At 40.5% G+C, this 288,358-nt stretch overlaps 7 protein-coding genes across 20 annotated transcripts; 3 read left to right on the forward strand and 4 right to left on the reverse strand.

Moving 5' to 3' along the window:
* Positions 1 to 8,614: 8,614 nt before the first annotated feature.
* fbxl17 (F-box and leucine-rich repeat protein 17) lies at positions 8,615 to 230,771 on the reverse strand. The gene is made up of 11 exons (XM_006789829.2): positions 230,586 to 230,771; positions 228,336 to 228,832; positions 227,729 to 228,088; positions 227,481 to 227,603; positions 227,128 to 227,385; positions 225,964 to 226,095; positions 156,643 to 156,750; positions 146,307 to 146,437; positions 80,316 to 80,392; positions 32,950 to 33,092; positions 8,615 to 11,020 (listed from the first exon to the last, which is right to left on the reverse strand). The coding sequence occupies exons 2-11, from the start codon at positions 228,810 to 228,812 to the stop codon at positions 10,883 to 10,885; spliced, it is 1,947 nt and encodes a 648-aa protein (XP_006789892.1). The 5' UTR covers positions 228,813 to 228,832; positions 230,586 to 230,771; the 3' UTR covers positions 8,615 to 10,882.
* A 2,097-nt stretch (positions 230,772 to 232,868) lies between these two features.
* On the forward strand, positions 232,869 to 236,766 carry prxl2c (peroxiredoxin like 2C). The gene is made up of 6 exons (XM_006789830.3): positions 232,869 to 233,322; positions 233,632 to 233,700; positions 233,867 to 233,920; positions 234,994 to 235,099; positions 235,189 to 235,323; positions 235,430 to 236,766. The coding sequence occupies exons 1-6, from the start codon at positions 233,140 to 233,142 to the stop codon at positions 235,558 to 235,560; spliced, it is 678 nt and encodes a 225-aa protein (XP_006789893.1). The 5' UTR covers positions 232,869 to 233,139; the 3' UTR covers positions 235,561 to 236,766.
* Positions 236,767 to 236,869: 103 nt separating this feature from the next.
* cdc14b (cell division cycle 14B) lies at positions 236,870 to 248,464 on the forward strand. Of its 13 annotated transcripts, none has more exons than XM_006789831.3 (16): positions 236,870 to 237,129; positions 238,259 to 238,349; positions 238,913 to 238,988; positions 239,422 to 239,514; positions 239,639 to 239,715; positions 240,600 to 240,666; positions 240,751 to 240,901; positions 240,987 to 241,217; positions 241,320 to 241,458; positions 241,702 to 241,867; positions 241,950 to 242,047; positions 245,715 to 245,762; positions 245,855 to 245,980; positions 246,485 to 246,653; positions 247,570 to 247,635; positions 247,730 to 248,464. In XM_006789831.3, exons 1-15 carry the CDS (start codon positions 237,021 to 237,023, stop codon positions 247,591 to 247,593), a joined length of 1,665 nt encoding a protein of 554 aa, XP_006789894.1. In that variant the 5' UTR covers positions 236,870 to 237,020; the 3' UTR covers positions 247,594 to 247,635; positions 247,730 to 248,464. The 13 variants fall into 13 exon arrangements, 8 of the variants coding, with proteins under 8 accessions (XP_006789894.1, XP_006789895.1, XP_006789897.1 ...); XM_006789833.2 differs by lacking the exon at positions 236,870 to 237,129 and adding an exon at positions 237,793 to 238,106; XM_006789832.3 differs by lacking the exon at positions 247,570 to 247,635 and having other exon boundaries at positions 236,871 to 237,129.
* Positions 248,465 to 248,819: 355 nt separating this feature from the next.
* On the reverse strand, positions 248,820 to 261,327 carry LOC102779163 (intracellular hyaluronan-binding protein 4-like). Of its 2 annotated transcripts, none has more exons than XM_035907411.2 (9): positions 261,296 to 261,327; positions 251,768 to 252,005; positions 251,172 to 251,304; positions 250,563 to 250,703; positions 250,406 to 250,477; positions 250,240 to 250,314; positions 249,848 to 250,019; positions 249,182 to 249,361; positions 248,820 to 248,993 (listed from the first exon to the last, which is right to left on the reverse strand). In XM_035907411.2, the coding sequence occupies exons 2-9, from the start codon at positions 251,997 to 251,999 to the stop codon at positions 248,925 to 248,927; spliced, it is 1,074 nt and encodes a 357-aa protein (XP_035763304.2). In that variant the 5' UTR covers positions 252,000 to 252,005; positions 261,296 to 261,327; the 3' UTR covers positions 248,820 to 248,924. The 2 variants fall into 2 exon arrangements, with proteins under 2 accessions (XP_035763304.2, XP_006789904.1); XM_006789841.2 differs by lacking the exon at positions 261,296 to 261,327 and adding an exon at positions 252,100 to 252,166.
* A 2,603-nt stretch (positions 261,328 to 263,930) lies between these two features.
* On the forward strand, positions 263,931 to 268,621 carry znf367 (zinc finger protein 367). The gene is made up of 5 exons (XM_006789842.2): positions 263,931 to 264,465; positions 265,264 to 265,414; positions 265,640 to 265,759; positions 266,246 to 266,384; positions 266,501 to 268,621. The coding sequence occupies exons 1-5, from the start codon at positions 264,187 to 264,189 to the stop codon at positions 266,754 to 266,756; spliced, it is 945 nt and encodes a 314-aa protein (XP_006789905.2). The 5' UTR covers positions 263,931 to 264,186; the 3' UTR covers positions 266,757 to 268,621.
* An 85-nt stretch (positions 268,622 to 268,706) lies between these two features.
* On the reverse strand, positions 268,707 to 273,993 carry slc35d2 (solute carrier family 35 member D2). The gene is made up of 12 exons (XM_006789843.3): positions 273,760 to 273,993; positions 273,564 to 273,597; positions 273,406 to 273,492; positions 273,247 to 273,314; positions 271,465 to 271,536; positions 271,186 to 271,254; positions 270,976 to 271,078; positions 270,232 to 270,324; positions 270,063 to 270,130; positions 269,576 to 269,654; positions 269,257 to 269,339; positions 268,707 to 268,943 (listed from the first exon to the last, which is right to left on the reverse strand). The coding sequence occupies exons 1-12, from the start codon at positions 273,885 to 273,887 to the stop codon at positions 268,814 to 268,816; spliced, it is 1,014 nt and encodes a 337-aa protein (XP_006789906.2). The 5' UTR covers positions 273,888 to 273,993; the 3' UTR covers positions 268,707 to 268,813.
* Positions 273,994 to 286,385: 12,392 nt separating this feature from the next.
* On the reverse strand, positions 286,386 to 287,506 carry ccl27a (chemokine (C-C motif) ligand 27a). Its single transcript, XM_006789844.3, has 3 exons — positions 287,434 to 287,506; positions 286,773 to 286,890; positions 286,386 to 286,522 (listed from the first exon to the last, which is right to left on the reverse strand). Exons 1-3 carry the CDS (start codon positions 287,495 to 287,497, stop codon positions 286,435 to 286,437), a joined length of 270 nt encoding a protein of 89 aa, XP_006789907.2. The 5' UTR covers positions 287,498 to 287,506; the 3' UTR covers positions 286,386 to 286,434.
* Between the last annotated feature and the right edge of the window lie 852 nt (positions 287,507 to 288,358).

The raw sequence follows: 288,358 nt of genomic DNA on the forward strand, positions 1-288,358 counted from the left end.
TGGCCAAGATAAATCCAAAGGGTGTGTGTTTATTGTGCTGATGCAAAAATGATCTTTTAAAGGCAATAATCTGAAAATAAGACAAGTTATAAGTTAAAAGTTACAATTGCCCACCAATGCACAACTACAAAATCAGGGAAATATTTCATTTTTTGGTTTTTAATATTTAGCTGGAAAGGTTATTAATGGTGTTTTTTTCCTAATCCAATGATAGGATAGGAAGATTACACATATTGGTTTCTACATTCCTCATCTTTGTCTGGCAGAGGGAGGCTAGATTCAGTCAGCTGAGCTCCTCAAGAGAACTGCAAATCTCTTCCCATTCAGACAAGCCGCCATCCCGCCCTCACTTTGATGTAGAGGCTAGGGGAGAAAGTATAGCCAAATACTAACGCTACAGACTCAAAGGGACAAGCCAGGAAAAGATGAAAGATCGTGAAAGGATCCAAAATGGAACAAAGGACCCGGTGAACAACGTTACGACACACTCATCCTCTTTTATAGAAACAATCTGTTATTGTTCATCTAGAAAGCGTAGAACAAACAATCTCAGGAAACATTAACTTGGCTACCAAACAAAGTGTTCACGCCAATCAGATAGTGGAGATATTTCAATGACTGTTGCCTCAGCTCTTATTTCTTCATTATCTTGTCTGGAAGCAAAAGTGACATATCTTATCTGCGCTGACTGTGGAAGAGGCAGACATTTTGCTGATTTATGATTTTATTACTCTTTTTACACATTTATTATCATTTTTGGTTTAGGCAGAGAAAACAAAACACTTTTCTTTCTCCACAGATTCAGTTAAATATCTATACAAAAGCACAAATTTAAAGGTAATTCAAGTATTAAGTTGTGAAAGCTGTTTTATTAAAAAAACAAAATGCTGTTGGTTTTGTTAAAAAGTAAAGTTACAGCTTAAGCTTTTTACTTGATAAAAAAACACTTGATTTTTTTTTCTTTTTAATTGCAGCCAGTAATTATGTTTTCTGATTACTGTCTTATCACAAAAAGCAATATAATTAAAAACTATTTATTTTTTCTTTGCAGTACTGCCACTTAATAAACTGGAATCAGGTTTCACATTAGTGCAGATGCTTTTTTATGAAATTTTTAGGCACTAGCCGCAACTTAGCAGATTCCTGCAGTCTTTAAAATATATCTATCTATATGTATATGTATATATTTATTTATTAATGATGGTGAACAAAACAAATGGAAAAACAATCCTAAGTTTGCCCTTCCTGTTTTGTTCTTTTATCTATCCCTAAGCACAAATATTGGAATCTTTTATTAAGAAGAAAACAGCGTTTTAACAAAATACTTTTTCTCTACTTTATGTGTTGTTTAATGTGTTACAATTGTAGAAGCTGGACAGGCATATGGTCACGTATGCCCATGCGAAGGCACAAACACTGGTGCACACACCCATACTTACACATATTCACTCACAGTCTGGCATTGGTGCTGGTGCCAGTGTATTGTTTAACTTGTTTAGTTTTTAGATAGGAATCCTCCCTCATTTTAAAGAAGTTATATTTGGCTGTAAATGAACTGCATCAAAACAATGAGCAACAAAAAAAAAAAAAAAAGCAGGTCCAGAAACATGCTTGGTCGTCACGTAGATGAGAGTTGACATGCAGACATTTCACTAATTACTCTGATATTAGGTCAGTAAAATGAAATCTAATGGAGCCCGTTATGATGAGCTTCCTGGTGAGCTGGCCATTCAGACGCTACAAAAAGCCCTAGAAAGTTTTTCTCCGCATAGTTTCTCACCAAACATAGCTCAAAAAGTGCAAGGCTGTTTCTTCAAATCCCTGAACTGGGAACATGAAGGCTAAGCAAAAGCCCAAGCCAGCAAATTCCCAAGTAACTTTCACGGAAGTGACTCTGCGCAAGGCAATTAACACCCGGCTAGTCAAGTAGAAATGCTCAGAGAGCAACAGTGGGGAAACCTTGGCTCCCAGAGGTGTAAATGCGAGTAAATGAATGTGGGTGAAGCAGGGCATTTCCGAAAAGGAACGCAGCATGCTTGGTCAGTCTAGCCTGAGTAAATAAAGGTAAATAAATAAAAAAGTCAGATTTTTAGAGCCTAGCCACAGCAGAGGAAGCACTGTCATGCTGGTTTGAAAAAGATCCCCGAACACTGTCTAAAGAGCACAGCGGGGAACGCTGCCTTGGCCCACATCCTGTGCAAATTCACCCCATTTTGGTTTATTCAAAACACAATATTCTCATTACGCTCAGCTGGCTCGCTGCACTGTCATTTCATCTGGTTTTCCGCACACCAGCACATTAGCCCCTTTGGTCTAGTAATGTTCAGAACATAACCCATAAAGAACCATTGTAATGTGTCTCTGCCTCATTATTGCCAGGTCAGTGTATGGAGCAATCCAGGAGAATAGGGTGCCTCGCATGGCTTGTTAATTCAACACCTCTCTCATTTAGAGCAACATTTGCACAGCTGGCCTTTTGAAGGGAGTTTAAACCATATACTCCCACATATATATGTAGTGACATTGCACATACACAGGCATACAAATCTTAGGCTGCTCTGACATCACTCCACACCACTGGCTCCTGCCCAACCTTCGGCCCCCACCTTGGGAAATCACCCTGTGCCTGTCCAGCCACTAGGGCGTGAAATACACACCCCTTGAAAGCAACTGAAGTGGGTGGAGGGAATGAACGGTCGGGGTGGTGAGGGGCCAAAAGGTGGCGAGTAGCAAGTATGAGTGTGTGAGGTTTGGAGATGGAAAATGAGGGGGAAGAAAATGCAGAGGGGCATGTGTGTTAGACTGATCTGGAGGGAGCAGAGGGGGTGTTGATTAGAGGGCTTGAGTGGTGAGAGATGGAATTGAAGAAGGATTAAATGGACACTGAGTTTCAGGAGGAGGAAGAGGGAAAGGTGGGGGCCGCTTTGAAAGCAGGTCCGGGGGTACGCTCTTGGCCTTGAGACTGGGGCTCCTTCACGCTTCACATCTCTGCGAGCCACTTGGGCCTGTGCTCAAGAGGAGAGTCAGCGCAACCTTTGTTACAGTTGAGGAGTGGGGAGTGACAAGGCATACCAGCATGTCTGACATGTCAGAGCAGTTGGCTGGGAGACCCAGAATCTGGTCGAATCTGATGCCGCCCATCTGTAGTCTCAGTACAGGACCGGACTGTTTTAATTGACAAAAGCCGCCCGAGGGAGGATATGAGATCGTGCTTGAAGGAGAAAACAAAAAATGTGGTAGGTAAATCGAGAACTTATTAAATGGGCATCGAGTTATTTCAGCAGGCAAATAAGACCACCACATACGATGCGCAACCCTAATCATAGCTAAAAGATGGGAGGAAGTAAGTCGAAGAAAGTCTTTTTTTTTTCTTTTTTTTACCTGAAAGACAAATAGAAATATGCATGATTAGATTTAAGCTTTGCTCAAGTCCCCAGTTGGATAAATTCATCCCTATTCGGTTCTCTCAAAGAGCTCCCTTTAATGTCACCCAGCAAAGGGAAGTGATGAAATGGAGCAATTATGTATCCATTTGTGCTATTCAGGTGAAACCAGGTGTAAAATTTCCAATCTGTGCACCTGCTGTATCTTCAATTCATTGTGCTTCTCCAACAGTGTTGCCCGTTAGATGGTAATATCCAAAATATGGACAAAATATTACACGCAATAAATCTATTTACCATTATCATATTGCTTCCAGAGAAAAGGATTGCTCTTCCTGTGCAAGCTTACGGACAAAATTGCAATAGCTAAGCGATCGCAGCCGATGAAACCAACATATCTTATAGACTTGAACTAAATTGTTAAGTTGCGCTGTAATAAGAAGAAAAACACATTGCAATAAAACAAAATTGTCCCTCATCAAGAAGAAACATGCTTAATTTGATATCCAGACATTTAGGAATATGAGAAAGCAAACAGTGAAGCATTCTCATCTTGAAAGGGGATGAGTACAAAACAGATAGCTGAGTTATCTCCCCCGTCGGAGTGGAGATTAATTTTAATTTTCCAAACAGTTTGTGCAGATAAATATTCATGAACCACCTTGAAAAGTGATGGGCGACTATAAGGCGGTCAGCAGAGAAACCAACAAACCTCCCCTCCGTTCTCTGCAGCTGTGCCGGGGGAGGGAAGTGGGGTTAGTTCATGATGAAAGACTCTCACTATCCACGACCTTTCCAGTCTAAAACAAAGATTTGCACAATTAACTACTTTTAAATGTCATCCAACTGCCAAATCTGCATATCAACACCAGGGCTTGCATAGAAATGAGGATGTTTGTAGAGGAAATCATTTTTCTCCACTGTCCCATCCCAATGCCACCAAATGGGTTCTTTCTCGTTTTAGCCAGCAAGGAAATGTAAATGTCAACATATCTTGTGTGGAGATCCTTCTGTTACTAATTAACCTTTGCCGTTTAGAAGCTAGACTGAGCTCTGCCTAAACACTGCAATTAACTCAAGCTTCAAAAGACAGGGAGACAACATCTACATGGAGCCTGCAAAGGAGGAAATCACACCGACTTCATTATCCATGCCGACACACATACTTTGCACCCCTCACGTATTTTGGGGTTCTCGTAGGTTGATATTTCCCCCAGGCAGCAGGAATGAGTCTATTGGGAGGATGTCAAAATTTAGTGGATTAACAAATCTAATTTCTTTTTATCTTCATAAGCTTGGACAGGAAAGCTAGTTTCGTTATAGCCCCTGGTGAGAGGAAAACCATAATGTGGAAATCTGTAATCGTAAATCTCCGTATTTAAAGCTGAGGACTGCTGAAGTCTGTCATGTTCAAGTTCAACTTCCAGATGCAGGGACTGGGACGAAAATTTGTCCTGTGGCAAACTGAAGACTTTGGTGATCTAAACAAGTGAACGAGCCAGTGTAATTTAAAAGCTGTCTTCCGTGTGGGTCTCCTTTGGGCTTGAGCTTCACAGGCTTCTCTGGAGTCATGAATACCAACATTCAGCTCGTTCTTCAGCTCAAGGGCAGTGTCAGTTACAAAGTCAACCCATTAACATCTTCACTCTTCAACGCCATGCTCTTTCTTAACAGAAGAACCAACACGAGTCAATAGGCAGGTAGGTAAGCAAGTGAAATACCTCTGTTTTCCCCTGGGAGGAGACTAAAAACGCTATATAGTGGACAGGAATTTGTTTCTCTGATGTGATGTTAAAAAACCGAAGGAGTTACCCCAGGACTGATGCACACAAATGACTGACATAATTTCCAGGAGAAAGGAAGTATCTGGGCTTTAAGAGGGTAAGGGTGAAGCTGAGTAAATGCTGGGGAGGTGCCAGAATAAAGCTGATACCATGTAGAGTGAAAAGGATGAAGGAGAGCTTTAGCAGACTAGACCCTCCACAGTTGGACAGTCTGTAAGGGGAGAAAGTGAGTAAAAGGAAACCCTTTAACGACAAGGAAGGTATCTCTGGCAAACATGATCAGCCGAGCTTTTGTTGCAGACAAGATATGGCTAGTTCAAGAAAGCTGAGAAGATAAACCTTTGTGTGACATGAAGTGATATTAACAGGCAAGTGACAGGTCTTAAATTATATCAAATGACTAAAAATAAAAAACGTCAGCCCTCATTGCTGGGGGCACCACGGGCAACATCAGAAAGTTAATACATCTATTATTCAACCACAACTATCAAGGTTTCTTCCTGAAGAAATACTTACAGGTTCTGGCATACTTAGCTCCTGACAGCAGAGCAATACCTAAGGAAGGTGCACTGCTGAAACACAGCCTTCATCATTACTAGATGCACTGCATCAATCCTTGTGAGGAAGTTCAAACAAGCTTTGGCCATTTTCACTTGAGGACATCCGTCAATGTCAGCCATGATTAGGTCTTGAAAAAATACAAATTTCTTGGGAAGACTAGACTAACGTCCTTGCAGGTCCGACATGACAAATGTCCTGTATGGTCAGCGTCAATTCTTATCAGCACCTCATTAAAAATGTAATGATCACATGAATATTTACCAAGTTTAATTATGGCTCCATATAGCTATTCTGTCATGCCCTGCACCCCCTTTTCCTTTCCAGGAGGGCAGTCTCTCATCTAAGTTCCAGCTGAATGCGTCCTTCCACCTTGATGAATATTGCAAAAGTCCAAGGAGAGCTAGCCGCTGATGGAATCCACCTCAATCAGCAAGAGAATCAATGGCATACATTCACATTTGCAAAGGCTCTAATTGGCCGCAGTAAAATTCAGCAATTTACCCATGAGAGAAATGGGAGTGGAGTGCAAGGAGATCAGCTCATTTGTAACTGAATTTTTTTTTTTAAAACAACTTGTCTTTCTAAAAACAGAAGGCCTGCAACAGATGAGGAGCAGACCAAGCAAAACTATTAATGTCTCTGCTTGTCTGGGCTAGTTATTAAAGTAGGGATGCAACACTGGAGCTTTTTCATTAAGGTTTTAGCCAGAACTGGCAGTATTTGGTTCATTTCTCTTTACCTGTGTCCTGCTCAAATATAGTCTCAACTAATATAATGTAGAGATCTGATATCACAACTGTTATTCCTTCTGACAAAAGTATTCAGTAAGTGGCCTTTTGAAAAGTTGATAGAACCAATGAGCAGTTTAAAACAAAAATTAACAATTTATGAAGTTAGTACTAATTGTTAGACCCTTAATTCTCAATATTTCAAAATTATATTTTCAGTTATACAATAAAAAATGTGTTGTATGTATTATTTATGTACACTAGTGTGCAAAAGTCTTGAGCTGCTCCTCATTTTGTAAATGTTGCTAGGAAAATGGTAAATAGACGGAGCAATTCATTGAAACAATGGAAATGCAGCAAAAAGGCAAAACACAGAGTTTGTACATTTCTAATGTGCTTAAACATTTTCCACCATTCTTCAACACAGTCTCACCTCTCCTAGACAAATGTTTGAGTAATTTTTTAAAGTAGTCTTTAGGAATAGTTCTCCAGATTTCTCGAAGGACATTCAAAGTTCTTTGGATGTTGGCTGTCAAGATGATCCCACACTGCTTTCAAAATGTTGAGGTCAAGACTCTAGGGAGGCCAATCTATGACTGATAGTGTTTCATTGTGTATTTTTCTGTCCAGGTATGCTTTTACTGCACTGGCACTGTGTTCGGGATCACTGGAAAGCATCTGTCTCTCAGATGCTTTTGCCACTGACTTTCAGTCCTTTTCCTGTGCGATTTCCTCAGCCTTTTCTCCTAGGTTCTCTTCGTTAAGACTGACTTCTTGACAGCCCATACTTCCATTGAGATCATTTCTGATGAGACTTTGGTGAACAGTAGATGGCTCAACTGAAGGACCACATGCAACTCTCACGTCCTGTGTTAGATCTTTGTTGGATTCCCCACCCTCGCATTTCTTCAGGCACTTTCAGATACTGTTCATACATTGGAGATTGTTAAACATCCCACTTCTTTTGTCCACCACCTGCAACGCACTATACATCATGTCAAGATATGGCATAAGTTTGGATAATAGCTCGTTGGGAATCACCTTGTTGGTGCAGAACTATTGCCATATTTTGCAAATTCCACTAAAGAAAGTAACAAAGTACACCAAAATGCAAAAAACATTTGGTTCTTTAAGTTTTCTGCAGACAGAATTGGCTGATCCCTTGACTTACTCTATGCTTGAATGATTGATAGGTCAGTGTTAAGTGACTAAGCAAATAAAGTAACCATCCTCTAAAAGACTGGACTGAAAAAGCAGCCAACAACAATCTTGAAAAACTTCAGAAAGGCTGGAGAACTAGTGCTCAAGGCCACTTCAAACAAAAAAACAAAAAAAAATCAAAAGACTTTTGCACAGTACTGTCTTCTCAACACAACAAAAACAAAAGGTAAACAAAACCTGATAAAACAGCTCCCTATGTGTTTATTCAGATTATGAACAGTCATTTAGCAGATAATCAAGTGAACAGAGCCTCAAGTTGATACAAATTGTGTTGACAACACAAATAATCCATCTGGGAAGAACCAGCCTTTGTATCCTTTTTGATGCTATCTCCGGTGTTTAATCACTGAACACGAAACACACTGAACAGTAAAACAGGCCTTTATAAGAGGGGGACATATTGAGTGACATCTTCTTAGCTCTTTGAGTCCTTTGCTGTCCTGCTGGGCAGCAAGCTGATGCATCCTCACTTTGTCTCAGATGTAAAAATTCTGTCCAAAGTGCCGGACTTGAAAGTCTATCCCAATGGAAATGCAGGTTTATTATTTGTTCTGGTGCTCAGTAGAAAAGAGATGATCGATGCACAGTTTAGGGTTGAAAACATCTTTATTTCTAAAAATACAGAGGCTTTGGTATGTCATACTCATACATTCCAAGGCCTTAGGTTCCAAAGAAAAACATGCTGTTATCCCTATTTGCATTTACCTCAGAATGCAGTTTGTGTTAAATTTCACCATTCTAGCATTATAAATAGTATGCCCTCTTTGTTGATATGCAACTCATATAATAAAAGGTATGGAAATCTTGATGGAAAAAAATGTTTAAGTGCTCAACAGATGTTGTAAAATGAGCGGAAAAGTGTTCCACTGGCGTTCTGAATATTCCTCTCCTGACTCAATTCCAGACATACAGAAAGAAATGAGGGGGGAAAAAAAGCTTGAAGTAGTAGTGTTTTATTCATCTTTATGTAAATCCAGTCATTTACGGTTGCCTTAACAAATCAGGAATCAAGTGTGTCAACATCTAGCAGAGAAGGAAGTGCATATGGGGATTACAAAAGAACAGAAATAGAACAAAAGCAGATCGAGGGAGAAACCCTCCGTCGGTTAAAGTCTACAAATCCTGACACGAATAAAATGAACATGTTTTTAATTGTCTGAATTCTCTATGTGCTGTTGAAAGTTTACAGTAATACTCTAAATTCTAACCTCAGTAAGCTATTGTTCATATCAGAGTGACATGGAGGCTGAGCCCCGAGCTGCTTCACACCATAGAAAAATATTTGCATTTTTAAATGTACATTGCTGAATTTCTAAAGAATGGATGAAAACGATGATTCTCACCTTGCAACTTCTTCTCACCCTGGTGTTAGGCCCAAGCCAGTTTTTTCTTTTCTTTGCATTCTACACAACTAAGAAAGAGAAACTGCTCGTTGCTACATAGCAAATGTTACAAGTATATGCTCAAAACCAATATTCCGATAAGTAAACCCCACACAGTATTTATTTATATTTATATATATAAGTATATATATATGTATATATGAAATCAAATACACTTCCAGAAAAGTTGAAATGCTAAGTGAAACATTTAAAATAGAACTAAGACATTGTATCAAATGTTGAAATTGAGAAATTATGCTGCATCTTGAAAAATATATTACGACTTTGAATTTCATGCCAAATTGGCAGACCTGGCTTGCAGACAGATCAGTCAGCAGACACGCTCTGACTACGAAGCCATGCTGTTGCAGAAATGCAGAAAATGGTTTGTCATTGTCTTGCTGAAATAAGCAAGGCATTCACTGAAAAGTCCTTGTTGGGATGGCACATGTTGCTGGAAAAACTTGCATATATTCAGCATTTAAAGTGACTTCAGAGGGGTGTAACCACCATACCATGTGCACTAATGCATCCTTATATAATCGGAGGATTTTGGCTATTAAACTATGCACTAATGAGCCAAAAGTGTGGGCTACATTCTGTTTCCCAAATCTCAACTTTTCCCTCCCCCTACTGATACCCAATTCAAAATGAGCATTTCTCAGTTACAACATTTAATGTGTTGACTTGTCTTTTTTTTCCCAATAAAATCTAATATAATTTCTATAATTGGATGGCATTTGCTAACCACTTAAGGCTTAACACTTTCTCTTAATTATCACAATGACTGTGGTTAATATTCTTATAATATGGCCCATCATTTTTGGGTAAAGGCAACAGCTATTTCAAGCACTGTTAAATTTCTCAACATAACGCTCAGTCAATGATAAATCCGTGCACGGAAATAGAGCACACTTGACTCCAGGTAAAACGGATGCCAATTTCATCTTCACATTTCAAAATGCTCCATATCCTGCTGAGACAGTAAGGTCACGATCTCACTGCAAACATGCACATTTCAATGCTTTCTTCTTGCCATAAATTTTCCACAGTTCTGACTTCTTCTGGAGTGAATCGTCCTTTTGTATGATAACAATGTGCATACTGAATCACTGCAAAGAGCTCTGTCCTTGCCAAAAATCTCACCAAGTGTACTTGTACAAGTCTGCAGGCGCTTTTAATACTGTACTGAACATCCAAGAACGAAAAAAAAAGTTTCAAGTGGACAAAATAAACGTAACTAATTTCAAATAGCCTTAAGTGAGGTCTGAGGTCCTGGCCGTTCAGATGTTGTCTGCTCTGAGGCAGTAAGATGATGCCTCCTGGGGCGACAGAGGTGCAGTGTAGATCACCAGTTTTGGTTGGTGAATTAATTTTGCTGTTTTGAAGTTATTTCACTAAAATAATTCTGGTCCAGTAGTTTCTGAATGTTTATTGTTTGAATCTTTTTATTCAAGACCAAAGCTTTAGCCTTGCAACTTTACCTCTAATCACCCCACCACGATACAGAGAAGTGAAACGGTATGAGGAGTGATACTCCTTACCTTTACCTAGAGCAGATATCACTACTTCGCCTGACTGAATTGTAAAATCTCATACTGAAGAGATTTGCTTCAAATAAAACTGATGGACTCAGACCTTGTGTCTGTGAGTGTGTAGCTACATGTTCACATGCATGTTTGAACAGTCAATGAGAAGCAAACATGACTGAGCTTTGCATTTTGTGTGTGTGTATACAAAAAAGGGCCTTTGTATAGCAAATGTGTTTTATGTGCTTATGTGTGCGTGTGTTTGTTGAGCGTGTCTGTGTGATCCAGCAGTAGCTACGAAGTGTTCGATGTGTTGGGACTCCAGCCCATTTGATAAGCTCTCTCCAGGGTTCTCTTGCAGTCCTGCATCACTGTGCTGAACACAATGTGAGGGTACTGGACCACCAGCCTCTCCACTGTCTCCTCGTTGACCTGCAAATACGAACACAAAGACATACGCTGTTAACATATGATCGTGTTTCGTCTTAGCTGAAGACCTTCTAACACTTTTTTTCCTAACTACTGTTGCTTCTATCAATCTTACATTTTTAAAGTTCCGGTTTAAGGAGCCAGCTTATGTTTGAGCACATCACCGAAATAATAAAGAGAATAATAAAGTCCAACGCAAAAATTTTAGTATTTGAATTTTGTCTATTCAGATGGTGGTGGGTTTATAGTTGTTTTAGGGTGGGGAACTCCAGGCCTCGAGGGCCGGTGTCCCACAGATTTTAGATATAACCCTGGGTCAACACACCTGAATCAAATGATTAGTTCATTACCAGGCCTCTGGAGAACTTAAAGACATGTTGAGGGATTATGTAGCCATTTAAATCAGCTGGACATGTCTAAAACCTGCAGGACACCGGCCCTTGAGGCCTGAAGTTCCCCCACCCGTGCTTTGCACAGTAGTAGGATGGATGCTACAGTTCTTGACATCATCCTTAGTTGTAGTGTTACTGAAGTTTAGTCTGCTATGATGGCTGGAACAGAAAGACCTTAGAGAAATGCTTCTTTAGTCTCACTCAGTATGCAATATTATAAAAACCTTGGATAAACAAAATGTAAATGTGCACTGTGTCACTTTTTTCCTTCTCCTTTTCAAAATGCTACCAAAGGCATTCACTAGCCCTTGGGATCTAAGTCCACCTTAATGATATGATCGTAGTTTTATTAATGAAAGAAAACAAGAGAAGTTGTAGATATGTAGAATGGCTTTTGTTTGCAGCACTAATGTCTTGAATATTTCCATTCAATCACTTAATAATGTATTTTCAGTGGCAGTGATGGAGGATTAAAAAAAAAGTATAGTCCTCCTGTCTAAAAATATATGCTTACAGGCTTCAGGAAAAACAAGTCACATCAAATGGATTCATTTTGAAGTTACTGAAGAAGTGACGTACAAACATTTCCTCAGACAGTAGTTCTTTTCTAGCCTAAAAAAAAAAGAAAATATCCTGTGACTGGCAGTTCTCTGGGTGAAAATGCCGTGATGATGCCAGAGGTCAGAATGCTTCAAGCTGATAGGAGGCCAAGAGTAATTTAAATAAGCATTTGTTACAACTGAAGTATGCAGAAGATCTCTGAACACACAACACGTGGAACCTTAAAGCAGATGAGCTACAGCAGCAGAAGATTACACCGGGTGCCACTCCAGTCAGCTAAGAATGAGTAACTGAGGCTACTATTCACACGGGCTCGCTAAAATTGACCAACAGAATAGCGAAAATGTTGCCTGGTCTGATGAGTCTTGAGTTCTGCTGTGATATTCAGATGGTAGTGTCAGAATTTGGCATAAACAACATGAAAGCATGGATCTATTCTGCCTTGTATCAGTGGTTCACGCTGGCAGCGGTGGCGTAACGTGTGGCTACAATTTGGGCCTCTTAGTACCAACTGAACACTGTTTAAAAACCACAGCCTACCCGAGTAGGTTGCTGACAATGTCCACCATTTCTGACTACAGTGTACCCAGGATACAATTTTGGATGTGCAGCCATCAAATCTGCAGCAACCGTGTGATGCCTTCATGTCAACATTCCCCCAAATTTCTGATAAAAAGTCCAAGCTGATACTAGTGAGATATAAGCAAGTGTATTTTTCTACAGATTCAGTGCAGCAGACTTTGTTCCGGTTGTTTTCAGTTTGTTTTCAGTTAAAAGCAAGTGATTTGCGAAAGGATTATAGAATTTCCTCCATGGACAGGAGGATAAAGAGCAAAAACAACTTTCTTTGGACAGAGAAAAAAGCCTTTAAGATTCCCGTAAAGGTTATTAGGACACAGCCAATTGCTGACTTGAACTTCTGGTTGAATACAACTCTTTTTTGGTAGCAATTCATTTTTTACAAGCACTTAATAGATGTATAATATAAATACATTTAAGCTGTAAAGTGATAAACAGTAATGACAAATTTTGACTATTGTCCAGGCTTATGTCCAGGCTGGAGGTGCCATGATTTGTGCGATCACTCACCCCATTTCAGAATAGATTTCCAGGAGGTTGTTGGTATATTCTTTAAAATAAAAGCTTACAAGGATATACATTTAACAGAAATATGGTTTTAGGTTCAATAAACTATTAAATTGATTAAATAAAAATATGGTTAATGACCTAATTAAGACTAGCAGAAACCCTGCTTGGCCTCTTAGTGCCTGTACAAATTGTGTACTGAACTACTATGAACGATAGCTGATTCTGTAGGAGCATGCCGTGTGCGTGCTCATATGCACATACAGCTAGGCTGTCGTTATGGGTGAAGCACCAGTGGACAGCTGAGATCACCAGGCTAATAAGGCCCTCGTGTTCTCAGAGGACAAGAAAGACAAGGAGCTAATAGCTACTCCAGCACTTCTCTGCCAGTCAAACACTGTCGGGCCACTTAGAGGCAAGAGTGAGAAAGCCTGAGAATATGACAAAGAACAGAGGCACAGTAACCCTAGAGACCTTGAGGGGTTAACCGCAACCCACCCAGAACCAACCCCCCCTACCCACCCGTGAGCATGACACTTTCCAGGGGAAATCATGTATAAACACTTACACACATGTTGACGACACAGTCATCTGATGTTGCCAAAGCAGTGACAAAACAAGTTTCACAGTTTCCCTGAGCTTAACGGCCAAACGCCCATTGGTGTCTGTGTTTAGTATCACAAGAGTCTTGCATCGTCACAGTTCCCTGACTCTTGCTTGGGTTATGATCTCTTCTGGGTGTCATTATATCTGTCTAATTCGTTATTGTTCTTTATTGAATACAAACTTCTTAAGCAGTGGAAATCAGCAATTTATGGTGACAAAACAATGGAAAGACAAATGCAAGACAGACAGAGTTAATTTATTTCTCTAAATCTGCTGAAGAGAATGAATGAGCCGGGAGACCACCAATGTCTCCTGGTTCACAGACGGTGGATGAAAACTGCATAAAACAAGTAAATCCAATAAGACTAAAAGGCAACAACATCCTGTTAGTCTTCCCTTTGACTGCCAAAGTACAAACAAGCGGGCTGAAGTTAAGATGCTTGATGCCAAAACCCAGAGTCTTTTAGGAAAGCAGTGTGACAAGACTAATGTAATAAAATCACAACAAGCACAGGGTCAAAAAGGAATTCTTAATGTCATCTCTCTTTTTTTCTTGGTGGGAGGGGGAGACCTCATGTTAAATGCTCAAGATGCCTACTCTCAGTTCTCTCTTTTCACTCAGTGTTGAAGAGAAAGACAATAACAAACAGTAGAAGATGTTGTAATTTTAAATAACTCTCTGAGCTCCAATTCTGGAAAAACACTTTGAATCGTCAGCAGGCAAACAAACGAGAAATGGAAATGAGAAAGTTCCAGCAACTCATTCACCGTTGTGATCAGTGATACTTTAGTAAAGCTGAGCCTTTAATAAAACAGTGTTTCAGGATATTGCTTTAAAGAATTCACATTATTATAAGATATTATATTCCAATTGCTACGCAAATCATCACATATCCTCAAGTACTGTGAAAGATAAAAGTGAACAAGTGAAGCGTTGCCGTGGAGTATACATCGAGGCATGAAAGGGGATAACAATCAAAGAGTTCCTGCAGATGTCTGAATATTTCAGACGAGAATCGCTGGCTGGGCCATAAGTTACCCTCACAAGGCCTTTTATGGTATGTTTTTGGATGTGTTTCAGGCCACCTGTTTTTATGCACATTTTGAATGTGTCACAAAAAAATCAGGGTGGAAATCACCCTTTCCCTTCTCTTCTAGTTACACTTGCACACTTGTAGCTACTTAAGTTTCTGTGATGTATACAGTTGCTTCTTTGTATAATCCCAGACTGAATACACAATGATTAGGGCTTGGTAGAGGTCATACCATCTGTTGCAGGACTCCCCATCCTCTTTGTACCTGGATATGGTCCTTCATGACTTCGCTTTGGTTTGCCTTAAATGCTTTTAATTACACAATCCAAGACTGTCCTCTTCATCTGCAGCGATTTAATAGCATCTAACAAAAACATATGGTTGGATGTGCCCACTTTGTCATATAGTCACAAAAGTAGTGACTGGAAAAATACATTATAGTGAATTTTGTTTTGCAGCTTTTGAAAGATTGATAAAACAAAAAAAAAAATCTGCTTTGCCATTTGGATGGAAACTTGCTTAATCATGTCAGGTTCTCACACAAGCTCCTATAACTAGTAGGTACTTATGGTTTTGGGAGACTAGGCCGGTTCTAGCTATAGGGAGATGTGGGATCAGCCGACCCAAACTGACAAAAGTAATGAAAAATTAGTCATATTTTTTCAGCCAATAGAAAAGCACCCAAGAAAGCGTGAGTAATGTGCAAACTGTCTAAGGCCCGCTTCCAAAGTCTCCCCTTGTACCGCCTCTTAACGTGATCAGAGGCACAAACACACAGAGGTCAGAAGAAGCAGACAGCTGTGTCTCTTGGAGGCTGCACAGGTGTCTGACTATGAACTCAGAGCAACAAGTGAACTACACCAACATGGTCCCACTGCTTGTGAGGCAATCACACACACTCCTGGTTAAAAGTGTTGTGAAGCTTGCTATAGTGTATCCATTATGTACGCACTGCAAAGACTTACCCTAATGCATACATGCAGCTTACCCTTCTCCCTTACTGTTTCTGCAAGGCATGCAACGTCTATCTGCTGCTCTAAACATAATGTTAGAGAACTCATAGGGAGAGAGAAGACTAGGCAGATCGTCTGAGCCTGTAGTTTTTGTTTAGTTTCAGCGCGTATGTGTCTTTTAGGAATTTTCATCATTTTGCTCAGTGTTTGAATATAAATATTTTCATTTGAAAGTTTGACCTCAGTCTATATCTTATTCAGTGATCATGAGCTGCAAGCTACTTCTTTTGGATGCCAGTGTCTAGCTCTGCATATCAGACTGTATTCTGATTGGTGCACCGATATAGCTGTGGCGGACATCAAAAGCTCAGGTTCAGACAGCTTTGTCTCGTCGCCCCAAAGTTTTGCTTTTGTAATCTGGAAAACTTTCAGATACATTTTGTGGACAAGTTTCATCTGTAGGGGTTTTGCATCTTTCCTGCAGTAATTAAGACAACCATAGTATTTAAAAATAAAATGTTTTTTATAATACTTATAAAAATCTTTATTGTTCATAAATAATACTTTTAATTCTTCTTAATTAATTCTTTTTCATTTTCTCTAACGCATCTCCCACACTCTTTTTTTAGTTTAACTAATCCAAAAATAGAAAAGAAAATAGCTTACTGATAGCACGATTATTAGTCTTTTGCTAAGACATCCAATAGCATCGTTAAAGTGAATTATTTTAGTCAAGTAGAGAAAATGTGGTGACAATAGTACATAACACATGGGGTTCGCCTAAATGGCCTGAGATTGATTCAAATTCCTGGCCTGAATTATTTATTTCAATCCAACCTTGAGCTCTTTTATTTCTCAGTAGAGATCCTGAAATGTACCTCCAATCTAGAGGGAGAGACATTATACATTAAAATTTATTTGAGTAAATATTAAACTTATTCCCCAACTATTTTCATCTTGCATTACTGCATCTGCAATGGCACTATATATAGCAGGATTTATTATCACTATTTTGACAGACTCAAACTTTCTATAAAGTCAACACTTTTGGAGATGATTCTCTGTGTGTATTGTATGTAGAGCAAACATACAGATCCCTGCTCTTCTTCAGCCTGTGAGATTCATCACACTGCTGCTGCATATGACTTGAAACAAATACTATTAATCACTGTAGTGTGGTAATGATGTTTATTATGTTTTTGTAGGGATCATGTACAAACCACTTAAAGCAGCGGCGTCCAGGGTGCTACTTGGCTTATGCTCACAATATATAAGCACTGCAGGCCTGGCAAGTAAGTATAAAGTAAGTATAATAATGAAGAAACAAACATAATGGTTTAACAGCTGTCTCCTTTTCCTATTTTTAAATTTTATTCAGGCGTCATATCTGGGATCCTTTTAACAAATTCTCCAGCTGGATCCAAAAAACACAACCATAGACTTCACCATAATTTTAAATTATATATCTTGCTTTAATGTAAGGTCATTCACTGTCTTTATTAAGTGGACACAGTGAAATGAGAGAGAAGTCGAGAGATGGAACAAAGGTTTAAAAGATCGAAACCCCCACACACCCTCCCACTCGCAGACAAACACCTGCAGTTTGCCTGCAAAGATGGCAGGGACAAAAAACAAGAGAAGAAAAGCTTAACCAAGGCCCCCAACATACAGAGAGAAGTTAAGTTTGTTATGACATATGGCTGAGCCTCATTAACAGATAAAATGACAACCCCCTGATTGCCTTCATAACATATTATGCTGTATTCTTGAAAAGAGAATGAAACATTCCCTCGCTCGTTAATCAGGGCTTAATTACAATTAAAACAGATCTAAAGAATAGACCTGTCACGCTGATGGGAGGCCATAACATTCATTAATGCTAATTTAGTGCAGCTCCACTTGCTCAGCAAACATGGCACACACAACACGGCTCCCAATCAAAATGCTGAATCATTTCCTAATTGCTGGTTGCGGCAATGCTAAATGTTTGAGCTTCAACAAGATTGCTTTGATGGAAATCACGAAAACACTCACTATTGTCCTGACCTGGGTTCTTCTTCTTTTTTCCCCCCACTGTCACATACAATGGGGCATCAAATAACCGCAATTCAAATATTTTACTTTCTGATGAACGGCTGATGTTTCTTTTTCTTTTGGACATTAAAGACTATATATGTTTTATATATAACGCAACAGAGAGATTCCTTGTCCTGGTTTTGAGATTTATTCTATTAATTTGCAGGTTGGAGCCTACGCTGTGGACCAAAAAAAAATCCACTGACTTGGACGTTCATACATCATAGCATCCGTTAACTTTCTTCCCTTGCAGTAGCCTGGCAGCGAGCCTTACTGTAAGATCTTTCTGCCTACAAACGACAGCCATCTGTAAAGAAACCCTGTCGCAGCAAATACCCAGAGTTCACGGATACAGTCCTCCTCTTTTCAGCTTGAACAATGCTGCGTGCCCTTTGCACAGCTGTGAGTTATGTGAAATGAGATGTGATGACATCACCACACCTGCTTGGTATTTGCAGCTCAAAGCTGAAGTTTGACATGAAGGTCAGACCATATGCTGTAGGTAACTGGCAGGTACAGAGGGGAGTCCTCTGGTTACAATTGTGCCACTGACTTCTCCTAACCAGCCTTTCAGCTGCTTCCTCTCCGACTGGGTAATATAGCGCTTAATGACGCTTGTTGCTTGGCAACATAAACTTAAAAATGCTATCAGACGATGGGGCCTGTAGTGACTGGAATGGTGCTTTAGATATATGGCTCCTTGAGGGATTTTCTTCTTTTTTTTTAGCCCATGCAGGCCTGATCCACTGTACTGTACTGTACAACCCCGCCGTCGAACCTGCTGCCAAGTCTGTAGGAGAGCCATATGATAGAGCAGATCGCTATTCACTGATGATTCTAATCTTTGAGAAGCATCTGGGAGAGCAGCCACAGCTATCTGGAGCAAAGCCTATACTTATGATATTTTCCCCCATTTTAACTTCAAAGATGCTGCCCTCTAGATCTAAGTGCGGTGTAATTCACCCTGATGGGAAATGCGCTGCTGTCAGGGTTTACAAGAGGGTGAGGGAGATGAGGGAAAAACAAAAAGATGTAAGTCTGATATGTCGTTCGACAAAGAGCACCTTTTATGTGAACATGCTGCGCAGTAAATGAGATTACGTTGTGGGGTTGGATGTGCAAGCGCACACTGACAACTGCTCGTCTACTTTTACATGAGATGGCTGAATGTAAGCGACAGTAAGTTGTCAAGCTGACCTCTTGCTCTCTCTTGGAGTGCTCTTATGTGCTTTCTTCCTGCGAGCCCTCTCTTTTTTTTTTTAAGACTAATCCGCTGATGCAAAATGCACTCCATCACCACGTAAAATATGCCTTTACCGCAAACACTGGGCGCTCTCTTGGTAAGCAGCACAGTAAAATCCGTCGTAAAGATGACTAATGCCACAGCCGTTCACATTCTCAGATGGAAAAAGAAGAATGGGGTTGTAAATCGATAATCAGATACACAAACATGAAGATGCATATCGTATTAGACCGTCATGGCGAGAACACACTCTTCGTGGTTCTAGCAATCAGGCGAGGGAAATGGAATAAACGGCGTAATCCACAGAGCGCTGTTTTGTTCGTGGCAACGTGACCCTGAGAAAGAAACAGAACACTGACGGTTGATATTGAACAATAATTTAAACGAATGTGCAGCGGAGATTTTAGAGAAAAGATATGTTCCACGGTCCTTTTTATATTACAAAAATGTTTCTTCCCAAAAATGCCCCCCCCCCATTTTATTCCCTTTTTGTTTTCAATAAATTCAGCACAGGTCTGACGGGCTCTTTTCTTTGTCTCATCTCTCCCCATTTTCTTTGGCCATGTGGCAGCCATTGCTAGTTCCTGGCCCATAAAGAGAGACAAATACCCCCGTTCCCTGTCTGTTCCCATGTAGACAGTGTATCAGTCGACCAGTAAATACATTTGGGGTAAATGTTTAAAAAGCCTGTTTAAGCAGCAGAAGAATGCAGTGCATCAGGTCTTAGTAAAACACAGCTTAAATGAGTCTGGATTTAAACAGGTCAGATTTATAGCCTTCTTTAAACCGCTCAGAGGAAAAGCCCCCGTTGTAAAGTTTCCAAACGAGTAACTGGACAACTGAACAATAGTTCACCATCTCTGATAAGGAGAGGAAGGAGGGAGTGGGGAATGTATGGGAAAAACAAGAAAGCAACAAACTAGGAGACGCAGGAGCAGAGAGAGAACAAAGAGATCCCCTTATTCTTCCCCTTAAACTTATTCTGAAGGATTCAGTATTTCTAAATGATCTACTGATGCATTGGCTCAGAAGCTTAAAGGAACATACTTCTGACCAAAGAAGGCTTGAGTTCAAATATTTTGATTTTGTCTCAAAAAGCCAAGCAAGCCTTGCAGAAATCTGCAGCGCTTGGCTCTGAACGTGCGTTTAAAAACCAGGTCAGGCACTGCTTGCGACAACTAAGGTCTGGTCCTCCTCATCCCTGCACAATATCAGACAGCAGCAGAACTCAAAAGCAGGGTGTCAGTACAAACACTCACACATGCACACACAAAGAAGAAGGGGGGCTCAACTGAACAGGGTCAGAGAAAGAGGTTCTGGAGGCCAGATTCTTAAACCCCACACTCCATCACGCGTGACAAAGGTAACTAAAGGAATGTGTAAAAGGCTCAAGCCAATCCTTCTTTCCACACCGGCCATCTTATCGCTGCAGACTGGAGGAAAGCATACCCTTGCTCAAAAGGCTTTTTGCAATTTATTTGTCCATCATGGTTAAATCTATTAGGCCAAATATGATAAAGCTAATTAAAATTTAAGGTGTTTTGTTAATATAGGGTAGTGGCTCTAAAGGTGAAGGCAATCCATACACTATCAATGAATAAGTTTTCCTAACATTGTCCTCTAAAGTAAGATTTAGTTAGTTTTTTTTGAGGCAAAGAGTTTGCACATTTTTTTTTAAGTTCTGGGAATTAATTAGATTTTACAGCGTAGCCAAAAGGTCCTGTAATGCAATATTAATAAGTGTGTCTTAACAGATGGTTTTATTTATGCCAATAAAAAGCATACTTCCCTCACCACAGTGTACAGAGGCAAAATTACAGTGGATTTTTAAAACAATTAATATCTGACTAAAGTGCAGAAGTTCAGCTTTAATTGAAAGACTTCAACAAATATTTTGCATTTGCTGTTTAACAATCAGCCATTTTTGAAAGCCCTCTGCTTTCAAGGGGACAAAAGTACCTAGACAAGTGACTGATAACAGTTTGATAATGCCTGTTCCCTGTTCTGGTATTCCGTGACAAATTAAGGAGATAAAAGATCTGGAGTTGCTTCCAAGTGTTGAACTTGGATTTGGTAGCTATTGACTGGAACTTTTAAAAACGAGGCCCAAGAAAATGTTGATGCAAGTGAAAGAGACCATCATTATGCTGAAAAACTAAAATAAACCTATCAGAGTATAATAAAAACTTTAGGAGCCGCCAAATCAACAATGGGGTACATTCTTAAAAAGAAGGAATGTGCTGGCGAGCTCAGCAAAACCAAAAGGCCTGAAAGACCACAGAAGATAACTAAAGTGTTTGATTGCAGAATCCTTTGTTTGCTTAACAAAAACCATCACAACACCAAGCCAAGTAAAAAAAAAAAACACAACTCTTTTTTTTAACTCAGGAGGTAAGTCTATTTTTATCACAGTTTACAATCAATAGATGCATTCACAAATATAACTGCACAGAGTTTACAACAACAAAATGCTGGTTACACTTAGTGATGTGACTTCTGTCAGGAGTATTCTGATGTGCAGAGGCTTATACTCTGCTCAGGAAAATGACTACACAGCACTTCGTATTCTTAAGGAGTCGGATCTCAACCCAGTAGATCATTCTTTTCAAGTATTGAGGACAACAGTAATGGCACAGAGACCCATAAATAAGAAGAAACTAAAGGTGGCTACAGTAATGGCCTAGCAGATCATCAGGGAGAAAACAACATTTGTCCATGGGTTCACTTCAGGGAACCATTCACTGCAAGGATTTTCATCTTTATTAAAAACAAGTATTACAAACAATCCTTCTATTTAAAATCACGCTAGCTTCTTTAATTAGTTTTGAGCCTCTGAAAATGGGGGACCATTTTTAAAAGGGGCTGTAATTTCTAAGCAAGTTACAAAGTTAAACGCTTTGTTTAAAGCCCTCGAAATAAAGCCGAAACTCTGCACTTCAATCACATCTTGATTGTTGAATTTGAAATCCACTGTTGTGGTGTACAGATGCAAAATTCAAAAAATATGTCACTGTTCAAAAACATGATGATTTCTTTGGGATAAAGTTATTGTGACAAACCACATCACATGAGAGCAAACGTTCACAAGACTTTTGCATGAGAGTTGTAGATTAAAAACAGTTCAAATGGCATTATAGAGCAAAAAAACATTGCTGGAAAAAATTCTCCCCAAAATAATAATAATACTTCTAGTATGGTGCTCTGAAAACAAAACGCTTTCATTACTGGAAATACAATAAAACTTCCTGCTTACCTGTTGGACAAACTAAGATTTCTTTTTGGTTTCTAAAATCGCAAACAAGCTAATTGGGTACTGGCAAACACACACGAAACACAAATTCCATAGCGGCTTACTGGAGGTCAAACACTCGCACAATTCCTTAAAGATAATCACAACAGAGCTACCTTGTTTAATTATTTTGCTTTGTATGACTCCCTTGTTATTCAGAATAAATAAATAAATAAATAACAAGGACAGCTTGACCCTGTCCTTTCGAAGAAAACCATTATACAAAATTCATAGCGAGTCTTTAAAGAGCACAGGCAGCAGATTACGCCTGTAAACTGGTCAAAGTCAAAAAGCAGTGGCCAGCACTCAGTGATCTCATTTGAAGGCTGAATTGTGAACAACACCTACGGCTGGGTTATTATCCTGAATTACTGGCTAATTCCTAATAATGAAATAAAAGCAATACAACTGGAGTCAAGTTCTGTTCAACAAAAAGGACAAACAAACATGTTGTATTCAGATTTCAGCCTTTTATTTGATTCTCTGTCAGTAAAAGCATTTTTATGGTGTATCTTTGTTCACAGCTCTAATGTTAAGCAAGCTGTCACAAGAACTCTGCTCCAATAAAAAATATTTATAGGATGGTTTTTCACAGTTACTTGCAAATCTAACAGATGTAATCAGTCCCGCTAAAAAATCTTTTGACCACTCTTACTACAAGCATCATTTACCCATTCACAAAAATGCTTTTGTCAATGCCCAAGTACTTTTCTGCTAATACACACATACACAGACAGGCAGGACACGCAGACACGCAGCCCCTTCCTTGGCGACAGCCCCACCCCATTCCTCAAACTTGGCTGGATGTATATTAAATTTGAAACGCCGGTGCATTCAGTGATGCTTGTTACATTGTCATTAGCATTAAATACCCAATCCATAACTAACACAGTCAGACACTGTGCCTGCAGGCTAAAATGTTCTGTGATAACCTACCGTCGCTGCCTCTGTGCGACAATGAGGAAAAAAGAATGTACTGTTAGTTACTGCCCAAACACCTATCACATTTGGCAACTCCGAGTACCCCGAGCAAACCGACTGTTGTCTACTGTCTGCCCATGACTCCATGAGATTATGTTGACCTCAGCTGTAGTGAGTAAACAGCACAGGATGATGGAGGAAGCGGAGGGCGAGGAGACAAAGAGGGAAGACAGACGAGGGGGCTACTTGAATGAACTAATTGAATGAACAAAAGATGTCCGCAGCATCCAAAATTCAAACAACCTTGGTTGTCCTTACTCAGAGAAGGAGGAAAAGGGAGATGAAATAAACAGACAAAAAGATGGGAATGGGGTAAAAAAAAAACAAAAACAAATAAAGAAAGTAAGGACAAGATAGGGAGAAGGCCAAGATGTGCATGGGGGTGTATGTGTGGCCAGGTGAGGTCAGGTTTACATGTGTGCTTTGGCTAGATTTTTGTTGAAGGGCAATTCTGAGATTCCCTTGAGCTACTCGGTGAACTCTGTCAGTGTCTCACTTTATTTCACCCTCTCTCCTTCACTGTCCCTTGCTCCTGCCCTTTAGAAACAAGATGAAGGGATGATCAGGAGGCGGCTTCAGTTAAGACCGCCAATCAATACAGCTCTTCTGTGTGGGATGAGACTCCAAGATTACACTGAAAATCACAAATGGCAAATGACTCTTTCAAACTACTTTCTCCACTTTGAACATTCAAGCCTGACCAAAGCCTTCAAAATAGGAACCAGAGAAGCTCCCTATCTTGCACTTGATAGTGTGCACGCAGTGGCTTTCTCCTAATTCCCTTTCGCATTAGAAACCTTTAAACTAAGGATCCCCGCTGTTCACAATAACAACACTCATCAAAGAAAGTTTTACTGAACTCCCAAACTCTCATTTCCTAAACGAGAGTTAAAATGCCTCCTAACTCTTCACCATACTTCATCTTTGTTTTCTTCAGTCCAAACCTCCAGGCCCTGAACAATTAGGCCCTTGTTTATGTCTGCAAATTGCTGTGCCGTGCCTATCAGTGTATAGTCCCTGGCAGCTGGATGCACCGGTGGAACGACCATATTGATTGGGATGTCTGTTCTTTTAACAAGGTCTGTCTGGTTGCTCTATCTAGGGGTACAGCAGTGTTCATACGTGTTCCCCAAACACCGCTCCACCTCAGTTCAGGTAATGGAAGCACACTTCAAAACTGCTTACACAAAACACTTTTTGGTGGGGCAATTTGTAAAGGGAATACCCAGTACACGCTCGATTGTTCCATATTATCTAATTTTCTTATTATTTTCTCTTGGTTTCTGTCATTTGTGAAATTTTTTGTTTAGCCTTTTAACCACAAGGCCAACCCTCATTTTACTTTCTCTTCTCCTCCCCCTCTTCTCATTATTACTATGATAACTCTAACTTTCTTCACCAGCTGTCCCTGAAGAGGCCAGTAGCAGTCAGTGTCATTATTTTCCATAGTCCAGCTTCATGCTGACTGCATGAGTTTGCTTCTGTCTCTGTTTCACAGCCTTGACTGCCCATTTGTTTTCACTCTAATGAAGTAGTGGAAACGTAGCTGGGGAAGAAAGAAGGGGAAGAACTAGTGAAAAAGGAGAAGGGGGACTAGATGGGGTTAAAAGAGAGGAGGAAAGAGACAAAGCACATGAGAAGTTTAGGGAGTTGACAGAGAAAGAGGATGAGAAGGAAAAAAAAGAGTACATTTGAGCAAGCTGTGAAAATGTTTCTAAAGAAAATATTCCACCGAGTCTGAATAAGATCAAAAATCCCCAAACGTGAGATATACAGAAAGAAAGAAGACACAAAATTTAACTCGCTGGCCAGGAGGGCCCATTACAGAAAAAAGCAACTTAACAGAGATATGAATACAGTGTCGAGATAAGAGCACACTGAACATTACTAGGCGCAGATCAGTAAAAATCTTTCTTCTTTCTCTTTCCCATGTGATTGGAAACTTCCTTGCGGTTGTACAAAAAAAAAGAAAAAAGTTGGCACTCACCTTCCACTTTAATTGGCCAATCACATACCAGCAAGTCAACCTAGTTCAAAACTAGCACCAGAATAGGAAAGACAGGTGATTTAAGTGACTTTGAATAAGTCATGGCTTTTGGAGCCAGATGGGTTGGCCTGAGAATTTTGGAAACTGCTGATCTACTGGAATTTTCCCACACAACCATCTCCAAAGTTTACAGAGAATGGTCTGAAAGAGAAAAACTATCCAGCAGCTCTCTGGGCGAAAATATTTTATTGACGCCAGAGGTCAGAACAAAAACACAACAGGAACTCAAATAACAACTTGCTACAACCAAGGTGTGCAAAAGAGCATCTCTAAACACACGTGTGGAAACCTGAAGCAGCTGGGCTACAGCAGCAGAAGACCACTCAGTTGTCACTCCTGTCAGCTAAGGACAGGAAACTGAGGCTAGAGCATACACGGGCTTATCAATTAAAAAAAAAAAACAGTTGCCTGATCCGACTTCTGCTGTAACATTCAGATGGTAGGTTGGCAATTTACAACAATATTAAAACAATGATTAATCCTGCCTCGTATCAAAAGTTTGGCAGGTGGTGATGGTGTAATGATGTGATGGATTGGCACACTTTGGGTTCCTTAGTCACAGATGAGAATCGTTTAACCGCCACAGCCTTCCAGAGTATTGATGCAGATCATATCCATCCCTTTATGATCATATCATACCCATCCTCTGATTCTGGCTGCTTCCAGCAGGATAATGTGACATGTCACAAAGCTGAAATAATCTCAAACTGGTTTCTTTGAAAAGGACACTTCAATCATGGAAGGGCAACTGACAAATCTGCAACAACTGTGCGATCCTGTCATATCAATATAGACCAAAATCTCTAAGGATACTTTCCACCAATTTGTTGAATCCATGAAAAATAAAGGCAGTTTAATGGCAAAAAAGGCACCAACCTGATACTAGCAATTTGTACTTAATGAAGCATGAGTGTAGTTATGTGGATTTCTGTTAGTTTAGCATATTATTGTGTGCTTGTGTCTCTGCCTAGGGCGGGAGAATGCTTTTGTCATATTCCTATAATTTTAGTTAAAAAAGACCCCTGAAGATAGTTTTCTAGTTACAGTCGTTGTGTGGATTAAAACATAATGTTGCATTGTGTTTGTGGAATGCAGAAAAATGATTCCTTCCCACACAGAAGATCTAACACTTAACAGTCGATTTACTGAGGAGCTGCTCTTTTCTGAGACACACAGATTGACACATGCAACAAAAAGGATTCATTTTTCAGAAGATTAAGGCACTTTTTCCCTGAGTCTGATTACTTTGAAAGACTGGCACAGTCATAGCAGAAAGAGGGGGAAAAAAATGAATTGATTTGATTATTTTGAGGCAAGTCTGGATCAATCGCATTCTTTCCCCTCGTCAGAACGGGGTCATTTTGCCCTGAGGGCAGAGGGGTGTAATCATTTGAGGCAGGCGAAGCACGCCATTTTCCCAAGCCTAGGGGTTCTGATTTCAATGCTCCATTATGAGCTGTGTTAACAGCAAATAACATGAATTCCTCTCAGAGAACACACACTGTTACACACAGACACGTTGCATTCGAGGGTGTATAAACACACTGTGACACAAAGGAAATCCTTCAGACAGAGCCCTTCTGAAGAAGGACAGAAGGGGTAAAAAGTCAGTAGGACAAAATGTATATGGTTTAGCCACTGAAGGTAGAAACTAGATAAGAAATCAAATAGATTTTACTTGCATCTGTGCCTGTGCTAAGTCTGTGTTTGAACAGATTTAAAAAAACAAAAAAAAAAAAAACAAAGAAGAAAAAATCCCTTGTATCACCCTAAATAGCAGTAGACACACAATTCAAGCTCCCCTGCTTTAAAATGTATACAGTACAGAAGCACGTTTGTATAAACTGTGACGAAGGAAATCGATCCTTCACACTGCTCCACATGAGGAGAGCCAGCTGGATCCTGTTAACAGTTCTTAAATGAATTCTACACTTTCTAAATCCGGTGACATTCAGGGAGGCTGTTACATTAAAATTCCCAGCGTTTTGACAATTCCAAACAAATTTACACAGGCTGGGTTGTGCTGCTCAGGCACTGAGCTGACTGGTTGGTCCGCACCATGTGTCAAGGTTAACACAAGATTGTGTTTGTCTAAGACTGACAGGACCCACTCTGAAACCTAACTCCATTAGTTAGTGTGAAAGATTGTGGGGGCAGAAGTTTGAAATTATGCTTATTTTGAATAGTTAAATGTAAATTATACAACCTGCCTAAATGTAATATTGACAAGTTTAGAAAAGCCCTGACGATGATCAGGGCAAGAAGAGGACACATCTAACGTATTCAATTTGTTCCAGCAAATGACAGATATTTGCACTAAATTTCCACAAAACACACATCCTGAACAAAAACCAAACACAGTCCTTGTAAGGGAAACATTAACTTGAATATTTGCAATATGTCCACAACACTGTAAACACAGCACGAGACAAGAAGCAACTAATAACATTAGCAGACCGCTCTGTGTAAGCATATATAACAATTTATTTTTTGGACTGAAAACATTCCTGGTTGGTATGTAAAGAAAAATAATTTTGGGCTAGGGAGTATCAAAAAGGCTTAAGCAGTCGGCTAATTTGTTAATGCTGGGGTTGTTTCTTAGGTTTGTACATTTATCAGGCCTCAGTCACACAGGCCTAGAACCACTGTTTCAAGCGAATAATGTGTAATTCCCCACCAAGTGGGTGGATTATTGCTGGAGGTTGCTGGTCGCTGCACCAAAACACTCCTTGCAGTTGCTAACAGTTTGTTTGCCGTCACCCATAGTTTGCATAGAATATGCTTAGGTTTCTTCAAATGTTTGCCAAGGACTCGCTGAACAACTGTGAAACTTGAAAAATGGTGACACAGATTGGAAACAGAGACCGCTTGTCTTCAAAGTCAGGGTTGTGCCTCACCCCTGCAGCTAACATGTTTTGAAGACGCAACTTTTACCCTGAAGGCGAGTGCTTTCTGTTTCCAGTTTGCAATGGACTTCTTGCATTTGTCTATCATGTATCAAACAGTTGGCAATGTAAAACAAGTTGTCATTTACATCAGTGGTCCCCAACCTTTTTTGCGCCATGGACCGGTTTATGCCCGACAATATTTTCACGGACCGGCCTTTAAGGTGTCGCGGATAAATACAACAAAATAAAACCAGTACCGGTACCGAAAAAAAAGAAGATTTATTCATAACACACGTGAAAAGACCCAGGAAAACTGAGTTAACGATAAAAACGATAACAAAATAACGCTGAAAACCGATAAAAACCCTGAAAACCATACATTTCACACCTGAGCCTCAACTCTTGTGGCCCGGTACCAAACGACTCACGGACCGGTACCGGTCCGAGGCCCGGGGGTTGGGGACCGCTGATTTACATGAAAACTGGCCAATTAAAGTAATCACAAGGAGGTTTTCAGTGCACCGTCACATACCTCTTTGTGACCAATTACCTGTAGCAACTGCTAGCAACCACTTGCCAACCGGTTGGGGAATACATATACAAAAAGCAACACTTTGCAAATACTTGGCCAATGAAAAATATATGATGTCTACTCTTACCACAGGGTAACATCAAACAATTAGAGAAACAAAACAGAGCGCCAATGGGGAGCAAAAAACCAGAGAGTTGTGACAGTTATCAAGCAGTGAGCGTAGACAGGGATTTTCATATTAGATGACTCTCTGACCGTCGTTGTAAGGAAACTTTTTTTAAAAAAAAGAGAAAACAGTGGTTTGACAACACGGTTGTACCTTCGACATTTACTTGAAGAACAATTAGTGATGTAATGTTGAAAAACCTTGAACAACCTATGAGCACAGAAGCATGTTTTTCACAGAAGTACTGCTGACCTTGTATGTTGGTCATTCACGCTGTCAACAATATGCTTCAAAAAGTGGAGAAAACATAGCTATGCCTTACAACTTATATTAAACAATGAAGATTTAAATAAAATGAGGCATGAGGAAAAAAATTCAAATGGATTTGTTAATATAAAGAAGAGATGCTGTGGCTGGGAGAAATTCCAACTTAAGTAATTTGCACAAGACTTTCATTATGTTCAAACCTTGTGGGATTGAGAGTTATCCCCCAGCTTCTATGTTTTGCCAGAAGTGCATTAAGGGCAAAGATTAGATTAGTTTGCCCCGAGATTGAATTGGACATGCCTTAGGATTTTACTGCTGTGATACACAAATAAAGCGTGATACAACATTGCTAGGGGCTTAAATGTCAAATGCATGCCAGAAAAAATTATGAGCATAATGAAAGCACTGCCTACAGTAACACAAATTTGCAAAGTACCTCAAAACATTGATTTGATTTATTTAGGAGGCGCAGTTTCAACAAACATTACAAAAACTACAATTTCATGCCAAGCAGAGGTCAAAGAATTTAGAATTGGTGCATGAAATGTTGATAACTTAGATTGTAAGACAAAATGTGTATCTTATTTGAAATATATATATATATATATAACAAAGAGAACTGAAGCACTATAACAGCCAAACGTTTGAGGCTCCAGTTATGTGGGGACAAACCCAATCGAAGTGACCTTGATAAAAATTACTAATCAGGATTTGAGAGACATGGGCTGGGGGGGGGGGGGGGGGGGGGGGGGAGCAGAGCATGGTCACCTTGTTGTCGTGTTGTGACTTTAAGACAACCACAATTCCTTTGTTCTGCTGCTTTTATTTCTTTTATTCTCTTTATAGCTCTCATTTTCACTCCAACTTCTGTAACATCACTTTTCCCTCTCTCTGAGCAAATTTTGTATTACCCCCATTCCTCTTTCTCTCCCTCTACTCCTGACCAAGTCCTAACCCTTTCTTGCTACCATAAATAGCGAGACAGCAACATCAAAGTAGTTTGCCTTGGATGGAGGCTTGTGTAACAAAGCCAATTTAACATAACCAGCATATCCTTTTGTTATCTGGGTTAACTTACCTTCACATCTGTAACCTGGATAAGTAGTGGCACATAGCTGAGTATCAACTTTATAAGTATTCGATCAGTGAGACTAAAGAACTACTAATTTAATAAAGTCTAGCCTATTTTAAGGCAGGGAGAAAAGCCAGTAAAAATGTTGACCGTGTAGGTTGACAGATTTATCAAATTTTACAACTCTACCATTACGACATGGGATAATCTGATGGATTATAATCAAATATTTCATTAAGTTCATGTTTAAAAAAGAGATTTGGTTTTTATTATTTCAGCTGCCGGTCTGGTGTTGTTTAACAGCCGAAAATAAAAACTGAAATCAAATTTAGGTTTGGACTAGGAGCAAATTTCTCATATATGCTCTGTTTTATGATCATATACTAATGTATACGCATGAACATTTTACACCCTCCTACTATTGTTGCTCAGAGTACTGGAGGATCTTTCAAGAACGGTGACATTTTCTGGAGAATTGATTGGTCAGTAGGCAGTGATTTCACACCTGCTGATCTCTAATCTAGAACCTTATCTGCTCCTGAGTAGGTTAGGCTTGCAAAATAAGTTAGCAAGGCGATACATCCCGGTAAGAAGGGAACCACCTTTTTTAAAAACAGGGTTAACCTTGAAATTACCTAGATAAGAGTTAATCCTGCTTTGTTGTACAGGCCCCTGGTCCTCTTCCCTTACAAATCTGACCAGCCTTAACAATGCGTACTCCAGGCATATTTTACTAATCAAAAGTTTCGGATATGAAAAAAGGAAGCCGGAGGATGTGTGGGAGGAGTAAGAATGCAGTAAATTTGTTGTGTGATTAAGAGCTGGCGAGGTACTTGACCTTGGAAACTGTCAAACTCTTCTCTCTGTTCGATTCACACTCCATTACAACTCTAATAGCATCAATTACTGCTTTATTTAGCTTTGTCATCCCCAAATTCTCCCTCCAGAGCGGAGGGAGAGTAATTATTTATCTTTTCAACCTTCTGGCTAAACCGTGAGTATAAATATCACGTCTGAAAAGAGAACTGGGTAGATAAATATGGAAAAGCAGCTGGAATTGTTCACTGGATGGGAAAGATATGAATGCATACGGTAGAGAAAAACTAAGAAAAAATGTTATTCCAGTAAAGATGTGGGTCATTCCAGAGCACAATTTTTTATTAGCACGGATGTAGCTATTGATTGTTGGGTCACTGAGTCAGTGAGGCAGTAGTGAACCGGATGAAAATGGAATTTAAGTGATCACTTGCTATGTAATGTAGTTAGTCTTTATTACTTATAGATAAATATGATAGATGCGCCTTCATGCCTGCAATAATGTGAACTGAGTACACTGTTTCATCACTGAGACCCTACATACAGGGTCACTGTCAGATGCTCATATATTGTCATTTTATTACAGTCTAAATAGATAAATATGATACACTGGTGTTCTTGTCGCACTTAATGATCTCAGTGTGTTCATTTTTATCATAGAAATCCATAGGGTCAAGCTTGAGGCCATGACACACAGATATCACTGATTTTATAATGACAAAATAAAAATGATGAGTTTCCAGCCCACTGAGCAGCCATGACTATAAATCTCTCCTCCCTCGTTTTTCTCCCTGCCAACTTGCACTTTTCAAAAGCACAGCAGGGACTTTTAAATGTGCTCCACCTAAAACCAAAATGAATACTGTAAAATGTGAAATGAAAGCTCATTAAACACACAATTATATTTACTATACTGAAGCCTGTCAGGATTGGGATGGTGTCCTGTGTTGTGCACTCTGCTACAGAACAAGACACCAGGTTCCCCAGTATCAGTACAGACTACAGTTTCTAGGTTAAGCCAGCTTTTCACTTTCCCTTCCTTGCCTGCCCTCATCCCACTCATGTCATCCGCGCTAAGTGGATGCATCTGTGTTACAGAAGCTCCACAAAACCAATTGGCGACGTGGGTGGAGTTGTTACCATGGCAGTAAAACTACATGTACTTCCATCAGGTTATGGGTTGGATGAGTAAGAGGCCAAATGTAAGTGTAAGGCTGACTTTGAAAAGACTGTCCCTCCTCACACCCAGAGGCATCTCAGAGCAGGTTTGAGACAGGTCATCATGTCATTTTACTTCTGTTATCACCCAACCGTGTGACTCATGTATCACACAGACAAACTGGGCACGGGCTGCAGTTAGATACTCCACGTCCCACATTCAGACGCTTTTAAATTGGCCCTAACCTGGAGCTTTTGCACATTCATGTCTATGTGTCTGACTACATCTCTGTGGTTGTTTATGTGCATTCATATTCGACAACCTTAAGATGGCAAAATACTTCATATACCACAAGTTTAACAAACCCCTAAAATATTGGTTTATAATGATCACTGATCAGGACTGCTTTACGGTAATACTTGGATTCAAACTGTTTTTGATCCCAGAATTTAAATTATTACAACTCTATTATGTATTTATAACATGCAATATTGACAGCAAATAGTTATTTTTGGAAGACATTGTTGTTTTTAAGAAAGTAATGGTGCAACTAATGATATCTAACTGAACATGTTCATTTTAAGTTCCAGCCGATAGTGTTCAGTTTTGTGTTTGTGAGAGCTTGTTTTTGTGAGAGCAAGGGCCTGAACTATAAAGAAAGATCAGCGTAGTCAGCGAGTTGGTTGCCAGATGCCTCCCGACCAGCCTTTAGGCTTGTGCGTACGGTTTCTAAGAAAGACAACGATATGAGTAATGTTCGTTACCTTGTCGCATCTCATGAGGCCCAAGTAGCGAAGGGACTTGCTGCTCTGAGCAATCTGTGTGGCACCCTGGTCCGTGATGTCTTTACACCAGCCGGCATCAACAGTCTCAATGGTGCTGCTGTACTGCCCTATAGCTATCAGAGCTGTCGACAGAGAAGGGGAGCAGAGAAGGGGAGGTGGGGAAGGAGGAGGGAGAGAAACAAGAAAACGTGTTAGTCTGACAACCTTTCTCATGCAAATGTGACAGCAGCGTCTTCCCACAGAGACAGAATTTGAAATGAAACCAGGGCACGTCATATGGCCAGCTGTGACACATAATTCTAGTGTTTACACAACACCTTGACAATATACACGCATGCCCACAAATCCTCGCATACACCCATGCTTGGTCAGACTTCGGCAAGATTCATCCATTACAGCACCGGCATGACTCACGGCACAGAAAGGGAACGACACCGTGCCAGAGTAAAGTGTGACTCCATGCCAGTGTATGATTTAATTTTGCTTGTGTGCATGTTTACTGCTGCCAGGGCAGAAACAAAATGCCAAGGTAAAGAGTAACCACCAAAAACAAATATCTCCCAGTTTCTCTGGGCTTTGTTATACCACAGAGCATTTGTGCATACACCGCTTGCTGCATATACGTAAATACACATTCACACACTTGTAGCGTATCTCACACGTGTTGTTCTTTTGATATTGTCTTCCTATGTTGACAAATTGCAATGCACAGCTGACAAACACGATGACATTACATTCGCTGTAATCTACGTGTAGCTCCAATGAAGGCATACTTTGCTGCATTAACACACAAACACAGACAGACACACAACAATCTTCCTCATCAATCTTTGACCCGTCAATTGTTGGGTAGATGGAGGAGACCTGTGCTCCACGAGTCGATTGATAGTGCTCCTCGGTGATCGATTGGCAGGCCTGGGCTTTGTTCTCCACTCTCACAACCATCACTAATGAGAGTGGGAAGGTGGGAGGAGGAGTGAGGGATGAGAGAAAGATGAAAGGAAGATGGTAAAGACAAAGAGAGCCTTTGACAGCACCTTCAGATAGTTACTTAGCCCTGATGTTGTTTTCTCATTTGCAGAAATCCATTTTACGTCAAACTTTTTTATAAACAAGCTTCCTTGAACAAGGAAAAATTTACCTGTATGAACTTTCACTTTGAATCGGTTCCTCCCGACTTTTTCACTTCTATGACCAGAGTTAAAAACAAAAGAAAACATACACAAAGCACTTGCGCGTGCATGTATTTCACTGTGTGTTTGTGGTACAGAAGCTTTTTTTCCCACTGGAGACAGGAAATGAATAATCTTATGCTTTTTTCTCCACGCTTTTAAACCCCTTTTCTCCTGTTACAGCCAGTGTATTGCACAGGCTTCTCTGCACGTAAGCACATGCTCCCAGGGACGAACTTGTGTACAGCATGTAACATATGTAATATATAGCTTTGGGTGCTTAAAGTACACCACATGTGGTTCCTGTTTGGGATCTAGCATGCTCTTGGATGCCATGCATAATAGCAAATTATGGCTAAACAGGCAGTAACCCCGCTTTGAAGCTACAGTGTGTTTCATATAAAACACACCATGGGGAAGAAGAGTCAGCAGACCAGATGGGTGAAAAGAACATGAAGATAGCATGTCATTTATTGACTAACGGCACCCTGGTAAAGTATGCTAAAAATGAAGACCCTGGTGTTTTCGTGAGTTCGCCTGAGCGTGTGAAAGATCGGAAAGACGTCGAGTGAAGGAATGGCTCCCCAACCAGTGCCCCTTGTCATGTTCGATTACACTATCCTAAATTTGATTACCTGGGCTTGGATCTTTCATCTTATGTTAAGACACACATATCGGTGCTGTTTAAACTCCCTTGCAGAGTCCGAGGAGATTTCTGAGGAAAAGGCAGATTAAATAAAAGAGGAGAGCTCCATAGCTCAACAAATCAAAGAGAACTTTGCCAACACACATTTCTGCTTCTTCCCCTTCAACTTTAATTCTCGCAACTTAAAAAGGTGGAAAGATAGAAGCAGACAGATGCATACCACTGTGAATATATAAGGTGTGCGAGTGACTACAATGTCTGCAGAACTGGATACACACACAAATATTAAGTCAGATACCAGTACTGATATTTGGAGGTTTAAAATCCGATATATCAGTCAATGTTTTTTTTTTCCAGACACACAAAACTTAAACAGATTTCCCAAGGATTTGCTATGAGTAGTTATTTATGAATCCTTACTACATTATTACGACTATTCAGTTTTAAAATAATCTTGTTTTAGTCAGCTGATCCGACTTTGCCCGGATCAGCTGATTGTTGAGTGTGTCGATGCAGAGTGCCTTCTAGTAAACAAACTATGCAACATCAACATTCATAAGACAGTTGAAGGGTGTTTCTCTCAACTCTTCCTCACTTCTTCAGTTTCCATTTATTGGACATTATAAATGGCGATACTGATATCCTGGGAAATAGTTAATACCGTCCGATATATCAGTCGTCTCTAATTGTCAGTGCATTACACAAAATAATGTGTTGCAGTCACGTAGCCGCACACCACCTGCTTAAACTGAATTAAAATGTTTTTCAACAGGCTCCAGACTTTTTAAAGAAAACATATGGCAGTCAGAAATAGCTGCGGGGAGAAACAGAAGAGCAAATGGGACTAAACGTCATTTTGTTAAGCTGTGAAGTTGGTAAACTGGAGAGTCAGATAATGCCTTTGTCAGAACGAGCCAAGTGTTAGGCTATTTAGACTTGTTTAGTTCTCTATCAACAAGTTCATCTGGTTGCCATTGCAGTCTAATATGGATGTGTGCGCCGTGCTTCTCTTCCTCTTCCTTTGACTCTCTATCAGAAGACTATAAATTTCAGCTACTCCCGGTGGCAAATGGAAATGATGACCACTTTTGAAATGACTAAAAGCTTTGAGTGAAACCTTTTAACTACAAATGAAGAGGTTTGTTCACATTGTCAGAGATAAAGAGTCTAAATAGAGCTTGGAGAATTTGTTTTGTAAGACAGTAGCCAAGTAACACAAAAAGATATGTTTTTATGTGTGACAGACTAGAAATGTAATTGTGTTTATGTGAAATATCTAACATAAAATCCTGAAGATTTAAGCACACAATAGTGGAACTTTTCACACAGATGCAGAAAATCAATCTATACACTGCTGATAAAACACTTAACATGTAAAAACCTTCACTTCTCAAACGGCTGACTGCTACATCAGTGTGTATTAGTTATGCATTAGCCACTGATATATAACACAGCATCTATTACAAAACCTTTTTTGTTTGTTTTTAGCAAATTGCCAATCTAAACATCATTTGATTGCAACAGATTTGAATGTGCGGAGAGTTTTGAATGTTCCAATCTTTTATATAATAGTGGGTAATCAGCACGTTGAACTGGCAAAGTTAAACACTTGAAGCTTTTATACTGAAAATTGTAAGACAAATATGCAAAACGCTGTTGTGTTCCTATTTCTACCAACAAACAGTGTGCAGCACCATTTAACCAAAATTATACACTCACTCAAAAAAGTTTTATTCACTTTTTAGGCTCATTTCTGCTAACTGGTAATTCGATTAATTGACATGTATCAAAAAAAAAAAATACATACAGTTTTCTAAAACTTTTGACTGGCAGGGTATAAGAGACCATAGGAGCAGGAAATTGTCTTTCCTGACTGATAATGATTTTCTGTCTAAGAAATAGATGAAGCGATATGCAAGAGAAGTTAAGGTGAAAAAGAGGTTGAAGAGTCAGAGGAGAAAAGAGGGGAAAATCCCATTCTGGCAGCGTGAGCTGTGACTGAGTGGTGACTACATAGTCACAGACAGTAATGAGGACACACTCTGCTGCCCTGCCTGAAAATGGCTTTAGGATGTTGCTTGTGTGTGCATGCGTAGAGAGATACTGACCTTAAATTCTGGATGTCATTCATTTTGAGCATAGCACATTTAACCAATCTTGACACAGAAGAAGCATGTGGACGTCACATTTACAACCAAATGCTTCTGTTTATTTAAGTTCTCCTGGGATTTGAAAAAACATATCTTCTTGTCAATCAATCACCAAATCAATCATCAGGTCAATACAAGGAGTGTCATGCGCCATTTAGTGAATTCAGGAATGGCATTTCTGTGTCGAAACCGCAGCCTTAACTCACTCGCTAAGACCTTTACAAATATTACAACTTTACCCACAGGCTCAACTCCCAGCCTTCAAGAAACCGCTGTGACAAATGTCGACCAAAGGTGAGCAACGCGTAAAACCGTAAATCTCTGGTGTACCATTAACTCCTACTTTATCTCCAGAAAGAGATTCATAACCTATTACTTTCTTACACAAGCTGTTATCAAATACCATGAAGAGCGGATTTATCTAAGAGTGGTTCTATACTAAGGTGAGCACACTCCTAACAGCAAGGTCAAGAACTGGTCAATCCTGTGATGACCGCAATGTGAGAGGAAACCTTCCTTAATCGGCTTATTCTCCTATCACTGTAGGCCTACCTGACCTCAGAGTTTCAGGGGTTAAGCATCTTTTACAGGCTGATTAGATATTCACTTATTACATTTTCCTAAATGATGGTGTGCCATTACTGCTATCTTATTGCTTTAAAGCCATCCCCCATGACTGCCTCCAGTAACCTTATACACCATATTTTTGCCTCTGATGAAGACAGTACGCCTATGAAAGATGTGATGGTAGGTAATGACTTACTGTGGAAGCAGTGTGTGCATGTGAGATCTGTGCGTGTGTATAACTATGGCAGTAGGAACAACAGAAAAAGGCTTATTATGGCTGATGTATTCCAGAGAGCAGAACTGTCATGTCTAATGTTGAAGACATTCACTTGGGCCTTTGTGTGTATTTAAAAACTTAACCTCAGCTTTGCCCTCTGCACTGTGCTGCTCAGTGCCCCAAACCAAAAGAAAACCCCTTTTCACTTCTCATCCATTTATACTGTCCAAGTTGTACAAGATGCAATATTTTTTTAAATGCTATATCAATACTGACATGCACTTTCAAGAACGAGGTCAAGTTAGTTTCAGCTATTTTGTACTGTCTGACAATTCACAAAAGAAAGGTTAAATAATGGCCAATAGTGGTGCTCAGAAATCAAATACAGACTTGTCATAACTTGGGTTGGGCAATTCTGGCGAGACAATATAATGCAATGTAATGCATGTGTCTGAAATTGTATTAAACTTCTTTTTATATAGCATGAGCTATACTATGAGCTACTTCTTTGATATCTTTTAGATATGTATGTAATTTTAGCATTAATATGAAATATATAGAGATATATTAGCTGAAATTTCATGTGTGACATGCACTACTGATTTTTGAAGATTCTTAACCATAACACGACAAAAGCATTTATCTGACAAAAGATATCTGCCAATTTACCTTTCAGGAACTATCACTTACCATATACAGAGATCAGCTTTTAACAATGCAAAATTGTATTTTCATAATAAAAGAAATAAACTGTACAATTTCTCCCAGATTTTCTCTCACTTAAGCAACTGAAAATAAAATACTTTTCAACTAGAAAATACTAATAATTACCTGAAACCTCCCTGCTGTACACCCAATTTAACTTGAACATTTTACCTTAATAAATAAAAGCAGGTGCAACAGATTTATATAACTAAAAATGTCAACTTGTCAATTCCATCTTTTGTACTTGTCTCCATAATTTTTCTTGTAACTGATTTGATTCTTTGCTCATACCAAGGTTGCTGTCAGGTGGCTAGCTCTGAGCTGTGGCTAGCTTTGTTAGCTTTTCCAAATTAGACATGTTGAGTTGGGTAATAATGATTTACGTTTCTCATTAGGTTTGTTGTTATGAATATTTTCCTGATGGTTCCTTTACAGTTCACTTTGTCAAACTTTGTGTCTTCCTCCTCGCTCACAATAAATAACTTGTTAAAGGCCACATGCTAATGACGTGTTAGCATGTTAACATAAATACAGACTGTGACTTGATTTTATTATAAATGATGTTTCTAAATTGATTTTGGTCCATAAAAGGTGCAGTCACTATAGTAAAAGATTCCTACAATGTCACATGAACCTAATCATACATATATATAATTTGCACAGAAGAACATAAAGGAGTGTTTTTTTCTGTTAGTGTGTAAGTATACAGCTACATGTGTTTTTCAACAAATGTGTAATATGAAAACAATTTACTGACAGCAAAAATGTGAATGGGCTTTCCCAGGAGTGTGTTTACAGACACGTAAACATGCACAAGCACATAAAAAAAAACAAACAAAGTAAGGAAGCCTCCATAGCAAGATGCGGACATCACTTAAGTCCTTTGAAGCCTGTCTGTCCTGACTAAACACCAGCCTCGCTGTCTGACTGATTAACACAGCATGCTCATCTTCAAAGTACCCAGGTCAAACTAACTGGGGTCACAGTGAGTGCCGAGACTAATTCAGTAAACAACATACCGAGGGAAGCATTTAAGAAACGCACGCAAGGTGGGAAACAAGAGAGAGACTGTCGCGCTGACCTGCGGTGAGCTGAGAATTAACAATTTTAAAACTTGTGAGAACCAGAGGGAACTGGAGAAGGCTTGTTGACAATCTCTTGATTAGACCGGAAAATGCCTGCTGGGCTGCGATCTCAAACATGAACTTGATGTGACAAAAAGCGAGCCATAACTTCAGAGTTAGATATAAATATGTAGAAAAAAAAAAGAGTGAGAAAAGGGAAGAGAATGAATAAATGAGCGATGCAGAGGTTCTGTGAGGTGATGCTCTTTGCCCTGACATTTTGGACAAATGCAATCAAAGGCCAGGGGAACTGAAATCAGCCAGGCTTGGTAGAGAGACACAAGGGAGAGGAGGAACAGATTGAGTGTGACACAAGGAGGGAGAACACTTTGTGGTGGGACATGCTCGAGCTGGGAAATTAATTAGCCAGAGGGCAGGGAGAAGGTAGTGTGCGGAGGGCACGTGCATTTTTGCAATCAGCCTCTGATCTGATGCAAACCAGCTGCCACATGCAATTGTGTGGCAGTGTGCACTTATACGATTTTACGTGCTTTTTAGGGATGTGTGCCTTTCTCACAAAGAGGGACTTCTCAGACCCCGAGATGTTTAAGTGGCGAGGTAGAGCCAGTACCAAAAAAAAAAAAAAAGAAAACCAAAAAGTGACTTTGATATTTAGTCTGATCTAGCATGTGAAAATAATGCACACATACACACATACAGAAACTGTTTTAGTAGCTGATTTGCGATAACCTTGCAGAGAGGATGTGAAGTTTGAGGATTGGAAAGGTGAGTGAGTGACAGAAAGAGGGTGAGAGATAGAGAGGAAGAGTGATGAGCAAGGACAGATAGACAGAGTGAAGGGGTGATAAGGAGAGATGGCGCTATCACAGAGGTGACCTACAACAGGCCTTCCTTCACCAAATCTCTCTCTCTCTCTACTAGACACACACACACACACGCACACACACACTCGTGCAAAAATGAAGCACTTAAGAGGCTGGCATAATTTTTCATGACCTGAGTCAGCTGATCATATTACCAGTCTAAATCGGGAACTTGGTGGGTCCTGCTCTGGATCCAAACAGACTTAATTGTTTTATTAACAATTTAAATACCCTTGACATTTACTAACACAAGTCAGTACCTGTGAAGTACCTGCGTTTCCTCCTCTCTCACTGTCAGTGCATGTATATAGATGCTAGCAAGGCCATTAACCCATAGATATTTAAGTGAAGAGCCTCAGGTGCTAAAACATCCCACTCTGGAGGCTGCAGCCAGATGTAAATGTGTAAACAGTGCACTCCTAAAAAGATAACAAAAAAGAAAGATAGCAAAACTGTGAAAGCTATTCGTATGTGAGGAATGTGGTATTTTTGTAGCTCCGCATAGTTTTGTAGCCTTGTATTTTGTTGTGAAGTTTCAGGTATGTTCAAATGTATCTTTTTATGCTCAGCTATTCACTGTCCTTTTTGTCTTCAGATGAAACAATTCCCCAATCAACAAAGGAAGGATAATACTTTTTTTTAGTTTTTGTTTTCAATGTTTCAAGGTTTTACTTCCATCACTTCTTGTGATGCATTCAAACTAAAGATGAAATGAAGTTTGAAAGGATCATAAAATACATACAAAGCAAGGTTAACAATAATGCATGTTTATACTAGGCGGGGAGCAATGTGGACCAACTTTGGTTTTAAATAGGGACAGGAAAAAGCAAAATTGTAGGACTTCATTGTAAATTGTGAAAATATATTATTTTGTGTTGTTCTCAGATATTGGTTGAATTCCTTCTCGCATCATTCACTGCTGGGGATGTCCCTAGCATGAATGAGTTGAAAACTTCACTTTGCGTTTGATGTGAATGCCACAACTCAGTGGCAGCCGATGCAAAGGTACAGAGTGGGGTTGCCAACTGCAGAGGCCAGTTCTCTGCTGATTCAGTAACTGCGGAGCTCCAAACCTCCTCTGGCATTAACATTAGATCAGAAACTGTGCGCCAGGAGCTTCAGCGGAATGGGTTTCCTGCATCGGTGGCCCAGAATCTTTTACTATTGTGATTTGTGTCACAGTATTTGATTGCACTGATATAATTCTGAGAAGATTATTAGGAATGTGTGATCAAAAGACCTCCCTGCTCATAAAATTGCACAATTATTGCCGTGAATGTGATTTCACTGTGGTATCAAACAAAATCTTGATTTTAATATACTTAACCAGAACACATACAGAGTAATTCCAGTAAAAGAACCCATTAAATGCTAATGATAATCATTATCATCAGCGATCTCTCTACATCGACGGGTGGGAGGCCTTATTGAGAAAGGCAAATTCTGGAGCTCGGAGTGTTTTTTGTTGGGGATTCTTTGCTGTTGCCTGTATCTGGAGACCTTTTGGAGTTTTAGTGCTTCTCTAACAGCTTTTTCCTTCACTTCTAAACCGAACAATGTCTTCTCAGTTACACTTATGTGGTCGCCTGCGTCAGACTTCTTTTAACATGGAGAGACGGGTGTACAGTCAGCTGCCACAAGTTCTTTGATAGAGATGGACCTGCGATCGATCACACGGTCTCCATGACAGTTGGGGGTTCTCCCCTCCTGCTGCCTCATTGAACCAACCCCCCCCCCCCCCCCCCCCCCCTGTTGGCTGGACATCATCCTCTGGCTGCGCTGTAAGTGAGTTCTTTCTTGATCATGCTTTGTCTGGTACATGCCTCCCAGCGTTACCACAACTTGTAGGATTTCTGCCCCCACTGGAGTGTGTAAATGCTGAAATGAATACACTGACAGGTTTTGTTTGCATAGTTATTTGCATAAACCGTGTGGAGGTTTTATATGTTTACATCTTTCTTCTCCAAAGACAAAATCAAGAAGGAGACTACAGCCTCACAAAACACACAACCTGAGGTTCCCACAGCCATAAGCAGTAAAAGCAGGATATTAAGCCCTATTTCAAACCTACAGCACCTCTGCTCCAATGCACCTCTCCTATGAGGATATTAATCCTCCCCACCTTTTCTCTCTCTCTCATTACTCTTGCTTTCTCTCCCTCGCTCTCCCTCTCTCTCATTCCTTATTTTGGATTGTATACAACAGGGAAACTGCTATCCAATTCTGACATCACAGATGGAGGGGCATAAAGCTTAACAACTTCTTTTCAAAATGAAAATCCGAGCGAGAGGAGGAGAGGAAATGAAGATGGGGAAAGAGGAAAAAGACAGGTGGCCTCATATTCGCTGAACTGTGTGTTGCATGCATCTAACTGGAATTAACGTAGCATAGCAATAGTTATGGGTTTGGTTATGGATTATGGCTAATCCTTTAGCATAGGGAGCAGGTCTTAAAGGTAATTACACGCTACTATTGGATCCAGAGCCCAGAAATGGGCCCCTTTTGCATCATTCCTATTAGGATCCGGAAGAAAACTAGCTGTTGATGCATACTGCTTAGAAAGATTACAGGTTATCATACCGTAGTATTCTCTGCCAATCCTAATGCTATCTGAACTTGTCTGGAAGGTGAGAGAGAAGAGAGCTTTTAAGGAGATCTCATCTGTTCTTTCACTGTAGTGTGGCTTGAGATACAACAAACAAGCATTGAAAGCTAAATCATTATCACTGCAAAATAATTTATCATAGAAAAACAAACAAAATAGTGAGCTGTTCGCCCACATGGGGTGAAAATGCGATTAGCAGCATCACTCGGTGCAGTGAATATTAACACCAACACCAAGACGATGACAAGCACACTTAATGGTTTTTATTTTAGTCCTCTACCGTGCCACACCTAACCCTTTTTATTACCCGTACCGCCTCAGAAATACCCCTATGACCCTGTCTAATACACACAGTGTTCCAAGTGCCACTAAGTCTGTGTCTATGCCTTATCTCAAGCCTTTAACAGTCCACTCAGTCCACTTTAACCCAGCGGGAAACATTAACCAGACATACACTTCCTCTTTCCATACCCCTGACAAAACCTTCCAAATTGTTATGATCACTAGACAGTGTGTGTCTGTGTGTGGTTTCGTTTGTGTATGAATTGGGGCCTACTTAGCCCCTGAGACAGCCCTAAAACAAATGCCCAAATACCAATTAGTTGTACAACAATTAGTTTACTGGACCGTTAATAGCAGGCAGACCCACCCAAAGAAAAGGCTCGAGTCTTCACTTGATCCTAAAACCGATAAGAATAACAACCCACAATGTTGCGTTGACTTTTAGACAGCAGTGCGATTGAATCCAACTTTTTTTTTAATGGATATGCCACATCTCCTTGAATTTCAGCAACATGACTTCTAGTTTTTTGTAAGTACGTAAACCTAAAACAAAGGCCTTAAGTGTAACATATTGTGTGAAGCAAGTATTTCCTTTTTGTTTGTTTGTTTATTAAGGAGGTTTTAATGAAAGTACCAAAAGAAACCGCGTGTAAACAAGCCACCAAGAACTTCCTCAGTGTTGTGATGTCACAATGATCACTGTCCTCCTTTAATATGTTGTTTCAATAGACTAAGTTTTGGTCAAAGTAACACTGAAAATTTCAATATGCTGGAACTATTTTATAGAAAAGTGATTTTAAACCTAAAACTATCACAACATTGAAATGAAGCAGGAGTTTAAACGTGTTGCACTTTTATTGCTACAAAAAAGATAACACGAAGCAGTTATCAATGAAAAGTGGCATTTGCATTTAAAAAGAAACAAGTGTTACTTTCTTATCTCTCTCTCTCTCTCTCGTGAGTTCAGTCTCTTTTATAGAAACTCCTAATGACTCATGAGTCTATAATAACACTTAGTCAGGTCTCACCAAAAGCTCGACAGTAAAGTTTAAAGCTGCTGCGATGTTTTCTGATCAATACCTGGCCATAACTCAAATCACACGTCAAGTGCCATTACTGTATACACTGCACGCACTCCGCCAAAGTACACCAGCGAGCAAACACACACACACACACACACACACACACACACACACACACACACACACGTGTACATTTTCATGAGCTTAGACAGTGTTTTTGATCAATACCTGGCTATAGATCAAACATCTTTTTCAGTTTATGGCTAACCTTTCCCAAGGCTCATTTCAAATGCACACAGAATAACTCATGTCTTACTCGAGAATGCTGCTTTGACGGCGTCTATGAAATTGATAAGTGCTCTTAAATGTAAAATGACAGTTTAAGAACCTTGTTTTCAAACTGCGGCACAGTCGGAATGTCCCATAAAAAACAAAGCACTTTTATTCAAGAGGTAACTTCATAGTCAGCGTAAGAGCCAGAAATACACAATAGACCAAATTTTGTGCAGCTAAAGAGCCATGTGAGAGTTTGTCTTTGAAGGATAATTTGCTCAAATATAACAAGGAGAACTATAAAAGGTGTGCTGGGAAATCACTTTCCCTCATATTATATGTAGAACAAAGGAAATAGATATGTTTGTGTCACCATAAATGTTTCATCTACCTGAATATTACTGATCTGCCCGAATGTTACAGGAACCTGCTGACAACTGCAATGGGATTGTAGTTTAGCTTAAATCTAATCAACCGAGAATCTTATTGAGGAAAACTTTTTAAATTAAATCACTGTGCAATGAAAAATACCCTTTTGTTCTTCATTATCGAAAATTCTCCCAAAGCAAACAAACAGGCACCTACTATGTGTTTCTGCTCATGTGCTTTTTATTACTTTTTCTAACAAGTGGGGCAGTAGTAGACGATGAGGCTGCTTCTGCCTAAAGATCAGATAGCAGTTTCGACAGAGTCATTTCCTTTGATCCTTTTGTCCATCCTGCACTGACCTCTCCCGTCATTTATTCGATTCGCTTGGCTCATCATCTCCATTCATTCACGTCTCTCAAGTCTTGCTCTCAATCCCTTCTTTCTTTCCCCTCTAATGTTTTCTTTACCCTCACCTCTCTGATTTCCTCCCTCGGTCTCTTCCCCTCCTCCTGATCCTCTCTCTAAAGGATGTTCCTGTGTTCAGGGTCGCTTTACCTCCTTAGTAGCCGTGTTGACCTTTAGCTTCTTTACGACTAGGGTCAACGCCTGTCGCCATGGTGTTTAACATCCCCGTGGGAGGCCATCTGCGTGCATGGGTACAGTGTGCAATTCAAACACACAAATTATTTATAATGTCAGAGTCATGTGAAGTTGAACCTTTACGTTGCCTTTCATCTTCCGCAAGGGTTACGAGCAAAGACAAACAGCAGCGTGTGACAAAGCCTCCTCGCTGTTTGAATCTTTTTCCTTCCTCCCTCCCTCAAAGTTTTTGTCTTTCCTCGTCTCCCACCTCCTTCCTTGCTGTATAAACATATTTGATTGCTAACTTCTATGTGACTTTCAACTGAAAGCTATTGAGTTACATGACCACAACAGAAACACGTCCCACAATGAGAATTATCCTCCGTCATGATGGTCGTAACCTGTGACTGTGAACCGATGAAACGAGGATCTCAGTGGAAGCGAAACACCAACAAGACATTTTCGGGTATTCGCGTTTTTGTCTTTAACAGTCTCAATTTCATCAAGTGAACATGTGGTAGTATGTATGTCACGAAATGTGGGCTTGCATTGTATGTGACAGCAATAGTAGTTACTCAGTTTTAAACAGTGCAGCTGGCTGCAGCAGTTTCTTAACATGAATTTTTAAAAAATAGAACTAAAAAATAGAACTCTTTCTCTTTTTATTTTTCTACATAAGTACGTGATTTTGGAGCGATGTGTGTCTGCACACTACTTTGTTTTTTCTCTGTGTGTGGACCTGGCTCTCAGAGTGTATGTATGCGTTTCCACAGGGAGAGGGTGAGCTTAGGGAGGCCAAACACTCAATGGGCAAATGATACAAGTCCTGCACTCCCCCTCCATAAATTACCAGCTCATTACAGTAATGCAGCCCATTTAGCATAGAAAGAGGGGGAGCGTGGGTGGGGGGAAGAGATAGATATAAGGATTGCAGAAAAAAGTGGTGGGTAGCAAGATGCATAAGGGGTGGAACCATTGAAGCATAAATGTCAAGGGGGAGGACAGGGAAGGGGGGGGGGGGTGCACAACAGGAAATTAAGGAAGGAAAAAATCAGAGGAGGAGAGGGTGAGGGAGAAAAACAGGAGCAGAGGAGGAGGAAGAGTTTGCTGGGATGTGTTTAAGGAGCTTTTCAATCTCAACAGAAGTGCTTTTCATTAGGTTAAAACCTATCATCTATGCTACTGCAGGGAAAAAACAATGGGGAAATAGTAATATAGATAGTGGCTACAGTAGGAGACACTGATATAGACCCAGGCAGAGCGAGCGAGTTGAGCAGAGAGAGAGAGGAGAACTAGAGAGAGAGAAAGCAAGAATGGGATGAGATGTAACAGTTGTAATTGAATAGTGAACTAGAGAGGGTCTGAGTGCAAGCACTGATTAATACAATTCAAATTGATTGTCTCCTAGTAGCTGTGAGAACATCTCATTCTGACTTTCATATTTGAATGTTCAGCATGTTCTCTGTGTGAGTGTGTGCATGTTCGTGTGGCTGCAGTGTGTAGCTACCCCTGTGAACAGACCTGTGCCTAGGGGTAAGGAGACAGAGAGTGCCCTCTAGTGCTTACTGTTTCTTTTACCCCGGCGTAACACAATGATCGTTAGTGTTCCTGTTTATGCTCCTTTTCCATCTTTACCACTGTCCTTTATATGACTCCCTGAGGTCATCTGTACACAGCGGCCCTCTGTTAGTTACAATCTAATATTAAGAAATGGCTTGTTCTATGCTTTTAGCTAGTTTATCACAAAAATCTTCTCCAGATGTCAAAACAATCCCTGTTCTTAGCCATGTTTGTACTGTTACTAAATCTATTACAGCACATCAGTGCAAACAGTGTGGAATGCTTTGCTTCATTGTCATATTGTCATTTTATCAATAGCAAGAGCAGCAGTTAATTTCAGGGTTCATTGCTATTACAAGAAACACAAAAAAACATAAAGAGTGGTTAATAATTTAATCATATCAAGCATTCAGACAACTTTTTCCTGGCCTTATCTCTTTATTTCTTTACATTAATTACAAAACCTGCTGCAGATGACCCACTACACAATCATATAGATGAGAGGGAAGATGGCAGAGTTCCATTTGCACCTTAGGAGGGAGAAGGATTTATCGTTGGGGTGTGAAACAATCATTCAATTTAGCGAGTAAGGCCCTGCGTTTAATTAGCAATAGCTTGTGTCTCACAGCCTCTGAGCCAGAAAATCCAGTCAGCAGTGTACATGCAGGAAGCTCATACTTTTCTTCTAAGATCTCGACAATTAACTGCTCTTCTAGTGCTTTCCAACTGTGGGCAGCCGTTTAGACATCTGTCTGCATCGGATTCTTCAGAAAGGGTAACAACTCGTAGGTAATGTCCTCAAAATTCCACTAGAAAGAAGGAAGCTTAGTAGAAAGGAAGGAAGGAGTGGAGAAAGTGTATTTAAGAGAAGCAATCTGAAGTTTCCTCTGTACCTCTGGCTGGCATGATCAGTCTCTTATCTGTTTTTCCCACAATATGATATAAATTATATAACACAAACCTCTGAGTACACTGCATTAATACAAGTAGAAACTATTATTTTAAACTGCATTGTTTACTTTGGTGTCATATTGGAAATATAAACCGTGCTGATCGTGGTGAGCGACCTGGAAGCTGTCTGATAAAACAGCTACTCGCCTCAAGGTGAGTTACGGCCAGATCGGTGCACTCTATCTTTGGGCATTTGATTTCAGTGGTACAGCCTGCAGAGGTCCTGGCATGATCATGAGCCTTACCTGATTTATTTTTAAAGTAAAGATTTAAAAATATATCAAGGCCAAAAAGGAATAAACAAAACAAAGTGTGTGTTGACTTCAAATCTTGGGTAGATGTCCAAGTTTTAAAGTGTACAGCTGCATTATAAAGAGAGACTGATTTACTAACTTGAACTCTGACATCTGTACTATTCATCCCCCTTTTTTTGATCCTCTTTATGTAAATATGTTCTTATATATGTCAGTAAAAGTCAAACTAACCCAGAGCACTTGGACACGTTTTGGTTTATTTTCCTTTTTGTGCACACATGCAAACATGCCTCTCATTACGTCATATTATTTTGTAAGAAAAGATGGATTTTTCCTATTTGCAATGCAACAAAGAAACTGGGGAGTGGGAAATGGGCAATTATTGTATTTTTCATTTCAGACTAAAGGTACGGACAAAACAGTCTGCTGTGTTGGACAACTGCACTCTGTTTTTCCAACAGGCCTGCTCATTTTCAAAATACAGTATGCACTTAATGTCCTTCTGCTCTTTTAGAATCTTAAAGTCGTTTTAGCGACACCACAATTATGCTCAACAATTATCCTAACAGTTACCATGGTAAATGACCCAGAGTTTAACTTATTTTCTGTCTGCATCAGAAAACCAAGCACTTCCCTCGTCTCACTCTTAAGAAACTCACTTTTTTACCAAATCAACACTAGTACAAACACAGTGTGTGTGTATGCGTGTGTGTTTGCCAGAAATAAAGTGGGGGGGAAAGTAAAAGCAAGCTACTCTTAAATTGCAAATCATCAACAAAGCGAAAGGTTTAAAAATACAAAAGCATTTTAAGTACAGCAAAAAAAAAAAGCAGCCCTATAACCTTTTTGTTTTTTTAATTCATATTAGCCTTTGTCTACAGCCTACTCTGCAATACAAAAAGCAAAACGTCTACCAAATACATCCATGGAAACTGATGAGCTAAACTCCAAACATTTGGTAAAAAAAACAAAAACCGTCAAGAATAAAATATTAGATTTATTGAAAACGTCTTACTGTGTTTAAGCCCCTAAACCCACAGAACCCCTATCCTCTAATTAAGGCATCTTGACTCTTGATTGTCCTCCAGCTCAAGAAAAAATAAAGCTTTGCTAATGTAGTCAGTAATGCTGGATGGACTGCTTTTCAATAGAACATAATGGGCAATTATCCTGCATGTGCGCTAATGGCCACATTAACTGGCTGCAGAATGGGGGCGGATTATTTAGTAAACCAATGTTTTCAACCCATCTAGAGTTGCGCCGCACATACGTAGGCCGTCTGGAGAATTGGAACGCTGCAGCCTGCTCAGGTGAGGTTGAATCATTCATCAAACCAGAGCGACAGCCATTTAAAAGACCAACATCTGCTTGCATTTTGCAGCATCGTGTCGCAGAGCGTCTACTTGCAGGGAAGAAGGCAGGTTTTGCACTTCTGCAACACGCTGAAATCTTCTGCAAAATCTACAGCCAGCTTTTATGCACTTTCGTAAAGTATTTGACATAATGTTACTTTTAATATATTTACAATCATGAGAACAACTAGGTATGGAAATAATTGAGTAAGGTTATGACGTGAGGACAGGTTTCTTAGGGCAGACTTAACTAAGCTCAAATCTTTGTAAAAAAGATTGAACATGCATGTACAGAGTTAGTTTTAGTCATAGCAAATGGTAAATAGAACGGCTCTCTAGGCACTTCAGGTTGAGGCAGAGGGACTGCCTTCCTCCAGCCTGCCTCTGAAGTAGAATTCCTAAGTTTATAACACTGTAACATCTTAATTTTACAATTTTAAGTGCCTGGGATAACTCTGGTTAAAAACTGTCACTGCATGAATAAAAATGAACTGAACACATCTTGTTCTTTTTACCTTAGTGCTTTAAAAAACCCCTGCTGCACATGGTCACTCCACATTAGCAGTGAAGCTGCTGCGCAAGGTTTTCACCTGCCATGTAGAGCTGCTTAGATTTCAGCGTCTTGCCTAAAGATACGTTGATATGATCCTAGGAGACGCGCAGGAGTGAACACCCAACCTTGACATTAGCGAACAATCAGTTCTACCACCCTAGCAATAGCATCCCAACATAACCTGGACCACTATGCTTGACTACTGGTTATGTGAATACTGTTTAGAGTATAAGAACTTAAAATGCTAATAAGAAAAAGCCACAGAATCCCTCTGACTAAGCACTTGATGATGGTGTGGATGGAAAAACTCCTGAGGTGCAATTGTAAGAAAGAAGTTTGGGAAGCCTTTGGATTTCTGAACTGATTACTGATTACTAAATGTGGTCTGATCTTCAGTTAAGTTAAGTTCATGCCTTCATTATAATCACTAACATCCAGCTTTTCCTCACTTGATATAAATGAATTGGACACTCTTGGAGCCTCGGACTGCTTGGCATTCGCTCTGTAATTTAGCATTAGGCCGCTGCCTTTCTACTAAATATCACCCCCTTCGGTGACGCCTCTGCAGTTATAAAACTTGTAAAATGAGCACAAGCTGTCTGCACTGCTGCTTTAGGCTGTGTCGATTTTAAAGCTCCCTGCAGGAAAAATTGTGACTTGTGATACTAGCCTATATACACTGACTAAGCAAGATTGATTTTATATTGAGCAAGATTGTTTCCAATGAACTTTTCTGTGTGTGTGTGTGTGTAAATCTGGGTTTAGATAAGTGGCACCTCATTTAATAGTGGATGTTAGCACTTTATATGGCTTCACAAAGCTAGGAAAATCAGAGGTCAGCAGAAGATATAAGAAGTCTAAATATAACCATTACTTATTCATCTCATTAGCTCTCATTCCCCGTGCTGTTTGTGTAAACAGACTCTCATATCTGCTCACGTGTAAACATAAACACAAGCCAGAAGCCAAATACACATACACACCTAATGTAGAACCTGTTCGCCCTCAGCATCTCCCTTCACAATCACCTCCACAGCAATTAATCAAAGCTTGTTCTTTTTCTTCCACAAGTTTAGCCTGTCACACGTACCTCTCACTCTTTCATCATCCCTTGCTTCTAAAAAAGCCACGTGGCAAACAATATGAGAGCTGTGGGGGCAGCGATATGACACAGCACCGACAGAAAGTAGCGACCTTGGTTTAAATCATACTGGCATGCAGATTTATCACTGTTTAACTTGTCCAAAGTGTCTCCTCTAGTTGGTGTAGATCTGACTGTGTGAGCTGGTTGGCTTTCCTTTGGGAGAGCCCCAAGTCCCAGCCAAGCTGAGCTCAGTTCTGTTCGGCTTAGTTTAGCATGCAGCCACTACAATATCATACCATCAACTTTGCTACAAAACACAGACGGAGACCGACTTCAGTTCACAAGAGATCATTTCCATTGTCAACAAAGGTACAGAAAAGAGCAGGCTTTTGCGGTTAGTCTTTTAAACAGATGTAAAAAAAATTTGATACTAGACATTCAATCCATTAATGATTTTACAAGTCTTCAGTAGCTAAAAATATGTAAAGAAAATGAAATTCAGAGCTACTTTTCATCCACATAAACACAAACCAGTGGAGATTATACAAAGACAGCCTGTTAAATATAGTTTGAAGGTCATAGAAAACACAAAGTTTTATTTATATTCATCCTGTCAATTACAACTTGGAAGTAATGTTATCTTTACAAGGCGAAAGGGCTAAATTGTTTTATTATATCTTTTGTTGTATGTACTTATTTCAATCCTCTCCTTTACCCTTATTTTACTGTATTCTGATTTTATGACAGGAGGCCTTCTTGCTTTTTTAGTCCCTTCAGCTAAATCCATATTGTGGTGGAGGTTCATTATTATGTCTTTCGGCACACTGTATATATGACTATACAGTACAAGGCACCGCCTACAATGCATTTGTTTCCAGCTGAAAAGATTTCCAGACACCAGTGTTGTTACTCCCCTGACAATTATGCATAATTCATCAAGAATGCAGAACACAAAAACGCACACATTACTGTACATGTGTCACGCCTACACAGATATATGGGCCACAGTGCTACAGTTTCAATGTGCTTGATGGATTTGATGGCCAAGTGGATTACGTAGGTTAAAAATCTAAGGGACGTGTAGAATGAATGCGATGAGAAAAAGGCAGAAAGAAATAATAAATAAAGGTGATGAGGGACAAAAGGCAGAAGTCAAACCAAGTTAGAATTTAGATGTTATGCATATGATTGACAGAGTAAAATTAAAATTTGATCAAGTGCAATAAATAAATAAATTCATTATTAATTGTGTTTTGGGATTTATTTATTTTTGGGGGGTGGTGATTGTGATGAACCATTTATGTTTTTTCACCAAATAATTAAATTCTGAAAGTACCAAATCAAAGCGGAGGCATGCATAATTCTATCTGCTATAATCAAGATCGTGTCTGACATACTGTAAGTGACGGATGGATAAACAAGCAACCAGACGGGGACCAATTCACAGTCCAAGACAGAAATGGCTAGGAAAGAAAATGCACAGGCACAATGAACCTTGCAGCAGTGAGTGAGTGAGCAATTCAGAGATGAAAAGCAGTCATGAAAGGAGGAGAGAAAAGGTAAGCAGTCCTGCTGCATGAGGCGACAGGGGGTCTGCTTTTAGATGGATGGGTCCCAGCTATTGATAAGGTCAGACCTCATTTGCGCCAGACCTTTTACATTTTGCGAAATGTTGGCCTAGCCATTGGACTGTCAGGAGCAATTCGTCCCTGTGAAAAATGGACTGGCTCATTGAAAACTGTGACTCCATCGTAAAAGCATGAGGCCCTGGCGCTGTGCTGCTACTGTAACTCTTCTTATATAAAAGCTTCTCAGCCCTATTTGAAATTTCAACCATGCTGCTGTCTGTAGTCAGGCTTACTTGGGTTATTTCTGCCACTCTCCACATCATTGCAATTGAAAACTATTGTCTCTATGTCAAGATTTTTAACCTTCATTTCCCCCAACATCACAGGTTGTCATTCTGGCATTTTTCTCCAAAAACCCATTCTGAAGTGCAACCCACAGACACTTCTACAGCTCCTCTCCACAATCTTCTGCTGTTCTCCTATTCTCAGATTACAGCAGGCACAATGAAAGTAATACACAACATAAAAGAATAAAGAAGAAAAGGCCTTTTAAAATGTGAAAGAAAAAAAATCCACAGGGCTATTTTAATTAACCTGACAAACTGTCAGGCTTAACAGCAAGCACAAGTCACGGTGCCTGTGGACTATATCACAGCCAAGGTCAAAGAAGGAAGGACTGATCTGATGTGTAGCTGTGTGTGAGCACATTCATGTGGGCACTGTGTGTGTAACACAGTGAGAGGCCTGTCTCATGTGAGATCTCTCTCGTAATGAAAGCAACGGTAGCATATTAACCCAGACGGGGCAAAAGTACAAGAGGTGTAAAAATGAGCAATCAGAGAAGTGGGATGTTTGGTCAGAGAGATGGCATCGGCCATCAGTTAAACTTTTTGACCCCAAGAATTGAACACGACAGGAAGGTTAAAACCCTTGACAAACTGTTGTGTTTCCATGTCCTCTTTTCTTTAAATATAATGCATTTTACAATACAGACCCATGTAATCCTCAAATCTCACATTCATCACTCTTCTTGCAGGCTTTCCACTTATTTACCTTTGAAAGCAAGAATGAAAATTAGACTTTACTTCTAAGCAAATTTGCAATCCGTTTCTTTCATGAAGCTTGGTGGCCTACATGACAAACCTATGGCTAAGAGGTAATTCATTTAACTTTCGGGTGGAGCATTCAGGATCCATTAATTTATGGAGTAGATGCTTAAACCAGCGTAAAGCACATTTCCTAGATTGTCCAGCACACACTTCAGATGAGCTTGGCATCTAATTTGTTGGGGGGAAAAAACAAAAAAACAACAGCCGATCCATGTCAGCTTTTAATGTAAAATACAACCCCTTTTGATTAAATTGGACTTTGTGCATCACAAACAAGCCCATATATCAAAAAGTAGGAATTCACTTTATTTCATCTGTTCATCATTAAAGTACATAAAAAGCTGACCCTCCTACTCCTTTGGACAAGGACATATAACTTCAGTCCAAGAGGACTGTAACTCCCTACACTAAGACACCAACCTGGCAAATCTCCAAGGCACAGTTAAAGCAGCTTCCATAAAATAATGCTACCATCAGTGATTCAGATATGCAATCCAATTGCATCTCATCAGCCCGCTGGTCACTTCCATAAAAGAGTGCTGTCGGCACCACTGCGTAAGCTCAGAGTTTATTCAACAGCATTTCTTAGATGTTTCTTAGGGGTTTAACAAACAACAGATCGACTGGCATTCACATGGGAAAATCCACATTGCAGTGTACCGAGCATCCGCCACTAACAAGGTGAGTAAGAGGTTGGCCTGGTTTAGACTTGTGGACGTTTCAACCATATCCGTCTTAATCAAAACTACAGATGTTCTTTCACCTCTAATATGCCTATTTATAAAATATGCAGCTGCAGCAGCAACACAGAGCTGTAACAGTAGACTGTCATAGATCAAAGTAGCTACAGTCAACAGAGGTAATGAGCAGGTCGCATGTTAAAAAACACAAGGTACTGTAATGAGTGAGTTCTACAAAACAGATGAAAATGCTAAGGGCATCTGGGCTATCTTTGATGCCATATAGATACCATATAGGTATCTTGCCAGGCAGAAGAATGTAAGTCCTCTAATGCCATCCACCATAGGCAGCCGGCAGCTAGCGTGACCGAGGTTAACACAGACCTCAGGGTAATTGACATAACAGGCCAGATTGGTGTGTCTGGATAACCTGGCTTCCTCGTGTTTACATTGGAACTCACTCACCGTTAGTCATTAGGGGTGCACACAGGAACCATATCATGCAAGACAGCATTGTCATGGATCCTTGCAAACAAAATATATACATGTATATTTCTTGATGTGTTGTCAAAATCTCATTCCTGAAAAGAACAGGACACAACATAAAGCCTCTGTGTTTCACATTCATCTTATTAAACAAAGCACAGTTTGTTTGCTGTACTTAGCTGGAGCAAAGTAGAGGCAAAAAGGTAGAAACTGCAAGTAAAAATAAAAAGTACCTGGTTGGCTAGGAAAAAAGAAAGAGGCCTTATCATACAACGGGCAGGCGTACCCCCCTCTGGTTTTAAGAGTTTGCGTCAGCTCTACCTTTTAGCATGCTCACTGTGAAGGAAACTGTATTAAAAATTCAAACAAGAGTGATGTAAAGAAAAGTTTCCAGAGAAACTGCTGGTATACAAGTAACCACATACTGGCAACATGCAGCGTTAATAATGCAATATAATGGAGAAGCCAGTCATGGAATATAATATAGCACTGTCAGCTTCTGTCAAAGATCACTTTCGTGAATAAAAAGGCAAAATTACAAATTACTGGTCTTGAACATTCTTATGCAGCTGTAGCTAAGTTTAAAAAGTAAATGATATATTCCCATTCAAGGTTAAAATTGTTCTCAAACAAATTTAGTAACTATAGGAAAGTTGCCTGAGGACACAAAAAAGCAGTCAGAAAGAGTTTTAGCAAAATAAAAAAATCCCTCTTTGCTTTTTGCACTATTTCCTGCAGCTATGATATAAACATGCAGTGCACGTATGAGATCCCTGATTCTGACCATGACAACAATATATTGTCTTTGCACGCATCTTCCTTTCCAGGCTAATAGCCTGCTAGCTCTAGCTTAGGTGGCTGGCCGACCCTGACTGCTGCCATATCAAGCAGAGACCTCTGAGCTGAAATCAATAGCAGGTCTGTGGATAGAGCCTGTTTGTCACCACGTCCCTGGTCTGTCAGTCACCACACCCTATGTCCTTCATCTGCTGCATTCACGTAACCTGGCCGAGGGGCTGTCCATGAAAGAGCCCTTGGAAAATCAAAAAGTCAAATAATTTCGATTAGAATGCCGTTAATTGCATGGGCTCAAATATTTGTGGAGGCAGGTCATAAGGCCTGTGGCTGTACTACACAGAATGGAAGAAACTTTAATTTGCTGTCTATGTTCCATCTATAACAATTGTTAATTATGCTTAAATTGATCATTGTATTCATTACAAATAGGTGTTTTCTCAACCAGTGGATTATTAATTATACAAAGCAAAAATACAATATATTGCATCCAAATCATTGGATTCAGGTGTTCTGATCACTTCCATTGCAACAGGTGTATAAAATCAAGCACCCAGGCATGCGCGCTGCTTCTGCAATAATTTGTGAAATAATGGGTCGCTCTCAGGAGCTCCATGAATTTTCATGAATGGTCCATTCATGAAATTTCCTTGCCACTGAATATTTCTCAGTCAACTATTAGTGGTATTATAACGAAGTGGAAGCAACTGGGAACAACAGCAACTCAACCATGAAGTGATAGGTCAGATAAAATAGCAGAGTGGGGTCAGCGGAGTGTGTACTGAGGTCACCAACTTTCTGCAGGGTGAACCTCTACAGACCTCTAAATTTCATGAGGCATTCAGATTAGCTCAAGAGTCTGGGTTTGGCAGTTTCCAGAAGACAGGTACTTGTCTGACTATACTGTGGCAAGTGTAAAGTTAATTGGAGGGGGGATTATGATGTGGGGTTGTTTTCAGGAGTTGGGCTCGACCCCTTAGTTCCAGGGAAAGGAGCTCTTAATGCCTCAGCATACAAGGACACTTTAACCAATTTCATTCTCCCAACTTTATGGGTACAGTTTGGGGATGAGCCCTTTCTGTTCCTTTTTTTTTTGTTGTTGTTGCCTGTCCCGTTTGGTTCTTTTGCCATCAGAATTATTGTCTAAAGGCGAGGAAAGATGCCCAACGGATTTACTTTACCAAATTGACCATCCCAGCCTTGCCGTAATGGTCTATTTGATTCACCTTTTATTGTTTATTTTATTTTATTTTTTTATTTTAACTTGCTAGATACGGGACAGACTTGAATGAGGAAAAGAAAAGGGAGAAAGGAAGAGGGGGAAAAACAGCGGAGAAGAGGGACGGGGATAAAGGGCAAAAAAACAAAAAACAACTAAATAAGCAGACAAAAAAAAATACATATATCAGTCACCTGGATCACCTGTTGAGAAAGAAAAAAAGAAAACAAGCAGAAGAAAACGAGAGCAATACAATAAACAACATCACAATGATATATGGGAATATAACAGTAAATACTAAATATTAAACATTATTGTGCAGCACGTAATATCGACAGCGCACAGTGTGCTTTGAGGTAGGAGCCAAAAAGGGTGTAGTTTGTGTGTGTGAGCACCCGTGTGTACAACTGTGAGCATGGGTCCTTTCTGTTCCAACATGAATGCATAACAGGGCACAAAGCAAGGTCCACAAAGACAGAGTTGAGTGAGTTTGGTGTAGGAGAACTTGACTGGCCTGCATAGAGACATGACCTCAACTCAGAAGAATACCTTTGTGATGATTTATAGACACTGAAAGCCAGGCCTTCGCTTCCTGTCCATCACTGTCTGACCTTACAAATGCGCTGCAATACACACACTCCTAAACCTCAACCTGCAAAGCCTTCCCATGAGAGTTGAAGCTGTAATAGTTGTAAGGGGTTGACTGACATAATATTAAACCCATGGATTAAGAATCGGATAGTTCATATGCAAGTGAAGGCACACAAACAAATACTTTTGGCAGTGCAGTGTACATTGAAATAAATGGTTAAATAGTAATCTATAAGCAATGGATGTTCTTAATAATTAACACAAGATTAGTGACGCACAGCAAAAATTAAAATACAGCATAGAACATTTCTGTTTAATTGAAGGAACAGGACATGTTGTATTAATAATACCACCTGTAATTTCAATTTAGAATTCTTCATTTGTAAAATATGGTTATTTATTGTAACCAACTGAGGTTTAGCCACTGGACAGAGAACATCAATGATCTTTCATTTTGCATTCAACTCTGACAAACATAAAGAGCCTAATCAAACTCCATAGAGGTCGCTTTTGTCATCCCACTACTCACCTAGAGCGCCTGAATCATTAGATTTAAAGATAGGCTTAAATGTTGGATATTGTGGTTTTCAAAACTACTCTCTCTTTTTATTCATTTATTTCATTATTTAATTTATTTATTTATGTACTGCCTTTGTGGACAGCTAAACTGGTGTAACATAAAGAGAGGGGATGGCATACACCACAGGCTTGAATCGTATTTGCAACTTTCTACCACAGTTGGCCAGTTCATGAAAAGTAAGGCGGCAAGCTTAATTTATATAAAGAAAAGTCAAGTTGACAAGTGTAGTTGTGTAGTCTATAAAGTTCAGTCTAACCTTAAATGTCATGCACTAGGAGAACAAAGAAGGCAACATGCTCTTAAGGTGCTAGTGCTTAAGGTTTTTTGGAGAAGGCACTTAGAGGGAATTGATTAATCCTAACAAAAAAAAAAAAAAAAGGAAACGGAAAGAAAGAAAGACACTGCCCAGTGGCTTTAAAGGCTCATTTGAAAGGGTGTCAAGAACAACCAGAAACTCCACTTATCACTGGAAGCTGGCACCTAGCTCCCTATAGGAAACATTTCAGCTCAGGGTGTCTGACAACCAATCTCTCTTCAAACCCACATTAGAAGCATTTCTGACACATGGCAACTGATAGTCCGATGTGGCAGACTTCTCTTTAACAGAAGCTGCAAAGCAACACAGATCTGATGGCATCAACTCTTCTCTTACCTCTGTTGGAGGAACTCCATATGCTTACCTCAGATTACCTCTGTAGGAGACAATAGTCGAGGCATCTCCCAACTCCTCTCAAGATGTAAGCCTTGAGGAGCTGCCCCAGGTTGGGCTCTCAACTTACAGCACAGGTTACTCGAAAAAATGTATTTGATATTTGGGTTTTGAGTGAGGCAGCAACTCATAGCTGAATGGTGGTATAAGTGTTAGAATATGCTCTTTTTGTAAAGACGTGGGAGGTACACCAAAGTTTATCAACTAAGCAAACATTCAAGGCAAAATATTGCAGAAATATATCCAAAATAATGTATTTAAGTTGTTTAAGTGTTAATTATTTAATTCTGACACAGAATGTTTGCTCTCTCGACCGAGTAAGTGCTGAAAAATATTTCCACTGACTCAAAAGTGCTCTAAGGGTGCAAAGACTGGATCAAAATTAACGCTGAACAGTCGGCCCAGAGTAATTATCTATGTAATTAATTTGCTCTGAATATTTCCAGACGTGAGCTGTGGCAGCTAAACTAGTAAAGAGGTTAGGAAGAGAAAGCTATAGCTAATGAAGAGATATGAATGAAAGGAGGGGGAACATGCTGTGGGAGAGCTAGATGAGGTACAAGCAACAGAGTAAGGGTTAGCTACCTCCACAAACACAAGGTGCTTCTGGGGGAGGGGCTGTTTAAACATAACAATGGCTAAGAAAAGATTGATTTACAGTGGTGTTGCTTGGAGACAACACAGGCACAGCACGTTGGCTCATGGAGGAAAATGACAGAACTGTTTTCCAGGCGTCTTGTGCGAGTTCCATTATGCTCCGAGGTGTGTTCAGACAGAAAGCAAAGTGAAGTAGCTCTGTGCCGATTTGCACCAAACACCCAGCGTACAAATTGCACAGACATTTGCTTTAACCTAGTCAGAAAAAATTTATATTGACTGCATAGGCCGCTTCTGGTTGATCTCAACGCTTAATCGAGCCCCCCTATTTCCTTAAGTCTCTCCACTTCTTTTCTGTGCTTCTGCATTACAATGAACCATCATGATGACTCTGTATGCCAAGTGAATTAGGAGTGATTTCTAAATGACATTCTCAGCCATTTATGTGAAAATATTAAGCAATATTGACAACAGAGTGCAGAAACACAGAACCTAATTCAAAGATAAACTACAATTAAATGAAACTATTATGTCAGGATGGTTAATAACTTTCAGGGGGAGCCAGACAAAGGTAAACTGATCTTAATAATGTTTAGTGTTATAGTGGAATTCATTCTAGATTACATACTGTAAACATAAGTCTTTAAAAGCTTCTTAAATCAAACCCCTTAACCCCAGCTATTACAAGTGTTTATTTTATGAATTTACAGAGCTGTGCTTTAAACCATTAAAACAGCAGGAAAGTGCTCATTAAAATTAGACTTTCAAAAGTCCCAGTACTGAATTATCAGTCATTTCAGTGTTTGTGCTTCTATTTTAGAGCACATGTGCAATCATTCAGATGACATGTACACACACAAGCACACACAGAACTTGCCACGCTGTCTCTAGTAAGAGCATATGGTGGATATTTAATATTTTTCGAAATGTCAGTTAAGCCTGTTTCGCAAGTGTCACCGCCAAACCCCTGCTGGGATTTTTAAAAAGAAAAGAAAAGAAAGCAAAAAAAACCCCCTCTGAACTCACTTAGATACAAAACCACTTTCGACCTTACCATTCAGGGAAGAAAATTAAGGAAAAGAAGTCTGCAAGAGCAGGAGAAAATGCACAAACAAGTGCTGGATTAATGTGAACCAGAAGTAGGAATCGAGAAGAGCATTTAAGGGATTTTCCTCATTGCTAGGCATTTCACTGCACATTCCTGTACAAACTCGCACACACCTATCTCTTTCCACAGCCATAACTTGAACGCTCCAGTCATTAAGCCTCCAGTGTCGCCCGCCACAAGAAACATTTCAATAAAGGCTGTTAATTAACATGCAAGGCGATTAGAATGTCATGTTTCAGAATGGGCAGCGATCTGTCTTCCTGTCACTTTACATACACGCACACAAACACACGAATTGGTGCACACGCCTCACAGCCAGTGACTTAATGGCTTTTTTCACCTGCACTTAGCAATGGACTATGGTCTGTGAATAATAAGTGAGAAGACAGAGGAAAACAGGAGAGGGGGAGATGGTGTAGGAGTGAAAAGGAGATGTATTTCATGGTCAGACTGTCAATATAAATGCCATATTCTACTGTGCATTTTATATATTCACTCTTATTTACCTACCTACTGCTGCTGTTATTGTGTGTATATATATTTATATTTCTCATACATTCTTATATATGTTTATATATGTCTATACTGTGTATTTTGTTGTACAGTTATCTTATTTTCAACTTTAATTTATATATTTTATCTTATTCTTTCCCAGTTAAATTACCCTTCATTCTAATTTGTGTTGTAGAGTTATCTCATTCTTAACTTAATTTTTTATATTTTATTTTATTTTATTCCTTCCTGGTTAAATTTACCCCTTTTTTATTTTCATATTTATTTATTTATTTATTTCCTATCTTATTCATAGCCTTTTTTTTTTTTTTTTTTTTTTTTTTTAAGGTCACGAGCAGTTGTCCAAGCATTTCACTGCATATCGTACTGTGTATGACTGTGTATGTGACAAATAAAATAAAATTTGATTTGATTTGATTACTACTTCTTTATAGACGTGTACATCTTTCTCTTGCAAAAAGACAGCACTGGTATTTACGTATGTTGTTTACTTGGACTCATCTTATAATTTACTGAAAACCAGAAGAAAAATTGAGGGAGATGCTTCAAACTCCATTACAAGATTTTTTGCTTTAAAAAGGACACAAACAGACCCCAGTTTGATGCATTCTCTCAACAAACTGGCTTCACTCCACTCCAATAAAAGGGCATTTTCTTTGGCTCTGTGTAAGTTTGTATGTCTACACTTATTGTATTAGCTAGACGTCAAGGCCACAGAAATAGCTATGATTGTACTCGGAGAAGTGGGGAAAAATAGGTGTCGATAAAATGCATCTTATGCCACAATGGAGGCACGTTCGCTGCATTCCAATAGGGTTACTTTGAGCACCTGCGGCAAAGCGGAGTCACACAGAGTGGAGAGACACTCTAAACAATCAGTGCCCTTGGGTCTCACAAACACAATCTTTACAGACAAGGGAGGGGAAAACACACTTCCACAATTACAGCTAAGAAACGCAATTTAATTATAGTCAGTGCTTGAAACACCTTGCTAACGTCTGCTGTGGCGCATTCTTCGCCGACTCTGTGTGCATTTCCATGTAGATCTCTGAAATGTTAGTTACAAACATATGACAGTGTTTCCAAACAAGAACTGAAAATTTCATCCCGCAAACTGTGCAGAGCGAGTAAAATGTCACAGCCTATAGCCAAACAATAAACAGGAAAACATAGAGCTAATGTTTACCCCAGGGTATGTCTATTGGTGGGAGGCAGAATTTCCAAGTGCAATTTTGGAGAGCTTATAGCTCAGTAAGCACGTGTATATGGGTGTGTGTTTATGTAACATTTCAATGAGGTATAATCCAAACTAATAAGAAGTAATAAAGGCAGTGTTGACCTTGTAATAGCTGGTTTCCTGCCAAACGTGGGGCTTGAAAAGCTGTCTTTGTGCGACTGAGGCTGCTGTTGAGGCTGATCACTACAAGGGTTAACCAAACCAACACCAAACAAGGCCTTTCTCTATCAGAGACTCTAGACTAGACAGCACCTTGAAATGAAACAAACTAACACAAAATGACATGTTTTAATGACCTGCATGTGAATCACAAGGTCAAACAGAGATGTAGTGATGTGTGAGGTAATTTCTGGGAGTGTGGACAGTTGATGATCAAATATATTCTGGCACATGATTTTATATGACTCCCTAGGTTTATTAATGTACAAGTCCTAGGGTACTTTTACACTTCTTTATTTTGCCAATCAACAATTCTTACTAAAATTTTAAACTAACAACCTCAGGAGATTGTGTATTTTTAAAAGCATGACAAAAAAGTTCTGAATATGAGGATGAGATTTGGTTCCTGACTAACTCCTTAGGCGCTCTCGAAAATGTGGCTTTATCGAGTATTATCAGCTTTATCTATTTACTTAATTATTTTTACAAATAATCCTATCAGGGGGCAGGATTATCTCCAGGTGACCTGAGATGTCATAACAGAAAATCTTTGTGCCACAAAACCACCACCTGTACTCATTCATAAAAATTGCATTATTGGCTTTGAGTGGATGGAATCAGTTTATTTAGGCCTCAGTCACACAACTTTGTGAGGAAACAACTGTTTACCTTTAAAGTAAAAGTTGTGCCTGTTGAAAAATGTTACATGGCACAGCGTTTACTGTGAAGGTGAATGGTCTTCTCACAGATTTGCTACCACATGATGAGTAGTTAAGTGTCGGTAAGACTAATTGGTGCCTTCCATGCAATAGTGAGTCAATCACAAAGAGGTTTGTGGTGCAGCACTTTATACAAATTTTTTTTGATAAATTTCACCTAGCGACTGCCAGGAACCACCTGGGAAATACACACTTTTTCTTAGAGACCTGTGGTTGCCAAGGGGTGTCTCTGATCAGACTGACCAACATGACTGGGGGTTTGGGGGCTGATTTCCCAGCCACTGTAAACATCCTCCAGCAAACACTCGCCAACCAGTCTGGGACAACACATTTTCCCCCAGTGACCACATGTTTCCAGGGAGTTGCCATCCAGTCTCTAGGCACGTGTGACTGGGCTTTACCCATCAATGCTTAAGCACTGGAAATACACATAACGATCCATTTCAAGTACTGACTGACTTTAGCTTTGAGACATTTAATACATAATACTTTTAATAATGGAAACACAAGTGATCAACCTTTCACTGCAAAACCTCAAAGAATGGTCAAATGTTACAGGTCAACAAAAAAACTTTTATATGGATATTGTCAAATAAAGCTCTGTTTTGTTTTGGGGGGTTTTTGTACTGGAGGCTGCACGATAAAGCAGAAAAGGAAGGTCAAGCTACACAGTTTTTTCTCCTTTTTCTCTTTCTTGTTTTCATTTTTTGCTAAAGGTTTGATGCCTCTGTGGGACAACTCAACAGATGAATATTCTATCTGCAGAGATAGGCAGCCTTGAAGCAGTGAACCTTAACAGCAGAAATGTTCAAACACAATTCATTACTTGCTCTCCTGAGCTCACCTTTTCGCACTTCATCTGATTCCATTCTGGTGTCTTCGTGGGTTCAACACTACAGAGCCTCACCATAGGCCTTAAACAGCCTTGAAAATAGCGAGGAAAAGAACAGCCTCTACATAGCCCCGTTTTTGCCATCCACACTGAGCTTTTGTTTAGGTTAGTGCTTGTGAATGAAGGTTTCAATAACATTTACTAACCTGTCTTATTTTCCAAAGGCTTAAAAACACACTTGAATATCATCTGCTGGTTTTAGTAAGTTTAAATGGAGACAGTAACAGTATATTAAGCCTTTCCAGGTTTGGCTGTGTGCATGTACAGGAAAGATTTTCTTATAACGTGTAATAATTTGAAGTTTGTTTTCATTTTTTAACATGAATGTGTCATTGACAAGCACGGAGACGAGGACATCTGCTCTGTTCACAATCACTGATTCTTAACATGCTCACACCTGAAAGACAAACGTTCACAAACATCTACACAATATTCACACATAGTAGATACCTACAGGCATGTACGTCACTTTTGGAAAAAGGGGGGGGAAAAAATTCACTGTTCATAATAATTGTGCCTAAAACAGAAGGCACGCGCGCTTTAATAGCATGTGCTCACTCCATAGCTGACAAACCACTCCACAGTCAGTTTTTCACTTGATGCACACTGCAGTGAACAATATGATATGCATATAAACCCATCCTCACACAACCAAAAATGACACCCAGATGAGCAATAGCGCAAACAGGCCCCCCAAGTGTCTCTTTCCTGTATCTGGGTGTCACGCATATAATTGAGGGCTTACAACGCGCTCCCCTTCTGTTAAGCCTTCCTATCTATCGGGCCACACACTGCTCTCACAAACTGCCCTCCACTGGTACACATCTGATTAGGCTTGCTCTGTAAATGAAGCTTTACAGGACAGACTGATAACAGAAGGAGAGTGGATAGGAGCAGGGCAGGGGGGAAAAGGAAGATTAGAATATGTAAAGAGGAAGTGAGGCATGGACAGACTTGAGTACCAAACAAGAACATCTAGGTAGAGACAAGAGTGTGAGGAATATAACGTTGTGTGGAGAGGCAGGAAGGAGACCACGATGAAGTAGTTACTGTGTAAATGGGAGAATTCTTATTTCACTTGGAATCAAGGAAAAAATACTCCTTGTCATTGCTTTGGTTGCTAGCTGATTGCCATGCCCGCCTGTAGCTCTGCATGCCAACTTGTCTGTACTCACTTGCCAACAACTCTCTGACCAGTTACCTTCAAAATCAAAGGTTTTTTGAAACATGTTTGTGCAGTGGTGCACTTTTATTTTGAATGCAAACAGTTTCCATCAAAGCTTTCACAGTTTTACTACTAAGAGAGTAGTTGGCAAGTGTTTACAGACAAGTTGGTGTCTTCCATGCAAACTATGGGTAACACCAGCAATCTGCTAGAGAACAAAGCAATCACAAGCCCTCTCTTTGTAAACAAGTTCATCTAAGACTGCCAGAAACCACTTGCAAGGGGTAGTTACTAGAGGACATTAACTGGTCTCTAAGCCTGTGTGACTGAAGTCTAAAACATGAGTGCCTATTGGGTGCTGGACTATTATTTATTGCTCTACAGTCACTGCAAGGGCCAGTATCAATGTGTTGTGTACAGCTGTCACACTGAGGAACATATATGCTACATCAAAAAGCAATATTAAATCCTAATTCGCATTTAAAATTTTCAATTAACTTTAAGTGAATTCACAAAGGTAATCATCTATTTTAGCTTGCCCTAAGGATTTTAATCACCTTTCCTCTGTTTTTGCATTCATTAAGCTGAAGTCATAAACCAGGGCTACTCAATTTGTAGCCTGAAGTCACTTTGAATAGTCAGCCTGATATGTTTTGAACAAATAATTAAAAACAATATTAATTTACCGTTTTAAAAAATGTGTGCCTGAGATGTTTTACACAAAAGTAATATGCTGGAAAAACCTTTAATATCCTGGTAAAGGTAATACTGAACAGGTTTAAACCATTGCAGGCTTAATTCAAGTACAATAAACAAAAAAATTCTTGACTGGTAACAAACTAAAACAAGCCCTGTGCTAACACCAGATGGAATTTTATGAAAACTTCCAAAATAAGAAAGAGGTTGTTAGAAGGCAAACACTAAGGAAGTGTGTGCTTTTAGCTTCAAGGTAAGGGAATAACCTTACTGCCAATCGAAGAATCCTATGCAATCCTAAACATACAAAACAGGCATATGCTGAATGAAGTACATATGCTGTATTGGAGTAAATCACGATTTGTGGCAAGACAGCAACTTCCCACTCCTTTTATGTATAAAGAGCAGCGAATTATACATGCCTTTTATCATATAAACACGTACAAATGCACACATTCTGTCTAATGTCAGGGGGCTTTGCTCAACTTTTATCAGTGCCATTGATCAAATGATGAGGGGGGAATAGCCAGCACCCGGTGTGACACTGTGGCTTTTTGCCAGAACTGCTGCTGAAACATATTTAAGAGTCATGAGCTGAGCCATTTAAACACGGCCAATGCATTATGTATTATGGCCATTCTCTGTCAGCTGAATGATGTACAATGCATTTGTCAAACAATGAAGTAACAGCATGAGAGGACATCACACGGACAGAGAAAAGGGGGCAAAAAAGGAATGAAAAACTTTAGGGGCCAATGAAAAAAAAAGAAGAAAAAAAAGAAAAGAAAACAAAATAAAAGATGATTTTAGGAATCCAAATGAAATGTGACCTTTAAGTACAAATAGATTTTACATTTAGATACTTCAGTAACCTTCCTGTAAGCAGAAGAATCCTACAGAGATAAAGACGGGGATGTTCTCTCGGACGGCGGCCGCCGAGGTGGAGTAAACCATGGCGACTATGGGAGGTAAATGACAGGTCAAAGGTCTGAGCCAGCAGGAGGAAATGACATCGGCAGGAAATATGAATAAACAGTGGGGGATAATCATCCAATACAAGCACTGACCTTGCAAGGGATTAGCAGTGGCATTATCTCTCAAATATACAGATGTAGAAAAATGAGGGAGTGAATGACCTTCTAAGAAGAAAGTTTGTAATATCGAGTGTAACTGAACTCCAACACAATCTTAACAGCAGCATGCTGCTATTGACTTGCAGCAGATTAAATTTAACTGGTGAACTGTCGCTAATCAGATGTTAGGAAACTGAAATTCAAATTGGCCAAGTTGAAAGTAATTTATTTACTTATTTTTTATTTTGACAGTTTTAGGAGTGACAACAGTTTTGGTGTGATCATTTGGGGTAATTGTAGTTTTTTCAGAGAAATTATTCTGAGGCTACAAGAAAAAGGTGAGTGACATTCAAAGTGAATAAAAACATTTTTTTTAAGCCTCAACAGTGAAGAACACATCTCAATTAAAGAGCTTGGCCTAGAGCAAAAACGGCATCCAGATTTTCTTTTAGTATTACATCTTGTGCTGCTTTTGCAGCAAAAGGACAACTTGGGTTACTTTTATATGATGAGGCTACAACATTAGTTAAACATGCAGTATTACTGCATCTAAAAGGTCACGGCTCACTCACTTGGACAGCTGAATGATTTACAGCAGAGATGGGCAATTAATTTTCCCAAGGTGCCACGTGAGAAACTGGGAATGTTGTGCAGAGCCACACTAATAAGATGAACTCAATTCTGTTCAATATTCATTTTATCTCTTTATATTTTGCTAGTGGTAAGATGAGACGGCAGTGAAACTGTAAATACAGTACTATGCAAAAGTCTTGAATCACCCTTACTGTATATCTTTATACTGTACTTCACTAGGAAAATGGGAAATAGGTACAGTGAAGTATTGAGACATTGCAAACATATATGACAAAAGTCAATATTTAATATGACCATCTTTTACTCAACACAGCCTGAAGTCTCTTAGCTAAGCTTTCTTGTAATTTTTTTCTTTAAATACTCTTCAGGTAAAGTTCTCCAGGCTTCCTGAATTACATCCAAAGCTCTTGTTTGGGCCTCTTTGCTTAGGCTGCTGCCCCCGCGACCCGGCCCCGGATAAAGCGGATAAAGATGGATGGATGGATGGCTCTTGTTTGGATATTGGCTCCCTATTTTATTAATTCTCTGTCAAGATGATCCCACACTGCTTATACCAATCAGACACTTTCCAGATGGTATTGATCAAAATGTGATGGTACATTTCTACATTCATAATTCCATCAATATTGACGAGATCTTCAACACTACTGGCTGAAACCATGACAGAGCCTCCACCGTGTTCGGATTCATCATCATAAGAGTTGTTGCCTCTGATTTCAGTCCTGTTCTTGAGAAATCTAACATACCGTAGCCTTTTCTCAATGTTTTCTTGTGTTGAGAATGGCTTCTTGACTGTGATCATTTCTGATGACTCTTCATCGATGGGTCGATGTGTCTCTTGGGTCTCGTTTCAGGTCTTTGCTGGATTTTTTTTCCTAGTTCTTAAGAAAATACAGAGTGTTTTAGGCCTGACAGGTTTTTTCCTATTTAATTGTTTTTAATATCTGCAGTTAACTTTGGCATTTTCCATTGATTCAACTATAGAAATGGGAACAGGTTGCTAATAACAAAAACATTATTTAAATTTCTGTCATACAGACACAATTCTGGTTCATCCCTTGAATGCCGATGCTTGAACAACTCTAAAATCAGTGTTACTGGGTTCAACAACTGGGTGAGGAAAAAAAAAACGGGAAAAAAAACCACATTTCTCTCTTAAAAAAAAAAAAAAAAAAAAAAAGTAGGTAGATCAGCTAAAGCGACAATACAGGATCAAAAGCATGTCAGAGAAAAACAAAATACCTCTTTCATGAACAGTAAATTGTCATCTTCTTAAAGCGCTCTGCTAAACTAGAGCTAATTATACAACCCTCAACAGGGTACTTTACTATTAAAACCTCTCAAGTCAGAGCAACAACTTACATCAACGCCCACATAACTTAAAGGACAACTGCATTCCCAGCAGAGAGAGAGATGAGTAGGAGGAAGATGAGGAGACTGAGAGTGAATAGGAGCGCAAGACGGGGAGGAGGAAGAAAGTTGGCAAGAACAAAAAAATTAAACGTGATAACCACAGTAAAAAAAACAGGAGCCTCCAAGTTATTATAGCAACACTGAGCATTTTACACCTGTCCACGGGTTGTATCAGTACTACTCGGAAGCAATGGCACAGTGGATGTGATGCTGCCTCTAGAGAAATACTTTCAGACTCAGAGACACACACAATGAAACTAATAAGAGAAATAAGAAAATGCAATGTTTCACTTCTATAAACAAATTCCTTGTAGCCAGCAATAACAGGGACATCTTCTACACTTACACAGCTTGGTGTTATTGTGTCCCATGGGCACAGTTAAAGTGTACTATTATTAGGAACTGCAGGCCTGAAAGGAAGAGGGAGAGATTGTCGGAGTGAGATAGAGAAAGAACAAATGGACCATTTATATCAAAGCTTCATAAACACACATGGGGCCTATTGTTACTAAGGCTACCTCTATTAAAAACGAAAACACTATTGTCATCCAACAGCTCATAGATACATGATTACATCCTGTGGCGCCACGCACACTCTCGCACTCACTCATAAAGAGGAACACATACATCTGTGTACACAGAGAGGACAAACGCATTTGCATAAATCTGTACATAAACACATACGCACAAGTCATTTCAGTGCTTCCCCTTCACAGATTTAAGCCTAAAATAGCAGAGGCTTAAGGATTTTTTTCTCCACAAGTTACAGGAAAGCGTGTGTGCTGAAGTTCCGTGTGTGTGAGACGGAGGATATTAGCAAAAGCTCAAAAGTGCATCTATAATATGTGTGTACTGTCTGTGTGATTGCGTTCGAGTCTGTGTGTGTAAATGCAAACGAGGCTTGCCCGGCTGTAATCCCCGAAGCAAGAGTACGCGTGTGTTAGCGGGTGTGAGAGAGAAAGTGTGTGACCAGTAAGATGGTCGACGGCGTAAGCTTCAGCCTTCACAGCTTAAGCCCCCCTCGCTTTTCTACCCCATAAGGCAAACAGTGGATAGACCACAGGGCTTAGCAGGAGAAAGAGGAGAAGAGGACAATATATGGAAACTAATTCAATTTCAGCCTCTTTGCGCAGCTCTCCGATCTGCAAATACCACCACAGGCTGATGTAAGGAAATGGAAATCTCAACTTATATACTTCAGACTATGGAGTATCTGTAGATTGGAATCCTATATAAGCGCACTTCTGCACTTGAGGAGCAGTCGTGCAGCTAAATGCCTTCTCCATGTGAGGTTCAGATCCAGCCTCTCAAGCTGTTTCTGCTCCCTCGTTACCTGTCACCGTCTCAATTTTCCTGTATATTACCTAATGAACTTTCCAAACTCACAACTGGTGAGAAACTGGTTATTCTTCTTTTCTCTACAGAAAGGCTGCCTTGCATATTTAGGGGTGCTAGTTTTGTAGAAGTAGGGCTGTGCTCCCTTTCATAGCAACTTTATGTTTTTTCAATTGATTGGTTAAAAAAAAGGCATTTTAAGTCATCACCTTTTCTTGGCAAAACACAAACTAACTAATTTACTGATGAATAAAACCAAACAGGTAGATTAATTAATAATGATTTTCACTAGCAGTTGATAAGAAAGAACAAATGTCAGCATCCTTCAGCAATCAGGTGGACTTGCCGTAAGTCCAGTTTAATGAACTCATAATCCTCGCTGTTTTTTCCCCAGTGTGCAGGTACTGTTGCAGAGATAACAAACCGTGCTATGAGTTTGACCTTTTCAGACATAAGGATGCGGTTTGTCTTATAAATATAGCATTCCAGGCAGGCACGTTAAAGTAATAAAACTATTTTATTCAGATAAACAAACAAAAGCACACAAACAAAGATCAAAATACTAATACTGTATTTTACAGTTTGAGATGTTGGTCAACTCATAAACAAGTTTTGTCAAGTCAGAGGCTCCACGACAGCAGGAAAAAACAAGGCTTCAACCTGTCGGGGAACTGTCTTGGGAACATGTGTGGTAGCAGACAAGTAAGGACCACGAGAGCCGGGGACAGAAGCAGATTGAGGAAGAGGCGAGGTGATTGTGACACGAGACAAGAATGAAGTCAGCAGACACTGAGCTACAATTGTCACTGGCTGACCCAAGGACTAGAGACATGTCAGTTGTTCTCTTATTGGACTGGTAAGGCACAGCATCGGTGGAAGCCGCTTTGCTCTGGTGTCTCTAGGGCACAATCCATTGAGCTGCTTTAAAATTCATACTGTTCTTGGTAAAATTACCTAAAAAAGTTCAGCCGTACCAGGGATTTCCTTGAGCTACATATAACTGTCTCCAGAATGACAATTTCTTTCAGCCTGTGCTTCAAGTCTATTGTGTAATCAAGCCCTGAGGTCAAAAAATTAAAATCGAGTTCACCTCTTTGAGTTCCCTCAGATATGCACCCTGACTGGTGACGTCTGCCGGGCCCAGCCTGTTAAGGTTATACTGACCAGAAAACAGAAGGCGCCTTAAGAATCCAAGAACAACGAGGTAACAACATTTCAAAGACTAGATAATTACCCAAAAACTAAACACAAACATGAGTCAAACATGCAGAGCTGATTTTTACATGTTAAATGTTAAAGAAACGCATTAGACAGTAACCATTGTTACCATCTACTCCAGTGATTTTCTAACACTTACTAATCACCGAGCAGTTTGTTTCTCTCAAGTATATAAATGTAAATGCAAATAATTGTATGTGCCTCAATTATAATTACACCACAGTCATTTCTCAGACAACTTAAAACGTTTATACTGTTTAATGAATTTCTTTCAGTGTACTGATTTTTGGTGTTCTCTAAAGTGGACTTGAATAAACCTAACAAGATAAAAAAAAATATCTCTGCCAGTGTTTGTGTAACACCAAGGCATTAAATAACAAAAGTCTCAGGTTAAAAAAATACAGATGCATACTAGCGATCAGGGATATCAAGATTTCTACTCATGCTAAGCTGCACGCCCAGAAACCGTGAAATCTTTCATACTTGACACACACACACACACACACACACACACGCACGCACACACACGCACGCACAGTGGCGATAAAAAAAGACAAAGATTGTCTATTGACTCGCTCCCCTTACCAGCCCACATAAATCTGCTGTACTGCTCTGCGCATTTTAATCAGCTGCTCTTAGGGTTATGTTATTTACCTACTGAATGCCAGATAGAGGAGCAAACAAGCTATTACACCATCTAAGTTTACATTACATTATGTTTCACAACAATTAGGCATATACGGTGCTGAACAGCTAAAAAAAAAGAAACATGGAAAACTAATTCTCGGAGCGAAACAGATGTGACAAAGAAAGAAGGAAGAAAAAAATAAGTGATCTAAAGAATAGTCAGCATAACAGTGTTTGATATCTTTACTGTATCCTTCTGAAGTAAGGTCAAGCCACATTTAAATACAACTGACGATCTCTTTTAAGCCCTTATGATTTTTCTTTAATGCACTGATCCCACTGTTGTTCTGCAGGTTATGACAAGTTAATCAAAACCACAAATTGTGCAGAAAAATAACATGTTAAACCTGGATTAAGCTTAAAAAGAACGAGAACTCTTGCGTAACAGTATACCCTTACAGCCTCATCATACGATACAGGGGAAGATAACAATCAGATGTATTTTCATCGTCAGTAAGATCGTTTCTGTGCTTTCATGCAAAGTAACCTCACCTTGTAAAAAGCACTACAATACTCTAGGGAGTGAGTGGGTATCAACATTTGCCCAAAGGCAATGAAAACCTGTTAAAAGTACACAAACGCTCACACAAAAGCATGTAAACAAGCACAGAGTTGCAAAGATATACACACGCAGCAGTAACGAAGCACACACAGCAATACTTCACTCCTCCGCTCAAGGGGAGGAGCACGCAAGCCCCATCTATCACCGTTCAGCGCGTTTAGAATAAAGCACCTCAGATGAAAGCGAGCGCTGAAAGATGAATGGAAATAGCAATAAGAGGGGAAAAGAGGAGGAAGGGGTTTGGTCTTGGAACAGGATTGAAGGCAACCCAAAAAAAAAACAGAAAAGGGGAGAAAAATGTGGATGCATGTTGACTATGTGAGAGCTACGAAGGGGGTGATCAAATAAGAGAATAAGACGCTAAAAACTGAATGACAACAATAATCTCACAAGCTGACAGATGGGTAAATACAGATGGACATAACAATGGAATTCACAACTGAGTAGCTCAATCCCTCACAACACAATCACAAAAGTCTGGATGATGGGCTGTCACTGTCAAGATTTTTTATTAGGGACAGAAGACACTTCCACATGAAGTATTTCCAAAACATTTATAATGATATCCTTGATTTCTAAGCGGCCACTGCTTTAGAGAAGACGTCAGACGGCTACTCTACATGCACGATTTGCCTCAAATTAACCTGAGCTGAAAGTAAACTGATTTAAACGCTGGGTATTTAATCATGTTTCCATAAAGCTTCACTTTAGCTTCCACTTTCTATCAGCAGTGCAAGAAAAAAAAGTTTGTTCTATAATCACTATTTGGCTGAGAAATATTTAGATTATTCAATATATGAATCACCAAACGCTGTACTGTGTACACAAAAATGAAGAGGATTTGACTTCCATCTCTCTGAAAGTCTGAAATCATTCCTCCCCCTTCCCAATGTTGTACTAGCTCTGCTGGAAGTCCTCTAAAAGCAGACCAAAGCTTCTCCTTTTCTTTCCTCTCACTTGTACAGTCTCCCACAGGTGTCTCGCTCTATCTCGTATTCATACAGATGTACACAGGAGGCCACGACTGACAAAGTAAAGGATCATGGAGAGGTGCGCGGGTGAAGCAGGAGAATTACCATAAGTAAGGAAAGGAGGTGCCAAGGCTCTGTTTCTGTCTTTGGATAATGCAGGTGGGCTACAAGGGACAAGATAAGCACAGACAGATGTACATGCACTAACAGCGTAGACACCATTGAATGCATGCGAATGCAAAACACACACAGCGTAAGAACAAAAGGAGCACAAAGGCGATGAGCACAGGAGAGAGAGCAGACGAGGCGGTATCGCTGTCGATCCAGGTGTGTTGAAGATACAGTATGGGCCACTGCCAGTGTATGGGTCAGTCAGATGAGGGAGAAAGTGGTGGTGTAGAGATCTGATTAGCACTGGGAGAGTGGCTAAGGGGGTTTTCTCATCAGGATCAGCTTTCAAACCCACATAGTGACATAGTGGTACTTTTAATTCAGCAAGGGAAATGGATAAACCAAGACTTCGCCATTCGTGGAAATAAAGAACTGAGATGGACTTTGGGTTTTTTTGTTTAAAATGTGTTGTAATATATAGTTAGGTCCATAAGTATTAAGACGATGACAACTTAAAAAATCTCCATCTGTACACAAAATATGTGACTGAAGCGCAAAATTCAAGATGTTTACAAAAGTATTACATTTACTGTTTAGGAATTACAGCAAATTTTAATATATAGTCCACATTTTCAGAGGCTCTAAAATAATTGGATAAACTAAGGGAATTTCAAGTGTAAGGATTGTTTTTCAATGACTGTCTTAATTTACAACAAATAGGCATCACCAAATGTTGGGTTTCCTCCCTGGAGATGCCAGGCCTTTACAGAAGCTGCCTTCAGTTTGTGGGTCTTTTTGGCTTCAGTTTTGTCTTCAGGAACTGAAAAGCATGCTCCACTGGGCTGAGATCAGGTGACTGACTTGGCCATTGAATATCCCGTTTCTTTGCCATGAGAAACCCCTGGGTTGCTTTTGCAGTATGATGCGGGTCATTACCAATTTTCACTATAAAATGTTATCTGATCGGTTTTGCAAAATTTGGCTGGATCCAAGAACTTCAGAATTCATTCAAGTCTAATCTTGCCTTCATGTTCCAGAGCTTAACCAGGTGTTTGCACCTTGCTGTAAACATTCTCTATTTACATTTATGACGACATCTCTTTCTCCTCCAGAGTTTTCTTGATTTTGCCAGATGTTGGGTTTTTTTAAAAAAAAAAAACCAAGGAAAGAATTCTGTGATCACTGACCATCTTTCACACTCGTTGGTGTTGCAGAGCTGGCGAGTCCTTTCCTTCTTTTTACATTCCCGTTGTAACTACCTCTCCAATAATAATTTTGACCTCTCAGTCTAAATGGTCACTTGCTTCAAAGTCTCCTTGGACCTCGCATTGAGAGTTCCAGTGTAAGATACCAAATGCAAATTCGAAAGCTGGAATTAAATCTAGGTCTTTTATCTTTTTATTTGGCCATTCAATACTGACAGGACACAACTAACCTATTAATGAAATTACAGGTCAGTTAATTGTCCACTTGTGTCTGCCCTCTGAAAATGCAGCATTACGTATAAATATGAATGTGATACTTTTGAAAACCAATTAAAGATTAATTAAAGCTGAAAGCCTCCACTTAAATCACATTGATTATTTAATCTAAAATACAAATCACTGTTACGCGGAGGCAAAATTACAGAAATTGTGTCCATTAGGGCTGTGCGATATGACCAAAATCTCATATCCCGATATAAGACATCTATCGTCCCGATAACGATATAAATCACAAAAATGTAACATTTTCTGTAAATTCTGTGAATCTCGGGCAGCTCGTCTTGCGTGAAGTGTTTCCAGCTGCGTGGCGAAACAATAGATGTTTTATATCGTCATCCGATATACATCGTTATATCGAACAGCCTTAGTGTTCATTTGCAAAATACTTGGACCTAACTGTGTGCGAATAGTTCTAAAATAAGGTGGCATGTGTTGTCTGTGAGCGACCTGCATTGCTCTATACACCACATTGTATCTTTCAGTTGCTAGAAGAAAATGCTTTTTAATATAATCTCTTTTATTAATACTTCCTTTACATTATCTCTAGTGGCTTTAATTGACCCTTCTTTTCTACAAAATCTATAACATGGGAAATTTGTTTCTAGACCCTATCTCCCTTTCAGACTAACTACTTAACTGGATATTTAAACATAATTTTTAAATGTCCCAAAAGTGCCTTTGCAGTCCCAAAAGTCATCAGTGATAAGAGGGCACTTTATAGATAAAGCCTTCTTAATCAGAGGGTCAAGACTCTGAATTGCTTAGAAGGAGCACAGCCTTGAGTCTTGGTTACACTAAATGTATCCCATGTGTCTTTATGATTACTCGACTCCAAGAACAAGAGAATACTGCAAATGAGTACCAAGGATCAAGGTAACTAACATACGCAAATGAATTTTAAATAATTAATTTAACATCAACATCTTGATTCACCCATACTATTAAAGGTAAATAAGTTTTAATCAAAATCAACACACATAAAAGCACAACAAGCATCTTGGGGGTTCTGGTTTTTCAGACACTGTCTAAACCCTTTCACTTCCATTGATGAACATCAAGGAGTAACACATTTTCTCTTTTCTATTGGCAGCAAGAACTCTCGATGGCCTTTACATAGTGAACTGTAAATCCCAGAACTGTAAAAAGCTTTGCAAGCTTTATAAAAACATTTCTAAAACAAACCATGCCTACATGTTTGAAATATGTTTTTCATTTGGTCTTTACTTGCTCCCAAGATTATTTTAACACTGGCAGCGTTGCAGCTGAAAGAATCAGGCTAATATTGAAATAACAATAAGAATAGGAATAAGAATCTAAACACATTAATTTAATGAAAGTTATCTTGTAAACTTTTTTCTTTGCCAGCTTTCCTTTTTTCCTTTGGCTGCAACAATTGTGTAGCTTTTAGCCTGGATCATATTGTTAAATTCTTCATATTGGTTTAGGATTATAGCTTTCTGTTCGCCGTTAATCCCTTTAAAAGTAACATGAGAACAGCAAAAATGTCTGAAAAGATTGAGAAGACCATGTGTATAAAGACTAAGTATCCCACAGAGAAAACCACTTGTAATGCAAGACACAGGAAATCTGAAAAGAACGCTTTAGGGTGTTTAATAAAATCTTTCAGTGCCCATTATTTATCATCAATCATAACTTGTAGGTGTTAGTTGCTGAAAATCACAAACCATATGAAATATGTTAATCAGACAATCCAGGTGTTTAACAAGCCTCTATACTGCTTTGATTGCAACCAAAATGTTATTTAGGCTAATTAGTACGATGTTCTTTGATGAATGCCACACAAGATTTGGAAGTTATTTTTTCTTCCCTTTCCATGGCACTAACTGGGCTTTCAGTAAGATCATTACCCCAAAATGCTCTATCCTCACTTTTTCCAGTTACTTCCTCTTCCTCACAAAATAATCTCTGAAACCATCTCACTGGGAGTAAAATTACATATTTCCAGCTTTTCATTTCTGTCATCTAAACCTGTCTTTTTATCTCCTTTTATATCTGTTTTCAAAGCTCCTATAAAATCACACAGGAAGCAAAAGCTGGGAGGAAAAAACAGAACACTCAAACGTAAGAGGCTTGTGGACATCTCAAATGCACTCACAGAAGCCATTAATAAAAATAATTAGCGCGGAGATGGGCGGAAAAAAACAGGGGCCGGCTTGGCAGATGTAAAATCTCATTTCTGTGATTTAATTTTTCAGAGACTGAAGCAGGAAATCCACCAATCATTGTGTTAGAGTACAGAGCTCTAAGAACAGGCATCTCTATCCTGGAAAGAGATAAATGTACACACAAACATAAAAACACACAGACCCTATCAGCAGCCAAAGAGGGCCAGAGGGATCATTAGTGAAGGAAGAAGATCAGATATCGCTAATTCATCTTGGTCAAAAGGATTAGAGACACAAGCAGAGAGAAGGGGATATATACCGGGCGCCTGTGAACATTCCTGGTTTAATGTACTATTGTGATCTTGGAGTCATTAATCAGACACCAGTAGACACACGCCCACATAATGTTTCACTCACTTGCAAATGCAGTTCAGGTTCTAGTTCAGAAAGGTCAAGGTGACTGTTGTTAGTGTAATTCACAGAAATCGTTAGCAAATGGTAGCTCATGTTAGAGATTAACCATTCGAGTCTACAATCTACAACACAAATAATCATGATTATGTTATGGAAAGTTAACGCTTAGTGACGGCAACATTAAGTATTTTCTATATCATTTGTCCCTACTTTGCAGAGAACAGAGAAAACTGTAGTGGTGTGGTGTGGGGCAGTGTGCAGCCTTCCAAATGTAATCGAAGCAGTTCGGTCAGGACAAAAGCCAAGAGTCGGAGTAATAAATTGTTGACTGTGGTGTTTCTCCAAGTGCAAAATCAAACAAGAAAAGCCTAAAATCCAATTTATAACAAAATTAAATGGCTTGCCAATGGATCCAAGCATCCTGGATCCATTAAGACAAGTGGATCGCACATTCCAAGATGTTGTCCTGTGCGTGTTCGGGCTACTCGTTCTTCTGCACACAATAAGCCTGAAATAATTTATTGTTGTTGACGTTCCAAATTTTATGGAAGAAAACCAATCAAACAAGGAGTCAGCCTAGGGTGCCACACTTGTCACTGTTTTACATGTTCTCCATTTATAATGAAACAAGTGTTTTGGGGCCACATGATCCAACAATAGTGTTGTTATGTATGAAAATCCCCTCAAAGCCCGATGAGTTTCTCTCGACTGTGTTGATAAACTTCAAGCGCTATAGTTCCAGTTTGACACTCAGGTATATTAAAGTTTCATTTTATAGACATTTTAACAACAATTACCAGCTAAAAACAATTCACAGATGTTGCATTTACATCAAGAAAATCAAATGTCCCATGTTTGATAGACTATAGAAAAATCACCATGGTAACAAGCAACAGCTTAGTTTTTTGTGTAATTTCTAATAGCTAAAGAGTCAAACTACAGTGAGTTGCAAAACAAAAGAAAACTGAAGAAACAACACTTTAAAGTCAACAGGTGAAAAGCCTAACTATCAAAAAAAAAAAAGAACAGACGGCTTGTTATCTTAAGTTTAACACATTTAAGTATCAAAAATAAGAGAACCCCATGTGACAAACAAGCAGAACATCCATTAGTTTATTATCTCATTAGTCCCTTTATGAAATTCTGAACAGGAAATTTGAATAGATGAATTATTCAAACAATAACAAATTAACATAATATAAAAGCAAAAGAAAACAGACAAACCATTGCAGTTGGGAATTATTACAGCTTAAAGTCAAATTAAACTTTCTTTGACGATCAAACTCAGGCTATCATGCATCACACCAAATATTTATTTTTGGGGGGGGGCTGGCTTTTGTTACGATACAGATTGTGGGTATTTTGAGCTGCAAAGATAACAGGAAATAGCATAAGTGGTAAAAACCCTTCAGACTCGAGTAACAGAAGATTGGAGAAAGCAGGCACCCAAAGAAAATAGTCGGCTGCGCTGCTGGGAGTGTCATTTGTGCAATTTGAAGAGCGCACACATGCTCAAACACAACTAAACAGTGCCACACAAAGAACCAGGATTGCACTCCTGATGCTTCAGTACCGATGAACTCCAACTGTGTATTGTACTGTAGCTGATGAAAGACTCAAATATTCCACAAAACATATGGCAGAATGGAATCAAGCAGAGAGGCAAGGTAGTGTAAACAAAATAAAAAGAGGAGATGATGCTACAGCGATATAAAAGAGATATATAACACCTGAGTGTATGCTGAGGATGAAAACACCATGTATGTCCCCCATCAGACAATACAAACAACTCTAATCCACCAACACAAGTAAATGTATAAAAATCCCGAGTAGCCTTTTCATACCTCATATAATGTGCTGTGAAAGACGATTTCTCCAGAAAGCACAATATTTAACCTCTCATATAAGAATTCACAAAAGTCAGCCACCAAGTAACCACCGCATGGTTTGACATTGAGTGGCTTGCTGAGTAATGCTTCTCAGTTTATTTAAAAAGTTTACTTAAAGGTAAATCTCTGGTAAAACTCTAGTGTGGGTAAATGTGCAGAAGAGCTCCAGCTAACACTGCTTTCTTCTGCTTGAAACTTTTCAATAATATTTTCACTGTTTACAAGTCTCATAAGAGGAAAGCTGTAAAATCAAATGAGTCCTGAATCACAGTGGTGAATGTGGGCAATAATGGAAATGATGATAATGTTGGCGGTTGACTGCAACAAAGGGACAGTGATTGAAAGTATCCTACCGTGGTCTGTAATTTTACAAGACACGAGATAGAGCTCCTTCAAACTTCTCCCCTCCTTGGCAATGATTTCCACACACCTACAAAGAGACACAGAAAAACAATAAATGTTTAAAACATCACCAGAAGCATCTGCGCCGTGTATATTGTGTTTCAATATTCCTTGATGGCAACACTGCAATGCAATGCGCACGCACACAGGCACGTCGGATTATTCCACAGTAAAGGTTAAACAGCACTGCTGCAGGGTCATCTTTTAACACACATATTAATAATTAAATACCTGATCTGATTAAAGAAGTATGCATCAACATAGCCAGAGTGTATGTGTGAATACGTGCATGTCTCATACACACATTAGTTGTAGGCCTGCTCACTTCAAAGAGGCATATCTGCATTCAGTCCACTGTCTGATCCCGAAGGACCAACACAGTGTGTGAGAGTGTGTCTGTGTGTGATAGATAGACAGCATACACTAGAGAGTGCCATGGGGAAGATCAGAGTATCTGTATCAAATGATTCTCTTTAAATGCCTCTAATGAGAGTAGTGCGTGCAACAAGTAGATTTTGATCAACGCATTTGACCCATTAACCTTCAGGAGAAAATGTTTTGATCTTTACGCTGGTGTTCTTTCATGAAAATCTATGAGACAAAACAGCCTAGAAGCACATACACATGCATACTGTACAGCTGTCGTGTGTGAAAACAGAGGTGGGAGAGAAATCGTGATGTTCAGCTGACTGTTGCAGGTGAGTTTCAAATCTCAAATACAAAAGTACTATTGAGGGACTTTTTTTCCCCTTTTGCAGTGCGCTCTGTAAGAATCTGCTTTGCACAAATCTGAACTGGCGACTGGAGGTTACTCCAAAATGCACTCCATGTATTAACTCACTATCTGGATGGCTTATCTCAACGAAAGTCCAGGAGCATGAGTGAGAGTTTGAGATTTCTTTCCTTTTGTGCTGTTTATGGCACCTCTTTAATATCTAGCGAAAAGGACTTAAAATACAATAACGGCTTGCTTAAGATAGATTTCTTTTGTTTATTTCTTCAAGAAGAAATTTAGGGTTGCCCGGTTCATGGATTTCATTTGATGTGTGATATATATAACACCAAACTAATCAAGGAGTAAACAGGTGCTAGAGAGAGAAGTTAAACTGTGTGTTATATTTTTGAAATTCTTATTTCTGAGTGGAGCCAAAGCTGTTAAAATGTGTACTGACCCATCTGCTTTAGTTCACTGGACTGCATCTTTATATTTTGCCTTTTCTATTAAATTTTTGTTGCAGCGGTCCTGTGAGTCTCTCCATGTTATCAGGTTGTCTTTCACCCACTTTTTCACTGTCACTTCGCATCTCTGCCTGTTTATTTTCCTCTTTTCCTGCCTCTTACTTCATCCCACCTTTCTTGCTTTGTATAGCTACTCTTATGTATCTCTGTCTGTGGCCTACTGTGTGATGGGGATAAAAGAAAACACAGACAAGACCTGTTGAAATTGGCAATTCCTGACTCAAGATTGTGCTGTGGCCAGCCTTAGATTAGAATCAGTTACCGCAGGGTCACAATATCATGCTGTTTGTCGGGGGGCTACAGTATTAGACCTGCTAATAAATTAATGTACTGGGAAGAGCTGGTGAGGAAACGGATAAAAAAGAAAGCAGCAATTGAGGGACTGCGACAAAGGCCGAGGCGAAGTGCATCCTCTGGGAGCTTGTTACACTGTGCCCAGGTCCCCAGGGTTAGAGCAAAAGCAATTAGATCAGACATCAATGAACGCGGGAGGGAGCAGGGAGAGTAACTACAGCAGGAGACAGTAAGTAGAAATTTCTGTACAGTAGTCGAAGGGCTACATCATGGGAGACTGACAGATCTAAGCAAGTGGGGGAGAAAGAGAAGAAAGACTAAGAGGCCATTAACGAGGCCTGAGTGAGGTGAAATGACAGGAGGTGGGATCGAAAAGAAGACCAAGCAAAACGAAGCAGAGGTGCACGAAGTGATAACCAAGACATGGTTCATGCAACCTGGATGGGCTTCAAGACGCATAAACACCACACAAACACCACAAAGGTCAGCTAGCATTAGCAATCTGATCCTTTTGAACAGCGTACAGACCCCCATAGCTAAAACCCCTCAATGGATATAGTGTTCATGTTTTGGCAGAGCACAGGAGCCAATCAGCATGAGTCAGTTGCAGTGAGGTTCATAACAGTTTTAAGGGAGTGGCAGGCCTATACATTATTATAGTAAAGATGCAGGTGGGTTTCTTTTTTTAAAGATTGCTTTCTTTTAAAGGCCCCAGGGGGTCAAGCCTAAGTTCTCTGATCTGCAGAGTGTGACAGGACACTGCTGGTGGCTTCAAAGCCTTTCTCCAGCATTGCCCAGCTTACTTTTAGTTGTTTATGCAGAAACATGAAAGTGAGAAAGCTGAGGTGTTGGCACAGAAAATACCACTTTGTTGGTACGGAGGACTGAAAATGGATTACGCATATCAAGTGTAGCGGGAGTGAAGCTCTCAGAACTGGGACGACATGATAAATATTTGTATTTAGCTGTGTTCTTATTCGCTTCAAGATAGAGTAAAAGTTTTTAGGGAAAGCTGGTCTTATCTGAATTTCCTTAAGAGTTTGTAAGTGCACTTGTTCTTGTCTTTGGCTTACTATAACCATAGACTTAATGAGCATGGCATTTGAGAGACTGATCGTGTCGGCACTCTAAACGAATTCATAGTGTGATGAAATGCATGCAAATTAGAAGGAAATTCACAAGGAAATCTTCTTTTTACACATTGTTTAGCAGCAAAGTCACCAAGGTTGGCTTTTATCAGATTTGACAGGTGATTCTCAGACCATTGGTTTTATTCTTTTTCATTTATATAAGAGCTTAATCTAGGGAGAAAAAAAAACACTGCCTGATAATGCTGGAATGCTATATGATAAGGCCTTCTTGCATAATGATTTTGGTAAAACATGAATGCAAACATGAAGCGGAGCAAGACAAGATCATTGCAATGTTGTTGAGAAACTACTGGTAAATGGGGAGGAAGGTGGGGTGAAGAAGAGGAAAAGGAAAATGACAATGATTAAAGGTGTTTTAGAAAGAAAAACATTAGAAAGCCAGAAAGGTGGTGGATATGATGAGGAAAGCAGACAATAGATGTAGAGGATAGTTGTTGACAGAATGACACAGCTGATGTCAGATGAAGGATTGAGAAAAGCAGTTTGAAACAGAGGTGGACTGATGAAGTGACAGAAAAATCTGGTGATGCGGTGGTGATAAAACAGTGTAAGAGGCAAGAAGAGAAATATCACTGAAGAAGAAAATCAAGGAGTAGAAATGATAAGCTAGAAGATAACGAAACTGTTTCAGAATAATGGAGAGGAAAGAATCAGGAAACTGAAAAACAAAAAAAAATGTTTTACTTTGTACTAAATTACTGAGGCAATGATAAGTGAAGAAGAAGCAGACAGACAATGATTCATGTGTACACGAGTAGTGAGGGGATAAAGGACCAAAGGAAGTGAGTCTCATCAGGGGTCATCTTGTAGTTTACTGTCTCTGTAATGGCAGCACAAACAGCTAAAGGTAAACAATTAAAGTGTCCCTCCTTTCTTCATCTTGTTTTTACAGTTAAACCTCAACAGGATCTAACTGTGGTTCAGTGCTTGGCGTACCGGGGAGTTTATCATTCGTAAAAGCAAAGTCAGATGCAAAATTTCTATCTAAACTGAATTACTAAATCCATACCACTGGACCTGAAGGAGCAGTGGTATGGATTACTCTAACTCTAAAACATTTTATATATAACTGTGTTTCCAAAACAGCTAATGCCGCCTGCCAAAGAATGCAGCCTTTCTTCAACTCTAAAATCATAGTTTAAATTTTTTTTAAAAGTTGTTTTTAATGAATACAGCACATCTGTTACCTGAAAGAAAGAAAGATGTTATTATCCCATTACTGAGCCAATATGTAGAACTCTCAATACTCTCAACGGTAAATAAACAATTTAATTATTTCTCTGAAAACGTAAAGCTCTAGATGGAGCTATATTTGTTTTATACCATCTGGTAAAATATATATTTTGCTCATACTTATTCACGCTTCCTTTGGTATTTTTTCAGAGAGAAAAAAAGTTTAACTTACTTATCTTCTGATTAAGAAAATGTTATTTCTAGGATCCTCAGATGTAAATAAGACCCAAAAGTTTGACAGGCTATGGAGTACAGATTAGATGAAAATACTATATACACATATATACATACACACACACACATATACACACATATATATATATATACATGTGTGTGTGTGTGTGTGTGTATGTATATATATATATATATATATATATATATATATACACACACACACACACACACACATATATATACATATACACACACATATATGTACACATGTGCACACACATATACATATACATATACATGTACACACACATATACATATACGCACATATATACATATACACATATATATGTATGTATATGCAATTTTTATCTTGGAATTAAATTTGCTCAACCATATTTCCCCAACTTGCTCGCTACCACTGCAAAGCTGCATTCAGTACATAGCTCACTGAAAAAAAATTAACACAAAATTAGATTTTAAAGGCTACTGTGGGATGGGTGAGCAGTATTGACTTCTTCTAAAAAAAAAGAAGTTAATAAAAACATTCTAATCCATCCCATTAAAGGTGTTATTTACAGGGACTAAATGTAATTATTATGATGTGTTAGGAAGTGTTTTGTTTTTGTTGTTTTTTTTTTTAATCCCAGAGAAGCACTTTCATAACTAAAGCAAAATAGTAGAACTGGATTTTAAGAGGTAATAAATCTTACCAATAGTGTACTAAATTTTAGGAAAATGGACTTTGAAGTCAAAGCCAAATCACTGAGGTAGGTTTTTCTTTAGCTTAATCCAAACGGTTTATTAAGACATCAAAGCTGAAAAAAATAGTAAAGTACATAACCTGGTATATGGTCATACTGCAGCCCTGACTATTGTTAAAAACAGAAAACTCCAAAGGATGAGCACCTAGAAAATTGCCAGCCAACCAGCACTGTGCCTAAGGACAAGCGGCCTTTGACTGTATTTCATGTGTGTGCGCATGCTTGTGAGTTTTGTCGTATAATCAGAGTTTAAGCCTTGACAAAGCCTAGAGATCAGCCCTTAATACTGGCTCACTGTTTGATCAAACTTAATCTCTCCTATGAGCATGTTGCCATGGTCATTCTCAAATTAGATAACCACAATGCTTATTTAAGATTTATGTCTCTATGCCACACGCTAATTTTTGTTATTTTGTATTTCTGTTGTTAGCTTAGTTTCCATCAAGTTACTGAAAATTAATCCAAACTGAAAATTATAGAGTTTCTTTAGTTACACAACTGTTATTAGTGTCACATCCTTCGCTAGGAATTTAAAGCATGTTTTTGTAAGTATGCAGCATTTTTAATTCAACACTCCACTGGTTTCTATTTGTTTAAAATAGGGTAATTTGTCTGTGAAGAATTCTGTGGGCAACTTTCTAACACACCCAGTCTAACCACCTTATTAGGAAATATCCATACACACAGGGCCTACAGCAAGAAGATGCAAAAAAAAAAAAGTGGGGATAAAGCAAGTGATGGACAACTTTGTGTGTGTGTGTGTGTGTGTGTGTGTGTGTGTGTGTGTGTGTGTGTGTGTGTGTGTGTGTGTGTGTGTGTGTGTATCATTACACAGTGAGTTGTTTGCGCTTGTGCAGTTCATGCATATGTCTCTCAGAGGTGAAGCTAATCTTCTTTCATGCAGCACAGCCAGAGGTATCCGAGCAGACAGGCAGCAAGAGGAAGAATAGTAACAATACTTGAGAGAAACAGAGGTCCATATTTATCACAAAGACTGCAGACAGTCTTGCAGCCAAGCAACATGTGTAGTGTTTCTCTTTAGCTAGCCGATCACAATGGAGCAGGAACAAAGACACGGCTGGGAGAATGGCTGTAGGTAGGTACACTAGCACAGTGTCGACCAATACAAGCCCTCGTCTCATCCCGTTCCTCACACAACCCACAATTACACGGCTGTCTATACTCACAAAAGAAGCAGAGAAATAGAAATGGCAGATTTTCCAAAGAAGAGTGTGAAAAAGAAAAAAAAAAGGAGAAAAAAAGCATCAAATGTATAAAGAAAAGCAGCTGAAGGTCTAGGGAGAGGTTGAAAACATAAAAAGTAGGAGAAGGAGGAGGTAGCACTGGTGACAGACAAGACTTCAGACTTCCACGGCTGTCTTTAGACTTAATGAAATTGAAGGGCGGAGCAGCAAAGAGGAGGAGAGCGAGGCAAGACATGGTATATACTTGTGTGGAGAACGCTCTTGCAAAATTATTCTTGCTGTAAATTTTCTTTATATCACCAATAAATCCATAAGCACGAGCAAGGAAGCGGGGTTCTGCTTCCACAGGCGATGTGCAGCATTGAGTTTCTGGAATCCTCTATGCAAAAAAAAAAAAAAAAAAGCAAAAGAATTTTATGATGTTTTTTTCATTGGGTTAGTATAAATTCGTTCAAAGATATCCAATAACTGAAAAGAGCTCTTTAGTAAGCAAATACCTCATATTGAGGAATTGCAACAACAATTTTAAAATGAAGCAATTCAAATTTTATTGAAAATGTTCACTGCTTTTGAAGAGCTGATTTAATATGTGCAGACTGTTCTGTTGCTTAGGCTTTAGTCACACTACAGTTTTAGCTGTCTGTGAGTCATTGCAAGTCATTTGTTTGTAAGATGATTCTGCACAGCTTTGTTGCAGGTAACCTGTCTCAGTCCAACGGGCTGTAATCACTCCCAAAGTAATTGGCAAAGATTTGCAATTAAGGTGTGCAATCTAATTTATAAAAGCAAACATACTGCCAACAATCTGCCAACAATTTGTAATCAGTCTAAGTAAGCTGAGCTCCAACTTAACTGCATTACTAAGTTACTAAGGTTTGCAGCATGAAATTAAGTGCAAACTATGGTAAATTTAACTTTGAAAAGCATGCCTTACTTTGCACCCAATGTGTGCAGTAGTTGCCTCTAAGTTAGCAAAACAGGTATAGGTAAAGCTGTGAGCACAGTAAAGTCTGGCTCTGTCCTGTAGCTCTTTACTCAGTCTTGTGTATTTAATGTTTAGAGTAGAGTGCAACATACTCCTGCGCTGTAATAATATTGATATTATTGCAGCCCTGGTATTACTGAAGTCCCGATGCAAGACATTCAAAGATACATCTTTTTTTTTCCTGTTTTACAGTGAGCAGATCAGTACACACTGAAAACATATCTCCCCGTCTTTTCTCAGCAGTGCGCACACAGAGAGCAACATTCATGTGTCTTTCTGTTACTTTCCACAACAGACACTATTACATATATCTGTCAAAATGCATCAAACAGGCCTGTGTTAAGGTGTTAGTCAAATATGCAAAATATTCTAAACTGTATGCTTTCTTCTTCAGACACTTGCAATCAAGTGCAAAAGAAAAAAAATTGCAACTCTCTATAAGCCTCAGCATCTTCGCAATTTAAAAAGGCAGCTGCCATGTCGTCCTTTTGTCTTATCATCATTCTCATCATGTGATAACATCCCTTAGGTTTTCTGCTAGAATTAGCCGATTCTCTCGTGATCTACAATGCAAAAACACACACCTGGCTGCTTAATGTTTTTGCACCACAAGCTAAAAAAAAAAAAAAAAAAAAAGCTTTCTGTCTCACACAGCCAAGCCCATCTCTATTTATTTTTGACAGCTTTTGCACTCTCCAATGAAAGCCTGTTCTGACCTCTGTGGAAACCTAAGGGAATAAAATATATATTACATAACATTATATTATATAACATTACATCTATCTATGTGCCATGCAAACCATTTGCCATGACCACAAAGTGTCGCATTTCTTAAAACAATACGAAACACAAACAGCGCCACTTTATCTGAGTGCTGCCCATACAATTTATTCAATGTTACAAACACTGACACCTGCTTTAACAAGTGAAGAGTGAAGAGAAAGCCAATACTTACTTATAACCCCAGCAGGCTCTGTTTCTGATACATCTGAACCTTCTAAAAGCACATCCACATCAGCTAACCCGAATCATCTGTTAGCACAATTCCTCAAAGTCTCTGGATACTCCTTTTCCTGTTTTTCTTTTCTCCCCTTTAATGGATCAACACTGATCTCAAACTTGATACGCGCATACAATTGTGTCTATTTGTGTGCATTGTGTGTGTAAGTTCAAGCCGTCTGAATCAGAGTCTGCTTCAACAATTAGGGCCTGGATGACTTCCCAGGCTAGCCTGCCATACCCACTGCTGTGATGAGAATCACATTCCTATTGTGTTCCACTACAGTTAATCATGTTTTCAAACGACTCAACAAAACGGTAGAGCATTCCAGCAGGTTGTCATCGGCCTGCTCAAGAATGTGCCGATGGGGTCATAACTGGAGCCATAAATGCCCATCAATCGCGTCTTTCCTCCACAACCTGTGCTTTTTTTGGTTTGTCTGGGAAAGCAAAGCAAGGACTAAAACACCCTTTTTAAGCCAACCAACAGAAAGGAGAAACATAAAGACCTCTGTGCCCCTGTCTTCTCTTCATCTCCGCTGTGAAGCCTACTATTTAAATAAACATTTTCTCCAGCTGTAATCACAGGCTAAAAAAATAAAGTTTCCAAAGTAAGTGGTAGAAGTTACAGTAAAGAGACACAGTCCTGCTCTGAGTAAATAACAATTTGGCAGTTTGGGTAATAAAACTGAATTCAAAACTGCATCAGACTTTCATTGACATTTGATATAAATTCAACCGTAAAGTTGTGGACGACAATCCCCAAGAACAAGTGTCACTTACAAACCGGTCCGTATTTCCATCAGAAACTAGAGTGAAAAAGCCAACTAAGCACTTTGTGAGGTTAAGTGGCAGTTATTCACTTGAAGTTCATCCAAATGGACAGCCTGTTGCCTTGCCAACACTGACGGGCCTCCGTGATGCACATGCACAAACAGTATTTTAAAGCCGCTTTTCGGTTGCCAGCAGAAACCAAACTGGGCTGACATCACTCACGCATCTTTCCACACTTCCTCTGCTACTCCTTCCTCCTCTCTCTTGCACCTAAGTAGTTTCCCTGAGGACATGCAAGTGAGATACTCACCTGTAAATGAATAACCGGGTTCTGTAAAGCAATGCCATGCCCCTATCTGCCTCCACAGTCAACCCACTGCAGCCATAACACAATAAATAACCCAGGAGAAGATGAGCACTGCCCCGTGGCAGATGGTGATAACACTTACAGCCTCAGGTCTGAGCTGACACAGTGGCGTGCTGCCTGTGTGTCTGAGTGAGAGAAGGTTGGTGAATCTCTGCCCATGTGAGACGATCAGTTAAGACAGAGATGGTTGCCCACGATAGATGTAACTGTGGGGAATAAAAGCAGTGGATGCATCTGCTTTCCTACACACTATTTATTTATTTATTCGGTCAGCTTGAAGAAGAGAAAATTGGTTAAAACCTTTCAGTATTAAACTCTGCTAAAATGAAAAATAGCCTTTTTATTATTGAAGGACTTTTGCTAATTAATTACTAATTAATGAAATTGTAATCAATTTAATTATAAAATGCACTGATAGTGCATTTTATAGTAGGGTTAGTAATAGTAGTTGTGGTGACCACTTTTGAGCCAACGGAAATTGCATAGATTGATCGGTAACAGGTACCAATCGTGGTCCAATCCAGACTGACTGCAATTACACTCACACACATTGGAAAACGTTTGCAAATGATTACCTTCTAATTTATAATAGGAGACAGATTGATAACGCAATCCGACATCGTGTGCATTGTTCAGTGCAACTCACCTATAATGAAATGGTTCGGCTAAAGGGGACTTGACTCTGCTGGTTGCATTCTGGTAATAATTCCATATAAAAGCAACAGAATATTGTTTCAGGCCTCCGAGTACCACGTTTTATGGAGGAATTTCTGAATTTACGTTTTAATTTTTGCCAGTTAATTAACCACAGTTAATTGCGCTATTATAACAAAGAGACTGCATGTAAGTGCCGACCTGATCGATTCAATCGCAAACTAATAGCAGACTGACTCCGTCTTAATGCACCAAGGTTGTTCTGAAGATGCCAACCAGCGGTCGCAGATCTGATACCGCTTTTAAAGGCAACAAGGTTGTTAGTTGATTACACGTGGTCACAATCATTTTGGTCGTGTAAAGGTTTCTCTTATGTGTTGTTTTGTGTTGCTAAACATGTTATCTGTCAGTCTCTACTGTAGAAACACTGGTAGAGTTGACCATTTGTGGAAAGTTAACCTGGGTGTATTCTTATTTATTTTTTTATTTGTTTTTATGAGACATCTTGTTTGTTTTTACAGATCTCTGAAAGAAAAAGTTTGATTGACTCAAATATTAATAGAAATTACAGAATCAGAAATCTTTTTTTCTTTTTCTGACATTAAAGCAGGTCCCTATTTCTTTGAAATGCTGTCCAAAAGCACACAATAACATTTCACTATGATTAAATGCGATTTCTCCTGCAGAGATAATACAACCAATAAGTACTAGCTAATAACAGAATCTTGTTTCAGGCTCTGAAGAAAATAGCCAGTCTGACTTTGATAAATTGAGGTGAGCGTGCCCCTTAGGGCTGCATATCATAAGTCTTCTGCTCCATGTCCACATGCAGAGACAGGTGAACTATTACGATGTTTACCAATATGCCTGACACAGTGGCACACAGTATACACCCTCCGCCAACTCAGCCAAAGCTAATTGCTCTGCACTTTGATTACTGCCATCTATTTTAATGAGAGCTTATCAACCCATTCTTTCCTGCCCGTTTTCTCTGTCAAAAACACGTGCAAACACGACAAACACATGCATGAGTGTGTGCGCGCGCCACTTGGCCACATGTCCGCACACAGACAAGAGAACAATACTGTGTGCCACGTTTATGATGGTGGCAGGAAATTGGAGGGTGTTCATTAGGCTAATGGATATGAAGAGGAAAGGAGAAGGGAATGTGTGTCGGGGGTGGGGGGGGTGAAGAGCAAGAAGGCCACTGAATTTAACAACAACAAATTCTGTACAATGGTCCAACAAGTCATACTACAGTATGTAATTTTCTTGCTACTATGATAGAGAGACGAATACTTCAATTACATGAAATGGCTTTAATTACGGTGAATTTGCCTCATAAGCCGACTCGTGTTGAGAACAAATGAGGTGTTACATTTTTGGTGCTAGTGCTCACTGCTCCTGCAGCTTGGCTGGATGGACTCAGCTTCATTACGATCACTGGTTTACCCGCGCACACACCGAGATGACAAAGCCTAATCAATGGACTCACACTGCTCTAAAGACTCTGGAAGAGGAGAAACAGTAGATTCCGAACTGGACAGAGTTGCTGATCGATGGTGAAAATGGCTTCTGCGATCCTTTGAACACATTCAGCACACTTCTGTCACCTAGGATGTTCGGTAGGTTTTCCTTGAAACTTACAAAACATTCTATTTTCCCACTGACAGTGAACAATGTGAGCAGAATATGCTATGACAGGCTGCGCATCACAGAGCGCACACAAGAATACTGTACTTAAACTGAGGGAGACGAGAAAAGAGAGAACACCAAAAAGGGAGGAGTGTGCATTAGAGGGCTCGAGCATGACAACCGCATTACAACCACAAATATGCCAGATCACATCAATACACTGTGCCTCATCATTTTACGAGACGCTGCTTGTCCATGAAACTACTTCAACATGTCTAGTAAAACAATCATCAATACCACACACACACACACACACACACACACACACACACAACTGCTGCTGAATACTGCTGAAAACTGCGCCAGGAAAACAAAGCCCCAAATAATTCTAAGATGAAGTTACAAAACAGGAATAGGAGATTATGCAAAACAATAATCTGTATCTCTTCAATTTTTAAAAATTGAACCTGAAGTTGTGCCTCATCCTGGCAATATTCATGCCTGACTTTTGGTCTCTGACTTGATTTGTGGAGAGTTCACATTGACCTGATCATGACCCCCATGACCCAGGGCACCATCTTTGCACTGAGATGAGCAAAACTAAGAGAAAGCTGAAAAGCAGCAGTACTGTCTTACAAACTATACTCGCTCTAAGCTTCACGTTTCCAGGCAGATTTGCTGGCAGTTGCTACTGCCCGAGCTAAAGCAGGCGGAGGATTCCTCTCACTTTCTTTTTACACCCTAACACCTACACCTACAGGATAATATCACTGAATTGTCCTCTTTGATTTACAGCGCAAATTGCTTTCACATTCCCTTGGTGTTATAATATTAAAGTATCACCTCTTACCAATAAAACGCACGCGTCACACTACAAATAAAACCCCCACGTAAAAAAAATAAATAACCTGTAGTATAGGGAGAGGGCTCTACCACATACTGTAAAAACTAGCTGCTAATCCAATTGTTCCCTCCGTGGGGACAGGAGAGAGAAACATCCTAATGAGAAACCGGTGGCTAAATATCCATGATGGTAATAACAGTGGGAGCGTCTCTCAGAGCAGCCGTTTGACTCTGGTGACACACGGCCATTAAGTATTCATGAAAACAGATGTTGCTTTGCTCGCCAGCCCATTGGCCCAAACACCCACTGAAAAATGCCAGAATCCTAAATGAATTTCCCAACAGAACGCTCCGTTTGATCCCCCGCCAAGAGAAAGTGAAGAGTTTTTCATGCTAAAGGAGAAGGGAAGAAACAGACAGCTATGGGGGAAGGAGGACAAGAATGGGGTTTATCCCCCTTCAATTTGCTGTCCTATCAGCCTCATGCAACAGCTCTTGATCATCACCATCTCTTTCTCCTCATGCCTCATGCCACGTTTAGCACAATCTATTAGCTTGATAGCAAAGTCAATTTATTGAAATGGTCTTGATCAGGTAACACTTTCACTGGATTACTGCTAGCTAAGTATAGGGTTTAAGCTATGGCTTTCCATCCACAACGTATTTGTATGATAAGTGCACTAGGGCAGATTGTTTACAGGTGGGTGACAAATTAACTGAAGAGATCCAATGGCTCTGCTATGTAGGGTTCATTGCGCGGGCATGATTTGGCTACTAAGCAAAGTGGGACTGCAAATCAGTAGAAAGTAGTTCCAACTCATCTTTATCCTATAAAAATAACTTTCTATTCTGATGGGAGCTCCATCTACCATGATGCCAACGTCCACACCCACAGTGTGTGAATGATTTGATGAGTATAATAATCATCTGAATAACATGTTTGGCATTCCAAATCAGCATATCTCAACCCAATTACAGCCATATGGGAGAATTTGGACCGGTATTTTGACAGGGCTCTCCAGCATCAAGAGTTATTTCAGCTATTATTATTTCCTTCACATTATATTACCTAAATCAGTATATAAATCCTTACTCTGTCCTCTTACTTTAGAATACCAAACACAGGGGTTAATCACTCTTGTTTATGCCTTCTGGGTTGTTTTTGTATCCATCTTTGTCTTTCTAATCATGTCAGTAAAGTTTGCAGTCACATGGAAAAATGATGGATGACACGAGGGTGTAGCCCAAGAGGATTGGGAGCCAGATGTACAGCCTTTGATCTTTTTTGTTCGCATAACTATTGATATTACAGCGTTCTCTTTACAAAGATCTTCTTTTTAGTGTGCCGGAGAATTGACCAGAGCTGGTGGTTTAGGGAGACAGAGAGAGGAAGACAAAGTAGAATAAGAAGAACAGGCTGTAATAGACAGTGTTGTTGATGGATGTGATTATAGCCTCTTCATGCTGCCCATTCATTCTCTATAGATTCCAGATGATAGCAGTGCTTGGCCCGCTCTTTCTTCCTCTCCATCTCACCCTCTGAGTGTTTTGTCTTGGGTCTCTTGCTTTCCAGCTCTTCATCTGAACATCCTATCCTTTTCTCCTGTCTTTCAACTTTTCTGTTACTGTTTAGCCCTCTTTTCTCTCTGCCCCATTCTTCTCCCCCTCTCTCTTTTTGCTCTCCTATCCCCGTGTACTTTCTTTGATGTTTCTCCTCCTCATAAAATCATTTTCTTCTCACAATCCCTTCCCCTTCTACCCTCTTGTTTTCCTTCACAGGGAGCAAGGAAACCTCATCACATATCTAAAACCTTCCTTTCTCCTCACCATAAAGCATTCTTCTATCCTTGCCATTTTCCCCCTCTTTACCACTGCCACTCATCCTTTCATGGGCATCGCCCCAGTGTACTTCTCTAGAGTTTACAACAGGGTTCATATTTCCAAAGAAAAGACACCCCCTGATGAGTGGTGCGTGTTTGCCTCAAAACACATTAGCAGTGTTGAGTAAAACGCTATGACAAATGACAGGAGACTAGCAGTGGGGATCCTGCTGGTCATTCAGCCAGCCAGCAGAAGCACTGGAGTGAACTCCGGCACAACACTAAGACTCAAAGTGAAACCAATCCTCCAACCCCATACAATATCTGCCTTAATCTTACTCAAGCTCCGCTCATTACACACTCAGCATGGGTTGGAGACAGGCAACGCAGGGAGCTATGCAGCTGGGGTTTGGTACACCAACTGCGTGCGAGTTTGTGAGCATGCAGACGCGATGATGTGGTATCACAATCACTGCAAGACGAAGCCATTGTACTCAGATCAACAAGATTTACAATCCGTATCATCCCCTCCTATGAGAGACACAACCACAGAGAATGTTAATTTCCACCTCCATAAACAAGCATCATAAGCATTACAATGACATGTGAGCATGTTTGCATGTCTGTGTAAGAATCAGCAGACATGCTGATACATAAAGTCTGCACACGGGACGTGGCTGCATAGATTATGAAGTGATTTTATATTTGAGCATATGTGTGTGAATGGAAGTGTGTACGTGCAAGAGTGTCTGTGGACTAGTCTCTTTTAACCTAGCAATAAAATAAAACCCTGACCGTGATTCATTCACCACCTCCACCATGAGATGTGATGTCATCCAGAGTAAATTCAGACAATCCTAATTGTGCAGGGTGATAATGCGCCCACATAAAGGCTAACATATTTCAACCCTCAATAATATCCTCCGTAATCCAAAATCTTTTCAGCACCTACGAGTATCCAGCTAGCATTCAAGGACGGGTGGAGCAAAGGCTCTGCCAAAAGCCAGAGGGGTTGATAAAAAAGAAAGAAAATCCGAATTTTGTGCACAAAGATGCACACTACAAAGCAAAAAAATCACTTCCTTCAATACATTATTTTCTTATGCAATCATGTGCAAATACACATGTACACAGACTCAACCCAAATCAGCAGACTGGAGGGCTGGAGAGGCACACCTCCTATTCTGCCAGTTCACTTTTATGTCTCGGCTTAGATACAAATCCACACAGCATGGAAGCTCACTCCACCACCTGAGGTGTGTGTGTTTGTGTTTATGTGTGCCAGTAGTGTGGGTATGAATGCCTAATCCACCACCTGTTTGTTAGATTACAAAGCCAAACCTTATCCAATTCCAGAGGGTGCAATTGGATGTTGGCACTGGATGCTTTAAGTGTTTTATTTTTGAATTTACATGCACAAGTCATGCGTGTATAAGGGGTTTGTAGCCCGTACAGTTGAGGCTGTTCCTCATTAATCAATTTATCAAAAGAAACCAAGAGCCAGAGCTCTACTTTGCAAGTAGTAAAACCACACTGTGCTCCTTCTTAGCTCCGACTCACATAACCCATTTTCAGGTCACACACAGTAACAAAAAACCCCACAGTGAGGATCACTGGCTTGAGCCAAACACATGCTAAGATTATTATAGTTTTTAGCTCAACTCCTGTGTGAATATATAAAAAGCAAAAGCATGGCTTTCTTTGCCAATTTTTCTTTTAATGCAAAGTTTGTTTGAGTGATCTAATGCCTGCAATGACACAAGTAATAATCGCTTTTTGCTGAAAGATATTATAAGTCAAAATTCAGGATCATTAAAATTCCTGAACGCTGACGGAGCAAAGTTAAAATGTATATATGTAAAGAAGATTAACATTGAAAAACAAGCAAAAGTAAAAAGAAAAATCTATTTTAAAAATTATACAATGGAACACCTCTGACAGCCGCGGCCCAATCTGTTCAACCACATGTCCTATAACCTAAACTTTTCTCATTTCTTATCAGCTCCACAGAGAGAACATGACAAATGCAGCAGAACAATGTTTTATCTCATCTGACACCCTGACAACAAGGAAATAAACATAAGCTGACAGCCAATCAGATCGCCCATCTGCTGTTCTGCCTCAAAGTGCCTGGATTGCCCGACAAGTGGTGAAGGAATAATTTCTGTGAGGGACATACCCCAGAGATGGTAAGTGGGGGTGCTGGTGGGGGGTGAGGTAAAGCGAGAGAAGAAGGAAAAGAAACAGAATACAAGGAGAGCAGAGTGGGCAGCCACATGGCAACTCCGGGCCGCTTTGATTGGTGGAGGTATGCAGGCAGCCAGGCAGGGAAGACCAGGAAATGTAATTCAGGGAGGCTGTCTGGATATGACATCTCTGGGAGCTATTCAATCTGCAGCCAAACCCTCAAGTGGCGCCTCGCCTGGCATGGTGGCAGGGAGGTTACAACTGTGAGCTCACTGCCTGTCAACCCCACTACACCCTCTGAAGAAAATAAGATAGTATTGAAAAGAAGAAGAAGAGGACAGGAGAGAAAAAAATAAATAAAACAAAAGAAGTGTATTTATATATTAACAATGGAACTAAAAAGGTGAAGCCAAAAATAAAGAAGATTTAGTGTGGGTTAGTGATGTCTTGAAGAAAAGAGGGAAGGCCAAGAGATGGAGGCACAATGAGACTCAGTTTAGCCTCTGGAGAATGAATGGGAGAAAGCCCGAGGAAGGAAAGGCGGAGCAGGTGAGAAAGTGATCCAGACGCCGGCTGTGATTCTTCTCTGTCAAACATGGCTCATAAAAAAACAGTGATAATTGACAGCATTGGCTGACGTCCTTCCCTTTACCACGCTATTCATTACAAAACCAAAACAATCCACCTCGCCCTTCCCTATTATGTCTTAGCAAGTAAATTAGGCAACCGTACTGAATAGCTGTCTGTGTTAATTATATCTAAGACAAAATGTCATATATTAAAACATTATGCTCAACAGCTGGCCTGATGTGGAGGGACTAGAATCTGATTCGGTGTCAGAGGTGGATGGAATAAATCTAGTAATTATAAACCACCCACAGATGAATGTTAAAACAAAGGCTGAGAGAGTAATTTTAAATTAGGCAATTGACCACAAACAAACACATCGCTAATAAGCAAATGGGCATTTATCTGAATGGGATAGCGTCACATAACAAAGCCAAAAAAAATAGGAAAGATCACTAAAGCATAAGATACATCAGGCTTTAATACTTTTGCATGGTTTTTGCTAAATGATCAACTAAAATACAGCTTGTCCTTAATTTGTTCACCGTAGCCTCATCAGAAAAGTTTCAATGAAAGGTTGGCTTTCTGGATTTGTAGAAAGATCTGCCTTATATACTGTATTTCAATTTATGTTTGCACCTCTTCCAGTAAACTGTTGCATCTATGTCCTACTTTCCCAGGACAATATGAAGAAATCAGAGGTGCGGAGGTCAAATGCTGATTGGCTTATAGGTGGGCTGGAACAGGAAAAGGATCGACAGTTGAGTTCACCACAAGTGGGAAAGCATGCAATACATCAAAGATCCTTAAAAGATCAACATAAAATGTACAGACAGGACACTTTTCATTGTTTTTAACACAGTTTTGTGTAGCTCGTTGTATAACTTCACACTCTCTCTGATTAGCTGATGCCCCAAAAACAGCACAAGCAAGAGTAGTGCACAGACTGGCTGCTTGCGACAATGCTGCCTCACAACAGCAAACAGACAATAATAACCAAAGCTGTCCGTAGTCTCTGCACAGGACCAATGCCCAACCCTGTTTCAGCCATTAGGAGTAATAGGGGATTATATTTCCCCTTTCCTTTTTTTCTCGTTAAACACTGACTGCTTTTTACTGAGAAATGATGAAGTGATTAAGTTGTTTTTAAGGGTCGTCACAACATCTTGAGCTTTGCGAGGTGCATGAGCAGCAGCTCCCTAACTTATGTGAGGGGTGGGGGTAAAAAAAAAAAAAAGACAAATAAAGAAGTTGGGAGCCACTGTGGAAACGGCATTTGGTGATACATTACTAGATCGTTTCAGCTCACAGACCTTTCCACTGTTATCCAATCATCCGTAGATTTCTCTGTAACACTGTGTACGAAGTATTAAGAGGTGTTTATACACCTCTCTGAATTTAATTATTAGTAATTATTCATCTCTGGCTCTCTTCCACAGAGTGTCTTTGTCCTGTCTTCCTCCCCTAACCCCAACCGGTCACGGCATATGACCGGCCCTTCCTGAGCCTGGTTCTACTGGAGGTTTATTCCTGTTAAGGGAGTTTTCCTTCCCAGTTTTGCCAAAGTGGTTGCTCATAGTGGGTCATATGATTGTTGGGGTTTTCTTTGTATTACTGTAGGGTCTTTACCTTGCAATATAAAGCGCCTTGAGGCAAACTAAATTGAATTGAAGCAAACTAAATACACCCATTGACGGTGAAACAGTGCTCACTGTATAGCCCTGAACTTTGGCAATATCCAAACAATTTCAGCCTAAGTGGATATTATTGTCAGAGTCACTGAGAACAAAGATGATATCAGTTAAACAAACTCCAGGCTTTCCATCTATTCATAAACATACAGTATGGGTAACCTCACATAATGTGTATAGTTTTTTTAGTTTACACATAACCCTGAAAATATCTCAGTATATTGAATTAGGATCATTTGCGAACACACATGCACATTTGTGTAAAATTCACATGTTCCCATGCTTTTCACCAGATCGCACCTGGATCAAAGAGAAATGACATCATTGGAGGAAATGAGTGCATGTCTATGGGAGCTAATAGTTCAGATGCTGCCATTCAGCTCCCCTCTCAGTCATTCACATCCATTTGGCTTCCCTGCTGTCTTTTCCTGCTGGTTTAGGGGGGTCCGATAGCAGCTCCTGAAGAATCTTATCAGTCAAGTTATGACTTCACTGTCTAGTCCCTGCCAGTCACCATTCAACCTGTGAGATAGACGATGACGGCTCGCCATTGGATGTTGCTCCAAAAAATCTTTTATCGAGCCCATTCATTCATACGTGCATACAGATAGAGAAATTCAGAGACACACAAAGACAAACAAACAGAATCACTCACCCCTCCTCCCTCCCGCACAGCCGCACTCATCTACCGTTTCATCCCAAAGAGACTGTACGCATTCAAACAAACAGAGGAGACGGTTATTGTCCAAATGCAATTATCTTGTACTGTCCATCTCGTTGACTGCTGTGGGACAAAGGGCCCTCTGTTGATGAGGATAGCAGTGTGTGAATGGGAGGTTAGACATCTTTGGCCTTTTCCATGGCTGTGGACATTCAATCTGCCATCCACACATCCCAGTGGATCTGATAACACTAAACAAACCCCAGAGAGAGCGAAAGAGGGGGAGAAAAGCCAGACGCTAATGGCTTCAGTATTGTGTGTAAATCCTCTCTTATCTTTCTGCTCTCTGTGTTAAGAGACTGGTCAAGGGCAGTGGGAAAGAATAAACTCTATAACCACAATGTTGTCTGCCAGCGTTCACCTCAGTGTAAACAGTTTAGAATAGGGCATGCCCATGCAAGGATGAGCATATATTGAGAAACACACACCTACACACACAAACACACCTACACACACGCACTGTATGCATAAACTCGGTATCTAGACGAACGCTACAAAAGGCTGACCTGGCATTAGGCTGGAGCTAATTATTCTCAGCTTCTCAGATTCTCCCACTGGACTTCATTTCACATATGCGCGCACACACACACAGACACAGACACACTAATTCTTGTGCTGATTCTCTCTTTAGCGCTGTCTTGTCTGCATCTTGTCGCGACGGAACAGTAAGGGGGAGAAAATGAGAAGAACGGTAACAGTAGTGAGGATGGTGGAAAAGAAAAGACACGAGGATTATCCCTCTAATCCCCCTGTCAACTTTTAGGGATTATAGGGAAGGCTTGGCTACATTAAGAGTACAGTAGCAACCTGTACTGCCCATTTCCTCCACTTTCCACACACTTTATTTGGGGAAAAAATAAAAGCAATGTCTTTTTAAAATTTATTTTGTATAATCTGACAACAAAAAAGGGTAATGGCTACACTTTAATATGTTAATAAAGCCTTCCAGTGGCTTTTTAGTCAAATACAAACACTCTCAAAATCTGGTTGTAATATCTAACAAATATCTCACAAATTAATTAAAACAAAAAAAAAAAAGAATGTTCTGCCCAAAATGTATTAGCTTAAATGAAAAAATGTGTCTGGATTACTGGCTTACCTTTACATACAGTAGGTTTACCTGCACCACAGCTCAGAGCAGGGACACTTTATATTCATCCATCACATGCAGTCACTGCCATAATCTTCGTATGAATGGATTCTAAATATCTGGCTGCAGACTGATGCACGCCTGAATGTGGGTTATGCCAATTTGTGAATAACCTCATGACTCTGTCACAGCTATAAAAAAAAAAAAAAAGAAAGAAAAGAAAATCTATGAGAATTGTTCACTAGTAATTTGTGTTTAAATGACGAAAACTCAGGCAAAACAAAGACAACAAAAGAGGTCTGGAGGATCAGCTGAAGTTGGGTGTCATCGTTTCATCGTCTCCACTTCTTAAGAAAGCTCTCAGAAGCTGGCAGTCTGTCTTCTTTGTAAGTTAACTGCAATTCTTCTCAGTGTGAGACCTTGTTCTGCATTCACTTAGGAAAAGACAGTTACTCGTGTAGTTGCTGCTCCTAATTTGCAACTCAGACGCGCAAAGTAAAACGCAAAGAAGAGGGAAATATGTACAAGATGCCCCTTGTTCACTGAACAAAGCTACAGAAGAAGATGGTTCAAACATCATCAATCTCTAACTGGCACGAAATAGCTGTCACTTCAAGTTGCTGCCAAAGAAGACTCAAACATAGATGACTGCAGCTAAATTATAGAGAATTCATACACTTGACTTGCACGCATGCTTCCCACACACACTTGCGCGTCCTCGGTGTACGTGATGAGAGCAGGTGTTGGATGTAATGAGTTTGTCTACAAGCTGTTATAAAATGACAACTGGGAGTGTGGCCCCTATCACTGGCAGATACACCCACTTTTTGCACACCGAACGCAAGCGCACACAAACGCACACTGCTGCTACATCCCTAACTGCATACTTCTGTCAATACCACTTGTCTTTCAGGGAGCGGGTCAACTGTGAGCAGAGGAAGAGTTGTGATGGCACTGGCCCACACCTCTGCGCGCGAGTGTGTCAGCGCATGAATGAATGTTTGCACATACTTCTATCTTACACACAGCTAGGGTGGACAGATGTCTTCCCGCATGAGATGTGTGTGGCAGATATGGTAATGTGTGAATTAATGTCACACGGCCACACCTTGCGGTCCGCATCACGCCGTCTCATCTCAAGGACACGATCGGCACTGCCAGCTACCGAGGCTGTAATTCACTCCAAATCCTCCTTTCAATCACTTTCACAATCTGCCCATCAGTAATACATCTTCGGGTGCCACACTCCCGCAGTTTCACCGCTCTTATCGGAATCATCATCAGACTCTGAGACACTTTAATTGGCAAGTGCAAGTAAAGAAGAGGGAACTTTTCTTGTTAGCAGCTGAGGCAAAAATCTTGGTCAATTAAGGACAATTGAAAGAAAACAAACCCTGAAAACACAGATAAAAATAGGACAAAACACAAGAAAACATACCAAACACATTTGTACTTAATAGAGAAACCTTTTCCAGCATTAATAATTCACTTTATTCTGATAGGTAATAACATTTAAGTGTTAAAAGCGTAGGATGAATGCATGGCCATCAGACGCTCTTTGTTATTCACCTGTGGAGTTTATTCAATGGTGAAAGAGAGGATCCACTAAGCGCTTGCTGGGGTCCAGAAATGGTGTCCTTCCTCTTTTTTTCCCCTTCCTTTAAAAGTCCTCTCTCACTGTTGAACACAGGCCTAAATGCTTCAGAAACCCATTAATTTGCATTCTTCCATCCATCAATTCTTCCATCTGTCTATCCACCTAAAAAGCTTCTCTGCCTTCCCCTCCATCCTTATCGCTCCATCTGTCCATCACTGCTCATTACTCTCACCAATTTCCATTCCTTCCTCTGTCATGTTTGCGACCATCCATCCATCTTCTTCAATAAAAACACAACGAAAACCGCAGGATGTGAGAATTCATTAATTTACTAGTGTTAACATGTAAATAAAGGTATAAGCATAGTCTATGTGCGTCAGTGTGGATTCACTTATTGAAGTTCTGCTTTTCAATTTGCAGGAATTTGCATAAAAAAAAAAAAACACTTTTACTGCGGGATGTTAAAACAGTTCCTGCCTTTATTACTAAAGTTTTTGTGGATTGTACTGGCAATAGGGAAAGTTGTAAACAGTGTGAAATCACTATAGATAAATAAGTTAGATGTTTATACAAGAGTCCAGGGTGAATCTTACTGACTGCTATAAACTAGGGGAACAACACAGGTAGGCACTTTTTAATTTGTATGCGTTTGCTTCAGGGAGGGAAAAAATATATGAATGTGTCTATATAAATTTTCTGACAACTTCAGCTAGTTTAACCTCACAAAATCCCAAGTTTAGATAGCAAAGGGAATTAGTCTAAACACACAAAGCGCTGTTTATTCTCGGCTTTATCTGCAAACTAATCCGGACAAACAAAACAAAATAAAAGCATCTAACACACCACTACCTGTGGTGACTTGATCTGATAGAAGTCCCAGCCAAAAGAATCCCCTTTGTGTAAAACCAACTCATCATCTCCCAATGTGAACAATGTATCTGTCTCTGAAAACTAATTTCCCTGTGAAAATGGGGTTTTAAGTCTTTCGAGGCCCCTTTTAGAGCCTAATAAACTAATTCCAAGGCTGATGCCGAAAGAGGCTTATTTCAATTTCACAAGGCTTTGTTCGAATTTGTTTTACATTATGATGCTGCTGGGCAGAGGAGGGGGGTTGTTGGGTAATGTTCTCTCTCTTTTTTTTTTTAATGTATTCAGGTATCTTGTTTTGTTGTTTGAGCTCCTCGCACTGTAAAAGCGAGAAAGGAAAAATATGTACATGCTCAGTCTGGCTCGTTCTCCCGTTCCCTCGGCGTGCCTGTCCTTCTGTGTCTGCTGATGTGCAATACAGAGAATAATGGGTCACACATCTACTCTAAAATGGTGTATATTAAAATGATAAAAATCGTGCTCTCACCGATGCCTAGCCGCAGTGCTGGAAAAGAAGCTCGCGTCTTTCTGCACCACTTTAAGGCTGTCTTTCCATAAAATAAATATTTTTGCTGCACATTAAAGCAAAGTAAATCTCCATAAACCCAGTGATTATTCTCACTATTTTCCAGTTGGCCCGAATAAGCCAGGCAGCCTCATACCAACTGTTGTAAGTCCCTCACAAACAAGCAAACACACACACACACACACACACACACACACAAAATAAAGGACATAGACATGGAGTGAAAGTTGGACGAGTTTATCCTTGTCTGTTTGTTGTGAGCCGACAATAACCGCTATAGAGAGGGATTTCATCACATAAAAAACACAAACAAAGAACATGAATGAGTAAAGTTGCAAGCACATCAAAAACCTCCTGAGGGAAAGTAATACGTGCAAAACTGTGGTTAACACACAGGGTGCAGAGCAGTGTAATTGCAGCCACTAATGACTATAATAATATACTTTAACACTGGGCTGCTCAACTCTGGGCTGCCTCTGCTGATTGCAATCATTGTTAATTGCACGTGTTTGAGCCAATTAAGAACAGTAGCAATTTCAACTGTTGCTGCCCTGACTATGTCCGTCTCATTCTAGCAAGTTTACCGAAAATCAGCTTTTTGTTTTATGAAAAACATTTTTTTTTAGGGGGGGGAAATGTAATCACGGAAATGAATAAAGTGAGGAGTAAGCAATAACTTCAAAAAACTAATTATCGTCAGAGCAAGTAGTGCTAGACGTGCCTTTACAAGACACAAAGATTATGTGTCTGTTTGTTCAGATTAACAACACAGCCCAGGGGAAAGTAAACCTCTAACAGCCTTTAGCCTTCTGTTCTTACTGGAAACAAAATATTGTGCCTGAAAGTACACCAAAACCAATAAAATAACTTTTAAAATGTGAGTTTTATTTCATACGGATAATGCTTTTCCCAATAAATGTAGTGCCACACCTACGATCTGACTGGCCACCCAAGAGGCCACCTCAGTTCTGGATAAATGTGTTCAAAAATATTCTGTATCCAAGACATGAAAACTCACGGATATTCAGAAATATGAAAGCGAGAACTCCAAGCACAAGTGAAAGGAGTAAATAACGATGCTCCCCATTGACTTCCATGTCCTATCCCTCAAACACAGGCGCTGCATCTCAAGGACATGTCAGAGCCTCACCCTTTTAAAATCAAACCAAGTGCACTACTTTAACATTAATCATTGTAATGTTGGGTAAATAGATCAGATCAAAACACATTTACTGAGCTGAGATTGGAAGTGCTGTTGATGTGTTAAATGATGACATGATTTTTTAAAAACTTGAATCTCTGGGTTGACATTGTTGGCACTGCAGCCTGAAGATGGTGTTTAGAAAGTCTCAATATCACTTTTATATTCTAAATATCACAATTAGTTGTATTCTAACTTATTAATAACATGCTTCATGAATTTTAAACAGCTGCACTCACATCTTAACCACTGTAAGTTTGAATACTTTCACTGGCTGGCAGTGCAAACTAAAGACTGTTTATTGGCAATTGTATCTCTACCACCGCTCCATCCTCATTGCACGGCACTCGTATGCTCTTGTAGCCAAGAGGAAACACTGTTATAGGAGTCTCATATTGGTTGCATCTAACAGTACGGAAAAGAAGAAACCTTCTTGACATTTTTACATGTACTTGGTAACAATAATCTGCACAACAAAGATGAGAAAATACGCAAGCTTTATTGGACATTCACACAACAAACGGTCGCTTTGCTTTTATGCCACAAATAGCAGCATGGGGCACTTTACAAGCCTCTCCAACAGTCAGAGCGTGGTCAGTGAGAGCAGTGTCATGCCTATAAATATCACCCCTCGCCAAGTCCTGGCATGATGGAACCAGCTGAGCTAGCCAGACACTGAGGTAACATGTCATTGTGCGGAAACTAAAGCTATTGACAGGCATCCAACTGGCCTGTACTGCAGTGAAATGCTACCCCTAAAGTTACACAGGCACATCTGACTCACGACAGAATGGCTTTCCTTAACTTCCAGTGCCTTCTCTTTGTTTTTTTTTCTTTTTACATTAAGGGCCTTGATGCCTCATTAAGTTTCCCCTTTATGAGACAAAACCATTTGGAAATGTACTGTATACTTCATCGCTGCCACTTAGGCTAAAAAGAAAAATGTTCCAAACATATTCTGCAAAAAGAAAAAATATAATTGAAGTTATACAGTGAAGCTGTACAATTTTCCAATTCTGAAAACACTTGTGATAGGTCTTTTGCGGTTATCCTTGTTCTTCAGGGTACATCAATACATCACCATTAAAATCAGAACCGTGCATGCCTCTGCGTGGTTGTGTTTGTTACCATCCCCATTTCCCAGTTTAAATCTTTTACTCATAATACCTATAACTAAGTAAAAAAACAGTCATCTTTAAATGAAAAAAAAAAACATCTCTTCTAACATTTTTTAGGCAGATCAGCCTCATTCATTCACTGACCATCACTTCTGAGTGTCTGCATGTGTATTTTCACAGATTGAGACTCTCGGGGGACTATAATCTGAATTTCACCTGCTGCACCCATAGAGCTTGCACACACACAGATACATAGTGCCAGCAGCCATTTCACCATGCTCCTGAATGCCATTAATTCCTGTGCCACATCTCCTTAGGTGAGAAACTGGTGACAGAGGCAACCTCGGTGAGAGGAATGTTCCTCCTCTGCATCGCCGTCCCTCTCTTTTCTCTTTCCATCCCTTCAGTTCCATCCATATTCAGCAGGTTGAGGCATGCGGAATGAGGAGAGACGGAAGAGGAAGGTGGAGATGGGGAGAAAGGGGGAAGTTGGTGTGGGTGATTGTAAATTCAGCACCAGCGCGTCTTGTTGCACGAGAATGACCCATCATTTCACACTGGGCCAAATGGCATGAATTCATAAATATAAATAACAGCAGCAAATTCATCTTTTCAGGATGGCGTACAGAAGCACAGGCAGGGCCACATTAGAATAAAGATGCCTTCTCTCTCACTATCTTTCTATCCTCTTATTATTACCCACCGCACACCCTTCTTGCCTTCTTTATCAACTTCCACATTTTCCCAGCTCCTTCTTCCTAATTTCCCTTTTCCTCCACTATCTGCTTCCTTTTTTTGTTGTTGTTGTTCTCTTCCAACCAGTGCATATCTACTTTGTGATGATTCAGAGTTATACAGTATGTGGGAAGAGCAGACGAGTACACAGTTTTTCTTGCTCTCTTATGGAAGAATGTGCATTAGACCTAACTCCCCTTGCACACTTTTCTACAGTATTGAATCTGCTTTTTAAAAATGTTTCAGGTGTAGGTTTAGGGGTGAAAGAACACACAAGAGACCTGCCTAGCTGAAGTAGGAAGCAGCAAATGAGTGGGAAGAGATTGGCCTGGGCCACTGACAGTTGGATTGATTAACAGCTTGGCTCTGCCTCTGAAAAACTGACATCCTTTGATTTTGTACAGTTCTTCAGTTCTTTTCGCTGCAAATTTCCATCCGCCCTACCCCCTTGATTGTTCAGCTCGCTGCTTTATATTCTTCTTGGCAACACTCAGTCAAACGTACACACACAATCAACAGTTCTGAATGTGGCTGTACACACCGAGAGGCACACAAAACATTATACCAAGGGCAGATACAACTGATTAGTCAAACTGCCACCTCTCCACACCACCAACGCTAATGGTTACCACAGTAGTCAGAGATAAATATGTCCAATCAGAGACAATCACTGAGCGGGCTGAAGAGGCAGGTGAACTAATGACAAGGATGGAAGAGAATGATGAAATCCTCTCACAGAGCCTGACAGTCATTTGGCAACAGTGAAAACAAGTGGGTTTATTTTTTTCCCCCTCATGCATCAGGTGGGAACGAATGACACCCACAGCCTCCATATCTCTCTCTCGTTCATCCTTCTATCAAGCTCACCCCTCAGGGTCTCTCCAACTCTCCAACTCCATTTGCCACTTTTCTGTAATAAAAACTCCACCTGAAGGGATTAAACAAATGTAAATACAGGTAAAGTATAATAGCTAGACCAGCACACCATGCTTTTACTCTTTCAACTTTATGTTGAAATGAATATGCAGGCCAAAGTACAACAGACTGCAGCTGTGAGTTCAGAAAAATAACCGAATAGCTGGATTGCTGCCACTCAAGCCTAATTTTAGTGGCAGGTGTAGAACTTTGCTAGAGGTTGAAGCAGGTAATGACTAATAAAAAAGGAGGCAATGTATTTTTCTTTTCTTTTAAGATGTGCTGCAATGCAGAAAAATCTAATCAGACAAGTGTTATTGTTATCGTCAGGATTATTTTACATTATTCATTGAAGATTTGGGAAAAAGGAGGGGACAATAAAAGCGAAACATCTGATTTATTAAAAATTTGAAACTCGCTGCTGCTACCTATTTGAAATATTTCTGATTGGTCGGTATTAAAAAAAAACACGCTCTTTCTTTGGCATAGCATTTTGTTTTCATGTAGTTTTTCATTGCTACTAGTCTGTAGCTGATACAGATCAAACTGCTGCTAACAAATAGGCCCCACTTCATTGCTCTGCTGTTTATTTTTTTGCGAGTCTGCCAGCTTCTAAGTAATATCAATATATCTGTACTCAACGTCAGCGAACAACGCCAAAGTATTACCTGGTCTGTAATCAGTTCATGCAACCCTTGCATATGGCCCGCCTAAACGATCCTTCTCAGGCAGAGAACCAGCGCATTACTCAGGCCAGCACATGTGTCATAAGCCCTCTGTTGAGTGAATTTATAATGGAAACACAGAGCACAAGCAAAGAAGAAAATGCACTTAAGGGGTGCTTAATCACAGATGTGGCTCCTTGGTCTAAATCAGAAATGGATGAGGAAAACTGGAACTATATGGGCGCATGGATGTTCCAGCGCTTTGTGGAGAGCAAAAAAGGCTCCGAGGCATTAATGATGAACACTATACAGTTATTCATCTTCCAGATTTAGAGCTTTAAGGAGTTCTTCAAATAATAATGACTCTGAAAAGATTAAACAAAAAGGTCTTGCTTAGGAGAACATGGTTGATCTAATGTATAGGACTTCGGCCGATGGCGGCGCCAGATTTTAAATCTCTCAACACATATAAGAGAAAGGTCATACGTGGCTCGTTTTTTTATTCAACCCCGAAATTTTCATGTTGTTTTCCTGTTGCTGCTAAAGGCTCTTTATGGAAAATGGGTACAGTGTTACATGCCAAACAAAGGTCAGTACGTGTGTGTGGAAAACTGAGTCGTGTCAAATCACAAAGGTCAGTATGACGCCTGCTTGCGAGAGGTAGGAATTTCTGCGAGTGACTGATGCCTTTGGTATGAAGAAAAGGCCGCATCTGCGCAGAGTTTATTCACAGGATCAACACTGTCAAACACTGAGGCACAAACAAGCATATTGCAACATTATAACAAGAAAATTAAAACAGATGAACAGTTAATACTGTTCTGCCCATATTCACGCACTATGTTTTTTCTTTACAGTACTTTAGATGTGGGTAAGCAGTTTCACGCTTTAGTCATCTTGTAGGTGTAACTACCGCTGATGATTGCTCTGCAAAATCACATTACAGCTGTGGACTATGAGGCCATTTCACAGAATTAAGCGCACCCCGTACTGCAAACACCATTTGCTTGTGATGTTTCTCGGATAGTTACGCTCCCATCCCTGTATACAGTGTTAAACAAATTTAAGAGTGTTTCCATTAACACAAATCACTTGATTTAAACATCACTGAAACTTTATGGGAACCTCTGGAGCATCAAACGTAACACAGATTTACACCCTCGCCTCTATCCTTCAAAGAAATGGAGGCTTCTTCGGCACAGAAGAAGTATCGTGGCACACACATGGAACCGAAATAGAATATAATAAAGATAGCGTATGTGTATGTGTCAGTAATGAAACTCGCGCACTAATATCTCTAATAGTCGATTAATATATTTATTTATAAGGAGAATAATCGTTTTCTACTTAGTCAGTTGCGATGTGCCCGTTTTGCACAGCCACACAGTGTTAAAGAAAAGAGTCTGAAAATTGAGTGCTGCAAACAGACAACAAAGCAATAATGTCACCTCGGAGAAAACGTGTTTAGTTTGAAAGTCCAGGGTCCACTGCTGACACTCGAGTTCCTTTTGATGGAACCAAGACAAACTGCTTTTATTGAAATGTCAAAAACGGTTGAACTAGCATTCCAGACGACTGGCCAGCGTCAACATACACTGCTGTTTATTTCCTTAACACCTTACTAAGTTGACTAAACGGACATCCCACGGGTCTACTCGCTACATCACCACTGCTCCACTGAAACTGTAAAAGAATCGCATTAGATTCTTATATTAATCTACACAACATGATGGAAACCAAATTATAGGAGGTGGCTGTGGCCTTAATGCTTCTTCTACCCATCTTATTTCTGTGGCTTCTTTCTGGTGTGGGTCTGTGTTGGATATTCTAACTACTAGCCTTTATCACACACACGCTGCCTCTCCTCGCCGTATGCAAAAGGTGTAGAAAAAAGGCAGTGAAAATGATAACTGATAACCCCCCCGGGGCAAATACAGCAGGTGGCTGAGGAATAACTGTAAGCGTATGAATGCGCTTTCATCATCCTGCAGATCAAAACAGCACACTAAGGATGACTTGTTTGATCTTAAGAAATTATGATGTAGTTAATGCCTGAGCAGAATCTGGAGCTTAAAAATTCAATGGCTGTGTACCAAAGAGGGACAAAAATGTCAACTTCGCATCAGCAGGCCGGGATACCTGGAAGTCTATTCCTTTATCTTTAGGAAAATGTCAAAAAGAGCAATATGCGGAACCTATCTATATGAGAGTCAAATGTCCGTAGCTATAGTCTGATCATAGAGTAAATCAAAAACCGCATACAAAAGTATTAACTAACTACAAAGAGCAGTTAGCTCATTATTTATCACATTCAAATGTTTGGTTTTTTTTAAACAAACTAATTAACAACAAATTAAAGGACATTTCTATCTCACACTTTTTCAGCAGCTAGTGAGCTATCAGCACGGAAAGTTGGTCTTTATTCCTGGTTGTAATCCCCGATTGGTCAACTGTTTATCCAGCTGGCACATACAACTGTCTCAGTGAGTACAAAGGAATTTCTGCCTGAATTACTGAAGAAATCAAAGCAGGCTCAATATTCAATATAATTATTTTTCTTGGAGAACTGTTACAGGACGAACAACGGGGCAGCGCATAGAAATGCAGAGCGGGTTGGTTTTAAACATTAGAATCACTATAGCATGTAATGTTAAGACTTTTCGTCAAGTTAAGTAGGCATGTAGACCGTCTTCAGGCTCAGTGTTTCAATTTGAAATAAAATAATGAGTCTCTTATTTTATTTAATAGGTTTAATTCAGCAGGTTCACTTCAATAAAGAAAGAACTGCCATCTTTAACCCATATACATTATTACATTATACATTATTAGTCGGTATATCATCCCTTCATGCACTCTCCTGGGTGTTTCATGCAGTCTCCTTCAGCTTTTCCTTGTTCTTTTTCTCTAGCAAATATCATGCATCTCAGCCAGACTGAAGACAGCTGATTGATTCAATCAGTTTAGGTTATTCCATGCCTTTCCCTAAAGGTTGTTTACAGTCATTGTCCTGCTGAATGATGAAGCTACTTTGCCTCCACATTTCAGAATCCCCCCTCTCTACATTCACATTCATTCTGTTGCTAACGTCGGTAGTAAAATTGTGGATAAATGTCAGTGTGTCGGCTCCATTCGCAGCTTTACAAGTCCAAGCCATGACAAACCGCAATGTTTGACAGATGAGGTGGTTCGCTGTGAGTCATCTGCAGTTTTTCTTTTCCACCACTTTTCGTGTTTACATAATTGCAATAAAAAAGTTTTCTTTTGTTTTAGTTTTGTTGAAACAGTCCACCAGTTGTTGTTTATTTTTATTTTTTTACCTCTAATGCGGCCTACAGGAAAGTTGCATCTTGTTTTGTATCCACTGAGGTTAAGGTCATGGATAACTGAATACCTACATTCAGGGGAGCATTCTTGACATGCTGTGCAGCCGTAGAGAAATTTGGCTTAACAATGCAAATGATTTTCTAGTCATCCACCAGACCTTTGCCCTTTGGTCCGGCAGGGCATCATCTCACATGTACTTCTTCTTTAGTGCTGAATTAAACTACAAAAATGAAAGCAAAGACCTGGTATCCATTATTATATATTAAATTAAATGTGTTAAAGACCAGATACATTTATATTGTGATATGGCGGTATAGAAAAAAGGTTGATATGCCTATCTTTAACAGTCATCTAGATTATTGGGTGTTAATCACGTATATGTGAGTTTTGTTGTTACAAATTCTATGGCTACAGCTGTCAAAGAGGTGGTCATTGTTAACCTGGGCCCTGGAAGATCCAGTATGGAAATCTCGTTCTTTATGATCTGCAAGTTTAGCTCAGCTAAGATTTTATGTTGGATGCCCTTCCTGATTCAACCCTCTCAGTTCATCCAGGCTTGGGTCCCGGCTTGGGATTACACTGCCAAATGAAGCCTAAAATAATGTGCAAAGATGCAAATAAACTTACCACACAGAATATCAGAGACATTTCTATCTTTGCAATATAGAGTAAAGAGATAAAAAGGAAGAGGAAAGAGCAGAAAGAAGCTTTAACATGGGCGTCTAACAAGGACGGACTTGCTTCTAGATGCAGCCTCTAGAAGAATTGCAGTTACAGTTATTTACAGCATCAGCTTGGCTCTTCACCCCCAGAAATTGCCACTTAAACAAAACACAGACACAAGGACGATCACATGACTTGGCATGACTTAAGAAACAGAAACTTAAGAAACTTGATAACTGTGACTAATGGCAGGGCACTACTGGTGCTTTAGTTAAGCTTTGTAGTAAAATATACTGAAACTTAGATGTTTCTTTTATTTTTAATAAAAGCACAGATTGTCTTGTTATAAACAGTATGTGTGTAAATCATAATTGAGAAATATTTGAACATTTTGACATGTGCTCATTGATGCTGGTACAAATCAGGCACGTGGCGCTGTTATCTGGAGTTACTGGTGCCCTATACTTGACTGCAGTCTTTGCCATGAAAATTTGGCATTACCTTAACTTTTTGTGTGAAGCCTCTTTGTAAAACAGTGATGCATGTCCCAGGGTGACTGGTGGGGGTAGTGTACTCAGCTACTATCTGAGCCAAGTTTCCTCGAATACCAATGGTTTGTAAAACACACCAACAGTGCCAAATAACTGGCTAAAGCATTCATCTCTCATTTCTAATCCCTGTTAATATTATTCTTTCTTTTAAAATTCTAAAGCTGAAAAATCTGTCTCTTTAACTTAACAATGTTCCCATTTTTCCAACCTCTCATCACTCATTCCTTCCCTCTGCTCTCTTCTTTACCACTTCCCTCTTTGGCAGAATGATGGAGTAGGGATGTCATTGGAGAGGCATGACAGTCAGATCGTTGGCTGTCACATAGACTGATGTTTGTTTCTTCCCACTTAGACAAATCTGACAGTTTAACAATGAACTTCTCAATGTCCAAACACTTGCTGCACCTACACGTATACTTTCAGATGTACACAATCATCACACTCGGAAGAGCTATAAGTTGAGCAAGCACCCCGCTGTGTTCGAATAAACGCAAACAGGGATACACCGCCACGTGGTCAGATTGGTACTCTGGATCTCATATCACATGGAGTGTGATGAGTTGGAACAAAGAATGCCGGGTCAAAAGGAAACAGTGTTTTTAACACTCAGATGCGACTGTTCTCAAATCCTTACAAGATTTTAATAACCGACATCCTCTTAAGTTAAAGGAAATTCAACCTGCAGTATGCACGGTCAACTGCCACTTTATAATGTACACCTGGGTTAACTGCTCATTAATTCAAATATCTAATCAGCCAATCACATGCACCAAGTGCATATACTGTAAGCATGGAGACATCAAAAGGAGCATCAGAATGGAGAAGAAAGGTGATGTGGAATATGGCGTGTTTGCTCATGTCAGATGGGATTGTCCGATTATTTCAAAAACTGTTGATTAACTGAGCCTCAGTCTCAACTTTAAGGTCAAAATGAAAATAAAGTAATGACAACTAACCAAATGTCACCAAAAGTTCCATTACGGTCTAAATTTGGTGTCACCTAAAAAGAATAACATCTAAAAACAAAAAATTCTGTATGGTTACTGAGAGATCAACAGTTTAATATGGTAAATATCTAAAACACAAGTAAGAATATTAGGTTAGTGAATATAAAATAATACAAGACAAAACAGTGATTTAATCTTAAAATCTTCTTATTCTTCTTTAACAGAACAAGTACATGCAGAGGTGTTTTTTTTCCCTTTACAGGTGTTTACAGTTGGACAGGGGTTTGATATCCTTCCTACTAGCTCAGCTTCTTCAATAATAGATGCCTGTAAGACGTTACTGTTCTATCTCCAGCTAGGGGGCCGTGAGCCAGCGGTTGCGATGGCTTGTGGAGGGTTATTCATAGAATGCGTGCACACAAGTGCGCACATATACACATGCATGCACACTCTTCCCATTTCAACCATGCAATCCTGCTCCCTCCTCTCCCAGCTGCCCTATTAAACTGAAGAATCTCGGGAAGTGAAATGAAACTAGTAAATCTTGACTGCTTTTATGATTGACTTGATATGATTTGTATTATAATTTGGACCCGGTGCTCCATCTCGCTCTCTCCTGCTGCCTCCCACCAACTTACTCCCTCCCCCCTTCCTACTCCTTTCATTACTTAGATTGGCTCTTGTGAAATAGGCCATAGGGTCTTCATAACGCGCATATATTCATATGTATACACACATGCTCAACTTTAAAACCTTGCGGTCTCTTAATAAGTAGTTCTAAATGTGGCGTAAAGGCAGCAGAATGTAGGGAGCACTTAAATGTTTTAAAAGTGTCCAACTTTCACCTCAGCATGAGGAGAAAGCTTGAATGTGTAGATGAGATGAACACTTACAGCAAAAAACTGAGAACAAACAACCCAATCAGACCCCTCCCTGCACAGATTGGGCTGACTTCATAAATTAATGTATGAGAAAGCCTGCAGAGATAACCATTGGGCATAAGGGCCTCGGAGAGAATCATTATATCGACTAGGTGATGGACTAACTGACGGACTGACAGGCTGATGGAGTGACTGTCTGAATGGATGCTTTGAAATGCAGGCAGTTTGAAGCTGAAAGTCTCAGGGTCTTTGACCATCTGACTCTGAACAGACAAAAGGCAAGAGAGGGCAGCTTTTCCAACTACGGGCCCTTTAGCCTTCTGTGACTTCATCAGAAGAAATGATAACTACAACTCTGGCTTCCACTCTGCTTGGCTGATGCCCTAGGGCAACACTTTCCTCACCGTTCTCCCTCTGTTAGTGAGAGCATCTGTTGAAAATGAAGGCCAAGTCGTAAGTGCTGGCCAGGCCTTTCTACTTCACGCTCAGATCAGGAGCCTAAGCACCTGCAACACCCTTCTTTATAAAATTACTTTTTTTCTAGTGACAACTTGCCAATGAGAATTCAAAAAGCAGGTCTTATCGGAGTAACAGCAGAGAGCGAGCCTTTGCCTAAGTAGCTTTTTAACCTTCTTTTCAAACTAGCTTTTATGTACAGAGAGCTTTTACAAACAGATTTTACACGAGCGGGACCGACTGTTCTGCCCACTCTCTATCACGGTCATTAGAATCCATAAAATGAAACCCAACTCTCAGTCTCCTTACTATCACTGTTTAACTTCTAACCACTATTTTACCCAGCATAGCAAAAATATCTCCTATGTAGCGAGAATTAACTCTGGCCAAGCTTCTGACACAGCCACAGAAGGGCCTACAGCCACACATCTGTCTCCAAAGCTAAATGAGTCACAGAAGCCTGGGCCCAGTTACCTGCTGGGGCCCCATGTCTGTCCCAGTTGCTGACCACAGGAACACACATGTGCACAATTTTACACAAGGACACAGGCAGAGCGGCAAATACGCACACACATATGCACGCCCTTTCTCTCCGCGATTTTCCAGTCTCCTGCGGATGGCACGTGTTATATCAACAACCTTTCCTGCCAATATCATCTCTTTTTAACAAAGTAGAAGCAAATCATTCAGTCTACATTCTGTGGTGAGAGGCCAAGGCAAACTGGATCTGCTGAGGCAATGGCATAGAGGCTCCTGGCACCGGGAGCAAAGCGGGGCAGAGAGGAAATGAGAGGAGAGAAGAGGAAACAAGGAGAGAAGGAAAAGAGGAAAGGTCATATAAGAGGAGACATGAGGAAAGAGCAAAGTATGGCACAGGAAGCACATTAAATCTATCTGTATGGTAATGCTATTACCTCCCATCCGATCAGCATGGTCCCCTCCGCACTAACTGGCTACCCTCTAGCTTTCATTAGCAACATGAATTATGGATCTGCTCTTGCATCTAAATGCTAAGCATTATGCCATTTGTGATGCAGTTTTCCACATTCTTCCTTCTCTTTCTTTACCAACTCCCCTGTCTCCCTCCACCTTATCCTCCTGGTCTTTTCCAGAGTTGCCACAGACTACAATTACTGCAGAACCATTAGGTCCATGTTGACAAAATTTCCATACCATCATATACCCCTTGAGATACCGATCGTGAGAAGTTTTCAGATACTGCAAGCATGTGCACGTGCACAGACACACACGCACGCACACACACACACACACACACACACACACACACACACACACACACACAAGTGCATCATACAAAACAAAGATTTTCTTCTGCAAGATGTGACAGCACCAAAACTGTCAGGGTGAAGATGGAAAACGAGGATAAATGGACAAAATAAGTAAATTCTATAAACAGAAACAATGAAAAAACTGTGAGAAAATGCGTGGAGGCCAGTAAAGAGATATGAGTTTAAAAAAAGAAGTACGGGTTAAGAAGAGGATGAAAGAGTTTCTTCTGTTTCATGCTGCTACAGTGTGAGTGAAACCGCATCAGTACGCCTATTGCAGTGCAGGTTTTTAGACGATGCATCAGCAGAGCGTCTGAAACAGGACACTGTGTAATAACAGCTCACTAAAAACATTACAGCTACTCATAAAGAGCCCAAACTCACTTTAATAGCTGTTGAGATGTTTCCTTTGGTCTGACTCCGGGGAAAGGGAAAACATCAGAACAGGCAGGCGGAGACATGGGGTTTTGTGTGGACTAATACAGGTCAGTGGATCTGTCTGCAGCTAGATGATCCGTATGACTTTTCTGCAAAGCCCCAAACCAAGTTCATTTGTGTGTCCAGCCGTTCTTTCATTAACAGAGTCACAAATAGCCCCGCTGCGGTTAGATGAATGACATCAACCTCTCATTGACTGCTTTACGAGCTCTTCTGACCAGCGTGAGAAACCATGGGATTGAAACCTCACGAAGGTACGGCCCAACAACCCAGCTGAAAGTACACGTGCAGAAACACACGCACACTTTGCTGAAAAGACGATACACACACACAGACACACACGTACATACACACAAGCAAAATCTACAGAACAGCACTAGCTTAGACCGCACATACTTTCCCATGCTGATGGAGGAGTTACTAAGTTTTAAAAGTTGAGTTTCTCCTCCTAGCCACATTTTTGGGTAAAACGCAAGATCTTTTTTGGAAACACACACCAAAGCAGACTTTTAACTCATGATTCAGATTGTTATAGTTGGAAAGTGAACAGAGAGCACATACACATCACAGAGAACATTAGTTCTTGCCACTGTATGCCCTCCCCCTCGCAAACTCGTAAAGCATCATCAGATTACAACAGGAGGAGAAGGTCAGTCAAAAGGCAAAAATACAGACACTGGAGAGAAAGACTGGACAGAAGGTGTGTTCATATTGATGGGAGCACTTCACTGTGCATCCATATGAGCTGAATGTGTTTGCGTTTTGGCAGAGTGTGAGGCAGATAGCACAACAGAGAAACGAGAAGATTCAAACAGTACAACATGGAAGAAAAACATTTTGTAGCACACACATACACAGAGACAAAAACAAGCAAGCATCTCTCTAACCTTCCCTGTTACCGTTGGCTCTTTGCAATCAATACACTGAGATTGGAAAAACTGTCGCACAATGAACTTTTAGTTTTGTCTAATGCACAGAAAGAGATTATAAAGAAACAAGAGAAGAAAGTCATGGATGGTTATTTGTGTGAAGGAGAGTTTAATGTATAATCATGTACAGATGTTTTAACTAAAAACTATGAAAGAGGTCTATAAATTTAACTATTTATAGACAGAGAGTGAAACAGAGAACAGCAGAGAGAAGAAACGTGTTTCCATATACTGGGAAAATAATGCTTCTTGGGGACAGAAGCTGAAAACCTCGGACTGCACTCTGCCATCTCACGTTTTCAGTGCAGTGTGTGAGGTATTAGTCCTTTAACAAACACGGAACATCTTTGTAAAAGGTGCAACTCAAATGTACAGTGAGCAGGGCCAGCTATGAAAACATGACCAGAGAAGCTATAATTACAACATTAAAGCACATTATCTCTGTGTGAGTTTATGTTCAGTAAATTATTCAATCATATTTCTACAAAGCAAATAGCTGCTTCTACAATGATGCTCCAAATCTTTTATATAGACCCTAAAATATTAACTTCAAACACTGCGTAGCTAACTTTTGATAATTTCTCTCATAATCAAGTAAGGCTGTTCAATGTAACGATATATATCGGATGACGATATAAAAATGTCTGTTTTCTATTACGCTATCGTTTGTTTCGTGGTGTCGTAAAATAAACTGTTTACAGAAATATTTTTTCATCGTTCTGATGGTCACTGTAGCGGCTATATTAATTTCTTAAAGGTCTCTCTTTCTCTTATATTTAATATAACCACACACAAGCGCCTGTTTTTATGCGTTGTCGTTAGCAACAGCGACGGTAACACCTTCGCGTGTCCGCTTGTTTATGTTCCACATAAACCTTTCACAATAAAGCTCAAGATCCTGTTGAGACTTTTCAAAATAAAGAATCACGTGAAAGAATATGCGGAGAGTTTACGGATGAGAAGCAAAAAAGAGCCGTCAGGTGCTAAAAAAAAATAAACCTTAGACTCAAACTTTCAAAGAAAATGGCGGCCGTTACAACTTATGTCTAAAAATGTATAGTTTCATGCATTGGTTAAAACACTGGACTCCAGGTAAAGGACGCCCAGCTGGAAACACTTCACGCAAGTTGCCCGAGATTCACAGAATTTACATAAAATGTTACATTTTTGTGATTTGTATCGGTGTCAGGACGATAAATGTCTTATATCGGAATATGAGATTTTGGTCATATCGCACAGCCCTATATAAAGTTACACTAAACACTAGGTCATCTAACTCATGATCCATTACAATTCACAGGTTGTTGTAATGTGTGACATACAGAAAGGAAGCAATCTTTTTTTACATTGTTTGGCTGTATTGCACAAACTAATGAGAATCAAACTCCACTGTGAAGTCAAGGAGGCTCGCAAACACTAACATCCAGAAAAAAATGACCTTGTTTCACTTAAATCTGACCAATATCCTAAGAGGAGCAGTGATTCTTAAAAAAGAACTGAAATATTTGCATAAAAATCAAAAATATGTCGTTGACCAAAGTTTGGGTAACAATCTATAGTCGAGATGTTGTGGTGTCAGTGTGTGAAGAGGAAGGGAAAACCGAGAGAAAGCTGCTTTATGAAATTTAGGACAGATAGGCTTTAAGGATATTATTGGCGCAGCTAATCTAACTACAGCTAAAGCATGCCAGAAAAAGAGGGGAAAACATTTTTAAAAACAGCTGGAGAATCCTTTATTTTACCTTTTCTTCAAACTGAATAAAACAGACAACCCCACCTCACTCATTAGGTTCCATTCAATTCATCAGCGCTGAATATCTGAAGCGATTTTAGCTGTTATCCTTTCAAGTTGAGGGGGTCACTTGGTGCGAAGAAACAGGGAGCTGCCTAAATGCAGGTAGCCCGAGGTGTTCTTGCATGACTGCATATGATAGTTACACAGCACTTTCAGCCCCCCAGAGACACTGACAATCAAAACAAACAGAGCCAGAGTTGGTTTGTCATGTTTCTTGCAGCTGCAAATTGCACATAACAGCCTGGTTAAATTATAGTTGCACAGCTGAATCCGTGTTATGTTAACATGACAAATGTACCATTTTGCCACTGTGCACATAAAAGCATAAACGGGTTTTTTCTGTGTTTGTGTTTTATTTTTTGCATAATATGTGATAGGTGCGACACTCTGGACAGACGCTTCATATTGCAGGATGTCCCCAGTTCTGCTTGGGAATCCCTTGAGGACTAATGCGACTAAATTTCCTGAATGAGAGCGTGCCACAAAGAAGGAGCGAGCTTAAGAACGGGGTTACTTATAAGTGAGAGAAATAAAGAAAGAGAAAAAAAAATGCCTATCCACTGTGTCATTGTCCCTCCTCCTTTGTATTCACGGGGAAGCTGGCTAAAAGACAGGCGGGAATACGGCCTCTTTTCCCCTTCATCTTTTGATAATCCCATCTTTTTTTGTGTTTGATGTTCCTCTCTATGCTCTTTGAACAAATCCCCTGTCCCTGCCCTCATAATCGCATTACCTCCTAAGGTGTGGTGCGCACAGGGTAACTGGACCTCACCAGTGCCAGCACACTACTCCACAATCCAGTACTGCCTGCCAGCAAAACATACAAGCACATACTCATGCACTCCCTCTCTAAGAAACATAAAAACAAATACTGAAACACACAAGAAGAAAAAGAAGAAGAAGAGGGAGCCAATTTTTCTCCTACCAGAAGAGCCGACTGTGTTGAGATGGCACAAGCAAGCTACAGTTGGTTCAAACGACAAACTGGCAACAGGAGCGTCACACCTGACTACAACAGTGTGTGACCACACTAACAGATCTGGGAAAAGGAACACTGGTTTCTCTAACCGACTCGCTTTTTCTAAGAACCACAGCCACCAAAAGGGACGACAAGAGGACAAAATCACAGGAAGAAAAGGATAAGAAGGAGACAAAGACAGAAAGCAATATAAGACCAGAGCTGGGAAAGAAGAGTGGGTGGCGTCCAGAAGCTATTAAAACATTTTTTCATGTTGAGCCAACAAACATAAGTGAGTTATTAAATATGAACCATATAAGACTGGGACCACAGAGAGAGAAGAGCAAGTAAAAGGAAAAGAAAGAAAACAAGTCACGAAGAAACAACAAGAAAAGGTGGAGAGAATGCAGAGAATGTCTTTGTGGCTCTTTCCATAGAAACTCAGAACTGTTTCTCAGATATTTCCAGAACAAAAATTTCCCAGTGTCATGTTTCTCACGCATAACGGTCGACACATTAATTACCGTGGAGCCAGAAAATACTTAAAAGATCAAAGCTATAATAAGCACAATTCTGAGGGAAATGAGTTCAAGAAAAACTGGTGAAAATGATTAATGAAGTGTTGGTTTCCTTACCTTGATTTAATACAGCGACATCAGAAGCAACATAAAAAAGAAAGAGAAAAAGGGCAAGATGATGGTTAAAATTTCATCTAAATAAAGAAAACCTGCATGTGCTTTGACAATGTGTCAGTGGGAGTGGAGATTTAGTGCAGCGCTTCTCACTTTTAAGCATTATCAGTAAGAGTCATAGTTCAGCCAAGTTGGTAGATATAGTTACAACATTGGGCTGGTTCATTTTGCCTTTTTTTAACTTCTCTATAGTTTTCCACGCTATACCAGACTAAGAAGAAGAACAAGTCCCACTAGAATAAAAATAGCATGACAACCTCTTTGTGACCTGATGGCTGTCCCGTGATTTCACCAAATTTCTTATGCTGTCAGAGATCGATTTGCAGGTAGCCGTGGTGACCAACTGGTCGCTCAGGGATTGAGGATGTAGTACCCTCAAGCTCTGAGTGGTCAGTTCCCAGGTGATTGAAGCAACCTGTCTCCAAACAATCGTGGTCTGACTTGGTCGTACTCGGCCCGACTGGTAAAGGGTTGCAGTGGGTTAGCGTGTAATTTATGAATGAAGACACATAGCCAACATACGGTGGGCCTGTGAGGTCAAATGCACGGCAATGTAAGAAAACATCAGAAAAAACCCCCAACAAAAATGCTGAAAAAGCACACAAGCGAAACAGAAAAAACGATAGCACTGTGGCCTCACAGCAAGAAGGTCCTGAGTTCACCTCCACCACAGGTCTTTCTGTGTGGAGTTTGCATGTTTGCGTGGGTTTTCTCTGCATACTTCAGCTTCCACCCACAGTCCAAAGACATGCACTTGGTGGGGTTAGATTAATTTCTAAATTTAAATTGCCCATAGGTGTGAATGTGAGTGTTAATGATTGTCACACTGGTGACTTGTCGAGGGTGTACCCTGCCTCTCGCTCTATGGTAGCTGGGATTGGTGCCAGCCCTCCGATGACCATGATAAGGATAAACGGAAGAGAATGAATAGATGGATGGATGGTTGCATGGACATGATTAAAACACACATCATCTTTATCTTTATCTGCCTCACAACACTGATGAACCCTCTGCTTCTTTTAAGAATGGCTCAGCGGGCTCTTTCACATGGATGGTTACTGCTTTCTTTTCTTTTGCACAGCTTTCATTTTTCCCAGAAATTGTATGTTTGTTAAGTGATTAATCAGAGTCGAAAAAATGCGTCACGGTAGAATAAATTGTGGGAAAATTCATATGAAAGGCAAAGAAGGCTATGAAAATAACATTTAACACTGTTTTCTATTATAAAAACATTAAATCAACCATAAAAAATCCTAAACTCATACCCAAACAGAAGAACCATCTCTGAGAAATGTTTTTTTTCCTCTGCAATTCTGACATCAAGACCAATTTCAAAAGAACATGTTAATGAGATACAGTCAAATGAAAGGTTGGGAGGTAAACAACTAATTAGAAACGGTTCTTGGTGTCACCCTAATTGCTGTTTGGTTAAGATGAAGCCACCACCTCTCTACTTTTCAAAACATTTAAAAACCAGAACAGGTTCACAGCCAACGTGACCTGTGCTGCTGGGCCACAAGTTAGACAGAAAATAGACGAGGCAGAGCTACGAATGAGACCAGATTAAATCAAAAAACTTCTCACAAGCACAGAAAGACACTGACAAACAACGGGGACAAGGTGCAAGATGTCAAAACTATAAACAACAATCATAGCAGTGACAGCTCAGAGTGCATGAGGCATGGAAACTTCTGATGCACACAACACACGCGCTCGTTCAGCCACAGAGGAAAGTCCGTGCTCAGATACAGAGAAGAAAAAAAAAACGTACACACAAACGTAAAGGCTCGCACAGATGCAAACACACAACAACTCTCTGTTGGCTTTCAAAACAAAGGTATTAATCATCATTACACACACACACAAACAGAAAACGGGTGGGCTGGCGTTGGTGTGCCTGCGGGACTCGTCAAAAAGACACACTGACACCTCAGTGCAGCCTTACCGCTGCTGTCATAGCAACCAAGGTCAAGTGGTCTAAAGCTGTGTGCGTGCGTGCGTGCGTAGCACGAGTGCACATGCATCACAAGGAATTGTAACACACTCCCAGCAGAACCGGTTGGATATAATGAGCTCGTCGCCGTCAGGATAGAGTGGGAAGACAACACAAGTCCCACAGCTGTGCAGCACAGCTCTGCCTGTCCACGCACCAAAAGCAGACACCAGATTGTAACGCAACAATTAAGCCTCCAAATAATGAAAAAAGGCATATCTTCCATTTAAATTACTAGCTGCACAATGGCCATTGTAATATTTTCCAGCATAAAACATTTGATTTTTGTTTGAAGACTAAAACACCTGTTCGACAAAGAAGAAAATATTCGGTGTAAATTCTATTTCTGAGGACACTGTTTACCTGAGGCGGTAAGACAAAGAGATCTAGAAGGCAGCAAACTTACACTCATTACTGTACATCACAAGCTGGGTGGGAAAAAAAAGCACCCCAGCACTTAATTTAATTTTATTTACCATAAGTGATATAATTTTTATGATGTTTGCGGGGGTGGTCAACATTTCAGGTGAGCTGGCCAACATTTGTTATAAAGCACGTGGAAACAGAGGAATAATACAGTTTATCCAGTGATGCATTGAAACACCAGGTGATATCTTTTATTTTTCCTTCAGTTTAATCTTAAAGTTCAACATTTCAGTGACTTAACAGGTATGAATAACTAAATAATCATAAAATTAAATGTTTAACCCTAATTGAAAACCTCCAGCTCTGCAGTATTGTCCACAGTAAGCACAGTGGTGTTCGGGTCGAGCCTCACAGCAAGAAATTTGTGTTTCTATATAAACACAGGTGTGTGTGGCCTGTAATCAACCGGACGCCTCTCCAGGATGTAGCCTGCCTCTCAAGTCTATTCTCCAAAACGCAGATCCCATCCCCAGCTGGAGTTCATCCCAGCTGACCCTGTTAAGTACAGCTAATAGTGTGGTGTAACACCGCTGCCAACATTTTATTTCTATCACATAATTTTTCTCTTTTATTATGAGCTGTTATTGGACAACTCACAGTAAAGAGTTGACAGGAAACGTGAAAGGCAGTAAAAGATTTAGACTGCAGATCTTAGTTAGCAGTGCTTAATCAGCACCTTAGACTCCAACCTGGCATCCCAACTGTTTTAAGGATTTCATTTTCAAACAAACAATGTGGATTCCTGGCTCTCACACTTTTATTAGTTTTCAGCCCCTGTAAGTTGTACTGCAAGGCAGACGGGCCCAAAAAAGCACAAACCTTGTAGTTAACGTTAAACATAAAACCAGTCAAGAACAACCCTTGACAAAGAGAAACCAATTCGGACATCCTTCATGCACAGACAAAACACTGTGTCAAAGATGACTTTGTGCAGAGGATGTGAAGAGGGAGCTTTTGAAGTGCAACTCAGTAGTTTGAAGTTCAACACTCCTTTCCATCTACTCCAATTTATTCTTGTTCTAGTCACTGAAGCATCAGTTTCCTGTCTCCAAACACGGCGAACTGTTGTAATCTCCAGTGGAGTGGTGTCACTCCTGACACAGTCTGCCTCAAACCACTAAAGAGGCGCTAAAGTACAAAACAACATTGCTTTCTCCTCGTGCATGAGTAAAAGCATGATCCAGACAACGCCATTAGGGCCCAACCTGTCGAAAGCACATACAGGCTGAGATTTAGGATCTAAAAATGTGATGTGTGAATAAGTAATCACTTCAAAGAAATGCCAAAAAACATGTATTTTTGTGTGTTTACACATTCACATACCAGCACTATTTGTAAAGTTTTAAAACACACACACACACACACACTGTATTCAGATACACAGTACTTGTACAAATGTATAACAGCATGAATGGACCTACACGGTCACAGATGTGCTCAAAATTAAACACTCTCATTCGAGCTCAGTTACACACACTGAAGCTGAAGTAACGTTTCCTGACATGCGCTTCCATCAAGACACCGATGTTGTCTTAATGCTCACGTCTCTCCTTCTCTCCCAGCCATACCTGTAGCTAATTCCCTTCATTTTTCTCTCCTCTTTCTCTGTCTGCAGTACTTATCCGGTACCCCAGTCTCCCTTTCTCCAGTGTCTTAATTGCAGCAACAGGAGACAAAACTGACCTTTTCAATGTAATCATCCCTTTGGCTCCATTAGATCTACACCCTGGGTCCAATCACCTGCATACACACACTCAAGCACATCCTAGTAAAACACCCCTACACACCACCAGAGGTTAATCACAGAGTGAAAGCAGCTATATCCGGAGACATGATAATCATTCCATTCCCTCTGGTCACTCATTGTCTCCTCAGTGCCTTAGTGCAAAGGCCTGTAGTGCTTCCAAAGCAGCTAACTAAAGGAAACCTGGAGGAGGGGGGGAAAAAACATCATCAGCGGTCATACTGTGTATTTTTTACCACTTTACAGCTGTTTGGCATTGCGCATGGGTCGTAAAATAAATTCAGCACACAGAGAGAAAGGGCTGCTATGAAATTAGTTCTGGTGGTGTTGATTCAGAGATGATAAAATCAGTTAGCGAGGATTACATCTGTACTTTTTGTGTGTGTTGGCAGGTGCCAGTATGTGTTTAAAGCTTCAGTGTAAAGCAAGAGGTGGGAAATCCTGATACTCTGCCCTCCTCCAACAAAAACGTTCAAGGGCTACCTTAGAGCTCCACATACAACGAGGGGCAAAAACATAAGAAACGAGAGAAGACGAGTGCCACGCTTTCCTGATGTCTGACTTTGTCAAAAGTTGTTTGGTCGAAGAGGAAATACACCTCTCCTGCAGAGGATAAAGAACAGATGGACAGAGTTAAGAGAGGAAGAGGACAAGGACAGGTCCTCCTGACATGCCCGGGTAAGACTGGTGACATGGACAATATTAGCCTTCCACTCACGCTACCACACACTAGGAGTGATTAGATTTACAGCACACACGCGCGACTGGAAGGCAAACAGACATTCACGTTCCGAAAACGGAAATGAAGGGCAAGGAAACACACAAGCAGCACGCAGACACACACACGCACACTGACACACATCCCCATCAATTAGGAAAGAGCCATCCAGTGATCAGTAAAAGCTGACTTCTAGCTATTAGTTGAGACAGCATGTTACAGATTGCAGCTGCTCTCCTCCCTTAACTCACCCTCTCTCTTTTTTTTTTTTTTAATCTGTCTTTTTTAAGTGAGGGCAGCATAATTAATAACTGGTATCATTCCAATAAAGCCATTAGCAGTCTCCGCATTTGTCCATCCTCTCACTCTTCTCCGTCTCTTGCCGTTTCTTTCCCTTTGCGTCCCTCCGCCTCTCTCGCTTTCTGTGATGGATGAACAAGCTTGAAAGCAGCTTTAATGCAGGCCAGCTCTTAGGCACCAAAAATAATAACGGCGACAACAACACTAGAGCACCGTAAAATGACAATAAAACGAAGCCTGCCACAACAGCGCAGACCGAGGTTATGAAATACACAAACAGGATGTCACAAACCTGAGTCCCTAGATGCGGTCATATTCAGCTATTCCTGTTTTGTTTACCCACTTCAGTTATGTGGGACCCACTCAGCAGACACACTTGAGAAAATGTGCAAGTAAATGTGTTGTTTTTCCTGTTTTCTGTCAGTCACATGTCCAGTTTCTAGAATACATTTTTGTGTTCACGTGGTAAAGCAAAATTCCATTCTGGCAACCATTTGTATGATTCAACAGAGACATAAACAGGAAAAAATGACACTTTGGCTCAAGTTACAGGTTGTTGTTTGTTTTGTTTTTTTGAAATTGCTCATTTTGTGCATTTCTTTTTCCACCATAAAAATATGATCTATTTTCCCCCCACTTTAAATCTTCCACATTTGATAAATAGGGAGAGAACGTGTTTGTTTTTACTCAGGGTTCTTTCGGTGCAATGTCTCCTCCTCATTAAATGCCCCTCTGTACTTAGTGCACCACCACAATTTATCTGTTATGTGAACTTTTTCAAACTACTTTAAATTATTATTGTGTATCGCTCAACTAAAAAGACATTGATTGGTCACAGTCCCCTATCACTGACTTTCTGAAGTCTGAAAATAGACTCTAGGGGGGAGTGCAACAGCCTAGTTCCTTCTCAGACAACTGAATTACAATATATTGAATGGTTATTATTGATTATATTTTTTGTTTAGTCTAGTTTTGTCTAACTTTCTAAACTTTTCTAAAATCACGAACTAAACAGTTCAATAAAGTGAATCTGTTTCTCAAACTTTCCCATAGTTTGAATGCATTGATTTATTTCACTCAACATATGAATATCAAAGGCGCAACTATACAATCTGTTTAGACAGAACCCTGATCAATTAAGATCTCATTTATTATTCACATCCTGTTAATTTCCCCCACTGTGGAGAGCAGGCCTGTTAGGAAGTTACATTAAGAAATGTGTGTAAAGAAAAAGAAGAGACTGTGTTGGTGATCAGTGGAGTATAAAACCATAAAGTAAATTGGTCTGGATGCACATAATAACAAAGGCATTGCACCTGTGTGCTGTAAAGTGGGGCGTAAAAACAAAACTGTATCTATATGCTGATTCTTTATATTCTCCCTGTTCTCGGTTACCCTGAGGAGGTGGTGAGACAGCGAACGCTCCGTAATAGCCCGGTGCAGTGCAGCTTTTAGGGGTAAATTGATGTCAGTGACATCGTTGTAAGTTTGCATAAAACCGTGGGACGAAGAGCAGAAGGAAAATTTTGCTGGCGGGCTTGAGGGCGAACTGACAGAAGCCTGCGCTATCTAGCACTTTTCAAATCCTCAAACCCATGCTAACCTTTCTGCAATCACAGTCCTGCATGCTGGATACAGCTTTGAAGCAGCCCACATTAGCAGCTCCAGGCTGCGAACGAAACACACCATGTGCTCAAACTTCTGCAAGTTTTTGAAACACGAGAAGGGAAACAAAGGAAGGAGGCGCAGTAGATATTTTTTGACATCTATCATTTTCTGAGAACTGTAAAAAACTTCTTCACATACAGTTTTTTTTTAATAATAGAAATTAGACATACTAGGTTTTCATCTATCACTCACGAGTAGTAAAACACACACAATTAGGCAAATTAACAACTCTGTAAGGATTAAATGAGCTTTGATTTTACTTTTTTTCCCTCCCTGAATTAAAAGCGACACAGGGAAGAAAAAAAAAAAAAAAACGTCACACAGCCAACAAAATTAATGAAGCACACTGAATACTTGCAGAAATGCATGCTGCCTTACTTCAGGGTCAGCCAAAGCACTTATAGTACAAAGGGGTGCAGACTCAAACCGTGTTGCAACATCTGTCTGTTTTCCAGATTCTGATACAGATGGGAGGTTTAATATATATGTACTATTGCTAGCTCTGCTGCTTAGCAACCATGTCTTTTTTGACAAAGCACATTAAAAAAAAATCAAGGGAGAATAGTGAAATTTATTATTCATGGTCAACCTTGGATCATGCGAAAGAAGCTTATTTCATGCTCAAAGCCCAATTAAGTTTCTGGGGCCACAGCCCTGATCTGAAGCCAATTTAATGTCGGATTAAGTGATTTAATTGTGGATTTGTGTCCATGATTATGCTACTGAAGTTACAGACTATAAGGCTAATCACCACCCAACATTTAACCGCCGGCCACACAAGTGAGTAAGACAACCATGACAGCAGATGATGCGGCAAGGTTTAATCTGAAACTGATCAACTCGGTGCACAGGAGGAGAGGGCAGCTTGAGTTTGTTAACGCTTCAAGTCGTCGGAACTGGGAGACGACTCTTCAGTTTTCAGCTCAAACCAGATACATTTGTCAACGTTCGGACACAGAGTGATCTTTTCATTAAGAGAATATCTGTGGCCTGACATTTACAACACCCGTTAAAATGAAGATGTATTACATATTTCACAAGGTGGCACAGAAGACATCCATCTCTCTGTCTCGCCATCTCTCTCTCTCTTTTGCTCATGAAATGTTGTACAGTTAGTGGCTTATTAATTTAAAGTGTACCGCAGCAGCCTATCCGGGGTGAATATGCTAATCAACAATTTTGAGGCCTGATGAAGTATTTTACAAGAGGCTGTAAAAGTATTTTTGGGAAATTCACTGTCAGGTTCAATTGCTCAAAGTGACTATCCAAGGAGAACCATATCTCACCCAGTATATTAAAGAGGAAGTGGACTCGTGCAAAAACGGCGCAAGGTTTAAGAGGCAGATTTTGGGCAGTATGCTATTGTTAGATTAAGTTATCAGCAACTTTTTAATTTAATCACGTATAAACAAGCAGATCATTGCATTGTACATTTACACTGTAATGTTATGTATAAGTTCTGCTGCTGTTCTTTTTTATTATTAAAGCATGTATTTTTTCCATTTTAGGAGACAAAATATTGTTAAGGTTTAACTGTTCCTTGAAGTTGATAAACTGACTTCTTTGTACTTTAAAGTACTTTAAATTTGAATACGTTCATCCACAGTGTCCATCTGTCTTTGTGAGAAGTGGACATAAAGTAACATTACTATACAGTACTTTCATTTAACCACTACCAAGATTATTAACTTTGTTTGTTAGGTTTTTTGTTCACGGTGGCACGGTGGTTAGCACTGTTGCCGCACAGCAAGAAGGTCCTGAGTTCAAATCCAACATCAGGCCGGGGTCTTTCTGTGTGGAGTTTGGATGTTCTCCCCGTGTTTGCGTGGGTTCTCTCCGGGTACTCCGGCTTCCTCCCACCGTCCAAAGACATGCAGCTTGTGGGGATAGGTTAATTGGATAATCCAAATTGCCATTAGGTGTGAATGTGCGAGTGAATGTGAGCGCGAATGGTTGTCTGTCCCTGTGTGTTGGCCCTGCGACAGACTGGCGACCTGTCCAGGGTGTACCCCGCCTCTCGCCCTATGACAGCTGGGATAGGCTCCAGCGCCCCCCGCGACCCTGAAAAGGATAAGCGGAAGCGAATGGATGGATGGATGTTAGGTTTTTTAAAGAATAAAACTGATATAGACTCACTGACCACTTTCTTTGGTTACACTTTGCTAGTATTTTTTATTTATTTTAAACCCTTTATAGTCCCACATGGGGGAAATTTTGTAGTCTTCTGCATTTAACCATTCACTCAGTGAGGCAGTGGGCAGCTACCAATCCAGTGCCCGGGGAGCAGTGTGTAGAGACGGGTACCTCAGGGTAGCGAACCCCCGACCTTCTGATCATGGGGCGACCACTCCACCTACTGAGCTATCCCTGCTCCAATCAGGTTACGCCCCCTTTCGCCTTCAAGATTCAACAAGATCCTGGAAAAACGTGATTCTGCAGATTTCTTTGCCGCACAGCGAAATCACACATCTCTCATAAGTTCCACCACATCCAACAGGTGCTCTACTGGCTTGGGATCCGGTGACTGTGAAGCACAGTGAACTCATTGTCGTGTTCATGTTTGTGGCATGGCTTGTTATCTTGCTTACACTGAAGTCATAAAGGAATGGGCATGGTCGGCAACAACACTCAGGTAGGCTGTGGCATTTAAACTATACATAGTTGGTACTAAGGGGGCCAAAGTATGCCAAGAAAATATTCCCACACGCCATTACACCACCAGACTGAACCCCTGTTACGAGGCAGGGAGACCAATGCTTTCATGTTGTTTACACCAAATTCTGCCCCTATCATCCACATTTGTCGCCTCGGTTTCCTGTTCTTAGCCGCCAAGAGCAGCACCCCCCAATTTTCTCTGAAAAATATCCAGAGACCTGCCTCTCACTGGTTATTTTCTCTTTTTCTACTGATCTACAGTAGATCAGCAATTTCTGAAGCACTCAGACCAGCCCGCCTGACACCGCATTCAAAGTTGCCTAAATCACATTTCTTACACGTTCGAATGCTCAGTTTGAACAGCACGCCTAAATGCATTAAGCTGCTGCCATATGTAGATACTTGAATTAACCAGCAATTGAACAGGTGTGCCTAACAAAGTGGCCAGTGAGTATATATTTACTATTCTAAGCAATAACTCAACTGGGAGCAGACATTCAAGCCTAAATAAACCCTAGGTTATGCAAACAGCTCTGTTGGTCATAACATTTTGATTATGATACAGGTGAGACGATAGCCATGTTCCCCGAAACTTTCTCCACACTACCCCGAGGACCTGTGTGCGAGAATGCAAATGTCCAACTGCGTTGGATCAGACACTGAGCAGTCTTACAGCTCCTTGGTGCAAAGTTTTGTGTGGCGTCACACAGCGCCCATGTGAGAACAGTGCAGGAAATATTCAGGTGAATTCTCATAGAGCCAAATCAAACAGAGAATTTCCTGAGGTGAGAATGTGTCTGCAGAGGACCCTCCTGTTTATGTGCTACACATGGAAAAAGGCAGCTGTGTTCTGGCTTGATTCTTCTGACACTGTCTGGAGTTCAGGCGAAAGATGATCTAAGACGCAGAGCCAGATCAAGAGTATTTTGACACGCTGTCTTACAATGATCCTGGTTTCATGGTTTGTTTGGAGTTTTCTTTTTAAACCCTCAGAGGACCATGCATTGTATTTGTTGCTGCTTTCTTTATGTTTTTAACAGATCGCCTCTGTCTCGCCACTTCATTCAAATCAGTTAGCTGACTGTGTATTATCACGCAGGCCAAAAGACAATCTGAGTAAGTGTTTTAGACAAATAACAAATCTGATAGACTACAGCAGAATTTAACCTGACATTTGTAAGAGGGCAGCATTAAACTGCATGAAACTCCCAATTTTTAAATCATACCCGACAGATTTTGCTCTGCTCTACAAAAATGATTAAAACTAAACAAACCCAAGCTAACAGTGCTGTCTGTCAAACGTCTCAGATATATAAAATTATACATTTCGCGGCATGATGTTGATATTAAATATTACGGGGCTTATAAGGCTCAGAAGGACTCAAAGGTCTTCAGTATCACTGGTTATAAAGACCAGGACATAAAACACTGAATCCATTCTATAACTCACTACATACTGCTCCTTTAGCATCCTAAATACCTAAAATTGTAAATTGAAATCTGAAGGTGAGAATCAAAGAAGAAAAAGGCTTCTAAAAACGCCACCGTAAAGTCTCTTTCCCAATGCCGTGACATATCACCCATAAATCATAACAACCTTAAATTAAACAGAAGTGGTAGTAACAGATGAGTAAGAACAAAGACAGGTATGAGATTAGAAATTGGAGAATGGAAGACTTATCCTCTGCCCATTCTTAACACACCCTCTCCTCCATGCAGTCAGCATTTAATCCTCCATGAAAAGCTCTGATCGAAGAGTGATTTGCATGATTGCATTTTCCATACCTTGCATTAATAGTGGAGAAGGAATGAATAGCTAATGGCCTATCACATTTAAGTAGCCATCTCAACCAGCCATCACATTATAGCTCTCTCAATCTGCTAATGAAACAGGTCTTTCTCTCTCCGTTTCTATCTCTCTAAATAGACATCTGGTCCAGGCAAGTCATGAAGATATCGATAATCGAAAGTATTTCACAATGTATCAATCACAAATTAGCTACATTTAGCTCAAGCGTGTTTGTTACATGAAGTATGCAAAGAAGTTAAAACAGCAGAACTCAGAAACCTAAGAAAGAAAAAAATTAAATTAAAAAACAAAACAGAAATTTAAAGAATAATAATTAAAAAAATATATATTCTAATCTACTACCCTGCTCCTACAGCTCTCCCATCTGTATTCTCAGCCCCAAAAGCAAGCATGAACACACACACACACACACACACACACACACAAAACACCTGCTTTAGACATGCTAGACTTTGGCTTTACACCAGATTTGAACCCTGTTCTTTGAGGTGAAATTACATTTTCTGACCCATTGCACCGCTGCATCTTACTTCTTATCCAGACTTTTTGGATGGCCACCAGCTCTGGCCTGTGATTGGCTTAAATTTCCATTCACACTCTGAAAGCCCAGAGGACACTCGGGAATCTAGTTCCCTTTCTCACCACCTAATTACAATATGCCTAAAGGTTACTATGGATTTATTATTATTTTTAAACATTGTCAAAAACGTGTTGTCACTCTAGCTTTAACTAAAGCTTTGGCTGCGCGTCAAACTGTCTGTTTATACAGAGTTTGTTTTAATCTTTTCGTTTCTGAAAGCACAAAAAAACCCAGCCAAACTAAGACAATATTGGACTCCAGGAAAATAATATTTTACATTCAATCTATCGAGAAGACAAGCATGACTCAATAGATTATGACAATAAAACTCCTAAACTAGTCAATCTTCACTTCATAAACTTCCAGACTGACACTATGTGTTTTACTTCCAGAGTAAATTTCATCTCTCTGACAGTAAAATTGGGCAGGCCTTTTGAGAATGTGCATATTTATATAAATTGAACCATGTGCACAAGAAGCGCAGACAGAGTGCATTTCTTTCTACTTTTGGTTGTACAGCATCTGGGTATTTGTAAGAGTGTGTGTGCATTTCAGCAAACACTTGAACTGTTTTCCCATTTGGCTAACCAAAGCGAGCAAGGGACACAAAACCTCATTCCACAAGGTCATCGACACCACACTCTATTCATATTTTTACTCTCTCAGGGTTATGGCAAGCTCTTCCAGCCCCTCTTACTCCCCACCACAACCACTTTTTACTGCCTCCCACAAGGCAGAATTTCCGTAATCTTCCGAATCTGCTGCCAATAGATTTCCCACCAGAGTTCACAATCTTATTGAAGATTCGTAGGATCAAAAAGAGAGATACACCAATGTGGATACATACACTTATTACCACAGAGTTGAGCTTTCACACTAAGAAAACCGGCCAAAAAAATTACAGTTGCTGCACAAATACACACACACACACTTGCTACGGGGTCTATAGACCTCTTTTAATAGTGTTTGGCTTCTAGGGAATATGACAAGACCCTGGAGCAGAGGAGAGTTTAAATAATGGTTGCTTAGATGAAAGGAAAGATGTCACTGGAGAAGGTGAGAAGGAGAAGTGAGGAAGAGAAAAAGGGTTGGAAGAAAAGGAAAGGAAATATGGATCCAGTGAACAGAGCAGGATGAATGAAGAGAAGGAAGAAAACATGGAGAGAAAAAGTAAGTCAGGGGGCGAGAATGTATAAGCCTGAGCAAATAGTTATTACCAGTCTCTGAAGGGTGGTGGCGTGAGCTGAATAGACTGGGACTTGGAAACCACTGTTACCGGTGGTGACAGGGGACCGCTTCACAGCCCTGCAATCTGACAAAGGCTTAGTAGGTAATGGAAGCAGAATTTCGGCAGCGAAAAAAGAAAAAACACAGGAGCTTTAGCACGCTATAAGAGCTGACCATCAGATAAGCCCAAAACCTCTTCAAGTCCAACAAAGTAAACGTTTAAACGTGAAAGATGCTTATCGCTCGAGATTTGTTAAATATCAACTTGAGGGTGAACACCTGAAACTATAGATGCAACCAGTAACTGGAGAATATTCATTAAATGTGCAGGACAGTGTTTAAAGAGTCTATTACCAGGCCACAGTCTCTACAGAATAGCAAGAAAGACCCGGCTTTGACCTTTGGAAACAAACCAAATCTCTTTCTACTGCCGGGATGGCATCTCGTCTCTGACCTTGTGATTGGAACTTTCGGTAAGGAAACACAAAAGACAAATTTATTTTGAAGTCAGTAGGTCAGTTCACGTTGGCCTTAGCAAAGAAACATGAACATTTGATACTAGAAAGTGCACAAACTAAGTCTAGTGGTTACCCACAGACTGATCAGAAAGCAGAAATACTGGCCTCAAAATCATCTCTGCAAGACCCCAGAAAACATTTGTCAGTAACACAAGAAAACAAGAAAATAAACAGCTGCAAACACACACAAACATACCGTACAGCTTGAGTTTACTCGTTACTACCGAAATTAGGAAGCAGCTTTCCCACAGTTTTTGGGTCTGGTATCTGGAGGGTGTTTATGCACCGTTCTACTCCAGCTGAACATTAAATTTGAGGTTCAGAAGTTGACGGCCTGATCAAACCAGACAAGCCATATGTCATGGCTGGGGCAGGTTAACCCTGACTGATCGAAAGGGGAGATGAATTTGAGCAGTTTCAGCTTTTCTATTTGCAAAGTCCTCAGTTGGTCGGGCCACGTGCTGATCAGATGCATGCACATTTGCACAAATTTTACATATATATCTGACATTCATCAGAACACATTATGTACCAGGTCTTCATGAGATGAAACCTAGTTTTAAAATAGCGGGGAAACCAGTGGAGATATAATGACTATAACAAAACAAGCTGCAGAATGAGTTAATGAGTGCAATTACTGTTGTTTAACTAAACGAACTGACTACACAACATGTAAGTTTGATCGTCACTTATCCCATTAACTGTTCATCTGTCCACTTCAAACATAGCCAGTGTTTTTCTGGGGACTCGGGGAAGTGCAGCTTAGACTTTGAAGTTTTTTGCATCAGAAGTCATTATACCTCAGCTAAAAGTGGTTTTCAGTTATACTAATTCAAGTCAGACCGAGAGTGCAGAGTGATGGAGAGCCAACAGCCAACCAACACTTTTGTCAAAATGCGCTAAAAGTGGACTAACTAAGAGTACGAGGCTGAGAGAACATGCACAGACAGCTGCCACTGTGAATCCACAGGATCACCTATTGAAATCTTATGACTTTTATATCTTAGATCTTGTTCATCAAAAACTTTTACTGGCATCTAGCAGAAGTAAATGAATGACTTGAGGCTTTTAGGAAGGGTTGAATGCACACCACTGTGGATATTTATACAGTAGACAGACTGACAGAGAGAGAGAGAGGAAACAAATACTACATATATATATATATATATATATATATATATATATATATATATATATATATGTCCAGTATGAATTAAAGTGGTGTGGGGACTATAAGAGCATATAACAGCAATGAATCAGAGTTAACTGTTCACACAGAACTATTTAGCTATTAATGATTTAATCAATTAACATTAACTGTTAATTATACATCTGGGTGAAAGGTAAAACAGTTGCTTGCTTTCTTTTCAGTGTTTTTATTTTCCTTTTTTTTCAGCTGTAGAAGTGATTTGTTAGTGAATCTAATCTGGGGGAATTTTGGAAGGCTTGTGAGTAAAGGATTTCGCAACCACAGGGGAAATAAATTCACGACTGCTGAAAAGTTTCTTGATGTCTTTACTGCAGAAATGAAGCAGCTTGAAAAAACAAGACAAGACTTATGGTTGTCTTGGGCGAGGAGCTCAAAAAGAGAGTGTTATTAATGCTAACTGCCAGAATAAATGATTCTCAACACTTCAACAACCCAACAGGAGATGGCTGATAGACAAGACGCACATATGTGTCTTTCCCTTTTGATAAAACAGACTTCCCCAACAGGATGATTATGAAAATGTCCACTGCTGGAGAAGGAGGGGGTTCCTTATAACAACCATTTATAATTAGAGCAATACGCTGTGCTTACCTCCTCACTACTTGGTTCCAAAAAAACAAAAAAACAAGGAAACTGGCCGATTAAGTCTATTAAACATAAATGCACTAAACCCAACAACTGCCCATTATTTTGGGTTATGCTTGCCGGGCTAGGATTTAATGAGGCCAAATTGTTCTGTCTTTTGTAACATTGCGTAATATCTAATAGCCCGACCCAATTTAGTTTTAAACATTACTTTGAAATTATGTTGTTGTTGCTAAGCAAAAAGACTTACAAGCTACAAATAGCTGGTGCAACCCAAAGCAGGTTTTTTTTCCCAGTGCATGCGGCTGTCTTAGGCAGGCTTTCCAGAGGCTATGCTTAAGCACATGCATACCAAACGAGAGAAGAGGAATAACAATCAGCACTGTATTTGTCCCCAGGAGCTTCTGACACAAAACAGGTGAGCAACAATAGCAGTTAATAACTCCAATTTACTTTTTTTTATTCAAGTCCCATCACGGAGCACTGTTTAAAATACCAATTGGAAATAGTAAATCAGCCACGCAGCAAAAACCTTTTACCCCCAGAGACTAAGACACACACACAGATATCCCACCAAACAAATCAGAACAGACGCACAGTCCCCTTCATCCATTTAGTATGCTGCGATACTCACAATTTCTTTTCATGGTCTTTGGTAGAAAATGGCCTCCCCTCTTTTTCTCCGACACTCAAAACCCTGAGTAATTTTCTTAATCTGGGCCTGATTCCGTACATTTGCATAAAAATGTTCACTTTTGAGACTCCCCTAATAGAACATGGCTCTAATACGTAATTACTCTCCTCAATAGTGGCGGCTAATTACAAAGGTGTCAGACAAACAGGTAGCAGAGCTGAGGGGGGTCTTTGACACAGTGGCTGAGGTGCTAGTCTGCCACATGGGACAGAGCGGCTCAGTGGAAAGCAGTAAATTCATTTAGGCTGGCTTCATTAAACCCTGCTCCTTGGGCCCTGCATCATGCTCTCCCCTTTGCTCTCCCTGCTCTCATTTATGTGGCAGAGGATGTGCTGTGGGTAAGAAGAAGGCGTTCACACAAATGAGTGTAAGGCAGAGGGAATGGGGGAACGCTGTGGGGAGTAAAAGAAGGGAAGTGAGGAAAGGAAGGAAAGAAGGGAAGGAGCGCAGCTACACACGGAAAGAATAGAGCAATATAACAGAAAGCGCTGGTGGGATGGATCGAGGAAATGAGGACATGTGCTCATTTGATGATAAAAAAAAATAAGGCATAAAGGGATGGGCATACAAAAGAATCATTTTGAATATGGCTTTTGTTTTATTCATCTGACCCAGCCTTTCAGAAGCCACAGAGAACAGAGGAAGGCAGAGAAAATTGCAGCTTTGGTCCTCAAACAGAGGCCAAATGCCAGGTCTCCAACATGGTGAAACAAGGACAGCAGAGCCCCGCGGTCTCTTTACCATTTAGATTATACTGGCTGCTTTCTGACCCCACAGTATGGATGACTATAATAAGCCACACCCCCTGCTGCGTACCACCTGTAAGCCAAACATCACCACAAAAACCTCAACTTGTGCAAAGAAATCCCAACTGCAAAAGCCTCCACAAACACAAACCACCTACTCCACTTGCCAAAAAAACGGAATTATACACAGTATGAACTTTCTATTTCTGCGTGAACTTTTTCAGATTCACTTCAGCACGACTACATTTCATTTGCATCACCGTGCCCCTGTTCTAACCGAGTATGTCATCTCCTCCAGTGAGAACCCATAAAGTGCTGATGGCCACGCATTTCCACAGTGGAAGTGTTACCAACCGTTTTGTTTCCCAGCCAGCGGAGCACTTCATAAGAACATTTCTGCACGATTACATTACGTACTTGCTCGGCTGATGCACTGATTGTGAGTGACTCGAGTCACTTTTACATGACCCACACATCCAGCAGCTGAATGAACACACACAGCTCTTTGCGGAGGAGAAACAGAGATGCTGTCTGCTGCGGAGTCAGACAGTGAGCCCTAAGGCCAAAAGTGGTTAAGCACTCATTCACAGGGAGGCATCTACAAATATGCATACAGAAACTGCCACAATGGTCTGGGCACAGACCAAAGTTTCCATGCGTATGCAAAAAAAGGAGACCGGCATGTGGGGAGGCACTGTTTTGAAGATGGAATAACAATTCCACAGAAATAAATAAATAAGTGAGTTGGAGCAAGCGAGAAAAGTACTGTAAAAAAAAATCCCATTCAAACAAACTGCCTGAAATTCATTCAGCGTGAAAAACCATAAGAAAACCCTGTTTCGATTTATCCTTTTATGAGATTACATATTCCAAACATGAACTGATCCCACATATGAAAACAGAAATTTAACCTTCAGCATGGAAATAATATGGGAATTTCCAAAAACCCACATAAATCATAAGAACTAGGGAACTGGATAAAAGCATAACAATTAGATCAACATTGCAAACAAGACAAAATAAGATCAGAGAGAAAATCAAATGAGCAAAGATCACTACAAGGCAACCATCTGTTGGAAGACGCTCAATCTACATACATTTTACATCAGCGCAAAATTAGGTATTGAATGAAATTGATATTTTGTGTTCTATTGGCCTTTCCTCTTATTTCCCAGACTGGTAAGAGGTTACATTAATCAAAAGAATGCCTCTGCTTGACAAAAGAGAGCCTATACGTGAACAAAAAATGTAATTACTGGTGAAAGGTACTGGTCAAAATGGAACCAAAAATTTTATTGTCATGGGTCAGCAATTTGGTTAGCATGGATTTTAGCTGAATTTCTGTGTCGGGCTTGTGACTCATTTTGTGAGATAACAGCACTTCGAGGACTGTGTCTAATGTGGTTGAGCAGCTGTGTGATGCAGGGTTTCCCCATGTAATGATTACATTTGGATGGAAGGTAAATTAAACGCTGCCAACATAAATTGCTGTTTAGAATTTAATGCAACACTATAACCCGGCACTCAAAAGCGGTACTTAACATCTAATGAGCTTACAAAGCCCCAAGAATTTTTGGACCTTGAAAGATTGTCTTACATCATGGCTAAAATGTCAGAATTGCATGACTTAACTCATAAGTTAACAAAGTGTTTGACACTGATTTATTATGCATTTATTATGCTTGTCTAGTTTTGAGCGCTAGGTGACTGCACAGGTTGCCCGGTAGGTGGCAAACTGTCTCCAAACCATTGCAAACTTAGACTAATTGCAATCACTCTAAGAAAGATTGGCAGTGGTTTGCAAATAAATGACTGTCATTAGATTGCAATTAACCTGTGTGAGTCAACCTGCGACGTGCTTCTTTACAATTGGGGATTCGACTTAAATGGCTCTTAACTGGTTGTATTCTGGTTATACTCGTATATAAAAGCAAAGCTGCCGGACACCTGTGTCACTTTGAAGTCAAACTGCTGTCCTGTAGCAACTATGTTACTATTTGTGGAGGAATAAATGTTTCAAATGAGTATTTAACGTGATTTTCTGTATATGTAGACGGCAATGGACTGGCCATTTTTGCCAATTGATTAAAGTTAATGACTATATTATCACAAACAGATAGTATGTAAGTACCAACTTTACCCGATTAAACCACAAACTGACAGCAGGCCGACTCATTTTGTTGCCATCTTAATCCACCAAAACTGTTCTGAAGAGAGCAACTGACCACAAGAGGTCGCAGACAAGGTCACCACCTTCCATGCAAGCATTTCAAAGACTAACTAAATGGTTTAAGTTCATGCCTCGGTCAGCAAACACTCTTTTCAATATCTGACTGTAGCAACACTGAGCATGTTTTGTTGTGTTCTTAGTAGGTGATGTGGTTCTCACTTTTCAGCAACATGTTACTCGCCACTGTGACCTGTGCAAAGTCCAATCCAGGTTACTTTATTTAAAAGCATGATAAAAGTCAAAGATTACTCAAGGACCCTAACATTCAGCAGCTGTCTAGTGGCGTATCGCCAATTAAATCTCATGGCATCCAGAAATAACTTCATTTCAATTGCACTAAAGAGCCTGGAGTAGCAGGAGGACCTGGCATGATCCGCTAGGAAGATCAGACGCAAGCGCTAGAATATATTTAACTAATTTTACAGTATATATTTTAGTCAGTCAAAGGTCTGACTTTTCAGAACGTATGCAGAGAGGTGCAGGAAGCTGTTAATCTTGGATCTGTGCCTGAATACAACAGCGGCTCTCATGCTGCTGTAGTCTATAAGCTCCAGCTGCTTGCCTTCATTGTGTCTCTGCGCCGCGCCACAAATGTTTCTCCATCTCCGATACTTATCAAGGCATTGGAGTTTGACACTGCCATTACTCAAAATTAATAACCACGGCAGCATGTTTATCATAGCGCACTTTCACACCCAACCTGCCAGAAATAATCGCCTCGGTATTTGTGCACATGACAGAAAGAGAGAGAGCAAGAGAGAAGGAAAAAGACAGAAGAAGAAACACAAAAAGACAACTGAAGGGGAGCTGAAGTGTGAAAAAGAGACAGAGCAAAGAGAGTAAGAATTTGAGATGAAAGGCATAAGTGAGAGAGAAATGAAAATATGCTACATGCGTACAAGTGCTTCTGCCGTGCCTAATCACTCTGTCTCCATTACAGCTCGTTGGTTTTACCCGCACCTTTTCTTCCCATCATGTCTGACAACAGGGCAATACTAGCTCTCCTTGTGTATTCACTCTGCTAAGCAGGACTCTGATCTCCACTGACAGCCAATCTGCTTCAACATGGCAGGTCCAAGCAAATAAAAAAAAGGGCCTGGCTTTTTAATTTACAAATCATGCAAATACAGCGGAGAGTCTGCCTCTGAGTTCTAGACTGAAGAAAAAATGATAACAACAAAGGAAAGAAGGCTTCTTGTTTTACATGCAAAAAAATACAGATGCAGAATGAGAGAAGCGGCAAGGACACTGAAGGCCCTTCAGCACCTCTCCTCAAATCTGGAGAGACAGGTGGTAGAAAAACAAGACAAGGACAAATGTCTGTCAGTCGTTGGTTTGGGCTCTGCTGACATTATCCTTGGCATTTAAGAAACTTCCAAAGGTAGAGGAAACCTATGCACGATCCAGTTGATCCAGACATTTCAAATGGCCTCTTGTTTCCACAGCTTCCTGATTTCTTTATGGCCGAATTCAGTAACAGGTAAGATAAGTTGGAGTAAGATGAAATCAGGGGATTTCTTCCAAACTTTCTCAACAACCTGTTCTCCATACATGAATCTATCCTTCCATTTTCACTCATCCAAATTAGGGTTGCTGTGTAGTCAATATACCTAACATACAAGTTAGCAAATAAATAAAATTGAAATCACTGTCATTGAGCAAAAAGAAAATCATGACTTACAAAACATATTTAATTTAAAAAAGACACTTTTCTTCTACTTGCAACAGCTATTATTATATGTATGTCGAAAGAAGTATCATAAATAAAGACACGTATTTAACCATCATTCCCACTTTCTAAAAATAGGGTTGAACAGTGCTCAACAGAAACACACAGATAGTAGCCAAACACGACACTCCACTATGACTTTATTTACAATTGTGGTATTTTATCATTATTTTTATTCTCAACTACCGCCTCTATAAGTGCAGGCTTGAAATATTGGTTTTCTGGCTGATGTCGAGCATTTTAACATATAACATCTTTAGGGATTTGGAAGCCATACTTTTGGAGTAAGCCTCAAGCAGCCACTGGAGAATTTTGCACTTCCACGCAGGCTTCATTGTCCAGCCTACTAGGTTAAATCCCTGTTCTTGTTATATGCTACATCTTCAGGTAGATGTTTTTTCCATGTATTCCCACACTGGCCTTTTACAGCATCCTTAAATGAAACTTGGAGAACTTCAACTAGCACAGGCCCTCATTTCCTTCACTGTGACCAAGCAAAACAGAGCAGCCAATTTCCATGTAACACATCATTGATCACACTGATGTATCATGTCATCATCTGGATTGGGGAGGGTTTAACACGTTTGTAATCACTGCCAGGTGGCTGCGACGAAGGCTATTTGAAATGGGGCTTCAGCGCAAACACCCCCCGAACCCTAAAACGTTTTAAAAGAGGTGTGTTTCTGGGAGAATGGGTCTCCAATTATTTCCTGCTTTACAGGCTCCTGAAAGTCAGAGAGGGCCCCCAGTCGTCTCTTATCTAGTTTGATTTCTGCGAAAGAGGATAAAAAATAATGTAGAACAGCCAATTTGGGTCGTGATTTGTGATGCTCAGAAGTGACGGAGATATGCTGAGAATGTTGGCCTGGAGTAACAAACCGAAGAAGGAATGGATGAATATTGATTCCCCTGTTTAAATGAAGCTGGCAGAAAGACTGAGATGAATAAAGGGAAAGAAACGGAGGGAAAGAACGCCCAGGCTTTTGGGAAATGCCCAACTTCCAACAATACAGATCTCATAAAATAAATGACTCACTTACTCCACGCATCTGCTTTCAGCAAAGACTACAGGCCAGCTGACCAGAGCTTGCTCACATGCACACACAAAAGCAGACGGACACAGCCAGGGGTTGCACATAAATCTGAATGTCAACACAGGCCTTGTGTCCAGAACTCGGGTTAATGTTAGCTGAACACTGGATAACTCTACTTTTTTTTGTTACCAGAACCACTGAAAACTCTGTACCACAAACGTCACTACAACACACTCCCACTCGCACACACACAGAAAGTCCTAAAGCGTGACATCATGTAGATGTTTTCATCTTTCATGTCATCATGCCTTAGCAGAAAAACTGCAGTATGATAAAAGCCATATTTACAAACACAAAAACACTATACTATAAAAATCACAACAGCAGGAAAGAAAGATTTCAGATAAAAAACAATCTCCGCACACAGAAACAAACAACAACACACAGTGGTAACACAAAAAAAAAAAAATCACAAATTCACCACACACCAAGCACCAGAGAATAAAGAAAAACCGTTTAACTTTGACACTGTTCTCAACTTGGATCTAAAAAGTGAGCGCTGCCATTTGCTCTGCCATTCGGCTTTGATCATGACTCGCTCCCCATTTTCAAACGCTGTGACATTTGAAAAACACAATCCCACTTTGTTCTCCTATCATCGCTGGAAGAGGATACAGAGAAATAATAGGGCCAACACTGCCCACCTGCAGAACATCACATCCTCTCTCCCCAAGAAATGACAGTGACCAAAAAATAGGCGTCCCACTGTCGCAATCTGCCCATCGGACTGTGACGATGGGAAGTCTATATTTGGTCATCATATCTCGCCTTCGTACACGGGGAGGCAGTTTTCCACTATTATTGAGGACAATGGTGGAAGCAAGATGACACGGTGGTTTTTTCATATTTTTTTTATATTTCTTTAGACGAAAAACAAGAAAAAGAGGAAACGAGGAGAAGAAAAGGGGGGAAAAAAGACTGGAGTGTTTTACCTCCTACTGAGCTCCATCTCCCCAATGGCCTCTTGTTGGGGGCAAATTGAGCCTGGAAATAAGGGGTCATTTCCTCTGCCTGTTTACCTGTGCACAGCACACTGTCATCAGTTTGAACCACACACACAGGCACAAGCTGACCTAGCTGTACCCTCGGAGCACTTACGTCAGAGAGGGTTAAGACAGTTTGGTCTTCACTGTGACAACAAGTCAGAAACCTGTGTGTGGAAGTATGTATTGGCTTCTCCAACAGCAGTAACCCAGATGGCCTGATGACCTTGGGACTGGCAGTCTGTCTGCAGCTGTAAGATATCATAAAGCCACAGTCTAGTCTCTGATTTCCTGCCAGGCTTGTTTGCTGAGAGTGTGTGTCCATCTTGTCCATCTATCTACTTGCTATCTAATCCATACTCTAGTTACTGATTAAAGTTCTTATTGAGTCACAGCGCTACTTTTAGTCACAACACAGGAAATAAAATTTCTGTCAAATTTGAATATTAAGGCTTTGGTAATATATTTAAAAAAAAGGAAAATCTGTTGCTGTGCAAAAATTTAGGCTTTTTAAAAAAAAAAAAAAAAAAAAATCTTAATCAAAGCAAAGCAGCAAGATTCTTAATTCTGCCTGAAAATGGTTCATAACATTTTACTCACTTACTCTTCTTCTAACACTCAGCTACATCACGAGATTCGTAAAGACTCATGCATAAAACAGCAAAGGGAATAAGAGTTGAGGAAGCAGAGCAGCGTCAAGGCAGCAAGCATGTAGGATTCCTACGCCACTAATGGCCCACCTCAGCCTGTCACTCCCCACCATCTCTGCTTCATTCATAAGTCAACAGCACACCTACTGTATGCTGCCACACACACATACAGAACAACCTAGTTTTATCTCCCACACAGGCTGCCAAACACACACACACCATTTTAAATTCCAATATTCCCACAGGTGATTCAGACAAATCCAGTCAAGCACACACACACACACACACACACACACACACACACACACACACATATATATATATCTCCAGTCCTTCAGCCTCTGGACCAATGCAGTAAATATCAATATGCAATCATTGCAGTTTTGAATCGCTTGAGGCTGAACCTCTGTGTGCACAAATGTGCGTTTGAAAAGGGAAAAAAGTTGGTAGCACAATGCGCTCCTATAAGGATCCCACCAAATTCCACGATTTTCAATCGATGAAGGTAGCTAAGTATTACCATAACTTTCCTACCACACGTCTGCTGTAAACTCAATAATTCAAGAGCGATTTCACACGTGCACATACACACACATACGCACGCCAGCCTCCATTGTTGCTACGCATCGTGGTGCATTCAATATTGTGCTCACACTCCTAAGACAGAGTGGGAGTACAGTCTGCAGAGAACCCTTGTAGATCAATAGATTAAAATAGAAACATATGAATAAAACACAAGCTAATAAATAAAAAAGGAGATGGTTTACTCTTGTTGTCACATACAGTACAAGCCCTGTCTCACATTTGAGTGGAGAAAAAAAAAAGAAATGGGGAAAGAAAAGGATGAGAGCAGGAAATAGCAAGAAATAAAAAAGGAAAAGTTTTTGTTGCTCTTTTAACTTGTTTTTAATTCGCAAGTCATTCATTTCCTATGTGTGCATAGTTGTACAAGCATGCACACATAACTGAATGAATGCACAAGAAAAAGGAAAAAGTGATCTCATAAAACTAATCAGTCAATAAAAGCCTCCAAATTTACTGCTTATCAAATGCGTAATCGCAATTTTTCTTATGATTCCAGACATGACATTTACTTTCCTTTTATGACAAAAAGCCAAATCCCCATAAAAAGACCGCATTTTTTTAAATTATTTTTTTAAGGCCCTAATAAGCCATTAGTCAAATAATTTAGTGGGAGGGGGCAGAGCAACTGAACCTTTTTTGTTGGACTTTTTATGTGAGTATTGGCACAAATTGGACGTTTGACACCACTTTTGGATAATAAATCCATTTTTGAACTCATTAACTGCAACAAAATTTCTGCTCCTATTTTTTCCCCACCTAAAGTTTGTGTTGAAAACTTGGCCGTCAGCATGGACCATCTCGGTCCATACTGACTCAGCGGCTGTGACGCTGTGGTCCAGAAAGCACATTAAAGACATACCTGTCGTTGATGCTCCAGTTCAGGCAAAGGTTGAGAGAGCTGAGGTTGCGACATTTCCTCACCACTTCCATCACCGTCTCGTTGTTGAGCTCCGAGATGTGTCGCAGATCCAGGACGCTCAAGTTACGCAGCTACAAGAGGCAACACACAAAACCGTTTTTAGGATTTGGAAAAATGATGCTGAACAAAGCAGACAGGGAGCTGTTCAGAGCAGACAAAGAGCAAAAGCAAAATATTTCAATCCACCTTCCAAAACGTCAGAAGGAAATTCCTACAGAAAAGCATGTGCGATATGCAAGCTGTGCTAAATTACATACACGGTTTTGTTATATTCCAAAGAAATGAAGAAGTTGTATCTCTATATACTGAGTAAACTTGTATTTTGCCACGTAATTCCAAAAAAAAGAAGGAAAAACTGGGAAAAAAACACCCAGCAGGAACACAAAACAAAATCTAACCAGGCAGATAAATGCTATGAAATTGCTTGTGGTTACTGTTTACAATTCTGTGCCGTATGCCTGGTGTGAGGGGGTTTTGAGCCAATATGAGCATTCACTTTCCTTCTTCCTTTTATCTCTCCGACTTTCAATAATCCCACTTTCCGATCTGAATACTTTATAAGAGGGGGTTTAGATTAATCCTCCAAGCAAAATCTTTACTTCCTCACACCCTCTTACAAACCCAAATTGAAACACTATTCAACAAGCGTGTCTGCACGCTGAAATTACCAAAGGCTTTTCGAGTGACTGTACAGGTGTCCTTTCTCTCATACATACCCAAATGTGTTTAAGGCACAGGTGCACATGTACACACTCAAACTCATGCACACATCGGGGATGCAAGATAATAGAGGTATGATGCTCCAACCAGCCGCCAGGGAGGCGTAGAGGTAAATGTCACGGCCGAGGCTAAAGAGAAAACAAGCTTACACTTGCCGTTAAGATCAGTGAGCCCTATTGTCGGCTCCATAGGCATGACATATACCTACCAGCATGAAGTCACATGGGGGGAATGGATAACCACGGCTCGCTGCGTGAAGTAAGCACACATGTAAACACTCTCCCCTTTCCCCACATACCGAGAATCAGACGTGCACACTGAGTGCAAACAAACACGCTAAGGATGCTGCGCGGCGCTGAAAGTAATAAAGGAGGCTTTCAAAACCTTTACTTCTGTCGAACCGCTCCGTTTCTCTGTTCTTCTGTAGCCTCTGGCTTTTCTGTCACTTCTCAGAGAAAATTGGATCCACACCTCTTGTGATAAAAAGATCTGCTTAAGCATGAAATAAACATGAAACATTTTTTTTCCCCCCATCATATCCTCACCTATGAAAATATGCTTAGATATACACATGAAATAAACATTAGACGGCTTGTGTGTCCAAGGGTAGGTCAAGAATGTGGCAGTAACCATCAGGGACAGCTGAACTGACATGATAAACAATAGTAAGTAATGAAAGGGGGAAAACCCCAAACTATGTGGTTTATCATAGATGTTCGCAAAGACGGCACACAGAAACACACAAACCCACATTTACACAAAAACTGTCATGTGCCCCTGTGGCCGGCGTTGGATCGAAGTGCTAAATTATTCATTCAGGATGGCGCTGATCGGGGCGTGCGTGCCAGTGTGTGTTCGCGTGCGTATGTCCATCTGTCTTGTCTGTGTGTCTCTACTTGGTTTACTCATGTGGGAACACAAATCTGCTCAGCATACTTCGAACCTCGATGTAGGGCTAAGTGACCAACACCCCAAATATTCACCACAACAGACACGCACTCACACTACGAAAATCATTACCATCCACAGCAGACGCTTTTACTCACACACAGACAGCTATTTGCATTCAGTATGTATGACTAATAAGCTTGAAGTAAATTTTAAAAGCCCCAGCATCAAAAGCAGTATTTGTTCTCCAAATCTTCAAAACTGCTTATGTCTGCTAAATGTAATTTTTTTTACTACGACCAATAGAAACCGTTTCATTGATGTGGACAACCAATGAGAAATCAGGCCAACCAGTGTGAGTTTTGATTGGCTGAGTGTGTAGCTAGGTTGCAGAAATACTAAAAACTTAGCAGAAATCTTCCTGAGAAGGAAGAGACAGAGTCACGGTTGAGACTTTGTTTATCCAAGCGTGAGAATAAATTCCACACTTTAGTAGACATCTGCCAAAAGAAAAACATCCATTAAATAAAAAGTCTCACAAAAAAAAACAAGGCTACGGTGCGAGTGTTTGCTTCTGCACTGCTGATAGATATAATCTGATTTAGACGTGAAAGGCTTTAATACTCCCGGCGTATTTAATAACTTCCTCTCATATTATAGCTTGTTTTACACCCAAATATTTGTGTGAATCAAAAAAAAGGGAGAACAAATAAATAAATGGAGAGAAAGGGCAAGGAGAAAGCATGCGAGCCACAGAGCGAGATGAGAAAGAAAACAAGTTTCAAAGTCACACCGGGGCAAAAGAGACCGAAACAGAGAAAAATACACAGAGAGAAAACTAGTGAGAGAGAGAGAGGGAGAGAGAGAGAGAGGCGCAGAGCAAGAGAATACAGAGCAGGGATTTGGTGAGTGTTTCGGCAGGTTTTTCTCCTCGTTGGCTGAGGTCTGTAACTAGGCAGAGTCTGACTCGTCTCCTCTGAGTTGGCAGCAACACCTGGATAATTATTCATGCCGTTCATAAAAAAACAGGGAAAACCTACAAAATCCAGCTGCTCTGAGGCCAGCGTGTCGCTCCCGCCCCGCAAACACATGCATGGTGCAGGAATTTATGTGCACAGCAATTATAGGAATAATATATGAACCCATGTTTACATGGACAGAATTCAGCGGTGCAAAGCATCTAAGGAGAGTCATATGAAACTGTAGTAAACTACAATTTCAAAAAACTTATAGCTCACATTGAATAAATTTTACTTCCATCGAATTTACTTTAGACTCAACTGTTTTCATTTAAAGGTTCAGAGTGAGTTTTTACAAATGTATCAAAAACATTGTATTGGCATAGATTAGGGAGCCCAATTAAAAAATATATGAAACCATTAGAGCACTACAGTGTATTGTTGGCATGATACTTAAATAATACTGCTCCCATAACTGAATGCTATAGCACGCTCCAATCATGTATAATGAACAGTTTTATTTTTGCCTATTTAAGAAATATTTTTGCAAACCTTTATGGACTTTTGCTTAAACAAATACAATATATTATATTATATTACAATACAATATTGTAATATCACTGCCCTTCTGCTATGAATCTCAGTTATTTCACTTACTGAGATTTTTTTTTCTATTTTATTTTGCCAGTTTACTCTACTAAGGTGCTTTATTTTACTTTATTTTCTATAGACTGTTTTCTTTTGTCATTTCTGCCCTTATAATACAAGAATTTCCCATTTTTCTCTGTCTGTTAATCACTGTCTGAATACTTATTTCACTGATAAATAACTGCACGACAAACGTTTCAATATAATTATTTATATCTACAGCAATATTAAGGATATAGTTATGAAAGAATTACTGTAATCATAAGTAGTTAAATACATAATGGAAACGACAAGATATTTTAAACTTCAATACCAATGAATATATTTTTCTAAAGTTGTAAAAATCAAACTTCAATTCCATTATTTCCTACAAAGCAGAAACAACACTGAAAACGTAAAATGCGACAAATCTGAAAATCACAACAAAGGATGTGAATCTCAATTTAATGAGATTCCGGCGCCAAATCAATTCATGTATTGCTCAAACCCATCCATCCAAAAATAAAGACAAAAGCAAAGACAAATGACAAAAGCTGAATGAGAAAGCTGTTCTGGTCTGAGACGAAGGTGCAGCAACATGTTTTTATAAAAAGAGGTTGTTTAATTCACTCCACATGACCAGTTGAGATCTCCACGCTACAAGCCGTTTGGCTTTTGCCTGCTCTAATTAGAAGCTTTTGTCCCAAAAAAAGAAAGAAAAGAAAAAGAAAAGCCTCAGTCGGAGGTCAAATACAAAATATCACGTTAAATGGGGGGGAAAAAATAACTGGCTGTTACAAAGATGTTTTTCAGCCAAGCATAAGCACAGGTTTGAAATTTGAAGAGGTTGATTTGGCACTTTATTACATTAGTATATGTCATACAGTCAGTGTGAGTGTGTGTGTTTCGTGCCAGACTACAAAGCTATAACTACCTGTGCCATTACTACATATATTTACACAAGGCTGACGATGCCAAGCAGGAAGTTGAGGCCTGGTAGACCCCGTGCAGAGGATATGATGTCATGGTTTGAGCGCTGGCACAAAAACAGCATGAGTTCATGGCTGTAGTTGTCCATCAACCTCAGTATCCCAGTTGACATGAAGTGGGATGACATTTAAAAAGCACAGACAGAGTGAGCATTGTTTTAGTCATAAATACCGAACATGTTAGATTTGGAAAATATGAACTGCTGCTGTTTCATTACTGTAGTAAATTTTTAACCACATCAAGATTTACTATGTGAATTTGGTCAGTTAAAAAGGTCTCAATGTACCAAAGAAAAAACAGCCCATGCTTGCAAGAACTGTTTTTTTTGTTTTGGTTTTTTTAAGTAAAACTATCAGCATTTAAATTCCTAGACCGCCAAACATGAATAGAGACGAGTCGAAATCGCCTAGACAAAGTTTAGCCAGTCACTTTCAAGTGTATTCAAAGTCTTGAGCAAGAAGTCAAAGTCACAAGGTGTTGCTGAGGTGTCTGCTCGGCTGTCCGCATGTGTTTGGGACTGTGCGAGACAGGCTGAAGCAGGGGCAAAAAGGTGGGACGAATGGCAGCGGTGTCACTAGGTGAATACGAGTGCGCACTCATGCATGCACGCGCCGTCTTTGTCGGCTTTTTTTTCTCCATATCGGAACATCCCAGACAGTTCAGTCAGACAGAAGAAAGCTGTGTCGAGACAATCCCTCTGCGGTAAGCCTAAATCATGGCCCAGCCCCCCCCAATCTCCCAGACACACACTCTGAAAAACACACACACGCATTTAATAGCATACAGACCTGAGCGGACAGAATGATATGAATATTTGAAAAAGGACTGAGGCAACAAAAAAAGAAAAACTGGTACAGGCCATGGATCTGATATCACAAATACATTGTCTGCATCAGCCATGGACCAGTGAGCTGATCCCTGTATATGTGTGTGTGTGTGTGTGTGTGTGTGTGTGGTTAACTCTGCTCTTTATCTGTCGCGTGCCCATCTACTGTCTATCACTTCTTTTCCCTCTCCTACCCCCCTTTTCACTTTCTGTTTCTCCCTTTCAGTCACTAATCCTGCATGTGTTGGTCTTGATAACAAACTCAGTGGTGAGGAAAAAGCTCAAGGAGATAGAGACGGTTGGTTTTTCCTGCCAAATGGCCATATAGACACACGCACATGCACGCACGCACAAACCGAAGTGACAGCACTGGTTGGCAGTCATGGCACAGTGACACTAGTTAGGCCAATAATGAGACATGATATCCCTCCCTCCAGAGGTCAAAAACCTCTCTATCTCTGTCTGTCTCTGAGTTAAAAGTCTTACAGCCAAATGAATTATTCTTCAATTACTCTTGCAAGAGACGCACATCATCCTTAGGCTCTTCTCTCCTCATTATATTCATAAATCCCCCAATCTCCTCCATACAGCAGTCAAGAAAATTATTATTACAATTTTTCGACTCATTCTGCGACCCCCACAACCCCATTACCTTTTTTTCATCCAAATCCCCTCTGCTGCTTCTTTCCCCTTTATCCTCTCTACCACCCCTGAGACACAACACAGATGCGCGAGTACACAGTGACGCGCACATATGTACACATAAATGTGAACACAAACACACTTACTTCTTGGTTTGTGTTGGGGGTTATCAGTTTGACACAGGGCACTCTGATTATGTATTTTCTATGCTCCAGTGAGGGGGGGCGGGGGCGATAAGAGGCCGGCAGACACCGCTTTTTTCGATGTTGGGTGGGAGCGGCGGAGTGGAGGGCTCCAAGGTGGCAGTGGGTGAAGACTTGTATCTTAACCTTTGTGATTTTTTTATATTCTGCTTGTGGGAACTAACAGAAAAAATTTAATTAAAAGAAATCAATAATTTCTTTCTTCTGTCTCCCTTTTTCATTCATTCATATGCTGTAAGCCAAATTTGAAGTCAAGATGTAGTGAGTGCATACCACTCCACTGAGCCATCACGATGGATAGAACATATGATGCTGGTTATGAAATTAAATAGCTTCCTTGTCATAAACCAGACTGTTTTATTTGCTCATAAACACACAGAGAGAATGAGGTATTAATCACGGTCCAATTCTGTCAAATTTAGAGAGCATTCCTCAAAGGTCCTAACTTTTTCTCAGGAAGAACAACAAAAACCACTGGAGCAGCACGGCTGAATTAATCTACAAGGCCCCAAATTAAGACCAGAAACATCCAAGTTCTGCACATCAGAGGAAGACAACACATAGTTATTAGTCTCCAAATATACCCCTTTTCATGTCTGACACATTCTTCAACAGTCTCTCCATTTGTTATGTGGTTGGCCTCATCTCCCTCTGCCTTGGGCGGGAACTTTCACACAAACACACACACACACAAAGGCATGATGAGGCCCACGGTGTCTTAGGGCAGCGATAGGCTGATGTATGAGGAGGAGCATTGTGAGTAGGCATGACAAGCAAAGGGAAGCCATCAGTGGGACATCTAAGGCCCGGGGAATGAAGGCTCTCTGGCACCCAGAGCTGCTCTCAAACACTGGCTCTCTGATAGAGCCGACCTTGGACTTAATCACTACCAGAAGAAAAGAGCACCACTTGACAGGAAGATGGAGAGACAGAGGGAGGGTGTGTGTGTGTGTGTGTGTGAGCGAGAAAGACAAAACACATACCGCATGAGTAAAAGACAAAGAGATACATACTGAGTGACAAAGACTAAAGCCAGAAAGAGATTGGAGAGAGAAAGAGACATAAACAGGTAACGGCACTGTTTAAAGAGTTTTATAATGACTCTGCTGGTGCAGGTAACAGCAAAGTGCATCAGAGACTGCCAGAGAGGAAAAGAGACAGCACAGAAAACACAGCATGCATCCCCATCTCAGATACACGCAAATCTATTTTCTCAACGATACGCACAGACACACAATCGCATCTGCAGAGCGAACCTTCCACCCTTTTACGCCTACAACCACAGACGCACACACTAAGCCTATTGTGCTTCCACCTCTGCAGCTTCTCGCAGACTTCACTAAAGGGTGAACCCTCTGAAACCGAATTAGGAAAATGATTAATCTCAAGCGGATCTACACAGACGAACACATATACATAAAGTTTTCAAATTAGCTGCTGAGAGGGAGAGCGCCGAATCGCTGAAAGCTTCGGGACACCCACAAAGCCTCCACCCCAAGATGTTTTGTATCCATTATACAGCCTTGGGATGTGACAAGCCTCATCAATAAAACTTTTATTAATGTCAAGAGCTTCGAGCCAACTTTGAGCTTTAATCTAAAAGCAGCCGTAAAGAAATTTTTACAGTATATCCCTGGCACAGTAAAACACTAAGCCACATTAGACACGCGTTTACTCTTAAAATCATCAGTTTTTGTTCTCACGTTTGAAACAGCATATAATGTTTCATTTACAGCCAGAAAGGAAAAGTGTTACTTGTTTTTCCATTAGAAAGCTCTACGTTTACAGCCAGCAGAGATCTTGATTTTGCCTTTTAGTTATTAACAAGATGATGATTTATCAAACAGCGCCTCGCTACAAATATCGAGTTGTGTTGCACGGATCAGCACAGCTCCTGTGATACTGAAACACGGCAAAACCATCAGAGGAGCGTAAATGCTACAGCTTTACAGTTACTCTACAGACCATCTGCATCGAACTTATCACCGCGGGTGGCCTATTTCTACCGTCGGCTCACTTGATTTAGAAAATATGATTTCAATTGATTTTCTCAGACATTAATTTCTGAAATGTCGGTATAAAAAGGCTATCAATCTGAAATGAGTGTGTCATAAGAGAGAAGTTAATAAAAGTAATGGATTTCTTTTCTTCCTTTTTTTTCCTGCACATAGCTGAGTAGCAAGTGAGGAGGCTAGGAAGATTATCAGCAAGAGGGAGAGAAAGAGAGAGCGATCGAGGGAGGAAGAAAGTGGGAGGGAGCGCGCTATAATCGAACAAGAGAGCAGCGCTACAGTCCTGGAATGGCATGCGGGTCCATGGAGTCATCAGAAATGCAACGATTCTAAAAGAGAGAATATGATTTTCAGTCGACAGTGGCTGGGACCGAGTGGGAATCAATGAGAGGAGGAATCAACTGCTAAATGAGATAATTACTGTCAGAGATTATAGAGGGATGGAGAGAGGAAGAGACAGCAAAACGGAGGCTAAGAGAAAAGAAACAGAAAGAGATGAATCAAACCAAATGAATAAAATGTTATCTCTGAAACATTTCCAGCCCGCCATATTTCAGAATTTAAGATCATTGCAGCGCTTAAATAGCAACTCCCTTCGAGAAAAAGCGAGTTATTTTTGATTTAATTGTGAGCAACAAGAACGAGCGCCATTACATTTTGAATAAGGCATGAAGAAGCGCTCTCAATCAAATATAGTTACAGTATAGTTAGAATTTGAGCGCTTGGAATCATTTAGTAATAACATACTGACCAAGTTATTTGTTTTTTTTTACATTAACATCAAGCATAAAACCCAGAAAATTGATTCAGCGGGAGAAACATTTCCTCACTCCATCCGAGTCTTCTTCAGTCTCATATAGCACAATTACAGTCACGTAGCATAGAAGTTCTTATCAATTAAAGAGTGGGGGCTGGTTAAACTATTTTGCTGTTATTGTTACAATAATGCAACATATTCTTTATTTATATATTTTTTTGTGTGTGTACGTGGGTTATATCGCATAATGAAAGACGTGATGAGGCTGAACGCGGTTTTTTTGTACTTCGAAGACAAAAGTAAACAAAAGTTTTACCACAAAGTCCACTCCATAGCTTCTCCGGAGGTACATCTACCAGTAGAGTTGCTAACCACTGCCAAGAACACAACTACCAGACAATTTTAAGCCAAAATTGTCTGTGAAATTTTAACATGTGCAGTTGATGTCAACTGGGCGACCACACAATCAAAACAAGCTACTATGAATCTGGTTTTTGTTTTTGTCCTTCCAGGACTTTTAGCCTCGCCTTGTATGACAAATCTGCATCTTTCAAAAAAAATATATAAACATTATCAGAATTATGAACTTGTTCACCTGAACTCCTAAAACTTCACCTTGGTTAATACTGTAATAAATAATAATGAGGTGTGCTAGACTGTGTGCGTGCGTGAGGGCGGAGGTGTATGTACGCGTCCACCTCCATGTATGCTAATGCTGTTATGACTGGCTGGCTTCATTACTGTCTGTCTACAACACCATGGCCAAGGTCAGCAGAGGCTGCAGAGATGATAGGGGGCCAAAAGCATGAGCACAAATTAATCTGCTGTTTAATCTAATAATGCAGCGTGGCATCGGGTGCCTCAGTCCTATTAACACAACTGTAATTGCATTTGAGGAGGAATGGGAGCACACAGGTCCACAGAGGTACGCGCACACTCAAGTGTACACCGGAGTACATCGAACGCAAATGGAATTGTATTACACGAGCATGCGTGGACGTGGACATGACATGCACATCCGCACGTAGGTGCACAAACGTCCTATGTGGGTGTTAGGCTGGGGGGGGGGAAAATAAATGAGAAGAAAAATAAGGTGCAGTGTTTTTCTGGTGAATTCAATTCAGGCAATCACCGTGTGTGGGTGCATGTGTGTCCATGTTTATATGGCATGGAACGCCTTTAAGCACGGAGCCCTGCTCATTAGCATGGTAATATCCAAACAGCAGGGTGTAGTCAGAACAGCAGTGTATTATTAGGATTCATCTCATTAGGCTTTCATGAGATTTAAAAGTTAACGAGAAATAACTTCAAAACTAAGTCTGAGATAAAATACACACCGGCGTACTGAGTTTACTCTCCAAAAGTTAAACTTCCCCCCTGGGGACAATGCATGGCCTGTGGCAATGCACAGAGTTGACCTGTAGTAACAGGATTAGACAAAAATGTTGGTCACGCCAGAACTTGTGGTGACATTTACTGCTACAAGTAATTACTGTGAAAAAGAGAAATTAGTCTTCTTTAAAGTGGCTCAACAGGATGCACTTTTACTTTACTGTAAGTAAACACACTGCTGGAGCTCAGAAGATTGGGCCTTCACTGAGGACTCAAGGTAAACTACGGCAATGCAAGTAAAGAATAGCTGTCATACTCACCGCAGTCAGATGGATGACTCCCTGAGAGGTCACGGGGCATCCCATGAAGCCGACAAACTGCAGCTCGGGACAATGTTCTGCTACTGCCCGCACAGACTGATCAGTGACCTGGAAAACAGAAGAGCAGAGAAGGATTCGTCCAACATGTTTCATTCATTCAGATTTTGAGAGTCAACGTGTTAAAATCAGAGTGAAAAACATCAGGATTCCCATTTTTCTGTCTCGTGCAGATTGCTGTTAAAGATGACCTTGCCAGCTTAATAAATAAATAACGAATAAAAAATCTATTAAGAGTGCCTTTCAACAGTAGCGTGTGCAGACTGGTGCTGTCAGATTTGAGCCAAAATGTCTGCTCTCTTATTCCAACAGGCTTTGTGTTGATCAACAGAAGAGAAAAGGAGAATCAGAGGGGAGAAAAGGAAAAAAGAAGTCAAAAGTGTGTGCCAAGCACTGTGGGCATCGACTTATGATGGATAGACCGTTCCCCATCATTCACCCAGCTGTCTACTAACCGCTCATAATGGATCTTAGATCAATAGGGAAGCAGAACATTTCCACCAGCTTCCACTGTAGTCATCAATATGGGCATTTATAGCACCTTCACCTCCTTCACTACACTCAACACTGCAACAATATGTGGAAGATTGTTTGTCCTCTCTGTCGGCTTCCTCTGCGCTTCCTCAAATTCTTCATCAATCACAAAGACAAAATAAGAAGAGAAAAAAGAGAGAGAACTGACAGCACTGATTAACTGAGAAAACAAAGCAAACAAACAACAAAGAACATTAGAGAGAAATAATCATGCTTTCTAGGCGTCTCTGTCAAACTCATCCATATTTACTTTTGAGATTCCCCAAAAGCAAGTCAGGAAAAGTACATCGGAATATGTTAAAAAAAAAAGCCCATCAAATAGGAATGGATGCATCCAGACACCAACATTTCCTTATCAGATTCAGCGCACTGAGACTAAAATATATCTGATATGTTTCAAAGGAAATAAACAGCTCCATATTTTTATTCTAAATTACTAGAAGTCTGGAAGAAGCACTCATGCCTAAAAAACACTGAAAGGCAGGATAGTTTAAGAATACTCAAAGGGACACATAGAAGGCTACTGCAAACTACTTCACTGCAGCATCATCAGTCAGTAAGATTTTTCACTGTACTCCTGCACAGTACTGCATGTCCTCTATGGTCAAACCTCTTGTCAGTGTAGAACTGTGATCAGACATCTAATACTAGCAACCTATTCCCATAGTGTCACGTCTGAGGCTGATCAAACTACTTATTTGTAATTCTTTACTGATCATTCTATATACTTGTAGACTCCTCATTTCCTTGATGCTGTCCTACATTCAAACCCTTACACCGCTCTCTCTCTCTTTCTTCTTCCCTGCCTCACTGCCCCGCTTCCCCCTCACAAGGCTGCTTTAAAGGTTACTGAGTCGAGGTAGAGTAAGATGGAAAACTCAAGGGGGTAAAGAAATCACAAAAAGAAAGAACAAGGTGTCCATTTATCTTTCACCAAGTCAAGTTATCTGGGCAAAACACCTCGTATGAAGCTAAAAGCTTTGTCTTTTACCTTATCAGTATGGAGCTAAAGTGCCTTTAAAGTGTAAAATGGTTCCTAAAGAAGTGTGACTGAAAATGTGAGAATAGCTTTTAAGGTTATAATCCAGCAACTAAAAAGATGATCCAGGAGTAGACCTCTGAGCATCTAATTTTACCAGGTAAAAACAAAAGCTGGCATTTGAAAATTAAACTTTTTGCCATATTTAACTGTGCTCTGTGGGTGGTAGTTGTCTCTACTTTCATTATATTTTAAATCAAGACTCAGCAATAGTTTGCTGAATAAATAGCAAACTTTTTTTAAAATGTAGTCAAGCTGAAATTTGTCCTGTACTTTGAATTGAATACCTGCAAAGGTAATATTAACCATTTTTTTGCACATAGCAGAAAATTCTGAAAATGACAAATGTTCCCACAGACCTGCTAGTGTGGCTGTAGATTTACATTCTTATTGATCAACCCGCATGCAGAGTTATATCTATATTTAATGTTGCACGTCGACAAGAGGATTTTCTACACTACAGAACACTAAGATATCAGAATCAGAATCTTCCTCTGTATTACTGCTATAATCCGCTATAAAGTCATATTGTGATATCAATGACACAAACTTGTGTCAACACCTGAGGCAAAAAAAACCCCAAAACAAAACCAAAAAACAATATACAACAATTACAATATATGTATATTGCCAACACAAATCCATAACGTTCAGCTCATTTTGACAACAGTTTGACGTGTGAAGAGCTCTAGTCCATATCCCTTTACGGAGGGAATTTCCTTTCACAGGGATCAACCACACACACCTTGGCTCATCTGACTACTCACATAATCAATAATGAGTCGACAAATGGAATTGCCTCCAAGAGAGCAAAACCACTAGGGGTTAAATCCCTGAGAATCGCAATCAGTTGTTTTAGACCTGGAAAAAACCTCTTGAATAAGACGTGAAACATCTTCACAATCCAAAAAAAAGAAGTCCCATTCCTGCCTTCTTTTCAAATATCTAACACTTTTATGACTTGGGTAATTTAGAACCTATCAGTCACCTTCTTAAGCAGCCTTAAACATTACGCCCTGTTTAGAGTAAATAGATTGAATCATCAAAAAAGGAGTGCTAAGGAAGGCAGTATATGAGGTTCGGTGCAGCTTTTGAAGGAATTCCTTTTTCCAGTGTAATATTTAAATCCTACAAAACAGAACAAGTGCTCTTCCTGGACATTGCTGTATATACAAGCTGTAGTACTTTTTGAGCTTTGCACAGAGTGTGGTTTTTTAGCACAATCAATAACTGGATGCACCTTAAAAGTGCCTCAGGTTGAACCCACCACACTTCCCTTCCCTACTCAGTCAGGAAAGATTAAGTGAAGGTGAGTCAGCTATCCCACTTGGAGACACTGATGCATATGGATCCGGATCTGCAGGGCCAGGTAGAGATATGGAGAAGAGTAAAGCAGAGTTGTCTTTTGAGTATGAAACTTAAAAAAAACTCCAGCTGGACCAGCCTAATCTGAGCAGCTGGCGGGTGAAGTGAGCTGGCCACGGCTCTCCCAACATGGCGTCTGCCAAAAAACCATCAAGGAAAACATTTTCAGGTTGACTACCAGCAAAATCAAAAAGCCGCACACCACCTCGATCCCTAAATCAGAACCTTCTGTAAGGGAGTCAAGGAGTCATAGCAGACGCCACCTCCAGACTGTCTTTCATACGGCTGTTTGTGTTGCAGGACTGTGTGGGTGCAGTCAAGTGTGTGCGCACGCGTATGGACGCACAAGAGAGCAGGTTACAAATCTAAAGTAACTCTCAGCAGGTGAGAACGGAGACAGGGAAGGAAAAAAAGTTAAATCCCACCAGAGCAGAACAGGCCAGGAGGCCATGTACCGTATCAGATTAAGCCCGTGTATGTGAGTGTGCGTGCATGTGTGTGTCCCTGTGTGAATGTGAGTAACACCATATGGGTTTATAACTAAGATTTGTCTCCAACCCACAAACACAAAAACCCATCCCAAATTTCTCTTTGCTTCCCGCTCCTCCCCCTCAACCTTTCATGGACTTTGATTTAAAAACATGAAAAGAGTCATGGCAGAGCTTTGGAGAAGTAGTGGCTAGCCAAGAGAGACCTTAAAGCCTTTTAGAAGGGATCTAGTTTAATGGTCTCTGGGTGAAGGAGGTAAGGAAAGCAGAAAAACACAGCGAGCTGGAATGGTGGAAATGCTGCAGTCATAAAGATAGCCTTTGTGTGTGTGCGTGTGCGTGCATGTGTGTGTTAAAGAGCTGGAAGGTAATTGTTAAGACTGCTGTGGTAGCAAAAAGGGGTAGTGCTGTACATGAATGTGTGGTTTTTTGTCTGGCCGCCTGTTCTTTTCAAAACGCTGTAGCAGCACCCAAGGGCCACTTCTCATCCAATGAGGCTATTTAAGCTTGTCAATACGGTCAATCATACAACTTGTTTGCCTCCATCAAACGTCAGGTTAAGAGATGGAAACCGAAAGATCAGAAAGATTGTTTTCTTTCCAGATTTTGTTCATTTTCATCTCTCGTTAAAACTATTCATTCTTTACCAACAAAAACAACACATCATGAATACATCTTTCCACAAGTTCTTGCTTTCTTACGGACATATTTCGGAAACACACACATAGATAAAGCCAGATAAAGCCAGTTCAATCACCGAGAGAGACTGTTATTCATCCAACACATACACATGAGGAAATTGAGTTTCTTGGAAAAACTAATTTCCCCCCCTCAAAATCAAGCAACCTAACAGGGTGATAAAAACGGCTAATGGGAAAGTGCTAAAAACTGCAGTCCCTCCAGTGGCCTGTTTGAGGTTGGTTCCAAAAGAGAGTCAATCCTGATGTTCTTTCAGTAGCAATAAACGCTTTTACAGCCTGGTCTAAAAAAAAACTGGATTTGGTCTACTAACAATTTCTTCGCTTCATGACAACTATACAGGAAGTGAAGTCACCCATGTGAGTTGCATTGAGCCTTAAAGTTCCTATTATCTGGGCTGTGGCCACTTTCAGTGTCTTTCACAGTTGCTAGTAGCTATTTGGTTGGTTACTGGCACAAATTACCCGATATCTGTTTGGTTGATGCCCTTACACAGAGTACGGATGCACTTTGGCTGTTACTGCCAGCAGACAGCTTAGCGTTTAACCCCTTTTTCCACATATGGTTACTTCTAGCTTTGGAAAAAACAAGATTGTTTAGACTACAATGCTAAAGGCTTCAAAAACAGGAAGCCAATGTGTGTCCAATGGTGGCTACATCCTTTTTTTGTTATATACAGTAGGTTAATTACTTACTTGAGCCAGTCGGTGTGAAGCGTGACCTCCCATCCACCTGTCACTGTGCATTGGGCTGTGCGCACTTCCAAAACACAGATAACCTACACTCAACATTTAAACGCCTACTGTGAAAATACACAGACAGAGAGCTCACTGCTGCTTTTCTGCTAAACATGCTGCTCATGCTCTGCTTTCTGTGTAGACACAGTGAAACTGCGATGGTGGCTAGACAACTGAGTGGACCATGGAATTAAATTTGAATCGATTTTGCAAGAAAAAGGAGATATAAGGGAAGATTAAGGTACTGAGTATCTACTTTTGCTTAGTGTGAAGGTGGGATTCAAAGGGAGCTTAAAAAGCTATGGACGATCAGGTTTAGAGAGTAGTCTTACCTCTCAGAAGATTTATGACAGCGCAGCCTAATACTCACTCCAGGGCCTAGCAGGTCAATACTTTTGTTTAATATGGCCTTCTATTTTAAAAAAACATACCCATGCAAAATCTAGTCGCAGCTGCAGTCCCAGTTTTTCATGCGCTACCATTTTCCAGGAAAAAGAAGCTCAGGCTCACTACAAAAAACCCACTGATGATTGTGATTTCTTTATGAAAGCATCTGGTACTGTTGAGTTTTACAGGTTTCCAATATTACCCATAAACAAGGACACCAACTGCAAGCCTTCCAGGTACAAATTGAAGTGGGACAATTTTCATCAAAGTTCTGTTTTTTTCCAAGGTAATCATTTTCTCCATAAATACTCTCTTAGGGGTGATATTGCACTGGGTTCATCACAGCCTTGGAACACACACACATTTAGATGCGCACACATGTACACACACCAAACTTTGTCTCTTTTTTAAAGAGCTCAGATGGGCTGTATTGACACGAAGGACTGGTGATCTGGCAAAAATCTAAATGAATACTTATCATCCTCTGTAATATCCGCTGCCTGGAGACAAAAGCAACACGGAAAGTCATAAACTTTTACTACAGCTAGGGAGAGTCTCTTTACTGTGCTGATGAGCAGGCACTGTGCACTAAGTGCAGGGCGGTTTGCTTGGAGCTGTGCATGAATATTGATCTGCTGCTAAAGCTTTAGCAAAGCTGATTCACATTTAAGTTTGCGAATACATTTGTGTGTATGCTGTTTTCCATACAGACATGAAAGTAATCACAAAGGTCCACAAAAAGACGCATGGAGCGCACACGTAGGTCAAGAACACAGTACAGTCTAGACAGATGTGAGGTTCCTAAACTCCCGCTATCCATTGCAATGTTTTTCTTGGCTAAACAGGAAGACAAGTCATATTTATGAGACATGATGAGACTGGAAAACAGGATGGATAGCAGTGAGAGACAAGGGAGAAGAAAGGGGAGAGGCGAATAAGGGCGAATGAGAGATTTGCAATCTTTTCATGTTAACATAATGTAGCTTCTGGTCTTCAGTGTATAGCTTTGGCAAGCCTGGCTGCTTCTTTCATGCCTGTAAATCCTGTCTGAATATGTATGTGACAGACAGCCAGTCGCGAAGATGAGAAAGACGGGGAGGTGGCATGACAGGCTAAACAAGCTCGGTGGGTGTGTGTGGGTGCGTGCACGGGGGAATACGTGAATATGAGCGCAATCTGATCTTATTAGAGAGCTGACGGGATGAGGAGCTGTGATGAGAGCTCTGAATCATCACCATCTAATCAATCAGTCTAATTAACCGAGCTTTATGAACACTGGGCCGAGCCGAGAAAGAATCCGCCGACACAGAGATTAATAATGATTACTGAACACACTGCAACACATTCTATTAACAATCCATCTTCATGCCTATCCAGCAGCTTTGCATAAGAAGTGACTTCTTTGGCAGTTGCAGGAAATCCTCTGAAATATGAAAGGTTCTTCTGCTTCGATCAAGACTTCAAAGCAAATGAAATAACATTCTCAACAGATAATTTTTATTTCATGAAGCGTAAAGTTCCATAAGAAAGACTCACTGTGTTAGCATCATAAAATAATTGTGCTACGTCCACGATTAAAGCACTCAGTGTTAAACTTTCAAAAAGGACGACATGACAAAAGCCCCTCGGCGAGACACAACTCTGATGTTGAACTTTAGGAAACAAGTCGATCCCGTTTACACTTGCACTTAAGACAGGACAGGCCGATCTTTGACGCCCACTCATCCCCTGCAGAAGAGTCCTGGCGTGGAAGTCAAAGCGGGTCACAACAGAAGGACAGGCTTGTTTGTGTTGGTGTGTGTTGTTGTCAAGTCCACACAACAAGCAGACCTTTAAAGACCAGCGGGGTGTTCGTGTATGCGGTGTTACCATGGCCTGCTGCTGGGCAACACGGGGCATCAACTGTCAGTGATGACATAACCGCTCCCTGACCACTTGACTACCCACGATGAGACACTGTGGGCAGTAAGCTTTTTGTTTGTATAATCTAATAGCATCCGACTCTCTCGCTCTCTCTTTCCGTTTCTCTGAGGTTATAGTGTAAGCAACCAACACAAGTGATGCTCTTTTCGTTGCTCTCATAATCATTTTTTTCGCCTTTCGCAGCCTCTTTCCGGCTTATTACTTTGACCTGAAAATTGTAGGCGAAAGAAGAGCGCGGACAGAGGACCGGAGGGTAAAGCAAAGAAAGCAAAAGGTCACAAACTCAAATTATTAACTCATAAAAATAAATAAATAGATAAAAACACAGAGCTAATAGAGGGCGTGCAGAGATTAACCAACCAAGTGTAATTTAGTGAAAGTCCTTCTTAAGTAAAAGCTTTGCTAGGCCTTTTCTTTTTGCAGTGTGTGTAATGCAGAGTTTTTAAACAATATTCTTCCTAGAAGTGAAACGATTAGCGGAGTGACAGAAAATTAATCTGCAGTCATTTTTGCTTATCAATGTTTTATCTGTATCAATGGTTTCAAGGTGAAAAGGCATTTATAAGCCTTTCTCTCCCTTTCTTTGGGGTTGTGAACTGCTGGCCTGACAGAATGATCAATTTGGAAAGGCTGCCTCGGGTTCAATGTCGTTTTACTTCTTTGACATTTTGTAAACAAAATGATTAACTTTTAATGTAAATAACTGTTAGTTACAAGTCAAAATGTGTTTGATAGATGGTGGATGTTTGAAAAAAAGAGCTAAAATGTATCGAATCTCATCTTTTCTAATTAAAATCATCCACTGGGGATCCTGCTGACACAGCGAAATTCATCTTGAAAGTGGCGCTGGATTAATATGTCATAAATTCATCAGCAGACAGCTGTTTTGAAACAATTCTAATGATTGATGCCTATGGTTTGCCAACAGCCAATATAATATTTTGGGGGTTTGGACTATTGATGGAACAAAACAAGCAATTTAAAGATGTGTCTGGGAAGCATTTTACATAGAATTCATCTGAAGGAATTACTAATTAATACCAAATTATTATAAAGTTATGACCCACAGCCCCTGTTTGAACACGCGGTCAAGCAAAGTAAATAGCTCCAGCCCGTCTGAGAAGTATAGCTATCAGTCTTCCACAAACTACCTCCTACCTTGAAATTCCTCACATCTCTCCACTGTATACTGTGACAAAAAGGCCATAAAATTATCTGAAAGCGCACTGTATATTTTTCAAAAATCGAAGCCAGCTCTGAAAGATGACTATGTTTGAAAAATGAAACTCCCAGGATCAATAGATCCACTTTGCTCCAGCTGTGGCCATCTCAGACACACTTGGGGGAAAGAAAATCCATAAAAAACTTGGCCTATCCTTCTCATATATTTCACAAAAAAGTAACTGCTACCTACTTATCAGTGATCACACCAGTGTCTGAACAATGGTAACATTTTGTGCTTTTTTTTTATTATTATTTTGGGAAATCAATCTCCTGTCCTACCATATGAACAGTACTCTCTCACACACTTGTCAAGCAATCTCGTCTCGGTCTATCGATGTCATCAGCCTTGATGATGCCAGAGAGAACTGAAATCTGCATGGGTGATCACCAAAGTGATTGATTGCCTCACTCGCCTGTATGCTCCACTCTCAACTGAAAATTACCTGTCATTTATTCGGTGGCTTAAGCCCTCAGTTCCCTCGAGAGTGGCACATTCTAGTTTTTTCTTTTTTGTTTTTTTTAAACACAAGACTGTGTATGTGTATATGTAAGTATGCATGAGCAGGAGGTGTTGGCTTGTGGAGGCCCCTACTTTGCAGTTTCCATTTGTTGAAGAAGAGGTTCTGCTTCTCTAACAATCAATAGTGCTTTGTAGCATGTCAAATGGAAATCAGAAGCTACTTTGGAGGAAGCCAAAAGACATTCTTTACTCTCTTAAATGCAGCGTCATTACACCACATTGTCAAAACCTTCCAACAGTTCTCTTATGGTTTCAAGTCCTAATGTATTTCTACACGCCAACTCCTCTATGTTGCATGTCAAATTGGACAAAAGAAGCCACAGTGAAGGAACCCAAGCAAACCCATATTTGCTACCTATAAATGCAAACTGAAAGCTGTCATTACATCACTGATACGACACCTAAACACCTCCCCTGAGTTTTTCAAAATGAAGTAAAATGCCTTCCAAGGGGCTCCTCCTCAACATCATCGCGCCATATTAGTATGGCTTTGTGCTCTTGGGGGAGAGGCCTAAGGCTGACAGAGCAATAAACACGTTGGCTCATTTTGTTACCGCGATGGTCCTCGTTACAACAAAACATCTCTCGAGGCAAAAAGTCTAGCTGTATGTACAGTAAGAGTGCTGCATTTATAAGTAGTGTAGACAGGCTGAACTCAATAACCATGTTACAAAACCGTTTCATAACAAAAACAAGTCACTATTCTTTTTAACCTCTTTCTGGGAAGCTGGAGAAAATTCATTATTGGAACTCCTACTATTAGAAGTATCCACTCTGCCTATAGCAAGCCATCAATTCTCAGCTTGCCCTTCAGCTTCACTTCTTTAAAAAACACACACACAATGCACACACAAACATACAAGAATGCTTTTACACTCATCAACTGTTAAAACCTACTCCAGTGTTTGAAAATCGTTGCATTTTAAAACATTACCCTGGGAATTGCAGCTATAAAATAAATACACACATTTTCCCCGATTAATTTGGAAATTACAATTAAGAAGCAAATGTTTAATTGCCAAATCAAAAATTCAAAGTACCGTCTCATGTGTGTATCACTCGCTGTATCTGTTAAGCACTAAAAATATGACAACTATTTGCATTAGAGTTCTTGGTTTCAATTATATTTTTATTGAATGGCATTTTCATGCCTTTGAAAGACAACTTGGTACTTAAAGTTTATCCCTGGGTTTATAATAATAATATTCAAGTTTCTGTTCATCTTTGAGCACTCTGCAGGAAAGGATCAGCTACACGCCGCTTTAGTTAAATAAGAGGGATATACACAAGCCAAAATATACCTCACATTTAATTTCATTTCAGTACACAGGCAAAGACTCAGTGCACACTAAATTCATTTTATTGATAGTCTAACCAGTTGAACTGTTTTTAAGTTGGGGCTTGGCATTGTTAATGTCCCCCCCCTGTCTGATTAGGGACCGAGTTAAACAAGCCTGGAGACTAGTCAGTGACACTTTGGCAACCAAAGGTTCACTAGACAAAGATGCGGTTTTTCCAACCAGTTGCCATGTGGTTGCTGGAGATCGCCGTTAGTCATTAAGTGAAATTGTTCGCTAAGAGGTTTCTGCACCAAAAACCTTTTCAAATCAAATTTTTGGGGTTGATAACAGACAGCGGTGGTCTCCCATTGTTTGCAAACACCTGCTGTTAGGTTTTGTAATGTTGATTGTCATTTATGCTTAGAAATATCTACTTATATATGCTTAGAGTTTTATAATTAGTTTTAGATTGGTAGAGGTGTATAATTGATTGTGTAGTGATAGGATGTGTGATCCTTAATAGTCTGCAAAGGCTTTGTGCGCATTCCAGAGTGTTCTGGCATCCACACCCACACTCTGGGAGCATGGGAGAGGTCGTACCTTCTCTTATTGTTTTATGGTAGGATAAACGCGGCTATATCTGTTTTAGGCTAAGTGCCTTTTGTTTAGATGAACTGCTGGACTTCCAGACCAGCAGTTTTAGGGAAGTCATTTATGGGGTCACACTCTGACCCCACACACACACACACACACACACACACACACACACACACACACACACACACACACACAGGCAAGGTACTCTTTGTGTGTATGTAGACGTCGTATGTTAATGAACCTATGCATATTCATGTAACCTCAATAAAAGAGCAGTGTTACGGGGGAGCAAACGAGAGCAACTGGGGTCAAGCGAAGGAACGGCGTTTGTCCGTTCCTTCGCTCCCGTGCACGAGAAACATGAAGAACTTTGCCTACTGCGTGTCTTGCTTTGCTGTGTAATTATATTGTCTTCACCGTTCCAGCGAATAGGTTTAAGCTACAAACCTATCACCTGCCAACTGTCAAAAGTGTGATGCAAAACAGTAAAGACCATTCACCATCAAAGTAAAAGATGTGCATTACTACTGCAACCAACACATTTCAAAAAGGCATCTTTTAATCTGAAGGAAAATGTTTTCCATTTCCAGTTTTCATTCCACATTTCAGTCTTCCTACTGCTTAATCGATGTTTTCTGTGCAAATTACAGACAATCACAAAGAGAATTTTGGTAAAGCACCCGCTTTTCAAAAGAGATCACTTAGGTAGCCCAAGCAACCACCAGCAACCATTTGCCTAGTAACCAGAGGTTGTCTGAGGATTACTGACCTGTCTCTAGGCCTGTGTGACATGCTGACATGCAATATTCCCTGAAGAAGGCAGAAGGAAGCTGTTATATGTGCATGTTAATAGTTTAGTGAGAACTTACTAGTACAATAGAGAAACCTGAGAACCTTTGCATAGACAGTTTATTTTTACTGGAAAATAATAGACCTTTTCTGATACAGAGCAATCCTGCTACTCTTTCTCTAAGAATGGTTGGAAAACTGGATGTGGTATTTGGATGCTTTTACCAGTATCTTGGCTTTAGTAAAAGCCCGACTAGAGTGTACTTTTGCAAAGCATGACGAAGATGCTCAAAAATGCAAACAAAAATCCCACCGAATCTGTGATAATATTAAACAAAGACTATATCTAAGCACTGTGTTTAAATAATAGAAATCAATCCTCTGAAAGCCTCAACAGCCAGCTTTGTTAAGGACTTTGCTGGTGGTTTGTAATTTTCACAGAAAACTGAAAGCCACTAAAAGACACTGAGTCTGAGCAAATCTGAATCACTTAACCCTTTGCCGTTTCCATGGTAACTTTCCACCTAAATCTATCTAGTTGGACCAGAAATTGACTTTGAGCTTTACTTAGAGATCAGTTTTATGTCTCATGCTAATGATGAAAAATGGGGCTTAAAGAGGCCAATTTGACCATGGACCTGGACCAGAATGACAGGCTGCCACAGTGAAGCTCCCATCTATACCTTCCTTTATAGCTATGGCCCATATTGGATTGTTCTGTTCAGCAGCCTATGGAGGGAATCTCCGCCTCTTCTTCTTATCGACACAGTACAAAAGGTATGGAACAGGAGCTGGCAGCAACTACTAGAATCACAGGACCAGCAACAAAGAGTTTCAGTGCTTTCTCATTGGGAAACCACAGTTTTCAGAACTCTCAAGTTTCTTTGAGATTACATCGATCTTGTTTTGTGGATGTTAATCCATCCAGCAAGTATTATAAACCTCTCCGTGATAAAAACAAAGATATTACATGGATAAAACTTAAGGACGTGAACCCTGTGGATGAATAATAACAAACTGATTACAACGACAACAACAAGGTTATATTCTATACAGCAAATTACTATAACATCAATTACTGTAGTGCTTTTATACATGTCCAACCATTCAAAATTAGGTAAGATGCTTTACCTAAACCACGTGCATACTCCTACATATTTTTTCTTCAAGTTTTGCTATGTAGAAAGTCCAGCCTGATCTGCAATGTACACACCGCAGGACTTCAGTGAGCCTCCTTTGCTGCTCCAGCTGTACTTACATCTAAGACAAACTGTCCTTTTTCTTCACATCCTTTGGAAGACATGCCCTCTAAAAAAGCATGTATGTCAGACACTGTGACAACTTCTATCACAATGGAAACTTTCCAGACAACAGTAGCATCAAAGACAGATCAGGCACAGAGACAGCGGGAGTGGAGACATGAAGGAAGACAGAGAGACAGATGGTAAACATGCTTTCTGGACACTAGTGAGTTTTCTGTGAAATGGAGAACACAACCGGCATCTCTGGTATGTGTAGAGGGAGGGACTCAAATCTAAAGCATTGGCTGAATTTGACCATTACTATTTGGAGATCATTTGAATAGTATGTCATTTTATTAAATGCTCTTTCTTTCAGAGGTTCTTAAAGTGGCGCAGGACAAATAAGACTTTGCTAATGCTATCATGCCTACCTCTATGTCACTACGTTTTTTTGGCTTCTCCTATCATTAATATTTGATTAAAAAATAAAAATGATAACTACAAAGTCTTAAAACCACAGAATTAATCCATCTATCTAAAAGAAAATCATAGTGATTCGTGAAGTTTTGTTTCTAAGTGGGACATTGGACATATTTATAGATTTGAGTAACACCATACAACAATAATAATCTCTTGGCTTCTCATTTCAGTGTCCTCATACAACAAACTCTACACTTTACTCCCTCTACCTTGTCAGTGTCACCGTAGTCCAGGAAGACCCGGGGCTGGCCCGAAGGTAGTGGCCTCCTCTGCCCTCGTGGCCTCTGGGCATACAGCCTCTGCTTGCTGCAGCGTTATGATTAGAACTAGAGGTGTGTTGTTGGGTACAGTTGACATCATAAATACTCTTGAGGTCCATACACAAGAGTATCCAGGATGTTCTGCTATGCAGATGATGAGCAGGTAGGTGACAGTGCCCAGGGCAGAGAAATTAGAAGGTCGTTACATGTTAGCGGTCCGTGCAGAGCCTTTTCACACAGCATTACTCATGCTGATGGTATGAGCAGTGACAGGGACAGATATCTGCTGTCAGTGAGACTGAGGTATGATTCTAGTAAAGAGCAAGGGGAGAACAGTCTTCCATACATTTTATAAGAAAGACAGCCTCTAACAGCCTTTAAGTATCCTCCACAGAGACTAAAGGTTAAGAGATCCTGCTGTCCTCTGGCAATTTATTCCTGTACATCTGACTACAAAACAGTAACTTTATGTGTGGTTAGGGAGCTATCAGAAAAACTAAAGTATCTCACAGGTCATAACTGCCACAATTTTCCCTTTTTTTTTTCATGCAAGTACTTTGTCATAAAATTGCATTCAAACTTACTGTGCACTTTATAATTTCTATGACTAATCTCCCAATGTCATCGCAGCCACTGATCAACATCCAACTGGAAAATACAAAGTCAACGCAAACTACAGTAAAAAGGATAAGACAAATGTTCATGATGTGATTATAAAAGTAACTTGCTTTAAAAGAAAAAAAAATCTGATTATCACCGGCAGACACATTCAATGTCATTACCAATGTATGTAAAAGAAATAAATAAATAAGGGGGGGGGAAAAAGAGCTCAAACTGGAACTGACATCACTTGAACTCACAGGAAAAGCAGTTCAATAAACTCAGAATTGTAAGAATCAACTAAAAAGGAACAATATACATTTAAAAATGAAAACGTTTAAGCCACTGCACCAGCTATTCCAAACATGTTGCTACTGAAAAGCACAACAGCCAAGTGCTCCTTTTATTTTCTAAATGACAAGCTGTGGACAAGAAGACTATTATCTTCCCCATTACTGTTTAACTTGACAATTAATGTCCAAGAGATCTAAGCCATTAGCATGGCTAATAGCTAGAGAAGTCCACTTTGTGTTTGTGTATGCATGTGTGTGGCTGACTGACAGTGAGGGAGAGACAGAGGCAGGGGAAAAAAAACACAGAGAGGGGTTTAACAGTAGCATGCTAATTACCTCAACATCATCACAGATGGCTGAGGGGTCGGTGTTAAACCTTTATTCACCGCCATATTAACCACGTCAGTGCTAATTCTACAGGAGTTAGGTCATACACTGCATGGCTTGCATGATAAATGCGTCTATAGCAAATCTTTAGGTTGTCTGCAAGTCTCAGATGGACTTGTGGAAAACTGAAAAACGGACTTTTTGTTGGATTTTTTGTTGTTTTGTTTTTTTTTAAGACTTATGCTGCCCAGTCCTCACGTCCACAGAACTTCTGCAAAGGCTGTTAGAGCACCATTGTTCCCTTGGGTACCATGGGGTGCATTGAAAGAAAAAGATGGAGTGAAAGCACAGAGAGCACAAGGGAATGAAATTAAAATCGAGAAAGAAAAGTAACGAGAGGGACACTGAAACCAAAATAGCTGGAGGAGAGCCATGTCTAGACAGTTATCACTTAAAAAAAAAAATACACCCTTATTATATTTATGCATTGGCACACAAGGTCAAGTGCTTCTTTTATATTCCTACAGGCACAGACATTTGCACACATGCGTCATTACAACAACCTGCCTCATATTTATCTTTCACTGGAAGACGGAACATATCAAGTATAGTTTAATGCGTTTCACCCACGTGCATGAGCAACAACTAACAAACACTCAAACACACGACGAGTGAGTCAGTGCACCAGATGCAGTGGCGTGCGTGCTGGAGCAGAGTACACCAACGCCGACTGGCACTAGCATGTTGTTCGGAGCCTAGCGTGGAAATATCAGTGTGGTTCCAAGAAATAAAAGTCAAGACTTCGCTACTGGGGACAGCAATCTGTTTTAACACTACACACTGACATTTGACCAGCATGAAGTAATGAACAGAGAGAGGAAGAAAAAACAGAGAATGTTGTGAGAAGAAACAGCAATAAAATAGCAGTGTAGTTCTGTTGACATTTACATATGTGGTTGTTTTTTGAGGTAAAGGGAGCATTTAAAGAATGTGAAATTCTGAGAATGAGAAAGCGACAAGGGCAAACACATTTTAACACCCATTCTGAGATCCCCCCCTGTTAGGGCCTACTAATGATAAAAATAAAGCAGAGGGGAGGATAAAAGAGTGGTGCATTTCCAAGCAGTATTAGAGGGATGCATAAAAATCTGATATTATGGGACAGCCTGCTGCAGAGTCAGCTCAGCAGGGGTTGACACAGAGATGTGCTATCTTAGGCAATCTTTGTGATATGGCAGGAGGGAAGGAGGCACAGCGAGTCCTTGGCGCATTAGCAGCATGCCCAAAGACATAAAGTCAAGTCCATAAGTATATGGACACCAATAGAAGTTTTGCAATTTTAACTTGAAAAATGTTGTATTAGTGCCCTAGAAAGTGGCAGGATTAATGATGTAAGTACTGCACATAGTATAAGTGGATGGATATCAGCTCAACATATAAAACAAGTATTAGTTGTAATAGTTTGTTTGCAATCTAGCACCCACAGTTTTCAAGATATCATATACAAATTTTGTGTGATTGCAGATACGAATAAAAGCTCCAGCAGATTTAATTTAGGTGAAAATTGGATCAAGATGAAAATCAGTGATATAAGGGGGCCTCAGGTCTGCAAGGTATTTAGCCTTGCAGCATTTAGTCGTCTGCTCAATCTGTGAGCTGAACTGGTGCCTGTTTTAATGTATAATTAACAGGAACATTAGTTAACTGAATGACTCTTGCTTTTGTCTTTAAAAAACACTTAACTGCAGTAGGAAGTCAACTTGGGCTCAGTGGGCCAATGAGCTTGTGGTTCCAGTGGCAGACTTCCTACTAAATATTTAAAAAAATTAACCGTTATATTTATAATGGTTAATTTGCCAAATTACCTCTAAGCCTGTGAAAATGAAGGAAACTGTAATTTCTAAACAGTCGATTCAACATTCAATTTCAAACTCCTTGAACTGAAGCACTTTAATCACACCATAATTCTGTAATTCCAAGTCCATTATGGTGCGCTAGAGAAAAAAGACAAGAATTCAAACACTGTCCAAATACTTGCAAAGCTAACCATACAGTACCACACAAAAACATGCGCACTCGGTCGAGCCTTACCATCAGGGGTAAATCATAAGATCTGCAGTATTTTAAATTAAAAAGACCCCACTGTCATTTCTTCTGAGGTTATCAGCCAGTCTGATAATATTAGCACTAAAACAATTAGCTGTTCAATCAGTGAGTCAGTTTCTCAAGATTAACTGACTTCTGATTAACCACTTAAATCCTTTTTCAACAGGGTGTTAGCTCATTTTTATTAAATGTAAAATTAAGTGTAAAATTTCCCCCTTTGTTTTATGCCACTGTAACACGTACACCTTTAAAACAATCAGTAAGGAAAAGTCACTTTGAAAACTACCACATCATCTGTGTTTTGAGACAGATCGAAAGAGCAGAATGTAAAAAGACAGTAAAGCATTTAAGTACATAAATCGAAAAGAGCAAGAGACCACAAATAAAAGCTGTAAATGTACTATTAACAAGCATCCCCTGCTGATTGTGGTATCAACATGTTCACAAACTGTCTCCCAGTCCCAGACACAAATCAAACAGGCAGTGTCTGGGACTCAGCAGGCTTGGATATAGGCAGGTTATAATAAATGCAGAGGGGTTAAGACTTTGATACCCCTCCAACATTCTCCTGTCCGTTTTGGTGTAATGTTCTCAAAACAGCCAGCACCAGCAGAAGCACACAAAGACACACTTAGCAGAAAAATGTCGATAAACACACACAGGCACACACAGCCGCGCGTGCGCACACACACATAAATTCACAGACGATAAAGCCCAGGCTTGTGTTTTGCATGGACAGAAAGCTTAGTGAAGGAGTCCACACAGACTAAATCCAGGTTCTAAGACATCAAACGATCACACGCATGTGGTCCGCTTCTCTCATCCACCTCATCGACTCATTTTCAGAAGCAATTCCTTTCTGAGCCAAAGAGCTAGGGCATACTGGGTATTGCCCTCAGGGAAAGACTGGAATCCGGGAATTGAACAAATGAATCGGAGCATCCAGTGATGAGCAAGTAGACAGCTTGGGTCAGCCTCCTCCAGTGGCCACTGATTCACAATCCCATACCTGTCCAGCACTATTAAGGCCATCACAGGTAGCATCCACGGGCAATGTAAAGTAGATCCACAGTTCTGCAGGCAGCTACACTTACACTTTAGATAAGTATTAGTATAACTCAATAATTACTCAGACTTAGTATATACCCACTAAGCCAAAATCATGAAAATAGTATGAGTAATAATTGATATTTATTAATTTGCTTAAATGGCAAATAATGGGGGATTTATAAATCTCAAGTAGTGTTACTGAAATAAAAATAAGGCAAATGGTGACAAAAAAGGCAATAGTAGGTAAAGCAAGTTGTAAAATGTGTTTAATTACTTAAATATATATTTCATGGGTCATCATAAATTTGTTAAAATTGGCCTGAGAAGGAAAGTAACACTGTTAATTTTAGTTCAACTAATTTCTCAGTGAACAAAATCTCTCTCGCGTTAGCGCTGTAGCCTCACAGCAAGAGCAGGTTTTCTCCTGGATGTCCTGCCATCAAAAGACAATAATGCTGCCCATCTCAGCGCAGGACACGCTCAAGCAAAATAGAATCAAATAGAGCTCTCTATGCCAGCGGTCCCCAACCTTTTTTGCGCCACGGACCGGTTTATGCCCGACAATATTTTCACGGACCGGCCTTTAAGGTGTCGCGGATAAATACAACAAAATAAAACTAGTACCGGTACCGAAAAAAAGAAAACATTCATAACACACGTGAAAAGACCAAGGAAAACTGAGTAAACGATAAAAACGATAACAAAATAACGCTGAAAACCGATAAAAACCCTGAAAACCATACATTTCACACCTGAGCCTCAACTCTCGCGGCCCGGTACCAAACGACTCTTTCCAACAACAGAGACATAATGATTTCACAAATCCATGATTTGGTTCACACCTCAGGTTTTTGGACTTGGTTTCAGCATCGTGTGTGTGTGTGTGTGTGTGTGTGTGTGTGTGTGTGTGTGTGTGTGTGTGTGTGTGTGTGTGTGTGTGTGTGTGTGTGTGTGTGTGTGTGTGTGTGTGTGTGCTGAATAGGAAAGCAGGTGAGGAAAATTATTTTACCACAAACAGAACTGCTTGATGCTAAACACAGAAGCTGTTTACAAAAACGCAATATATGCTCTTAATAGAAATGCTTAAACAGATGTTAAACAGATGCACGGCTAAAATGTGTATTTTATACCAAGTCTTGGTTAACATATCAGTAGTGTCCTCGCGGATGAGCTATTGTTATGCTACAGCTACAACAATGTAATAATCCCTTCATTTCTCTGCTTTTGCAATTCTCCTGGTGTGTTTGTGACTACGTTGCACTGTCTGCAGCACATGTAGCAGGGTAGCATCACAGCTATGCTTTTGCCCCACCCACCCCCCCCCACACACACACACACACACACACACACACACACACACACACACAAAATTATTTTCCCCATTGTTGCACAGAATTAGCTTTCTCATTTATTTTTAGATTCATATTAAATTTAATCTGTCTTGCCATAATTTCACATCAGCATCATCGCATATAATTGACACTTGCGACAGGAAAGCATGTGGGAGGGCAAGTGCAAACACAATTCATGCTTGAAGCTCTGCCATGTTTGAAATAAATGTGCATATGGAGCAGCTACACTGATCCATCACATTATCAAAATGAGAGTAAACAGAATGAGGATATTTCTGTCTGCTGGCTGGATTGTAAATCAGAGCTTTGGAGCACTTGAATGCTTGTTCTCTCTTTTCACCAGGTGTGTGTGCTGTGAAAGACCCTGTGTGTGGGCAGGACACAGTGGGGAGTAAAAGTCCACTACTACATATAAAGTTAGTACAACTATAGACCTTTTTAAAAAAAAAAAAAAAAAAGGAGCCAGGCAAAATGTATTACAATTTTATCTCTGTAGCTGATATTTGTCCACTAATTGAAGAACGCTAAATCTTGCATGTAAATGAGACGCAGTGATGCAGTAGTTAGCACCGTTGCGGCATAGCAAGAAGGTCATCAGTTCAAACCCACCAGCCAGCTGGGGGGTTTCTCTCCTTCCACAGTCTAAAGGCATGCATGTTAGGTTATCTGGTGATTCTAAGGCCATAAGAATGAATGTTTTGTCTGCTTCTATCTGTTAGCCCTTCAACAGACTAGTGACCTCTCCATGATGCACCTAAAGCTGAATTGCTCAAACAGTTTAAGAAAATGGGTTTGATGTGAACAAGGCTCTTCGACTGGTAAATCCTACTTCTTAATTTTCATGCTGGAATAAGTATGAGACAAACTGAGTAGCTTTACACACGTGCAGTGGATGCTGCCACCGAACACTTACTAGAATCAATGAATGTGGCTACAGTGAATTTGAGAACGGCATCACAGAACAGACACACAGAAATGTCTCTTAAAATGTTGTTTTGGAGTTTTTTTAAATTAACTACCACTATACAAGAACTGACTCCAACATCTGCATTTTGTTGCCAGGAGCATTACCAGTTGGCAGTAGCTTAAAATCTACAGCAGTCAGTTGATGTTTATTTTCACATGTTACAACAACTCTGTGGAAAGCCTAACATTTCACAGAGCTGTGCTGGGCTAAAAAACTAAAGGCCTAACGCAATCTCTAAACAAAGGCCTTCTTCTTTTAGTTTGTCATTCCCAGAGTCCAACACTTAACGACCGCTGCAGGTGTAGTCACTAAAAACAGACGTTTTGCAGCAAACAATCTGCATAAGGACACAAAAAGTAACATATGCATCGGCACCGTCCCAAGAGTGTCCCTATTATCCTCCTCAGGGATTAAAACTTTGACCCGAAACATAAAAGGCTCCGACTCTGCTTCTATCCCATCGCTAATTGAAAATAATTAAGTGTAGTCATTAAGCTTATCACTGTCCTCCATTCTCTCTTGTAGCCGCTTTAGGGGAAAAGACCAACTTAAATAAAACAACGTGCAAAATAACTTTTTAGCGCTGTTGAGTTTGCTGATTGAAAACTGGACATAAAGAGAGATAAGCAAAACATCCAAACTGAAATTTTAACAACCTGAAGGAAACTACTGTACAAGCCACCTGCTGTTTGTATTTTCCGCTCATTTACATTAAATCACCGTCTTCACAGCCTTGCTTAAAAAACAGATGCTATGCTTGTCCTACAGCCTTAATTTCACACCCTGTTTCCTCCTTATTAGGGGCCCTTCTGGGGCTCCTAACCTTCTAATCACCATGGCAACAGGATAGACAGTGACACATCCTTGGTCCCTCACCAGGTGTTGAGCTGATCATAAAGTAGGAATTTTTATGAAAACGAGAAGAAGGAGAGGAATAAAATGAGAGTGAAAAGAATGAGTGTGAAGAAAATGTTAATTACCAATGTGCCGTGAGCAAATGAAAAATGATTATTTCACGGTGATTGTCTGATGTCTGATTCTGAATTGTAATCATAAATTATTAATTCTTTGAATGGGATGAATATTTAATGAATGAAAGATACACTGTGGTTAGGGTGATTTGAGAGAAGGAACCCAGAGGAACAGGCCGCTCAGAGTCTGAAACACGGACGCATGATTGTCTATCAGGTGTCAGATCCCATCGAAGATCAGATTTTATACCTTTAAAGCGCACACTCAACAGACACTTGTAATCGATCTGAAGAAAATTAATCTAAAAACAACTGTATTGTGACTAACACGGCAGTTACTGGGGCAGAAAGACTCCTCTGGTTTAGTAGACCGAAAGAATAACCTTGAAAAGCTCCCAGACAACATCACTGGGGTTTTAATGCTAATTGCAGACATTGCTGAAAGCAAAGCATAACTCAAAATACCTCTGTGACACAAACGTGCGTGCAAAAGAAACACAATGCACACCTCACACTGTACTCACAAGTGCTTTCTCTCTAAAGGAAAGAAACATTCTCCACACACTGTTCTCTGATAATGGATTTACAAAAAAAGCTCCAATGAGAAGAGGAGGATTTTATAAAGATTAAAAGCCTTTTAGTGTTACTTCTGCTTGAGTTGCTCCAACAATCACATCTCTGCTGAGCAGATTGTCAGGTAACAGTGTGTGACACGGGGAAAAGAATAAGTGTCTGGGGAAGGTTTAGGGGTGTGAGCCAGATGATGTACCGACAAGCCAGTTCCTCACTCGTGGTTTCATCTGTGTTGCCACTGGAGCAAATTGGACTGTAGTATATAGTTAATGAAAACAAAGAGAGAAACACAGACAGGTTAGAGGAAAAGAGACAATGAGAAAATAGAAATAAATAGTAAAAGGCTGAAAGAAAAATAATAAGAGAAAGACAGAGAGAAAAAAAGAAGCATTAAGTCACAGGAAAAGGAAATGAATTTTTCCCAACATTAAGATCGCAAACTCAAGCAGAAAGCTACACAGTTCAGATCTTAACATTCACATTTTCAAGACTGCTCTTTACTTTGACTTAATATTGATTTTCTACGTGTTATTAATACAGAAACATTCAATGTTTCCAATCGACACTGGGGTTTCCAGTTCACTCAAAACAACATCAAAGCTCAGTGGGAGTTTTTCCTTCCCACTGTTGCCAAGTGCTTGTTCACAGGGAGTCATCTGATTATTGGGGTTTTCTCTTTATTATTGTAGGAATTTGCCTTTAGCTTGCAATATAAAGCAGCTTGAGGAGACTGCTGTTGTGATTTGGTGCTATATATAACCGAAATGCTTGGAATTGAACTAAAATGTAATATCTTTTTTGGACTAAAAGGTCTCGGTCATACACCCATTTACAGTCATTTCAGCTCCTTTGTGAACTAAAAGCTACACATAATTTCACCTAAAAGCCAGTGAGTTATCCAGTGGCCTTGGCAAACATCATATACTGTACAGCAGTTCACTACAACAACACAATCATAGTGCACTTCACCAGTAGGATCATTTTAGAGAGCTGTTCTGATTTCACTTGTTGTACATGTTCCACTCTATCCAGCAGTAAATACGACACTTCCCGTTTACTGTGTTTGTAACCCCCCCTGCGATACATTGCACAGATATGTGTTTTAATTAACGAGGTCAAGATACATGTTCTATTTACACAAAGCTGAGGTCTAGTCTACTTTAAGGCCTCCAGCACAATTTAACATCTGTGGAAACTCATGTAAGGCTTTTAAACAAACTTTTGTGTAATCAACCCCACTGTTAGTCTGTCTTAATGAACGCAGACTGAATGACTGAGTAACTTAATGAGTTACTGCTTGCCTCAAAGGTTTCACCGGACTGCATTTCTCGTGTTCAGTTTGAAATCAGGGTGCCCAAAAGAGGACTTTTTCCATACAGGTGTAGCTCAGCGTTTGCACGATGGTGGAGGCTGTAGAAGACCAAAGACGCTGTCGGTCATGTATCGCTACACTGTCTTAATGCATTCCTTTATCATCCGCTTTGTGTGCCTCGAAATCAGACGATGGCACGCCGTTATCTGACAACGTTGAAGCTATCACACAATAGTAGAGTCGTGCTAATCACGAGAATTAACTCTTTTTTGTCTGCCGTGTAGAATGGCATGTTACGCTACACAAATAACAAAAGATGCCCTTGTTATGATATTGTGACTTTTTGGATGGTGCCACAGGATAAATGTCAGAGTAATTTCAGTCTAATCTTAACAAAAAAGAACTTTCTGGTCCTGCTGAGAGACACGGTTCACCTTGTATAAAATATAGGTACAATGTAGGACATCAGAGAGGTCCCTCTAGCTACAGGTTACCCCAAAAAATAAAATAAAAATATACAGGAATTTCACAAGGGAGGCTTGGTACTCTGGGAAATGGACTTCACTTCTACCACCAAGACTGAAATTATTCTTTATCCCACAGGGTTCCTTAGCTGGACCCACAAGCTGTCCACCAGGTTTAACTGGATGAAATGCTCTTTTAATTATCATTATTAATAAGTATTTATTTATTTGTTGATTAAAACACGTTATATATGAAATGGCCTTCTCAACATAAAGTGTTGTTTTAATAGGTAAATAGAAGAGGGCGACAGACATTCAGCAGGAACACGGGCAGAAAGACAGTTTTTAAAAAAGAACAGGAGAAAAAACAAAACAATGGCGAGCAGGTGCAAAAAGGACAGAGAAACAAGATAATAGAATGAAAGACTCTTGAAACAAACAGAAAGATGAGCAAAACAAGGAGAAATTACCGTGTAGGAGTAATCAGAGGCTAAAAGCTTCCCCCCGCTGACTCAAAAGTGCTTTTGGGAAGAAGCAGAATAGCAGGAATAAAGGGATGTGAAAAATTAGTGGAGCAACACCAGGACCGTGTGACAGCTAAGGCTGAGAAAGCAGAGCGGTGCTGATGTAGAAAAGAGCAGCGAGAGGAGGAGAGAGAGAAGAGGGGGCGCAAAAAAAATGAGTGAATGATTGAAAAAGAGTGAGAGGGTAAAAGGGAGGAGAGAGAAAATGAGCTTCAAGAACTCCAAGGGGGCTTTCTGTCCATTTCTGCATCATTCTGTCCTATTAGTACTACTCTTCCGGCTGTCCAAACACCACTGAAGCCTAATAAAGCCTGAACTCAGTCACTTACACACACACGAAGAAACACACACAGAGTGATGGTCTGAGATGGCTGGAAGGGGGGTATTTCCACAGGGCTTTTAAAAATGACCTCCAAACACCGTGGCCTCACTCAGCCAAGAGCCCGGAAACTTTAATGGAGACTATTTGGGGGTTTTCGGTGATTTGGCAAACGGCCTATTTGGCGCCAGCTTCTCCATTTTCCACCCATTTTGAGTGAAATGGGCAAATAGAATTTGAAGCAGCTCGGAAAGACCTTTTCAGTTCAGTTGTCTGCGTGTGCGTGCACATGTGTGTGCGTGTGTTTACAGCAGGAGGTGGGCTGCTGTGTAGGTGCAGTCTAGTGTCCAGACGATTTTAGCATAAAGATGGAAATGTGGTTGAGTGTGTACTTCTGCCTCGAGGCAGGCAGCTAAAACGCCACTTTATAAAACATATTTAAAAGGAGGTGTCAAAGAGAGCTGAAATATGAGGAATAATCATGTATTATCTGCGCAGACTGATGATACATCTGTAAATGTTCCCAGGAGTGCCTGGCAACCTTTCTAATTGTTATATTAACTACTAAGGCAACTCACTGCATAAGTGGCCACGGGCGACATTAAACTTTAACGTGGCAACAGAGTGTAGTCTTTCCCTCAATCGTAAAACTTTTTTATAACATTCGTAACTTTAATGCTGAAGCAAAAGGATGAAAGTTAAAGGAGCAAGAGCGAGGAGGAAAGGATGCTCTCAACCTAACCTGCTGCACAGACAAGGCTGATTTTCAATCTTTTAAGGAAAGACAAAGAAAAGAAGAAAAAGGTAGGAGGCGTAAAGGGAGTGTTGATGAGGGGAAGAGGAAAAATAATAATTAATAAAAATAAATTACAAAGATGATTGGGGATACCTTTAACTTTCCTCCCTTCCTGAAAGGAAGGACCTGGAGCTAACACCAAAACAAACCAGGACAAAGGGAAATATGCAAACAGACAAACAAGGTTTAAGTCCCCAGAAGTGCAAAGGAGGATGCCTCGATGGATTCCCCCCCCCCCCCTCAACATCAGCCAAATTATAGACATGAAAAGGAAGAGAAATGGAGTCGAGATTAAAAGTGTGAGACCAGACGATGTGTTATTCCCTTAATTCCCCGTGCAAAACTCCATTCCCAAATCAATTACTCCGAGGTGGATGGAGAAGAGCTTGAAAAGTGAGGAAAGTGGAGGAGGAGAAGACTGTTTATGGTACCAGCTTAAAGAACGATATTAGAGGAGCTGTTTAAAGATATACCTCGAATTGCATATTTTAAATAAAATAGAGAAATAAATAATGACCGTTTTCATTCTATTATCTATATTACAATTAATGCATTTTTGTGGGTGGGGGGTGTTTGTACAGTGTGTAATCTTGACCTAATTTATCGCACAATCAACACACTGACCACATTTCATGAGGTGAGGTCTGCGGGCGCTTTGTTTACTCAAATAATCGTGGCATGATTTGTGAGGGCAAGTAAACTTGAACCCAAGGTTTAAGCAGTGCAGTCGGAACATTGTAAAAAAAAAAAAAAAACACACAAAAATAACAACAATGGCAGCAATGAAAGAGTGCAGATTCAAACAGAAAACGAAGAGCAAGCCGTTTTAAAAGACTGACAAACCAAACGTCTTTCTTCTGATTTTCTAAAGAACTTTAACAAAGTTTTAACAAAGTTCAAGCAGGATCTCCAAATGTTTTCAAATGCCTTCAATATAAATTCTGTTCTGTCAAGTTCATTTTTCTTTTCCTGTCTGTATCATTTTTTTATTAAATTTTTTTTAATTCTAAAACAATGCTATTAGCTTTTTGTCATTTAAAAAACTGAAGTTCATTAATGTTTCTTCACATTTCTAAATAATTATACTTCTCTGGATACAGACCAAAGAGAAACAGTTCTGGGTCGTGACGTAGTGTCATTTTTTTATCAAATCATTTTCTCTAATGTCACTCAGACCTTTTCTTTTTTTGCTTTTCACACTGCCAACAGTACTAATAAACTTAGTGACGGTGCTGAAAAATAGTCACTATGAGCTTAAAAAATTTTTTAAAAAAATCAGACAACTGTTATTTCAGCTTGCCAGTGTTGCATAAATTACACATTTTTGGCATTAACACTTCCAACATTTCCAGTCTATTTACAATTACATTACATTTAACCATTTGTTGGTATACTCATTCAAATGAGTTTTAGATTTTTGCCTCAAGAATTCTGCATTGCTGTTTGTACATACAGGTCAAGTTCTACACTTTTATTTTAAAAACTGCTCAAACTATAAGATATCAGCACGAATATGAGTTAATATAATAATGCTTATCATCCAAATGAGTCACTTTAAGCAAATCAAGCAGAAAAGCTTTCACTTTGCATTTATGTGGATGAATATGTATGATCCTGGCCATATCTGTTGTCCACAGCTGATTTACAGTAGTCTTTCCTTAAAAGAAAAAAAAAAAACCCTCGGTTCATTAAAGTCCTAGAGCCATCTAAAGGTAGGAAGACGGACATGTTCATAAATCTGCAGCTGGTGATTTGCCGTGTCAGCGCACGGTGCCATTATGCAAGGCCGTCCACTGCACTTATACTGAATATATTGCATGCAAGTAACAGAAGTCTGCCACACACAAAAAATCCAATCACCCTTACACACATCAACAGGGTCAACTGTGGTCTAACTTGATATTATGTAGTCTGTACAGGAAAAAAAAAAAAATTCAGATTACAGTGGCTCTTCAACCTCGCTTGTCATCGCCTCCTACAACATCCATTTAGCAAATGCAAAACAGAAACTGCAGTAGCACCAGAGTGATTCACTTATAAAAGGGGCTCCACTGACATCTTTAATTAATTTATTTCCATCACTGCACAACTTTTTTTTAAAAACGTCACACCACCAGCTTCTGGCTACATTTTTGTCATACTATGTTCACTTCGTGCTACTCTGCACCATCGAGACATGAGAATCTGGTCTTGCTTGTTCTTTCACAAAGCCCCAAATGGAAACCCTGCAGAGAAACCCACAGAGACCATACAAATCCCACGATTGCGCATGTCATCAGGAAAGGTTAAGGAGGTGATCCCAGAAATGATGGGAAACTATAAATACATAAACCCCCACGGTCGCAGCACGGACACTGAAAATTCTACTGATGCCACTGAGACCGTAACAAGTATAATTGAGCCTTAAGGGTGCTTAATGTGTGGGTTAAGTGTAGAGTATGACACTGGCATTTTTTTATTTATTTTTTTTAATGTGGGACACACACATAGTTAGTGTTACGCGAACATTCAAAAAACGTGTAGAAGACCACGAGTGTTGATATTGTTTCAAAAAGATAAATGAGTGGCACTTAAAAATGTAAACAAAGGAAAACAACTACGCCAATCAAGCCCACATTCATTCAACAACTGAGACCTCATGTGGGCATTTAAATACAGTGCATAAACAGAGCGGCCAATGAGTCTCATCTTTCTTCCTCCTTCCTAAAAGTACTCACCTCTATACCTTTTAAAATTGATTTTATTTCATCTCCCACCACCAAAAGCAGGTATTATAATGTGATAGTGCCATATCATAGCCATGAGTCAGATGACATACAAAACAGGATCAACTGCAGTATTTAAAACTCAACCGAATAAGATAAAACCAACAAAAAAAGCTTTAAAAAAACAAACACACAATTAGAGGTTGCTGCACCAAAAAAACAGGATCAAGATTCAAAGAAGCAAAAAGTAGAAATATGGTAATGTGGAGAAAGAAGGGTTAGAGATGAAGAGAGAAATGTAGAAAATGTGGTGGGAGACATGTTTTTGCAAGATGAATACTGTTCTCCAGCCACCCTGCTTTGATAAAAACATTCTGAACTGAGCTCCATTAAAATATAACCAATGTACTGACAACGGAATCTGGTCACACTGCACATGTAGGGCTCTGTTTACACACTAGACGACTTATAGGTTTGTTTGTTTTTTATAGACAAACATACAATGGCTTCCCCAGAGCCCCAAAATGCAGAAACACTTTTTGTCTGGAAAGCAAAACACAAAGATATCATTTTGGGTACTTTTTTTTATTTAAACCAAAAAGAAAAGAAGCAGAAACTTGTGTCTGCATGGATCCATGTGAGTCTCAGTCCACGTGCATGGGCGCGTACGTAGCGAGCGAGTGCTCGTGGCCATCAAGAGAGTTCAATCACCGAAGAGAGAAATAGAGAGAGCAGTTAATGAGACAGACCTGGAGCTGGGTCAGAGATGAACAATCTTCATTTAGCTCTCCGTCAAGGTTTCCAGCAGGAAACATTATTTCCTCTCCCTTGAAAATAAAAGCTCCTTAACAAAAGCAAAATGATGTTTTCCTTTTCTCTGACAGAGAGCAGGCCTCTCTGCTTCTGTCAATTAACTCGTCCAATTGGCTATTTATTTCAAATAGCCCTCCATGCAAAGATCACAGGGAGTTAAACAAGCTTCAGTCAATTAAACCACGCCAGCAAATTTTGGTAGGCATTAACTGCTGCTATCAGAGCAACGCATGAAAGTGAACAATGTGCAGGCAAAACAGTTGACAAAGCTACAGCGTGGAGGCCAAATATACCGAGATCCTAGCTGGAAACTGAAATCCCTTCCAGCTTTGTCAGGAATGGAAGCAATCAAAAGAGACATAAAGACAGGAAGGTATTATTGGAATGCATCTCATTCTTAGGGAAATACTTCCATGGAGTGTTCAGATATTTTCTGGGCTTAAGGCTGTGTTTACAGTACAACACTTGGCGTAAAAAGATAGTGTAATAATTCCTTCTGAAGGAATCTGGCTGAAACCTTTCACTATGTAGAAACTATTATTTTTCATGGTGCCAGTACTTCAGGGTCTGAGTTGGAACCAAACTGTTTCAGCAATTTTATAAAACCAAGCAGGCACTAAAAGACATTCAGCCAGACATTCCTCCCAGCTCTTTTCAGTTTGGCATTTCACAGGTTTCAAGTCAGGATTTTCCCATCATTATAACAGAGGCTCTCGATTTATTCAGCGCCAAGTGTGTCTGCTCGACTTTTCACTGCCTGCTCATACATAACCATAACGAGAGTCTCTACGAAGGCGAGCGGGAAAATAACAAAGTCTATGTTTTTTCTTATATGGGGCTTCGTGAAACCAATAACCAGGACAGTGGCTTACTGTAAAAAAATATATAACAATATTTTTGTGCAGATATTTGGTTGTACGTTTTCTCTAATGCACAATGAAAGATAACGAAAGGTCCAGAAAACAAACTGCAGAAGTTTGGGTTACTTTTTTTGCTTGTTCTTAATTCAAATTGTCACCCTCATAAATAAACATTTGTTCAACCCTGAACAAGTCAATGTGTGGAGACATCAACCGCAGCTTTTGACTGCTTCTACCAAAAACGTTATCGCGTCCACATCGTAACATAAAAGAAATAATAGAAAATGATGAAAAGCATGATAGGCCCCAATTAAATGCTTAAACCTTGAGACAGAAAAGGTCAGTGCTCAACAATCATCAGTGGCAGAAAAGAACCCAACAGAGCTTGTACCAGCATTTAGGCTATTTGTCTGTTTGCATTTTGATGATGCCTTTTAATGCTGCTACTATTTCTGCTGTGATGTCAACATTAAAGATCCCTTCCTTTGAAAAACGGGTCCCGAGTTTGACACTCATCTAGTGTCAAACACTGAACAAACAGTATCCTGCACAGTGAAGGTCAAACATCTAAGAGAAATGCTGAAACACATTTTTAACTGCAGGGGAATTAGAAATATAGCAACCTGCACTGTTGTTGCAATGTTACATTATGTTTACATTGTGCAATATCAAATATTCAGCTCTGATATGCCTTCTAACGGTGACATCGTTGAACCTCCAGGTACAAGCTGACAAACAAGTAAAAGGAGCCTCTTCACGTGCATCTGTTCTTGGCTTTTCTTGACAAGCATTCATCTGAGCTACTTCATATTTGGGTCATGTGCACTGTCAAGTGGGATCACATTTGGAAGGGAATGGTTCTTATACTATGGCTAATCATTTCTTTCCATGACATTTTTTTAGAACAGTAGCTTTGCAAAAACGACCGTAAACTGAACGCACTTGTTGTAAAACAAGTAGGACTGCACTGAAAATCAGTGATAATGGGCTTAATTGAGTGATGACACTAAATTTGACATTTCTGGTTCAAATCTTCGCCAGCATGTCTACAAAAATCTGTAAAACATGGTGGAGGTTCTGTTATGGTTTGGGGCTGCATTTCAGGCACTGGTGTTGGGGATCCTCTCAAAATTGATGGACTTATGAACACACAAAGGTACCATCAGAATTTGGTCCGTCCATCTGGAAAGCATCTGAGTGGCAGAGGCTTCAGTTTTCAGGATGACAATGATCCCAAAAACACTGCCAATGCAGTAAAACCATATCTGGGTAGGAAAAAGAAAAGAAAAAAAAACATACAATGGCTTCCCCAGAGCCCCAGACCTCAAATTTATTGAAGCAGTGTGGGATCATTTTGACAGAAAATGGAACAAAAGGCAGCCAACATCTAAAAGAAGGGCTTTGAACGTGCTTTAAAAAGCCTGGAGAACTATTCCTGAAGACTACTTTGAGAAATTACAAGTTTACCTAAGAGAGTTCAGGCTGTATTGAACAATAAAGGCAGCAGTACCAAATGTCTCCAACTCATTATAACTGTAAAAAGTCATGTTTTGCTGTGTATACTGTCTGTGTATACTGCTCTGCCTATTTACATTTTTCCAGGCAAAACACAACAAAATGAGAGGTGATTCAGGACTTTTGCACAACATTATATATGATGACAGTCTAGGTGGTGGTATACAAAGTATTCAGGAGATGACCAGTGTTGCTGAATCACTACAGCCAACAATGCAATCCAGCTGTGTATTTATTGACATAGCCCATTCCTCCCAGAGACAAATGACTTCAATCAGTCTTCATGCTGCAAGCCACCATCATCCCATTCTGAAGCGACACTGCACAAATGTAAACAATGCTACATGAATTATGAGCGCTTATCTACATGAAGACACAAGAAAGAATGCAAGGTTTCTCAGCAGGCAAACTCTCTTTTGCTCATAACAAACAAACAAACAAACAAGAGAGATTTATTACAGCAGGCACATTGTGCTAATCTTATAAACATTAAGAAACATCACTGCAGTAGAAGTTTGGATTTTATATGTAGCTCGAGACATTACAACAAAAAAAGGCATAATAAAGAAGCCCCAAGCCCGAGAAATAACATTGACTTGACTTAAATGACCTCATTCGCCACAAATGTACGAAGCATAATTCAGCAATGATTTCTCCGAGCTTGGCAGAATGTAAACCTAATCAACAAATATTAGAACAATCAGGCTGATCTTTGAAATGACATTTTTGCTTTCTGCGCTAGTGTGCCCCTAGCAATGAAAGCGTGAAACAAATGTGTTTTTGATGTAATAGTTTAGAGAGCTAAGAAGACTAGAGTTCAAGAGGCCGCTTTTCCTCCTCCCCCCCACGCGCTGCATTAAACGTACATTAGAAGTAGACTCTGGCTTCATCAATATGGTTTGTCCCTTCTGGGAGAAAGCTGGAGCCAAAGCTATCTGGCATCACTAGACAGTTGGCAGCCAAACAAATAAAGAAAGCTTTCCAAAAATTCCAAAGAATTATTCAATGTGACAATTTATTTTTATATGGTTGTTCTAAAATCAGCTGGTGGGACCAATAAAAAACAGTGTAATTCAAAAGATTTCTTGCCGCAATCACAGCTTTACCAGGCTGCTGAAGGTACACTGCACATAGATGCGCTTTGAATAAGAAATCAGCCCAGTTTGGAAGGTCGCTATCATTTCACGAAAACAGAATATTGACATAGGTAATATAGTGGGAACTGATGAAAAGTACTTACACCCTCCATTTCATTTGGATCAATTAGATGTGCCAGAATGTAATTAATGTAAAATCTGCAAATGAGACAGAAACAAACCAAACATGAACATAATTTCTATTGTGGGCTGAATGATAATGCATTTTGAGTCCAAGCAAATGTGCGACTATCACAAGCTTTTAGTGCATTCCTTTCCGTTAATGCTCTGAGATTTTCACACCAAATGTGTCCATTATTCCACTCGGGTGGTGTGACTGAACTGGCAGGCTAACCAATTAATCTGATTTCTTTTCGGATCCATCTAGGACTGGGAGCGAACAAAGCCTTTGTATTTTGCAAGGTTTTTGTGAGTGCTGAAGTACATTACGAGTAAGACCGGACCACCTGGGCTTCCATAAACTGATAAAGGACACAGTGCCAGATGAAAAGCGAGGTTCCAAGAGAATGACAGGTGAAAGTAAAAGCACCAGATGCAGGTGTTTTTGTAACACCTTTAAGGAATGCATGACTAAATTATACAGGGAAGTGGCTAGACATCTGGGTCTCTTCTTGGGCTTTCAGACTGGACTTCCTGGACCAGTGAGCCTAAACCTCAAGAGAGAGCAGTCATCTTTGTAATAACATACTGTGAAGCAAAAAGCAATGATGAAAGACAAATATAAAGAAAGTGACAGACAGAGAAAAAGCAAATGGGGAAAAGGAAAGGAAAGTTAAATGAAAAGAACAATCTAAGGCTCCAAAAAGGAAAAACACTCCATCAGACAGTGACTGTATGGAGTTTTTGTTTTTTTTAATACATCCATCAATGCAGTCTCTGAATCCCCTTTCAAAGCCATAATAAAGTTCTTTCACAGTGCATACATGCTTCATCAAATCACCATCAACCATATGCAAGCAGCACATTTCAAACCTTAACATATAATCTGTTTAAAACTCCAGATGAACTCTGGTGAACTGAACTTTAACAGCAATAATTTCAGTCTCAGCTACTGAATTTAACACTTGAAGGAGCTACAGCCTTGAATCTGTCACTGGAGCCACACATCCTTGTGCTCTGCTGATACTGTTCCAACCCAGCCCGAGCCCCATGTTGAGGGTTTAATTTCATTTTTACTGCGTTGCTGGCCACAGACCTGGGTCCCACAGTATTAATGAACTTAGCCAATATAAACGCAATCATGCCTGAGGAGCAATTACAAATCTAATTGAGCATCTAAACAGAATATTAAATCGACGTTAAAGCAGGCCTCTAATTTAGAAGACACTTAAAAAGTCAAATCCTTGCCCGTAAAGTAAACACTATATTACCAGGGGGACTCTTTGGGGTGGATTTTTTTTAAAGTAGAGCATGATGAGCTGAATGGTTTTGTTCTTTTTTTTGAAAGAGAACTACAAACTCCAATTAGATACAAAGACAGAGTGACAACCTTTTGTCATGTGTGGTAACTAAGCTTTTTATATTCTAGCTCCTGAAGTACATTGCAGGGTCCCTCTTTGTGGATCAAGTCAACAAACATTGCTGAACACTGATTTAAAACATACCCACAACGGCCACTTTGTTAGGTACACCTGTTTAACTGTTTATTAATGCAAACATTGAATCTAATCCAATATCTGTATATGATGACCCAATCACATGGCACCACTGAATTGCTGCCATGTGATTGGGTCATCATATACAGATATTGGTCAAGACGTTCAAACTTCAGAGAAAGGAGCCTCTGAACTGGTTACCAACAAGGTATGCAGGACAACACGTCGTAGAACAGATAGCATGGGGAAGTTTGCATATGGCACAACACTAATAGGACTGGTCCCTGGTGGAGATGAGTTTGCATAGACAGAGCAGGTTCAGAGGTGGGGGCAGAGAGAGAATCTAGTTTCAGGTTCTTGGGTACACACATCACAGAAGACCTCACCTGGTCTTATTAAAACACACTCACACACACACAAACAAAATATACTGTATTTCTTTAGATTTTTGAAGAAAATTAATCTGTCACATAACCTTCTGGTGTCTAACTACCACCGGAGCACTGAACGTGTCCTCAATCACAACATGATATGGTCAGAGATTTCCAGCAGATAAGAAAGATCTGCAGAAACCTCTAAAAACTGCACAAAAGATTACCAAGACGAAGTTGCCTGCTTCTTAAAGACACTATGCACATCACGCAGAAAGTACGCTGCATCTTAAAGGACTTGGCCTGCCCATCAGCTGTTTGAATGTCTGCCCTCGGGCAACTGTTACAGACTACGCACTACACGATTAAGGGACCGTTTTTATCCATCACTACATTGAACTCACACAAACTATAAAACAAACGTGTCAAATCTATTAACGATTCTATTTATTGATATGCATTTGTTTACTATTTATTACACTATTTTCTTACACAAGTGCAATATTCAATATGCATGCAGTCTCTTCAAGCATGTGGGAAAGTCTGGAACAGTATGTATGTGAGGATGTTTTGATGAATAAATGTGTTCATCTGTCTTTTATATATACTTAGAGATGGACAGAGTCTCAGTTTCTGTTGCAAAGTTTGGATTGACGCATAAACAACATGAAAGCATGGATCCATCCTTCCTTGAACCTTGAAATTATGCCAAACTGGTTATTTGAACATGAAAATGAGTTCAATATACTCTAATGTCATGGTCCGCGGCCTGGTGTCCAAGGAGCTGATGGGATGCCCACGCCCACGGGTGTGGCTGTCGACTCCACACCTGCATCCCATCCCAGGCGATCAGGTGGACTATTTAACCCAGCTCAGCCAGCTTCTCCACGCCTGTCCGTCACCTTTCGGCGGTAACGTGGCCCCACGTGAAGGCAGTTGTGAAATTCTGACTTGCTCTAAACAACGCTAATCCTTTCCTTGTGCGCTCAGGTAACCGTTCGGCGTGTTTTGAGCCCTCACCTGCCTGTCCTTCGGATCACCACCGGTCTTCATCTCCTCCGTTTTCCCTGGAGCTCCCACGCGGACCCTCACCCCTCCCTCCGGTTCCCACGGCCCAGCCTTGATCGTAAGATTAACAACTCTACCCTGCTTGTGCTGTTATTTCCCCGTTCCCCAGTAACTCTTTTCCTCTTTCTGTTGCAGCCTCCCACAGTCCCAACTACGGCGTTCCTGAGTTGTTTATCTCCCGGTCCCTTGGTTTTCCAGTTAATCAGCGTGTTCTCCTTGACCCTTCCGGGACACCCTTAGTTAAAATAAAGTTTATTTTGCGTGCACCTTGGCGTGTTGTCTCTGCTTCTGGGTCCAGCTTGTGTGCTGAACTACGGTTCATGACACTAATGGCGTCCACAGTCACCAGATCACCTTCGGGATCTTGTAGAACAGCAGATGTCAAATCGACCAAAATGTCTGAGGAATGTTTTCAAGCACCTTGCAGTTCTGTTGACAAAAGTAGTACAACTCGCTACTACCAAGGTATACCGAATAGAGTCTAGTCCGCATAAAGAACTGCTTTTTATGGCAGCTTTTCTGAAATGATTTGTTGTCGTTGTAGCATGTGTTTCAGGTTTAACACGTTTTTGGAACTGTGGGGCACTCTGGAGTGCAAGTGCTAAGACCAGTGTTGGAAATGGTTTAAAAGCTTGGACATAATAACGTCGTACAAAGGGTCTAGCCAAACTAAAAAGATGTAATGTGTTTTGTATTAGAGCACTTGGCCAAGAGCAAGTCACATTTGTTGATGTCTCTTAGTTATGTCACACCCCCAGTGAGCAATGTGGACACCAGCTGCCACTGTGTGTAAACATGCTGGGCATGAAGTTCCAGCCAAACGATGCTTGAGCCAAAGTTAATTAGCTTGCCTGGCTAGCATTTTGGCAGTCTTAATGTTATTAAAAAGTACACAAAGTTACACTAAACAAGTTTTAAATCACCTGTTTTTTTCCTCCAATGTTATCTTGTGAAAACAGTAAAAATGAGGGAAATATCCATTAAAAGTTAGCAACAATAGAAAAGAATCTATTTGAAACTATGACAAAGCAAAACAAACAAGTATGTCCTCTAACGTGTGCCCCCCAGTTGGATATTTTACCATGAATAAACAAAGAAAAGGTGAGAGACGAGATGAAGAAAAGAAAAGCCCAGATAATTCAAAGCGGCGTTTTGCGCTGGTGGCTTCTGTCTCAACGGTGAGAGCCGCCGTTTGCCGAGGACAGCTTGGTTTCCTGTCTTAGGGCAACAGACGAGAGCAAAGGAGAGCAGAGGAGCTGCGGAGAGCGACACACAGCATCAACCCCTGAGAGAGCCCTGAGGGAAGGTTAGCCCTCCTCTCAGCCCTTCTCTCCATCTTCCCCCCTCCACCTTTCTACATCTGTGAGCAGCAATTAGCCAAAAGCCAGGCTCTTCACATTACACTTTCCGAATATTAACCGAACGCATTAATTCTGCACCTACACGCGTCTCACTCACAGCAACGCCAACAAAAGTGCACAGACATTTTCAAAGTGAGCAAAAGTTAGTTTGAAAAATCATTTTTGGTGGCAAACAGGAAAATGCACAAACAGAAGCATAAAGACGCCTGAACCGGCAGGGCTGGGGAGTGACACTAAGTAGGTTGCCTGGGTGTCTAGAGCCAAGCTGGCCTGAGGGTAAGCACTGATTTACCACCTCTTGCAAAGAACAAATAAATCAACCATCACACTGAGCCAGACACAGACCTCAAGAGATGCCTCAATACCACTGTTTATCGATCTCCCCTTGTGTGCTTGTGTGCATGTCTGTGCACGATGTAAGAGAGTGAAGGCGCGAGGCCGCGTTATTTATTTCGCCATTTATTCATTTGTTGGCAAGAGGTACTTTATCTAGCCTGTGTTTGAAAAAAGTTAATGCGCTTACTTTTAAATTAAAGACCCACTTAGGTAAGGTTGGAGGGCAAACATAAGTGGTGGGAGAGGAGGAGAAAGAGCAGGTGGAGGAGGAGGAGGAGGAGAAGAAGGCAGAGGTTGAGAAAGGCAGCTCAGTTGAGAAGGCCAGCAACCCATACTGACGAGAAGGATATTGAATTTCAATTAGCACACACCTGCATTTACATACAGCCTACATGGTGATGCTTGGGTAAGCAATTTACCACTCCAATTCAAACAGCCGCTCAGCATCATTTACATAAATTAATAGAGCAAATTAAAATTCTATTGAAGTTTTTTTTTTTTTTCCCTTCTTTCCTGTGCGCATTTCCTCTCTCTTCCTTTAAAACTCAGTGGAAATATCAGCAAGAGGTCAGGGCAACAAGTTGGGCAATCCAATTTGTGACTCCCAGGAGAAATTAGGACTCCGCCTGTTTTGACTAAATGTAAACAGAAGGTAGCTGACAGGTCCACTCACAGCGTTACTGCACTAACTCTGACTCTGTCAGTGGCACATTTGATTCATTCGAGCAGCAGCAGGCAATCAAGATCTGCCGGAGCTGATAAAAAAAACCCCTAAAAATTAAAACCCAAGTTCAGCCCAAAAAGTACATCATGGCCAATCTCCTACAGCCTCGATGCATTCCCTGTGAGGCTGAAGGACCGCTCAAATAAGCATGTGCCAAAAAAACGGGCTACATTGGGATCAGAGATGGACCAGATCCCCGGCGCACATATTTGGATCTGAGCACGAAGGTGTCTCATTACTGATACTTTAATGATATGCACTTTGGTGCGGCAAAATATTTCTCCAGCGAGAGGAAAATGAGTCTGGCGTTTTGAGGTCAGTAACACAAGCCAAGACAGGATGTCTTAGGCAATGAAAAGCTTCATGCAGCCAGCTGGAAGAAGTCAAAAAACAAAATTGGAAAACAGAACATTTCTCACATAAAAACACCAGCACATTTTTTAACAGACAAAAGGTTAAAAAAAATCACTTCACCATCACTAAAACTTCACAATATCCACGTTTTCACTTTGGTTTGACGTATTCATTTTGATGGGTAATGGATATACTTTGTCACAAATGTGGATTGTACATTTCTGTGGAAATAACCTCTCATCACTTGAACAGACAGACTATGGCACCCCTGCTCCACAAAGACTCGTCATCCTCTAGTTCACGGCACAAAAGGTACAGCGCTGAGGTAAAGAAAACATTTCTGGACATTGAATTTTATTTTCTGCATGCAATGCATGCAACATAGGAAAACCTAAAAAAAAATGTAAACAAAGTACAGCTGCTTAGGTAACTCTAACCTGTTTTAGCCCTGATACAACAGAACAGCACAGAAATCATGAAATAATTCAATGTAAGCACAGTTAAGAGTCCAAATCATATTTATATATTTTAAAATAATTGCAATCATGTCCATAATTTACCCGTCCCTGATCAACACTTAACCTCCTCCATAGGTTTCATCATTTCCTTTTCTTCTTTCAGTTTCATCTTTATTCCAATGCCTGTAGTATTTGCTTACCCCTAGCATACTGTATAATACGGTAAATATTACCATATGATTATTATTATTATTCATCTCCAGCTGAAAGTGCCTCACCAGCACATTTTGCATTTCACTCCTCCTGCTGCCTCTTTGAGACCTGTATGCTAATAAGCTGCCATACACAGGAAATGTGCCACTGGCTTACAAGCGTCTGTGGCTGATCAGGTGTCATTTTAATGTCTCCTGACAAAAGAGAGCCGAGCTCGAGTTTATATAGAAAAAATTCACACTTGAACAGAGCGAAAACACAGGTACGCAACACAGATCGTTGGCGGCGGACTTCCACTTGGAGAAACGATAAACAAACCGTAATCACCACCTCTAATCAAAAGTCTGCGAGACCATCAGACCCGCTGAAGGAGTCAGCGTTGTGGTCAAGATAAAAAGTGGAGGAAAATATAAAGTTAAGCTTTGTCGATTGTCCAAACTTTGACACTCCTCAGTTGGTAGAAGCCTGTAAGATACCAAGATTTATATGCAAGGATGTGCAGCTGAGTTTTATGACACCGCAGAGAAGAATATGCGGACTATACTAAAGATAAAAGGTGGTTGAAAAATAATACAGTGCACGACTTCCATTCAAATTAGTTCAAGCAATTTTGTTTGAACTTAAAAAAAAAAAAAACATGATAGCCCTGTCTGCTATGAGGTGAGAATAATATAGAAAAGAAAGAAAAGCAAAAAAAACATTGGAAGGACGACCTTCTGTTTAAGTCATTAAATAGAGTCATTTTCACTGTGTGTACAGCTTTAGAGAAGAGTCTGGTTTCCATTGAACCTTAAATAGCTTTGATAAATAAAATTTCTAGCAGGCATAAGTGTTTACAAAAAGAAAAGAAAATTTTAACATAATGTCAGTGGCATGTGCCAAGCTTCATTTCTGGATCTAACGCCCCCTGCTGGTGCTACATAAACTGATGGCATCTGCAGCTGCAGAGCTACTTCCAGGCCAGACTAGCCTGTCTGCCTGAGTGCCTCCTCAATGCTGTCTGACTAAGAAGAATACAGTAGGGAGCTTGTTACACGCACAACTGTTCCAACTATGTCTAATTTGTCCCTTCGCCATTCCCTGTCCTCCGGATCTCCCTGCTTCCCTCCTTCATCGTCCCTCCCTCCTGAGCTCCCATTCTTTCTTTGTCTATTAGAAGCATTACTGAACTGTGACAGAGTCATTTCAATATTGCCTCAGGATGCAACACACAGTGCTTAATTAGCTTGTTAAAAAGGTGGGGAATCGCAGAAATTCATTTTCCCTCTCTCTAATATCCCCACAGTGCAACCAGGTGTGGGCCTGCAAGGTGGCACAGAGGTGGCTCTGCTGTAATCTCAGGAGGAAGCGGGGGCAAGCTGGGGGCGGACACGCCCACTGCAGGCATCTGCTCGTCATCATTTAGACCCTGGTTCAAATTAACAAATACACGCAGGCCCACACAAACGCGTACACACCCTACTCAATCACCTAACGAGGCAGTCCAATAGGGACAGCTCCATTCTTCAGAGGCTAAGTCAAGCACAGTCATTAGTCTTGCTTTGCTGCCTAATTGGTCTGGTGGAGACACAGGGCCCATGGTCCACTCTGACTGAGTACTCAGCCTGATACACGGCACACTGCAGTGTGTGCTACGCAAGAATGTGGTTTGAAATGGAAAAATACACAGTAGAGTACACAGGTGTGCGTTCCCCAGACTACCACTACAGTTCCTGAAACACTGCAGGTGTAATTTGCACATAATTAAATGTGTTCTCCTTGAGGTAAGCAGAACTTAAAATACACAAAAGTGCAATGAACCTCACATTTGTTTAAGATACATACTGTGGAGCCTCGCACTCTATGCAGCAGTCTGTTAAATGAAAGTTGGATGGGAAAGTGCATTAATAAGCACAGAGACGTGTAATATAACAAGCTGGAGACTATACTGCAGTCTGCAACAAAGTACTCCTACACAATCTTACGCAGGCCTAATTTGGCATATGAGCAATTAAGCAATGACTTTATGTTTGTTACCCCCAATCAGATTCCAAAGAGAGATCATCTTGTAAAGAAAAATAAATTGCCTATTGTGTGTTTTATTAAAATGTATTAAATATTATATTTGCACTTAAACTGAACTCAACTGAACATGCCATTTTAAGAAGCCTTCCTGAATTCAAGTACAAAACCCTTTACTATTATATATGTAATTCAATGGAGGATGTTGCTGTCTTTAAACAACTCATGTTTCATAAAATCTGATGTGCTGATGGATCGGCCAGGGACCAGAATTGTCTCAATTTTAAGCGTTCTCGCTGACCACTAACGGGCAACCGGTCGGTTGGTTAGTCTCACTATGGGAGTACGACAACAAAATATTCATAACAACAAACCTAAGCGGACCCTTAAATAACCTTCACTCCGCTGTACATGTGGCTAAAGCTAAAGTTATCCAGAGTTCACAGCCAACCACAAGCCAGCAGCCTCGGTATGAGCAAAGGATCAAAGTAGTTACAAGAAAAAACAGGGGCATGAGTTAAAAGGAGAACTAGTGAATTTAAAAAAAAAACATGTAGGAAAATGATGAAAGTAACTGGCATTTGTTTTATTATATAAATATTATACGCCTGTCTTGTTTGGTAAGGTAAAGACGGCTAATTAATTATTTGTACCTCTTTACAAAGCACTTAATTTCCAATCTAAGTGAGAGAAGATCCTAAAAAACTGTAAAGTTTTTTAATTTCTTTGACTATAAAAACTATTTCCTTTAAAGAAAAGCTGATTTTTGTTTTCTGTCATATACCTTTTTTAGAAAGAAAATCTGGTATCAGCAGGACACACACACACACAAAAATTCAATAAAATGTATAAAAAATCGGAGTTGGCAAAATTTCAGTTGGTACATCTTGAGTTTAGATCTGATGGGTTTTTTGTTTTAAAAAAAAATAATAATATCTGGTCTTAACTTGTGATTAATGTACTATTTTTACTTAAACAAAGCTGAAATAAAACTGCAACCCCTGCTAGAAAACATCTCTCACATTATCTTGGTATTTGATTTTTAACCAGTGATTATTTCCTGACTGGGATTTCAATTCCTTCTTGAGCAAATCAAGTGATTGACAATAAGCACAACCATTATACAAGCCCCACCAAGACAAGAAAACACTCATTCTGGGCAACAACTTGGGAAACCAAAACAAATTAAGGCTTCATTTTTAATGTGATGGATTACCTGGCTTAAGCAATTTTGAAGTCTGTCTAAATTGTTTTCATTCTAAACAAGACTGGATGGCAGTAAATGAGTTTTTCTGATGGCAGGGGGGGAAAAAAGCCCGGGATGAATACAGCAGCACTCTCAAGCATAGATGAGAGTATAATTCTGCACACAAGGAGATGGTGAGAGGGTTGGAAAGTAGCATGCCATACCAAAAAAAAAACCCCAAAAAAAACCCCCAAGAATCACTTCCGGTACATTACAGTTACAAATTTAAAGAAAATCTGACCCCCTCCTGAGCAACCACACACCTACTTTTCCTTTTCTTTGGTGCTGCTTTCTTAATGCCGCTGCTTTTGAACAGCATCTCATCTAACAACCAACAACCTGACAAGGAAATTACTACTGTTGCAAGCTGTGGAAAATAGGTTCACGACAATGACAGGCCCAAATCGGTGTAACGCCAAATCAAATATTCCCCCAAAAGCTGAGTAACAGAGGAGAAAAAAAGACAAGCTGTTAATCAGAAGCCCAGTGTACTGTGAGCAAAATAGCTAACAATGCCATAAGCCCACATGTCAATGCACATAGGACTAATAATCCAAAGTTTGGCTCGTTTTGGTAAGTTTATTCTGTGCACATGTCTTGATTTTAATGGGAGCTTACAGACCCACAGAGCATTACAGCAACATGTAGCTGCAAAGCAAACCATCAGCTTTCATCTCTTAACTGTCACACTGCACTGCTGTCCACAGCATGTGAGCCAAGTGCCCAAGAATCCCAGCTCATTTATTATATGGCACTACATATTAGGAGCTAGACTAAAGACCCTTGGAGACCGAGCTATCAGCTGCAAATGGAGTCAAGTCTCAGCTCTAAGCACCACATTGATATTGCACAGGTAATTGGAAGTCCAGTGTCACTACTTTGTCTGAGGGACTTACATAAACAAGTATAGAGGAGATATTTCATTTATCTTACCTTGTGTTGAAGCAGGACACATCAGTGCACAGAGAACAGTAAGTGTAGTGGTCTAACTAGGCTTGTATATTGGAGAAACGGATAGAGCTGTTGCATTTCCGTGCTTTCTCCAGGAAGAAACAGGGCTCTTGTGTGAGTTGGGAGGCAAGGAAACGAGAAGAAGTAGGGTAGCAGGAAACTGTGTCAGTCTCACTATTTCTCTAATACTTAACTTTAAAATGTGCCAAGTCTTTTGATGCTGAATAAGAGGGTTTGGAACATTTCTTGAGGGACTTGTGATTTCTAATTCTTCCTGCAAAACCATTTACATTTTCTCACATACCAAAACAGCCGTTCCTCTCAGAGTCTTCTTTTAACTCCTAATTCAGTGGAGCAAAATGGCTACACAGTTAGGGAGAGCCTGTTGAGTGTCGGTGTCATTGTGCTCCTGAATTTCAAGCTTTTGGTATAGAGCAGCTTTCCGCAGAAAGCTGCCATTTGACAGTGAGAAACGGACAAAGGTGAGACGGCGACAAAGGCGTCTGAGTTAGGTTGGGCCGCAACAATAGCGCCAACAAGAGGGTTATATGCCGCATGATAATTGTATTGTTATGGCCAGTCTGGACACTAGAGGGTGAGGTTTTCTCTGGTGTCTGAAGGCTGTCACAGTCCAGTAAGTATTCCCTGGAGGGTCACAGCAGGGGGTTTAAAAATGTCCAGCTGCAGCCCATTTCAGGCCAGCGCAGAAAATCCAATCCCAGTCTTGCCTGAGGACTAGAAGAGGTCGTTGCATTCATGAGTGCGTCACCTTTTCTGAACACATCAGGGGCGTAAAATGTTACGTACAGAATGATGGATATGGTACACGTCACTATAAAGGTTCATAGTTAACCATGCAATAAATTTCACATGCTGGGATTTATAGCAAATCCAAAAGGTGTTGCACAAAATGATTTCTGACTTAAAGTGCACCTGAGCAATGAGAAGGAATTGCTTACATAGCTACTGAATAGCTGTTCTCACACAGGTGATACACAACTAACGCAGTCACAGCCGCAGCTGTGACTGCGTTAGTTGCGTTAGTTGCGTTAGTTGCGCGCTTGTTGTATGCTTGTGAAGTGTAAACAGCTCATTTTGTGTAACTGATTGTGCTTGGGGGGAAAAATGCTCCCGTGTTAACCTTTTGTATCTCTGTGTGAATTGGATCTGTATCCAAGCACTCAAATTATGCACATTCATATTTGCAAAACAAGCAGGACAAGCCAGCTCCATGGGGTTTAGCAAAACAGGAGCCAAAAAAAAAAATTAAAAGCACATGTTTATCTCTTGTGCAACCCTGGCTTTCCTTATTGATCTGTTAAATTTATATTTAATTTATTTTTTAATTTCATCTCCACAGCTGCCTGACTTACTGTTTTTATAATATTAGAGTTCAAAAAAGGTTCAGACCAAAGGTGATTTAATAGAGTTTTCCCCTGCCTGTCCCGTTTGGTTCTTTTGCCATCAGAATTATTGTCTAAAGGCTAAGAAAGATGCCCAACGGATTTACTTTACCAAATGGACCATCCCGGCCTTGCCATGTTGGTCTATTTGATTCACCTTTGCTTTTATTGTTTATTTTATTTTATTTTCACTTGCTACACACGGGACAGACTTGACTGGGGAAAAGAAAAGGGAGAAAGAAAGAGGGAAAGAAAAACAGCGGGGAAGAGGAACGGTGATAAAGGGCAAAAAACAAAAACCAACAAAACAAACAGACAAAAAATACATATATCAATCACCTGGATCACCTGTTGAGAAAGAAAAAAGAGAAAACAAGCAACAACAACAAAAGAGACCAATATAATAAACAACATCATCGCGATGATCTATGTGAATATAACAGTAAATACTAAATATTGAATATTATTGTGCAGCATGTAGGATCGACAGCACACAGTGTCCTTTGAGGTAAGAGCCAAAAAGGGTGTAGTTTATGTCTGTGAGCATCCGTGTGCGCTTGTATTTAAAAGGTTCCTTCATGTAAGGATCTGCTAGAGGGTGTGGGGAGCCACAGCCCCGTCCTCCAGGGCATGAAGCAGGTATGGAGGAGATCCAGGCTCCAGACATCCAGAGGCCCTCAGAGCACAAGAGACACCAAGGAAGACTAACAGAGGGGCAGCCGCGCCACTCTCCCAGAAAGAGCTGAGGAGAGCCCCAGATGAGGGGTCACTCGGCAGCCGCGGAGCAGCCAGGTGGGGTTGCAGTGACGTGCCCGTGAGCTCTGCCGGCAGCCAGCTGTGCCAGAGTGACCGAGCCCCGGGCCGAGAGGCCGAGGGCACCCCACACCAGGCTCCAGACCCCGACAAGCAGCCACCAGGAGTGAGCCGGTGCGTACTGGGACGCCCACCCCCGGACACAAAGAACCACCAATGCACCGATGTCTGAGGGCGTAATAGAGTTTATTGAAGAAACTTTAGACCTTTTATTTCAATAAATTCATCAGCAAGAGTATATCTATAAACCACAGTCATGCATCAATAGCACAGACATCCACTGACAATTCAAAGCTGATCAGAACAAACAGACCTTGACATTTTTTTTTCCACCATACGTTCTAATTTCCATAAGTGTATGTCAAGTGTTGCTCTCTTGTATTTTGTGAAAACATCTTTATCTAAGTATTAATGCCGTTTGTGTCTTTTTAAAAAATAACTCTCCTAACATCAACTATAACAGCTCTGCAAAAAGTACATAAGCCAAAATATGAACCAGCTCAGACGTAAAGTCGTTTTGAATCACCCTCTGTCATGGCCATTTAGTCTAAGAGCTATGAGGGTCATTTACACATTCAGCAGTGGCTATAGTTTGCTTTCAGCCCTCGACCCCAGCAGCAGCAGCAGAACTATGAAGTATTCACCACACTTCCTGAGCCAGCATTTTTCAAGCAATTTCATCAGAAACTTTTCTTCTATTGTATAAACAGCAAAGCTTTGCTGATCTGTACCTTTTGGAGATGGAAGTCCCTCCGCAGAGAGACCAGCCCCTGTTTTTCTGCCTTCTCCTACCCATTTCACTCATATACACATTTACACAACACAAACAAAAGACAGCTCCCCGCCTATCCCACTGGTCCGGGAACGGGTCGCGGAGGTCAGACTTCCTAGACCAGACTGCTCCCAGACACGATGGCGGAGCTCAGTGTCACTCCACCTTACACCGTGTCAGCATGAAGTGACAGAGCAGACAAGACAGCCTCCGACCTGCTCTCGCTCCTACACTAACTCCCTATTGGTTGTGCAGGCGTGGGATGCTGAGTGTGAGCTGGAATGAAAGGGGGAGCAGGGGTCTGCAAGAGACAATGGCTGGGGCAGAAGGCCAAGGAAACCGGGAGACGCACCCGCTGGCCTAAGTTCCTGTCCTGTCTGATCAGAGACATTTCAGATCTGTTCCTACTGCCCGCCATCGACCCTAATGTGACACAGATCACTGTCAGGGTTAAAGGTCACGCAATCTGCATCCCCCTGCTGACTGACATACATACGACCATAAAAGAAGCGTGCACTGGTTCAGCAGGTTCACGAGAGTAACAGGACAAAACAGCAGAAAATATGCTTTCATGCCTGTTAAAAACATAATTGTTTGTTTGCAAATTCCCCTACAAGCATACCAAATCAAAGCCAGACCATAAATAAAAGGACTAATCCCTTTCCACCCTTTGCTTTTGTCTCTGCTGACCCAGAGAGCTGTCAGCAGAGGAGAAAGGCCATCAAACACGCCCACTGAGAAAGCTGACACGGACCAGTAACCGTGACCCAGGTCTGGGGACAATGAACTGGTCAGAGGGAGACAGGGATGCAGTGGAAGCTAAGGTGAATCACACACAAAGAGGAAAAAGAAAAGTGACCCAGTTTGAGTGTCGAGGCAGTCGGAAGAAGAAGAACAATGGAAGAAGTCGAGACAAAAGGCAGGAAGTAAAATTAATAGTGGAGCGGAACACCTTACATTTACAGGGATCGAATAGATCTACCTGACCACTGATAATGCAGCCACCAAAGTGATGAATCTATTTTGATAATGCTAATAACAACATTAATAAATACTGCATCCTCTCTCTTTGCAGTATTTGCTCTTTCTCGCCATAACTCCTCCACTGCAAAAGCGAAGGGAAGCTTTCTCTTTAAAGGAGCAATGGAAAACACGGCAAGGTTAAGGCCAGACAAAAGAAAGAAAGGAACAGGGAACGAGGAGGAAGAGGGGTAATGTTGGATGGAGACAGCAGGAAGACAGAAAGGGCAAAAGACAGAACAGAGAGCGGATTAGAGGAGTGTCATGGCCCTGAGTTCACCATGCATCTCGACCCAATATCCTCTGCCCTCACCAAAGATAATAGAACGAAAGCAAGGGAAACCACGGGAGGGAAGGGAAAGACACAAACACAACAAGCAGATGTGTTGTCTGGCGTGCGCTTAAATTAATCCTCCTGCCTCACCCTGCTTTCTCCCTTTTATCAGTCAGAACAAAAGGACCTGCTTGTGCTTCTGGTCCAGACAACAGAGGTGGCTGGACGGTAAATTCAAGTCCTTGCTGAGAGATGAGACTAGGATGGGTGGGGGAAATAGGGGATTTGGGGAGATGGGTAGGAGGCATGGGTGAGCGTGTGTCTACGTGCCAGGTCAGCCAGGGTCTTATGGCAGAGGGATGATGGGAGATGAGAGAGAAACAGTGAAGGTTGGGGGGTTTGGGAAGCTGGCTGCCCAGGGACTATGGGGAGAAGAAAATCAAACACTGGCTCTCACAGAGACTCTGCTAAGCCTGTGAGTGTTTCTGAGGTGGAAGAAGAGACAGAGAGAGAGACGTAAAGAAAGACAAGAGGAGGCGCAGAGAAAGGCAGAGATGCAAACGGGCATGTATCTTTTAAACTCAACATTTCACATTTTTTCCAAATGAGGATATTCTACTTCGTATTATTCATTAGAGGTAATAGTGGCATTGCATTTAAAATAAGTTCTTCTAACTCACAGACTTAATGGGGTGTTCCTTCTTTCTTTTTTGATTAAGTTACGATCTAGAAAAAGGTGAACTTAAGCTAACACGGAGATCCAGGGATTTCACAACTCCAAATAAAGTGGGTATTAGGTATACTAACTTAAAAGCAGACATTGTAGACAATATTTTTGCTCAAACTTGCTCAGCATTATGTACTGACAAGAACAAAGCCATAAATAAGACTGTCAGAAACAAAGAAGTCTTTAGCCCGATCACAATCACAGCAACTCTTGGTAAACTGTAGTACGCAAAAGGCTTGAGGCACCACGCCTTTATATTTTGTTTTGAAAATTGAATATAGGAAATTGCAGCTATGATTTATTGAAACATGAATACAATATTTGCTTTGGCCACCTTTATTCTACACACAGTCTAAACTCTCTTAGGCAGCATTCTTGTCATTTCTTTAAGTAGTCTTTAGAAAAAGGTTCTTCAGACTTCTTGAAGTACATTCAAAGCTCTTCTTTGGATGTTGGATGCCTTTTGTTCGATTCTCTGTCAAGACGATCCCACACTGCTTCAATAATGTTGAAGTCCAGGCTCTGAGGAGGCCAATCCATGGCTGATACTGTTCCACTTGGTGTTTTTCTAGCCTGGTATGCTTTTACTGCATTGGCCGTGTGTTTGGGATCATTGTAATGCTGACTGAAGTCGATGCTTTCCCTGGTATTGCGTGGTGGATCAAAATCTGATGGTACTTTTCTGTGTTTATCATTTTTGACAAGATCTCCAACACCACTGGCTGAAATGTAGCCCCAAACCATGAGTCCACAGCCTTCACAGTGTTTCTGGATGGAGGAGGGTCTATGGTTTGAACAAAAAATTTAAACCTGGGTTACTCACTCTGTAGGACCTGTTACCACTGATTTTAAGTCCAGTTCTTGTGTAATTTGGCATATCTCAGCCTTTTCTGCCTGTTCCCCCTTCCTTAATTATGGCTTCTTGACAGCCACCCTTCCATTGAGACTATTTTTAATGAACAGCATTTTCGGTGAACAGCAGATGGATCAACTGAAGTGCCATCTCTCAGGTCCTGTGTCGGGTCGTCTGTTGCACATCGTTTTTTAGGTCTGCCACTTCTTTTGGGGTTTTTTTTGCCCTCTACTTGTCCAGTTTCCTTAAAGTTTTTAAAGACACGTTGAAGTCCGTGCCAAATTTTCAGCTAATAGCTCTTTGGGAATCACCTTGTTGGTGCAAAAATACTATTTTATGCCTGTCAAACTGTGTTATCTTTGGCATTTTTCATAGATTCAGCTAAAGAAACAGGAACAAATTATGTGTTTTTGTGACAGGCTGCTAGTAACAAGGCGCCTAAAGACACTATTTAAAATTGGTTCTTTGCCAAGTTGTCTGTTATGTGCAGACAAAATATTGCTTCATCCCTTGAGTTTGGTACTTTTCTTGAGCTTGAATGATTCATAGGTCAGCGTTAAGGGGCTCAAACAAAAAAACATTCCTCTGAAATTAGTCAGGTACAAGGACTGAACTGAAAATGAGTGAAAAAGCAGCCAAAGTCTAAAGAAAATCTTTAAAAAGACCTTCAGAAAGCCTACTCTCAAAATTACTTAAAAAAAGAAAAAGAAAAAAAGATACAAGAACATACAGATGTCTCAAAACTTTTACAAGTAAAAAACAGGAAAGCGTCTCCATACACACGAGCAGCCTCAGAAAAATCTTTTCTTAAGGAAAACTGCAGGAAATAAAAAGCCACAAGCGAGCCTGAGGAGGCTGCAGTGTAAAATTCATTTGTCCTCACATATGACTAACAGAAAAAAAAGATCTCCAAATATTTTGTGTGCTGGAATTTCCACTGCATGCTTGTTTCCTGCTAAAACTATGACTTAAGTAAGGAGGTACGTGATCAAAGAGAAAACATTTTTCTTGCTCTCTTTCAAGTGTTTTACACCCTATTCAGCCCTAGTGAGCACTCGCAGTTTCATTCTGGTGAGATATTAATCTCTCCACTAGAAAATGTGGAAAATAACAGATGACAAGTTGACAAACAGCACATCAAACATGTCTCATCAGACATAAAAGATGAATAGTGAAAATAAGGCTGCAAACAGTGACATTTAATCACTAAAAAAAAACTATGTTGGCCTTTTCTGTCTGTGTTGAATATCTTCTTCTCAGTCTGCTTATAATGGACATCATGAATCCTCTCAACACGAAACCACCCTTTTTTTTCTTTTTTTCGCCTCACACTGAACAATCGCCACATAGGAACACTGTAAAAGAAAGCTAGCCTTGATTGGTCCCTGTGAGACGAGCTCAGTAAACCCTATCCTGGGGACTACTGGCCCCAAACCCCTTCACAGGATTAGGGTGTGACCTGCAGAAAGGCAGCAGATGAGCAGGGATGGACACACACTGAGCTGCAAAGCCAAAGGAGTCTTGGCAGCAGAACATCTAAGCCTTGGAAAAGGAAAAAAAAAGGCCACACCACAAGCCAATATTTCTGTGTCTGTGTCCAATTACCTAGCTGTGTTTTCTCCTGTTTGTAAGGAGGAGGCCTCATATGCCACCTGTTTTGTACCCGGTTTTTGGGGGGCATTTTATGCCTTCATTACTGAGCTGACAGCCAAGAAATGGTTGGAAATGAGAGGATTTAGAGATTGTGGAGGACATAACGAAGGTTCTCAACAGGACTCAAATCATGGATGTTGCAGTTCATGGCTGGCACCTTAAATCCCTTTTTTTCCCCCTTCTCACGAAGGAGGGAGAGGTTGCGCTTTGCGCTTTCTGACGACACCTAAAGCACCTAAAAAAGTCAGGAAAACTACCAGCTGACAGTAAAGAAAGTTACACTCTGCTCAGAACAGCTGACTTTTCATGTTGATAGTTTGTGTATACTCTCTGATGCAGTGTGTGCTGATGGACTCATGCAACTTTCACAAAAACCACAGTTTGACTGCAAGGGCAAACTGTTACCATAACGATGGAGTTTGCAGAACTTTTTTGCAATAAAATGAAAAATCATTCTTAAAGGTACATAACGATGTGTCCTTCAGTATCTGCATATAAACTATATGCATTTGGTCTAATACCCAACTTTAAAACATGCAAGCAGACTCAACTTCTTTCCTCTGGAAAATAAAGTCAGGACACAACCAGACACCAACAAGGACTAAAAAGAAGCTTTCATCTGTTGTTAGAGGAAAACTTTGATCAAAGTTATTTCTCCTCATCCATCTCTGACTATCCCGGCCACTCATAAATCATCTTCACTGTGCCAACTGTCAGGCTCGGTCCCTTAGCTGTAAAAAGCTGATTCACCCTACACGCTCCCGGCGATCTCTACTCTGCTGCCTCTGCACGAAAGACAGAACTAAAAGAAAAAAAATCTTTTTGGTTCCAAGCAAGAGTGGTAAATAATCTAAAACGGCTTTGAATATTATTATTATTATCCTGTCAAAAAAAATCAACAGTTGCATGCAAGCCAGAGTGATTGAATGACAATTTCCAATGAAAGATGTTTGGCCTACACTGTAAATTATCACTTCTCTTTGTAAACTGGCATACGTGCACCCACAGAGCCTAAGTTAAAGGCTAGTTGACATGAATGAGACAAACCTTTTTAGCCTCTAACTCCCTTGTGGACTAGAGTCATAAAATTATTTGCTTGGCTGCACTGAGTTCTGCCAGAACGTATCTGCAATGCTAATAAACTCCATCGACACTGGCAGGTAATAGCATGCTACTGTAACTTTTCTACATCAGCTCAGCACAGCTCAATCAGCCCCCGCCAGAGGCCTCCTCTCTACGAGTCCCCGCGGCTCAGAATCAGCAACTTTCAATCTCGGTGTGTTAGCACGCAAGAAGACGCAACTGTACATTTGGGATTGGTGATGAGACAAGCAGACCACACGGCGTGAGAGCGAGAGATCGACAGAGCCCACACTCACACACACTTACCGTCGCACATACAAACACACACACATATACCGTCTAATATCAGCTAGGTCCCTGACTCCCTTTAAGAGACCGGAGAGTCGAAGAGGGGGAAATAAATACTCTGCTTTATTACTAGGAGAAAGACAGAGAGGAGAGGAGGGGAGGAGGGAAAAAGTAAAACAGAGAGGCAGAATGAGACTGCACACACACACACACACACACACACACACACACACACACTGAGAGCTATGACTGGCTCTACCTGATCTTGCTGAATCCCATATACAGTAGCAGTGGAGAACTCTTTATTTCTCCAACTCAGCACACCTCCCTCACCCCGTCCTCTCATATACTGTCAACTGACCGAGTAGACAGAGAGCCGCTGCACACAACATAATACTCTACAAAAATACGGTAACATAATATTCCACAGCCCATTATTGGGGTTTGCCATCTCTCACATTATGAGGTAAAGACCTGTTTCATCACACAGGATGAAGCAGTAGAGTGTAAAAGGCTGCCAAGAACAGAATCAGTATTTGACATTTACAAGTTTGCTCTGAACTTTTAATTAGCTGGATTTTAATCGCACAGTGGCAGGATACTGCGCTTGCCATTGGGGAGTCGCTTCACTTTAAGGGTTCTCGAGGTTTTTAATGACTGGGCGCCACTTTAGGGACCCTGCATACGCACAGAAAAATTCACAAACGCTTTTCACTACCGTTTGTGATGGGTCTATTAAAGGGACGGTTATTAGAGTTTTGCAACCATTACTGAGGTGACTGATGCATTTGCTGATATTCCTAGGAAAGTTAAGTCAGCAATGATGGCTACAATAGTAGGGCCGGGTAATTGGTGGCTAATTGAATTAATGCTAGATTTGTCTTTTTTTTTTTTACTTCAGTACTTTGCCATAGTAACCAACAACCAGTGGATGAATGACAGGTGTGAAATGTGTTTTGCCATGTTTTTTTTCTCTCAACATCTGTAAGTCCTGAATCCTTTGCTCAATTGAAAGAATCCCAACGGTTCCTGAAAGTAGCGACTCTGTACTTTTCAGTGCTATTAGAGTCATTACGGTAAACCCGGGCACGGTTTCACAGCAGCCCCACAAAGATGAAGGTTGGTTGAGAATGAGCGAGTGTGATGGAGCTCGACAGAAAACAGACCTTTTATCAGGCATTCGTGTTATTTTTTTTAACCATCTTTTATTTTTGCTGTTTGCCGTGTTGTTTTCTGTGCTATTTGCAGGGATTTGGATGTGGTGCAGAAACTGAAGTAAAGGATTTAGTGAAATATGGCAAGGTAAAAGCAAGGATTGCATGATCCTCTGCTCCTTTTAACATCTCTCAGTTTCTTTTACCATGTGTTATAGATAAAATAAATATGGAGACAAGAATATGCAATTGAGGAGGTGCACTGCAGCCTACTTCCTAACCCAGCCAGTACAACTGAAACAGACAGAAACATACAACGTACAGCTTCACTTGATTTACTCAAAAAAAAATGTATAAAAAAATTGAGGAAAGATAATTGATGTTACTTTGAAGAAGTTACATTAAAAATACAATAATCCAAATATAAATATCATATATTTCCATCTCTCCTCTTTCTGCTATTCTCCACCACTTTCCTTTATATATAACCAAAGTGATTAACCTCAGTATTTCTTCTAGAAAAGCTGTCGGGATCTTTAACAGAAGGGTGCATGAAAGTAAATGGATAGGGTGGGATTCTTATCATATTCCTTTGATGAACCCCTTTAGGAAGCGAGGCTTCCTTTACCTGGTGCTATTCTGAAAATTTCCCCAAGTCCCGGAAGACCCTCTACAGTCAACATGGGCGTCCCCTGGCACATTCCTCCATTGTCCCACAAAGGGAGATCTTTGAAAGGGTATATGCAGTCTGCCTGCTTCTGTGTGTGTGGCGTCTCCAGTTGTGGTAACCCCACACTTCTCTGGCATAGCTCCAAGAGACATGGGAACACAGCACAAGGATTATTCCATGAGGAGAGGGAGTTAAAGTGGAAGAGGAAGAGATCAATAGAGGAAGGTACAGTAAAGGAGGTAGAGCAAAGAGTTTCCTGACTGCCATTAGCCTGTATGGCACAGACACAGTCAAAGGGGAGTAATCAGTTTAGGATTACTGTTTTTTTTTTTATATATCAATATAGTTCACTTAAGGCTAGAGGATAAAAACAAAAGCAGAAAGAGAGAGAGCTCTGTGATACTGTTAAACTTTACAGGGCAGACTCTTTCTACTAAGACTAAAAAGCCAAAACTGAAAGTAATGTGAAGGGCAACAACAATTCCTGTTTGGCATCTTAAATCTCTGAATGAAATTACATTCTTTGGCTGGAAAATATTTTAACTAATCCTCTTGTTAAATTCAGCCCAGCAGTTCCTCCACTCCTGCTTCAGCTCCTCCGTGCACACCTACAGCCATTATCCACCTTTTTTACTTGTCTTTGTAGGGAAGGCAGAGGTGGCATTAATAACATTAACAATGGCTCAGTTCCATTAACTGCACTAATAGGCCACTTCAGTGAGCCAACATGCAAAAATATGAATTATATTAGAAACTGGCTAATATAAAGTGTCATTTTCCAAGAAATTATAGGAGTGATACACCAAAATATGTTTTAGTTAATTGCATTTCACCAGAGCGCTGACTAATCGCATCATAAAAAAAAATAATAATACCAGTTGCCACCAGTATTACCAGTCACCCTCCTGCGTGACACCTATGGTATCAAAATCCCACATTAGCTCATTCTTGAGGTATCACATTCACAAATTGACTAACCTTGACCTTCAGGTGAAAACATGAATTTTTATCAGAATATAAGCAAAGGTTTTTGTATTTTTTCTAAGATTGCACATTTAACCGAATTTTAACCTCAATCGTGATTTGGGCTTCCCACAATTTAATGAAAATGATCGAGCAATGCTGGAAATCAGAATGATGAAGATCAAGAAAAGCAGCGTGATGGTTGCTAATGTGAATCATTCAACATCAAGTCTGTGCAGCATATGGGTCCATCTTCAAGCTCACAAAGGCCCGCTGACTGTGACTTTGTGAAAACGATACGCTGGACAAAAGACACGTTATCACCTCGCAAAAGTATTCTTCCAAAGGGACAATAGCTGTGTTGCATGCAAAATGTTGCACACACCACATTTTTAAAAAAGAGAGATGGATCTCAGAGCAGTCGAGTACTTCACTACAAGCTTCAATCACATCCACATACATCCAGCACAACGTAAAACTGAAGCAATATCCTGTTGATTTAATTATGCATAGGGCTGGGCTATATCATACCGTTCACGGTAATACCGGTGTAATTTTGGGCAACGATAGGAAAATGAAATATCGCAATAGAATATGGGTAAAACGCGCATGCGCAGTGCCTATGTTTACGTACGCACATGGCGGCGACGCAGAATGAGAAGAGCGAAAGTGGATCGTTGAATGAAACGGATGAACCAGAATTGGTTTGTAAAAATGCTGAAACTTCAGTGGTGTGGAACTGGTTTAGCTTTTGTCCGTCAGATACACAACAAAGCACTATTTTTGGTAGATTCAGGTGTTAAGGTGCTAGCGGGCCGTCGTTATTACCGTGTTGTTTGGAAAATACGGCATACTTAAAATCAATCCTTTCATTTTTCTGAAAATCGACAGTGCCCCTTATAATCCCGTCTGTCTTATGTATGAATTCTGGTTGTGTTTACTGACCTTGAAACAATTTTATGTCGTACACGGCGCTCAAAAATCTGTCAAATGTTTCAGTACGACTTTGCTAAGCTACGAACCCGCACCACTTGATGGATTGTCGGAGCATTACAGCTATATTAGGCAGGCGCCTCGCAGAGTGATATGTACTGTGCTTCAACATAATATTACCGTATTGTGTGTGTATAACCTCTTTTTAAGTTTTGTGGATATTATACATGGTTATGCTGAGGATATGTCGGCCAATTTCCACTGGAAATGCCTTTTGGTTAAACTGTCAGCAAGGAATTTGCACTGTTACATTTTTATATAACTTTAATGCACATAAAAAACAGCTGCCTGTTTAAGTGAAAATACATTGATGGGTTTTTTTGCACTAATAAAGTTGTGGCGTTGTAAAGTATTTTGTCTAGTGTCAATTATATCGTCAGTTATATCGTTATCGCAAATTTTCAAATGTATATTGTAATAAATATTTTTGGTCATATCGCCCTGCTCTAATTATGCATTAAGTTTTTTTATCTATATATAAACATTGAATTATGATATATATATGTATATATTTTTTCTTCTTCTTAAACAAGGTGAACAAGGAGGATCAGTTTTATTTCGCTGCAAAAATTTGTGCATCGGCAGGAACCACGGCAACCTCTCATTCTCTCACCTTAACACATGGACAGACTGACTTCTACTCATTCACTTGTCTTCCAACCAGGCTCAGTTCTCCTCTCCTCTACCTCCCACCACAGTGACCTTCACCTGTCACACAGACTTCATATTTACAGCCACTACGGCCCATCTGCCTGCACTCAGCCCCGACTGTCAATCAGCGGCAAGCCGCCTCCACCCTCTGACAATCCATCATAGGCCAAAAGCACCAGACCACAACATCCGGTATAAACACCGACATCAACAACAAGTGATCCAGCACATGATGGCCGGATGCTACTTTTGACAAACTGACAAACGTGTTCAAAGTTAAGGAATTGATCGGTGGTTTATACACACTTCATTTTACAGACGCCAACAATGTTTCCCTTAAGTTTTGATTTTAGCTTTTAATAATCTTGTCTGTGCTGTGTGTGCAATAACGGAGCCTCCATGTGCACAACTGTCTACATGCATCATCAAACAGGATTAAGAAATGAAAATATATTTAACATGAGCTTCCACCAGAGAACATAACATTACACAAGATAATTTCAGCCGACTACTGAGGAGCAGTTGCTGTATAATCAAAAAGAACTAATGAAAACAGTCAGCTTCTGAACACTGCATACCACCCGTTGTCTACAGTTTCATTAAATGCAGCTTAAAGTGTCTTTTTCTTTTTTAATTATAAAAGTGATGAGGAACAAATGTGGAAAATGAACACCCACACCTTCAGCAGATCTTTGCCTTTGAACACTTTGTCTAAAAGGATGCGGCGTCTTCCAATTGTGTGCGTTCACTTCTGATTAGTCATTATGTTAGGCCAGTCCCAGTATAGAAAGGTCAGACGCAAATTCATTTTGTGCAGAGACACAAGTGAACACACCTATGTTCCTAGTAATAGCTCATATTTCCATTTCCATCCCTTCACCACTGTCTAAAAATGTGGGGCAAAAGCTCCAGGTAGCACCGCACGCTCACACCCCCAACCCCGCCAAGTAATAGTGCCCGGGTAGAGGGCCACTGGATTCAGCATTCTGAATCTCAATGACAACCAGACATCCACAGGGATTTATCTAAATGCAAATCAGCCGCCGTCACTCAACAACACACGCATAATTTACTTTGTATGTCCTAAAATACATGAGGCAGAAGTGTACAGCCAGCCAGCCAGCCGGGCAGCCCATCAGCTCTGCCTTCTCTTTCATTGGTGCCCTCTGGAGTGCACTCATTTTCACCAAATTCACTTTTAATTGAGAGCTAATTTAACCGAGGCAAATTCACGCTGGAGGTAGAACGGAGAGGAGCCGAGGAGTGTAGCAAAGGGAGATAAATAAAGAGGAGGGAAAAGAAGAGGTAAAGTGGGATTTAGAGTGGCAGGTGACAATAAAATCTGCTGCTTGTGTCACTCTCACTCTCAAAGGACAGAAGCACTTTGACAAGGAAAAAAAAGGGTGAAAGGCAAGAAGAAATATGAGGAAGAAAGAGGGTAGAATCTGTCACACACTTAATTTGTTTCCCAGCAGGAAAAAAAAAAAGAAGAGAAAAGTTTCCAATAACAGGAAAAGCTCTGTGGATATTCTGACGACGGAGTACTCGTAAGGCAAAAACTGCTTCTCAAAGTTGTGTTTTCACTAGAGGCGCAACTACAGAAGTCAAACTCTGTAACTCTGTTCACCTCAGTCACCAGTGCTTCCCAGTTACAAAGCTGACATTAAGCAATATACAAGGATATCTACAGAGCACCAAGGCCCTGTGACCTGTAATGTAAATCATGGTGTAAAGTGATCTATGTTCCAAAGGTTATCTGGGGTCTTGACGATGGGAAAACAACCTCCCTGATGCTGCTCGATGCTTTCTCCACTTCTACACAGCTGTTAATTAGCCAAGCTAAGTGCACCATTAATCGATTGTTTGTCTCTATGCTATATCTCATAACACTGTTGCACTCTGGCAATGGCAAGAGAAGAAATGTGAGGTTCAAGAAGTCACACTTTTCCGCTGGTGAAATACTGGTGCCGGGGAGACAGGAAGCAGAGAGTAACAGAGCCTTCGCAAACACAGGAGTGGGAGGCATTCTGATGGGACTGAAAAGACTTTAACAATATTGAAATCGATTGCATAAACACTCTGAGCAAGTGGAAAAAGAGTTGAGAGCAAAAAAAAAAACCACATTTGTTATGTGCTTAAATCAAGAATTTTAACAAAGCCACAGCCTTATCAGCAAAAGAAACGCACATGACATTTTCTGAAGCGCAAAACAAGGGTTCCTATGAAGTTCACAAGTCTAAAGAGACAAGAGTGGAACATTTTTAAGTCAAAGAAAAATAAGAGTGAAGGTAGAAGTAAACAGAGAGCGAAAGAATCTCCCACTGGTGCAACAAAACATGGCAAGCAATAAAGGCACGACATAGTGCTTTTTGTTCAGGCACTTTCTTAGACCGTAGACCGTAGACACACACACACACACACACACACACACACACACACACATAAAAGTAGAAACAAAAGGAATTCACTACAATGAACATCAAGTAGAATCTCAACAGGTGGCAAGCATGCCGCTCAAGTGACAGCTATTTAAAACCTGCTTAGCTGTTAAGCTGACTGAATCACTAACAGGCGTAGTCATACGGTTCAGACTCGGGAGAAAATGCACGTCAAGATTGTGAAATTGAGACGCAACATGGGACGAATATTTGTATATTAATTTTTCAATCACCCACAGTTTGGTACTTGCATTTGGATTCACTTAGAAGAAGGCAGGGTTCAAACAGAGAAGACTGATTAAGACAGAAGTTTGAAAAATGGCAACAATTTCTAGGGGAGCTGCTTCAGTCATTTCTGGAAACCTGCAAGTCTTTGATTTCTACTGACACCGATGATACAGAAACAAATAAGTATCACATAGCAAGTAGTTGCTTGTTGCAGTTATATTTTTTTAGACTATATAAAAGAATAAGTACTTTCAGGATAAGTGCTTTCAGACAGTCGTTTAGGCTCATTTAACAGCAATCCACCACTTCTGATATTTTATAAACTATAAAGGACACTTGAGAGCTCTTTACAAAACAAAACAACAACAAATAGTTTCACGGGACGGGGGTACTTCCTGTCAAACCAACACTTCTGAAAGTCCATCACAAGAGGGAGCCCACCAGTTAAAAACTGTGTTACCATAGTGACAGCAAAGCTTGTACTTTGTGAGTCGAGTCAAAGAGTACGGTCCAAGTAACTGCCTTGTATCTGCTTTTCCTCATCGCTTTGCCTTGACCTTGTGGAAAGCATCATGAGGGCAAGGTGCGAAGAAGAATTTGATGGTCTGCTGCGTTTCACTTCACCACCGCGTGTTCTTAGCGTGTTGTTTCGTGTAGGTCATATAAACGAGAACCACCATTGAAGCATTTCATTCCTAAAGCTGAAATTTTAAAGAAAAGAGAACATGTATCCAGTACAAAGAAATAAATCTCTTTTTTTTTCCTGGTGGAGAGATGATTGTGTGCAACTCAGTGTTTCCTCCACCTTTTTGAGGATTTCTACGACCGAAGAAAAATTCCCTTCATCCATAACTTATCCCAGCTGACCCGCAGTAAAAATTTATTCATGATATTCCTAAAGGCCGGCAATATAGCAATAAACATTACCGATACTAACCGAACAACAGCAAACCTTAAACGCACTTTGATCATAAAGTTGATTTAGAAAGCTTATATAAATCTGCTTTCTTCATGCAAGGCAACACCTCGACAAGAGGCCGGTTTTATTACAGCAGCGTAATGTTCAGAGTTCAGCTGTGGGTTTAACAGCCTGATGCTGAAAATTCAAAACATATCAGCATGTTATGGAAAGGAGGGTGCGGCGCTATTAATTATGGGATAGAATTATCTCCTTTTCTTTTCATAAAGGATGGTCCAGCTTGTCCTATGCTAAAGGAGGCAAGAAAGGAAGCACTGAAGTACCTTTCATTAATATTTAGAGAACTCAAACAGCTCTTATTACAGATACTTTTAGGTAACCCTCCCCCCAAAAAATTAAAAATTACGTTTATTTATCTGGTGCCAACTCGCAGCAACAGTCACCTCAAGGTGCTTCATACTGGAAATTAAAAACCCAATATTTGAAAGAAAACACAAACAATCAGACCATCCCCCAGAAGTAAGCACCCTGTGACAGTGGCGAGGACGAACTCCCCCTTAACAAGAAGAAACCTCTGGCAGAACCGGGCTCAGGGAGGGTCTGCCATCTGCCACGCCCAGTTGGGATGTTGGTGGAAAGAAAAGACAAAAAAGGAGAGCAGAGAGAGACAAGGACAAAGCACAAACTATGAGGGAGAGAATACAAAATTTAATGATAAGCAGTAAACTTAATGACATGCAATAGAGCGAAGAAGAAACCCTCCGTGCATTATGGGAGGTAGCCTGCGCTTATAGTAGTATACCTAAGGAATCGTTGACCCAGCCCCGACTATAAACTTTATCAAAAAGGAATACTTTTAGGTCTTCAGGTACCTGTGCTAGTGTATGTGCTCCCTTCCTTCTTATTGTGGTCCAAGCCGTTTAAGTACATTTGTCTACTACGCAAACAGATACAAAGGAAAAGTGGCTGGGTTTTTTTCCTGATGTCAGATGTCTACAGCAATACAAACTCCAAGCCTCCAGACATGCCTTTTAGAGACTAACATTAGAGATGTAAAAAAAAAATTAAATAAAAAAGGATTCTAGTGTATTTCAGCCAGCATTCCTTAGCCAGGTTGTCCTTGAAAAGATGGACGAGCTGCAGTGAAACAGAAGCTAACATAAAGCTGTATGTGAGAGATGGACAGAAAAATTATGAGAAGACAGAGGGAAGCACTGTGCAGCGAGCAAATAGAGACGGAGCAGGCAGTGGAGAGGAAAAAAAAATCATTTTCAAAGAGCAGTGACAGCACAATAGAGGAACAAAGAAATGTACAAGAGTGGACGTACTTTAGAAGCTGAGAGCGGTGGACCAAAAACAGGCAAACAGAAACTGTACAGGTGAGGGAATCCCAATTACAGCGTGACCTCGTTAACCCCAGAGGCTCGTTAGAGTCTTGTTAGAGCAGCATTCTCCAGGCCCATCTTCTGTCACACCTTCATTAAGTCCATCGACCCACTGTGCTTATTAAACACATTCATTACCCCAAGTATTGAACCGCTGCCGCGATCACCGGCCCCAAATGCATCACAGCGGGAGGTAAAGGAAGACGTCTGGTGGAGGGCGAGATAGTAGATGAGGGGGGAGGAGGATGGATCATGCACATAAATAGACAGATAAACCACAACATCTATAAATGGTCCTACGGATGGCTTTGTGCTTCCTATCACTAATGAAGTCAGCATTTAGAGCGAGTTTGGTCTCTTAAAGACAGACGGCAGCAGGAGAGGGCAACAGAGGGGAAGTGCAATTGAGAGGGAGCACATGGCTTGTTTGAGAGGAGAGTGAGGAGATAAGTAAGAAGACCACACGCATGCACGGAGAGTACAAAGTTTGAAATAAGGCAGGTAGGCTTTGTCCAAGTCTCTGCTGTGCTACACATCTGTCTTTTCTCCATAAACAGGACAGAAGCGAATCCCAGGGGAGGGCTATTCATCACGATGCACACACAAACTAGTTCACAGGCTAAAGACGAGGCCTCCGTCCCGACGTCGGGCTCTGGCTTTAAATGGTGACATCATTTCTGCCCTTCTCAAACAAAAGGAAAACTCATCATCTGAGAGAAGGAGAGAGGGGAGGAAGAGAGAGAGTGCAAAGAGATTAAGAAGAGTAAAGGCATGAGCGAGGTGTCGGAAAGGGCCATGAATCATAGTGACATCCCTGGCTGGGTGTCAGAAGCTGCTGCTGTCTGGGGCTGGATAAACAGAGGGCCTCTAAAGCAATGCTCTTTAAACACCGGCCAGGTCAAAGCCCAGTGCTGGCCCTCTGGAAAACTGAAACGGGTGCCAATTTTACTGATGGTCAAAAACTTACCGGCTGCAGTGTTGCCATAACCTTTCCAACTTGCTGCTGCCCGTTAGGCCCAGATCAACCACCAAAAAATAAATCTGTGAGTTACCACAGTTTGACTTTCACACAGGTCACCAAGTAGCTAGACTGAAGTAAAACTGAAAGTTAATATAATTAAACTAATGATAAAATGCATTTCACTTAGAGGAAAAAGACTCTTCATTCACTCTTCGGTGATAAAACTTTGTTTTCGTTGACAGATTATTTTGGCCGTGCTCATATTATAGCACTCCTCTTCATCCAACATGAGTATTCCTTTTTCAGATTCATATTTGAAGGGGAAAAAAGTGTCAGCTTTTAAAATCTTACAACATTGAGTTATTAGCCTAGGGGCAGGACAAATTTTTCACAGCCTGAGCACTCACCACCCAGTAACAAAATAAAAAATGAAATTAAATGCGGGTTTCATCTCAGCTTTACCCCCCGCCTCCGACTGCAGTCCGTCCATGTGCTCAGCCAGAGTAAGCAAAGGAGAGAAAATGAATCGAAATGGAAGTCAGACCCGCATTAACATTCTTCAGTGCTTTTTCTGGTACTCCAGTAGCTGCGGGCGAATGCTTGATAACGTCATGGAGATGAGCGCTGCTACAACATCTCCACTACTTGGAGATTATGTATTACCACTGCAAAGGCCATTCAGAGTTTCTCGCTACAGGTGAGAAGAATGCTTATTTTCATTTCAATAAAATTCAAATTCTGACATGAATTATGTGACATCGGAAAGGACGCGAAGGCCACAAAAACTCATCAGCCATTCTACACACGCATCCTCGTGCAGGAAAATAGTACAGCCTCACTACTAACAGGTTACGCGACATGATTCTCCTCCAAATCAGACTCTCGATAAATGACTTCTCAGGAGTAGGTAAACAGAAAATGTGTGTGACTTTAATACTTATTGAGATGTTCAAGTTTCTAAAAACACCTTTTTATTTTTTGGTTTGTTTTTATGTGCAGTCTTAAGTACTAGAGGAAAAGAAACTCACTCGCTGCTCATTCACTGTTGTATTACTGCTCTTATCCAGTCCTACTACACCCTCTGCAGTTGAAAACCAGGCAAATCAAACAAGATCCAACTGGTTTCTCTGCAACCGTATACCGTGCACTTGTGAGGGCAGTTTGCAAGCTCTGTAAGAGATACAGGTTCATTCTTTTATTTTATTTTTAAAGAGATGATATTCTCATAAACTGAAGTAAAAGGCAACCAATGAAATGAGTGTAGGACTTTGACTATGAGCTAATTTGCTGCCCTTGTCACTGGTAGGCTTTTGAGGCAACATAAAACAAAGTCAAGCCATACAGTCAGTACAAGGAGCTATAATGATTTAAACAGGACAAATTAGAAAAACAAATTAAAACAACAGTTTATAACAAAGCCAGAGTTTTGCCTTAATAATGAACACATTCAACAAATGTTAATGTTTTCATTGCTGATGTGTTCAAAACCCTTTATTTAAAACAAATGAGCACAAGTTAAAGCTCTGTGTTGGCACACCTTGGAACACACTTTAATTTTCTTTTTAAAAATGGTATATAAGCCAACCTCAAAAAATTTGAAGTAAAATGTAAAAATCATTTTGATTCTTGCTCCTGCTGGTAAAAACTCATTTACTTCCATCGTTACATCAATCTAGACATTACTAGCACAGGTTAGCTGCCCTGCCCAAACAAATATCTGATTCATAGCCGGTGTCATTTTTTGGCATTCTGTCACTGTTCAGCAGTATAAAGTCAGCTGTGCGGCCCGTCCCACTTCTCCATTATAATGTGAGTCATTCACTTGACTTTGTTTTCTTTCCACAAGGTTAATACTTTTAACATTTCCATGAGCCACTCGAGGAATCCAAGAGAGCATCCTGCCACACCGAAGTGTTTTCCGTCTTTTTTACAAAGTAATTTAGACTGTGTTATTGATAGACTGTGGGACACAGACACAGACACAGACACACACACACACACACACACACACACACACACACACACAAAAGAATGTTGATCCTGACTCTTTTACCGCAGTAACTAATATTGAAAAGAAAACACGGCAGCAAGGTGAAATATCGCTTTGGAGGAAAGTTCACAGACTCGCGTTTTGAAAAACGCTTTCACTTTCTTCTTTTCAAAACTTGTTTTGTTCTTGGGCAGACAGCAGAGGGAACATATCGACGAAGTCTGCGTCTGAGTGCAGCCGGCTGTTCGAGTTAAAGTCAGTGCTCATTAATGCATCTGATTACGCTTTAGGCAAAGGCCGAACGGCAAAAAAAAAAAGCCGCACGCACATACAGAGCGTCTTTGTGGGGACACAGATCAATACAAATGCACTTCAAAAGAGGAAAGAGGAAGATATGCGAGGGAGAGGAATCCGCTGTTAACATAGACCACATGATGAGAATGTAAACAATAATAATAATAACGAGAAGAAGTGTATAAATCACAGTTTATTTCCTTACAATAAACAAGCCTCTTAGCTTCTTCCTAATGAGTCTGCAACTTTCAATTATTTATAGTGTTTTGTTTCTACTATTGATCATTTACCAATTTGTCTGTTCTTCAGATGATTTGTGCTGATCATTTTGTCAGCTGCTGTTTTCCAACGTTTAAACAACAAGCTCAACATAAATATTCGGTTTATCGTTGAGTTTATGGAAATCATGTTACTGATGAAAATGCAGCACTTTTATCTTTGAGGTGTGAAAAAAAAGGCAAAGCCAAGTTTTGAAAAGACTTGAAATTTTCCATTGCTTATGTCAAAGTTGTTGAATATCCCAGTAAAACAAGGACTCGGGAAATAAAATATAACATTAAGGAAAAAATGTGTTGACTTAGGTGGTCGTAGGTGTGACGATGAGAATGACCTGATGTCTTTCTCTTTGTGTTTGTGCCCTTCACCCTCAACGGCTGGGACAGGCTCCAGCCGCTATCCCAGATTATCAACCTTTAATTGAAAAAGTGGCTGGACGGACAAACATTGTAATGCAAAAACAACAACACAATAAAAATAATTACTATCAGCATCTGCTATCAGAAAACATTGACATGTTTCAGGATCCTTAAGCATGGAAACTCTGACTGGGAGCAGTCCTACCCCTACCTCCCAATCTGACGGACATAATCCAGTGCTATTAGCAACTAAACTGACTTAATACATTCGACAACATCTGACATTCAACATCCTGAAAAGTCTAAATGGCCATCTACAAAGACTGGAGGGGATTGCGGAGATGGACACCACATTGTTTATGCATGTGTAATGCTGTGTTTATGCGCCTGGTCAGAGTGGTTCTATTTATCTCTAATCACAGTCAAATATGTGGAAGAAAAAAGTTTCCAAAGGAGACTCCAGTGCAGATGGCAGCTATTCAAGTCACCCACCGCTCCCGAGTGTATGTGTGTCACTGCCACCATCTGAAATATTCCTCTGTGTTTTTGTGCGATGTGTGTTGGTTCATGTCAAAAGGTCTATCCCATAATAACTGACAGCTATCATTATCACTTCCTTTCTCTTTGCTCTGCCTCTAATCCAGCTAATTAAATCTGCTAATGTCAATATACATTTTAATCTGCAATCATGTTTGATTGGACCTGTGGAGCCTCACTGTCAGTCCTCCTGCCAGCGAAAACCCAACTACTGACAAGCTTGACAGCCAGCCAATCAGAACAGGAGATGGGCCGTCCTCCACTGACCTATAGCCAGGAAACACCATTCACACTGACAGTTCATCTTTTTCTAGTGTTTCACAAAGTCCCACAGACAAATACATCCTTTCCTTCCCAAATATCCACAAGAGAGGGCTAAAAAAAGCTGTCGAAAAGGAAAAAGGGGAGGAGAAAAAAAAAAAAACAAGGGAGAGAAGCTCTGATTGTACATGCAGAGTGGTAATTACAACTAAATTGAGGGCACATGGTAATCTATGTTAGGTCATCTCTAATTCCACTTACATTTCCACATTTTGGACTAATTAAAACCGTTAATAATCAGAGCCTGTGCGCGTAAGCGAGAGGGGGGAGAGGGAAAGCGAGAAAGAGGGAAAGAGGGAGAGAGAGTGCATTTTCAGACGCGGCATCTTTGAGATGAGCCAGAGGAAGAATGTCCCCGTCACACTGCGGGAAAATTAAGTGCACACGCTTTGATTTTAACAAGACACGAGAGTAGATAACGTTTTGGGTTTTTTTTCCGTTTAAAGACACGGGAAAAAAGAGAGTGAGGAAAAGTGCTTCTCCTGCAAAAATGTTTCCAGATTATAACGTGTTTAATTGAAAGGTACGCTGGAGCAAAGTTGGACAGATGGGTGACGAGGGGTTTTCGCAACTTCTGTTTTGTCCACTGCTTGGTCTATAAAACTGACAGAACTCAGAGTTAAACTTTCAGGGCTGCCTCTCCCCCCCTACGGCAAACTGGAGCGAGTCGGGGAAAAGGGGAATTTGCTATTCTCCCAGCCTTTGCCCTTCGAGGTGCTGAAAGAGAACAGAATATGAATGGGAAGCGAGCGAGAAAACACTTCAGAAGATGAAAACAAGCCTTGAAAGCCAACTGCTGCAATAATACCAACTCCGGCATAAATAGTGGATGAACGCCAATAAAGAATGCAGGGTGGATGTCAAAAGAAGAGGGGCACAGACACACCGCAGTCACCTGCTTTTCACACAACGCTATCAGCCCAGGGTTATCCATAGCCCTAGGCTGATTTGGCCCCGAGCTAACAAGCAATGAAAGCGAAAGCTCCAGTTTGTCAACCGTAAACAAAATTTGGAGACACTACTGAGCGTAAAAGCCATCCTCGGGATTACATTAGCAACTTTAAACTGTCATTATCATAGGGAAGGGCACACTGCTTCGGTATGATAATCAGGGAATGAAATTACACATCTCCCTTTTTTTTTTTAAATTTAAAAAAATCTAACCAATGGCACAAAAGTGTCCAGATATTACTACCAAGATTTTGCAAAAATACTGTGTACATTATAGCAATGTTAAAACTAATGCTGCTAAAAAAGTACATAAAAAAAAAGAGTCCTTCAAGTTGCACAAGCCAATTCAGAGATGTTGCGCATCCATCCCTCCAAAAAATGTCTTGAGCCATCACCAGAGCTTGATATGGTCTTAACACAGAGAAAACAAACCCTTCAGCGTGGCAGTAAAACCACAATCATGGCAAAAAGGAAAGCAAGACAGAAAGAAAGAAAAATGTACGTGGGTGTACACATGACAAAGAAAAAGTTAAGAGGGCGAGTGAACAGACCACACAGCAACATCCTGCAGCAATTTAATTATTCCATTTTGGAGGAGGAGGAGGAGAAAGACAGAAAAGACCAGAGTGAGTGAAAGGCTCATCCTCATCTGTGATTGATTAGGATAGACAGAAACACACACCCACATTAACACACAACAGAAGCCAGCATGAGAAGAGGAGAAGTTTTACAAAGTAGTCTTAAGAGGCTTTCACTACACTCCCATGATTTTTGCAATTTATAGCACACTAAAACCCCAAAAAGCCAATCTCAGCACTGTTTCCTGAATCAATTCATGTAGTGAAGACCCGCTGAGCCCACACAACATTTCTGCAAGTGTTCAGTCTTTCATTTTTTGTATAAACCTTTCAGGAAAGCCTTTTTCCAAGCACCCTCAAACCTTTTAGTGTGTCCATGACTTGTAGACTTCAGTATGAAGCAAGATCTTTGGTGTACAACAGCTTGAGACACCTTTTATATTCTTTAGGGTTGAAGAAACTTATCAAAAAATATATGCAATGTAATTATACTTAAAGAGGCATCAATAAGTGTTTCTGCATATTTCTGACTCCCTTAAAGATTGCAATTCTAAACCATTTTACCACAGAACAACAAAATCAGTTTTCTTCATATCTGAGAGACTGGAGCAGAGACCCATGGGTAGCCTTTAAGCTGTCAGAAAGAATAAGTGCTTTCTGGGTCGTCTTAACTCCTGGCAAAGTTAACGACAATTTTAGGCCAAGCAACCAGAGCGACTAGACATAACAATTCCCATATAAGCTCAGCCCATTTCTCTCTGCCCTAATGACAGGAAGCAAAAATAACTTCAGCGCCTTCACGTCTGAAAAATGACCGCCTGAAATTGATACTGGTCCTCTGAAACGTTATAAGAAGCAATATTAATCTCTCACCTAGTGGTAATCGCTAATTTCATATACTATTAAGATGATGAATGGGATTTTAACAAACTGAGCTGTTGTTAAAAACTTAAAGCAGACCAATCCATCAAGGTCACGATTATTCATGGCCTCCAAAGAAATATTAGCGGGAAAAAGGTGAAACCATTAGTGAAACAAGAACGATGGAGATAACAGGAGGATAGGTACAGACAAGCCAAATAATTTAAAAGATAAATATTTTTTAAACATAAACATTAACAATAGAGTTTAAGAAAAAACACATCTATACTGGTAGAATTACACAAATCATCATCTGACAGCAGCTGGAAGGCTGTTTGTAGTAATTAGAAAAAAGCGGCATCTAGTGGTGGTTTAAGGTATGTCGCTTTATATTGCAGATGGTGTTTTTAATCATAAGACAAGATGGCATCACAACAACTGAGCTTTCTAATGTCGCACTAAGTTAAATAATTATATAAAACAAAATCAACTTTTATAGAGAATAGACCATAAGCGATTGAAAGGTTAGTTATCAAACATATAATGTGTGTATGTATCATGCACACTGATAAAGATATTTTCCCTTCTTTAAAGAATCTCTGATGAGATTACCATATAGCAACAAGACAGACACTTGCAGCAAACTTTCATTGTGCCCTGCTATTTGCAGATTTGAGCAGCGTATTTAAAAAACACTACGATAAGAAGCACCTGCAAATGTTTGTCAGCCAAGCTTGAGTGAGAAAAGGAATATACTGAAGGACAGAAATGACTAAGTCTGTGTATCATTATAGATGGTGTCTAGCAAACCTTCAAGACATTGACGTACTTATTGGAAGAAGGCGCACTGAGTGGGCTATAATAATGCATGACTTCTTAGCCTTAACCAACAGTAAAAACTGACCATTTTGTTCTCTTGCAAGTAGAGTCTCTGCAGTTTAGGGCATCCTCTCGCCAAGGCCATGATGCCGTCATCTGAGATACCGTAGCACTGACCCAAGTGGATGTCTTTCAGCTCACTGCAGTGCTCCCCCAGCTGAGGTAAAAAAAAAAAAAATTTAATTTAAAAAAACAAAACAGAGAAGTAAAGAAGATATTGCTCAAAACCTTCACTAAGCTGATATGACTGGAGTATGTGTTTGCGTTTTATTTAAACTAGGGATTCATATCTACTGGATCTCGTTCACAAACAATATGTACACAAATCTGCAAATAAACCAAGCGAAAGAACGCTCCAAACTCAAATCTGTGAGTGCCCATTATTTTCTTTCCTGAATTTGTTTGCACTCTACTATCTACTGAACATGCATACGTGACGAAATGATGAAGGTTTGGCTGTCTTGAAAATGTAAACACACATTTTTAAACTTAATATTAATACTAATGCTGCTGATGACTATAAGTTTCTTTTTAGTGATTATTTTTTCAAAACCACTTAAGAACAAAAGCGCTCAGAATTTGAATAAAATACACAATAATCTCTGAGATTACAAGCCAAGAAAGGAAAACACTGAGTATAAAAAGGCACAGGTTTTAAGCTTTTTTTAAAAAACATATTCTAATAGACATTATCTCATCTTATCTCGCTCTTAAAGATGGCTTCCTTTCTTGTTGGATGTCATCAGTTAAAGTCTAATTTCTTGGCACTATCCCACAGATGCTGAAGAATAATTGCTGTTGCTGAGTTACTCGGCTGACAGATCCTTGTCCTCATCCTGCTTTCTTCTTTTTGTTATGCTCTGGTTGTCTTTTTTTCCGTTTCAAGTTTGATGTCAAATTGTTTCTTTTCACTTGAACGACAGTGTTTTTCTAAAATGAAACAGTTTTTAGCATCTCTCTATCTTTCTTTTTTTTAAATAAATGTGTTAACTTAAATTAAGAACGGGCACACGGCAGTATGCTGATTGCAGCACTAACATATACACGGTGGTAAGAACAAAACTGGCTCGTTCACACGTATCATAAATATGACCGTAATTTTGCATTTGTACCGATCAGGACAAGAACATTTATATGCACATAAGTGAATGAGGCCCATTGTGTGTCTACCCCGGTTCTGAATCCACACCTTTTTCAATGCTGCATCTGTCAGTTTGTCCTGGTTGCCAACATGCACCTTCACCAGAAGAGGGCAGTGTGTAGCCAAAGCACACAAAGAAATGTCACCCAGCTGCTTGCAGCGGTAGGCGGTATATTTCTGCAAGCCAGGACACTGTGAAGCCAGGGAGGACACGCCGTGGTCATGGACCGCCCTGCAATCCGAGATGTTAATCTCTGTCACATTCTGCCTCCGAGAAGCTATTTTCACCAGAAGATCATCATTTACCTGAAGAGCAAGATAACATAAAAAGACAATAATCAGCACAGAAATCAAAGTTTCCTGTTTTTTCTGACTTTTTTGTAGACAACTGTGTCTCTTACTTGTTGTAGGCCACTGAGGTCGATTTGCTTCCAGAACTGGAAGTCCAAGCAGAGGTCCCTCCAGTACTTACAAACCAGAGAGGCACAAAGACAGCGCTCCTTTACTGTCAGGTGAGACAGCACCTGTGAGGGGGGAAAAAAGGGTGTTTTCAGTCCCTTAAAAGCCATCAGACAACAATTCAAAGCTTTCCAGTGTCTTTGTCTGCACCAAACCATATGAAAACATTAAATAAAAAACTTCTTCTGACCTTAAGAAGGATGGAGGAAGGCAGATGATTGATACTCAAGTGATCAGCAGCTTCAGAACTTCTTGCCTGGCAGTCGTCATAGTTATGTGCGCAGGGCGGGGACGAGTCAGAACTGTGGGGCAAATCGGCGTGAAGACCCAACCCACAGCAGCCATCAGCAGGTGAGGAAGAAGAGGAAGCGGAGGAGGAAGAGGAGGAGGGAAGCGGGCAAAGGGGAAGGTGGCAATGGCCCGTTTCAGAGTTCGAGGCCGCCTCCCCCCCACCTCCATTCTCCAGCCCTCCATCAGGAGCAGCGAAGGCACAGCGCGGCTGCTTACAAGGGGTGCACCTTTGCACCTCTGAGCACTTCCTCTTACACACCTGCAATCGGACACACACACACACACACACACACACACACACACACACACACACACACACACACACACACACACACACACACACACCGACAGACAGGTCACTTGGAATCTTATTTTCAGGGAAATTTAGTTACAATTACAGAAAGAAATTCATGCTGTTAAATGTAAATAAATATGCAATACAGTTATTTGAAAATTATTAAAAGCCTATATTAATTAGGAATTAATGCTTCGAACCGGATGCCTACCATCTCTGTGTAATCGCTGGTGCAGCCAGGCACAGGCACAGGTATGGGCACAGTCACAGACACACCAGCGGTTCGGAAGAGGGCCGGTGGTGGAATTAGTTTGGCAGGAACAGCTGACAAAAGGCTCCTGCCCTGGCCCTCCCAGATAGCAAGTTCTCTCGGTGACAACAAGAACTTGGAGCAATCCTCCGGAGATGCGAGGGTCGCGTATCGCTCCGCAAGCTTCGTGGCAGCTGCCGCTCCGATGCCGACTCCGCCAACACCTGGGACGCTGATTCCCGTGATGCTGTTGTGTCGACACCCGTTGGCCTCAAAGTGGTCGCTCTCGTCGTCGAAACCACTGCTGTTGCCGTGGACGATAAAGCAGAGCATGCAGGGCCCGTGCAGAAAACAGTTCCTCTTCTTCTTCTTCCTGTGATGCAACTTGCGTGTCCTCTTCTTCAGGCGATAACCATTTTTCGAAAAAAGATGGCCCATATAGATGATTCAAGGAAACTCTGGAACAACAAAAAAAAGGATTGGTAATATATATATATATATATATGTTTCAGCACTAACAGGAGGCCGAGCTAAAGGTGACAGAGTGGAAGACGCTCATATTTTCATTGGCAGTGACCAGGATGAACAGGATTACAGATCAGCAGCAGAAGGTCAGCTCAAGTCAAGCAGTTAGGAGGCAAAGTTGGAGAAGCAAGGCTGAGATGGTTTGGACATGTGCAGCACAGGGTTAGTGGATATAATGGACAAAACATGTTAAATATGTAGCTGCCAGGCAGGAGGAAAAGAGCAAGACCTCAGAGGAGGTTCATGGATGTAATGAAAAAGGCTGTTGTGACAGCGAAGGATGCTAGTTTGTAATGATATGAAAATTCTATGAAAGTTATAGTGTTAAGACTTGGCATCAAAAAATACACAATGAAGAAAAAACTATTCAATGAAAAAAGAATTTTAATGAGTTTCCATCCTCCGTACTACAAATTTATTGTAGTCAGTACATAAACATAGCTTAGGCTAATTATTTAGCCCCTGTATAATTAAGAGAGCAAAGGATATCCTTTCTTTTGCTTAAAATGACTATTCAAAACATTGTTGTATATATATGTCTAATACTTTTAATACATTTTTATGAGTAAAGATGTATTTCATCAATTAAGAGAAAATGTCTTTTTGCTAACAATGTTTTGCCCCACATAAATAAAATAATATGGGAAAATTGCAGGATCACTAACAGCTATCATTATCATTATCTCCTTTTTTAATGAGGCTTTTTTTGTGTTTTATTAAGCCTGTTATTTCATTAGCTGCTTTAATGTCCCTCTTTTCCCTAAAGGCAAAGTCAACATGAACCTTTAGTAGGAAAATCTAATGGCCATCCTTCAATATTTTCAAGGCTGTTTTTCATAGCTGCAGTGAAAGTGAAATGCTCAAGAAAAGATTGGAACTTTACAAGATAACGCTAGAGTTGTCTGACACACACACACGGGGTGGAGAGTGAGATTAACTTGATCTGGAAGTAAGGGTGTATTCGTGATCATGGTGGGCTTGTGTAAATAATGGCACAGATTTCCACACAAAAAGAAAAGAAAAATCTGAGCCTGATCCTGTATGTCAACAACAATCAGGACAGTCCTTTCTGCTGAAACAGACATGGATGGACAAGACTGACAGCAACCACATGTGTCATTAAAGTCAGCACCGGAGAGCCCAACAACACAGTACTGCAATGAAATACTGATGTTATTTGTTAAAAACACTCACAATTTAAGAGTAAAGCCTAAATCTTAGCACAGCACACAACAAAGAGCAGCAAGCTTTGCAGCCGTGCTTGCCTACGATGGAAAAGATTCATGCGTGGATGCTGTGCATAACTTGAAAAATGTTTTGGGGGGTTGGGGTTGTTTTTTTTTGTTTGTTTGTTTTTTAATGATCCACATTTGTTGAGGACGTGAAAAATCTCGTCGGGTAACTGCAGCAGTGCAGCACCGGTTGATGGCTGCTGAATCAAAACACAGAGATGTAAACAGTGAACAGGTGGTCATTTGTTTAGCATGTAGAAACGGCAAAGCAGACTTAACGTGACACCTGCGGTTTGCCTGGAATTGCCGCAGATTTGCCTTCAACATTCACACGAATTTAACGCTGTTTTTGAGGGAAAGAAATACGCGATTGCTTCGCAGTTTTCTGTCAGGCTAGCCTGCTCCATCCCCAGATGCTAAGTTAGCTATAGCCCCAAAAGCAATCATCTCTCACCACTTCACACGGTGCTCCCACACTCCGCACTGCGCTCGCATAATACTGCTAAGCTCCACGGTCAAGATGAACGGTGACGAGCCCCGACAGGAGAGACACGGGCTTAGGAAAAACGGCCACTAAATCGCCGTTCTGCTCTTCCAAAACAGTAGCAGCTCTGGTTGTACCTCTGCTGCTGCTGCTGTTGCTCTTGAGGACAGCACTTCCGCACCGAGAGGGCAGCGGGAAGGAAGCCGACGAGGGCTATTTGTAATTCGCCATCAATGAAAATCCTGTTCCCAGGATTTTGAGGATAGAGAAGAGCCAAACACTGGATTGATTTGATTTTTTTTTTTTCAATGATAGGTAAATGAAGCTTTGAAAACTGACTTAGAAAACACAGGGTCAAAATATTAAGCTATTGTCTCCTAATGCATACAAATTTGGAATTATACTAGAGTATGGGAATCATTTTGTATCGTGTTTAGATTGTGAAGGTATCGCCACAAGATCATTTAAATAAAAAACAAACTTTTAATTTATTAACCATAGGAAAACTGGACAACCGCCCCAAAATAATCTACTGACAGTGGTTGCTACAGAAAACACTACCTACCTTATAAATTTCTAGTCTTAACACCTTTACTCTTGCAGTTACTTTATTTACTGGTCTTCCTCTTCCCTGACAGCTACACATTTAGCACCTTTTATCCAGTATATCCACTACCGCTCCTCTTCAAATGTCCAAACCACCTCAGCCTTGCCTCTCTAAATCATCAAGCACTGGATATGAGCAGTCCCTCTGGTGCACTAATTTCTAATCCTGTCCATTCTGGTCACTCCCAACAAATAATCAGATTTTATTCGTGAACATAATAGTTGATATTGTAAATTAAGTGGCTCCACCTGTAGGTTTGGTTGTACTGAAGCTGCCAAGTGTCTACACACGCTGTGTATTATGTGAATTTAAAATAATGAATCCAACATAAAACAAGCATAAAATATACACATACTGCCAAAATAAATCAAAATTAATCAGAATGAACTCATTGTTTGTATCCTAAACGTTTCATGCATTAAACACTTCAAGTCTAGACCACCGAGTATTAGACTAAAGTATGAAATGTAAAATTTAAAAGTCACAAATAGGATAAAATGTATAGTTGTATGTAACTTAACTGGGTTTTCTGTAGTAACTACAGTATGTTGCAGCCAACTTGGTCTTGCGAGGAGCTAAAAAAAAAAACACTTTGGGGAGAGAGAATCAGGGCATAAAATTATAATTTATAAACATAACACAAGATGAGAGACTGTTAACGACAATATACATAGCACATGTAATTTTCTTCAGTACCGAACTGTACAGTACGTCTATATATATTTAATATGTAGAGAGAGATATATAATAATCTGGATGTAAAGTTCAAACTGTATTTCATTGTAAATTCCCATGGCAATGTTCTTCTTCTTCTTCTTCTTCTTAAATGTTATAGGCGGTTGCCAAACAACTGATTGGTTGCATTAACGCCACCACTAGTATGGAGTGTGGACTGGAATGACGCCCCACCCCACCCCAAAAACAAACAAACAAACAAACAAAAAACCTCAAAGCCTTTCAAACACTCTTCCCGCTTTAAAAAACTGAAATAAAGCCTGGTAACTCTTACTTCCAGAATCCTTTTGCAATAGGTCAACCAGATCCAGTTTCATATTCATATTAATGATGTTTTGGTTTAATTGTCCCCTCTCCACCTGATATTTCTGACAGTGCTCTGTAGTTTCTGTTTCTCCACAGAAGGCACATTTCCCCGTATTATGTTTCCCAATCAAGAATAATGTAGCATTTAACCCAGTATGTCCAAATCTCAATCTCGATATGACCATCTCCTCTCTCCTGCTTCTTCCAGTGGTCCTGATTTCTCCTACCCCCCTTTGTATTGTATACAACCACCGTCCTCTCCTTTCCTCCTCCCACTGCTTTTGCCAACTACTCCTCATTTCTTGCCGTATGATACTTTTCACTTCAGCTTGACCAAAACTAACAGCTAGGTCAACTATCCCATGTCTTGTGGCTTCCTTCGCCGCTCTGTCTGCCATTTCATTCCCCATTATTCCATAATGGGCTGGAATCCATAGAAACACAACTATAAGACCCATCATGTTTATTCTGAAAAGTGTTTGCGGAATTTCTGCTCTCGCATCTGAGTGACTACACTGTAAACAATAGCTTTTAATGGCCTCATATCCATGGCAATGTTGTTCACTGAGCTGAAATATATATAAATAAATGTTGCCTAACTGTTATTGTGAAGTCACAGCGCGCGCGCACTGACGCACTGACGCACCGGTCAGTTTCTGTTTTGTATTGCCTTATTTATACAACTAAATCCGGAGATTAAGATGATATTAACCAATGTTTAACCAATGAATATGCCGTCTCTCTTCGTTCTCCTAGAGAGAGAGAGAGAGAGAGAGAGCATATGGGCGTGAATTTTCCAGGCACCAGCTCCTCCAGGCTGAATTGCAACTCCCAAAATAGCAGCACTGCGAATTCTGGATCCTCTGAGAAAAACAAATGGCTGAAGTAGTTTCACCAATAACTCGACAAGTAACTAAAGGGAGCCAGGAAAATGTGACCTGTTTTGTGGATATTAATCTCAGAGACGTCGAAGACTGTTTAATTTACGACCAGCATGGAGTTTCTATTCCGTTCAAGACCCTATACCAAGACAGGAAATCGGTCATAATTTTTGTGCGGGTAGGGAAAACTTCATTTGGCTTAACTTTGCTGATGAGTTATGGGTTCGCATAGGCACCCTACCTTAAGTTGCATTTTTAAATGGGTCTTGATAGGCTTCAAAGTAGGTACCAGATGAGCCTAAGTGTAGCTGGCCAGATGCTCCAAGAATTTCCTGTGCTATGTTGGAAATGGACGAATGAAGAGATCGTTCTCCATAGGTGAAGACAGAGGGATAAATGTTATGGCGCAAGATGTGAATTTTTAAATGCAGTGATCTCTCTCATCACTACAGACTTTTAACATGTTATGTAATATGTGTCCCTGCAGAATTTCTTGTGCTACAGCTGTAAAGAGTATGTTGATGATTTGGGAAAAATACCCAGAGAAGTACTGGAGGTAAGTTCTGTTTAGTAAGGACCAGTGCACTGGAGACTGTCAAAACAAAGAGCACAGCTGCAACACTGGCAGCAAAGGTGCTCAGTTCTAGCAATAGAAGTTTTGATGAGTATTAACATAAATAATTGATCATGACAAATCCAAAATTCCATGTGTGTTGTTGCAGGATGCTGAAATTAGACTGGTCGTGATAGGTCAGTCCGCTTATCATCACATAAAGGTAATTATTTTGTTATATATACACCCACTGGACACTTGTTCAGCTGCTTGTTAAAGCAAATATCTGATCAGCCAACCACATGGCAGCAACTCAGTGCATTTATGCATGCAGACGTGGTCAAAACAACTTGCTGAAGTTTTGAAGAAAGGTGATTTAATTGAGTCTGGTTTTGACATGTGGCCGCTCTATTGGAATTCTGCCACAGTGCCATCTCTAACGTTTACAGAGAATGGTCGAGAAGAAAAAGGGGGAAAATATCCAGTGAGCACCAGTTGTCTATGTGAAAAGTAAGAGGAGAATGTCCAGACTGCTTCGAGCTGATAAGAAGGCACGAGTCACTGAAATAACCACTTGTTACAACCAAAATATGCAAAAGACCACACCTAGAGCCACTCCTGTCAGCTAAGTACAGGAAACTGAGGCTGCAGTTTGCACAGGCTCAACAAAATTGGGCAATAGAGGTTTGAAAAAAGCATTCTGGTCTCATGATTCTCCAATTCTACTTCTACATTCAGATGATAGTGATCTGAAGTAAAAAAAAAAGAATGAAAGTGTGGATTGATTCTGAACTGTTCAGGCTGCTGGTGGTATAATGGTGGAGGGCATATTTTCTTGGTATACCTTGGGCCACATGGAACCAATTGAGTGTGATTTAAACTCCGCAGCCTTCCCGAGTATTGATCTTGACCACGTCCATCCCTTTCTGACTACAGTATTCGCATCTTCTGATGGCTATTTCCAGCAGGATAACACATCAAAAAGCTCAGATAATCAAAACTAGTTCAAGGAACAAGAGAAAGAATTCACTATTCACTATATAAGAATTTCCACTACTGCAATCCAGTAGAACGTCTTTGGCATGATGGATGTGCAGCCATCAAAGCTGCACAAACTGTGTGATGCTATCAATTCAATATGAACCAAAATTTCTGTTGAATGTATGCCACAAAGAATTAAGGTCTAACTCTTGCAAGGTGTACCTATTACAGTGTCTGATGAGTGTATATAAATATCACAGCAGGCACTATAGTTTTCCAGACAAATGAACTCTTTCTTCTTGTTCTGTCATGTAGTCGTTCTGCTTGCTCACGGAGTATCCTTATGAAATATATGTGGATCCAGAGAGGCGCATTTACCAAAAGCTGGGGATGAAGAGAGAGGAGACATTCACAGACTCTGGTATGCAAAAACACTATTGGAGTGTATAAGTAAGCTTATTTTGAGATGATAATGAAACTTTGTCTTTGTATCTGTGTTTGTGAACTCAGCACAGCCTAGTCCTCATGTGAAGTCTGGCGTTTTTATGGGCCAAATCAAGACTATATGGAGAGCCGTGACTAGTCCTGCCTTTGATTTTCAGGGTGACCTACATCAACAAGGTGGAGCCATCATTGCAGGACCTGGTAAGTTGGTCTCTCTCTATATATATAATGTTATGTGTTAATGTTGCCACTGCATTATATCTTATATCTTTTTTCCTCACACTCACTGTTTTCTCCCTCTCTGCAGGCTCCAAAGTCCATTTTTCCCATCTTGACATGAACCGCCTGGACCACATGCCCATCAACTGGCTCCTTCAGCTTGCAGGAGCTCAGCAAACGATTGACTTCAGCGATAAGCCGAAAATCATTCACATCTAGTTAGGTGCCTGCCTGAAAGTGTGTTTCATCCCACGTCACTGCTGTAATCACACATGGAGTGTATATACAATCAGCTCCAAACTCTAAGACGACTAAATGAGTTTCTGTTGCTTCTGTTTTGCATTTGAATTCAACTTGATTGATAAATAGTACATTGCAATGACTTTATCAGCTTAACACACACCTCTCTCCTCTTCCCTCAACTGTCTTGGCTTTAATAACATCACTCAAACTGAAAGTGCATGCGGCAAGTTTGTGCAGAAACCGATAAGGCATGTTTTCCTGGCACGATCCGAAAGTGTTCCAAATATCTTCTTGAGAAATCAGTGAATGCTTGGCCTTTGCAGTGTCCCCTTTAAATGTTCAGCAGGGCTGAGGTCCAATGACTGTGGAGGAAAAAGTCGATGTCAGCCAGCACTCTTTATTCATAGTCTCATATAGTTTTCAAGTAGTTCTTGCAAAACTTTGACAAATAATTTGTCATTTTCTTTGTCCAACTCTATAGACAACCCTCCCAGAAATGAATATTTATGTTCAGAAATCTCTAACTTGGATTCATCATTACATTGATTTTTTTCCCCAGTGGTCTACTGTTAAGTTACATTACTGTTGAGGATAGACAAATTGCAGCAAGAAGAGTTTTATCCGTAACAAATATTTCAGTCCCAGCATTCCCAAGTCTGTTATTTATTTCAAGGCTAGACACTGACCTGACCGAATTGCCAAAAACCTGGGAGAGGTTAGAATCACTGGCCTTGCAAATAGTACAGTTTCATTTTAAAAGAAAAATGCACTACTGGCATTGTCCAGTGTCTCCAATCACATGTCAAGAGCTGATGATGGTTGTTCTTGATGCAGGAGGATTTTCTCTGTTTTCAGTCTGTGGTCTGAAACAGCAGTAAACCCTTATATTCCAGTGTGTTTTGTGGTATAATTATGTGCCTATTTTGTAGTGATAAGACTGAATAGCAGCTGTTGCACTGATTTTACTACCTTGTCACATTCCCATTGCAATCTGCAAAGTTTATTATATTGTAAATAAAGACATTTTATTGTTATTTATTGGCTGCCATATATGCTCTACAGTGCAAGGCCAGCGCACGGTTGCATTCAAATGGGAAAAACTCTGGCATAAAGGACTACATTTCCAATATGTTATCTATTGGTACAGCACCAGCTGCTGCAGCTGAACAGTGAAGGGTGGGCACTGGACATCTAATCCCGATACGTCACTTGCAGGGGATTCAGAAAGCAGAAACCTGCCCCTGTTCACAGACGTCACCACCACCACCGGAGAGGTTGGAACGGGTAACTGGAAGCACGCAGACACAGTCAGACCATCGGGGGCGAGACATGACATATTAGCGCGTCAACAACACGAGGACAAGCCGCAGCACTGCGAAGCGCAGGGGTGTCTGTCGCTGCTGCACGGGAATGTCCAGCAGCCCTGAGGAGAAAAAATGAAGCGCAAGAGCGAAAGGAGGCGAGCCGAGTCGAGGAAAAAGCGCTGTGCAGCTCACAGCAGCTCAGAGGCGGAGCCAAACTCTGATATTTACATTGAGATAACAGGTAAGGGGGTCTGCAGAATGCACCCGGTCAACTTTGCGCACAGTTGGCAAATGCACGAAAGCGCGCACTGCAGGCGAAACCCCCCCAAAAATGTCGTGCACTGACCACTGTGTGTGAACGTCTTTGATTTTTTCCCCTGCTTTTGTCCTCGCATGGCGACACCGTCTGTCCCTTTAATGTTATTACAGCGGGTTTTGCCTCGATTTACCTTAGCCCCGTGCACATGAAACCTCCAACAATGAGCAGTTTTACTCGGGTATTTAATTTCAGAGCAGGGAATTGCGGCAGAGCTGCACCTTTTTGTTTTATGAAGTCGGTGTGAGTGCATACTTAGAGGTGGTTTGCTGTGTCAATGTCATAAATATCACAGTCAACCCACTGTCAGTTCCATTTATGTTTTATTTTCATATCTTTATGGCGTTTCCTGGTTCCCACATCCTCGGTGAGCTGAAAGAGGGGAGGTTCGTCGAAGTAGAAATCACAAATCTGACTGGCTAAGAGATCGTCCTAGCAACCGCTTGGGCAACGATCCCAGAGCCTATCATGTGTCTAATATCAAGAACTTTAAACTGAACTAGGCGGGGCAGAGCCTGACGTACGCGTTTGTCTACCAATCACGTAGTCCTCTGCATCTCTTGCAGCCAATAGCGTCCCGAGAACCGCCTCAGGGGAGGGGTCGCGCAGAGCTCATTTTTAGCAGAGTACGCACTTAGACACGAAACTCTCCGTCCTTCCCTCTTCGGCAAGTGACTTTCTCCACTTTAAAAGACTAAAAAAACCTTCCTTATCCCTTTTAAATTTACATTTTGCCACTTTAAACTGAACTATTCGCGTTTTATTTTTTTTTTTACCTAGCATGCGAAAGTCTCAGTGAAAAAAGTCACCCCGTGTGTTTCTGTATAAAAACGTCATGTTCAAAACAGTTTGCAAGATGACCGCGGACGATGTTTCGTCAGTGTGCATTGAGTTCATCAAAGGTAAGTCGCGAGAAAAATACTTTTAAGAAGTATTAGACGAAGAGGGTTTTTTTTATAATCAGCAGCATGCATGTGTTTACATGACAAAAAAACAAGTAACTGCCTTTATTTTAATGTTGTCCCCTCCCTCTTCCCCTGTCGTGTTCCTCCAGATCAACTGTATTTTGCCATACTTCAGCAAAAGATCAAGAGCACAGCTGAAAGACACTGTTTCTGCATCGATGAAGAACTGGCATATGAGAAGTGAGTAGTCACACTCACCACTTACTTGGATTACTAGTTTCCATATCGTGTGTGTCCCCTTGCCCTTTCTTTCTTTCTTTCTCTCCTTTTGGTCTGAGTGCCATAAAATAGGCACACCTCATGTTATCAAATGCTGATCTTTAACAGTAGAGTTTGTGTGAGTAGATGTGTACATAACTTGCCCCTTACTGTGATGTTACGCAATGTCATGGTGCATTGCAAAAGATATTCAACTTCAAAGCTAGTGAAAGAGGTTCCACTACTTTCTATCTTAGCAACATCAGGGCTTTTAAAGGATGGCTCACTAGGACAGGACGGGACAGGACTGACCTTTTAAAGTTTATGCCAGTGTTACAAAAAGACCTGGTGTTTGCAGCTTTTTGTCCTGTTCTGATTGACCCATGATGTTTCTAAATATAGCCTTTACTCTGTCAGTGTTTTTACAGTGTGAATCTTGGGTAGCCGATTCTGTCTAGTGAAACTTCCCTAGAGATGATAGCTGGCTGCATAAATAGCCACTGACACACTCTTTGTTCTCTGCTTTCTCTCTCTCCCTCTCTTAGCTTCTATGCGGACTTTGGTCCCCTTAACCTGGCCATGTTTTATCGCTTCTGCTGCAAGCTGACAAAGAAGCTCAAGGTAAAGTAAACTGATGCTCTTAATTTGCAGTTCCTGTAAAGGGGGGGGGGGGTTCAATCAATAGCTTTTTATACCTACAGTAGGTAAACAAAGTAAAGTAGTGTTTGGGCTTTTATGTAATACAGTCAGCTGTCTTATTGTTTAATCTATGTACCTAATAATGCAAACATGTTTGTGTTATTGCTTTGTGCTGAGACAGTTTACGTGTATTTGCATGTGAGCTTGAAAAGATGCTGATCACAGACTGGGGCAGCTGAGCTCCAGTGCATGATTGATTTATTGATGGTTGTCCAGCCTATTTAAGATATCTTTGCTTGTTGATCCTTGGTAGACCTAATGAATATCTTTTCAGTTATACAGGTAATCATTTTTTTTGTCAATCAAATAAATAAAGAATCACCTGTAATTTCATGTTGTTAATGTATTTGTGCAGTCCATTACACTCTCAAGGAAGAAGATCATATTTTATACATGTGGAGATCAGAAGAAGCAAGCCAATGCTGCCTATCTAATAGGCTCATATGCAGTAAGTTGTTTGCAAACATGTGTATTACAAATAACTTATGGACTTGTGCTGTGCCTAATGTAACAGAAATTATATTAGCATGTAATACATATGGCATTTGCTGATTGCACATTTGTATTTATAGGTAATGCATCTAAATATGTTGCCAGAGGAGGCCTACAGTCTGCTGGTGTCAAGAAATTCATCATATATTCCATTCAGGTAACAGTTCGCCAACACAATTTTTACTAAGACGAATTTAATAATAACAGTTTTAACTGCCATTCACATTTTAATTTGATTTAATTTAAGTGTCTCTGACGGAAAGTTTAAGTTTCTGGTTTCATTTCTGGTTTCAGCCTTCATTAATCAAGGAGACTGTTAAGTGATAAGAGGAGCTGGGTGGGAGGGTTAAACTATACTGATAAAAGGAAAATGATAATAGATTAACTGCTATTCTAGTTATTGTTTTTTCTTAAAGGGGACCTATTAAGCTAAATTTCCAGTTCCAGGTTTCTCTTACTGGACTCTACTAGAGTTTCTCTGCACAATTCACAAATTAAAATAACACTTAGTTATAAATAGCGGACATTGGTGCAAGCTTGTAAAAAAATTTAGCTCATTTTAGCTCCTCTGCCTTTGAGCTAAATTTCTTCTGATTGGCTTACCTCAAAAGCACGTTATCATATCATTATAACTATCCAAAAAGAAGTAAAACATATTGGAAACCAAGGTTATAGAGCAGTCAGAAGCCTAAATTCGCATAGGTTTCCTGCAGACATTATTTAATATAAGCATCCACCATTGTAACAACATCTGTTTAACAGAAAATTTGAAATCATAATAGGTCCACTTTAACATACCTCAATGAAATTGCACAGCAAATTAAATATTGGAGCACTGTTTAGCCCCAACTACAACACAAGATTAAAGCACAATGCTACTGTGGCTCATCAGAATTATGACAGGGACCTTTAAGAGGGGGTGTCACACATGCTTTTTGAGAGAGAAAGAGAGAAAAAGTTCATATTCATATTCAGTGTTTAAATTAATATGAAATCCCATGTATGTTGTGCAGAACTTTAAATATGTTTTATGTTTTACAGAGATGCTTCATTTGGAACCTGCATGTACAATCTGAACATCCTAGACTGTCTTCGTGGTGTGCACAAAGTATGTCATTTAAAGAATGAATTCCTTTTCTTTGTTGTATTAACACACCCTAACAAAATTACTTTCAATTCAACGCTCCGCTAGGCTTTGCATTATGGCTGGCTCGACTTCTCTAACTTTGATGTGGAAGAATATGAGCACTATGAGAGAGCAGAAAATGGAGACTTGAACTGGATCATTCCAGGAAAGTTCCTTGCATTCAGTGGGCCGCATCCAAAAAGCAAAATAGAGAATGGTAATTCAAGTACATTACAGAACTATGTCTCACCACATTTTAACACATGCTGAACTCACAAGAATGTTTTCCTTTCTTATTTTAGGGTACCCTTTGCATGCTCCGGAGGCCTACATCCCATACTTCAGGAAGCACAACATCACTACCATCATCAGACTCAACAAGAAGATGTATGATGCCCGACGTTTTACAGACTCTGGGTTTGAACATCAGGACCTCTTCTTTGTGGATGGAAGCACACCGAATGATTCTATTGTTAGGACGTTTCTCAACATCTGTGAGAACGCTGAAGGAGCCATTGCAGTCCACTGTAAAGGTAGGTTTTTTTGGTGCAAGACGCACTTGTAGCTACATAAACCTTGCCCGGTTTCCTGTTTATGGCACAATTTCATGCCACACTACTTTTCTTTTGTTTTAGCTGGGCTAGGAAGGACTGGTACTCTGATTGCCTGCTATATGATGAAACATTACCGCCTAACTGCAGCAGAGGCCATCGCTTGGATACGGATCTGCCGACCAGGGTCCATCATTGGACCTCAGCAGAACTTTGTTGAAGAGTAGGTGTTCACTAGAGCAGGACTTTCAAAATGTCACATTTTAAAAAATCTTTAAATACTTTAAAAGTATTTTGTATTGATACATATCTGAGATCAAACTAGATAAATTAACCACAGTTTAAGTTTTATAGCTGTGGTTTGAAACAACACTGTTTCAGGCAACAAATTATTAGATGATGAAAAATCTTAAAGTCATGTGATTTTTGGTTTGGCAAGAAAATCATTGTGTGGTTTGTGTATCAGGAAGCAGAACAGTCTGTGGGCAGAAGGAGATGTTTTCCGCGAGAAGATGCTGAATGAACGCGAGAATGGTAAGATGGCTGTAACCAGGATCCTATCTGGAGTGGATGACATAACCATCAATGGGAGCAACAAGAACAGAGGATCCAAGAAAGAAGAGATGGAAATGGTGAGTTTGAAACTCAAGTCTTAAGTCTTTCATTCTAATAATTCATTCTGCTCATTGTTTTTTTTTTTTTTTTTTTTTGCAGTACAATGATGAAGAGGAGAGAAATGGCCTAACACAGGGTGATAAATTACGAGCTCTTAAGAGCAAGAGGCAGGCCAGATCATCCTCGGGTTCACTATCGTAAGTATCCAGGCAGCTTGCAAGCCTCATCATGCATCACACCATTGTGCTGTAGTACAGTAAAATGAGCGAATCAGTCCCTTGGATCATTACATGTATACAGTAGTGTTTTTCAAAGCATAAAAAAGATGACCAGGAAGTGATCATGTAGGATTTCTTTGGTTACATTTATCATTTCGTTGGGTAAGCTTTCTGTCTTCCTCAGTAACTTCTTCCAGGTAGTCTGCTGGAAGAGGACTGTTCTGAGGATTTGGCAGGGCTGCCCTCATTTAACCATGCCATACAATTTCATCCTAATACTGTACTTTAAACCATTTGGAATATCTGCATTAATTTAATAACCATTTTTCTTTTTTCAAATGTCATCTCATACGGATCGAGTATAATAAAGTCATCCTATTATCATGTGTAATCAGTGAGGATAAACAATAAGATGAGAAAGTGGTAGCCCAGATACTTAGGCTGAAAGTGAGACAGTTGTTTGGAGGGTTGGATTTTAGTTATCTGATATACACTTTTCCAGGAAAAACAGTTTTGTGGGTTGAATTTAGAAAGGCATGAACGATGTGGAAGCTAAAGATGATAGCTCTATGAAAATCTGATGGTGCTGATGGTGTGTAAGCTGTGTTCTTTGGTCAGAAGCTTAAAAAAGTTCAGTTTGGACAAAAGGATATGTAAGCCAAGTCAATATAGAGCTTATCTGTCACTAGGTTATTATGAAATCAGTGTAACTAGGTCACTCATTCAAGTCAACAGAAAGCTTTTCTATAGATAAACTTTGTAGCTGAGACAACAAATATTGATTAGCTTTTCTAATTCTTTGAAAAAAGAAGAAGGAAAAAAAGAAAAGAAAAGATCAGCCGTATTTGGACAACTATGACGTGAGCGTCCAGCTCTATGCCAGTGGGGGGTGCTAAAGTGCAAAACCTAACCCTCTACTGAACAACAACATCATTAAAAGATTATTAAAATTTCCTCTATTGTTGTTTTTCTGCCCAAGTCCACATTATTTGTGTCCATATAATTCAAAGCTGTGGAAGGTTGGTCAATATGGCAGAGTATGGTTGACCGGCCTCTGCCAATGTACCCATATGGCTTTGGCTTTTGTTGTCCCATGTCAGGCAGGTGGTAGTGTTCTGCTGCAACCTCATGGGCACGGTGTGGCCGATGTGTTGCCTGCCGTTCAAAAGATAGCAGAGAGAGGCAGAGAAAGAGTTGGGGAGAGGAAAAACAGAGAGAGGATGTGAGGTTTTGTACGTTGGAGGTAAGTGCACGTCAGTTCCTTTCTAGCCGACATCCTCTTCCTGTTTAAAAAAATATATATTGGTAAGCCAGCGAATGGTGTGACAGATTTGAAGTTGTCCTTTTTTTCTCTCTTCCTTTTCTTTTCTTTTGATGACTGGTGTGAAGAGGTTATGCACTTAGTGGATGCATTACATTTACACGCCTTTCATTATCTGCCTCATGGACACACTGAGCTGTTCTGCTTTGATATCAAGGCATATCTGTGGTATCTTCTGAGTCACAATAAAAGCTCTCAAGTTAACAGCACCAATTATTCAACCAATCACGGTTTTAAATAAGATCGGGATTAGTTGAATTCAATGTTTTATTGCTTGGCTTGCACGACTGACTTGGCTCACATCAAGATAAAGTCTGAATCAGGGAAGCTTTGACCTTGTTCTCATCTGCAGTACGTAATTCCTCATTGTTTGGTAAAGTAGTGAATTTGCCAGCTGATTCATTAATGTTTAGGTGTAAATTGGCAGTAGTTCTTTGGTACTGGACTAAGCTATGATTTTGAGTGTTTTGTGAGTTTAATTAATGTCTTTAAATTCTGTTATTTGGATAGTAAAATCCTCCAGATCCTCATTATCACATAAAGCATTAGGAAAACATTGTGGGCTAGGGGCTATGGGCTAGGTAGTTGCACGAAAACAGAGTTGAGGCTGAAGGGAGATTTGCTTGCACTACAGGCCATATGCTGCTGCAGGGAATGCATTGCTACACATCTAATGCTCCATTTCCAGCTGAGCATCACCATCTGGCTCCACTGTTTGGTTTATTATGCAACACCAATATGCATGTTAAACTCCAGGGACGATTAGAACGATGACTGTCAGAACTTCTTCACTTTTTCTGCCTCTTCACGCATGGCAACAGGCATGAAACCCTTGGACATGCACGCATGCACATGCCTCTGTGTTTGTGTCTAACATGTACTTAATGCTGGGCTGGGATCATTGTCAGTTGCCTGTTGTTTTTCCATTGCTCTTGTGACTGGATCAGTGTATGCATACCATCTGAGCTTTGTTTACTCTTGCAGGAGTCCATCTCTGTTAGATTCTATTAAAAGTGTGGGACAGAGTTTAGAAATGGGTGCTTAATTCTTGTAGGATCTGACTATTTTTAGATGTTCCTGTTAAACAGAGCCCATCTCCTTCATTGGCAGGCTTATATCAATCACTACAATTTCAGTAGCAGGGATACTGTTATCTTTTTAATGTCTGTAAATGCTGCCTGGGGTTTTTTTTTTCCTAGAATCGTGTTTTATTTTCAAGTAATTTTGAGGTGCTTACAATAAAAAAAACCTCACTTCTATATTTATTATAAATATGTAGAACTTGAGGAAAAAACAACAACTTTATTTTACTTAAGTAAGTTAACCTACTTTAAACTTCCTACATTAGTTGGGTTCTTTATAGCTGACTGCTTATACAACAGAGCAAGTGATGAACAAAAATATGCTGTTTGGCACTGTTGGATGAAAGGCTCTACAAAAGGTGATTCATCTAATCCAGTCCCAGTGGAAAAGCACAACATCAGAGGCTTTATGTCCTGCCCAGACGTCTCTTGTCTCTCCTTCCTTTTTTTCCCCTTTTTTTCCGTTTGCTCTTGTTGTTGGATTTGTCCTCCTTTCAGATGGCTGGTAGCCATGCTGCTCTCCTCCCTGTGTAGCCTTGCCCTGTGGTGGATTGTGTATGGCTTCCCTTCTTCCATCCTGCATTTCTGTATAGACGGGTTAGGATTTCAATGAGTTCTACTGCCCGTCAGCCCCCCAAAAACCTGCCCTGCCCCTCCTTCTGGAGCTCTAACTGAGAATGCTGTAAGTGAGCCCCCAGTCTCTTTTTAATTCCCAACCCGAATCAGAAATTTGTTCAAAATCATCTTACTGTTCCTATATTATTTCTGCAAATACTGTTAAGTCAAAGCTAATGAGCAGAGCCAGTTTTTAAAAATCTAAAACATCAAAGGCTACTGCCTTGTCCTTGTCAACATTTTTTGTACATGATGATTTGTACCATAAACATTCCCATCACCCCGTCACCTTTACACATCATGCTTTGCTGGTTATTGTGTTGACTTATTCCCAACTGTTAAATTGGCAGACAATTAAGAGCTGCTGATGGAAATGACTAAGACAGATCAAGACTCTTTTTAAGTTTTAGTGCAACCTCCTCGCTTTAACTTAGCTCTACTAATCCTACCTGGCTGCTGAATGCAATAATATTCTGTTCACACGGCTAAAACTGTCACATTAAAAACAAAACATTTTTTTCTCATTACCATGCAAACCTTTCCCCTGCTATCCACTCTGAAGTGTAGTTCATTACATATACATATAAAGTTTCACATTTTTTACTGCTATGTTACTTTGTCTTCACAGACAAGAGGAGAATAAGATGCACACCAGATCCTCATCACAGTCCCTGAGGTAAAGTGTACAATGTACACACAAAATGCACACCTACATACACATACTGACATAAAGCAGGGCTTAGACTAATGAATATGTCTCCTCTGTAGCGGAGTCATCTTGCAGGCAAGTTTTCAGAGCTGTAAGACAAGTGTTAGCCCATTGGCTCTATCTGACCAGTCAGACAGCAGGAAAAGGACCAGAACCTCCCTTCCAGCTAATGGAACAGGAGGAAGGTCAGTGGAATAATTTAAATAACACTCATTTGCCTGAACTGACTTCCCCAGATAGACTTTACATACTTTATACAGTTAAAATTATCCATAAAGGTCAACAATGTTTCAGTTTGGATCATGGACTAGACAGAAAAGATTGCTGCAGCCGCAATTTGACATCACCCATAGGTCAGCAGTCTTAGTTTTTTTTAAGCTAGACTTTAGGAGCCAAGGATAATAAAGGGATCATAATCTGCAGATAGAACATCATGTATATTCAATATGAAAGTGTTTACCTAGTTGCCCCCTGCTGGCCATTATAAATAATGCATGTTTAAAGAAGTCTGTAGGTTGTATTTGTAACTTCAGTTATTACATATGAAATTGTACTGTTGTAATAAAAATACATGCTTTGTATTTTGATTCCTCTATGTGCCATTGAAACTGAAAAAACAAAAATAGAGAGGCTATAGCCACTCATGAGTCCTTGCTGAGTACATTAACAGCTTCCCTTTTCTCTACCAGCTCCCTGTGCAACACCAGACTGGTCAGGTCCCTAGGCAACTTGCATGTCGTGGCTGGTGGCAAAGACTCAATGTGTTGTGAACCATGTGACAGCCATAGACAGACAGCCAGTGTCACAACCAACTTAGGCTCTCCCATCAGCTTAAGCATGGGACAGGTCCATCTACAGGCAAGCTTCCTTAGATCTTCACAAGCCAAGTGGAGATTTGGACTGCATTTGCACAGGAGCCAAAAATTTGCAATATGCAAAAAGAGATATGATCTTTAGTGCCTGTGCAAATTCAGCAAAAATTCCAGAGGCTTGGAATACACGTCGTTTCACTTCAGTTTTCAAAAAAGGGGTTGTGCCATAATCATATGACGTTCCTAGGCTGGGCTGCATCACCTACTGAAACAAAACCTGTGGTTCATTCAAAAAATGTGTTTCTTAAAAAAACTGTTTCCACCAACAACAGTTAAGATCTTACAGTTTAGGTAAAAGTGGAAGCATTTGAATGCAATTTTTTTTTTTAAATGAAGGAATGGATAAATTATAAACAGGTGAATACTTTCATTGAATTTAATTATTCAGTTAATTTAAGCATTAAGTAAAACAAAATGGTACTGCAGATCCTTTCAGTGTAGAACAATTTGCATTTTTTCATCATGACCGAAGGCTATTAAGGTTTACATAGAGAAACTAAATACTATTAATAAATATAAATATTGTTTTATGAATTTGATGAAGGTGCAACCCAGCTCGGATTCTTTACTCAGATGAACTAACCTTTATATATAACCGGATATTGTCCAGGTCTAACATGTAGTAAATCTGATGGTGCATATGTACCACTATCAGGATGCTAAATTAAATTCCACTTGGCACAATCCCCCTGCTGCTTCATTCAAACATTTTCCCTGCATGTTCTCTGAGAACAGTTTGTTTGGGAGTATGGCTGGCTATAGCTTCTCTAGACTTTGTGCGCCTCACTCTGTCTTTGGCCTGTTGTTACCACTCTGTAGCCATGTGCGCATTCTTTTCTTGAGCCAATCTTTAATGTTCACCTCCCTTCTTTTCCTCCCTTTACGTTTCATATATGCAACAGACGTACCGTCTCCAGAGGATGTAAAGCTCGCAGCTCTTTGCAATCCATTAGGTTTTCCAGGCTATGGTATCTACCGCTTCACTTTTCTGTCTTGCATTTACTCTAGTATTGTAATGATTTAACCTTAAATAACTCTATTTTTCCCCCTTCTTCTTTGTAGTCACTCCATACCCAAACCTAGAGCTCCTCTACTGCGGTGAGCCTGTGGATGTGGAAAATCCGATACATTACCTTCTATACAGCTGACGTGGGGGGAAGAGACGTTACAGAACCACCACAAGTACTTCATTCAAAATTGTATGATTACAAGCCATTTTATCCATAGGACTCTTTTTAAAAAATATTTTTTAAACATAGAATCATGAACTGAACTGCTAGTTTTAATCATTGCCTGGTTGTTTCTACTTAACTGAAGCATGCAGTAGCAGCATCAGATCAAACCATTGTATGAATGTGTGGATCCAGGAGATTTCCTCCAAAATGAGCACTGTGCAGAACTTATTCTGATAAGAGTTCATGGTGGGAAGTATTTGATAGAATTGGCCTTTAATTTGTCCCGAGTCCCTGATCTTGGGCCCTGCATTGTGTGTTTGCCATGGACATAGTTAAGTCTCTTGGCAGTAATTCCATCACAATACAACACCATGTGCATTTGTACCTCTATTGAATATCTGATTTGTCTTACTTGTGAAGCTTTTCAGCTCCTGTACTTAAACTGTAAATATGTCAACATTTGATATCCTCTGTATTTTGTAAATATTTTGTACTGTTAGATCATCCTATAAATGAGTGGGTGGTCCTAACGGGGCCTGGTCTAACTCACCTTCATAATCCACTAAAGACATTTGCTTGAAGCACATAGAATCATACTTTTTAATAAATGTATACCCAAGTATGTCTCTGGCTTAGTCCTTTCATTACATGTTTTAAGCACAATTATTATAGTTGTTCCCAGATCCTTTTTTAAACCCCCAGACTGGGTGCCGCTTGCTAACAGTTGGAAAGAGAAGCAGGTAGGTGGAGATGCTGTGCTCAGCTGTAAAACCATATTAAGAATATCCTCCATTATACAAAAAGAAGGCTGGGTGTTTAGAGCAGTCTCGTGCCTGACTCTTTGGCTCTACTTCCACAATACTGTCCCATGCGAAAGTTATTTGAAGACCTAGATCAGGTCAATTTTTGTCAACCAGCCGACAAGAAAAATGAGTTTAAATCCTCAGTGATGCGTTCAAAACAAAAAGTTAACCTTGCAAAATAATTATTTATTGAACAGTGTATTCAGTGCAATTGAACCCAAAACCTCAAAAACAAAAACACAATAAATGTGACACATTAGGAGATAAGGTTTTACTCTGTTATCTCCCTGCTGATAGTGCTGGGAAGTCTTCTGGGTCATCTGGGTTAGGTGCCAGATGATCCTCCTCCTAATAGGGAAAAACCACGTCATTCATATAACAATATGCTAACTGTGCTCTGGGCACACAAATACGAGTACCCCTCTTACCCTTCAGAAAGTAAATGAACCTCAAATGCACAATTGTCAATAAAAGCTATATGAAAGGTTGGAGCATTTCAGCATTGTCCCAAATTCTGTACCCAAATACAGACATACCCTCTCCAATATTGGTTTGACACTCTCTGGGCGCCTGCTAGGACCACCACGTGCTCCTCTTCCTCGGCCCCCATGAGTGGGACGTCCAAGGCTCCCGAAATTGATGTCCAAGAGGGAGGTGATATCATTCACAGATCTGCGAAGGAAGTTTCCTTCATCTTCCATATTTACCTTGATGGTCTAGAAATTGGAAGCGAACACTAAATATACACAAGGCAAGAGTACTATTTGAACAGAAAACTAAACTATTTTTTACAGCATTTGCTTTTTTTATGTTAGTAAAAACATCCATCGATATTTTGATTATTACTCAGTCTTTGATTATTCGGCAATAGATATTCTGTCTCGTTGAAGTTATTAATGGCTTGCTTTGCTGCACAGTCCAGAAACTACCCGAATATGCACAGGCATGTCAACACATGTTACAGTTCATCTCAAATTAACCTCATTAGCAGCCAGTAAGATGAACTAGCCTCTAATGAGCCACAACTGAGGGTGCACAAACTTACACAACTGCCGGTGGCCTATGTTGCAGTAATGTTGCATAACACACACATTTTTCAGCGATTTTCAGTTACTCTGAAACTGCAGAAATGATTCATAAAAACAAAAAAAGGGGGGGGGGGGGGACCCATATAGCCTCCAGAGTTCATCTTCCACTCTCACCTCCACATGCTTTGACTCGTGGATGACCTTGGCTTTGGAGGGAATCTTGCCTTCTGCTTTGCGGATATTAAATTCTGCTTTGGGACGATTCATCTCCTGCATGGCCTTCCATTCATCCAGGGTCATCTCCATAGCAACCTGGACTAACATCTCTCCCTCCTCCTCCGTTGCTCTATTTTATAATTTGAAAACAAATAAATCATCTGCCATTTCTATGTTTCCTATTCCCACTTCCTGCAAATGACAATTCTCATGTGTGACTGCCAAATACAGACATCCCAAATTCCCCCATCAATTAAAGCTTGTCACAGAACATTTTATCTAGCACACTGTTGAATGTGTTTTTTTGGGGGTTTTTGTTTTTGTTAAATTGTAGATTGCATTTTACTCACTGATTCGGATTGTCTTCCTCTACAGATATCTGGGACTCCTCAGATTTGATTGGAGATATCACGTCCATGAATTCACTGTACAAAAATGGACATGAACAAACAGAACCTCTATTCTCTGCAAGAATTAAAATGTTGTCATTTTCATGTTTATCAACTACTCCCTTACCTTGCAGCTTCTTCAACAGAGCCCCAGTTCCAAGCTCCTCTTCCTCCTCTCTTATCGTCAGGAGGTATACCTCTGCAATTAAGACAAAATGATCATCAGTACACAGTTACGAGACAGAGGAAAATCAGGGACAAGCGGCATTTTTACAAAGACTTACGTTCCATTGTGCCGATCGTATTCCCTTTTGCCCCTCAGAATAAAGTAGTCCGGGTTCCTTGCATTTCCTCCAGCTCTTCCTGCTCTCCTACCTTTGATCCCCCCTTTGCCTCTGAGATCAAAGTCTGAATTATAGGAAAGCCTGCCAAAAAAGAAGATTAAAACTCAGTTTATTCATGTGACAACATCCACATTTCAAACCCAGCTGACAGCAGTATCCTAGGAAAGCTTGTTTATGCCATGGGAGGGGGTGGGGGTTTATTGCAAGTCCAAATTTTGGGTTAGCTTCTCAATTTAAAATGTAGTCATTTTCTTAATTTAGAATTCTTTTCTCAGAAGTCTGAATTGGTAAGCTATAACCTGAAATTTAAATTTGCTTTGTTAGTTTTTTCCATAGTTGCAGAAACAAGCTTCCATAGTATAATTAGACATTGTTGGGTGACATTAAATATTAGGAGAGCTTTTCATCAACAAAAGTTCCTGTAAGAGAGTATGAAATAATGTTCATATGTAATCATATGCTGAAACACTAATCAAGACTGGGTATTTCATCTTTTATATGACATCAGTTAAATAAAGAAGATATTTTTATTAAGCATGGAATGCAAACCTAGAAACTGAAAACTCCTGTGGGGGTTCCTCTTGGTTGGCCCTACGCTGCCCAGCAGCAGCTTTCTTCTGGGCTTCTTCTCTGCCCTCCCCACTCTCAGACACAGGTGCAGGACGTGGTAGCTGCCTACGGACTAAAGGCAGAAAGAGAGATGGTAACGTACTGAACTGAGTCATAAGTTAGTTTTCCCCAAATAGTGATTGCTATGTTTCTGAACGCAATTCTCAGTATCGGACTTATGCTGTCAAACCTCACTGAGCTTACATTTACAGGAGGAAAAAACAATTTAACATGCTTTTCTCCTCTTTCCAATCCATTTTTTAGGTTCAGTCCAATAGCTGAATCTATATACTTAAATGTCCTCTGGAATTATCTATAAAATTAGGCATGCGTCACTTTGACCTAGATTTCTGCACAGAGGATAGTGGGGATATAACCACCTCTGACAGCATGCACATGTGCACCTTGCTGACCACGCATTTTTACCAGCTGACAAAGCTCAGGCAAACTGGCCACTCTTGGCTGGACTACCCCGTCAGGAAACCCCAGCAGCTGCCAGAATCGTTTGGATTTGTGCAGTGTGTCGCAGTACTTACCTGGAACCGGCTCTTGAACTTCCAGGGCCATAGGGAGGCGTCGGTCCCTTTGGGATTCCTTCTGACCAGGTTTTTTCTGCTTTGCTTTCTTCTCCTCCTCTTCCTTCTTCTTCTTTTTCTTCTTCGTCTTTTCTGATTCCACTTCGTTGATCAAGTCGAAAGGATCCGTGTCATCATCCAGAAGATTCCCGAACCTGTTCGCCACAGCACACCCGTAGGCGTCTGGCAGCATGTTAGCCTGTTAATGATGAATAAAACAAAACAGAGTTTGAATAATTACCTCCTCGTGATGATCAAACAGCTTTCAAGTATCAGACAATAAAGATAAACACCGTTTTCCAGCTCAGCTAGAACAAAGGAGCTGCGACGGTCGGAACTCTGATGCTCCAGTGAACATCCAACAAATGCCTCCAGCATATTTCCCCACACTTTTAAATAAATGTTTGCACGTGTGGATGCAAGCGACACCACGCCCACGTGCTCATCAACAGTCTGATCAATATGCATTGCATAGGCTTGGCTCGCTCCTCTGCCAGAGATGGTTCTGTGCTTAGTCAGGCTGGAGGCCCACGAGTCGGAACTGGCACAGGGGCTGAAGTTAAAGGGGCACTAACCCTCAAAAAGCATTCGAAAAACAAAGATAAACATTTAAGACAAATTTACATTTGGAAATATTATCCATTTTGTGAGCTTTCATTACAGTTCACTTTAATTAATGAAGCTGTGGCCAGATGGGCTACTCGCCTTTTTCTCTCTCCTTTCTTTCTCTCTCTCCCTCGCTCTCTCCTGCGCTCGCTCTCTTCGCCGCGCAGCTAGGTTGATTGGGAGCCCACCTGCGTATTGATTGCAGGGCGGCATTAGCCTGTATAAAGCAAGCCGGTGTTTTTGTTTGATCATTCCTCCCATGCATGCGGCACAAAGCAGCAGTAAATGCTGGCCCACTGCGACGGACTGATCAGCAGGAGTCAATCATATGACAGCTACAGGTACGCTCTTAACCTCAGATTCCCTTCGAACACTGGGATTTGTGTTAATAGTTTTGCGGCCTGTTGTAGCACGGCAGTTGGTTTTATTCCGGCGTTGCGGAGAGAGGTGCTCGTGTTATCCCCACCAGTGAGAGTATAGCGCCTCCGTTCCTGGGGTAAGCCGTTAAAACGACTTTTATTAGCATTTATAGCTATAAGGGTCTAAGGCTATATTTATCTGTTTTAGGGTTGACTGCTGCATTCGCCTCTCCGTGGCAGATCGCCCTACCTAAACTGGAAAGGTGAAACGCCTTCCCAGCGGCTGGTGTGAGGACTCCTCCTCAGTGGACCCTGCTGTCTTGTCTTGTCTTGTTTTGCTTTGTTTCGTCTTATTTTGTTTTTTATTAAGTAGGCTTACCTCTTTCTGGTTCGCCTGGTTTTATTCTATTTTTATCCTGGACTGTTGCTCGTACCCACGCTTCTGTGATCGGGCTGAAGTGACCCTCTGCCCGAGTGTCGTGCTGGACTTTAAATCGCCTCGGTTGCCGGTCTCAGCCGGTGAAGAGCCAGACCGGCTCGCGATCGAGGATAATTACCACCAGCACGAGTGATAGTTTGATCCGTGGGGTATAAGCCTTCCCGTGTGTGTGTGTGTGTGTGTGTGTTTCCTTTTATTAAAGTTATTAAAGTGTGTTTTAGTTTTTTATGATCCGTAGCGAGCCTGACGCTCAGTGTCCTTTTATTTTTTTTAACATATTTTTCTGTGTTTTATTTCAGTGAACGGCGGACGTGCCAGTGGCCTTGGGACCTCAGGTGGTGGGTCGTTTTTCACACTTTCTTTTGTACAGCACCGGGTGGGCTGCAGTGATTTTCTTTGTGTGATTTTCTTTTGGGTCCACAGCTGCTGGTAAGTCCAAGTTCCCTGATTGTTTTATTTTCATTCTAGGACACTGTCAACAATGACGCTACATCTTGGGTTTTAATATTTTATTTATTTTTATTATAAATAAAACTGTTATAATATTGGAGCCAACCTGCCTCAGTATGCATCTTTGAATCTGTGCGGCCTCCTTTTATTCTTTTTATTTATTCTTCTTAAATACATTTCCTGGGGGTGAAACTCCCCTAGGTGGCGTTGTCATTTTTATTATTACTTTTTATCTAACCCCGCCGACCACTTGGTCACATACTTGGCGTTGGTCGACAGGATGCACATTTGAGGTAGATGTTTGGTCTTGTAAATTGTTTTATTTTTGCAAAGATCACAGTTCGCCTGTTTGAAGACTATTTGTTTTCGAGTGTGATTATAGACAAGACAGCAGTATCCAGGTTTAGGAGGAAGAGTAATAGGGTTTTAGCACCTTGCTGATTTAATTTACCTTTGGTCAAAATTTATTATGGAGGAAGAATTGCAGCAACTTAGAGACTTGGTAGCGCAGTTAAAGGCAGATAATGAGCAATTGCGCCGGGATAGGGGCGCTGTGCTGGAGTCTGGTGGTGGTGCTGCGTCGGCCTCCTTCGCACCAGCTGGTTGCATACCAAACGTTGGTAGCCAGGCCGCCGTTACTGAGCGCTTGGTGGTGGTGCCTAGGGACCGTAAATGTCCCATGTTCAATGGCAGAACAGGCATCAATATAGCTGAATGGGTCGAAGAGGTTCAAGCGTGCATGCGTGCCCGGCACCTGTCTGTTGCTGATCAAGCGTTCTTTATTTTTGACCATTTAGAGGGAGAAGCAAGGGAGGAGATCAAATTTCGCCCTAATTTAGAGCGAGGGGATCCTGCTCGGGTGTTGACCATTTTAACGGAACTGTATGGCAATGCGCAGTCCTATGTCACTCTGCAGCAGGCTTTCTTTTCAAGGAGACAGCGGGAGGGAGAGACTTTGCAGGAGTTTTCCTTAGCGCTAATGGCTCTGATGGAGCAAGTAAAACAAAGTGCACCTGATGGCATGCGTAATGCAGAGGTGTTGCTCCGAGACCAGTTTGTAGAACATGTTGTTGATAGTGCTCTCCGCAGAGAGCTTAAACAATATGTTCGCCGTGCGCCTACTGCCACCTTGTTAGAGGTGCGCGGGGAAGCAATTAGATGGGAAAGAGAAGGGTTTTCAGGCGGTGTTCGCGACCGTGGCTATTCCCACCCATCAGCGTATGGTTTCCAGTGTGGGGTGCATACCAGCCCTAGGATTGCCCCTGTTGGTACACCCGAGTCCGAGTGGCGTGAGCTAAAGGAACTCCTAAAGCGCCAACAAGAGCAGTTAAATCAGCTCACTGAGACAGTGGTTTCTTTACAGAACCCCCGAAGAGGTGTTCGGCCTTCACGGGCTGGCTCGGTGATTTGTCGCCGGTGTCAGCAGCCAGGACACTTTGCTAGGGAGTGCACTGGGGAGCGGGTTTCACGCCGCCCCAGAGCAGGTTCTGATTCAGGCCCTCCTTATACCACAGTTGGCAATCGTCTTCCCGCTACCCAGTCGGAAAACTAAAGCCCTCTGAGCTGCAGAGTCACAGTTCAGGTGGGGAGTTCACTGGCTCACAGAAAGATAGGATGGGCAGGCTAATTTCATCGTGTCCACAGATGGATGTGCTGATTAGTGGGGTGACTGTCCCTTGTTTGGTGGATACTGGTTCTATGGTTTCCACCATCACAGAAAGTTTCTTTTTGGCACATTTTGCCCCTTGGGGACAAGAACGCCTGCAGTCATGCCATTGGTTACAGCTTCGGGCTGCCAATGGGCTTGCCATCCCTTACATTGGCTATTTGGAGCTCAGTGTACTCCTGTGTGGCAAGGAAATGCCCTCTTGTGGGATCCTTATAGTGAAGGACCCTCCTGGTGCCACACCCTCTGTTCCTGGTATTTTGGGAATGAATGTAATCCGCCGCTGTTATCAAGAGCTGTTTGGGGCTTTCGGTGGCTCCTTGTTTAATTCTCCTTCTGTGTCACAGGCACCGAGACCAGTTCTGGAGGCCTTACATCAGTGTCACCAGTCGGCAGCTCAAGTCCCAGAGGACCCTGTCAATACCGTTAAGGTACAGGGCCCGCGGGCCGTGCGGATACCTGGTGGTGTCATGCAGCTGGTGGTCACCACCTGTTCTCAGCAGTTGTCAGGTCAGTCTGTGCTTTTTGAGCCTCCTGAGTCCGGGTTGCCAGTTGGGTTGCTGGCCTCTCCATGTTTGGTCCAGGTGGATAAGGGCATTGCCTATATCCCAGTCACCAATGTGGGGACAGCTGAAGCTGTTCTCCACCCACGGACCCGTTTGGGAGTGATAAGCAAAGCTACTGTTGTTAGCCTCCCTGCTGGTGTTAGCGAGGAACACTCTTTTCCCGTTACCGTTTCCTCCCATACCACCTGCAGCCCTGCTCAAGAGATGGTGGATGCAATTGACCTGTCTGCTCTCGCTGAGCCAGAGCAACATGAGGTACGGTTACTTTTGCAGAAGTACCGCTCTGTTTTCTCTACTCATGAGGGAGACTTGGGTTGCACAAACCTCATTTCACACGACATACCCCTGCTCGATGACGCACCCGTCCAGCAGAGGTACAGGCGAATTCCTCCTTCTGATTATGAGGCTGTCAGGGCCCATATCAACCAGCTACTGGAGGCCCAGGTAATTCGGGAGAGTAGCAGTCCTTATGCCTCTCCCATTGTGTTGGTCCGCAAAAAGGATGGAAGTCTCCGTCTGTGTGTTGACTACCGTTTGCTGAATAGTAAAACGAGGAAGGACGCCTTTCCTTTACCTCGCATTGAGGAAAGCCTGGATGCCCTTGCTGGCGCACGCTGGTTTTCTACCATCGACCTGGCCAGCGGGTACAACCAGGTGCCAGTTTCTGAGCAGGATAAGCCCAAGACCGCTTTTTGCACACCGTTTGGCCTGTTCGAGTGGAATCGTATGCCGTTCGGACTGTGCAATGCTCCTGGTACCTTCCAGCGCCTAATGCAGAGGATGTTCGGGGATCAGCAGTGCCAGTCGCTACTGCTGTACCTAGACGATATCATCGTCTTCTCCTCTTCTGTCTCTCAGCACCTGCAACGGCTAGAGATGGTGATGGCAAGGCTGCAGCAAGAGGGGCTCAAGGCTAAGCTAGAAAAGTGTGCCTTTTTCCAGCAGAAGGTTAACTACTTGGGCCATGTAATCTCTTGCGAGGGTGTCTCCACCAATCCAGCCAAGGTTGACGCAGTAGCCAAGTGGCAGTGTCCTCGTTCCGTGTCAGAGTTGAGATCCTTTTTGGGTTTCGCCAGCTATTACCGGCGCTTCGTGGAGGGGTTTGCCACATTGGCGGCTCCCCTGCATCAAGTGGTGGCTAAATTGGCTGGCACCAAGACAAAGAAGGGCTCGGGACAGGGTTTGAGTGCTATTTGGACACCTCAGTGTGAGGAGAGCTTTGAGGCCCTGAAAGCAAAGCTTGTGTCCGCACCTGTGCTGGCATATGCTGACTTTGCACGCCCATTTATCTTGGAGATTGACGCCAGCCACAGTGGTTTGGGTGCAGTTCTCTCCCAAGATGTAGAAGGTGTTGTTAGGCCAGTGGCTTATGCTAGTCGAGGTCTTCGACCACATGAGCGCAACATGGACAATTACAGCTCCATGAAGCTGGAGTTTCTTACGCTCAAGTGGGCCATGGCCGAGAAGTTCCGGGAGTACCTGCTGGGGCAGAAGTGTGTGGTTTATACTGATAACAACCCACTCAGTTACCTCTCTTCAGCTAAGCTGGGTGCCACCGAGCAGCGGTGGGCCTCCCAGCTGGCGGCATTCGATTTTGAGATCAAGTATCGCTCAGGCCGTAGTAATAGGAACGCTGATGCTCTCTCTCGACAGTATGAGACGAGCTCCAGCTTGGCCGAGGGTGTGTTGCCTGGGACTCCTGTCCCAACTTCACTTCAGCAGGCTCAGTGTCCAGCAGTTTTGCCCTCCGTTACTCAGTTGGAGATTGGGGCCTTTCCATCTCACTCTCTGGGGGATATTCGTGCTTTGCAGGAGGCTGACCCCGTCCTCAAGGATTTCTTGGTATACTGGAGGAGGCACACCCCGCCCTCTTCGGAGGAAAGGAGTCAGGTCCCCAAACCAGTTATGGTTCTGATGCGTCAGTGGGATCGTCTGGTGGAGAAGGATGGCATCCTTTATCGCCGTATTTTGCGTCCGGGTGGAGGTGAGGAAGCCCTCCAACTTGTTCTTCCAGAGGCTTTGAAGCCTGAGACCTTGAGGCAGCTGCACCAGGACCATGGGCACCAAGGTATTGAGCGTACCACTGAACTGGTCAGGCAGCGTTGCTATTGGCCCGGGATGTCCTCTGACATCAAGCAATGGGTTCAGCGTTGTGAACGCTGTCAGGTCGCAAAGGACTCAGAGTTGGGGTCTCATAGCTATATGGGTCACCTGTTGGCGTCTAGGCCAAATGAAATCCTGGCCATAGACTTCACGGTGTTGGAACCATCCCGTAGTGGAGTTGAGAACGTCTTGGTTATGACGGACGTTTTCAGCAAATACACTGTTGCAGTCCCTACCCGGGACCAGCGGGCCTCTACTGTGGCCCAGACCCTGTTAACAGAGTGGTTTTTTAAGTTTGGCGTTCCTAGCCGCCTCCACTCTGATCAGGGTAGAAACTTTGAGAGTTTGGTGATGCAACAGCTATGCGAGTTATATCGGGTAGCCAAGTCCCGTACAACCCCTTACCACCCAGCGGGTAATGGGCAGTGTGAACGGTTTAACAGAACCCTCCATAACCTCCTCCGGACCCTACCATCATCTCGGAAACGCGACTGGGCTGCATGCTTACCGCATGTGCTCTTTTGCTATAATAGCACACCGCATCAGGGCACTGGAGAGTCGCCATTTTTCCTGATGTTTGGCAGGGATCCTAGGCTGCCTATTGATTTCCTTCTAGGCCGCGTTCAGGACCCGGTGCCTGGACAGGTACAGGACTGGGTGGCCGAGCATCAAGCCAGGTTAATGGTGGCGTTCGAGGGAGCTCAGGCACGGTTGTCGCTGGCCGCTGACCGTCGCAAGGAGCGGCATGACCAGAGAGTCCACCCTGTTCCTTTAAAGGTCGGTCAGCTGGTGTATCTTCGAGATCACAGCGCCCGGGGCCGGCACAAGATCCAGGACCTGTGGAGCTCTGTGGTCTATCAGGTGTTGCGGGCACCCCGAGAGAATGGGGCTGTTTATACCATTGCCCCCATGAGAGATTTAGAGAAGGTTCGACATGTCCATCGTGACATGTTGAAGGCACAGGTCAGCCTAGGGCCTCCTACACCTGGTCCACAGGTTCCACCTCCACCTGTGCCTGCTGACTCAGAGCAGACCTCTCTGAGCGACGACGAGTTGTGGCTCCTTGTCCCTGAGGTACCCTCACACTCTGTAGCACCTGCGGCGTCACTTTTCGATGCCTCTAGAGTTCCATCGGTGGAGCTCAGGTCTACTCCCAGTGTGGTTGTAGCACCCCCGACCTCTGCTCCCCTGGGTTCTTCCTCAGGCTCTGTTGAACAGTCTGAGGTGAGTGGGCCACACTTGCGGAGAACAGCACGTTCGACAGCTGGTCAGCACTCCAATGTTCATCACTTGCCACGTCCTGTTGAACCTGCACCAGTCACTAATGCTCAGCTTGCCGTATTCAGGCCATGGTGTTAGGTTCCTTGAGTTATTGTCGGGGCGCCAATACAAAAAGGGGGGGTAGATGTGGCCAGATGGGCTACTCGCCTTTTTCTCTCTCCTTTCTTTCTCTCTCTCCCTCGCTCTCTCCTGCGCTCGCTCTCTTCGCCGCGCAGCTAGGTTGATTGGGAGCCCACCTGCGTATTGATTGCAGGGCGGCATTAGCCTGTATAAAGCAAGCCGGTGTTTTTGTTTGATCATTCCTCCCATGCATGCGGCACAAAGCAGCAGTAAATGCTGGCCCACTGCGACGGACTGATCAGCAGGAGTCAATCATATGACAGCTACAGGTACGCTCTTAACCTCAGATTCCCTTCGAACACTGGGATTTGTGTTAATAGTTTTGCGGCCTGTTGTAGCACGGCAGTTGGTTTTATTCCGGCGTTGCGGAGAGAGGTGCTCGTGTTATCCCCACCAGTGAGAGTATAGCGCCTCCGTTCCTGGGGTAAGCCGTTAAAACGACTTTTATTAGCATTTATAGCTATAAGGGTCTAAGGCTATATTTATCTGTTTTAGGGTTGACTGCTGCATTCGCCTCTCCGTGGCAGATCGCCCTACCTAAACTGGAAAGGTGAAACGCCTTCCCAGCGGCTGGTGTGAGGACTCCTCCTCAGTGGACCCTGCTGTCTTGTCTTGTCTTGTTTTGCTTTGTTTCGTCTTATTTTGTTTTTTATTAAGTAGGCTTACCTCTTTCTGGTTCGCCTGGTTTTATTCTATTTTTATCCTGGACTGTTGCTCGTACCCACGCTTCTGTGATCGGGCTGAAGTGACCCTCTGCCCGAGTGTCGTGCTGGACTTTAAATCGCCTCGGTTGCCGGTCTCAGCCGGTGAAGAGCCAGACCGGCTCGCGATCGAGGATAATTACCACCAGCACGAGTGATAGTTTGATCCGTGGGGTATAAGCCTTCCCGTGTGTGTGTGTGTGTGTGTGTGTTTCCTTTTATTAAAGTTATTAAAGTGTGTTTTAGTTTTTTATGATCCGTAGCGAGCCTGACGCTCAGTGTCCTTTTATTTTTTTTAACATATTTTTCTGTGTTTTATTTCAGTGAACGGCGGACGTGCCAGTGGCCTTGGGACCTCAGGTGGTGGGTCGTTTTTCACACTTTCTTTTGTACAGCACCGGGTGGGCTGCAGTGATTTTCTTTGTGTGATTTTCTTTTGGGTCCACAGCTGCTGGTAAGTCCAAGTTCCCTGATTGTTTTATTTTCATTCTAGGACACTGTCAACAATGACGCTACATCTTGGGTTTTAATATTTTATTTATTTTTATTATAAATAAAACTGTTATAATATTGGAGCCAACCTGCCTCAGTATGCATCTTTGAATCTGTGCGGCCTCCTTTTATTATTTTTATTTATTCTTCTTAAATACATTTCCTGGGGGTGAAACTCCCCTAGGTGGCGTTGTCATTTTTATTATTACTTTTTATCTAACCCCGCCGACCACTTGGTCACAAAGCGCATTAACTTCATTAAACGTATAAAATGGTTTTAATCTACAGTTAGCTAACAGTAACCGATAATGTTCGGGTAATTATGGACTCTGTAGATTAGACCTAGTAACATTAGCATAAATGTCAGGTAAAGGTCCTACTTTTTTTTTTTTTTTTTTTTTGGGGGGGGGGGGGGGGGGTGATACTAGTTAGGTAGCTAGTAGTATACTTGCATGTTAACGAGTTGACTCGCACAGCGACGTTTTGTTACTGTGCAAGCAAGTCAAGTGTTTCCCTTTTCCTTTTGTTGTAGGCCTGTTTGTTATCTACCTGGCAGTGTCTGTTTCCCTCCAAGGCAGGTAAGCAGTATTGCCTGCCAGGTCTAACAGTAATTTAATTATTGTAGCCAAACCTCAGGAAGGCCTGGGGTGTACCAAAGTAGCTAACTTAATCAAAGCCAAACAGGAGCATCAATAAACATCCATACCGCAGCCCAACAACCAGGCTGAAGGTTGTGTAAACTCTGAAGAACAGTCAGGATTCTTCAACGATTTTGGTGAAAGCTTCAAATAACATTTACCAAAGTTTTTTTTGTTTTGTTTTTCGTTTTCAATCTACTTGATAGATATTTACTTAGATAGTATGTATACTATTGTAAATGTTGCTTATTAGGCCTACCATTAGGTCAGTCACAAAGCAGGGTTTTTTTGTAATTCAACTGACATTATAAGAAATAATGTTAATCTCCACATTTTCTTGTATTTTTGCTACATAACTGTCAGCAATTGCTTCTGGCCCAAGTAGCTAGCAATGGCATTTGTTATATTAGTATATAAGTTTTTGTAACTAGTAGCAAATGGTGGCCAATCCACAGCTTTACCAGGAAAAAAAACTTTCCCAGGTTATATAGGGATCTACTCCTTGCAGAAACTCCTGTGACTGTTCCCTAAATGTTCCCTGACAGTTATCACAAAACTTCATAAAAAAAGACTGGAGTTCTGGGTTCTTTAAAGTTGACTTTTAAAGATTGCTCACAATGCAACCTTCAGAACAGACTTGGGGAATATTTGCATAGAGTTACAATGTTTATGAAAGGTTTCTCAAGTTTCCAAAGATTCAATCCATCTGTTTTCCTCCACTTATGCATTTCAGGGTTGCTGGGAGGCTGGAGCCTGTCACAATGTCAGTCTTTTGCAGAGATAACACATAGACACAGTCGATTTAGAATCACATCATGCCTATCTTTGGACTGTAGGAGAAAGCCAGAGAACATGCAAACTACACATGGAAAGGCCCCAGACAGCATTCAAACTCAGGACCTTCTTGCAACAGTGTCAGCCACTGCACTGTGTGAAAACAGTGCATTGCACGCAATGTTCTAGAAAACTCCATTCGTCATACTTTTGCATAAACAAAATGTTAAGAAAGCGTGCCTAGTCCATGCTGCACTAAGCTACACATGAGAATCTGAGCGAAATCCCATTAAAGCACTGTCTCAATCATTTTTGGCATGCTCCTAGAAGCTGAAAATTTCACACTTCTACCTCACACTTTTCAGCAATCATTGGCAATAAAAAAGGAAATAAGTTAAATCTTATTTATACAGAAAAAAGGTCAGTGTGGTAGCAACACATAAATTATATTTTATTTATCTATTTCTTATGTAGCTTTCCTTTGGTTATCCACCCTGTAGTGGCTCTATACCCCACCAGGGGGGGCCCTCCTAACAGTTTGAGAACCACGTGCATTAAAGTCTCCATATTTGCATGCCCCATATGTTCGTAACTTTGCAAATCTATGCAAAACCCTCAGCCTTAATGAAATGTCTATACTATTTACTTTTTTTTCAGACTGAACTTCAAGAAGTAAGATGGATTATTTGATGAACTGAAGCAACACATACTGACACAATCATATGACATATGTATAATATGTATAATGCTCAGATCTCTTTAGTCCAGCTATTAAAATGTATAAAAATACCACCGACCCTCTTTTGCAAGATGAGTAAGGAATTTTATATAATGAAACCTCATTCAGTAGTCATAGCAGAATTAATATACAAGTCTGTGTTGTTAGTGTGCAATGTTTCAGTATAGCAGGAAATGTATGAAAGAGTGTAAACGTTATCAAGTCTAGTAGCAGTTTTTGTTTGAGTATTTGAAAGAAAGAAACTCCCACAATATTTACTAAAACAGATGTGTGACACTCAAATACCGAAAGCTAATAATCATAAAACAGCATCAGTACATTTAAATTCAGTGTCTGTAGTGTGTATAGTCTGGGATGGCCTGGATGGTGTTCATCCAGCAGTAAATCTGCACTCCCTTTGGCATACTATACTATTTTTAAGACAGTGCCCTGGAGTGTATTTAAACTGTTTTTTTTTTTTTACTAGGTAACTGAAACATGGGCGACAAACAGGATGACAGTGAAAGCAGGGCAGGGTCGTCTTCAAACAACTGCCAGGAACGGATGATTGACAGCACACTTTACTACATTTTACTGGAGAAATGAAATCATCTGAAGAACACAGTATCTAGAGATTTAGTAGGGTTTTGGGTTAAACAGATAAACCACTTTAGGTATATTGCATTAATATAATTAAATTTCAAATAACCCTAAGTTTCTGTTTCCATTTCTCGCACACAATAAAGCCTTTGTTCTATTACTTCCGCCCTACAGTGATTACGTAACTTTGGCGCCTTGGAACCACCGTTTTCTTTCCCTTTAAAACGACAAAAACATGTAATAACATAAACAGATTCTTCAGCGCGGGAAAAGAGCCATCTGCTCATCCGCAATGTAAAAAAAATTAACCGCCCTTCGCTCCCATTGGCTAACCCGTGGGCCACAATCGCTTTCATTGGCTAGTCTTGATGTCAATCTGCGAGAGCGCGCATCAGGTGTTTAAATCTCATTGGACAAAAGCTTTTCGGCCAATTAGTGTGCACAGAGCCCTTCGCGTCTCCTACTGGTCTGGAGGATGGCTAGGTAGAGCCATATGGCTGCTGCCATTCGCTTCTTTTGACACGTGGGGTTCGACGCCTGCAGCGGATTGGAGGATGCACTGCTCAGGCGCGATTTTGCAACGCGGGACAACGCTCCTGTGGGCGCACACAGGTCAATTGAGACGACCTGCTGCGACAAGAAGGAAAGAAACCGCAGTCTTCACATATTCCTGCAACTTTTGCAGTTACTTTGTAGCAGAGAGCGGATCAGAGATTTTTTTCTTCTTCTTGTACTCTTTGGAAATGAAGGAAGTATTTACTCCAGATTAAGAAGGCAAACTATTTATGACACTTGCTCGTTTATCTTGTTGAAAAAAAAAAGTTTTGCGGCTTTTGCGTCAAACACCGGGATTTTGACACTCAAACGATGGCTGAGAGCAAGCACCCTCACGTTATTTTCTGCAATGACTCGCCTAAAAGAGTTTTGGTGTCCGTCATCAAGACCACTCCGATTAAACCCAGGAAAGCAGAGGCCATAACTCCGACAAGCCCCGGCTTCAGCGACTTTATGGTCTACCCGTGGAAGTGGGGAGAGAACGCCCACAATGTGACCCTGAGCCCGGGCTCAGGGAGTGGAGCCGCGTCCCCTACCGGGACTCAGACGGCCAGGGAAGCGGACACAGCTCCTTCACCTGAGCAGATCAAGGTAAACCCCTTATATAAATGTGTGTCTTGATACTCTTTAAAAAGTGGCATGGCTGGATGTCGTATGGATGTCTGAGCGCAACCTAAAAGCAGAAAGTATTTTTAAGTATTTTAATACTTTAATATTTTTAATGCAGTGACTGCTGACAGCAGTGTAATACGCCTAAATGAGCATTTGCAACTTAATTCTTTGATATGTTAAAGAACCTCCAGAGCAGGTCTGAAAGGATATAGCATGTGTATAACAGGCGCAATAACCCATACATAGTTATCACAGCAGAACAGCACGATCAGAATGAACACCTTTTTCTTGTAAAGTTATATATTCTCTTGAAATGTGATTACTTAAAACAGAGAGTCGGCCTCAATATGGCGTCATATAGAGTCATTTAAAAAACGCCCGCGCATTAGGGTGTGACTCCGTGGATTTTAAACCCCAGTTCCTGAATCTGGAGCAGCTGCTCCAATATGACGTGTAGTCGCGCGCCAAAAATGTAACCGGATGTGAATGAATTATAATGAACGTGCCGTTCAGCTACAGTGTAACACGTGAGCTAATTAAATGAAGTCAGACTGGCACGTTGATACATTGTATGAAATGCAATAAATGAGTATTTTATGTGAATCATGTGTTATAAGTGTATTAGATTATGAAGCAGTGAAAACAGTTTGTCCTTGGTTTGGCATATTATACCCTGCTTTGTCTCAAAGCTGTTGCACCAAAGGTGTTCATTCATCCAGAGTCATTTGATAAGTCTGATAGGGCCAGAGCAATGATTCTGCGTGTTCTCGCTGTCAGGATGGTATCCGCAGAGGCCGGCCACGGGCAGACACAGTCCGGGAGCTGATAAGCGAGGGGGAGACTTCATCCAGCCGTATCCGTTGTAACATCTGCAACAGAGTGTTTCCCAGAGAGAAGTCTCTCCAGGCCCATAAGAGGACACACACAGGTGAGAGAAGTCTGCTGACCCATTATAAATTGCTTTAATACATGTGCTTCACCTGTCACGGCACAAAACATGAAACCATGTGGTCCCTGTTCTGAATTTAAAAGCATTGTCTAGTAATTACTAAAGTATTAAGTAACCACAGTTTTTCCACTAACTAACCCACCCCCTCCTCAATTTCCCAACTTGTGGGATGAATAAAGTATATCTTATCTTGCTTCACCCCAGGTGAGAGGCCTTATCTGTGTGACTACCCAAACTGTGGGAAGGCATTTGTCCAGAGTGGACAGCTGAAGACCCACCAGCGCCTGCACACTGGGGAAAAACCCTTTGTTTGCTCTGAGAAAGGTGGGTGTAAAACGTAGATTTTTTTTTTAATTTTTTTTTTTAGAAAAGACCATGGAGTTAGCCTTTTAAAAAAGTATTATCACAAACAGCAAACTGAAAGTTTTCACCTTTAGTGTCTTCAAGGTACTTTCCATTAAGATGAAATGTGGTTTATTTACTATGACTGACTAGAGCCTTAAACTAATACTTGGAAAGTACCTGGGAAATGAAACTGACAGTGTAACAGTCTGCTGTAATTTCATGTACTAACCCTAAAAATCATTACTGTTGCTATGTGACTTATAAAAAGTCATATATGAGTAAACATCGTTACTCATTAATTTATTAATAGTAATCCATTCTAAGAAGACTGAAGTACTGTTGTGTACTGTTTACAACAGTAGTAAACCACAAAAATGTTGTGCACTACACATTTTAACTATGTAAAAATGACAAAAACCTCCAGTCATTTTCTGCAGTTATTCAGACTTGATGCTTCCTCTGCAGGATGTGGCAATCGGTTTACACATGCTAACCGACACTGCCCCAAGCATCCTTTCTCCCGTCTGAAGAGGGAAGAACCAAAGGAGGGTCTGGGGAAGGCTCAGTCTGTGGATAACAAGGCTGTGGCAGAGTGGCTGGCAAAGTAAGTGAAAGTAGGCTCATATGTACAAAAGCTGGACCGTGAGGAAGATTTGCACATTTAAATAGCTTTTTTTGTTTTGTTTACATTGTATGGTAATGTGCTCTTTATCCTCGCAGGTACTGGCGAACCCGTGAGCAGCGTGCCCCTACAACCACCAAGGTGAAGCCACAGGGCAAGGCTAGAGGGCAGGACCAGGAGCAGCAGGATCCAATGGAGTTTCTCCAGTCTGATGAAGAGAACGGGGAAGAAGAGACCGCAGAGGAGGAGAAGAGCACCCAGGGAGGAGCAGCCAAGCGCCGCCTCCAGGAGCAACGAGAGCGACTCCACGGCGCTCTGGCGCTCATCGAGCTGGCTAACAACCTGTCTCCCTGAACGAACACCCATCCTACTTCCTCATCCCGGACTCCCAATTCCCTGCCCTCGTATCTCTATCCCAGTCCGCCTTCCTGTTACATGTGCTGTTGCTAAAATTCTTCCTAAAATGCAGATCAACAAGTAGTTTAGTTTTTTTCCTGTAAAGTTGTGAAAACAGACTTTGTAAAAGAGCTGGATTGGCTTGAGATCAGTGTTACACAGGTATCTGTTCCCACACACATTATCAGGAAGGCACAAGCTAAAGCACCTTATTCAGCTTCCATTTTATCCTTTTTAGGCTGCTATAATTGTAGATTTGACAATATGAAGAATGTCTTTCTTTCTTCTGTCTTCTAAAGACAAAGAAAGGATACCTATCATGTTTTGGTTTTGTTTGCACTTTGGTAACAAGTTTTTTTTTTTTTAAGTATATTGTGAGTATAAGAGTGTGTATGACTGTATATATGGATTAAGCTCAGATGGACGGAATGATACAGGGTGTGGTCAGCCATAGGAAATGTTGAGTTCAACTGTCAGATGGCGTCTCACCATGTTCCCAGGTTTCATCTCTGGTGCTATAAGCACAATTTCACTGCCACTGATGACAGCAGTGGCAGTGGAAATGGACTGAGAAAGGTTCAGCTAGTTTTTTGCCTCACAGGTACAACTTTATTTAAGGGCAAAGGTGGACAAGAGGGAAGTCAGGGAAGATGGAAAAGTCTGACATTATATGACACGGGCCATTTTTATATGTGTGATCATTGCAACCCTAATCCGCAGGTCTGATCAGGTACAAGCTCTTAAAAAAATTAAAATTTTTACAGTTGACGCATGTCTAAATATATACATGTAACTATTTCCTCAACAGTAACAGACAAGCAGAACACTCATTTTCTAAATACAGTCTACCAGATTCTACAGTATTCAAAGGTTCCAAGTAGTTTTTAAACACAGGAAAACATTTAGATTTTGTGGTTTTCCTCGTAACAAGTTTGCGAAACCAAAAAGTGTTTTCAACTAGGTGGGAGATGTTTTACAATGCGTGTCAGTCACCTTTTATATTAAAAGCTGGCTGACTAGTTTTGATATGGGAACAGTACCATAGTAGTGGGTGGCAGTTTTTTTTATTTATGTATCTCATTACAAGTCATTTTTTCCATATGTTTGATTAACTCATAAAAGGGAAATATTACAACACAAAATATCCCACGTTTGTAAAACATACATTTGGGCATCTCATTGGTTTTTATGAAGTACTTGGAGCCCCCATCAAGTCTTGGATTAAGTTTGCAATGCACTGAATATTAGGTTGCCTTGCCCAGAAGAAATGGCACTTGTTTATCATAAACTGATGTGTAGTGGATTTTTTTTTGTTTTTTTTCCCTGAAGCAACACTACATCTCTTAACACTGTAAGAAACCCTTCACAAGTGCCCTGCCTCTGTTTTGGGGAAACCTGCACCAGAAAGCCGTCACTCGAGAAGTCAAGCGAATTTGATTTTTGTTTTTTTCAGTAATGGTGAAACTGGAAGCCAAGTGGATTGTTGATAATCAGTAAACCAAATGATTTATTCTAGCCAATTAGAATATACCTGGAAGCATTCTACCCTTTGTTTATATTTCGGTTTGAGAAAGATTAAGGCATTTAATATATACATGTAGTTTTAGAATATCGAGTGCACAATTTACAGAGAGCTTTGAAATTTTAATTTGTAGTTTCAGTTTTCCCCACTGCTAACATCCTCCATCAGTTTTCATATTTAAGTGTGTAGGGCGATCCTGCTTGCTTGGTAGATGTACTACATGTTTTAAAGTACAAATTTTCTCTCACAGGCTGTCCACACTGTTCTGTCATTGTTGATCTTCAATAAACATTCACTGAACCTGACCCAGGATTTATCCCTTCCTTGTCCATTTGTTCATTGTGTAAAAGTATAATGAAATAGATGGAACCTGGAATATACTTGGAAAGCATTTTATTGATTTTATCCTTTTGCTTATTAATGCACATAAGTGCTGATGTAATATCATGCTCCAATATGGAGCAGATCAGCGCCACCAAGTGGTGAAATCCCTTTAGACCATGGAGTACTTTCCTGCTGATTCCTCGGAGATCTGAAGCTTCAGCTTTTGTGCTCCTGTGTCACTTCCAGATGGTTTCTTTTTGTTGAAGGTCATATATGAGTACATTAGTCCACCTGACATACTGAAAACCAAAAAGATAAAAGCAATGAATTTTAAGTGTATGTTATATAATTGCTGCTTAGCCAAGAGAGACTAAAAAATGTTCAAGGAAACAAAATCTGCAGACTAAACTACATTTATCAGATAATGCCTAATCTTCACTTTCAATCAATATTTTGCTCTAGATTGGAATCTGGCTTGGGAAGGATTTTAATCTGCTGTTCTTATTCAACATAACATACTGTATGACTTTTTGAAGAAATATGGCCTCTTATAGAGTCACGCTTAACTCTGTAGTCAGGAACAGAAAATAGCATTTAAGTCTTATTACTCACCAAATGCTGAGGCCTAGGAAATTAGTCCAAGAGAACAAGTAGTCTCCACCCACAAACATGCCAATATAGGCCACTGCAATATTCTGAGGAAAAGGTGAAAATTTGTTCACTTTAGTATCATTGTGTTGGAAATAAGAAAAAAAAAACAAAACAACAACAACAACTATCTTAGTAAATCCCTCCACCTCTAAATCACCATGGGTCAAGAAAAAAGGAGGAAATTTTTTGCTGTGGATTTCAGTCAACAGTTTTTCAAATAACTCTTAATATTTGGATTTTGTACAATAAAAAAAGCAAACTAATATCAGTCTGCTCTTACCTTTACTGCCCCAACTACTGTGGTTGTAAGTGCTGAGTTATAATGGCTGCAGAGGACGATGGAATACATCAGCACGAACCTAAAGAAAATTAGGACAAAAGCAAAAGAGCTTTGAACAGCGATCTAACATCTGGGCCATTCTATCGTCAACTCAACACCCTCAGATTCAACAACGTTTTTATTTGTGCAAATATTTTAGTGTGTTTAATAAAGGTTAACAAAATTCTGCCTTCACACTATGAGTATTTTCCAAGTTATAGGCCCTCAAAATATACGGAAGGGTGGGTAGAACATATGCCCTTTCAACTTAGTCTCTTTTTTACCTACAATCATACCATATTAACCCCCTAGCCATCTTCCCTTCTGTGTCAGAATAATTTTTATCACATCCTAGTTATCTTTGATCAATTTTATATAGAATGACCGACTCAAGGAAGTTTGATTTCTACAATAACTGAACAGTTTGGACTGGATTATAGTGACATACCCCATTAAGCATGAAATAAGGAAACAAAAGACAAATGTGCCTTTCACCCAGTCTTCAAATGTGACTGCCTGTGGATCAAAACATAAAGGGTGGTAACAGAATACAGTTTCTGGCACAGAAAACCAAAAAACAACAATAAATAGCAATAATGCACCTGATCACAGTTTACCTTGTGTAAATCTCCAGTACACGCACTTGCCAAGACAGTAGGAATGACAATTATTAATGCATTGTAAAACAGGACCCCATACTTCCCAAGACCCTTGACAAAAAGAAGGAGGAAAACAAATGTAAAGAGGGCAAACACTGTTATGCAATGGGGACATTTCAAAGTATTGAGAACGTTAACATTTTACTCCTGTGAGGCACAACTCCTTGTTGTTTAAAAAGATAATGCTCAGCTTTCTTTTCTAATATTCTTCTTTCAGCTGTTACTTTGGGGTTACCACAGCAGATCATCTGCCTCCAGTCCTAGCATCCTCCGTTGTCACATCAACCCTCTGCATAGCCTTCTTTACTACATCCATGAATTTTCTCTCTTTTCCTTCTGCCTAGCAGCTCCATCTTCAGCATCCTTTGTCCAGATAAATCCACCCTCCTCCGCCCCATGTCCAAACAATTTCAGCCTTGCCTCTTTAACTTGGTTTGCACACTGCTCAGCCTGAGCTGTCCCACCTCCAACTCTGTCACAAATCACACCTGACACGTGTCTCCACCCAATCCACTCTGCCTGCACACTCTCCTTCACTGTGCATTGCTTTGGATGGTTGTGCCCCCTTTTTCTTGGCAGCACAGCTGTGCAGTATAATTGTTTTTTGTTTTTTTTCTTCAAACAACACTTGGACAGAGATATATGTACTAAGACAGCAATGCTCAAACTGTCTCTGTTTTTCTACGGAACAGGAAATCCTACCTTATCACCAAGTTTCTTCTTGGTGTACACTCCACTGGCAGCAGTGAATGCATCATTAAGCAGGATGAATGTATAGGCCTCCACATCAAAGGCCAGGTCTGAACTATAGGAGACAATAGAGATGGAGGTAAAGTCTACTTTGTTTTTGCAGTTCATGGAGAAATACAATTACAAAAGTAATTTAAATAAAAACAAAAAGCAAAACTATACCTTGCAGCAATCATAGCACCAAATACTATGGTCACAACACTGTACACAAGACGCTTTGGAAATGTTTTTCTGAAAATGGAGATAAAGAGGACAAAACTGGCATACGTTAATGGACACTTCCATTGTTAAAGCTCTCACATTGTTTAACTCCATTAACAAATCCATTAGAAACCTCTTCATGTAAAGTACTTTAAGAAATTTCAGACCAAATCAGGTGAGATAAGGCCATAAAGTGCTTCAAGGCTCTAACAGTAATACATAGTTAGAATAATTCCTTACCTTAGTATATACGCTTCCAACATCATTGTCATCAATATAGTGAATTTCCGCAAAACTGTAAACATGGGTAAACTGTAACAGATAACATGGTTTTGGGAAGACTGTACTAAATGAGTACTGAGAAAATCTTAACTACAGTGGGGCAAAAAAGTATTTAGTCAGCCACCGATTGTGCAAGTTCCCCCACTTAAAATGATGACAGAGGTCAGTAATTTGCACCAGAGGTACACTTCAACTGTGAGAGACAGAATGTGAAAAAAAAATCCATGAATTCACATGGTAGGATTTGTAAAGAATTTATTCGTAAATCAGGGTGGAAAATAAGTATTTGGTCACCTCAAACAAGGAAAATCCCTGGCTCTTACAGACCTGTAACGTCTTCTGTAAGAAGCTTTTCTGTCCCCCACTCGTTACCTGTATGAATGGCACCTGTTTGACCTCATCATCTGTATAAAAGACACTTGTCCACAGCCTCAACCAGTCAGACTCCAAACTCCGCCATGGCCAAGACCAAAGAGCTTTCGAAGGACACCAGGAAAAGAATTGTAGACCTGCACCAGACTGGGAAGAGTGAATCTACAATAGGCAAGCAGCTTGGTGTGAAAAAATCAACTGTGGGAGCAATCATCAGAAAATGGAAGACATACAAGACCACTGATAATCTCCCTCGATCTGGGGCTCCACGCAAGATCTCATCCCGTGGGGTCAAAATGATCATGAGAACGGTGAGCAAAGATTCCAGAACCACACGGGGGGACCTGGTGAATGACCTGCAGAGAGCTGGGACCAAAGTAACAAAGGTCACCATCAGTAACACACTACAACGGCAGGGAATCAAATCCCGCAGTGCCAGACGTGTTCCGCTGCTGAAGCCAGTGCATGTCCAGGCCCGTCTGAAGTTTGCCAGAGAGCACATGGATGATACAGCAGAGGATTGGGAGAATGTCATGTGGTCAGATGAAACCAAAGTAGAACTTTTTGGTATAAACTCAACTCGTCGTGTTTGGAGGAAGAAGAATACTGAGTTGCATCCCAAGAACACCATACCTACTGTGAAGCATGGGGGTGGAAACATCATGCTATGGGGCTGTTTTTCTGCCAAGGGGACAGGACGACTGATCCGTGTTAAGGACAGAATGAATGGGGCCAAGTATCGTGAGATTTTGAGCCAAAACCTCCTTCCATCAGTGAGAACTTTGAAGATGAAACGAGGCTGGGTCTTCCAACATGACAATGATCCAAAACACACCGCCCGGGCAACAAAGGAGTGGCTCCGTAAGAAGCATTTGAAAGTCCTGGAGTGGCCTAGCCAGTCTCCAGACCTCAACCCCATAGAAAATCTGTGGCGGGAGTTGAAAGTCTGTGTTGCTCGGCGACAGCCCCAAAACATCACTGCTCTTGAGAAGATCTGCATGGAGGAATGGGCCAAAATACCAGCTACTGTGTGTGCAAACCTGGTAAAGACCTATAGTAAACGTTTGACCTCTGTTATTGCCAACAAAGGTTATGTTACAAAGTATTGAGTTGTATTTTTGTTATTGACCAAATACTTATTTTCCACCCTGATTTACGAATAAATTCTTTACAAATCCTACCATGTGAATTCATGGATTTTTTTTTCACATTCTGTCTCTCACAGTTGAAGTGTACCTCTGGTGCAAATTACTGACCTCTGTGATCATTTTAAGTGGGGGAACTTGCACAATCGGTGGCTGACTAAATACTTTTTTGCCCCACTGTAAATTTAAGGACTAAATGTGATGCAAATGAACTGGTAAAAACCTGAGTTTTTTGGTGCTTGCCAGGCCTGTAACATGGTTCCCAACATACAGCAAAGGGAGGGGGAAAATCTGGGCATAACAAACAAAAAGATTTATAGATCACAAAATACATTAAATAAAGAAATAAATAGAGATATGATAATGGGGTGAGAGTGCTTACTTTTAAGAGAACATTCTTGTCGAAATCTTGAAACTGCACCGTTTTGCTCTTTTTGGCCGCATAAAGAACAATAACAGTGGTGATCATCTGAAAGGACAATAAAATGAGTTTGTATTTGTTTATTATTAGTGGAGTGTATTCACACCTGGACAACATACCTGTCCAATTCCCAGACACAAGTAGGAGGGAAATCTGCAAAGTCAACACACAAACAGCAGAAGACTTAAATATAACTCGACAACAGAGAATAAGCTATTATTACAAGCTTCCTTTATCTGTGAACTTAACAATTTTTTTTGCTTCCGTCCTTCGACTATGAATAAATTAGTGATATCCCTACAAAGCGACACCTACCTGAAAGTTGTCAACACGGTTTTGTTCACTACGGTAATAAGAAACGAACTTCCGGCATAAAACAGTGCAGACAGGAGCTTGAGCAAAGCGGAGTGTTCCGCAGTTTCTTCACAGGGTTCCAAAGACATAGTTACATACTGCGAATGAAGCTTTTAGCGTTTAAAATTAGGCTTGGGTTAATTCTGGTCGAGTGGCGACTTTCGTTCAGCTGCCCTTTCCTGTCCACCAGTCGTAAATGGCCACATAGCAAAAGAAAGGGTAGGCGGTCTTTTACGACTATTACATAATTCAGGAGAAGGGTCGAGCTGAAGCCAAATTGTTTCGCCTGTCTTTAAAGTGTCATTTTCACTTAATAGGAAACGAAAAGAAAAGCACACTGTTACAAAATAAAGCGCAGACGTTCCAAATAGTTTACATGAGTTTTTATAGAGTTTATAGATGAAATGTAAACAGTTTAGGGAGAAAGAAAAAAAGAGGAAGACTCGGTAACCACACTATAACACAAAGTTAGTTAAACACCAGAAATACCAGTCTGTCCAGTTAAGAAACATAAAGCAACGTGAATCAGTTTCACCTGATTTGGAGCAAATTAAAGTGAGAACAGGTGCACTGGAGCGGCGACAAGGACACACCATTATCACGGTTGATTTTAATCAGGCAAACCTCCAGTCTTTCCTGCCTACATTCTAACACAATGTAAGTTGTATGACAACAGGGGGAAGCATTTACACACATACAACATAAGAGAGCCACACAGCTCTCAGACCTAGACCAGTCTGACCATCTCTCTCTTCTCCACTCACCTGAGCTGAAAAGGGGGATCAGGTCAGCTCTGCACTACCTGGGAGTGCTCAGGAGGAACAAAATCTTTGAGAAGCTGCTGGTGACCTTCTATCGCTCAGCCATTGAGAGCATCTTTACATATGTGGTTCACTCACTGCACCCAGGCTCAGTGGAAGAGGCTTCAGAGGTCACCTGTTTGAGTTGCTGTCCTCTAGGGGGCGCTACAGGTCCGTCCAAACCAGGATTAACAGTCTCAGAAACACATTTTCTTTTCACAAACCATTACTGTACAAATTTCACATCAGTACTTCTCACATCACACATCACCACACATGTGTATAAGGTAGTACTTTTGGATTTGTTTTCATTGTTATTTATTCTAAATGCTGCTACGAAGGAGCAGCTTCTAATCTTTTTGAACATCTGATATTTAATGTCAACAAAGAACTCTGATTCTGATTTTGAACAGGCAGGCGATGCCCACAGATTTTTTTTTCTCGAGTTTTGTTTTTATTATTGTCCTTGTCATGGCTTTGCATGGCCTGCAAAGGTAGTCCAGCTCCTCTAGGATGCTACATCCATACATTCTACTGCAACAAGGTTTTCCGTGTCCCCCAGTGCAATCTTAAGACTGTGAAGGAGATACCAGGAGACCGACTGCTGCACAAGAAGCTGGACAGGAACATAGTAGGGCATCGACCTAGCAGCTGGATGATCTGCCAAAAAGTTACTGCCAAATATTGAATTTGCTTTTTATGTATAATGTTGTTATTTATATTGGTAAATAATATTCAGCATGATTTATCCAGGATAAAATAAAGAAATTACCTGTTTTGTCATAGGTATCCTCACAAATCTGCACTATTTTATCTACTCTGCATTCTACATCATAATCGATCCAATCCTTTTGGGCAACTTGAAATATATTTGTAGAGCTGTTCTATGTTATATTTGTTGCAATTTCTGCTGCCCTCTTGGACACATCATTGTATATAAAAATGCATTTTAAATATCAATGAGACCTTTTACCTAAATAAATAAAAGACATGTCCTTTGCCAAAAACTGATTGTGGACAGCATCTAGCAGAGATATTGTTTCTGGCTCAAAATTACTTTGGTACCATTCATGTGATATATGTTTGAGGGATTATAGGTCAACAAGTCATTCACAATAGTTTAAATACCAACAACTCATTTTTATATACTTTTTAACAAATAGCAGTATCTACTTTTTGACAGATGATCACTTTGTGGCACAACAGCCTTTTTTGTTCAAGGAGGAACAGAAGCAGTGCTGCCAAAGTCTTACAATTCACCCTCAGTGAGCTACTTGTGAGCATCTTTATTACTCTTTTTGAGACATCAGGAAAAAGTCCTGATAGCTTTAATTGGGACCTGTGCTCACAGCCAACACCAACACAGGTAAAATTGATTCACAATGTGTTGAAGTGGACAGATGGCTGTGTGTTGTACTGTGTACTTGTAAAAAATGCCCCCAAAACAGGGCTTAGTGTATTACAAAACACAAGAACGTTTTAATTTTTAATTTTTAATTGTAACAGACCAAATTCAACATATCATTGTTGGTACACAAAAGCTTATTTTCCCTTTTATGCAAAATTGTACCTTAAAGAGGTTTATTTCAATACATTGTACTATGAAGAGAATTTCAGGTCTGCATATTTTTGAACAAGAGTTCTCTTTAATCTACAAATATGGATTTATCTCTGGTGTCAGTTGATCTTGAAATAATGCCAGGCTGCCTTGTGTTTGGTTACATACCTGTATATATGTATATTTAATGTACTCTGCGTTACTCTTTTTTTCTCAGGCTAATGTGCTCTGATTACATATAAAGAAATCTAAGATAAGCAGCCTAAATGTACATTATATGGCATTGTCAGCGAAGCTTTTCTCTTACGTGTTTATTCTTTTTTTTTTCTTTTTTTTGAAGTAGGGACATTGATTGTGAATACATTTTATTCGCTGTATAACTTAATAGATAAATTACACATAATTGTGCGGCACTTTGGTTCTCAGCTCTAGGCTGAAACCTGCCTGATCTTTGCCAAGTTAAACATTACCAGACAAAAAGTGGTTATCATGCTTTAGTAGGCAAGTAAGCAAAGCTCTTATTTCTGGAAGTGTCTACCGGACTGTGCTGCACCCATAAATGTACTGTTTTGTGTATTTGAACATATTTTCCCACAGTGAGCAGTGGGACTGTTTTTTTTTTAAGTATGCTGTTAGCAGCAGGTGTGTACGGACAAGTTTTTCTGAGATATTAAAGTGTTGATACCAAGACAAGAGAATAGTTTGCTTGAGACAACTGAATATTAAATAAATTGGTTTTTACATACAGCTTGCCTCCTTTACTCATTCACATCCATTCAAACAAGAACATTTTTCTATGCTTTTTTTTCTATGTACGTGCTTTCTATTTAACCTTCAAACACATTCACACCCAAATGGATGCATCTGTGAGTAACTTGAGATTGGCCCAAGAGGATTTGGCCTGCAAACTGGGAGCAGTCATGGATCAAACCACCTGTTTCCTCTTCTACCTCCTGAGCTACAAAAAAAAATAAGGGTATTTTGTACATTGTCCATATGCAGAAGAAATGTGAGATGCCTTATTTTGCTAGCTTGGTATAGGAAGTAAATTAAAGATATGATAATTGTCTGTTGACACGTTTCTGAATATACTTGCTTTGGCAAACATGCATACCGGAATTCCTGCAGTTGAGCAGTCTATGGAAAAATCCCTATGAGTGTTTCCACAAGATGGTGCTGTAGCATCAGGCTCATGTTTGACAGCGCCAGGGAAACTCTTGTAATGATTGGCAGCTGTTCACAAAATCAGTTTGTACCTTTACATCACTCTCAGCAGAAAAGTTACAAGTGCAGGTCTGCTTTGTTATAAATCTCTCCTTTAAAAGCCCTTCTCATCATTTTCACTTCACAATAAACAAAACTGATCCCTTTTCGAAGACCTTTTCCACATAGTTCCTGTTTCTCTTAAAGGGGATGAATCAATGCTTTATGACAGTTTTGAGTGCTGATGAATGCGTGCCTGGAGAACAATGACATGGGATTAAATTGTGGGCAGAAGTTCAACTGTGCGAAGCTGTGACATGTTTTTGTGTATGTGTGTGTGTCTCTGTGTGTGTGGGGGTTAAGTTTACCTATACCCTCATCTGACACCGTGTTTTTCCTCTGTGAACTTTAATAAACTCTTTCTCTTGTTATTTAACTGTATAACTATGATGAAATAAAATAAAACTTCTACTCAGTGGAAACTTTCTTCATAATTAGAATAACCACCACTGGAGAAACCTGCTTTGACTTGAATACACTCATATGGGAAAATATTTATGAATGTTTCCGATCCTTTGTGACTCGAGGCAGTCAATAAAACCGTAATTTGCCGGAGGCTCTCTTCCATTTTAAATTACTTGCTTACAGTTACGGTCATAACAGGTTCATCAGTTGGGTGTTAACGTAAGTGACTCTGACTTGATAACTCATATAATGGACCAATGACGAATCCTGTTAAAAGCAACGCGCTTAAAATGTGGTGAGCCAAGAAACGTAATTAAAAATTAACTGTAAACCTGCCAAAGTTAATAACAGAAATACGTTAACACAGGATGCCTGTACAGTGGGTGATGGTTATTTGGGAATCTTTAGTAGAATAAATGGCAAACGTTTTATTTAAATCTAACAGACTGTGCACATCTTGTGTGATGAACTGAAATAAACAAAAGTGACAAATTAGGTAAAGAGTTTGAGCCACAATGTACCACCAAAGAAGCATCACAGCATATGCTCCTCAAGTCTCTGCTGGAAAATGATTCTTCCAGAAAGATATTCATTTTTTGGGGTTTTATGAAGTGTTAGTGGAGGCAGTTTTTTCCCACAGGTGTACGACTGGATTGCCACTGCGAAGGCCCAGCAGATGACTCACGTCCCTTTTCGTTCTGACATCGTTCAGTGATTTCCAACAATGAAGTAACTAACATTCTCAAAGACACCAGTCACCCTAAGATAGATTTATATCAGATGATAAAGATGATCAGTCAAAAGAGCTTTGCATTGCTTTTGTGGTGTCACACACTTCTACTCATCCTTGGTGGGGTGTGGAGCTACAGCAGGTGTGGTGAATGAACAGGTGAAAAATAAACAACTTTGTGATGACATGTATTTATGTAGGATTTACATTTAAATCCTTCTTATTGTTATGGAGTGATTAAAACATTAGGGAGTGGGATTAACTTTTCTCAGCTTCTGAAGTGAAAGAAAAAGTGTCTGAGAATCTCTGTTCTAAACAACAACAGTGACGAAGCTGCCCCGAACCCTAACAGCAAAATGACCCACACAGCATAATCCCTCATGACACGGATCGAGACTCTGTATCTGTATCTGTATGCTTCACTGTAAAAACAAAGATTGCAATTAAAAGTACAGCTCTAAGCAACAATGAGCAACATAGGATCAGAAGCTCAATTTACTTTTTCATAGTTATACAGTTAAATAACAAGAGAAAGAAGCTTTATGACAAAAAAAGTCAAATAAATATAAATTTAAAAAAAAGTCTACTTTTTTTTAATAGTTAAAAGATTACCTTTTGATTATCTTGACCTTTTTATTAAAAAAGAAGGGAAAAACTGAGAGGGGACAGCTTTTGAGAAGCCTGGGTTGGGGAAAAATACCTGAAGTCTCTTAGGGATATTAAGTTAGATAGTGTAAGTATGGATAACAAGCCAGGGCTATGAAGTCGTGAGAAAAGGAAAACATAAGTTTATCTACACAGGTTTTTCATCTCAGCAGACTGATGCAGCCTCATTGTGCACTCTTTTTAAGAGAGCTCTCACCTTCCAGAGGACCTTATTCCTTTCTCCCATATCAGTGGCATTGACTTCATTTGCTACAATGATGGACTTCATAATCCTGAAGAATCTGTCTTGACTTATTGAATTGGCTATAACTACAGCCCAGTCTGAAGATCAATATGCTGAAAAATGTATCCAGCTCCAGAATTTTACCAATTTCACCAATGTAATACCATAAAATGACAAATGCCAAGGTTACACATTGATTTGAATCCATAATGGGTGGTGGGTAAAATCACTGCTCAGCTTACGGCAGAGTTGGTATGTCTTCCAAGCTCTCACCTTCCCACTCTAATGTCTGGCTCTCCTCCACCTCATCCGTGACACCTATAAGTATGACTCTTCTTCTGCAATTCAAATCCTTTCTGGCCTGTTCAGCCCTTCGTGAAGTATGGACATTGGGAGTTGGTGAGTGTAGCTGTCCACAACAAAGGTCACTGAATGAAAGTTTTGTTTGGAAAGAATTAAAGTTACTGTACATTTCTGAAAACCCTCTGAAGTTAAGAATCTCAGAAGAAACTGTTTGATTTTTATGAAGGGAAAAATAATAACTGCAAAAAAGCCAGTGTTGTCTGTTAGTCAAACCCCCACAGATGTGGCGTGACTAGAAAGCACAGGATGTCCTCTCAACAGTATAGTAGGACCTAAATAGATCACCTACATTTTGCTTTACATAGAGGTCTCAGAGTCATGACCAGCACAGGGGACAATAATTAATTGCTGGATCTTAGAATAATCATCAGTTTCCTTTTTAGTTTCTTTCAGGCTTTCAACTGTCATTTTCACAGCTTAACAATACAACACACGACATGAAAAACATTTGTAAGGTTTTTTGTGTGTGTTTATTTAAGTAAAATCCAGGACAAGAAAAGTTTTTTTTTAAGAAGCACTTGTGCATGAAGAAGCTCCTCAGGCAAACGAAGAGAGCTTAACGTAATTATACTTTCCCACCTAACAGTGTTTTTGTTCTTCACTGTATGGAATGTACTCAAATAAATCAAACAAGCTCACTCATCCATTCTCAGAAGTTTCACAGCCTTTACTGTGACAGCTTCTTTTCAGCGAATTTGTGTGGACAGAGGTGGTAACAGGATCTGAGCACTATCAGGGGATAAGATCGAACAAGTCCCCAGTATACGTAAAGAAACTAGACTTTCTAGCATTACACAGACTTACAAAACTCTTCGTCTTGAGCTGAACCTTATGTCTTTTTATTTTGCTTATTGGTGGAAAATATAAAGCCATGTCTTTTGTTTTAAAGTTATCTTGAGCAATAGTTCTCTGGGCTTTCTGAAGGTCTTTCAGAGTTTTTCTTTGGACATTTCTTTTTCAGTCATTTTCATTCCAGTCCTTATAACTGTCAACAATTTCAGGGGAATGCCCTTTGACTTTGTTAAATGACTTAACAATGACATGTGAATCATCCAAGCACAAAAATGCACTTAACTCATTTCTTTAGTTTAATCTATGAAACATTCTAAAGCTACAGTGTGGCATAAAATAGTATTTTTGCACCAATAAGGTGATTCTTAAGGAGCTATTAACTGAAACCATATCTTGTCATGATGTGCAGCTTAAAAAATTGGAGGGAAAAAAATTGGCAAAATTTTTATTTTAATCCCTCATGCAATACCACCCAGAAAGCATTTGATTGGCAATGGCTTAATTTTTCACTTTGACAGTGATCCCAAACACACTGCTAGCATAGTAAAAGCTTACCTGGATAGAATAACACACAACGAAACACTATTATTAAATGGTAAATGGTAAATGGCCTGTATTTTGTATAGCACTTTACTTAGTCCCTATGGACCCCAAAGCGCTTTACACGTTCAGTCATCCACCCATTCACACACACATTCACACACTGGTGACGGCAAGCTACATTGTAGCCACAGCCACCCTGGGGCACACTGACAGAAGCCTCCCTACAGCCTGGACTGCGTCATTATGGGATCAGTGTGAGATCAACTTGACCTAGAATGAAACAAAAGGCAGCAAACATCCAACAGCTGTTCCTGAAGACTACTTAAGTTACAAGAAAGCTTGCCCCAAATAGGCAAAATACATTTTTGACAACACTCTTGCTCAACTGAAAAAAAATGTCTCAGTTATCAGTACTGTGCAAAAGTTTTAGTCAGGTGAGGAAAAGTGTTGCTCATTTATTTTCATCAATCAACAAAATGCAGTGAATCTAAATCAAATCAATATTTGGTGTGACCACCTTTTGCCTTCAAAACAGCATCAGTTCTTCCAGGTACACTTGCACACAGTTTTTGAAGGAACTCGGCTGGTAGGTTGTTCCAAACATCTTGGAGAACAAACCACAGATCTTCTGTGGATGTAGGCTTCCTCACATCCTTCTGTCTCTTTATGTAATCCCAGACACACTCGATGATGTTGAGATCAGGGCTCTGTGGAGGCTATGCCATCACATCCAGTAGTTCTTGTTCTACTTTACACTGAAGATAGTTCTTAATGACTTTGGCTGTGTGTTTAGGGTAATTGTCCTCCTGCAAGAACACATTTGGTGCCACTAAGCAATCATTTATATCTCTGAAAACATTGTTTGTTTACAGGATTTTTTCACACCTGCCTAAAACGTTTGCACAGTACTGTATGGTAATGGGGAATGGCAAATAGACTGCTTCTTATATAGTGCATTTCTACTCTACCTGAACACTCAAAGCTCTTTATAGAGCTTGCGTCATTCACCCATTCACACCCATTCATACAAGAACTTTTTCTTTACAGTTTGGAAGATATTGAGATATTAAAATTTGCAAGAAGAGTGGAACATGAATGACAATTCACTGACTCAGAAACATAGGTGTCTGAATTGAAGCCACAACAATATGTCAAATTTTGATTGCGACAGAGTTCGTTTATGTATCTAAGGAAGAAATGCGTGACACCAAACCAGCTTTGAACTTGTCAGCACAGGGAAACATTATTACTGATGTCTGGTGCCAGAAAAGCAGCAGACTGGCAGCAGATTCATGTAGTCATGGGGGCTGTTCATTCATTGATGAATGTACTTGCCTCTAGGGGATAAATCAGGGTTTCTTATCTGAGGATAACACTGAACCGAAAAAAAAAGTCTTCCTTCTTTTCAGTAAGGACTTGGAGTTTCATTTCTAACAGCATTCTTAGACACTTGTTCTTCCAACCATTCACACTTCCGCTTATCCTTTTCAGGTTCGCGGGGGGCGCTGGAGCTTATCCCAGCTGTCATAGGTCGAGAGGCAGGGTACTCCCTGGACAGGTCGCCAGTCTGTCGCAGGGCTAACACACAGGTACAGACAACCATTCGCACTCACATTCACTCGCACATTTACACCTAGTGGCAATTTGGATTATCCAATTAACCTATCCCCACAAGCTGCATGTCTTTGGACGGTGGGAGGAAGCCAGAGTACCCGGAGAGAACCCACGCAAACACGGGGAGAACATGCAAACTCCACACAGAAAGACCCCGGCCTGATGGTGGAATTGAACTCAGGACCTTCTTGCTGTGCGGCAACAGTGCTAACCACCGTGCCACCGTGCTGCCGTTATTTTGATCGTGACACGTTTCTGAAATGACTGAACATTGTTGCCCAGCAGCAACTTTGTTATCATAATGTGTCTATGCTGGTTGGCTGAACTATGGCTGGACCACTCTTTCAGGTGCAGACAAAATAGAATAAAAGAATGATATGAATCACAGTTTAAAGGTTTTTTTTATTCTTAATGTATAAACACTTTTACAGGCTATGGCACACACTATTACATGCTGTAGAGTGGTATCTGTTAATTCTACGTTGTAATAGTAGTACTAGTGGTAATAATATCATCACATTAATGCGTTAACACAAGAAGTACCACTGCAGGCAGTTGAGATGGGCTCAACTCAAACCAGTTCATGTAGTTTCATTTATAATAATGCATAAAATGTAATGACACATTTTCTTAATAAAAAGTGTCAGTATATGAAACCACAGTTGTACCCCTAAAAAGTACTTGAGTAAATGCAGTGTTGCTTTGTAACAGAGTTACAGTAGATAGCTTTTTAAGATCAAAATAAAAGCAACAACAACAACCAAGCATGATGATGTATATCTTATAACTTCTGAAAACATCATATGTGGGAAACATGATACCCAGACATTTGGAGAAGTACGTTTTTTGTTCCACATCTCAGGAAAATCTCTTCTTCTTTTTCATTAGCCGCTCCAGGCTTGGCTTCAGTCTCGGATTAACACACAGTGGCTTTTTGGAGCCTTTTACAAACAGCCTGTGGGTCCACAAAGAAACATAAATACATTTCAGTTTAACATAACAGTGCAAATACAGTAACCCTAAGCAAAAATTAAGGAAAACTGCCTCTGGATAATGTTTCTTTATTGGTGTTTATTTTTTACATAAAATTTTAATTTTATATGATGAATGCATGATGTTATAAGTAAATCATAACAAAACAAAATTACTGTCAATAATTCTTAACACTTACTTTACCAATCATGTAATAACTACAATATTACCTGTAACCTTTTGGCACACTTAAGTAAACAAACACTTACACAAGTGCTCTGATGTCACAGGCACCGCTTTCCTGCATCTCCCATCTCTGAATGTTCTTCACCATATATGGTTTGATTTTTTTGTTTGCTGTCACGCAGCATCTTGGGATGCCAGCTGTAATGTGAGATTAAGACCAAATTTAAGAATTTTAAAAAGTATAAAACTAACATAATATAAAAAAAAAATGAAAGAAAAAGACATTTGCTAGAGAATAATTGTGTGTCCATTCTAACAGTTCTCCAAACACAAACAAAAAAAACTTACAGTATTGCACTTTTATAAAAAGTTTATATATGTCTAATTTTTGTATTTTTAGCATCATAAAACCGAACAGGGCTAGGCTTTTTGTTTTGTGCAATAGTCTTTGTGGTTAAACTGATCAGATAAGTCAGCTTAATGTTAACGTTCTGAAACATATTTTTACTGGAATAATTTTATGCTTTAAAACAGCTGGATGAAGAAAAAACTGAAAAAACCCTCCAAAAACCAGCTGTGCTAAAATGCACATGCATCATCATCTTGTTTAAATCCCAGGAGGAACGTAGCGTAGTTATCATTGCAATTTTCTCAGAAAACATCTTATTTAGGATGTACCTGAAGTATAATCTGTACAGTGCAGGTGCTCTCTTGGTTTCAGCATGTGTGTTTGCTCTGAGTGTCCTTACCTTCAGTGGAGGTGATGGCCAAGGCGCAAAGACAAACAATCAAAAAGACAATTTTCACATCCATGATGGCAGAGCAAGTGTGGGGAGGCAACGTGCCCTTGATGTTTAAATACTGACAACAAAGCGTACCTGTGCATCCACCCACCAACTCTCAGAAGGGAGTGTGTGAACATGTGCTTTAACCAGTAAGAAGCTCTTTGAATGAAACACGATGCCTAAACATTAAAAACAGTAATAGTAATATAAATATTAAAAGGTTATTAAATAACTGCCATACTTAATAAAAAAATGAATGAAGTTTTCCGTTCACTTTCAGCCCAATGTCTTGTTAAAATTGTTAGTGCTGTCAGTTACTGGAGTGCTTGACTCAGACTCTAACAGGCTCTAACAGGTCCAGTAACCACTCTTCAAACAGAATCCTATTGAACTGATGTGTATGGAATGAAAACACAAGTAGAGCCAACGGTCACGAAAGAACAATTGTCACTTTTAGTACATCTCACTCTTACTTTCTTTTCTGTGAAAACATAGAGTCACAATCCCAACAGCATTTTTAGGTAGCTCAAATATGCAAAATACATTTTCACGATAACCACTTGGTCAATTTTTTCTTAAATGTCTAATTTTACAAGAAGCTATTTGCAGTATTTCGTCTTTTCTCATTGCTTTAATATTAGTGAGTGGAAGTTACTGAGTTTTTTGCTTTAGCCACAAAGAAACATTTACTTAACAAAGACCTTGGTGTCTACATTGATTTTCTCTGTACTTTTATGGTTTTGTTTATCATTAGAGTTCTGGTGTTTGGGGGATTATTTAGACACTTTCATTTTGGAGTTGCCCGTCCTACCCAGTGTTTCCTATTGTTGTCTTGTATTGCGTGTTCTAACTGTATTTGTTGCTTCCTGGTTTATTTTGACACCAGTTATTTTCCATGTCTTGCATCCAGATTCATTAGGTTAATTGTCTTCAGCTGTGTTTTCACCTATTTCCCATTTCCTTCATAACCTCGTGTGTTTATATTGTATGAGTCTCCCTCTGTTCACTGTTGCCTTTGTTTTGTGCTTTTTTTAATACTTTAAAGTATTTCACATTAAAGCTGCACTTCAAGTTTTTTTGGGCCATATCCCGCCCATTAAACTTTTGATGTTGCTGCGTATGTGAAATGATTGAATATCATCAGCTTTGTTATCATAATATCTCTCTGCTAGTTTCACTATGGCTGGACAATCTTGACTGCTCTTTGCATGTGTAGATAAAGTAAAAGAAAAAATACAGCACACCTCGCTGTGAGTTTTTTTTTATTCTGCTTGTATAAATGCAGTAGAACAAGATATACCTGGAGGACTGAACAGTTTAAAAATGGATACAATGCTACAAAAATACCCAATGAAATGCCCGAGAATGATATCTGTCAATGCTGGATTCTATGTTACACACCATCACTATAAATGTCTTAACTTGTAAGCAGTAGTCTTACAGGCAGCTGAGATGGAGACAAATCTAACTGACTCGTGTACCTTTAGTAATAGCAATTCATGAAAAGTGATGACATGTATATGGTATTTGGGTAAAAAAATCAGAATATAAAATAATAGTAGAACCTCTAAAATGTACCTGAGTACGTGCAAAGTTTCTTAGCAACAGAGTTACAGTAGCAGATAGCTGCCTTTAAGATCAAAATAAAAGAAGACAATTACATGAAGGCTCTTGAAACTCTTGAAAACACCAGATGATATGAAGATTTCTGGAGAAGAAAGTTTCTGTTCCACACCCTACGGTCTTTTTATCTTCATTCTCTTCAGTCTGAGGAGCTCACTAGGATGAGCACATATTGGCTTTGCATAGCCCTTTACGTAAAGCCTGTGGATGCACAAGAAAACACGATGATGTTTCAGTTTAAGATAATAACACAAATATTTATGTAACTCCGAGTAAGATCAAATAGAGATAGAATCTGGTGACAATGTTTATTTCTTGATCAGTCTTGATCATTATAAAATTCATACAGTAGAGATTATCAGTGCATGTTATGTTATCGATGATCATGTGACGATCAAAATTACCCGTAACCTGTGGTTAAACTAATCGGATGAGTAATTTTAACACTTACACAAGTGCTTTGATTTCACATTCGCCGGTGCTTTCCTGCATCTCCCATCTTTTAACGTTCATCAGTGTCCGTGGCCGGATTTTTTTCTTTGTATGTAAGCAGCATTTTGGAATTCCAGCTGTAACGTGAGATTAAAACCAAAATATGGAAATTACATTATGTTTTCTTTGATTAAAAAACATATATAGAGATCATTTTCTTCCATGATAGTTACTCTGAGGATGTGCGTCCTTACTATCATTGCTCCAAAAAGAGACAACCCCCCTTAGTCTAAACATTCATGTTTTTACAGACCAGTCTACTTTTTTCCCGAGAGCAGAGCGCATTTTTTGGAACACCATGAAACAGAACAGAGCTCAGCATTTTGTATTGTGCAATGGTGGTTGTGGTTAAACTGAGCAGATGAGTCAGCTGAACGTTAACTTGCTGAAACAAATTTTTATTGGATTTTTTATTGGAATAATTTCAGGCCAAAACAGAGAACTGTATTCATCTTATCTTGACTTCAACATTAATGTGCTTGCCACACACATACCCTTTTCTTTCAAAACAGCTTTAAAAGTGAGCTCATTTATTTATTTAGGATGTACCTGATGTATGATCTGTGAAGTGCCAGTGCTCTCTTGGTTTTTGCATGTGTGTTTGCTCTGAGTGTCCTTACCTTCACTGGAGGTGATGGCCAAAATGCACAGACAAACAATCACAAGGACAACTTTCACATCCATGATGGCAGAGCAAGTGTGGGGAGGAAGCGTGTCCTTGGCGTTTAAATACTGACACATATCTGTGCACCCACCCACCAACACTGAGACGTGTGTGGACATGTAGTTTAACCAGTCAGTAGCTCTTTGAAAAAATCATGTTGCCAAAATCATAACAGTGATAAAGGTAAATATAAAGTTTATTGGACAGTACTCGAATGCTTTGTAAAAATTCATCTTACATCTTACAGCAGGCTAATGTATTGTCCACAAGTTCAGACATGTGTAATAACCATTATTTAAACAGAATCTGACTCATGGATATCGAATTAGAGAAAATGAATGCCACACAAAGAAGTAAGAAAGAATATGGGTCACTTTTAAAAGGTTAAAAGGAATGTCGTGGACCTTTTTCTTTTTTGGAGGACTAGACAGCAGCAGTGACATGCAGGAACGGGTCTGGGCCAGACATAGCTCCAGGTCCCTGCGGCACCTTTAGAACAGCTCAACTAAGTGAGCTATAGTAAGACACCACAGTGTGGTGGGTGGTTTTTCTTCTTCTACTTCTTCTTCTTCTTCTTCTTCTTCTTCTTCTTCTTCTTCTTCTTCTGCTTCTTCTTTTTTAACATTTTATCAAATACCTCTAGTATGTGGAAACTATTTGGAGTAGGTCATATTTTTCCAGCGCTTCAATATAAGTGAATAGCAGAGGCCAGTTTCCTTTTTAAAGGGATTTCTCAAGGAATGGTTTCCTGCAACCAACATTTACGAAAGACACTTCCCGAAATGACTGAATGTTGTTGGCAAAAGCAGCTTTGCTACCATGATGCAATTTTATTTAAGCTTAACATGGAATCTACTTGTCACAAAAGGTCATGACACCAG

Source organism: Neolamprologus brichardi, chromosome 12, assembly GCF_056152115.1.
Source record: "Neolamprologus brichardi isolate AB-2024 chromosome 12, ASM5615211v1, whole genome shotgun sequence".
NCBI classification, from domain to species: Eukaryota; Metazoa; Chordata; class Actinopteri; order Cichliformes; family Cichlidae; genus Neolamprologus; species Neolamprologus brichardi.

Bases quoted from the DNA above. Each gene is read 5' to 3' on its own strand.
- ccl27a (XM_006789844.3), bottom strand. From the start codon at position 287,497: ATGGATGTGAAAGTTGTCCTTGTGATTGTTTGTCTGTGCATTTTGGCC. The intron at 286,891-287,433 runs GTAAGGACACTC...CTCACGTTACAG, and splicing joins GGCCATCACCTCCAGTGAAG to CTGGAATTCCAAAATGCTGC. The intron at 286,523-286,772 runs GTAAGTGTTAAA...GTGCATCCACAG, and splicing joins TGTGAAATCAAAGCACTTGT to GCTTTACGTAAAGGGCTATG.
- prxl2c (XM_006789830.3), top strand. From the start codon at position 233,140: ATGGCTGAAGTAGTTTCACCAATAACTCGACAAGTAACTAAAGGGAGC. The intron at 235,100-235,188 runs GTATGCAAAAAC...TTGTGAACTCAG, and splicing joins GGAGACATTCACAGACTCTG to CACAGCCTAGTCCTCATGTG. The intron at 235,324-235,429 runs GTAAGTTGGTCT...CCCTCTCTGCAG, and splicing joins AGCCATCATTGCAGGACCTG to GCTCCAAAGTCCATTTTTCC.
- znf367 (XM_006789842.2), top strand. From the start codon at position 264,187: ATGGCTGAGAGCAAGCACCCTCACGTTATTTTCTGCAATGACTCGCCT. The intron at 264,466-265,263 runs GTAAACCCCTTA...TCTCGCTGTCAG, and splicing joins CTTCACCTGAGCAGATCAAG to GATGGTATCCGCAGAGGCCG. The intron at 265,760-266,245 runs GTGGGTGTAAAA...CTTCCTCTGCAG, and splicing joins CTTTGTTTGCTCTGAGAAAG to GATGTGGCAATCGGTTTACA.
- cdc14b (XM_006789831.3), top strand. From the start codon at position 237,021: ATGAAGCGCAAGAGCGAAAGGAGGCGAGCCGAGTCGAGGAAAAAGCGC. The intron at 239,716-240,599 runs GTAACAGTTCGC...TATGTTTTACAG, and splicing joins TCATCATATATTCCATTCAG to AGATGCTTCATTTGGAACCT. The intron at 241,868-241,949 runs GTGAGTTTGAAA...TTTTTTTTGCAG, and splicing joins AGAAAGAAGAGATGGAAATG to TACAATGATGAAGAGGAGAG.
- fbxl17 (XM_006789829.2), bottom strand. From the start codon at position 228,812: ATGGGCCATCTTTTTTCGAAAAATGGTTATCGCCTGAAGAAGAGGACA. The intron at 228,089-228,335 runs GTAGGCATCCGG...GTCCGATTGCAG, and splicing joins CCAGCGATTACACAGAGATG to GTGTGTAAGAGGAAGTGCTC. The intron at 11,021-32,949 runs GTAACGAACATT...TCGTATTTGCAG, and splicing joins GCCTCATGAGATGCGACAAG to GTCAACGAGGAGACAGTGGA.
- LOC102779163 (XM_035907411.2), bottom strand. From the start codon at position 251,999: ATGCTGCCAGACGCCTACGGGTGTGCTGTGGCGAACAGGTTCGGGAAT. The intron at 251,305-251,767 runs GTAAGTACTGCG...TTCTGCCTTTAG, and splicing joins AGTTCAAGAGCCGGTTCCAG to TCCGTAGGCAGCTACCACGT. The intron at 250,020-250,239 runs GTGAGTAAAATG...ATTATAAAATAG, and splicing joins GAGGAAGACAATCCGAATCA to AGCAACGGAGGAGGAGGGAG.
- slc35d2 (XM_006789843.3), bottom strand. From the start codon at position 273,887: ATGTCTTTGGAACCCTGTGAAGAAACTGCGGAACACTCCGCTTTGCTC. The intron at 271,079-271,185 runs GTATAGTTTTGC...TGTCTCCTATAG, and splicing joins GGTGCTATGATTGCTGCAAG to TTCAGACCTGGCCTTTGATG. The intron at 270,131-270,231 runs GTAAACTGTGAT...TTTGATCCACAG, and splicing joins GTACTGGAGATTTACACAAG to GCAGTCACATTTGAAGACTG.